This window comes from Equus caballus, chromosome 3 (assembly GCF_041296265.1).
Source record: "Equus caballus isolate H_3958 breed thoroughbred chromosome 3, TB-T2T, whole genome shotgun sequence".
NCBI lineage: Eukaryota > Metazoa > Chordata > Mammalia > Perissodactyla > Equidae > Equus > Equus caballus.
Window position 1 is genome coordinate 17032582 of NC_091686.1, and position 283569 is coordinate 17316150.

Sequence of the window (283569 nt, forward strand, 5' to 3'; positions counted from 1 at the left end):
GGAAAGGAAGAGAGTCCTAGGTGACAAGGACGACACAGGCAAAGGCTCGGAGGCAGGAAGCTGGAGCAGCTCAGCCTAAGACTGGATCCAGGCCATTCAGAAGGCTCAGCCCAGTCACGTGAGCCTTGTTCGAACAGGGCAGAGCCACGCCGGGCTGGGTACTTAATGCTGTGAAATGGGAAGAGCCATGCCCCGGTCGGGGTCACCGTATTAGAGATAAGGCGCAGAGCCTGGGACAGCGATGACACATGCAGTTAACTCCACCCCAGCCTCAGAGCTCATCGGGGGACGGTCTCTTTCACTTCCCTGGGTCCCCACCCCAGCCTGGCGCAGAGCTGGGCACCCAGCAGGGCTGAGCCATCCATTGATTCGGTGCCTCCGGAAGCCTTCGGGAAAAGGACCTACTGTGCGCTGGCACATACCACAGCACACAGTATACATGGCCCAAGGCCTTGTGTCTGCCTCAACACGCCCGTGGCCCATCCACCCGTTCACTCATTCACGCACTCATTCGTTCAACAGCCCCTGCTCTGCGCCCACCCTGAGCTCAGCTCGGCACCCACAGGTGAGCCCAGTCCCGACCCTACTCTGAGGAGCTCTCCCTGATCCTTGTGGGACCAGCACTGAGGGCGAGACCCCTGCCCTGCTCGTCCTCCCTCCGGGGCCCCCACAGCCTACCCCGCACTGACGCCCATTCCGTGTCCCCTGAAGATGGTGTCGCCCCCGTCACCACAGCCAAGGACCCCTCCCCAAACCCCCGCTGGGGAAAGGGTCTCCCTTTGTCCGTAACTCAGCAGGCGGGCTCACAGAGCCCACTGCCCTCGCAGCCCAGGCCATGTCTCTCCCGTGGAGGCAGGAGCGCAGCGGGCAGCCTGTGAGCCCACACAGTCAACTGTCCCCTTTGTGCCCCACCCAGGGAAAGTCCGACCGTCAGATAGCAGGCTCCTCAGCAGCCACAGGTGTCTGGAGCAATTATCCGGAGAAAAGAGGAAGGAAATGGAAAACTCTTCAGCAGCTAAATGGAGCTACTGACAGAAGCCGTGGCGCCCATTCCAGGCGCTTTCCCACAGGAGCATCCGAGTTTCATCCCTGGCTGGGTGTTCTGTGACAGGGGCCCGGCTCACAGCTCTCCACCAGGGCTGTGCAGACAGGGCCAGGGCCACTCCCTGCAGGGGCGGGGAGCCCCACACACCCACGCAGTCCCTGGGGGAGCCACAGATCTGGCCCACAGGGCCTGCCTGCTGTTCCAAGGAGCGATGGTTTCACGTCCGCGTTTCTGGAGCACTCATCCTGTGCCGGGCGCCCACCACACATGCAAAGGAGACACTGTCGGACTGAGAGAGGGCAATGAGCAGAGAAGCGAGGGGTAGGGCCGTGAAGGGGTTTTGTAAATGCTACGGGAGCACAGAGGAGAGAGTGGAGCCGCAGAGAGGGCCCAGGAGGGCAGATAGGGGTGGAGAAAGCTGGCGGGGGCTCTGCAGGCAGGCGAGGGGGCAGAGAGAAGGCAAGGACAGGTAAAGCCCCAGAGGCGTGAGCTGCGTGGTTTTACGGCCACCTCCCCTGCAGAGCCAGCGGCCCGGCTTCCCTGCGCCAGCCTTGGGCCTTCCACACTGTGGGGAAGAAGGAACGGGGTCTCTTGTGAGGAGCCCCTTCTGTGCACCAGACACAGGTTGAGAGGCAGGAAGGCTTGGTGGGCGAGGAGACGGCCTCTGAACAGACGCCTGGGTTGGAATTTCCGTTCCACCACTGACATGCTCTGTGATCTCGGAGAGCACTTAATTCTCAGTCTTGGTTTCCCCATCTGTATAATGGGGACAAGAATAGTGCCGTCCCCCAGGGTTGCCCTGAGGACTGAACAAGGAGTTCCTGGGGAGAGAGCTCCGCTCACCACCAGCACACCGGGGCAGTGGTCCTCAGACTCCCACGTGCAGACACGTCACCGGGGAGCTACAAACATGTGGGTCTCCATGACCAGCTTTCTGACTCCATCTGCCTGGAGAGGCCCAGGAATCCAGATTTTCAACACTCTCCCCAAGTGATTCTGAGGCAGGCGGCCTGAACCACACTTGGAGAAACGCCGGCTCAGGAAACGCTTGTTGTTACCGTCTTTTCTTTTCTTTGTCTCATTTGACCCACCAGACAGCCCTGCACAGTGTGAACTGGCAGCCCATTTCACAGGTGAGGAAAGAGGCTCAGAGAGGCAAGTCGACAGCCCCAGGTCACACAGCCCACCGTGGGGCAGGGTAGGATCTGAACCGGTCTGCCAACCCCGAAGCCTGAAGCTCTCCAAGCAGGGCATCACGGGCTCCCCCAACACCCTTGTTACAGTCCCCAGCCCACCCCCACCTCCCCCACTGTTGCTTCCTCCTCCGGCTGCCTGCTAATCAGGTCTCCCAGACCAGCCTGTTTCCTGCCGGCCCACCGGCTGCCTCTTTTGCTCCTGATGGCACTTCCCGGCCTTGTGCCCTCCCATTACCTCCTTTGCCTCCAGATGGGTTGGAACAGGGGCTGGGCAGTGGCAGAAATGGGGCATGAGATCCTCAGGGAGCCCCGAGGGGCGCTAGCCCCCCCTCCCGTGGCCTAGACTACCTCTGTGTGGCGAGCCCATCCCCGCTCCAGGGGCACGTATCTGGACACCATTCCCTTGTTTACAGACGACAGGAACAGCGGGCTTCAGGGCAGTCAACTTCCTCACGGATGGGGAGGACAAAGGGAGCTGGCAGATGGTGCCAGGACAGACCCTGCACCGTCTGCCACCTGCGCCCAGTCTGAGACCCAGCAGGAAGCAATGCCCAGCTGGGCCCGGCCCTGTGGGCACGTAGACCACCAGGGCAGGCTGTCGGCACAGGCAGGGAGGAGGGGGAATGGGGCTGGGGCATCAGCGACGGAGTGCGGGCCTGTCCCGGCTCCTCAGTGGCCACCCCCACCCTCTGGCAGGAGAAGGCAGAGTTAATCCTGTCGGAGAAGGGAAGTCTGAGCCTTTGTTTGCTCATTCCACAAAGGGTGATGGAATGTGCTGGGTCCCACTCAGGCTGCCCCAGGACTGCTCTCCTGCCAGAGGTTCCCTCTTCCTACTCCAGCATCATCTGGCTTCCGGTCTGCTGGACGCCCCCTCAGCACACAACATGCCACCATAGCTTTAAACAGACAAAAAGCCTCCCATTTCTCTGCCCCCGTCACTGCAAGTCTTGGAGGAGCTGTGACCGCGGAGCCCCCACTCCCTCATCCCCGGCTCCAGCCCCTCTAATCCGTCTCATCCACGCCTCGCCGCGTGATCTGCTCTGGTCGCAGCCATCTATCGCCTCCGTCTTCCAAATCTAGCAGTCGACACTCAGCCCTCACTTTTCCCAGGATGACCCGGCTGACACCCCACTGTCCTAACCTGGCTCCACAGCCCTGCCCTCTCCCAGCTTCCCTCCTTCCTCGCTGGGCCCTCTTCTAACAGATCTGCAAATCCTGGAGGCCCGGGGGCCTCCCTCCCTGTAAACTTATCCACTCCTATGGCCTCAGGTGCCAGCCCTAAGATCCCCCCAGCTTTCAAACCTCATCTCCAGGCCACCCATCTCCACCTGTACCCACCCCTGTCTCCACCAGTATCTACCCCATCTCCAACTGTACCCACCCCATCTCCACCTGTATCCACCCCTGTCTCCACCTGTACCCACCCCTGTCTCCACCTGTATCCACCCGTTTCCACCAGTATCCACTCCTGTCTCCACCTGTCTCCACCCCTGTCTCCACCTGTACCCACCCCTGTCTCCACCTGTCTCCACCCCTGTCTCCACCAGTACCCACCCCTGTCTCCACCTGTACCCACCCCTGTCTCCACCTGTATCCACTCCTGTCTCCACCTGTCTCCACCCCTGTCTCCACCTGTATCCACTCCTGTCTCCACCTGTCTCCACCCCTGTCTCCACCTGTCTCCACCCCTGTCTCCACCTGTATCCACTCCTGTCTCCACCTGTCTCCACCGCTGTCTCCACCTGTACCCACCCCTGTCTCCACCTGTCTCCACCCCTGTCTCCACCAGTACCCACCCCTGTCTCCACCTGTATCCACTCCTGTCTCCACCTGTCTCCACCCCTGTCTCCACCTGTATCCATGCCTGTCTCCACCAGTACCCACCCCTGTCTCCACCTGTACCCACCCCTGTCTCCACCAGTACCCACCCCTGTCTCCACCTGTATCCACCCCTGTCTCCACCTGTACCCACCGCTGTCTCCACCTGTATCCATGCCTGTCTCCACCAGTACCCACCCCTATCTCCACCTGTACCCACCCCTGTCTCCACCTGTCTCCACCCCTGTCTCCACCAGTACCCACCCCTGTCTCCACCTGTATCCACTCCTGTCTCCACCTGTATCCACTCCTGTCTCCACCTGTACCCACGCCTGTCTCCACCTGTACCCATGTCTGTCTCCACCTGTCTCCACCCCTGTCTCCAGCTGTATCCACACCTGTCTCCACCTGTACCCACGCCTGTCTCCAGCTGTATCCATGCCTGTCTCCAGCTGCCAATCTGACATCGCCATTTGGGTGTCTAAGAGCCATCTCAAACTCAATATGCCCAAAACAGGGAAATCTTTTTCTCTCCCCCCAAAAAAATATTCTTCCACGCACTCCCCATCTCCATTCCAGTGTCCGCTGACGTCCTGAGTGCCCTGGGCAAGCCCTCTCCCGCTCAGGTCTCTGCTCAGCTGCATGATGGAACAAGATCGGGACTTCCCGACCATTCATCCACCCCCGGAAAAACAGGGGCAACTAGTCAAAGGACGGATTCCCCCAGCCTGCCCTGGGAGATTCCAAATCAGCTGCCCTGGGTGGGGCTCTGGGGTCGGCAATTTGTAAAAGTTCCTCCTAACTCTCAAATTAACGGAAACTGAGCCCCTCCCCCCAGCTTCTTGGTTCTGACAGCTTCCGATCCGGCCTTCAGCTTCACCACCTTCCACGCCCCTCTTCGACTCTAGATGATCACAGCAGCCATATGGGGTTCGGGCTACAATTATTCCCATTTTACAGATGAGGAAACTGAGGCTCGGGGGGGGACATGATGGGCCCACAGTCACATCAGAAGCAGAGCCAGGGCACTTGACGCTGCCTGCCGTTCCTAAACCCAACGACCCCCACAAACCCAGTCTGGCGCCTTAGAGCTGGAACCCATGCCCACGCCCACCGGAAAGTGGATCCGGCTCACAGAGCCAAGAGTGGCGGTCTGCGACTCGTCTCCCACCCACTCCACCTCTGAGGCCCCTGAAGCATCCCCTGCAAAGTCTGCCCCCACCTCACGTGCCATGGGGTCACCCGGGAGAATCTGACTCTCAGCCTGGGCTGACCCAGGCTGGATTTCTGGCGCTGCTACGCCCCAGCCGGGTGGACACACAACCTAAACTTGCTGAGTCTGTGTCCCGAGCTATAAAATGGACGTGATGACACCTGCCCTCGGGGTTACAAGGAGGGTGAACTAAGGCCCTAGGCAGGTGCTGGGATCGGAGGCCCAGAGCTGAGGCCCGGGGTTGGGGTCCCAGTTGAGCATCCCAGGCTGGGGCAGGGCTAGGCCTCCATGGGGTCAGCCCGGCTGGGCCGAGGTGGCCGCCCACCACGGGGCCTGCCTGTCTGCGGCCAGCCCGGCCCTCACAAAGGAACAATAACAGGAAGCCATCCTGGGGGAAATGGGCCGGGGCCAGCTGGAAAACCTGAAGGGGCGGCGGCCAGGCCTCCCTTGCAGGCCGGGTGTGGCTCCCCTCGAGAGGCTGTTGGCTGCTGAGCTCCGCAGAGCTCCCCAGCGTGCTCGGCCCCGGAGAGACGGACAGACAGACGGACAAACGGAGACACCTCTCAGCCAACGGGCACGGTGAGTGAGGGCTCCCCGCACCGCGCGCTACCCCAGACCCATCGCCATGTGCCCAAGACCAGAGGGTCCTCAGCTTCTGCATCTTAGAATGGCGTCGTTGGGGGTCCCAGGAAGAGCCACTCCTTGGGGCAGACTGGGTCTCCTCCTGGCTCAGAGCAGGGCTGGGAAGGGCCACCCATGGTCACGAGCAGGTGTTCTCAGGGCTGAGGGAGGGCGTGAGGGCTCAGCTCTCCCACATGTAGACTCCGCAACTCGATGTGACTTGAGGGCCCACAGGCTTCCACTGGTGCCAGGCTCAGAGAAGGTAGGATTCTGCCCAAGTTGCCCAGCACACCACCCACAGGGGACTGACACCCAGACCTAGGCTCCCCCTTGGTGCCCCTTCCCCCACAGGAAAGGATTAACCAAGGCCTGGCATCAGGCCCTCCCCAGGGATTGGAAGAGAAGCCCAGGAAGAGGAGCTCTGAGCCTCGGGCCCTCACTACCAGCCAGCGCCCCCACTTCTGGAGTAGCAAGCTGAGGCGTAACTCCAGGCACTAGAGGTCCTGCCTATGGGAATCCCTTCCCCACCCTGCCCAGCCCCAGATGCTGTGGGGGCTGGTCCCCAGCTGTGGGAGCTGCGTGCAGGAAAGCGGCTCACCCATCCCCCCAACACCCAGATAACCAAAGGCTGGGCCCAAGGGACCCGGCAGCCCTCATATTTTAGGGAAATCGCCCCAAAGAATCTTGAAGGCAGGCAGCACAGGGTGAGAGCCCAGCCTGGAGACAGTGGTCTTGGGCGCAGATCCCAGCTGTACCACTCACTTCCTGTGTGACTTTGGGAAAACTGCCCAACGTCTCTGAACCTCAATTTGCTTGTCTGAACAGTGGAGACAGCAATTCTTTCTGCGGTTCCTCGTGGGAACTGGAGATGATGCGCACAGAAGCCTCTCAAGGAACGGGGCTCATTATGTTCTCCTACTAACAGCCCCATGAGTGAGCCCATCCTTTCCCCCCCTCCATGGAGGCCACCGAGCTCCAGAGATGTTAGAGCTGGAGTGGGAACTGGAACTAGAGCTCGCGCCCGCAGCCCCGGCTCCTTCCAGCACCACGCAGCTCTCCCCGTCTCAGCTTTCTTGTCTGTGAAATGGAGGAAACGGTCTTTTCAGGAGTCAGTTGAAAGAAGCAATATACACACCTGGCGCCAGGAACAGCTCATAGTAGGGGAACCTTCAAGAAATCACGGCTCAATTTATTTGCTGCCCCAGAGCTGACTGTGGCTGTGAATGTCAGAACGGTTTTGAGCCCTGAGGGAGGCCAGTCCCCAGCTAGTGAAAGGGATGGGGTGCAAGGGACGGGCTGTCGACTCAGCTCTTCCTCCAGTAAGCACCCTGGGCAGCTACTCTGCAACAAGCACTATGCTCATTCTCTACCCGCCTCCCCCGCCCCCACCATGGACCTTTCTGCCGTGGGTGGTGGGCAGCTAGGATCCTGACACGGGAGAAGGGCATTGCAGGGGAGGCAGGAGGCCTGGGCGGCTCGGAGGTTTTGGGGAGGCTGCAGCCGGAGGGGTTTTCAGAGCAAGGAGCACCCGGAGGGCGAGGGATGCTGCAGGCCCTGAGGGCCAGGCCCGGAGCTCTGGTTCATCTCCAGGCGATGGGGACCAGTGGGGCTGTCCGCTGTCCAGCCTGAGTCCAGCCATCTTTGGGCCGCACCTGGAGGGCAGCAGGTGGCCTCTAAGGGGCCCAGGAGCTGCTGAGCCCCAGGCGGCCGTGCCAGTTCCAGCTTACGGCACCCTGGGCGCAGGGGACGCGGCCACCGGCCTTGAAGAGGTTAAGCTGCCCGCCCTCAGCCTCGACCTGAGCGATTGTGCTGCTGAACAAGGGCCGGACGTGGGGGCAGGAAGCCGGGGGGCTGTGCTTATTTTCTCCCAAGGCTGGATGACTCACGGCTCTGCCGCTGCCTCGGGGACACAAGGTGGACACAGTGGCCACCAGCTGAGGAAAAATCTTGGGCCCCTTGCCCATGTGGACCCATCCCTGCTACATCTGTCCCCACTCTGCACCCCCACAGCAGCCTTGAAGCCACTCAAAGAATTCCCATTTGACAGATGGGACCACAGAGGCCCAGAGAGGCTGAGCAGCCAGTCCAAGGTCACACAGTTAGTAGGAGGTAGAAGCAGGATATGGGTGAGGCCAGCCCCTCTGACCCCACAGCCCCCACCACACTCCATAGCGAAGATCGGAGAGGGGATAAGTAGAGGAGGATTGAACCTGACAGTTCAAGCCACAGAAGAGGCACCAGGACAAGCCAGGAGCCCAGTGACCCTGGGAAAGGAATGTTCTAGGAGACAAGTCTTGCCCTCAGGAGCTTGGCATCTGGCTGGAGAGGTGCTGAAAAGCCCATCCTTGGACAACCAGATCCAAGCTGATGCTGGGTGGAAAAATCATGGAAGGCTTCCTGGAGGAAGAGCAGAAGCCCCAGAGGATGCTGGGAGGTCTTGAGTAGCCCCTCTGCTCTCTGAGCCTCAGTCTTCTCAGCTCTCCAGGGCAGGAAACGGGCCTCATTCAGGGACCTCCAGATTGACTGTCTTGGGCCACAGCGTAACAGTCAGATCCTGGCGGGTGCAGATACGAGGAGGAGGAGGAAGCAGGGCCCATGGGGCCAGGCCAGGCAGGCGGTGAATGAGATTTCCTTCTGGAAAGGAAGAGAGGAGAGCAGGAGGTGGGCCCAGGACAGAACCAGGAAATGAGGTCAGGTGTGAGTCGGCTAGTCGAGCCCACAGCCACCCGGCTGACAGGGGTGAGTAGATGTGGGTCAAGACACCCGCATACTTACTGAGCACCTAGTGTGTGTCAGGCTTCACCCCTATGATCTCACTTAATCCTTCTGACTAGGAAGGCAGCTACCATTGGTGAGGAAGCTGGGGCTCAGAGAGGGCAAGGGACAGGCCTAAGGCCACACAGCTCCTATGCAGCTGGGCAGATCCAAACAGGCAGGTGTGTGGGGTTCATTCTGTTGTCCCCCCGACTGCCTCATAGCCCCTGGCAGAGTCAGGAAACCCAGGGGAGGCTGGAAAAGTCCAGGGTGGTGTTCTCTCCTTGAACTCGGAGTTGCCCTAGTAAGAGACGGGAACAGACTGGATGATCCTGGAGCCCAGAGACCCCAACACAGCACACATTTGTTTCAAATCACAGCCATTCGCTCCATTTTGCGAGCCCTACCCTCCGAGGCCCCTGGCACAGGGTAGGTGTGTGTTCATCGGGGACCTGTAAGAAGGGTAATCTTGTCCTCAAAGGACAAAATCCTAATGGTGGTGTGTCTGACAATGGGACAGGCCATTAGAGATGCTATTGGGGACAAGGACAAGCTTCTCTGAGTTATTCCAACTATTGTACCTGCTCTGACCCCCCACAGGGTTGTCTGCAAATATGCAGATTTGTTTTCAATCCTGTGAGTGAGGAGGGAAGCAGCAACAAGACCGGAGCTGGAGACGGTGGCCAGCTGACAGGCAGCAGTGGGGACCCTGACACCTCAAGTCAGGGGCCTCGAGTTCATGAGCTGGATGCTGGGCAGACCCAGAACCTGCCTGGTCACATGTGCTCGGGCCAGGGACAGAGCTGGCCCAGGGCCAGGTGTCAATCAGAAGGCCTCGTGGGGGAGGCGGCCTGGGGCTTGAAAAGAAGTAGGGCGTTCACTCAGGGGACACAGCAAGGAAGGGTATTCTGGGCAGAGGGAACAGCCTGTGCAAAAAGCCTGCTGGAGAGAAGAAGAGCACTGTGTGTTCCAGAAACGCCTAGTTCTCCTCGTGGCTGGAAGGGGCATGGAGATGGGGCTGAGGAGAGTCGGAAGGGTGGGGCAGGGACACACCGTGCTGGGCTGTCCGTGCTGGCGCTGGAGCTAGACTTCGTCCTGCAGGGTGGGGAGCCAGGGAGGAAGGTCAGCAGGGGGACAGTGTGGTCAGCTCTAGGGGGAGTCGAGATAGGGAGGCTGTTGGCAGAACCCCGAGGGGAGAGCATGAGGTCTGGGACTCACAGGAGCAGGTCCCAGGAGTGAACTGAGCCGCGAACCAGGAGAAAGTCCCAAGGGGCCAGCTCGGAGCTGCCCAGCCCCACCCCCAACACACCCCAACCCCGAGGCTCCCAGGGCCTCACCCTTCGTCCTCCCGGTGCTCGTGGCTGCCAAGGCCCAGCTGTAAATGCCATGGATCACGCAGACAAGTGAGGGGTCCCTGAAGGAGTCTGGGGACCACTGGCTCCAACCTGTCCTAGACTGAGGCTGAGGGGGTGGAGGCAGTGGGCATGGCTGCCCGGGGCCTCACAGGCAGTGGGGGTCCCAGTGCCCCCACCCCCCGCAGGCACACCTCCTGCATGTTCTGGGCCTCTCCTCCCATCACCCGGCCCCTAATCCCTGACCCAGGGCCTCTGGGATGGAGTCCAGAGCCTGGGGGAAGCTGGGCTGGGACAGAGCGTCCAGTCTGCCCTCTGAGGCTCTGCCTGGGGTGGGCTCCGCTGCCAGAGCCCGTCCCGCTGACACGGGGTGCTGGGCAGGAGCAGAGGGGCCACACGCGGAGCAGAGACTCTTCAGGAACTGGCGTGGGCATTTGGGGGTGTTGTGTGTCCTAACCTGGAGTCCTCCTCTACCCACCCCCAAAGGCCCCCTGGGCCTGCTCAATAACCCCCCAAACCCAGATTTAGCCCCTGAAACCTCAGACTTGAGCAGGGATCTGCCCAGGGAGGGGTAGGGGGCAGGACCAGCCCAGGGGATTTGTCGGGCTGCCCCGCTGAGCCGCTCCCAGGGGGGTCCAGTCTTCCCAGGGGCAACTTAGCCACAAACGGAGCAGCTCGAGCCCCTCCCTTCCCTCGGCTCCCTCTGTGCCCCCAGCCCCTCCTTTTAAGGAGCACGGAGCTGAGCGCAGCCCCTTCAAGGTCAAACCCCAGTGACAGAGGGGACCACGAAGAGAAAGGGAGCAAAGAGAGTTCGCCTGATGCCCCACAGCAGGTCAGAGAGAGGCGGACTCAGCCCTGGCCCGAGACCCTCACACCCATCCGGGACCTCCTGTCTCGGCCCTCCCGTCTCGGCCCTGTTACCGCTTCCTCTACTCCTCCATCAAAGTGAGCATCATAATTTGAAACCGTGGGGTTTTTATCAAGTGGTTAGTGTCCCTCCCTCCCACGGGGGTGCAGCCCACATGTAGTTTGGTGCCTGGCACATAGTAGGTGCTGGATAAATGTTTGTTGAGTGACTATGTAACCCCAGGGCTCTAGAAAGGGCTTCAGAGAAGTGGTGACAAATGACCTAAATCCAGGCAGAAGAGAGAGAAGGGCAAGTGCAAGACCAGGAGGCTGTGACCCAGCGTGGCGGGGCTTAGTGTCCTTCAAGCGGGGGCTCCTCCTGGAGGCTCCCCAAGCACCTTGAGACCCAGACGGGCAACTGGAGAGCAGCAGTCAGAGGCATAGGCCCCACCATTGGCTGGGCCTTCGGAGCCACCCCTCAGTCCTCAGGCCTGGCCCAGGCATCTAGGTTCTGACCTCAGTGGTCCCAACCAGTGTGGACACAGCCCCGGACCCAGGAGCTCTGTGAGGCCCTGAGCTCCCATCCTGGCCTCGTGGAGCCCAGCCGCTCCCTGGGGTCTCTGAGCCTCCTCCCCCTTCTCCTGGGCTCCCTGCCCGTTCACCAGGGGCTTTGGGCCACATACTCTCTCCTTTCATTTTGGTCCCCCTGGACCTTCCCAGACTGACCCCAGAAGTCCCGCCCTCATCCAAGAGTCCATTTGGAGCTGCCCCCAAAAGCCTAATACAGCTACAAGGATGGGGCATCGTCAGAGATCCCGGATGACAGGGACCCGGGCTGGCGAGTTCCCTATCCTCCCATGGCTGTTGTGGGGCAAGTTCCCAGGGCTGCTCAGCTGGGATCTTCTGGGCACAAAACCCTTTCTAAAACCCTCAGCCCCTCTGCCGTCTGTCGTGCCCCAGATCCACCAAGCAGCGGCCTCATCTCTCCCAAAACTTGGTGAGAGAAACCAAGAGCTGTGACTCCTGTTTGTAGGAAGGCAAAGGGCTAAAATAGTCTGAACCCAGCCGTGGCTCTGACCACACACTTTGTGCGGAGGGCCGGGGGGAGGGGGCCCACCTCCAGAGGTGCAGCCAAGGGAAATTCTGTTTCCAGCTGTGGGTACAGCCCGCCAACGTCCTCTCCATCAGCTGCAGGAGAAGAAATAATTATTGGAAAAAACCCTTCCCCTTGGCCCCCATTTTGGTGGCCAGATTTCTAATGCAAAAGGCAAAAGACACAAATAAATGTGGCTTTTCAGTTGGAAAAGTCCCTCTGGCCCCTCTGAGATGGGTATAGAAGGAGCCCAGGATTTAGAACAAGGTAGACGTGGGTGAGAGTTCCAGATCTACCACTTACGAGTTGTTTGTCTCTGAGCCTCAGTTTCTTCCTCTGTGAAATGGGGATGGTAACCCCCACGTCCTGGGGATAGCGTGAAAACTGAAGGAGATGGTATCTATGAAAGCTAAGCATGGAGAACAGTTGGTTATTATTATTACACGTGAATGTCACCACAGAGGTAGAGAGAGGGTGGCGTGATGGGAAAAGCACTATTTGGGGTGAAAGGCAGCCTAAGTAGAAATCCTGGTTCGGCTCCTCCCCTTACCGCTGTGTGACCCAGGATGACTTACTCCACCTCTCTGAGCCTCAGCTGCAAAATGGGATTATTGACAACTACGTAGAAGGATGCAAGCTTTAAATGAGATAACGTGTGCCGCTGATGAGGGACTCAGGAATCTCAGCCCCCCTCCACCGTCCCAGGCAAGAAAGGGCTGTCCGGGGAGGGCACTCAAGGGTCCCACACAGGGGTGAAGACAGGATTATGTGATCCTTATCTCCCAAAGGCCCCCATCTCCAAGGTCCCACCTCTCCAGTAACTGCTCACTGAGAAGGAGCTGAGCACGCAGACCTCTCCCCTGACCCCAGCAAGTGACACACTGGTGATACGGGCCCAAGTGGGAGGCAGCGCCAATCCAGTCAGAAGGCGGGAGCTTGATGATGCCCCATGTATGCCAAGGGATCTCTCTCCAGGGCTCACAGCAGGGCTGCTGCTGGACAGGGAATAGAATCCAAGGGGCTTTTCTGCACATTCAGAGAACACTTCGCATGCGGGGCCATTCAAAGCCCACCGAGGGGTCAGTGTCCCCTGTGAGCCATGTGGCTGTGGCCTGTGATGTGGCCTCTGCTTTATTTCAGTCCAGTGTGGTTATTCGTTCCTTTGGCTGATGGCTGCTGTCAGCCCTGGGACCACTAGCCCATCCAAGCAGGCCCCAGCAGAGAGGAAGCCGTGCACCTGTTCGCTGTATCAGACGTGGTCCCACCAGCAAACAGAAGTTACCCCAGGGGTTCAAATGCAGAGACTTTATGAAGAGAATACTTACAGAGCTCTGTGCTTGGGTGAGGGTACAAAGGGGATGTCGAGGTATGCAGCAGACACCAGCAACAGTGGGAAGCTGTCACCACCCCAGGGACAAAGGGGAGGGCAGGGTGTTTCCAGAACCCAGAGAGGGACAGAACCACGGAGGGGCGGCCCAGTAGGAGCTATCATCACGGAGAGATGCAGCCACAGCAAGAAATACGAACCAGAGTAGAGAGCAGCAGGGAAGAAATACCCCACTTCTCACCTCCCATCCTCAGAGCTCCTGCTGGAGCCCCTGCTGGCCAAGCACCAGAAATCAGGGCCAGAGGCCAGGGGTCAGCCCCCTGACACAGAACAGAGGTCAGGGGTCAGCCCCCCGACACAGAGCGGAGGCCAGGGGAGGTGCGGGGGGAGTGGGACTGGCAGGGTGGGGACGAGCGCATCCCCCAACCAAATGAATGGATGTTTAGGAACAAGAATGGTAAAGTGACTCCCCAGTGGAGCAGAACCAGAGTGTCAGCGAGGCTTCGTACGCGTTTGGCATCATTGTTAGTTTTTTGGCCATGTTAACAAATACTTTTTAATTAGGGCTTGAGAACAACCCTGAAAGGAAGACACCAGTGTTCCCATTGTACAGATGATGTAACTGAGGCTCAGAGAGGTAAAGTGGCCCGGGCGCCGTCAAGCAGCGACAGAGCAGTGCATCTGAGGTTCTGGAAACCACGGAGCCTGCCAGCACAACCGTCCCCCTGCACTGTGTGAGCCCAAAGAGGGAAGATCCCCTGGGACTTGTGGCTGGGCCTTGGGGAGTAGGGAAGATGCAGACAGTGCAAGATGGAAAGACACTCTCTAGGAAGGAAAGGAAGCTGTGACTTGAGCCCAGCAGTGGGACATGGGTATCAACCCTGGGACCGGTCCCAAGCTGGGCCATAATGGAGGATGCCCAGGGATGCACAGGGCTGGGAGGCGGGGACCAGGGTCGGCTCCCCAGAGGAGGACCTTTGGGCTCAACTCTGAAGGACTAGTTCACCAGACAGAGAAAGAGGGAAGATTCTGGGGGACTGTCCTGGGCCACTTCTCCTCACCAGCTACCTGCTCTCCTTAGTGTCACAGTTTAAGCATCAAACACACAGCGACCGTGTGCAAGCTACTCCAGCCCTGCTTTCTCCTCCAGACTCTGGGCCGGGTCTCCAGAAGCTGCTGGCCATGGCTACAGAGACGTTTAATAGGCCACTGCCGCCTGATCCAGGTCACACAGATCTTCTGGTTTTCTCCCCATCAAACACGCCACTCACCCTAGTCTTCCTGCTGCCCCCAACTGCTCAGGCCAAAGACTGGGGAGCCATCCTTGATTCCTTTCCATCTCTCACCCCCACATCCCCTCACCAGCAAGTTCCGTTAACTGTTCCTCAAAAACATAGCCCACGGCCCTCCCCTCCAAAACCTGGTCTGGGCCACCATTAGAACGTATCCACAGGTTCCAGGACGAGGGCATCTTTGGGGGCCATCACCAGCCTGCCACACTGACCTGGTCACCTCTTCTTGTGCCCCACCCCCGGTTGCTCCTTTCTGTCTGACTCACCTTCTTTTGGTTCTTCAAACACACTAACCATTTTCCACCTCAGGGCCTTTGCACTGGCTGGTCCTTCTGCCTGGAATTCCCTTCCTTCCCTTGGCATTCTCGGGGCTGACACTCAGATGTTGGCTTAAGTGTCGTCTCTCTGAGAGGCCTTTCCTGGCCTTGAAGTCTCGGCCAGCTGCCCCCTCACTCTCTGTTGCATCCCCCATTGCAATTCCCTGATCACTAGCTTATGTTTTCCTCGTTTACTAATTTCCCTGGTGTTTCCACTCCAGCGTGCACTCCCTGAGGGCAGGCCGCATCCGGTTTCATGGTATACAGTAGGCGCTCAATACCCATCAGCTGAGTGCCTGGGCTCTCCCTCTGTCCTGTCTGGAGGCCTGAGAACTCTCTCTCTCAGGCCTCGGTTTCACTTCTGTTTGTTTTCCTTTTTCATTTTTGAGTCACTTCTCACTTGAGGGAGGAAGAAAGAACCAACACTTGCAGTTCCTTTCTAGGCAAAGAAGGAAACGACCCACCGGGCCCGGGCCCAGCAAGGCTGCGGAGGGGTCACACCTGCCTCCTCCCCAGAGTCAGGACCAGCTTCCTGGCCAGGGCTCCCGGCCTCCCCAGGCCTTTGTTCGCCGGCTTCCTCCCGCCCGCAATGGCCGTCCTTTCCACATCCTACCTCGAGGGGCGCCAGGTCTCTCCTAGTTCCCCCGCCTCATTTATGACTGAGAAACTGAGGCCCGGAGCCTCCCCCCGGCACACGGCACATGCATCCTGGGGCCTCCTCAACACCCTGCCCCACCCCAACCCTGGAAGCCAACTTCCTCCTGGCCAACTGCAGGGGCCACTGGGTAGGGGCCTTAGATGCTAAGATCAGCAGACGCAGAGGCCGGGCTGGCCCAGCACAGGCATTCTTGGCCCTTGTTGAGACAGCCCGGCGCCAGTGTCTCAGAAGAAATGTTACTAGAGTTTAGGAACCTCCTGTGACGGGCAGAGTCCAGCCTCTCCCTGGGCGGGGAGGCAGCCAGGAAGGAGGCCTCCCATCCAGCATCCAATAGGTCCTTGTCTCGCTCCAGGCAGAAGCCCTGGTTCCCACTTCCTCCCAACCACCTTCTTCCTCTGAACCATCCCAGGAGCCGCAGGTCAGTGACACAGGAACCCAGCAAGGGTAGATGATGGGGTCAAGGCAGAGAGGGCACTGTGATAGCCAAGATCACAGCCTCCACCCGCCATGGGGCAGTGGGGAGAATCCTTCTTCTGAGAATTCAGGATGAAGCCAGGGCCCATCTCTGGATGAACCTCAGATCCTGGTCCAGGCAGGTCCCACGTCCTGAGGGCTGCCTTCAAGGGCGTGCAACCTGTGCCATCACACAGGGCCCTGTGCTTAAAGGCCCGCATGCTTGGTTTCCTGTCTTCTCTCTCTGTCTCGAAATTCCTAAAAATCTTTGAGCTAAAGGACCCGCGTTTCCATTTTGCACTGGGCCCCAGAGATTAAGGCAGTCCTGTGGGCCCAGCCTCAGTCCCGCACCGGGCCCCAGCCCTGGTCTTGGGCCAGGTCCTAAGCTGATCGTCTGCTGTGAGTTCTGGGTCTGGGGAGAGCCTGACCCTCTGGGTTAAGACATTTGGGTTTCCTAAGAGCCTTCTGAAGACAGCATCAAAGCCAAGGCTGCCGCAGGGGCTCTGGGGCCGGCCAGAGGGGCAGTGTTGTGCAGGAGAGCCTTTAAAGCCGCCCCATTGCAGCTGCTGGGATGAGAGAGAGCAGTAGGGAAGAGCACAAACTTTGGGGCCAGGCAGACTCGGTTCAAATCCTCCCTCAGCTGCTTACAGTCTGAGTGATGTCAGAAATGTCACTAAACCTCTCTGTTCCTCAGCTCATCTGTAAAAGGAGGGTTACAACTACAACCACCTCGAGGGTTCCTGGGAGGATTCAATGAGATAACATATAATGTGCTTGGAATAGTGTCAGGCAAATAATGTGTGCTCAATGAATCTTAGCTCCGACACCCGGGCTCCATTCTCAGCCCCACCACTTGCTCCAATGTGAACTTTAACCTCCCTGTGCCTCAGTTTCCTCATGTGTACAATGAGGGCAACCTGGGTGTCCAGTGCACAGGGCTTTGGGAGCTACCATCAGCATCAGCAGCCCTCTCCTCCAGGAATCCTTCCCAACGGCCCTCCTCTGGGCTCCCCTATTGCCTGTGCTGGCTGCCACACTAGCCCATGTGACACTTAAGTAGGCGTTGTCTCTGTGTGTGTCTTCCCCTCCCAGACTGGGAGCTCTCTGGGGCAGGAACTGAGTTGGCTCTGCAGTATCAGCAGAGAGTGAAGGATGAAGGCGTGAACACACAAGGAGAGTCCAGTTGTCCCTGGGAGCTGCTCACACCCCAGGGCAGTGACCACCATGCCTTGATGGTGCCTCCTGTCTTTCCCCAGGTCAGTGCCTCCCAGGAAGATGCAGATGCTCATGATGCTGCTCGCCGCCGTGGGTACCTGCCCGGGCCTGCTGGTGGCAGCTGCAGCAGGTGTTAACTCTGCCCAACTGGACACTCCCGGCATGCTGCCCACCCACCGGCGCCAGAAGAGAGACTGGATCTGGAATCAGATGCACATCGATGAAGAGAAAAACAGCTCGCTGCCTCATTATGTGGGCAAGGTAAGGCTCAGACCCCAGGACAGGAGAGGCCTCTGCAGCAGGGGGCCCACAGTGACGGTGGTGGTGGTAACATGCTGATAGATACTGTGGTGGTTTTAGGGGTGGGGATGATGGCCGTGAGGGCGATGGTAATGGTGGTAGAGATGGTGGAGGTGGTATATGTGGTGGTGGTGGTGGTGATGGTGGTGATGATGGCAACGGTGAAAACAAAGGTGGTGGTGGTGGTGGTGACCACGTAGGTGATGGTGGTGGCAGTAATGTGGTGATGGTGAGGGCTATGGTTCATTTTCTCCCAGACCTTGGTCTGTGGACTAAACATTGCTGCTGGAATAGCTACCCCAGGCACAGGCTGAAGAGGCCAGCCTGGCCTGGGGTTTCAGGGCTTCGAGCAGAACCAGCCGAGGCTATCATTAAATTTTCCCATCTGAGAGGCCCAGAAGACCTGAGCAGCCTTCTACAAAATTGTGCTGGTGACAAAGTTAATCATCCAGGCCATGGTTTGCGAACCCCTGTCTAGGCCTTGGAGTCTCCTCAAAAACCCCTTGCTCTCAGACTATCCCTCCCTGGTCCCCTGTCACCCCACACAACACCCTAGATTTTAGGACCCCCATTACAAGGTGCCTGAGCCAAGCCTGCCCTCCAGGGCAGTGCCCAAGGCTCCAGCCCTCACTTCCTCCCCCTTTAAAACTCGTCCATCCCCAGGCAGCTTCCTAAAGCTTGGAACTGATCTGAGAGACTACTGATCGGTCTTACGGTGTCAAACTGTTGTTGATGTCAAAACCTTCCATTCTAATTCAAAGGAACAGCTCTAGTGGTGGGATTTCACACACAACGGCAGGTAGATGGACTAAGTATTTTGAGAGTTTTCAGTAAGAAGAAAAATTTCTCTCAAGTGTTTTAAAATCTCACCATGTCAGTTTCTTGGAACCTAAACATGGTGGGCTACGAGAAAGAATAGATCCATGTGCTGGTGAGAGGGAAGTATGGTGTCAAGCACATGGCTGGGTTCTGGGAAGAAAGCAGCAGGCAAAGACACGGCCCCACCCTCGTGGAACTTGTGGTCTGAAATAGAGACTGGCAGAACCCTCCCACCACCTGGTTTTGTAAATAAAGTTTAATTGAAACAGAGCCATAGCCATTCACTTACAAATCGTCATGGTTGCTTTCATGCTCTAATGGCAGACTTGAGTAGTTGTGACGCAGAACATATGACCCAAAAAGTCAAAAACGTTTACTATCTGGCCCTTTACAGAAAGAGCTTGCCCACCCTTGTCTAGAAGAGCAGCAGACACCAAAGAATCTTACAGATGGTGGTGATGCAGGAGCCCTGTGGTCACAGAGAAACAGGCTGCAGAGGAACCTTTGATAGGGGAGGGTTCAGTCTGGCCTCAGCACCAGAAATGTCACGTCAGCTGGGGTGGGGCCAGCTGGGAAAGTCCACTCATGGCCCCACCTACAGTCAGCTGACTGTGCCCACGGGCTCCTCTGGCTCCCAAAATGGCTGGGAAATTTAAATCCTTCCGTACGGCCACTCAGAGGGGAAGACGCTTGCCCAGGGTCATACAGGGAGCCCAGGGCAGAGCCCTAGGTGAAGCGAGTCCTGACCCCCAACGCAAATGTGAACTCTGTGTCATAGAGGAAAATGTCGTCAGCCCACTTACATCCTTCCCAACGGGATGACTGCGCCATGAATCAGCCTCTGAAGAGAACGGTCAGCCCTAAGGAAAACCTGCAGGGTGAGTCAGGGAGAGCCAGCAGAAAGTGGGGGCCACCTGCATCACGTGCCGCCCTCAAACTTGGGGGGGCTCGCCCACTGGCCTTCAAGCAGCAGGAAGAGCGTCAGCCATGCCATCATCTACCATCAGGGTCCACTTGGCACCTGGTGGAGGGCAGGGAACAGAACAGCCACATGTAGTCCCCACCCTGGGAAGAAACAAGGATGCTGTGAGAAGCAAGGACACGGCTCCGAGGATCAGCCCCTGGGTCCCAAAGACATACTCTGAGGGAAGGAAGTCCCTTGTTTATCGAGACCAGAGCCCGGAGCCTTTGTGTACAGATCTGGTCGGACAATGCGAGCCAGCCCTGAGCCACCTTCCGAATCCACAAATGTGGGTCAGTACGGCTTTTGGCATTAAGACATCATGTCTAAATATGGTGATAATTTTAAAAAAGAGGGCTCCCAGAAACCCATACCTTAGTCTAATCATGAGAAAAATGTCAGACACATTCCAGTAGAGGGGCACCCTACAAAACACCTGACCAGTACTCCTCGAAACTGTCAAAATCATCAGAAACAGTGAAAGTCTGAGAAACTGTCACAGCCAAGAGGAGCTTAAAGAAACACGACAACTAGATGTCATGTGGGATCCTGGATGGGATGGGAGAACAGAAAAAGGACATCAGATAAAAACTAAGGAAACCTGCATAATGCATTAGTTATAACATGATGCTAATAATAGGAGGACCTGGGAGCAGGATATGTGGGAATTCTCTGTACTATCTTCCCAATTTTTCTATAAATCCAAAACTGTTCTAAAATATAAAGTCTATTTAAGAAAAGTTGGAGGGAAGGAAAACAGAAACTTAAATGAAATGTTTTGGGTTTTTTTTTTGGAACACTATTTATTTGAAGATATTGAGAAAATATTATCAAAGTTGGTTAAGGGTGAGTCAAATGAAATCTTATACAGAATCGCAATAGACTAGATGGAAGCTGACTCACTCCCCTCCCTCCCCTGCCCACGTGGGGCTGAACACGCCCACCCAGGACCAGTCTGGAACCACCACCTCATCCTAACCCTGAGCAACAGGGCCCCAGACTGTCCCTCCTCCTTGAGCCCCCGCCGTCCCCCCAGGCCACAAGTTACAGAGCTGGTGCATCGCTTCTTGCCTCTTGTCCAGCTGTTCATCACTTGTCCCAGCCACTGGGCCTTGGGACCTCCTCTTGAGCCACACCGCAGCCCTGCTCCAGGATGCTTTACCACCTCCAGCTGCGGCCCCGCCTCTCCCCTCCCTGCCCACCCAAGGGGAGGGTCCTCACTCCCTGTCTCCACTCCCTTGCCTTTCGGACTCTTCTCTACACCCTGTCATCTGACTTCTCACCCCAACACCCCTTGATGCTGCTCCCACCAAGGGCTCTGATGACTGCTCTGCCGCTAAAGCTGGGGACACTTTCTGGACCTCGTGGGGTTTCACCATACCCTTCTTGACTCTCCCTCTTCTGTCTTGAGACCCCACTCTCTCTAGGTTCTCCTCCAGCCTTTCTGATGTATCCTTCTTGACACCTTCACTCAAGACTCTTGTTCCATCTGAACCTTAAATGCTGCCCTTTCTCAGAATCTCAGCCTCTGTGGCTTCAAGCTCAGGCCTTGAGAGCAAGAACGGGGTCTGGACTCTCTCTGTGCTCCCAGCGTGGGGCCTGCCACCTTGTAAGCATCCTAGTTATATGTTTTTAATTGAATTAAACTTTTTTGTTTTTCCTGAGGAAGATTTTCCCTGTAACATCTGTTGCCAATCTTCCTCTATTTTCTATGTGGGCCACCGCCACAGCATGGATGCTGACAGACGAGTGGTGTAGGTCTGCACCTGGGAACCGAACCCAGGCTGCCAAAGTGAAGCCCACCGAACTTAACCACTAGGCCACCAGGGCTGGCCCAAACTATATTTTTTGAACATTCTAACCGTCTATGAGAGTACCATTTTACATAAATACGATTCTCTTATGTTCCTGATAGTCTCTAAGATTCTATAAATGAAATGTTCAGCAATTCTAACCTGTTAATATCTCTTAACATATGGATCTAGCATGAGTAATAACTGGCATTTATGGAAAGCCTGTGCAAATTGCTTTACACACATTATTTTCCAAATCTTGCTCCTTGGGACATGAATAGCATACGTTACAAAGAAAAAAGTTCCAGTGGTCTAGTAAGTAGGGGAAATCCTGAGTTAAACAAAGCTCATCGGATGTCTTTTCTGCAGGACTGTACACTGTAAGTCTCCAAGAAGAGAATATTTTAGGTACCATTCCAAAACTAAAGTGGCCGGGACCAGTGGTGTGCTGATAAATGACAACTGGCTCTCCAGGGGAAAAGGTCTTGATCTGTAGAATTTGCTCATTCCCCTGGTGTAAATATTCTCACCATGTCTGTTTCAAGCTATCAACTTGATGTCACTGAAGGCTGAGTTGGGAAAAGATGTGTATTACAGCATTATTTAGCATTTTCATCATTCAATGCAATAGGCATAAATAACCTCAAGAACACAGTAAAATGTAGTCAAATAATTAGGAGGCAATGAATTTTGAGTATGTTACCTCTGTTTTGAACATGATTCATTTCATTGTAAGTTTATATCATTGAATTTTTAATAATGGCCGTGTTGAACAAGCAGCTCACAAACAGTCCTGAAAATGTAAGTTGGCTCTCAAAGCCCAAGCCCGTGCCAGCCAGCTCCAGCGCCCTGGGACTACATTTTTGTGTGGAACAGCAAAGGAGACCAGTGTTTCCTGGAACTCACTTTCAAAAGTGCTGTTCTGCTCGTCAGAGCAAGCCAACATCAGCAGTGTTATCTCCATTTCACAGACGAGGTCACCACAACTCAGACAAGTTCAGTGACTTCCAAGGGGTGAAATAGCCCTTGCCTCCCAATGGCATCACGCATGCTCTTTCACTCAGAAAATGTTTTCTAGGGGCCGGCCCAGTGGTGTACTGGATAAGCTTGCACGCTCTGCCTTGGCGGCTCAATGTTCGCAGATTCGGATCCTGGGCGCAGATATACACACCACTCATCAAGCCATGCTTTGGTGGCGTCCCACATATAAAATAGAGAAATATGGGCGTAGATGTTAGCTCAAGGCCAATCCTCCTCACATACACACACAAAAAAGTGTCTTCTAAGCACAGACTATGTTCCAGGCACTGTTCTAGACAAACCAGGGCAGTATGCTGGGCAAGTCACATTAATGTGATATTTGCAGTGACCTGGCTGAGAACAACTCACTAATGACCAGTCAGAGATTTTGATAAAAATCACAGCATCACATCTGGATCCCTGGCTGGCACCACACACATGCATGCACAAATATGGATGTGTGCACATATATGTACACAAGTGCGTACACATGTGCATACTTACAGATATACCTATACACATCCACTTGCACACACTCACATGTGCACACACACACACAGCCACCACTGCCCATTCCCAGCTCACAGCACCTCTTCTTTCCTAGATCAAATCAAGTGTGAACCGCAAGAACGCCAAGTACCTGCTCAAAGGAGAGTCCGCTGGCAAAGTCTTCCGGGTCAACGCAGAAACAGGGGATGTGTATGCCTTTGAGAGGCTGGACAGGGAAAAGATCTCTGAGTACCAACTTGTTGCCCTCGTGGTGGACAAGGACACCCACAAGGACCTGGAGGCTCCTTCCAGCTTCACCATCAAAGTTCATGACGTGAATGACAACTGGCCTGTGTTCACGCACCAGTTGTTCAACGCATCCGTGCCTGAGATGTCGGGTCTGGGTACGTGCCCAGTCTGTTGCTGCCCCTTCTCCCTGCCTCATCCCCAGTCTGGAGGCACTTGTCCCACCTGCAAGTTCACTGCCTGGGGTCAGAATTCAGTGAGTTGAGGGCAGTGATTGTAACGCCCACATTACCACTTTATATGACTTGAAAGAACCTCTGGTCTCTAAAGACTAAGTTCTGACCTGGCCCCAGCCTGAGCCCTGATCCTGATCATAGACTGAGCCCTGACCCTAGTCATAGATGGAGCTTTGATCCTCATCACAGACTGAGCCCTGACCCTAGTCATAGACTGAGCCCTGACCCTAGTCATAGATGGAGCTTTGATCCTCATCACAGACTGAGACCTGATCCTGATCACAGGCTGAACCCTAACCCTAATCATAGACTGAGTCCTGATCCTGATCATGGACTGAGCCCTAACCAATAGACACACATGTGTCTTGTTACTCTTTGGAGCAAACCCCACTCACTTCTCTGACTCTCAGGACTGGCATGACAAGAGTATAGCCTTTGCATAAGAAGAATGCCAACTCTGCCACCAAGGCAGGAAGACTCATCTCTAGGGTCCATGCAGGAGTGGAAGGGGAGGACGAGAGCCCAAAGTGTATCACCAGCCTGGACCCCAGGCCTCCAGAAGTTACTACTCTTTCCTTAGTTCTATCCCCAGCCTCTAGGAGGTGCCAGAAAAGGGTTCCCTTCCTCACCCACTCAGTCCAGGGTCTCTGGCCACAACCCTGGGATCAAACCTTCCTGTTAAGTATGGGGATCCTGGAGTTCAAGGGAAAAAGAGATACGACACGCACCCTTTAGGAGCACCTTCCCAGTCTCTTGTCCCCCTCCTTCCAGAAGAGGGAAGAGGCAGCCCCTTGCTCTCCTCTGTTTCTCCTCATGACCCCAACCATCCGCCCTCTCCCTCATTTCCCCATAAATGAAAACCACCTGTTCTCTTTGCCCCTTCAAGGCTGACCAAGCTGGGCCTCTGTCATTGCCAGCTCTCTGCCCCGTGCAAACTCCTCAGGACAAAAAGCAGCATTTTCTCCCTCAGGACCTAAGCCCCATTTGCCCTCCTCTGGGAATGGGGTGAGCGGCCGGCAGTTAGTTACAAGGCAGCAACCTCTGGATTCTCTCTCTGCAGGGACCTCAGTCCTCCGTGTGACAGCAGTGGATGCAGATGACCCCACTGTGGCAGACCATGCCTCTGTCGTGTACAGAGTCCTGGAGGGAAAAGAATATTTCTCCATCGATGGTTCTGGTCTGTGCGACTCGCCCTCCTGGGCAGGCCCTGGCTTGAGAGGGGGGTGGAGGCAGATATTCCAGGTGCAGGCACTGAGGGAAGTCCAGTCGGACAGGCGTCGCCTACTACTGAACCACACTGCCCTACAGAGGTGGTCAGGATCACACGTTAAAACAAGGCGGCTGGTGAGGGCAGAGGAAGCAGACGGGTGCCCAAGAATGGACTCAAGTCCAGGAACAAAATCGGGACCCAAGCAGTGACACTCGAGGCAGAAGAGAAGGCGGGTTAGCAGCTCTGGGTCTGGATTCAGACAGATCTGGTTTCTAAACCCAGCTCTGCCTCTCACCTTTCTAGAGACCTCAGGCAAGTGAGCTAACCTCTGTGAGCCTTAGCTCCCTCTTCCCAAAAATGGGAGCACTTATGTTCTTCTTGCATGGCAGCCGTGACTTCTGAATTAGATCATGTATGGAGGGCGCATAGCCCATAATAGTCATCTACTCGATGCAGCTTCAAAAACTGTAAAGACTGAGTCTTGGGAGGAAGACAGAAATTCAGTTGCTCAGGCCTAGGACACATTGTCTTTCAGAGGGATGGCAGATACACAGCACAGACACCATCACAACCCATGACGCTCCGGGGCAGGCATCACTAATCCATCACAGCACTCTGAGCCTAGCAGTGGCCTTGTGCTCTTTCCAAACACAATGCTTCAGGCAGCTAGGACCAATACTGAACCAAACAGCTTGGGCAGCTTTGGCCTAGCAGTGCAGGGCATGGAGGTAGGGGGGTGTTGACCAGGGGTTCTCAGCCCTGGCTGCTCAGTGGAATCACCTGGGGAGCTCTGAAGTCAGGTGCTCTCCAGGGAGGGCCCGGGCATCAGGATTTTCTAAAAGCCCCCCAGGTAACATGGTTCCTGCTGGGACACTTTTTGCAGGACTCATTGTTACGACGAACAAAAACTTGGACCGAGAGAGAACGCCCAGCATCAAGATCGTGGTGGAAGCACAAGATGTCCAGGGCCTCCGGGGGGACTCAGGCACGGCCACGGTGCAGGTCATTCTGCAGGACATCAATGACAACTTCCCCATCTTCACCCAGAGTGAGCACCTCCCCCAGGGCCCTGGGGAGGGCGAGGGTTGGGTTACTCTGGACTTGGTGGCCTGGGGGCTCGCAGGGGGCAGCCCAGAAGACGCTCTGCTTCTCCCCTCACCTTGGGGTAGGCCTAAGGCCCAGGGAAGTCTTTTTGGTGCAGGGAGAGCCCTGGTCCCCATCGCTGCACACATTCCCAAGACTGTCCAGCTACCCCTTGCCACAGTCCCCTCACAGCCTGCAGGGAAACCACGTCCCCGCTGTGTGCCCCCACTATGCCCAGACTCCCACTACCCAAACAGCAGCAGTTTCCCCCAGATCCCACGGGCTCAGGGAAATCCAGGCCCCATCTAGAAAACCCCCATGAGCTGGTGAGCAGGAGCATGGCAAAGCTCCATCTCCAGAGCCGGGGCTGGGTCCTGACCCCACCCACAGACGGATTCTCCCTCCTCTGCCACAAAAATATACCTGACGAGAGCTTTTACATTCCCCGGATGGGGCTGGGGAGGAACGTCAGATGGCTCACCACTTGCACCCTCCAATGCGGAAGGTGTAATTCAGAGGCTCAGCCACACCAAGGACAGGCCAGTTTTCCTGCAGTGGCCTTGTTGTGCATGACACGACCTCCCTGAAGTCAGGACTTATCTCTGCTGTCAATTGATGGGTCCCTGGCAAAGTGCCTGGCATGCAGTAGGGGCTCAATAACTACTTGTTGGACAGATGGAGGGATGGAGGGATGGAAGGATAGACAGAGCAGAACCTCTTTGCCTTGGGACCCAAAATCCCAGGGGTATTATTATTATTATTATTATTTTATTGTGCTCATTTCCTATATCAAAATGTGTTAGGATAGTATGAGGGACAATTGCCTTGTCAATCATTAACCGAGTGCCCTTTGGGGCGCCCCTTCTGCATCAGCCAAGTACGTATTTGCCGTGCCTGAAGACATCCGTGTGGGCAGCTCCTTGGGCTCTCTGTTTGTTGAGGACCCAGACGAGCCCCAGAACCGGATGACCAAGTACAGCATCGTGCAGGGCGAATACAAGGACACCTTCACCATCGAGACGGACCCCATACACAACGCGGGCATCATCAAGCCCATGAAGGTTTGTAGGCCTGAAGCAAAGACATCAGGATGGGTTGGGGGCTCCTAGCATCCCAGGACTGGCCCAGGGGCTGCTCCAGGGTCAGAGGTCATCAAAGTGCGCGTTCTGGGTCAGCTCAGAGCTGGCCATGTGCTCGTGGAGACTGTAATCCTGGAGCTGGAAAAGGGGATCCAAGAAGACGGGCCAGTGCCTTAGGCTGGGTTACCCCAGAAACAGACCTTGAGGCAAGGATTCGGGTGTAAAGAGCTTATTTAGGATGTGATACAAGGAAGCCCCCAGAGCAGCGACACATGAAGGGGAAGAAGCTGCTACGAGGCTCCTTAGTGGGCAGGTTATCACTGTGGGCAAGGGCCCCTGGTCCCATGGGGACATCTGGGGGACAGGTGCCCCCGAGATGTAGCAGCCAAGGGGGAGAATGATCTGGCACTGACTGCGGGCTGCTCTGGGGGCAGTCACTCCCTGGCCTGACGCGGTCATTCTGGGAGCTTGCGGCAGAAAGCCGTCAGCACATAAGAAAACGGTGAGTGCTGTGGGGATACAGGAGGGCACTGGCAGTGGCTGGAGCTGACACAGCAGTCAGACCCACTGAGTCTGGAAGAGGAGGGAAGGTCCTGCCAGGGGCACAGAATGCCTCCAGAATAGGCATGCAGAGGACAGGGGGTCCTGGGTCAGGGATGACCCTCCTCAAATGGGACACTCCAGAACGCCTCTGCCTGAGCCAGGCCATGCCTCCAGCAGTCCTCTCTAGAGTCCGTCTCTGGCCCAGCCCTGTGCTTGGGACTGGAGACAGCCAGGGGAGCCAGACAGCCTCCCTGGTACAGGAGCTGTCAATGGGAGAGGAAGACAGACCCCCAGACAGAAAGGGAAGCAGGTGTAAGTGCTATAGCAGCCCACGCAGGGAGCAATTACCTGTGTCAGGAGGGGCAGAGACTGGTTCTGAGAGGACATCTGATTACCTTCAGATTGGGTTCTTGAGGAGTGAGTAGGAGTGTGCTAAGCGGGGAAGGGCAGGAGAAGCATCTGGAGCAAAGGCATAAAGAAGAGGCTTGTCCTTAAGGAGCTGTGGACAGAACCACTAGTCTGTGATCCCCTGAGAGCAGGACCAGGGCTGATCTCTTGTGTGTCCCCAGTTCCTGAAACAGGGCGAGGCACAGGGCCAGGGTCAAGGGTGCAGCCATGAAGCTGCTGAGATGCAATGGAGGGCAGCTGAGGACAGCCAGGCCCAGTCACTCTCTTGATGACCTTGGAAATATCACTTCTCTGGGCCACAGGCCCCTCATCTGTAAAATGGTGGCAACCCAGTACTACCCTGCAGAGTCGCTGTGAAGATCATGTGCCACATGCTTGGCTTGGAGCAGGTGCTCACCGTCCTTTCTCCTTGTGCAGCCCCTGGACTATGAACGCATCCGGCAATACAGCTTCACCATCGAGGCCACGGACTCCACCATCAACCTCGACTACCTGCGAGGCGCCTCCACCAGAAACATCGCCCGCGTCATCATCAACGTCACAGACGTGGATGAGCCCCCCGTCTTCCAGCAGCCTTTCTACCACTTCCAGCTGCAGGAGAACCAGAAGAAACCTCTGATCGGCTCCGTGAAGGCCACTGACCCCGACGCCGCTCGGCGGAGCATTGGGTAAGGGGGTGGAGGGCGTGAGGATGGTGATGATCATGACAATCCTTGCTTGAGGTTTCTGCACCTGCTGGCCTGAGACCAGGACTCAGAGGGGGAAACTGGCTTCTCCCGGCTTGTACAAGGGGAGTGAGCACATGCAGGGCTAGAAGACCAAGCTCTTCCACCAACCCACGTGGCCAGGTGGGATCTTGTCCCTCCTAGGAACCCCCGCCCAGCACGGTCCTGGCCATCAGAGCTGCCCGCTCCTGTAAGAGGCTGTTCTTTGGACCACAACTCCCACAGGTCCCATCTGGGGAGATCTGGCAATCGAGAGGGCAACCCACTAGATGACATGCATGAAACCCCTTCACTAAACATGTTTTATTAAATTTGTCTTCCTAAAACCACCAAAGGAAAAAGCATTCATTTCACACAGTGAAGCAACACAAAGATCTACAAAGAACACATCAGCAACCCCACTCCCAGATAACTCTCGCTCACAGTTGGATGTGGTCCTGTCACACCTGTCTTCAGGACCGCACAAACATCTCATACACTTACCGTGGATCTGTCGTTTCGTTCAGGCTTTCTATTGTTCTTAACATTTTCTGGATCAGACCACGCCCGTTTCATCACTCCTTGTTCTCCATCTCAGCTAGACTCCTCTCCTCTACCCTCTGGGACAAAAGACATAGTTCTAACTCATACTTTCAAGAACCACATAACATTTGATAGTAAGTATGAATTTAATGCAATCCCGTTTTATTCCAGAGGGGTGGCTAACTGTGCCAGCACCATTTATTAACTGTCATCGTTTTCTCATCTTTGTTATGTACTGAGTTCCAGTATAGACCTGAATCTATTTCCAAATCCTCTATCTTCTCTATTGCTCTGGGGCAAAGCCATTCTGTTTTATTGAGGCAGCTTTATACTAAAACTTTGTATAAGGCAAGTCCCTCCCTCACTGTTTTTTTACTTTATATAATTTTTATGCATTCTCATTCATTCTTTCACATGAACTTTAAAGTTCTTTTATCCAATTTTTAAAAAAACAGAATTCTAACGAGAATTGAATTTAGATAATCAATTTTGGAAGAACTCATGTTTCTATGATATTCTTATCAAGAATTGTTATTAATATTAAGGATAAAATATATCCCTCCATTTTGGCCACATCTCATAAATTTTGGGACACTTTTTTCACGGCCATTCTATTCTAAATAATCTGTAACGATCATTTGTCTTTCTTCACTGATCCAAGGGTTTATTAACAGACTGATTTGATTGTTTTCTTTTCATTTACAAGTGGTAGGGTATTTTTCATTTTTGCTTTAACCTGTCCTGTGATGTCATACAATTGTGTTTGTGTCCATTTTTTTCCTAGAATATCTAAGCTTTCACTTTATGTAATTTTTCTATTCAGTTAACAAAAGTTCAAAACTATTTTACCTCCATTACAACTTGTAACTTTGTCCCTATGAAACTACCCAGTCTGTTCTGCTTAAACATTTTGCCCTCAGTTCCCCACGCCTGGTGAGAAGTTTGTCAGTCCTGTTTTCATGTTATTCGTGTTCACCTGATACAAGTTATCCAACCTTTACTTTTAACTTTTCCAGGTCATTTGACATTAAGTTGTCTCTCAAAAATAGAATGTAGTTGGCTTTGCCTTTAATCTAAAGTGGGATGATTTGTGTGTAACCTATTTACATTTTTAATCACAAATTATATGTTTGATCTCACTTCTTTTATTTTGTTTTACATTTCCCATTTCTCAAACTTAATGTCTTTTTTCTTTTCCCCCCATCTTTGCTACATCTTTTTGCGTTTTCTTCTTCTCCTAGATATTTGGAATGAGTACATCCATTTTTACTTCTACCAGTGAGATTTACTTATATCCGTAAAATTAAGAATGTTTTCCTGGACCTATATTTTCTAGTTAAAAACATTACACACACACACACACACACACACCCCATTGCTTTCCTATGTATGATAAAGAAGTCAACAGTTTCATTTTAGTTCCTCCCAAACCAGGTTTTTACTTTATATTGAGACATTTCTTAGTTAGATGAAGGAAGTTTCCAAAAAAATTTTTTCAGGAGCCATCTGTGCAGGTGATATATTTCCTGATTTCTTGCATACTTACGAATACCTTAGTTCTTTTGCCTTCTTATGTTAATAGCACCTAGATGTGCTCATATAATCCTCAGATTCTAGACATTTCCCTTCAAAAATACTATCAATGTGTTCTAGCATTTGATTTTGAGGGGACGTCTGGGGTGAGCTTGATTTCTCTTTCTTCGTAAGGAAATTATTTTGGTTTTGATTGGCACTTGAGTTAACATCTGTTGCCAATCTTTTTTTTTCCTTCTTCTTCTTCTCCCCAAAACCCCCGGGTACATAGCTGTATATTTTCAGTTGTGGGTCCTTCTAGTTGTGGCATGTGGGATGCCACCTCAGGGTGGCCTAATGAGTGGTGCCATGTCCGTGCCCAAGATCTGAACCAGCGAAACCCTGGGCCGCTGAAGCAGAGTGCATGCACTTAACCACTCGGCCATGGGGCCAGCCCCCATAAGGAACTTTTTTTTTCTGTCTAGACTCTGTTTTCAGTTTCTTCATACAGCCTTGAAATTCAAAAGTGTCACCAGGATATACCTAAATATTTATCTCTTTTTAAAATTATGCCTGATATCAATGACTTTGTTTAACCTGTAGACTTGGGCCTTTCTTCAGATCAGGAAAGTTTTCTTTTATTATATCTTTTCTTATTTTTTCTGTTCTATTTGTTCTGAAATTTTCCTCAGTAATAACAAATATATATATTTGGAATTCCAAATATATATATATATATAATACATATTATATTTATATATATTCCTCTCTCTTTTCATCTCTTCATAACTTTCTTCTTGATTTCTGGAAGAACTTGTCAAATTTTTACTTCATAAGTTTAATTTCCTTTCAACCAATTCTTATCTCTTGCAGCTCCTTTTTTATTTCTTCCTGGCTCTTACATTTTCATTAATCACAGACACCAACCCCACCATGGTGTAGGTGATTATAGCACCAACTGCCTCAGCTCCGAAAGTTCTGTCGATGGAGCCTCAGGCACCACTCTCAGTCCAGGGAGGGCAACAGGGCTAAAATCAACAGGATCTTCTCAGTGCTCTGAATCCCCTGGGTGGTCGAGTGCAATGAGCAGTGAGAGGAGGACAGAGGGGGAAGGAGGGACAGAGCCTGAAGGGCCTCACTGGTCACACTGAGGAGTTTGGACTCAGCAAAGAACAATGGAAAGCCATGACACTGTCTTCCCTGGGCAGATACTCCATCCGCAGGACCAGTGACAAGAACCATTTCTTCCAAGTAACCAAGGAAGGGAAGATTTACAATGAGAAAGAACTGGACAGAGAAATCTACCCCTGGTATAACCTGACAGTGGAGGCCAAAGAACTGGATTCTAGAGGTGAGTGGCCCCATCTCAGGGTACCTGGGCTTTTCTCCTTTCCTTCATTCTTTCAAAACTGGCATACTCTGTCATTTTGGGTCTCTAGAGGTATCATAAGCACCTGCTGAAGCACCACTTGGCTGGGATGCTACAGAGCATCCACCCCCAAGGAGTGGATGGACCAGCAGCATCCACATTCACCTGAGACACTGTTAGAAGTGCAGAACATTGGGCCCCACCCTCAGACTGAATCAGAATCTCACACACATCTCAGCTGAAGCAGCACTGTCCTAAAACAGGCTGCCAGATATCTCCGCAATGAGATTCACCTAAGGCGCCACTGCAACACAGAGCTGCTCAGACCCCTCCCTGGAGGTTCTGGCCCAGTGAGCCAGAAATGGGGCCAAGGCATGTGCACCGAACAAGTGCTACGTGATTCTTACTACCGTGGACATTTGGATAAGGCTGTTCTGGGTGTTGTTTATGTGCCAGTTGGCGGGTTGAATTCAAAATCTGAAGCAGCTTCCAACTCCAAGATTGTTAGGTTCTCCAGAAATTAGTATGACTTTTGCCAGAGGGAAAGGCAAGTATTGCAGTTTTGCAAGAAAATCACAACAGCCCTCCAGGAGCAGGATTCATATTCCTACCTTACCCAGGAGACCACCAGGCCCAGAGACAGGGAACAAGGTATCACTGGTGCCCCCCTGGAGGACCCTGCCACTTGCTGGTGGCTCCCAGACTCCCACGACCCCCACCATGGTGGCCAAGCCCAACCTCGATGGCCTCTTGCGTGTTTCCCAGAGCAGTCTCTGCCCCCTTTCTCGCCATCTAATCTCCTTCACACACTGTTAAACTTTAATGGTTGCTTGTTCATTTTAAAATATGGAAAATACAGAAAAAGAAAAGAAAATTATCCCCCCATAATCCCACCACACAGAGACAATTACTGGCAGTGCTTTAGTGTATTTTCTCTGGTCTTTTTTTTAATACATATTTTTATACAAGTGAGATCATAATATTTGCATAAAAAACATATCCTGCATTTTTACTTAATCTTATTCCAGAACCATTTTCTGAGGGTTCTAAAATGTCTTTTTTTCTTAATTACATTTTTAAAATGTGATTTACACGGGCACTGTAAATGGCCACATATCTCATTCTCTTAAAGTGGCATAATTTATTAACCCAATCTCACCTACGTTGTTTACCTTTTAAATTATTTTGTAATTAAGTAATTTAATTTATTTACGGGCATACCTTGGAGATACTGCAGGTTTGGCTCCAGACCGCCACTATTAAGTGAGTATCACAATAAAGCAAGTCACATCGATTTTTTGGTTTTCTGGTGCATATAAAAGTTATCTCTACCCTATATTATAGTCTATTAAGTATGCAATAGTATTATGTCTAAAAAGACAATGTACATACCTTAATTTAAAAATACTTTATTGCTAAAAAACACTAGCCATCATCTGAGCCTTCAGTGAGTCGTAATCTTTTTGCTGAAGGAGGGTCTTGTAAAAAACATATCTGCAAAGCGCAGTAACGCAAGACATGCCTGTAATTAAATAAATTATATTTACTTAAATTAATTCAATTATGTAATCAAATTATTAAATTGGCTTAATAACAATTAATTGAATTAATTTGATTAAGACCTTTTTAAAGTCAATTACATTATTTACCGTGTTGATTCTTACAAGCAATTCTTTAGTAAACATCCTTGCGCATGAACTTTGACCACTTTCCTCTTCCACTCCAATCATCCAGAAAATCATCCCTGGCCTCTCTTCCAGAGGTCCACAGCCCCGTCTTCAGGCAAAATGGGCAAGGGTACCCGTCCAGGACCCATCCACACACCTTCTACCCCCAGGGCCGGCATCAGCTGAGCCCACTGCAGTGACAAGTCCTTTCCCCCTGCAGGAAACCCCACAGGCAAAGAATCCATTACAAAGGTCTACATTGAAGTTTTGGATGAGAATGACAACGCCCCGGAGTTTGCCCAGCCCTATGAGCCCAAAGTGTGTGAGAATGCTGCCCGGGGCAAGGTGAGTTGGGCTCAGGTGGGGGGTAAGGCAGCGCCCCCCTGGGGCAGCTGAGGAGCAGCACCTCCCATCCACAGTCAGCTGGCGTTTCACTGAGCTTAATGTAACCCGCCCAACAGCCTTGAGAAAAGCTGACATTGTACTCCCTTTACAGATGGAGAAACTGAGGCTCAGAGGTTAGATGGGTGGGGAGGGAGGTGGTAGAAAGAGCGGCTTTGTGGAGACCATTTAGGTTAGTGTTGCAGGTGAGAGGCAGCCGTAGTCAGGTCTAAACCCAAAGTCTCCATCACTGAACCCCGGGCCACCCCAACACCACTGCTGACCATCCCTGATCTTTCACACTCCAGCTGGTCGTGCAGATCTCGGCAATAGACAAGGATGTAACACCACGAAACGTGAAGTTCAAATTCTCCTTGAGCACTGAAGACAGCAACTTCACCCTCACGGATAATCATGGTGCGCATCAATGTAGTCAGCCTGGCTCTCAGCAGGGGCGGAGGGGGGCTTGTTTGAGTCTTGGAAGTGCCAGGGTCAAGGACCAAGCCAATGAATTGGGGGCAGGCCCTCGTCGGGGTTTTCAAGATCGGGGATATTTTGTACAACTCCCACCACATACCTCACTGGTCTGTGCAATGGTCAGAGCCGCCAAGTCCACATTCCCCATAAGATGCTCAGGGCAGTGAGGAGTACAGAATAGATGTGGGGTGCAGACAGCTTGGTTCATGAACTAGCCAAGGGATTCCTTCCCACACCAGATGTCTGTGCTCAGCACAACTGCAAATTGCTCTATGACACGGAACTTTGAGGTTGCTTCTAAAGAGTCAAAAGTGGAAATGTGAAATCTGACATGCCAAGGATGCAGTGAACTTTGTTTTAATTCAGCTACAATGACTACTTACTGCCAAGGATCTGGTCCACCAATCAGAGCCCAGAGAGTCCTGTGATGTCAGTAGCAGCCAATCAGAGCTTCTGATGAGTATGTGCTTATGAGAGTGATGAAGCTGAGTTGATGAAATTCCAACCAAAAGTAGACAGGCTTCCATGGCTTCAGCAGCTTCCTCAGAAAAACAGAGGAAATCCCCCTTGGGTCTAAAGAGAGCAATCCTTCAGCCAGCTCAGGGTGGAATTTCTGCCGGTGCCTCACCGGCAAAACTGTGGTTGATGAGGATCTCTGTAAGAAACAGCCATGCTACCTTTGAGGAAGGTCAGGTAGTGGGGTCCCTGAGAGTGGAGGGCAGACCCAGGGGATCAGCCACAGACTGTCCTTAAGGAGCCTCCTGTGGGATTAGAAAGGTGGCCATGATATGTTGACAGTCAATGACAGACCATTCAACATTCGGCTGTCTTTAGGAGTAAATAATATGGCAAAAATACCTGCCACCCCATCCCCAATGCCCACCTCAATCCCACCTCAGAAGGGGTAGAAAGGTTAAGTGCCACCCCAAAGACACCCCATGTACAACCAGGAGGTAAGCCTGTTGGTCTCAGATTCACCTTCAGCATGAATGTCCTGCTATAGTGTTAAATGAGGATAGTGAGAAATGTCTAATTTCTCCCATAAAGTATCAATGGCCATAGCATCGTTATCATAGTGTCATTATAATAGACAAGGCTAGTTAATAATGAAATGTAATTGCCTTTCATTTGAAATCAAAAGATGGCCTCCTTTTCTTTTGGCCAGCTTCCTGAGTGGGCCAACCCTGCATGGCTAGGTAAATCCTAGAAAGGGGTCCCTGGACCCTCTGACCATCAGCATCACAACCTCCCAGAAGCCTACAAAAGGCAGATTATCTGGCCTCTGCCCAAAGCCACCGAATCAGAAATGGGGGGGCAATGCGGGGAGGGGTCTGAAAATCAGCACATTCAAAATGCTCCCTGGGAGATTCTCCTGTGGGAGGGAGAGCCGACATTTGGGTCAAAAAACAATCCCAATGCCAGAGGGCCTAGGAAATCCTCAATTACATGTGTGATCATTCCCTCAGTGGCCCAGAGAGCACGTGCATCGTTTTTACTTTCTAATGGATTTACAGGGATAGCAGAAATAGCCTTAGAAGTTAGCCCAACGCTAAAAAACTTTTTCAAACTTTATTTTTCCCCTGATTGCTTGTTGAAACTTGAAACAACGCAGTAATTAACTGAGCTGAAAGAGAGTCACCTGTTATTACAGTAGGGCGAGGGAGGAAGAAGGGCCAGGCATGCCAGTTGCCCACAGAAAAAGAAAGCAAGGAGTTTACATTCTGGCCAAGCTATTCTTAAGGGGTAAGTCAAAGAGCTGCCCCAAATAGCCCCTCTCAGGAGGAAGAGACCTGAGCTCAAATGGCTGAAACATGAGGCAGGGGATGCAAAGGGCAGAGAAGCAGCCCAGGCAATACATGGGCTGGCATAGTCAAGGAAGGCTCCCTGGAGGAGGCAGGCCACACCGTCAGTGTGGCGAGGGGACGGGCACTCCAGGCAGCAGAGCCTGACTCTGAGGCCTTGGTGTTTCCAGACAACACAGCCAACATCACAGTCAAGTACGGGCAGTTCGATCGGGAGCGTGCCAAGTTCCACCACCTGCCCGTGCTCATCTCAGACAACGGGAGGCCGAGCCTCACGGGCACCAGCACGCTGACTGTGGCCGTGTGCAAGTGCAACGAGCGTGGCGAGTTCACCTTCTGTGAAGAGGTGGCCGCCCAGGTGGGCATCAGCATTCAGGCGCTGGTAGCCATCTTCCTCTGCATCCTCACCATCGCAGGTCAGTGCCTGGGGCGGGGGGCACAGAGGTGACACTGAGGGGGCTGCACAGCAGGAGGAAGAGGCCAGGAATCCAGGCCCAACTCTGCCTCCAGCCTGCAGTGCAGTCCTGGGCCAGTATCCCACCCTGGGCCCCAGGGTTCCATAGTGGGATACAGGGATGCAACCTCCACCTGAGAGGCCCCCTGGGGGTGTCCCCCTTCTAGGGCTTCTCTAGAAAAGAATCCAAACCCAGAACCCCCTTTAACAATAATTAGCAATAATAATGATAATGGCATTGCTGCCACACGTAGAGTTGTGCTAACCTTATAACCACCTTACTAAATAGAAACAGAGCACAGAAATCATTGTTTCCATTTTACAGACAAGGAAACTGAGGCTCAGAGAGGGCGTCACACTTTACTTACGTTTGTAACAGTTTGTTAAGTAACCCAAGCCTAGAAGGACAGAGCCCGGGGAGGATCTGAGCCTACTCTCGGGAGCTCTCTGCCCACATCGTCCAGCACACCTCAGCGGTTTGCGCAGGGTCAACGTCTACACCATTGCCCGATCGTGGGACTCTAGGAAAGTCACTCAGCCTCTCTGAGCTCAGTTTGCTTAACGGTGAAATAGGATAACAACACCTCCCTTGAGTGAGATAACATGAAAATGTGCCCAATATCACATCAGCACATATACAGTAGGTGCTCAAGAGTGGCTGCTGCTACTGCAATGCTGTCTACCAGCACCACCATTATCCACTATCATCATCATAGCTGTCAATGAAGCCACAGCTCAGAATCTTTGCACTCCAAATTCCAACTCCACCCCTTTCCCCATTGCGGTCCCAGCCTCTGGCCTCCTGGCCTTTGGACATTACATGGAAGGGTCTGCCTCTGTGGTACAAGGAGGCAGGAAATGACGATGCAGGTAGATGGGGTGGAGACTGCCAGGCTTAAGGGAGGCCTACTCTGTTCTTCCCCAGGCGCCAGAAACACACACACACACACACACACACACACACAAACCCTACCAATGGCGATGACAGCCAGCCAGGATCATATCCTGGGGGGACAGGTGACTCTGGAGTAGGGGTGGGGAGTAGACCCAGCAGGTGTCTAGCCCAAACCGTGCCTTCTCTCTTGGCCCGGGTGTCACTGGGGCACTGGGCTGGCCCAGGAATTTCCAGGGAGGAGGGGAGGGCACAGGTGAGCCTGGGAGGGTGGGGGCCACCCGGCGGGCTGGGCCTGGTCTGACCAGCTCTGACTTGCTCTCAGTGATCACCCTCCTCATCTTCCTGCGGCGGCGGCTCCGGAAGCAGGCCCGCGCCCACGGCAAGAGCGTGCCAGAGATCCACGAGCAGCTGGTCACCTACGACGAGGAGGGCGGCGGCGAGATGGACACCACCAGCTACGACGTGTCGGTGCTCAACTCCGTGCGCCATGGCGGGGCCAAGCCCCCGCGACCCGCGCTGGACGCGCGCCCGTCGCCCTACGCCCAGGTGCAGAAGCCGCCGCGACACGCGCCCAGGGCGCACGGCGGGCCCGGGGAGATGGCCGCCATGATCGAGGAGAAGAAGGACGAGGCGGACCACGACGGCGGCGGCCCGCCCTACGACACGCTGCACATCTACGGCTACGAGGGCTCCGAGTCCATCGCCGAGTCCCTCAGCTCCCTGGGCACCGATTCGTCCGACTCGGACATCGACTACGACTTCCTCAATGACTGGGGGCCCAGGTTCAAGATGCTGGCCGAGCTGTACGGCTCCGACCCTCGGGAGGAGCTGGGGTATTAGGGGGCACCGCGGGCCTCTGGGCCTGGGGATCCAAACCACTGCAGGTCAGGCCAGTCGGACACCAAGCGCTGAGCCCTCGAATGGTAGCACTCACGCCCCAGCCTAGCACCCCTTCCTCGTGGGTCCCAGCAACCTCACTGCCTTGGGTAGCAGACCCCAGGTCCCTGAAACGTCCAGGAACATATTTCAGTGAGGGCTACCCCCAAAATGCTAGAACATTCAGGCTAGGACATCCACATAACCCTGCCTCCTGGGACCACGGTCCAACTGGAAGACTTTCTCTGGCTCCTCAAAGCAGCTCACCTCCCTGGGAGAGCTCTTTGCTTGAGGTCTCCAAACCCCTGGTGAGGCTGGTGGCGTCCGGGGCCTGTCTGCCTGGAGGCAAAGGGCTGGACAATGTGACCTGTGGGCGACATCCTCTGCAGCCCCGTGCTGCAGGAGTCCGGGATTGTCCCTCAGCCTGACCTGCTTCAATTTTGTCAAACCCTCCCAAGCCCCCCACCCCAGCCCCGCCCAGGCCTGTCAAGAGGGAGGAAGAGGCTCCTTGGCAGCTCCTGACCTTGGGTCCTGAGGTGACCTAGCTGGCCTGCCACACCCGTAACTGTGCGGTATTGAAAGTTGAAAATTCAACCCGAAGTCAGGGAAATGGCTTGTTGAACTTTGAAGCAACTGTGAATTCATCCCGGACGGACAGCGGAGACCAAGTGTGACAGATCATAGGGTGAGGGCCACCTCCACACCCACACCCTCCGGAGAGGGCCTGGAGTCGCTGTGACCCCAATTCAGGACTCACCGACACCCCTCCAGTTCTGCCTGGGAAGTGGGCCAGATGTTCCCTGAGCAGAATTCCTCTCCCATCTCTGCCCCGCCTGGTCGCTCATTCATGCTCTCTCTTTTCTGGCGCTCTCTCTCCATCTATTCCTTATCTCCTTAGAGGCACGCCAGATGTGACCCTCAGCAACTCTGGCCAAAGGCCAAGCCCAAACATGACTGCACAACAGAGCCGTGCCATTTGCCTTTACACCTCGTCACTGCCACATCTCAGGGAACCCCAGCAGGGCCCCATCCCTCGGGCACTGTGATCATCTGTGCATCTCCCACTTTCAGCCACATAGGGAACATTCCACTGCAAACACGCCTTGGGGAAGTGGCAACACTCCAAGGGAGGGGGCGGGAAGAAGGCAGACTCTGCGACTTACCCTTCGTCATGACTGAGGTTCCCACCCTGGGCCCTCACACTCCAGGGGATTGTAGATAACACTGACTTTTTTTTAACCAATAACTAGTTTTTTGTTTTTTACTAATAATACTTACGTGTTCCTAGCTCTCACAACATATAGAATAAGGGTTTTTGCATAATAAGCAGGTTATCTAGGTTAACAATTTTACTTCAGGTTTTTTAGTTGAATAAATAGATTCCTGTAACCTTCTATTTGCTATTATTGTTGTAATTGCTCTGGAGATGATGACTGTATATTGACACACTGGTGCATAAGATGTACTGTATTTTTTTTTATACCTAAATAAAAATTTTGAAATTCTTCCATTTCTAGAGCTGAGGGGGCTCATGTGAAACATGCACACCCACACACACGCCTAAACACCACCACCATCATCATCAGAGGAACCCAGGGAGCACTTGCTATCAGGATTTCAGACACTCACTACCAAAAAGTGATGGCAGCAGAGATTGACAAGGGACACCCAGTCCAGCCCCCTCCCCTCCCAGAGCACCATGCCTTCACCCAGCCTGTGTACATGACCCCCAATCCCATCCCACCCCACGCAGCAGTCAGGGCATCTGGAACGTGGAGCTGTAACACCATTTCCATTTGTCAAATGAACTGGGGGAGTGGGGTGAGCTCTAACAGCAGTCACAGAGGAAATCGATCTCTAATTAGCTGGTTGACAACAGTAATTGAGCAGCTGGCGCTTTATTGGTGTGTGTGGACCCCAACATTGGGGTCCTCCCTGGAAAATCTCACAGTCAAAACGAGAAGAGGAAGCCTCCTTGTCAGGTCTGGAACTGGGGCAGTGGGGGATGAAGCCCACTTCAGCAAGGCCCCTGCTCCTGGGCCCCTACCAGCAGGGTTTCCTGGGCAGTGTGTCCCCCGGGATTGGTATTTTGCAAACTGTGCTCTGGACAAACACTATTTCTTGGAGCTCTCAGGGGTCAATTTGTCTTAATTCCAATTTTGCCCTAATATCCTTTGTGATTTCTTTTTTGATTCATTGGTTATTTGGAATGTATTGTTTAATTTCCATATATTTGTAAAGTTTCCAACTTTCCTTCTAATTTCATTCTATTGTGGTCAGAGGATTTCATTTTTATGATTTCAATCCTTGTAAATTTATTGAAACTTGTTTTATGTCCTAACATATGTTTTATCCTGGAGAACATTCTATGTTCACTTACAGGAATGTATATATATATATATATTTTTAAAGATTGGCCCTGAGCTATCATCTGTTGCCAATCTTTTTTCCTCTTCTTCTTCTCCCTAAATGCTCCTAGTACATAGTTGTATATTCTAGTTGTAGGTCCTAGGATGCGGCCACAGCATGACTTGATGAGCGGTGCTAGGTCCACGCCCAGAGTCCAAACCAGCAAAACCCCAGGCCAGGCCATCGAAGCAGAGCACGCGAACTTAAGCACTCACCCACAGGGCCAGCCCCAGAATATATATTCTTCTATTGGTGGTAGAAGGTTCCATATGGTAGAAGGTTCCATAGATGTCTGTTAGGTCTAGTTGGCTGAACTGTCTATTTTTCCCTTCAATTCTGTCAGTTTTTACTTCATGTATTTTGGGTCTCTGTTGTTAGGGGCATATAGATTTACAATTGTTATATCTTCTTGACAGCTTGACCCTTTTAGCATTATAAAATGTACTTCTTTGTATCTAGTAACAATTTTTATCTTAAAGTCTATTTTGTCTGATATTAGAACGGTCACTCCAGCTCTCTTTTGGTTACTGTTTACTTGGTATATATTTTTCCATCCTTTTACTGTCAACCTATTTGTGCCTTTTAAGATAAACTGTGTCCTCTGCAGACAAAATATATTCAGGTCATGACAGTTTATCCATCCTACCAATCTCTGCTTTTTGATTGGAGTGTTTAATACTTTTACATTTAATGTAATTACTGATAAGGTAGGATTTATGTCTGCCATTTTCCTGTTTGCTTTCTATGTCTTATGTCTTTTTTGTTCCTCCATTACCCCATTACTGCCTTCTTTTAGGTTAAATGGATATTTCCTAGGGTACCATTTTAATTCTCTTGTCATTTCTTTTATTGTATTTTTTTGAATTATTTTCTTAGTGGTTCCCCTGAGAATTATATTTAAAATCTTAACTTATAACAATCTACTTAGAATTTGTACCAACTTAATTTAAATAGTGTACAAAGTTTTGCTCCTATATAGCTGTACTCCCTCTCCCCTCCTTTGTGTTATCATTGTTGCACATATTACATTTTTTTAGACATTGAGTGCCCATCAACATAGATTTATAATTACTGCTTTATGCAGTTGTCTTTTAAACCATATAGGAGGGGAAGAAGAGTTACAACAAAAAAATATATATTTAAACTGTCTTTTATGTCTACATACACGATTACTTTTACTGCTGCTCTTTATTTCTTCATGTGGATTCAAATTACTCTCTAATGTCTTTTCATTCCAGCCTAAAGGACTCCCTTTAGTATTTTTCGTAGAGAAGGTCTAATAGTGAGGGATTCTCTCCATTTTGTTCCTAGATCAAGACATCTAGGAATGTCTTGATTTCCCCTTTATTTTTGTAGGACAGTTTTGCTAGATATAGAATTCTTGGTTGGTATGCTTTTTCTTTCAGCACTTTGAATGTCATCCCACTGCCTTCTGGCCTCCCTGGCTTCTGATGAGAAATGGATGTTAATCTTATTGAGGAAACTTTGTGATAAGTTCTTTCTCTCTTGCTGCTTTCAACATTCCCTCTGTCTTTGATTTTCAATATTTCATTATGATATGGCTAGGATAAATTCTAAGAGTTTATTTTGTTTAGAGTTCACTGAACTTCTTGGGTGTGTAGATTACTATTTTTATCAAATTTGGAAATTTTGAGCCATTATTTCTTCAGATATTCTTCCTGCCTCATTCTCTCTCTCTTCTCCTCTGGTACTCCCATTATGCATATATTAGTATGCTTGCTGATGTCCACTAGCATCTGCTCTATCCGAGTATCTGAGGCTCTATTCATTGGCTTCATTCTTTTTTCTTTCCGTTCCTCAGACTGGATAATCTCAATTGACCTATCTTCAAGTTTGCTGACCCTTCCTTCAGTTAACTCATATCTGCTCTTGAACTCTTCTAGTGAATTTTTCACTTCACTTACTGTACTTTCAACTCCAGAATTTCTATTTGGTTCTTTTATATAATTTTTACATCTTTATTGATATTCTCTATGTGGTGAGACATCATCCTCACACTTTTCTTTAGTTCCTTACACATGGTTTCCTTTAGTTCTTTGAACATATTTTAAATAACTAGTTTAAAGCCTTTATCTAGTAAGTCCAACATCTGGGTTTCTTCAGGGATACTTTGTAATGACTGCTTTTTTTCCTGTGAATTGGCCCTACTTTCTTGTTTCTTTGCATGTCTCTTGATTTTTGTAGAAAATTGGATATTTTAAATAATATAATGTGGCAACGGCAAAAACTAGATCCTTGCCCCCAGAGTTTGTTGTTGCTGCTGGGTTTTGCTGTCGTAGTTTTTTAGTGGCTTTCCTCAACTAATGCTATAAAGTTGCACTCTTTGTTGTATGTGGCCACTGGTCTCTGCTTGGTAGTGGTCAGCTAATGACTGCATAGAGAGCCCCTTAAATGCCTGGAACCAGTAAGTCTCTCAGCATTTGCTGAGGGGTTTTGTGTGTATGTTGGGGAACCCCTTCAATGCTCAGGCAGGCAATTTACAACTCAGTCTTAGCCTTCACTTTCTGATTGCACAGAGCCTCAGGGTCAGCCAGAGGTGAGAGCTTATGGCCCTCCCAGGTCTTTCCTGGCCATGTGCACAGCCCTACACCTGCGACTGGCCTTTTATTTTTTATTTTATTTTATTTTAAAGATTTTATTTTTTTCCTTTTTCTCCCCAAAGCCCCCTGGTACATAGTGGTATATTCTTAGTTGTGGGTCCTTCTAGTTGTGGCATATGGGACGCCGCCTCAGCATGACTCGATGAGCAGTGCCATGTCCGCACCCAGGATTTGAACCAACAAAACACTGGGCCACCTGCAGCGGAGCATGCGAACTTAACCACTCAGCCACAGGGCTGGCCCCATCAGCTGGCCTTTTAGATTCCCAGGGATATGCCAAAGTTTTTCAAAGCCCTCTGTGGACAGCTCATTCTCTAACTTTTCCTTTTAAGATCTTTGGTCAGCTTCTTATCTGCCCCAACTGTTATCACGGCCTCAGGCAGCTGTGATGTTAAACAATTACCACTGGTCGTTTTCAACAAATGGCCTCAGAAAAAAACGCCATTTGCATTGAGTGAGTTTCTATTCAGCTCAAATAAGTGCAACCTTTTAAGTGAGGTCTTCTAGGGAACCACCAGACAGGTCAAATAATGACAGTCATCTGTTCTGCCCCTTCCAGTGGCTGCTAGGCTGCTGATTTTCACTATGATTATGAGGTTATTGGGTTTCAAGGTTGCCACAGAGCTGAAGAGAGGAGAATGGGATTAGGGTAAGTTAAAACACCACAAAGTTCACTGTTCTTACCAAGATTTAGCCATTTTTCTTGGATAAACACTCCCAGAATTGTTGCAAGCCTTTGGTTAATTTCTCAAGTTCTGAAAAAATTGATTTTGACAATTTTTTCCAGTGTTCTCATTGCTTTTACAGAAGAGAGGGTTTCATTAATCTGCCATTTCTGCTCATATCACCCCACAGGCTGGTTTTTGAGCTCTGTTTTCCTGCCTGTCTGAAGTGCCTACCCCCTGAACTCACAGTTGTCCAAACCCTGGAGCACATGAGATCTATCCACTACCTTCCACTCCAAGGAGGCTCCCAGACCTCAAGTCACCCCCAGATCGGGCAGTCCCTATCCCTCCAACCTCCTAGTGGCTCTGAGCTCTTGGCCACCCTGCCACCTCCTCTCTTTGACTCCTGTTTAACTCAAGGTGGGAGGAGAGATTCATGAAGGCAGAGGGCTCACTTCTGAATTTGGAGCTTTTAGTGGACACCATGATAGGGCACGAACCCAGTGCTCCCTAGAATCTGCTAGCCACACCGCACATGCCTGCTTCAGCCAGCCCCGGGCCCTACGCTCTGGCCAAAGTAGGCAGGAGCAGCAGAGGCTCAGAGCCCTTCCCTTCCCCCAGGTCAAACCTATGAGGCTGGTAATATCCTCCTCATTTCACAGATGGCTAAGGTGAGACCCAGAAAGGGGTGCAATGTGGCCAGAACCACACAGCAACTTAGAGACAGAGTCAGGGCTAGAACCCACCTCCTGGTTCCCAGGAAAACGTGGATCTGCAGGAGACTTGCCCAGACCTGGGGGCTGAAGACTGGAGGCTGGGCTAGGAAGCCCTATCTGTGCGCCCATCGTGCTGGTCATGGGAAAAATACCACTAGGGGGCGCACGGCATCAACAAATGTTCAGCTCTTGCTGGCAACCCTGGTGCAGTACACCCAGGTATCCTGATGTAGACCACAGGCTCCAAGGATCCTAGAACTTGACAGAGAACCTGGATGAGAGAGGCAGCTGCGGAGTTCCACCCCACAACACACCTTAGGCTCCAACTCTGTGTCTCCCCACAAGCCAGGCTCTGACGGGGAAGAGAGAGTCAGGGACCCAGTTCCCTGCCTCCTGAGGGGATGGAATACCTGCAGCCTCCAGCAGCCCTGCCGGCACCGAGAATCTGAATCCACAGGGAGCAGCTGGCCCTGGCTGCAGGATCCTTTGGTTTGTGAAGGGCACAGTGCACCCCATGATCCCTCCCGGTACCAGGGGCCCCCGCCTCAGTGTCCATGACCAGCCTTCCTGCTCCACCCCAGCCTGCTTTCACCAAGCCAATCTAAGGGCATTGACTCTGGGCCAGAAACAGCAGCCATCCCTGAGTGCCCTGGTTCCAGACACCTCCCAGCTCAAGAATCCTTACAATAGATCCTACCGTCCTCAAGGTGATGGGTTGAGTCTCTGATCCACACAACCAAAACCTCAGACCACCCAACAATCCCCCTTCTAAACACCAGCCTAAGAGGTTTATGCACAGGGTGTATTTGCCACAATGTTAATTTCAGGTTATATACAAAGCCAAAAGTTGGAAACAATAAAATGTCCAACAATAAGAGATTGGTTAGGTAAATTATGGGAGATCCATAAAACAATGTTGGGCAGCCATTACAAGTCATGTCGCCACACGGTGATCTTGAGCTGAATTCAAGGTCAAGCAAAAAGGCAGAACCCAATGCATTATTTACAGTCAGATCCCAATTTTTTTACTAGTAGATACTCATCTCCAAGTTTTGAAATTATGAATAATTTTTCTTTTCTTCTTAATTCTGTTTTCCAAATTTTCTATAATCAGCATGCATTGTGTTTATAATCAGAAAAGTTATTTTAATGTTAATTTGTAAACACTTTCTTCTAACTGAAAAACAGTAAATTTGACAAGCAAAGTTTGTCCCCAAATATCATTTTTTTAACATTGAAAGTTTTTTTAAATGTTTGAGTTTACTATCTACTAATGCAACTGACACCTTTTGTTTTTTAAAGATTGGCACCTGAGCTAACAACTGTTGCCAATCTTTTTTTTTTCCCCCGCTTTCTCTCCCCAAATCTCCCCAGTACGTACATAGTTGCATATTTTTAGTTGTGGGTCCTTCTGGTTGTGGCAATTGGGATGCCGCCTCAGCATGGCTTGACGAGTGGTGCCATGTCCAGGCCAGGATCCGAACTGATGAAACCCTGGGCCGCCGAAGCAGAGCGCGAGAACTTAACCACTCAGCCACAGAGCTAGCCCCACCTTTTTTAAACTAATTTGTTTTTGAAATTCATTACTTTTGAACCCAGCAAAACTGTTGTTGAAGGGTTGATTAGTTTCATTGTTATTTATTTATTTATTTATTAATTTTTGAAAGCATTTCTTTGAACTTGGTCATGTGGGGCCTGCACCTCAGTCTTTGGAATTCTTTAATTCCAAATTTCCCGCAACTTTCTGGATCAGAACAATTGCAGTCAATGGGATGAGGAAAACCTGGCCATGTGACCCCCGGGATTCTGCAATGCATAGAAATTCCCTACATTACTCTTCCTCAAAGATTATTTCCCACAGTCCATCCAAAGGCCATCTGGAGATGTCTGGGAAAGCTGCATGTGCACCAACACTCAGGGACTCCACAGGACTTTGCTATGTGCTTTTGTAGCTTAGGCTGTAGGAAGCCCAGTTAACTTATGATGCTCCTGAGTAACGGTCGCTGGAGTGATGTTTAATGATGCTACACAGGAAGCTGTGCAAGAGGGTTTTGTTTTCAGATGAGACTCTGAGCAGGAAGTGAGTCTTCACATCAAAGGAAGAAAACAAAACTCTACCTTTGAGCTCAGGAAGCCAGAGAAGCCTTTTCCTGGCTGAGCAGAGGGAGACGTGCAGACAGAGGGCGCTGGCAGGAGACAGAAAAGCCCCACTTGGGGCGCACGTGAGACAGCTGACATTTTTCAGAGCATAGGAGGAGTGACAAGTGATCTAGGGCTTTTTTTTTTTTTAAACCAACCATGGTTCAGACCTACCATGAATACTACTGAGAATAAAAAGGAGCAAACACTGATAGATGTGACAATTTGGGTGAGTCTCAAATGCATTATGCTAAGTGAAAGAAGGCAGACTGGAAGGACTACACATTGTATGATCCCATTTACACAACATTCTAGAAAAGGCACAACTACAGGACACACAGCAGATCAGGATTTCCAGGAGTTGGGAAGGAGGGAGGATTTGACTAAGAAAGAGAAGCTGCATGAGGGAGACTTTTGGGATGATGGAACTTTCAATATCTTATTTGTGGTAGTGCTTACCAAGTCTATGCATTTGTCAAAATCATAGAACTGTACTCAAAAAAAGTGAATGTCAGGGCCAGCCCAGTGGCATAGTGGTTAAGTTCACACTTAACCATTTCGGTGGCCCGAGGTTCGTGGGTTTGAATCCTGGGTGTGGACCTACACACCACTCATCAGCCATGCTGTAGCAGCATCCCACATACAAAATAGAGGAAGATTGGCACAGATCTGAGCTCAGGGCCAATCTTCCTCACCAAACAATAAAAATTTTTAAAAAGTGAATGTTACTGTTTGTAAATCACTACTAAATTTTAAAAATCATCAACAATTTTTTTTTATATGGAGAGAGAATTGATCAGGGTCTGTCTCACTTTATAAGTGATCATTTATTGGTCACTTCATTGGTGTACAAGGTCTAAGTGCCTGCACTTACTTACTTGAGCATCCTTTCTTTCTAAAATATCTGTTGAACAACGTGCCAAATTCCCTGCATTCTCTTCCTGATGCCTCTTGAAGCCCTCGCCTTCTTTCCTTCTCCAAACTGTCCCAGCCTTAGTTGAGGCCGTCTTTGTTCTCTCTGCTATAGTACTGCCCAAACTTCCCAAGTGCTCTTCCTGTCTCTAGACTCAGCCCCCACCAACCATTCTTCTGCTGCCACTGAAATGATTTTTCTAAAGTACAAATAAGATCTTGTATTCCCTTTCTTAAAACTCCTCAACAGGGGCCGGCCCCGTGGCCGAGTGGTTAAGTTCACACGCTCCCCCTCAGCAGCCCAGGGTTTCGCTGGTTCGGATCCTGGGCGCGGACATGGCACCACTCATCAGGCCATGCTGAGGCGGCGTCCCACATGCCACAACTAGAAGGACCCACAACTGAAAATATACAACTATGTCCCAGGGGGCTTTGGGGAGAAAAAGGAAAAATTTTAAAAATCTTTAAAAAAAAAAAAAACTCCTCAACAGAATTTTCAAACCTTCCATGGCTTTCTACTGTCAGACAGTAGAACTCAAACTCTTCAGTCTGGTACCCAAGGCCCTGCACAATCTGGCTTCTCCTTAACATTTTAATCTCCTTATTATCGTATCTTCTCTCATGCTAGACTCTGCATCACATTAAGCTATTGACTTTCCTCTGACATACGGTAGGTTGTCTTATTGGTCAAAATATGTACTGTCTTTCTCTGTGAGAGAATTACACATCCCTAACCTACTGATGTCAAGCTTGGCCAGGTGACTCGCTTTGTCAAATAAAATGTGAGTGGAAGAGACACTTGACACTTTGGAGCAGAAACTTTAAGAGCCAACTCATGGTTCCACCATCTCTCTTCTCTCTGCCACCAGCAATGAACATAAAACATGAGTGAAAAATAAACCTTCACTGGTGTAGCCATTGAGATTTGGGGGTTGTTTGTCACCACAGCATAACTTAGCCTAAGCTGACTGAAACACTCCATTAGACTGTCAGCTCCATAATTGTTCACTCTGTAACCTCTATGTATAGTACAGACACAGGACTGGCATTCACAGCATAGTTGTTGAATGAATGAATACAACGAGTGAATGAATGAACACATGACCTCTGGGCCTTTGTACATGATAGTATCTCTGTAAAGAGTGACAGTCTCTGCTTCCTCATTTGCCCAACTGCTCCTCAAGTCAAACCTCAAAGATACCTTCTCCCAAGAAGCCTGCCCTGCCCACTCCTCTCTCCTCCCTAAGGCATCTGTGTATATTTGTGCTCTCATAATAACTGTGTGTCTCCATGCCCTGACTGTGAGATGCTTAGGCAGGACCAGGTCTGCCTCACCTTGGTGGCCCTGTGCCCAGCACACAACCTAGCCCAGAGCAAATGGGTGGATGAATGAATAAAGGAGTAAAGGTGTGGGGGCTTTTCTCTTCTTTCAGGTAGCCACAGGCTTTCTCTACTCCAGGCCTTTGCACTTGCTGTTCCCCTACCTGGAGCATGAGTCTCTTCCCCGTTTGCTAGCTTAACTCTTCTAAAACCTTTAGTGTCACCTGCCCCATCCACTGCACATCCCTGTCACAATTAACTCACCCCTCTCTTGCTCCCACAAACAATGCACCCCTTCAACAGAGCCCTTGTCACATGGCACTGAAATCTTCTCTGGTCTGTCTCTCTCACTATGAGCACTGTGAGGGCAGGGCCTGAGTCTGATTCATCTCTATGTCCCCATACCTAGGGCTTAATAATAATGACAGCGACAACAAAAACAATAATAATAATAACCAACCAAGGTTTACTCTGGTCAAATAAATGGATGAATATTTGAGTAAATGAATTACTGCGAATGAGTTCTAGCATGTTCTTCCATTGTCCCTCAGAAAGCTCAGGCTGGGCACTGGAGGACAATTCTCTGAATGTGATGGGGGCTGAGCTGATTGACACTTTGATACCCCAGTTGACTCCTCTGCCAGGCCTCTACTCCCATCCCTAACCTCATGGGCCCTGTGACCCCACTGGTGACTGTGTGGGGACTATAAGGATGAGCACACAGGCCCACTTCCCAAATCCACCACCCACATTCCCCCAGCGACCTGGCTGGGTGTCCCAGAGTGCACGACCCCAGGGAAGTGTGGGCCAGCCTGCCAGGTCTGCCAGCCCTGGAGCCTCCTCTAATCTGTTACTGACAGGGGACAACTGGGAGATGGGAGGAATGGAGAAAGATATGCAGAAAAGGAGGAGGAGCAAGAAGGACTGTGCATCCATCCTGAGTTAATGTGCGTGGCTAATGGCATAAGTGACAGCAGATGTGACCAAGAACTCAGAATATGACAGGGAACACCCAAGGTCAAGAAACACTAACCACCTCCACATACTGCCTTCCTCCTCTAACTGAGTCTTGCTCCAGAGAATCCCAGGGAAGCAAGCAGAATGAGAGGGGAAAGAAAGAGAAGCTCTTATCCAGAACTCATCCTACAGTCAGGCCTCCAGGAACTTCATTCATCCAGAAACCAACCAGGAACCGGAAGCAAATAAAAAGCTTCTATGTAACTGATCAGTACTCATCAGATTGTCAAGGTCACGACAGCAAGGCAAGAATGAGAAACTGTTACAGATTGGAAGAATCTGAGGACACACAACAACTACCTGCCATGGGGAATCCTAAAGCAGATCCTAAACATAAAAAAAATATTAAGTAAAAACCAGTGAAATGCCCACAAGCTACAAAAGCAGTATTGTACCAACGATAATTTCCCAGAGTTTTATCACTGTACTGTGGTTATGTAAGTCGTTCTCATTAGGGGAAGCTGGATGAAGGATATACATGAGCTCTATGTTTGCAATGTTTCCGTACGTCTAAAATTATCTTAAAATAAAAAGTGTGTTTTGTTCTGTCTTCTAAAGGACTTCCACGTAGCCACAACGTCCTGGTAAGAATGCAGTCATTCTCACCAAAACTCGCTTTGCTGAATTGTCTGTGAATATGGCTTATTTATTTAGCAATCACGGATCTTGTTCTCTCAAGAAACTTAGAGTTCTTCTGTGAAGCTTAGAAGTATCAAATGGAAGGAGGAGAGCTGGAAGCAACACACTGAGAAGTAAACTGAGAAGGGAGAGAGAAAGAAGTACAATAATGCCATTTGGGGCCATTTAGCACCAGGGCAGACCCACCTGTGCACATGAAGCACCTCCCTGTTCCAGCACAACCACTGGTGTCTTTACGATCCAATTCCTTTTGCGAAGCAAGTGTTTCTGGAGCCCTGAGCCAGACCCCAAGCTGAGGACACAGGATCGAACAAGACTCAGCTCCTGCCCTCCAAATGCTCACAAACACAGAGGCATGTATGTACAAACACAAAAGAAAATCTTATGCAAGATCTATCATCTTGAAATGTGAAGTGCATTGTAGGGTCCCAGATGAAGGAGCCATTAATTCCACCTGAGGGAAGACAAGGTCAGAGAAGCCACTGGAGAAAGGGGTGTTGGATGTTAGAGATGGCTAGAGTCCAGGGGGTGAGATGGAGGTGGAATGGAACCCAGAGGGGTGGACAGGGACCAGATCAGAAAGGACTTTGACTGTCTTTTCCAGCGTGGACTTGACCGTGTAGCAACGGGCTCAGCTGCTCTGGGCAGGGGTGTAAATTGTCCACACACTGTGCTGCCTTCAGTTCCATGATTAATGTACTTCTCAGGATGAATCCTCCCAGCAGCATGTCAAGTCCATCCCGGTCAGCTCAAGAGGAACAGCAGCCAGCCTGCCTCCTAATGGAGGAAAAGAAGGGACCCCACCTCTCTCTGCCCATCCTGGTTTCCAGCCGTCTCACACAGCTCTCTTAGGTCCCCGCGCTGCTGTGCCTGTTTAAGAGGAGCAGACACAGGGGGCAGCGAAATCCCCCAAGAGCCATCGAGTTGGGTTCTGGGGTTCCATGTTCTGCGTCTTGTGGGGGCATGCGAGTGACATGGAGACATTTCTGAGTTTCCAAGAGTCACCAGGAACTCTGGCAGAGAGGACCAGGACAGAAAGCAGAGGCAGAGTTAAGAAGCCCCTTCACACTCGCTAGCCGCTCCAGGGGAGGGGGCCACGGGCTGAAGATGCTGGACAGGAGATCCAGGCCCCAGGTGGTGCCTGATTGAGACCCCTTCTGCTGGACCAAGGTTCTGAAAGGACAAGTGATTTGCCCCAGGATGCACACCAGGTAAATGGAAGAACGAGGAACTGAACCCAGGTTCTCTGACCCCAAACCCAGAGCTCCTGACCCAGGTCAGAGGGAACTTCTCTGTGCTTTCCAGAACTTAGAGAATGCTGAGACCTCCTGTGATCCCCGGTGTTCCATCCCTATGCTCCCTGGCCAATGGCTCACAAGGGCATTGGATGCCCACTATGTGCCAGGCCAGCCCCTCCTGAACCACTGCCCTTCCCCTGTAACTTCCTCCGAAATGAATGGTGGAAATGCCTGACACACAGGAAGGTTTTCTATAAATGTTTTCTGCACTGTTTGGTTCATTGGTACGCCATCTTCCTCCAAAAAGAATCAAAGCCACCTAAAAACACACACACATATTATGACAGAATGTGTTCTCTAACAAGTGAGCAACAAGGAGCAAAGGAAATAGACACACATCTCAATTTTTCTTAATAAGTGAGTGAATCAGGACAAAGGAAACACATGCATTACAATATTTTTTAAATAAGTGAGTGAACTGGGACAAAGGAAAAATAAGGATAGGATATAAAAGAAAAAACTCAAAATGACACTGAAGACCCAATTCCCACACTTGCCAGAGGTGGACCCCAAAAACTGACTTTAAGGAGCAGCCACTGCAGAGGGAGGCGCCCTCTGTCGCAAGATTCACAATACTCAAGAGAGATTTCAAAACAAACAAAAAGAAAAAAATTGTTGTTCAGAAGTGAAACGATTTTTGTTACTGAGCCTGGAAAGAAAGTTCTCCCACAGACTGAATAAATATTAGATCTTTTCACTTTGCCCCTTCTGCCTGGACTCCCAATCCCCACCCCCCACCCGGCTTCAAAAACTGGGAGCCTGTATCTCCTGCCTCCGTTGGGCAGGTGCATAAAGATGGAGCACTCCTCTTCTTTTTTAAAAACTTTTTATCAAAGGATAGTATACGTACATTAAAATACACATAAGTGTACTGTTGAGTGAATTTTCACAAAGATGGGTACCCAGCACCCAGCTCAAGAAATAGCATTACCAGCACCCCAGAAGCCCCCTCCCAGCCAGAACCTCGCCAAGGGCAAACACTGCCTGAATTTCCAACACTGTAGATGTGCTTTTCCTGTTTTGGAACTTTATATAAATAGAATCATTCAGTGTCTGGCTTCTTTCACTCAGCCCTGAGTTTGTGAGCCACCATACAGTGCTTGTAGTCGTAGTGTGTTCGTTCTCATTGCTGTATTCTGCCGTGTGGCTATGTCACAATTTGTTCTCCCGTAGATGGACCCGTCCATCCATCTTGGTCAGGAAAATAAAGACAATCACAGGTTGCACATAAGTATTTTTAACCGCGTTAACTCTCTTACTAATTAGTTTAAGAGCTTGAGTTCAGAAGACGCCAATGTTATTTTTCTAAACTTTTAAATTAGACTCAAATGCAGCATCTAAAAACTGTCAGTCTGGCAGCTGACATTATTTTGATCACTGAAATCTATTTTTGTAACCAAAGATGTCTCTCCTGTGGCCAGGGGACCAAAATACATATAGAAAAGCCATACGAATTTTTTTTTTGCTCTTTTGCAATTAGACATCCAACGCTGTAGGCAGCGTTTCCTGAGACATTACTGTGTGTCAGGAACTGTACTAAACAGTTTGCAGGATCTTTCGATCCTGACAAGAACCCTGTGAAATTGTTTTATTTTTATGACTCTCATTTTTCAAGCTTTGTCCTCAGCACCTAGTCTAGGATCTTATACAAACCAAACAAGCGCTTATCAAACAAGCCGATGAATGAGTAACAGCAGGTACTATTCATAGAGCTCATAGTATATACCAGAAAGGGTGCCAAATGCTTACATTCATTCCTCTATTTAACCTTCTCAGTGAAACTGAGGTGACACAGGAGACACCTTTGGGTGTTTTACCCAGCTCACAAGTACCCACTTTCTCTGAAAATCACCCTGCTTATGCACATGTCCACTAGCTGCCATGTTAGTGCCATATGACCTGGCACCATTGCTCACAGTTGATTGGACCAGACGTGAACACCTAGTGCAGCTCAGTCAATCAGATTCGTTCTTGGGAGTTTGGACTTGTGGTTGAAAGATGGTCTGCGGGTCTGCTGTGGCTAGAACTGAGGAGCTGTAAACTCACTCCCAAGCTGCAGTATGGACATTTTTTATGGAATAATGGAGAAAGAGGGTGTGCAGCATGAGAAAAACCAGGAGACTGAGCAGAGAGGTGCAAAGACAAGAGGCAGGGTCCTGCCTGGGTTCCCATCTGCTTCTCTGTTCCTCACTCCAGGACCTCAAAATGCCCAGACTTGGGTTCTAGTAAACTCTCCTTTTTTGCTCAAAATGGTTCATGTTGATTCACGTTAGTTGCTACCAAAACAAAATCTAAACTAACATAGGTAAATATTATTTTTTCCCTTCCACATACGAAGAAATTGAAGCTCAGAGGAAGTGAAGAGACTGCCCCAAGGTCACAGTCCAGTGAGTGGTGGAGCAAAGACTCGAACCCAGGTCTACCCAGCTCCGTAGCCTGAGGTGTTTCCCTTTCCACATTTCACCCCTGCTGCAAGCTTTTTGAGGGCTGAGGCCAGGTCTGACTCACTGTAGCAGCTCTACCTGGGCTGAACACTGTCAGGCATCACTGGCAAGCCACCAGGATGGAGACTTCATGGGGCCAGAGGAAACATCATGGAGTAACTGATGGGAAGTTAATGGATTTTGTGGATACAAATTGCAGAGGCAGAAAAGTGGGGCACAGAATCAAGGTACTTCCTAGTGACCTTGACAGACATGCCAGTTGATGCGGGGTCGGTGAGCCAAGGAGTCGAAAGAAAGATTTCTTGGACTCTCAAAGATCTGGCAGTAGTGCTCTTTTATTTAGAGAATAGTGTGGACTAGCATGGGGACAGGACCCATGAGCAGTCAGAGCTGCTGCGTGGGGACAGGGCCCACGGGCAGGAGGAGGTGCTGCTGCCGCCGCTTCTGCTGCCCACATGGGTGGAGAGTAAGGCTAAATTTAAGGCATAGGTATGTGAGTTATCTCTTTACAAGACAAAGGAAAGAACATGTAAAAAATTAAAATGGTATCAGTGCAGGTGGGGTCTGGCCATTGGGTGGTCCCACAAATTTTAGATAAGAATCAAATCGGATTAAGTAAAGGCCAGGAACCACCACCCTAAATCAGTTACATGAGGTTGCCAGACAGTAACCAACTTAAGTCCTTGCCTTCCCCATTAAGAGTTTCTAGAGATAAGGTCATCTCCCTTCTTCCTGGCACAGAGAGGGAGGCAACTTTACAGATGGAGGTTTCCCTTACAAATGTAAATGTTTCCCAACACAGGGCAAGCAAACTCTGCTCCTTGGAGCCTGCTTCTCATCTGCAGTTTTAAAAGTAACCAGCCTAAAATCCTCATCACCAGTGAGCAACTGACAAAAGTCCATGGCAGACTAAAGTTGGAGAGGGACTGCCACGAGATTGAAGACCTCGGTAGGGGTACCACGTGCTACCCTGGAAAACGGAGAACCCCTAAACCTTCCTCATGCCACAACCCTCAGCATGGCTGCCTTGACTTCAGCCTTGGCAGGGTAAGTGGAATGACAATTGGGTTTGGGTTCAGACCAAATGTGGGGCCTAGGCCAAGTGCAGGGGCTGGATCAAGAGCGCGTCATTGGCGAAGTCCTCATTCTACAGAGACTGGACCACCCAATCCCCGCTGCATATGCATACCGCACCCCATCTTCCACAAGGCAGCCAGAGAGAGCTTTCTAAAACACATACCTGACCATGACACTCCCTCCTTAAAGCCCTTACATGGCCCCCAAGGCCCTCAGCCTGTCATTCAGGGCCTTTATGACCTGCTGTGTTATGATGAGAAATATGTTTGGTCTTTGTCCTGGGTTCCTGGCACAGAGCAACTAAAACCCACATAATTTCTTGAGTGTGATGGGGGATAGGATTGTCTTTTGTTGTAATATTTGGTTTTTGTATAGAACTCCTAAGACTCTTGAAATTTCCTAAGTAATAGGAGTATCTTTTGTTATTCATACCAAGCCCTTTTGATCACACCTGAGTTTATGCTGATGAAGTGACTTAGGGTGGGGCCCCTATACAGCCTCAGGATGGCTAGGGTCACCAGAAAAACCAGTGATTACAGGGTTGAAATTTTCAACCTCACCCACTGACCTAGAGAAGAGGATATAGGGGCTGGAGGTCAAGCTGTACGAAAACTCTGGAATGAGATTTGATGAGCTTCCTGGTAGGTGAACATATCAAAGTACAGGGAGGCGGGCACACCCAGAGAGATCACCGAAGCCCCACACACTGCTCCCCACTCCTATATCATGCCCTATGTATCTCTCCCATTTGGCTGTTCCTGAGTTGTATCCTTTGTAATAAACTGGTAAACATAAATAAAATGTTTCCTTGAGTTCTGTGAGTTCTAGCAAATTATTAAAGCCACGGAGGGGATCATGGGGACCCTCCATTTATAACCAGAAGGGTAGCTTTGCGACTGGCATCTGAACTGTGGGGGAAACTTGTGGTACTGAGCCCTTAAGCTGCGGGGTCTGTGCTACCTCTGGATGGTTAACGTCAGAGTTGAACTGAGCTCTTGGACACCCACTTGGTGTCTGGAGAGTTGGAGAATTGGCTGTTGATGTGGAATACCCTCCAGACCTGCCATTCCAGTCTTCTTTCACAATACATCACTCATTCATTCTCAACTTTGCTCCCAATATTCCAAATTACCTGTGTGCCTGGAATCAGCTGGGTCTCTCGAGAGCGACACCTCCATTGTACACAGAGTTATTCTCTCTCCTGGACCATCAACCAATCTTGTCTATCTGGTGGGATCTTAATTGAACTTTAAGCTCAACTCAAGGAGCACGACCTCAAAGTAGCCTTTTCTAACCTCTTCAGATTAAGTTAAGAGTCCTTTCTTTGTGCATGTCTGGCACAGAAAATATATTGTTCTGTGACCTTTAGTGTATACCTTTGCCTCTCCTGATGGATTGTGGGCTCCTTAAGAACAGGGACCTGGTTTTCTACAACATTTTTTTCACTAGCACACGGCAGTGTGCTGGGCCTGTAGTGGGCATCAAGAAGCATGTACAGGACGCATGGGGGGCTGGATGCAGGTGGGGTAGATAAATGAGTAGATGAGTGGACAAATGGGAGTTTGTATGTAGATGGGTGAATGAAAAGGAGGTTAGGAGGAAGAATAAGTGGATGAGTGGGAGGACAGGGAGGTGGACAGATGAGAGGAAGTTTGGATAGATGGATGGACGGATGAATGGATGTCAAAGATTTTATTTAACTCATTAATTAATGAAGGAACCATAAGATCCTACACACAAGTCAAAGGAGAATCCAAAGTGCAGTTTTTGGCCCACTCTCCCACAAGACATCAATTGACCTTACCTGATAAAATTCCTTTGCATCTCAACGGACAAGAATATTTGAATTACAACCAGTTTTCCATAACTTGCAAAATAATAAAATAGCTCAGAGACCATGAGAGGCACAAACTCCTACAGAAACAGATAACCATGTGAGAGGTAACACCTAATTTTCAATTAGGACACCTGGTCATCTTTGCCGCCTGTTTTAAAGTGTTTCATCATCTTACCAGGTACGACTTAACCAGCTGTGCATCTCTGGAAAGTCACATTGAGAGGGCCTCAGTTTCCCCGTCTGTGAAGTGGAGTGAAAGCACAAAACCCTCCAAACTCTCAGCTGAGAGCAGCTCCAGAAGGAGCGGCTTCAAGTTTTACAGATATTTCCTGCCCCTGAACTTCCTCCCTCTACTTTAGTGCCACCTCTGAGCTTGGTGGCCTCAGGAGGGCCCTGCCCCTGTCCCCACCCTCAACCAAGCACGAGCCAAAGCCTCTTCTTCACTTCCCCTTAAAACCACAGAGATATGCTCAAGGGGATGGATGGATAGATGGGTGGACGGATGGACGGACTGGAAGATAGGAGGATGGATCAGCGGATAAGTGAGAGGATGGATGGAGGTGAATGAGTGGATAAATGGATAGATGATAGGAGGATGGGAGAAAGGATACCTGGATTCATGGGAAGATAGATGAGTGGATAGATGGATGGATGGAAGGATAGATGGATAAATGAATAGATGGATGGATCAATCAATTCTGATGTCTACATGCCTAAGCCTAGGGTTTGGTCCTTAGGTTGTCTTTGTGGGCTAGACTCCTCTCAGAGTTCTGCTGCCTCCCAACACCTCTTGAAATTCAACATGTATAAAATCAAACTGATATTCTTGTTCCCCAAACTGGATTCCCTTTCACTGTTCTGCTCCTCAGTGAATGACACCACCACCCATCCAGCTGCACCAACTGGAAATCTAGGCATCATCCTTGACTCCATCCACTGCCCCAACACCTATACCCAAGACATCATCAAGTCCTGTTGACTTTACCTCTGATATATTTCTCCACCTGGTCCGTCTCTCTCCATCTCCAGGGCCACCATCATTTCTTTCCTGGGCTGGTGTGATCACCACCTCTCCAGCCTCCCTGCCTCCATTCTGTCTTGCCCAACCATCTCCCTATTACCAATAAAGCTGTCTTTTCAAAATGCAAGTCTGATTATGCCACCACTCCTCCAATATTGTTTAAAACATTCTTATGCCTTCCATGGCTCTTAAGATCAAAAGCAATCCTGGCCCCTGCCCAATTCTCCTGCCTCATCCCACACTTTGACAGGTCAGACCTCCTTCACCATTCTCTCACAGGCTTCTCACACTTGTGGCATGTCTCATTGTGGTGACTTTACATTTATCTCCGTGACCCCTTGGTTAACGTCTGTCACCTCCTCCAGGCATGAGCCTCACAAAGGAGAGACCATGTCTATTTTGGGATTACTCATTTGGGGGTCAGGCAGGCTTGGGAGCAAACCTGGGTCCTGCCCCTAATTATCTATGTGACCTTAAACAAGTTACTTACCTCCATAAACCTTGCTGCACATGAACAAATGGAGAAAATACCGTCCCCCTCTACAGGATATTGGGAGGATGGAATGAAATAATCCATGTTGTGTGGCTAACAGAGGGTCTGGTCTCTAGCAGGACATGTCACAACTGGACTGGGAGCAGAGCAGAAAGGTCTGCACGCAGTCCCTGCTCACCCGTCAGCCAGCTGAATCTGAAATAAGCTCTACCCTGCATACAAATCTTCAGGCAGGTCCAGACATAGGTTCCCCCAGATGGGCCTCTGGGGATAAGAGAGGAGGGGCTGCCTTCTACACTTCAGCACCGGGAGACCTCTCTCAGGGCCTTGGAAGGGTAGCTTCCCTCCTAACAGGGGACAGAGAAGGGCAGCCTGCCCCAGCCCTCCATCCAGGAAAAAGGGTGATCAGGGCTTACTAAATCCCCAGAAGGGTTTAGGAACCCAGAGGCCAGCCTTCTGAACGTGTCCATGTCATTAAGTCTCTCCCTCCCTCAAGAGCCTACGGTGGCTCCCCACTGCCTACAGCATCACTTGCAGCCTCCTTTACCTGCAATCTCACCTCCATCCTCCATCTGGCACCTGGCGCCCCAGAGCCCACCCTTCTTTTCAGACAGGCCTCTTCATCACCCTCCACACCCGACCCCAAGCCCTCCCTCTGTACCGGAAAGCTTTCTGTCTTCAGGTGTCCCTCTCTAAATCCTTCCCCTGACGCCTCCCATTAAAGACAAAACTCGGGTGTAAGACCCAACTGGACACAACCGCAAGCTTACTACTGTTAATGATATGTTTTTTTAAATTACAAAGTCACAAATGTTATACAAATACAAAATGACCACGTCAAAGGTTTTAACTCATTAATTAATGAGGGAACCAAGAAGACCTTATACACAATTCAAAAAGAATCGAAGTGCAGCTTTTGGCCCACCCTCCCACAAGACGTCAACTGACCTCGTCTGATAAAATTCATTTGCCTCTCAATGGACACGGACAGTTTGCATTACGGTCATTTTCTACAACTTACAAAATAGTAAAACAGCTCAGAGACCATGAGAGGCACAAACTCCTAGAGAAAGCGAGATCCATGTGAGAGGTAACACCTAAGACTTAATTAGAAGGACACTGGTCATCTTTGCTGCCTGTTTTAAAGTGCTTCATCATCTTACCTGGAGCCGCTTCACCAGCTGTGCACCTCTGGAAAGTCACTTAACTTTGAAGGGCCTCCGTCTCTCCGTCTGTGAAGTGGGGTGAAAACACAAAACTCTTCAAGCTCTCAGCAGAGAGCAGCTCCAGAAGGAGCAGTTCTGGTTTTACAGATATTTCCCACCCTCAGAGCTTCCTCCCTCTGCCTCAGCACCACCTGAGCTTGGTGGCCTCAGGAGGGCCCTGGCCTTGTCCCCACCCCACACCGAGCAAGGTCCAAGACCTCTTTCTCCATCTCCCCCTTATCACCACCAAGACATGTTCAAGGGGACCTTTAGCAAAAATCAGAGAGAAAGAGGAAAAATCCTTGAAACACTGGTGGGATAGGCTTTCCTCCCTCCCCTTCTTCTCTTTTTAGAGGGAGCTGTGCTCCCCACCCCCAAAGCCAAGGCAATCTGGAGAACCAGGCTCTTTGTAATGTAATTCAAGACTGAGAAGATGCTTTTGGCGTAATTCTGTACAAGGGATATACAAGGGATATCCTGAAAGATCTGATGGGTTTTTTTAACAGATATGCCACCCAGAGGCCAGAGCATCCTGAAGCACTGTCCCTCTGCCCTCCTCCACCCTTGGTATCAGAAGATTCCCCTCAGCAGCAGAACTGACAAGCTGGGCATACCCTGTGAGTGATGGGTAAGACAGAACACATTCGAGGGCAAGTCCCCATGGCTCTCAGGGCACCTCCCCATCCTCAGATGGCACTGCATGACTTCTGGAGGCCCCTCCCTCCAGCCTCCCTACCCTGCCCTTGGCCAAGCCGACACTAAATAGCACTGTCCTTCCCTGGTGCCCAGGAGATGCCCCTCCTGCAAGTCTGACCTCATACAAGAGAAAGTCTCAAAAATATATGGACAGGCCTGCTGAAATAAAAAAGAATCATGGACATGTACAAACTTACCCATGAGGATGTTCATCGCAGTGTTGTCTAGAAGTGTGAAAAACTGGAAACAAACTAAATGCCCAGCAATAGGGGATGGGTTAAATAAAATATAGTACAAGCATCTGATGCAACAATAGGCAGCCATTAAAAGTGAGACATAGAAGAGGAGAGAGAGTCAGCAAGGTCACTCTATTTATACTACACTTATAGAGTTATGCAATTAAAAAGAAAAAAACCCTTACTATCAACAGTGACCAGTTTTTATGTTCTCCTTTTGCCTTTTGCTATCTGACACTAACATGTATTTGTGGATGGATAGATAGATGGGTGATAGTCATAACCCCACTCCCTGAAACTAGACACAACCCCGCAGGCCCAGTGGAAACCAGTGCTGGGTTCCAGCATGGAGAACAAGCCAGGTTCGCCAGACCAGGGATGCTCCAGTGGAAGGTAGAGGGGGATGAACTCCTCGGGGCTGGAACCTTCCACAGGGACTCATTCGAAGCGAGCTGCCCCGACAAAACACGCATACACATAATCCAGCCAAAGGGGACAGCGTATGGGTAAAACACTCAACAACCGGAATATCCATCTAGCAACATCAGCAGGTGTCTGCTCAGGGAGGTCAAGGTCACCCTTAGTAGGGTGTGCAGTGAGCACAGCCCTGGCCTGCGAGTCCTACAGCCTCCACTCCCAGCTCTCTGGTGCTGGCCTGTCTCCTCCTTTCTCTAGTCCTTTATTTGCTCATCCATAAAATCAATGTACGGGGTTGGACAAAGGCCTCTCAGGCCCCGTTTCTTGGACTCTGGGACACGTTTCCCTTTGTTCTGGCCCCAACCCCTGCACGCCACATATGCCCCCATGACAGCCCCAGATGGAACTGGAATCCTCCAGCCTTGGTCCCACCCCCTCCCACAATCTTGGGGGATGGGGTAGGCAGTGCAGGAGACAGAGGCCAGAAGAACAGTTACCAAAGGAGGCTGGGAAGTGTCCTCACCCACCAAGGCCCTAGACCACGCAGGTTCCTCTGCCCCGACCCAGGGAAGCCCAAGATAAGGGGACTGGCAGAGCTGGGGTGGAGTGAGGTTCATTTTCTCCACCAGAGCCCGCTCTGCCCCCACCCTCCCAGCAATGCCAATGGCTGCCTCGCTTCTCTTCCATGCCATCCCCACGGCTCCTCTGCTCCCCAAGTTTCATCAGCAACATGGGCAGCTCTTTGTCATCGGGTTTCACTTTTGAGAACCACTTTCCAGCTGGCATCAACAACATGGGGGTTAGGAGGGAGTTACCAAGAAAGTTTATCATTAATTAATTCATGAAATTTAGAGTGCATGCTCTGTGCAGGCCCCCAAGGGTCTCCGTTGCGAGGAAAATAGGGAATAGGGAAGATTATTAATAGGGAAAATCAAATAAATGATTCCACAGATAAGTGTAGAGCACCACAACATAGCGGGTGTGCAACACACAGGAGCTCTCTTGTAAGGAAGAAAGGGAGCCCTGGGCAATGGGCTGGGTTTGTGCGAGGCCCCAAAGTAGGGTGCGAACCGAGCAGGTCCTGGAAGCCAGGAGCTCTCCTCCGAGCCGGGCATCTCATTGGGGCAGGCATGCACCTGCCAGCGCCGGGATCTGTGCCTGAGTTTTGGGGGAAGGTGGGTACAGAGGGCACAAGGTGGAGTGACAGGTGAAGGAAAGAGGCACGCGGGCGGCTCAGGAGAGGAAGGCTCCTAGCGGACATCCCCATGCGCCCCAGAACTCACCTGCCGACAACTGGGAGCAGGAGGCCCCCGCTAGGCTGGTCTGCCCCTCCCAGTGGCCGTGACAGGGTTCCCCGGCCCGAGTGCCCAGCCGTGCCTCTGACCAACCTGCCTGGCTGTCCTTCCCTACACATATCTTTCGTTTGTCCTCCCTTCTCTGCACATGTCTGTCTGTCCTTCTCTGCTCCCGCCTGTCTGTCCTCACACGTCCGGCTGGCGCGCTGGCCTCCCCGCATCTCCCGGCCTCCTCGCGCGCCTGCCCCGCCTGCCGCCGTGTGGGTGTCGGGCTGGCTGAGCGCAGAGGGGCGCGGCTCGGCCCTCCCCCTGCCCGCGTCCCCCATCTCGGGAAGGACCCTGGCGGCCGCCCAGCGCCGCGGAGGCCCCGGAGGTGCGCCGCCGCCAGGGGGCCGGAGCGGGCGGCGGTGGCGTGGGCGGCGGCGCGGGGCCGGCGGGCGGCCGGGCGGGGCTGCGGCAGGGCAGGGCCGGCCCGGATCGCGGGCAGTGGGTCGGCGCGGCCAGCCCGGCCTCGCCCTCCCCGCCCCGCCCCTGCGCGCCGAGCGGACCGAGGCGGAGCGGCGCGCCCCCCGCGACGCCCGAGCCCGAGCGCAGCGGCATCCGAGCGGGAACCGGAGCGGGAGCAGGAGCCGGAGCCTGAGCGGGAACTCGAGCTGGAGCCGAAGCTGGAGCCGGCAGTGCGGCGCACGGAGTGGAGCGAGGCAGCCAAGCCGAGTAAGGGGCGTGGGGCCGGGCGGCGCGGGGGAGGGTCGGGGCGGGGGTCCCGGCCCCCGCCCCCGCGCGCTGCGGCGGCCCGGGCGCACGCACTTACCGGGGCACTCCGCGTGCCGGCAGGGTGGCCGCGCGGTCCGGAGTGGGACCGCAGCGCGCTCGGAACAGGGTCCCGCGCACTCCCGCTGCCCCCGGCCCCGCGCCCCCGGGCGGGCCGCGGGCACAGGCGCGGGCCGAGGCTGCCCCTGAGCACGCCCTCGGGCGCGGGGAAGCGGGGATCTCCCGGCTTCTTGCCTGCCTCGAGTTCCACACGAGCATCCACTCCGTGTAGGGGGCCTAAGACAGACTCCCCGGCCCCGCGCCCTCGGTTTCGCGGACCCTTGCACAACCTACCCAAGAAGGGGAAACTAGGACACACTTTGGGCAGGAGATAGAACAGGAAAGCGGCTCCGGGTTTTGTGGAGTTTGAAGCTAGAATCCACCCCCCACCCGTGAGCCAGGAAGTTTGACCCTCCGACGGGCGGGTCACCAGGGCCAGGCCCCCCGCACCAGTGCCTGCCGCGGTGGCCTGTCTCGACACCAAGGGTGGGAGGGGGCGCGTCTCCGCCGCACCTTGTCCCTCTTTGGGGCAGACTTTCCTTTGCGCGGTAAGTGGGACCCGAGGCTGAGTCCGAGGCCGCTGCTCTGGCTGGCTGCGCAGCGCCAAATGGCCCAGCCGCCCCTCCCCAAACGCCCTGGGAAGCTTGGTAGTGCCCACCCCACCCCCGGCTGACTCGCGCAGCCCTTCCTCTCTCTGCATCGGGCTCCGCGGTCTAGAGGCTGGCGCGCGAGGACCCAGATTGGCCCTCCTGATCCCACGTCGCTGCCAGCGAGGGTGGCCAGGCCCAGGCTGGGAAGGGGCGGGAACAAGTGACAGGTGTGAGAGGAAGGGGCTCCAGGAGCTTGGTCCTTGGGCTTGATCCACACAGTCCCACGGGCACACCTACCTTGAGGATCCTCCTCTGGTCTCACTCCTCAAACATCCTGACTGCTCTAGTGGCACAAGTGACTTCACCTCCCTGTGCCTCAGTGTTCCCCGCTGACAGGTAGGCAGGATGCTGTTGTGAGCAGAATGTTTAAGGGCTTAGGAACCAGAAGGTTGGCTTGGCTGACTTCCTAGCTGTGTGACCTTAGGCAAGACACTTAACCACTCTTGGGCCTCAGTTTCCCCATCTGATACATGGGGAAGGTGAGCTGGGAGGATTAAGTGAGATGATGCCTGTGGGGGTGCTAGCAATGTGCTTGAGCCAGTACTCAATTCAGGTTGGCTACAGGTGTCATTTTGTGAAGAGTCCAGCACCAGTAGATGCTGGGTCAGAGTGAGTTCCCCTGAGGTGGTGGGAACATGACCCCCTCCCTCAAGCCCCCTCCAAGGAGCCCTTTGAATCCCCCAGGGCCTTGTTGATATCTGATTGCAATTCAGGGCCTGCCCTTTCTCGGATGTTCCCTCCTCCCCCAGCTCTCCCCTTCCTACCCACCGTCTCCATCCGGGTTGGAAAAGACGATCTGACTGGCTGTTTTCCTTTGGTCCTTGGCTGATGTCTGCTGGCCCAGCGGAGGGCTCCCCAGGTATTGCTCACACACTCGCCACACTTCCCTCCACTCGGGGCTTTGGGGGTGTGGGGAGGATTGCTTTCCCTGAGGAGCCATCAGGCAGTCAGGTGGCTTGGACATTCCAGCGGTGACAGTTGAGACAGGCAGCGGAAAGCAGCAGGGGAGCAGCCACCAGAGAAAGGAGACAGCTAGGAGTCTGAGGGATCCCAGCCCTGATCCCATGCTGACTGTGGTGTGTTCGTCTAGGCAACTGAGCCACGAGGCACCAGACGTGATGAACCTCTGGGAGGAAATGGAGCCAGTGGCTGACTGAGAGGTTAGAGCTTCAGAGCTGGAAGGGCCCAGGAAGAGATGTGGCTGGTCTGTGCAGCTGGGGCCTCAGACCCAGAGCAGAGCAGGCGAGGCCCAGTGTCTAGGGGAGGATGCTGGGATCCTTGGGGTGGCGTGGAGGGTGTAGGTCGTCAGGAGTGTTGTTGGGAAGAAAGGAAAGGTCCAGCTTGTGGACACCTGTGTTGATCCTGGCCGCCTGTGGCCCAGCAGCCTAGAACGGGGAGCAAAGGAGGGGTGGGTCTGTCCACATGTTGCCCGGTGGGGACCTGGGGAGACAGAGAATGGGCTGGCTCCTCGCGGCTCCTTCAACACAGAAACTCGCTCTCCTTTTCTCCCTCTGTAGCCTACCGCCTGCCCCTAGTCACCTCTTCTTCCCAAAGGAGTTAATCAGGAACTAATTAGGAGGTCTGTGTCTCCTGGTTCACACAGTATTTGAAGCAGAGCTGATAGGGAACAGCTGATGGGGCATTGCTGTCGTCTTTGGGGATAATGGGTCAGACACTCAGAGGCCTGTTACCTGAAGCCTTTGCCCTGGAAGTGCTCAGAACACAGGGGAAGGGGCAGGAAGGTGTAAATCTACTCTCAGCTTCCAAAAGGGAGAAACTGAGGCCAGGAGGGCTTCTGGAGCCCCTTGACACAAAATTCTGGGCTGAGAGCATGGCTTCTTGGACTGGACTGGGTTATAGCAGTGATTCTGGGCAAGAGATTTACCTCTCAGAACTTCAATTTCCTCTTGAAGATAGGAACAATATTACACACCTCCCAGTACAGGTGTGAGGAGTGAAGAAATAATATATAGGATACATATGGCAATATCAAATGGCCCTCTCCCAGTGTCTGCATTCTGATGCATTGAACACACGCTGCTTCCCAAGCATATGCATTTTCTCTTTGAATTCCGACAGCAGCCCTCTGATTTAGGTACTATGATTGTCCCCATTTTACAGATGAGAACACTGAGGCTTAGAACGATTCAGGGCTATCTGACTTTACTAGGTATAGAATACTTAAAACATCACTATGACTCATCAGAATTTTAAGAGCTTGTAAAATTGATAATTAGCACATTGTATCTTAGATGATATGTAATTAGTTACAGGAATGATTCCTCCATGGATAGCTTCGGTCGTCTCATGTCGATATGTTCATTGTCCAAGGGCTATAGAATTTTAGGAAACACGTTCATATTTTTTTCTATTCAGAAGTAATCAAACTGATTTAAAAGAGCAGCCCCTCCATTTATTCCTTAGCCCTCTTCTCCCCACTTTTCTCCGTAGTATTTATCACCCCCAACATCTATATATGTTATTCATTTGTTTATTGTCTGCCCTCATTAATAGAACATAAATGCCCCCAAAGAAGGGGCTTTGAACCATTTTGCTCGCTCACGATATTCCCAGAGCCTAGAGTAGTACCCAGCACTGAGCATGCTTTGCGGATTATAAAGTGTTTTACAAACACAAGGTCTATTATTGTTATTATTTTTGCCAAGTGTATAGCTTGCCTGAAAATAAAACACTCAGGTTCGTGGCAAAAACCGTTCCCTCAAAAATTTGGCAAATAGGATTTGCTCAAGTGCCAGGGAGAATTTGATGAAGGTTAAAAACAATGGCGATTATTTCCCTAACATTTTAATAAAGCTCTTTAGCGGTAAGGTGAGTTCAAAGACAAGTTAATTTTTTTAAATCTTTGCAGTAACAAACGACATGTTCAAAACCAATCAAATTAGCTTTAAAAACTTGTGATGAGTTAACTACCACTGGATTCTTCACCTGATTACTCTTTACTTTGTTAGCACAAAAGATTTTTTCAAGTCTTCATCTTCATGATTTCTTAGATTATGAAAGTAACACATGTTCATTGTAGGAAATTTGGAAAATCGTAAAAAATATAAAGAACATAAAAATCCTCCTTTAGCCCACCACTGCCCAGAGAGCACACTATCTGTGAATCCTTTAGGCTTTTTCATTTCTAATCTTTTTCTGTGTATATATGTTTTCTCTAAGGGTCATTTTTGCTTTCACAAAATAAGGATCTTGTTGTATGCAGAGTTCTATAACCTGCTTTTTTTTATAACTGGTTTTTTTCCCTCTTAACATTATACTGAAAGTCTTCCCCTATGTTATTAAAATTTCTTTAAAAACAGGATTTCATGGCTATATAATATTCCATTATAAGAGTGTGCCATAATTTGCTCAGCCTGTCCTCTCTTATTGCTCAACACTGGGGTTGCCTCCCAGGTTTCACTGCTATAAATAATGCTTGTCAGTGTCCCCTGGGGGTTTTCTGAGCCCTAAATCAGGCTTCTCCACACACTTGGTCAGGACATTCTGGCCAGTTTGCAGATGGACTAGTTTATGTGGTTAGACAGTAAATTAAGCCTTAGAGGTTGATGGGGTCTCCTTAGGGCCATGGTGGCAGTGGGGAAGGAGGTGGCAGCTGATCCTGTAGAGGGCTACTCCAGGTAAATTAAGGCAACAGGAGACCCAGTAATCTCCAGGTGCATCCCAAGCAGCCTAGGGGCACACACACGTGGCCAGATGTTGCATGGAGACACAAGGCCTCTTTGCCTCAGAGGCTGCCCCACACCTGGATCCCTTTTCTAAGATTGGGACCAAGTTACCTGTTTGCAAACCTCTGTCCCCTGCCCATCTCTCTGCCACTCTTCTCTCTCTCTTCCCCACTCCTGAGTCCATTCATTCCATCATCCAAGCATATGACAAATATTTAATGACATTTATCCACACTTGCCAAGGAATGTTCTTCTCCCTTGGAAAAGTCACCAGCTGGGTCCCAGCCTCACCAGACCTTCCTTCAGAAGAGAAAGGTTTTCTTTCCCCCGGGGACCCCCAGCTGCAGCCCCTAGAGTTAGCCTCTGCCTAGCCCTCCAACGGAACCCTTTCAAGATTAATGTGTCTAAGAAAAGTCCCTGGAATTTCTCACTTTCTTCAGGTTCTGGGCAACCACATGCACAGGCTCCTGGAAGCCCTGTGAGATGGCATCATTCATTCATTCAGTAAATAGTCCCTGAGCATTCACTGTGGCCACCACAGGGAAGCAGTCGTTGTCTGGGCTGTCTAGACCTGGAGTACCACCTCCCCCTTCTCAGCAAGGGCCCCATTTCTCCACCATCCCCCGATCTCCCAAGCAGACACAGCGAGTCATCCTCGAGTCCTCCCTCTTCTCGCCTTCTACGTCTGCCCCATCTGTCCCGCTTCTTAAGGATCCCCGACATAGCCCGCTCTGCTCCTCAGACCCACTCAGCATGTTCCTGCGCGGCGTTTGCACGCTCTGCTCTCTCTACCTAGAGTCCCCTTCTCCGGGCTCTCCACTCAGACAGCGCCCTCCCTCGGTCTTTGCTTATAGGTCGCCTTCTCATCAAGGCCTCTGCAGCTGCCGCATCTACGTGTTCCATCTCCGCCCACACTCTGCCTCTGGTCCTTCCCTTGCTGTTACCTAACCAACTCGACCATTACGTTGTGTTGCCACCTCCAGCAAGGAAGCTCCCTGAGGACAGGCCTGTCAATGTTTGCCCCACCCCTCCATCCTCAACACCCAAAATCTGGTACACAAAGGACTTTCAAGAAATACTTGGTGAACCAATGAACGCAGCCTCTCGCCCTTTTCTTCCGTCGCTATCGCCTTCATTGAGCCCCATCATCTCTGGCCTCAGCCTCCCATGCTCCCCGCCCTTCTGCCTCCTGCCTCCCGCACCTGGTCCACCCTCTACTCTGAGACCAGGGAGACCTTCCTAAAAGGATGAAAGCTGATTATGTTGCTCCCTGGCTTAAAATCCTCCAAAGGGCAGTCTTGGGGCAGGGAGCTCACTACCTCACGGGGCTTCCTAAATGTCTCTGAGTTTCAACGTTGTCATCTGTAAAATGGGGGATTGTTTTGCGATCCCATGAGCCCGCGGTACGTGGCCGCGGTGAGCTGGCGCTCCGCAGGCGTCAGGACATCACGTGGCCTCTCCCACAGGCCAGCCCACCCCTGCAGCCCCTCGCTGTCCGCTGTCTGCAGCCGGCAGGCTGAACCCTCCCCTCTGTCTGCCGCGCATGCGCCGAGCCGCCCCTTGCATGCCGCCTCCGCGGAGCCCGGCTCGCCGTGCCAGGACCCCTGAGCGCGGGGCTGCCCCCCTTAACCACACCCTCAGCTGCCCAGGTGTGAGTGTCGCAGCGGACCCCAGCGTGGAGGTATTCCGGGAGTGGGACGTGATGCGGAGTGGGTGTGACGTGGACTTGTCGCACACCGTTCGGCCACCTCGGGGTACCGTCGCCCGCCCTCCAGTTCGTAGCCAGACAGTCCAGTCGGAGATGAGTCACAGGCAGGAACGCGCCTGGCCTCGGATGCTGGGCTCGGAGAGGGGCGGGCGGGGGCAGGCGTGACCTCTCCCCAACCCCCACCCCTACGTCCCTGCTCCGGATCTCCAGCCCGTCTGTGCCTGACCTGTCCACCCACTGCCCCCACCACTGTATCCTTACAGCAGCTCTGGGCACACGTGGGGAGACCGGGGTGGGCACTCGCTCACACGGAGACTCGACATCCAGCTTGTCTGGATGACCCCAACAGAAGCTCCACCCAAGCAGAGGGTCTGATGCCACCAGGAAATGGGTTTCCGGTCGGTCTTCGCGCTAAATCCTCAAGTGGGGGAGGGGAAGAGGAAACAGACAGGTTGAGAATTCTGTTTTAGGATCCAGAAAGTCGCTCCTCGTGTTTTCCAAGGGTTTTGTGGTGGTAAATTCCAAGGGTAGGTGGTTGGTAAATGTTTGAATAAACCGATGCAAGCTAGGGATGCTGGGAGAATGCAGCTGGAGGAAGGTGCGTGTGAAATGCTGATGGAGTTACACAATGCGGGCAATGGTACCCCTAGCTACCATCAGCGTCATTGTCGCCAACGATGTCGGGGAGCACCTCAGCTGTTTACACGGGCGTCCTTCTCTTCAGGATGTTGAGCATCGTTAAAAGGCAGCCTCAGCATGGAAATCGTGCGTTAGCGTCGGGCCAAGGTGGATTTGTTCTAGATTTTCCACGTACATTTCAATGTCCCCTCAGTACCCAATCCTGAGCGAGTTACCAGAGGCCACGGGCCCTCCCTACCATCAAGGAGCTAATAATCTAGAACAAGCTAGACCTGTAGTTGTCCTGGAAGCACAGCCAGAGTGACTGTTCTGTCTCCGGGAGTCAGTGGCCTTCACTGAAGAGGTTTCTTGAGCTGTGTGTTGACAGCTAAATAGGAATTTGCCAGGAGGAGAGGGAAGAAATAGCATGCCAGGGAGAGAGAACAGCCCCCAAGTGTTAGGAAGTCCAGGAAGCAGACCAGCCGGAGCACCAGGGTGTCAGATCTCTGTGGGGTGTTCCTGGTTGTAACTAGAGAGGTAGGCAGAGCCCAAGGGCTGTGGAGGTTGGGGTAGAAGCTAGGACATTTTCCTGAGGGCACTGGGGAGCTACAGAAGGGTTTTAAGCCAGGGAGTGATGTGATCCATTTTACCTTTAAGGAAGATCTTTCTGGAAGCAACGTGAGAAATGACCTGTCAGCCCACTTTATCCTCCTCCAGGTGCGCACGCAACGGCACTGGCTAATAACTGGCACGCAACCACGGTGCACACGGGCACACCCACACACGTGACCGCAGACACATGTACACACATGTATTTTTAGAAAGCATAGATCCCAGGTCCTGAGATTTTTTTGTGAATTTTCTGGTGTGAAATCACAGTTCCCCACACAGCCTGCCACACCCGGGAGACGTCTCCACCAGGCCTGGGGAGATCACAGCCTACCCTCACTTCCCCCGTCACAGCTCTCGAGTTGGTTTCTAGGAGGACTGAGAGTGGATGTCAGGCCAGCCCTGGGGGTTTCACAACAGGTGACGTGTTCTTACCTTGCTTCCCCGGTGGAGACACTGCAGCTCAGAGAGGTGAAGAGCTTTGCCCAAAGTCACACTGCTAGGAAGCGGCAGAGCTGATATCAGCACTCAGGGACTGGACTTCTGAGCCGGGCTCTCCAAAGATAGGTCTTTGACTCAGTTATTAAATAGAAAAGCCAGTTATTAGCCAGTGCCGTTTGGTGAATGGGCCCCATCAAAACATGAGACCCATTTGGAGGAAAAAATATATAATAAAAGGGACCCCTGGGGGAAACAAGGATGGGAACCTCTGGCCTGCCTCTTACAGGAAAGTTCTGTCCATGATGTCATCCCTGGCATCGGGGAAGCCGTCTGCCTCCTGAGGTCTGGAGGGGACGGGCTTTTCTCCTGTTGGCTGGTAGCTGCCAGCTTTCTCCTGCAAGAGCCCTCGGGGCTCCCCATCCGTGATCCTTGCCCAGCAACCCCAAAGGTGCAGTTTGGCTTCTGGAAGTCAAGTGACCACACTCCCTGGGAGATGAGAATTGTGTCTCCCTGCTGTTCCCACAGCCTCGGTCCCTTTCGGGCTAAGGAGGGGACTGAAGCAGCTCAGGTCCTGAGCAGCACGGGAGGATGGGTTGCTTTCTGAAAATGTTTCCTCCGTTGCAGATGGTGATTAGAGTGACCTGTACTCCCTTGCTCCACAGACATCACACCAAGTTCATCTGAGGGGTGGGGGGGAGTTGGGGAAGAGACATTTTCATCCTCTAGGCCTTCATTTCTGAGTTAGTAATTTAACATGTTAAGTATCTTCTAAGGGAGTGTGCTGGCTGACAGTGTGGGCTTTGGAGTCAAACAAACCTGGCTTCTAGTCCCAGCCTGTAATTAGAAGCTGTGTGACCTTGGAAAAGCTACATAACCTCTCTGAACCTCAACTTCCTTATTTATAAAATGAGAATGAATAGAGCATCCTTCTCTTAAAGTCGTTGGGACAATAGTAATAATAATATGGTTTGAACTAGGCATCTATGAACACCCTTCTAAAGCCAGCTGTGGGATATTGAACTGGCCCCTCACCCTCTTCAGGCCTCAGTTTCCCCTTCTGTGAAATGAGAATATTGGGCTGATCTTTAAGGGTCCTTCTAGTCCCGATAGTCATAAGATGCTTGGAATGTCATGGTCCCTTGTGGTTGTCCGAGGCAGTGGGATCTCATGGGTTCATGAGACAGAACTCTGTGGCATCTCTCATTCCCATTCAGGGGTCCACCCAGGAGAGAGATGCCCCCCTCCACCCACCACGGGGACCCCCGTACAAATGTGCCCTACCCCTGCGCCGGCCCCTCCATATTCCGCGGCCCAGAGCTCCCCCAGGCCCCCGCCCAGACTGGAAACATGCTCTCAAAGTCACCATCCTCTCCCCCGAGGTTGACAGCCCAGGGGACACGAGTGCCCAGCCTGCAGGGTCGGGGTGCCACCCGGGCGCCCCCATCACCTGCCTGTTTGTGTCTCTGCAGGTGAGCGGAGAGTCCTTTCCTTCGAGGAGTCAGAGCTGTACACGTGGGCAGGCTGGCTCCGCTGTTCTGCTCCAAGGATTACATGTCCTTCAAACGCCCCTGCCCCTGTAAGTCTCCCCCTCCCCCGCAAACTTCCGTGGCGCGGGGTCAGGCGAGGGCAGAGCCTGGAGTCGGGCTTGCAGAGAATGTCTCTAGGATGTTGGGCCAAAGAGCTCCACGGGTCTGATCAGGGGCTGATGTGATATGACGGGTGGAGGGCGACACAGAAGACCCCTGACGTCTGCAAGAGACGTTTTGCCAATCCTTCTGTATCAGCACTTCCCAAAGTGTGGATTGGGGTTCCTCCCAGGGATATTAATGGGGTTACTTTAAAAAAAAATTTCATGGCCAAATGAGTGTGGGAAATGCTAAGTGAGACAAGTTACATTCTGCTACTGCAGGACTTTTCAGAGCCTTTAATGTAGTAATGTGTGTTGTGAGGCTCCCACAGGAAAGAGATAGCCTAGTGGTCTTCACAGACTTAACTGACCACAAGGACGTCTCACGGGATCAGTGCCCCATAGAACACACTCCTTTGAGTTGTCTGTCCTGAGGAAACCCTTCCCGGAGCATGCCCACCATGAAGCCCCTCATTTACTAATTCATTTCCTCTAATGAAGCCATTACGTGATGTTGCACATAACATTCTTCTCATGGCTCCCTGACGCCCACAAGTCCAGGCGATGGACTCAGTCAGGAGCCCCCCTCGGGCTCAAGGCTGCAGCCCCCTTTGGCTGATTCCTCTAGTCTCCACCAGCCCTACCTTCACCAACTCATGCTACCACCCTAACCCCTGGGTACCCTTCACATCTCTCCATGGCAACCACCTTCCTCCTCCCGTGATGTCCCCTGAGCCCACCAAAACCAGCATCACTTGCTGAACTTTGGGAGGACATGCTTAACCTCCCTATCCCTTCTCCTTGATGAGTTGGGACTGTGAGTCTGTGTGAAATCAGGACCCAACCTTAGACCCCCTTTATCCCCTTGTCATCTCCCCTCTCCCACGCTCCTCTGGCGAATTCCTCACCCCGACTCACCAGTGTCTGTTCAGATTCGTACCATCGGTTGCATGTCATGCATCTTGGGCTTGGGGGGGCCTCTCGTCCAAATAGTCAAAACCCCAATTATTAAATCTTTGAACATCAAGGGGCTGCTGCAGTGAGGGGTAGGGGGAGCTGGCACATCCCGTCTGGGTGGGATGACGACCAGGCAGGCTGAGGACTAAGGTGGCAGGGTGGTTCATTGTGTGAAGAGTGGTGTTTGGGGGGGGTGGCTGCTGGCTGCTGTGGGTAGCCAAGGAGGGCACAGGTTAGAGCTAATAGGAGCATTTCTGATGGATAGTACAAGCTTGATACGCTATTGTTACTGTTGTCACTGTGGCTGCTGTTCTGGCTAATCAGGAAATCAAAGCCCAGGTCCCAGGTGGGTGAGAAGGCTGCCATCAGAGCACGTCGGAGCCCAGGGACACAGCCCCACAGAGGGCTGGGGTGGTCGTGTCCTCACCCCTATGAACAGCTGGGGTGGAAAAGGCTGGGGCTGATGAGTGTGGAGGGCTTTCCAGAACCTTCCGGGGTCAAGCCAGGCCCTTTGGAGCCCTGTCTGTCTGCAGTAATAGAGGCCATGGCCCCAGGACAGCCCTCTGCATATGTACCTCTTGAGGACTCCAGGGTGTGGGCATCAATATTCTGGGCTGTTCAGAAGCAATTCCTGCACATCTCTGAAGTGCCCCCTCCCACTACAGGCCTGGTGCCTGGCATGCAGTAGGCATTCAGTAAATGTTTGTTGAGTGAATAAATGTATGGTCGAACGCTCTGGATGAGGAGCTGGAGGCAGTGGATCGGGGGGAAGTTGAAGCTCCTGACTTTGCCACCAGATTCTCTCTGGGGCTTTGGCCAGCCAGCCCTCATCTCTAAAACAAAGGGTAGTCAGCCCGATGGTTCCAGGAGCTCAGAGCTGTTGTGAGGCTCCTAGGAGGGTGAGAGGAGCCCAGGCAGGCAGAGCCCCAGGCACCCCCCCGCCTTCCCCCACCTGTTGCTTCAGCCAGAGCAGCTCTGCTTGTATCCATATCCAGGCTGGGGTCTGCTGAGGTTTCATTGAGAGAAGGGGACCTAGGCAGTGGCAGGCGGGGGGCTGTGGGGCTGTCCCAGCTCACCCCTTCCTCCATCTTTCTCCTCCTCTGCTGGGGTTTCTCATGTTGTCCGGTCCAGCTCCTCCCCTTTTCTCCGAACTTGTCTGAGAAGTGCTCCCTGTCCCCTACTTCGGCACCCCCACCCCAACACCTCATTGACGTCTGTGTCATTAAATCCATCCCAGCCTTTCCAGTTCTCAGCTGCATATGACCCTGTGGTCACTTCACTCTCCTGATGACTTCTTGGGTTCCCTGACTCGGAGCCCTCCTCGCTCTCCTGCAGCCCTTCTGGCCGTCCGGCCATCTGTTCACCGTCTCCTCTGACGCTGAGGGAACACTGGGGCCCCAGGGCTCCAACCCCGCCCCTGGACTTCTCGCCCGAACACTCCGGGACTCCTCGTCCTCAGTCTGCTTTCAGCTGCAGCCTCTAGGCCGGCAGCTCCCAAGCCTCTCTCCCACCCGATTCCTTCCTCTGCCTTCTGCTGCCTCTCTCCTGGGCGGTCCTCACCCCCGCGCCTCAGAGCCAGCCCGGCCCAAACTGGACTCTTTGCCTTCCCCTCCAGGCTGGCTTTGCTTGACTTTGCTCTGTTGGTTTAGGGCACCACCATCCGCTCAGTCCCTAGGCCAGAAATCTGGGAGTGACCCTCAACTCCCGTCCCACACACCCGTTACTGCCAACCACCCAGGAGCCCCCCCGGGGGTTTCCGAATTAGATCTCCATCCTGACTTCACCCCAATCCAGGCCCCCTTGTCAGACCCAGCCTGGAAATCACTGCCTCATAAATGTTTACTGAACAACCGGGCAAGTGAGGGACTCGAGATGAAGAGATGCCCGTAGGCAGCCTCCTGGGCTCGCAGACCAGAGGCTCTCACGCAGGTTCTGGAAGGGACGCAGAACCATGAGCGCTCCAGCCGTCCAGAAGACACCTGACATGGGAACACCCTGAGGAACGGAACAAGAAGTCCCAGGAGGGCCCTGCCGAGGCCACACGCCCTCTCTTTTAACACATCCTTTCCTGCTCCGCGAATTTAGACACCTAACAGGGAACTGCTTCAACTCTCGTAGTTCACAAAGGCATCCTGTGCCGTCAGTACATATGATCCCAAAGCCTGTTAAAACCTGAAAAACTGAGGGTAGGAGCCAAAGCTTGTTCCTGTTTGGGTTCTACACCTCCAGCCCCCGCCACCAATTGAGAAGGGTAAAAAGAAAAGTCCCCAGAAGGAAAAACAAGCCCCAAATTTTCCGAGGAGCAAGACCCTGCCCCAGGAGTCAGATGTCAGGAGGTCGCGGAAGGAGCTGAGAAGGTGGACCGGGCAGTGGGGAGCAGAGCAGCAGGCACCGGTCTGCCTGGCTTGCACAGCTTCAGACACTGGGTGAAGTGGGACCGTCCCCTGGCCTCTCAGGAGTCAGGTGGGCGTTAATCAGACCAGGCTAGGCAGACTCCTCCCTGGCACCGCCCACACCCCCAGCATCCCCCACCCCATCTCACCTCCCAGGCATTTCAGCTCATCAGCCTCTCCTAGAGACAGCCCCAGCAGACCTCATCGTCCCCTCCCAACCAAGTGAGAAGACCAAGGCAGAGAGAGGAGGCAAGAACAGGGAGGGGGAAGGCAGGGGAACCCCTGGCCCAGGGAAGCCCAGAGGGGTTTTGGCCACGTGGCTGCGAGAGGGAAGTCGGGTCTTCTGCCTGCAAGTGCCAGGCCTGTGAGCCATTTTCCAGCCGTAAGCACTAGCAAGGAGGAGGAGGACCAGCCTGGCTGCTCGGGAAGGCTGGAGGCGTGGGAGCCTTCTCCATCTGGCCCCAGCTGGGCAGGGTGGCCCAGGATTCCCCAGGACGCAGGATCCAAGAACAGATGCTTCACAACCTCTTCTTCTCCACCAGCAGACGGCAGCTCCAGGGAGCTCCTTGTGCCATGGGGGTGGCCTGCCTCCCTCTGGCATTGGGGAACAGATCTGAGAGAGGAGGGGCTTTGGGTCCCCAGGGGATACTGAGCCTATAGCAAAGCAGGAAGGAGGACAGAAAGTGGTATCCGTTGATCCATAGAGAAGTCAGGTGGGGCTTGTCTTTGCTAAGAACCCAGGCTGCCTGGAATCGCAGCCTGGCAGAGCCTCCGGGTGGGCTCGGGTCTCCCTCAGAGTCGATGTGGTTTGGTAGACAGTGCCTGGGTTTGGATACAGCTCTTGCTGACACTTCCCAGCTGTGTGATCTGGAGCAAGCTACTTAATATCTGGAAACGTCACTTTGCTGGTCTGTGAGATGGAAATGGTTGAACTAGCCTTTTGGTTTGATGCTCAGATTTGACATGCTACAAGGAGAATCTAGCTGGGTGCCAGGCACTGAGAAGATGCTCAAGAAACTTGAAAGTCTTGTCCTTTTGACCACCCTCTCTCTACACAGCTTAATATTACTCAAGTCTTTGGTGATAGAGTGGGAAAAATGGAGAAAGATGGGGACTTCGGAGATGAATTTGGGGTTTGGACCACATACTACTGTTTTCTGCTCTGCTCATTGTAACCATTGCCTCTTCAGAGACTTAGCCATCAACAGAAGGAAGGACTTGAAGGCAAGGAGGGCAAATGAGGGGACGCAGTACACCATTTACCACTTCTGTACTCAAAGCAGACATTGCTAATCAATTGCAGCACTCTTTCCTACTGAGCCTGGATACAACCTCAGACTCTCTGTAAACACATGTAGGCACTCCCCTGGGAAATGAAACCCTTGTCCATTCCCTGCTGAGGTCTGACTTTGGAGTGGGCAAGGGAAAAGAAGGAGTGACTTCAGCTGGTCATTTCTCTGAGCCTCAGTTTCCTTTTTTGTAAAACAGGAGTTGATAAGAATATCCATGTCAGAGGGTTGCTGTGAGGATCAAATGAGATAATCACATTTAAAATATCACATTGTATATCACATTGTAAAGGGATTCCAAGGCCTTAAGAGCATTTCTTTACGTGGCCTCCTTGCTTCCTTGAAACAGCTCTTCAAGAGAGGGGTCAGTGTGCCCATTCCACGCACGAGGAAACTGAGGCTCAAGGACATGAAGAAACTAATCTAAGTGACACAGCTAGAAAATGGTGGGGCCAGGGATACATTCCAGGTGAGTCTTTCCAGGGCTCACTTTTGGTTACCTGCAGCTGGACAAAAGGACAAGGGTGGAGTCAGGTCCACCCTTCACCCCCAGCCCTTGAATGGAGAGTCCACTCTGGGGCAGGACGTCATGGCCTGTGAACATCCTGGCTGCCCCTCCTCAGGGTCATCCAGTCTAGCACAGAGTCTGACTGTAGCAGGCGCTCGGCGTCTGATAGCTAATCTTCCAGGCACAGTCATTTTATATCAGTGTCCCTGGCAAGAGGACATCAGCATCGGCTTGAGCACTTAGTATAGTAATAATAACAGTAGCGGTACTCCCGGCTTTTGCGGAGCGGTCCCAGCTGGCACAGTTTTTGCATTTCACCATCCCCTGGCAGTGAGCACCCTGGGTGATGTCACCCAGCCTCGTGTTACTGAGCAGCATCCATACACTGACAGTCCCCAAATTTACACCTCCAGACTCTACTCTCCCTGAACTCCATACTCATGTATCCAGCTGTCTGCCCTGTATCTCCACACAGTGTCTACAGGGCATCTCAGATGTCACCTGTCCAAACCTTAAATCTCGGCTGGGTCCCCCACCAAACCTGCCCCTCATCTTCTCCCTCTCAGTAAGTGGCAGCTCAGTCCTCCCACATGCTCAGGCCTCAAACTTTGTCACTTTTTCTCCTTCTCATTCACCCCAAATCCAATTAATCTGAAAATCCTAACAGTTTCATCTTCAAATCTGACCCCATCTTGCCACCTCCACCACTAACTCCTGGACCAAAGACACCATCATCGCCACCTGGGCCACCGTCCTGGCCTCCTGTCCCTTTATCTCCATCTTGTCCCCCTCCAGCCTCTTCTGCTGCAACCAGAGAGTGTGGGGAACGGGCGGATCTAGAGACTGAGCTTTGGGTTGGTGGAGGGCAAAATGGTTTCTGTATCTAGAAATCTTGCCAAGGGAAGCATGCTCCCCAGAGCTGTCACCCACGGCGTCCCAAAGCCAAGTGCACTGGGGAGGATTTACCTGCAAGCAGGAATGTGTGAGGACATGGCCATTTCTCGGCCAAGGGCTGCCCTAGAGTAGCTACCCCGAAACTCAGCTGCACTGATTGGGCAAGGCTGGTCGTCCTCCACGATGTCACCACAGAAGCGTGCAGGCCTGCATGCTTCCCAGACAGGAGAGAGAGGCCCCAAGAGAGAAGTCCCATGCCCTGTGGACCCAGGGACCACTGGAGGAGGAAACAGGATTCAAAAGCAGGGCTTCAGGGTCCAAGCCCAGGGCACTGGCCACACTGGCCCCTCTGGGAGCTTGAGGACATTTTCACCTCCCAGAGTTCCTTCTACTTGCTTCTCTCTGCTTTTAAAGCACCATGTCCCCCATTCGTCCCCAAAGCATCAGCTTCCAGGGGCTGCTCCCTCTGCCCACCTGAGCCCACCTGGACTCCATGTCTGTAGGTGACCTCCAGGCCTTGCTCGAGAGAGTCATTCCAGAGCTTTCCTCTGCCCGTATGCCAGGCTCTCCAGCCCCTGGATGATACTTGTCTCGCCTAGGAATGGGGCTAAGAGTAGGGATTGGGGGTAGATGTAGCCTAATGCAGTAAAAACAGCCAGAGCTGAAAGACCCAGATTCAAAAACCATCAGAGCTAATGCATTTAAATTGCCCAAGCGTCTGTTTATTCACCTATAAAATGGGATAATGAGACCCAGCTTCCAGTGTGACCGTGAGAGATTGGTGAGCACAGAGCTATTCAAAAAGATTGTTCTTCTCTTCCTCTGGCTCTTTAATGCCACCGTGAGAGCTGCAGAACTCACTCAATCCTCCCTGAGGCTCCTCCCTGCAGGCTCCTCCCTGAGGGTCCTCCCGCCACTGCTCTGAGGGGAGGTCGTGTCTCCTCTCCTCCCTCCCGGCTAGCTCCAGGCTGGCGTTGAGAGGGGGCCTGGCCCACGGCCCACCTTCATTAGACAGGCCTTCCTCAGGGGTGGCCAGGTGCCAGCTGTTCGCAGAACCCCATCACAGGCACCTGATGGGGTAACTCAAGAAAACGGATTCTCCCTACCCTGTAGACTGGATGTAAGAGGTCATCTGCTGACCCTACGGGACTTACCCTGGGTCTCTTCCCCAACTGCCTCACGCCGCAGTTGCAGAAACTGACATGCGGAGGGCGGCTGGACCAGGCCTCACAGCGTGTTTGGGGCTGAAACTGTGAGGCTCCCAGCCTGACTCCGCATAAAGTGCTCTTTCAAATGGAGCCGGCTGCCCTGTTCTCAGTGAAGATGCAGAGAGAGAGCAGCCCTCTTTTGAAAGGAAAACTGACCCAAGCTATGTCTTTAAAAGGACAATGGCTGTCACAGCCTGGTCCCCCCTCAGCCTTGGTTGGAGGCAGTGGACAGTCAGGGCAGCAAACCCTCCCCACCCCCCACCCCAGCCCACTGCAGGCTTTCCCCTTGGGTCCCGACACCAGCACACTGAACATCTGGAGTGAGAACTGAGGAATTCCTTTTCTGCAGATTTTCTAGAGTTGGGGTTTTGTTTGTTTAGTAGAAATACCAGCTGACAAGAGTCAACAGTTAGGGAGTTTTGTGAACCATTGTTAAACCATTGGTAACCAGCTTAAACTCTACCATGATGGGAGTATTTACACTGTGGAAATTGGCAAACACTACAAATCAGGGATTTTTCTTTTTTCTTTCTTTCTATTTTTCTTTGGAAAGCTAGTTTATCGGCACACCACTACATGTAACATGCACACAGAAAGATACACAGATCATCAGTGTACAGCTCAATGAATTTTCACAAATTGAACACACTCAGATCAAGAGACACATCATTGAGGCTGGCCCCGTGGCATACCAGTTAAGTTTGCATGCTCCACTTCAGCAGCCCAGGGTTCACTGGTTCAGATCCCGGGCATGGACTTACACACCGCTTATCAACCCACGCCGTGGCAAGTGTCCCACATATAAAGTAGAGGAAGATGGGCATGGATGTTAGCTCAGGGCCAATCTTCCTCAGCAAAAAGAGGAGGATTGGTGGCAGATGTTAGCTCAGGGCTCATCTTCCTCAAAAAAAGAAAAAGAAATACATCATTACCTAGAATTCCTCCCATGTGCTCTTCCGGTCACTACCCCATGCCAAAAGCAACCATTGTCTCGACTTCCATCCCCATAAATGAGTTTTGCCTCTTTTTGAACTTTATATTTATGGAATCATGCCATATGTTCTTCTTGTCTGGCTTCTTTTGCTTAACATTCTGTTGTGAGAGTCACCCATGGTATTGCGTATAATTGTAGATCATTTATTCTCATCACTATATAGTATTCCATTGTGTGAATATGCCACAAATAACTTATCCATTCTACTTTAATGGACATTTGAGTTGTCTTCACTTTGGGGCCATGAATGAATAGTGTTGCTGTGAACGATCTAGTACAGTGCTAGCCAATAGAACTTTCCGCGATAATGAAAATGTTCTGTATCTTCACTGTCCACTCTGACAGCCACATCTAGCTCTGGAGCACCTGAAATGTGGCTAGTGCAACTGAGGAACTGAATTTTTCATTTTGTTTTGTTTTAATTAATTAAGGTAGCTCCATGTAGCTAGTGGCTACCATATTGGACGGCATAGCTCTAGTGCCTGGCTTGTGGTGAACACATGGATGCATTTCCCTTGGAGAATGCATTCTGCCTAGGAGTGGAATTTCTGGGTTATAGGGTATCCTTATGTTGGACTTTAAGAGATAGAGGTAAACAGTTTTCCAGAGTGGCCGTACTAACACATCCTCCCACCAGCAACGTCTGAGAGTTCTAGTTGCTCTATATCCGCATCAACACTTGGTATTGTCTGGATTTTTTTCATGTTAGCCACTCTGGTGGGTAGTAGAGATCTCACCTTGTGGCTTTCATTTTCATTTCTCTGGTTATTAAATGTAGTTTAGCACCTTGGGTATCCTCTTTTGTGAAGTGATGGTTTGAGTCTTTTGCCCGTTTTTCTATTGGGTCTTTCAATTATTGATTTCTAGGAGTTCTTTATATATTCTGAATGCAAGTCCTCTGCTGGATGTATTATCGCAAAAACCTTCTCCTTTGTGGATTGCCTTTTCACTTTCGTAATGGTGTCTTTGGATTAACAGATAGTCTTGATTTTTTTCTATATAAAGTATTTTTTTGGTTTTTGTATATAATTATTTACTTTATTCATATTTAACTTCAAAATTGATAGAAAATAAAATGATACAGAACATGAGATTATGGAATACCCTCTTGTACTTTTCCAGAGCAGAGGATTTGATCATTGCGCTTCAAAGAATAAAATTTTATAAACGTGAAAGCCAAGGTAGACACCTTTTAAGTTGGGTGGCAGTCTTGTTAAAGAGTTTTTGTTTATTATTGAAATTTCAGGTTTTAGGTTAAACGAAATTTAAAAGACTGCTCATGAAATAATTTAAACATTTTCAAAAATCGCTTATTTTTTTTCAAGGTAAAAAGATACCTCCAACACTAAAATATCAACAGGGATCCCAATAGTTTAAGGATTATTAGAGTCATATGGCTATTATACATGCACAGTATGTCGCCAACACTCTGAACAGTGAAAATTGTAGCGCTGCGGCGTTCTCCCATGTTATCCTGATGAGGAAGTAGGATGATCAATTACACCTGCGCGATACTAGCGCCCTGGCATATCTACCAAGCATAAAATCCAATTATCTAAAACAACATGACTATCAAATTCTTAGACAGTATGTAATTTCTAACTAAATGTGTGTATTCAGAAAGCTGTGGCGTGTTCTTTGAGTTCTTTTAAAATATAAATTCTATTGATCATTAAATAAAAACCCCGAACTAAAGAGTTTAATCACAATAGTGGCTGAGGTTCAGTAGCTAGTTTAACAAATGTTTACCTGTCATTTCAATATCGATTTCTGCTCAATCTGAAGCGCATCCAGTGCCTCTCCTCCAGTAGGGTTTATTATTAGGTGCACAAGAATGAAAGGTCCAGCTACACACCGTTGTCTTATGACAAGAGCCATGGGGATGGGAAGCTGATGGGACACGTTCAGAAGGAGAAAGGTACGCACGATATTTTCCTTCTGTTCAACATTGGCTTTGAGTTAGAGTGCAAAAACGTATTACAAAACTGCATGAGGGTCTCAGTTTAACTCAGTAACCAAAACCTGTACTTCAACTGCAAAAATCTTTGCAGGGTCGGAAGTACTGAAGCGACACTAATACTGAAACCTAGGTAATCGGAGGTACCAAAGGCATGGTAATGTGAGTCAGCATCAAAAGACAGCCCGGGAAAATAGCGCACATTTCCTGTCAGCTGCTGCTAAGACTTGCATTTTTCCAACTGAAAAGGAATCCTGTGGGGCTTTTTACTTATCACTTATTTGAAGAAAGGTTGTTCTAGATCCCTTCACTGAACATGAGGCCTAGGTTTCAAAATTAGTTTTCCTGTATCATCCCAAGACATATTAATACTGTTTGACATTGAACCGCTGTAATAGATGGTGCAGCTGCTCTCTTGGGTATCTCGCAAAGAACAAGCCTATCAGAGTGAAACAGCTAATCATGAAAAAAATGGATGATTCCATAAAGATGGGGGAAAAGGACCCTTTTGTGTCTCAGGATCTATTAGCCAGTTCCAGGCACCTGGACAGATACCTCCATGAGAAGCATTCTCCACTGTCCCAAGGCAGGGTACAAATGATGAATATATTTAGAAGGTCTTTCGAAACCTTCCGCTTGCTCCAGCCATGGCCTTGACCCAGTTCACGTCTCAGTCCCGTCCCTGTGCAGAACCATGGCCCCCTGCCCACCTTGAAGCCTAAACTCCCACCATTATTTTGGTATCAATTTTTTTTTACGGTTGGTACCTTTATATCCTGTTTAAGTAGTCCAAGGTCAGGAAGATGTTCTCCAGTGTTTTCCACTTGAAGCTTTACTGTTTTGCCTTTCACGTTTAGATCTATGTGTAGGGGATATTTTTAAGATTTTAAGGTTTAATCGTCATCTGTTGAGCACCTACTGTGTGCCAAGCATCCTGCCAGGCAGTGTGCTCTGATTAGTTCATAGCAGAGACTGCCATTCCCATTTTACAGATGAAGTGACAGAGGCTCAGTGGGTACTGCCTGCAAGAGGCAGAGCCAGGATTTGAACCCATGACCGTCTGTGTCTTACTTAGCCAGAGCCTAGGACAAGATGCAGATCGGCTCTGTTGGAGGAGTTCTGGACTTCCCCCTGAGGAAGGTGGCTAAGGAGTGACCCTTATCCTAAAGGACCCTAGGGCCACCCACCTTCTCAGGATACCGAATGTTGGTGAATAAAAGGCCTGGGACTGGGGTCCATTTGGGTCCCAAGACATCTCAGGGCTGCAAGGCAGTCTTGGAGGTTATAGGGATAAAGGGCTTGTCCCAAATACCCCATAATGTTTTTAGGAATCCATGTTCCATGAACCACATGCTAAGAAATCTTCCAAAGCTCCATGGTTCAGTGTGATGTTGACAGTTGATTGAGATCATCAGGATTTATTATGGCCAAGAAGTATCTGTCTTTGTCTAGTCTACTAGTTTTTCTCGTCCTACCTACTGAAGTGATAGATTATGTTTATAGATTTCCTGATCTGAAACCATTCTTGCATTCCTGAAATAAGCCCTCTCTACTTATGGTATATTATTTTTAATATGCTGCTGCCCTGGTGCTGGTTTCCCATGTGCCCTTGTAAATTCTGGGAGCTGAGGGAACCTCTGTGGAGTGGAAGACAAAGTCCCATCGCCTTTAACATGTTCCAGAATCAGAACCCACAAAAGCAAAAGGCCAAAGCCAAACTTGAGGAAGACAGTACTTGGGAAGCGGGCTCAGCCACTGCGGCCCAGGAATACAGCTCTAGGCTGGTCCAGCTTGTGGAGGGGATAGCTGATGATAATTTGCAGCATTCATGAATTTAACATTTTGTGTATCAATTATTCATGTACTTCCTGGAAAGTCCACGTCGCAGTAAATGGTCATTTTTCCAAGCCGTGATTTTGAGTCTCATAATGCAAGCTAGGATATGGGAGCTAATCCTCTACCTGATGGGTGGGCCGAGACAGGCCCCCAGCATCTGCTTCTCAACACAGTTTGACTAATTCATACTCACTGAGCACGCACAGTGATTCTGTTCTTTGTAGAAAGTAGCCTAAGAGCCAACTCTAGGTGGTAACAGAAGAGGAGAGAAAATGAGGAGGCCGGGGCCAGTGATGATTCTAGCAAGAAACGGGAGGTTTTTGGTGTGGGTTCGTTGGAAGGTGTACTTCTGCTGTGGGGTTCGGTAATGGCAGCCAGTTTACTATTTCCTCTGCAGAAATAGGGAAAAGTAGTCTGTGACTCTGTTTCAGTGAGTTTTCCAGCCAATAAATAAATTATTCATGAAATCAGCGATAAAACCTTAGTGAATGATGACAAGACAGTAAACTTACGGAATTTGGGTATGTGGAGGTACATGGGAGTTAATTTTGGTGAGTTTATTTAAGTGGCAGAATGTATCTTAATAGTGGAATAAATCACTTTCATCTTATATTCATAGACTCATTGACAGCCTGTGGGTGGTCACTTATGTTTTTTCGGTTATGTTTTAATGCAGTGGTTGAAAATCTTCTATTTGGGAGTGGAGCACTCTCCTATTAACTCTGCTATGTAAAACGAATGGAAGCAGAGTTACTCTGCATGAAGTGAGAGCAGGGAGCTCCATGGTGTACTAAGACTTCCCCTCCCAACACTGGGGCACCTGTATGAGACCTCTTCTTTCCATAGCTTGAGAGTTTCATTTTAGTTTGATTCATATTCATGTTCCCATCGTCTAGCACATGTCCAGGCATGTACCAAGCACTTAGTGAGTATTGGTTAGTGGATGGATGGATGGATGGATGGATGGATGGACAGATGATCGATCAAGTAGATGCTGAGTAGATCCCTAGGTAGATAAATACGTGGGAGGATGGATGATTGGTTGGTTGAGTGGATTTAGGGAAGATTGATGACTAGGTGGATGACTTCCCATTCCAATCCTCCTTTCCACTATAATCTGCCCCACTCTTAATGCCACAAATGGCCAAGTAAAAAGTGTCAGGACCTTGACATGACATTAGCTGACTTCTTGTAGAGATGCACCCCCATTGTAAGAAGAATCCTGAACACCAAGTAGCCTTTTCCTTACCCCCATAATCCCAATGTTAAGGTGACATCCCACAGCCTAACCCCAGGAACACCTCCTCCTTTGCTGAGCTCTCTTGGGACCTCACCCCTCCATGCTCTGCCCATGCTCCTTCCTCCCTCCCCTGACCTTGTTCTGCTGGTTTGTCCTTCAAGACCCAGCACCCTCTGTTTGGATGTCTCTGACCCACCCCCAGCACTCTGACATCTCTCCGTCATTTCTCCTGGTGACCAGAGAATGGATATCAGCAAAAGGGTTGAGAAGTCACCCAAAAAAGCAGGAGAGGAGACTCAGAAGTGCCTAAGTGAGCGAGCCTGCCCTGCCATGTCCCCTGCCTCAGCCCCTCTCACATCCCTCCTAGGAGGCTGGGACCAGCCAGTGGTGAGCAGAGGAAGGTGGTGCTTGAATCCTGTTCCCCATATTCCCTCCAGTGACTTGCAGCCTCGTCCTGGTGGGCTCAGCAGTGGAGGAGGACGTGCACTGCTGAGCCAGACTTGCAAAGCAGGTGGACCCATAACAAATGCTGTCAGAATTTTTTGTGACAAGAGCCATCAGTCAGATGCGAGTCCTTGGCCCCCCTTCTCCCTCTAGCCGGCATGTCTGAGGGAGTGGGCAGGACTGGAGGTCTAAAGATGTTGGCTCAGCACCCCCAGTGTCTGATGCCCTCCCTATATCAGTGCTGCTTAGGTAGCTTCAGGCTGCAAAGAGCACTTCCTGCACCCAGACGGAGTGACTGGGGAGCTGCCTGCACACCACACTCAGCAAAGACTCGGTGGCGATGGGCTGCCTCAGTTTCCATGCCCTGCATGTTCCCTGGGATCCCCAGACTGGAGCCAGCCCCAACCTCAGCCCCTGACACGGGCCTGGATCTCATCACCTCCCCTTACACCCACCATGCTCACCTGGCCCTCACCCTGTCCCCACCCCTCTGAGACCCTTCACCTGCCCTGGAGGGAAAACTGTTCAAGAATAAGTGTCTCTTCAGGCAGTTAAGGAGCAGGTCCAGAGAGGGCAGGGGATGTGCCCAAGGCCACACAGTGCACAGTGAGTGAGTGGTGGAACCAGGAACAGAACCTTGTTCTCCCACCTCCACCCCTACCCCCACCCTGTCCTGCTCTCTTCCCCTGCTCTGTGCCACTATTTGATGAATTATCACACGGGCCTAGGTTCACATCCCAGATCTGCCACAAAACTAGGTGGGCAAACTTCAGCTCACCAAGACTCAGTGTCCTCATCTGTAAGTGGGGGTCACTGTGGCATCTGCCCAGAGACAAGCAAGCCCAAGACCCAGCCCACCTGCAGGCCTGGGTCACGTAGGGCCTTCTGACTCAACTGTGGGTCCCAGTCCCAGCCCTGGACCAGAAGTCTGGAGGCGTGAGAGCTGGCTTCTGCCTGGCACGGCAGTGGCGCAGGGACTCAGGCAACACCCCAGACCCAAAGGGAGCCTTGGGACCCCATCTGCAGAGCGGGGATGGCACTAGGCCTGCTCAGAGGACACCAAACTGGAGGGGCGGAGGACCTCTCTGAAGCGGCATCTTGCCCATCAAGTGCCTTCACCTGAGCGCTGCTCGGCGCGCGGCTCTGCGTGGTGCAGGGGCTCCGGGTCCCAGCCGCCTCCCCGCCAGCTCCAGGCTCATGTGGACCCTGAAAGCAGCCGCCTCACCAGGCATCTGCCTCCCACCCTGCGCCCCATTCTGCAGCCAGAGGGCTCTCCTACAACACTCTCACCATGCTCTTCCATGTCTCCTCTTTGCCCTTGGGATAAAGGACAGTCTCTTGATTTGACCTTCAAGACCCCTCATAGTCTGACCCCTGCCAGCCCTGCCAAACTCAGCAACATTCAGCTGTTTATATGCCTTCACCGTGAAGAAGCCGTAGGTCGTGGTGAACTTTGACTCCATATCAAGTGGCCCAGAAGAAGCAGAGCATTGCTTTAGGGGGAAGAAAAGTTTACTTTAGCAAGATCCAAAAAACACGAGCTCCCAGTGCACGGTGCCAGGTTGCCACAGAACAGCATCTCCGCTAAGAGCCTGGGGCTTCTGCTGCCCCCAACCCAGGTCTCTCCCTGTGTGACCTTGGGCAAGTTATGTAACCTCTTTGAGGCTCAGTTTCCCCACCTGTTAATTGGGGATCCCAATACAAGCCATCATGAGGATGAAATAAGACGGTATGTGAGAAGTACCAAGCACAGTGCTGGACACACAGTAGGTGGTCAGGAGATGCTAGCTATTCATGCTGCTATGTGGAGGCAGGCCCACATCTCCGGGAAGAGCTGGGATTTTGAGGTACAATTTCCTCTTGATCATCGACACCTCTGTCGAAGCTGCTTGGGAAGAAAATCCAGGATAGAGACGAAGCTTGCTTCATCCTCTGTCCTTGCCACAGCTGGTGCAGGGGACAGGGAGGTGAGAAGGGGGGCTGTCATCATGTTATTTCTCTGCAGTCATATTTATCTTATTGATAAAATGGGCCCTGCATTTCGAAACTGGAAGGGTTCCCCTCATAATTTAAAGCAGCGCCTACCTCTGCTGGTCGCAGTGACTGGAAGATTAATTTCCCAACCAGCCCTGTAGGCTGATGCCTGCACCAACTGGCTCCATCTGCCGGCCCGAGTGATGCCATCTCCACGCCTGGCTGGTCATGAGCCTGGCACTCTCAGGGGGCGCAGCTCTCAACTGCTGCTGAGGCAGGTGGAGGGAGGGGCATCTTCAAGGTGACCCTGCAGGGCTGGCACCTCGGCAGCAAGTTCTGTGCACTGAGCAGGGCAGGCATGCACACACACATTCAGCCCTACACTTTCATTCTGGGCCTCTGCAGCCACACCATGGGAGCTGTCTGGTAGCACATCTGTCTTGGATCATGGGCTGACCAGTGTGTCCCAAGCCACTGCAGTAGCTGGGACACGCTCAACAGGAAAGTCCAGAGCCCTGTCAGCAGTGTGGACCCCACACACTCTTATCCTCCCCCAGGAGAGCTGATGTCCCTGACACTGGTCCTGCCCTTGGCTTCAAAGGTGAGAGGCCACATGGTAGAGAGGAAGAGAGTGACATTGCTTGGACAGCCTGCAGGCCTGTACTTTATCAGAGAGAATACAGTAGCAGAGTGACCACTGGCTCAGCCCTAGTCCAAGCCGAAGCCCTGGCCATGGGCTCAGGAGTGGTAGCATGGTGGACTGTGGTGACACTGGATGAGTGGTGGCCAAAAGCTGCGTGACCAGGTGTAAGCACTGTGTGGAGTGCTGTGTTGAAAAGGATGCTGAGGCTGCCTCCTGGGTCAAATGGGAAAGAGAACCATTGTCAACTAGTAATGTCTGCCGTTGGCATAGACTTAGGAAATGGTGGCAGGCATGCTCTATATTCGTCAGCCAAGAACTAGGTATCTCCTAAGTTGAGGTCAGACCGGACAATTTCAACTGATCCCTTTTGCCTGGGAGAAGAAGATGGAGGAGAGCCTGACTTTGCCACCTTTCATCCCTGGGTCTTGAAGAAAAATGGAAGACTTTAGCTTAGGGTAGCTGACAGCCAAGGGAATAAAAATGAAAAGTTGGCACTTCATCAAAAACTCAAGCAGTTACAACCAGTTAAAGAGCAGAGAAGAAACTAAATTCTATACCTTATTGAAAATGAGATATTGAAGTCTCCAATTATTATTAGTTTTGTCTATTTCTCCCTCCAATTTGTCAGCCTTTACTTCACGTATTGTGGGACTCTGTTCCTAGGTGCATATATGTTTATAGTTGTTATAACTTCCTGATGGAATGACCCTTTTATCATTATAAAATGTCCCTCTTATCTCTAATGACTTTTTTGTTTTAAAGTCTATTTTTTCTAATATTAATATAGCCACTCCAGCTTTCTTATCGTTGCTGTTTGCATGGTATATTTTTTTCCATCCTTTTTCTTTTAACCTGTTGATGTCCTTAGTTGCCAAGTGAGGCTCCTATGGACAGTATGTAGTTGGTTCCTGTTTCTTATCCAGTCTGACCATCTCTTCCTTTTGATTGGATTGTCTCATCAATTTGCATTTAATGTTATTATTGATACATTTGGATTTACATCTGCCATTTTATTTTTTGTCTTCTGTACATCTCTTGTCATTTTTGTTCCTCTATTTCTCCTTTTGGCTTTAAGTGAATATTTTCTACTGTGATATTTTAATTCCTTTAATGATTTTTTCACTATATTTGTTTGAATTATTTCCTTAGTGCTTACCCCAGGATATATTATGTACATCTAAACGTGTCACAATCTACTTCATATTTATGCTAAGTTAGTTCCAGTGAGAATTAAGTTACTCCGCTTACTCCTATATAACTCTGCCCTCCTTCCCCTTTTTGTGCTATTATTCTTATACACTCAAGAGCTTCTTTTCCAGCTCCTCAAGATTTAGTGGAGGGGTCAAGGCCCAGAGAGGGCCTGTCTTAGTCATATACTGGCTGTTTGATTGTAGGTGAGTCATTTAATATCTCTGAGCCTCAGTGCGCTCACCTGTAAAATGGGGACAATTGTATAAACGTTGCTTGAAGGATGAAGTGAGCTCTTCGCACAGAACCTGTGCGTCGTCGGGGCTCTGAGAACAGTGGTCTGTGTTTGGCCCTCAAGGAATCCCAGAAATCCGTTCACCCGGCATTCTCACATCAGAGTCAGGAAGCAAGCATGCCCAGCCAAAGCCACGGGGAGCTCCCTTCTCCCAGTGCATGCCCCTGCAGGGCACCAGCCTGCAATGAACTCCAGCAAGCAAAGGCTTAGATCTCGGGCTAGGAAGACATACTGGCCCAGAGAGCAGAGCCTCCAGGCCAGCCCCTTCTGTTGAAGATCAGTAGGCTGCAAAAGCCACCAGCATGGGCCAGAACTGCTGGCAGGGCATGTTCATAGCTCAGGTGAAGGGCCCAAGTTCGTGCTTCACCTACTTGTCCCTGCCGTGGGCTGAGTGCGACACAGGCTTTTGGAGGCAGTGCTGGGAAGGGATGGAAGGGAGAAGTGGCCACAGCTGAGTGTCCAACCTCTGATTTGCATAAGTCCAGGCCCTCACCTGGGAAGAGAAGCTCTCCTCCAGCTACCCAGGCAGGTGGCCATCCAAATTCTGCTTGATTACCACCCAAGACAGTCCTCCTTCCCCTGAGGCAGCTCAGGGCTTTCCTGCCATTTTCTCATCTGGTCTCAAGTTTGGTGCCACTCACTCAATACGTGCCTTGGGCACCTTTGGTGAGCCCAGGCCCAGTGCTGAGCTCGAAGACGCGGAGAACGATCAAACACAAGCCCCGGAAACCACGCGTGATCCTGTGCAACAAATGCAAAACAAGGACATGGACTTGGGCTCTGGGAGGACAGACAGGGGCCCCTCTCAGAACTGGGCCCAGGAGTGCTCGCCCCCGACCCTGTGGCCCATTGAGGATGTGAGGCTGCCTCCCGATGGCTATCCAGAGATAGGGCTCGCAGCCTCAGGAAGGGCTCGTGCCTGGGGCCAGGGACACTGAGTGAGCTCTGGGCTTTGAAGCTTGGGCTCAGCCATGTGGGCCAGTCACCTGCCAGCACTGAGCCTCAGTCCACGCATCTGTAAAAGGGGAAACCACGTCCCTGCCTGGCAGAATTGGAGGGAATTAAGCGGCACACCAAGGCACTCACCGAGGAGGTGCTGGCCCTCCCTGAGGGAGGCAGCAGGTGCCTGTGGCTGTTCCTGGCTGACTCTAACTTTCCCCAAGTCTCCAGCTCCCAGGGCCGCTTCATCTTCTCCTGTGGGAATACAAAGCCACCAAGTTTCCCAGGAACTTCCCACTGTAGGGCTCTCGGGGACCCAGCTATTAGTCCTGGAGGAGGTTCTTGCGTGTCCCCATTCTCCTGCCACACCACACTCCCTCCTAGAAGTCTCTTCCCACCCCTCTATACATTTGTCCTTGCTCTTCACCTCCTCTGGGAAGCCTTCCCTGATCTGACCCACCGCCTGACACGTCTGGGTCAGTTGCTGCCCACACCCCTGGGCCTGCCTGATTTCCCTGGAGTCCCCTGGGTAGGTTTCAACCCCAAGGGAAGAGGCCAGTGTTGGAGGCCAGCAAAGTTGATCCTCATACTCTGACCCCCTGTGCATCCCCAGCCCTTCCCAAGACCTTGGTAAAGTCATGCTGACTTTCCAACCTCATATCTTGATGGGGTAGAGTCCTTGTCTAGCGCTGAGACTTGGGTTCAAGCCTCAGCTCTGCCACTAATTTGCTGTGTGATCTTGGGCAAGTCCATTGCCCTCTCGGAGCTACCCTTTTCCTATCTGTGAGTTAGTTGAGCTCCCAGGCCTTAGAGGAGAGGAGGAGAAGGCAGCCCCCACTAGCAGAGGCTCCTGCAGGCAGTGGAGCAAGGGGCCGATCTCCTCCTCCCTGGCAGGAGCAGCCAGGATAGAGTCCATGGGCCTGACCCCGGACTGTCCTCTATCTCTGTAGGGATAAATACCTCGCAGGGCAGCAGGGATGGAGGAGGAAGGTGTGTGGCAGGGTTTGTGCTCCCGCTCACTGTCCACTCTCTCTGTCCTCAGTAGCTCGATACAACCGCACCAGCTACTTCTACCCCACATTCTCAGAGAGCTCGGAGCACAGCCATCTGCTCGTGTCCCCTGTGCTGGTGGCCAGTGCGGTCATAGGTGTGGTCATCATCCTCTCCTGCATCACCATCATAGTGGGCAGCATCCGCAGGGACAGGCAGGCCCGGCTCCAGCGACACCACCACCGTCACCACCGCCGCCACCACCACCACCATCGCCGCCGCCGCCACCGCCATCGAGAGTACGAGCACAGCTACGGTGAGCTGCTGCCCTGGGCCCCAGGACTCCGTCCAACTGGGACTGTGACCCAGGAGGCACAGGGAGGGGGCAGCCTGCCGTGGGTGGAGCAGGGTGGTCAGGGAACGCATCCTGGAGGTCTTGGGTGCTCAGGAAGAGCTCCGAGGTGCTTACCATCCTGTTCTCAGTGGCTTGAGAAGCCCAGTTGTCTGCCAAAGGTAAGGCTGAAGGGCAGAGGGCTCAGCCCCGGCCACTGCTGGTCCAGTTGGTGCCTAGATGAAGGGATGGATAGAGAGAGGGATGAGTGAGTGAGATGGGAGGATAGACTGGTAGGGGAATGAGGAGAAGGATAGGTGGGGGGATTAAGTGGGGGGATTGGGTGGGATGAGTGAGTGGATAGATCACTGGATGGATGGAGAGATGGATGAGTGGCTGGGATGAGGGATGGATGGCTAAATGGGTAGATGGAAGGATGGAGAGGTGGAGGAATGGGTGGATGGGGGTGGCTAGATATGTGGATTGGATGGGATGTGGGTGAACAGATGGAAAGATGGGTAGATGGGAGGGTAGAGGGTGGATAGGTGGGCGTTGTATGGGATGAGTAGGCATATGGACAAGTGGATGGAACGAGTGATGAGTGAATGAGTCTGTCCCCAAAGAGCCTGCAAAGTGCAAACAGAACTGCTGTGAGCGTTTCCCAGTTACAGGAATCACCCTTACACAGAGCTGGTGGCTATTCTTGGGCTGACCAGTCCCAGAAGTGTCCATCTGGCCGGAACTTCCTACAGAATGCAGCCACCTAACCTCGTCTCATTCTTGACGGGGCCAGTTGTCTAAAAGCAGCAGGCAGGAACTCCACTCCATTCAACTCACAGACTGTTGTCAATGGCAGGAAAAAGCCTGCACTGAGGCCCGGCGGGGCCTCTGCCCAGAGTCAGGGAGAGGAAGGCAGGTCTGTGGAGTGGCCTGACCCCGGGGCCACCATTCACAATGCAGAGCGAATGAGATGGAGGCTGCACAGCCAGGCGGGCCTGAGGGTCTTTCCTCCTACAGGACAGGAGGGGCTTGGGAGAAAAAAAGAAAAGAAAAAGTTTAAAACAGGTTAAATTGGGTCTGATCAGCCCAGACCTTGGGAGGCCTCAAATACACAGCCCCCCACACACACCCAGCTCAACTACCAGGTTTGTGGTGTGTCCTCTCCCTTTCCTCACCGAGTTAACTGGTTAAGGAGGGTGCCACCTTTTAGCGATTAAGGGATATCAGAAGCTAGTGACAGAAGCTGTAGCAATTGCCGATGGGTAACTGCACGCCTGGCACTTTTCGTGCATAAAGTCTCATTTAATCCTCACAGTGGTCCTCGAGATGGCTTCCACTACCTTCCCAATTTACAGATCAAGAAATTGAGGCTGGGGTGTGTCTTAGTCCATTCAGGCTGCTATAACAAAAATATGATAAATGGGGTGTCTTGTAAACAAGAGAAATGTATTTCTCAGTTCTGGAGGCTGGGACTCCAAGATCAAGGCACCTGCAGATGCAGTGTCTGGTGAGGGCCCGCTTTCTGGCTCATAGACGAGCTTTCTCACCATGTCCTCACGTGGGGAAGGGACAAGCTACCTTTGTGGTCCCCCTTTTAATTATAAATTATGTCTCTTTTATAAAGGCACTAATTCCAGTCATGAGGGCTCCACCCTCATGATCGAATCACCTCTCAAAGGCCCCACTTTAATACCGTCACTGTCGGGGTTCAGATTTCAATATATGAATCTGGGGGATACAAACATTCAGGTCATAGCAGGGTGGTTAAGGAACCTGCCTGGGGTCACCCAGCTGGGCAGATCCTGGATTGAGTCCAAGCAGCCCGTCCTGGGTCCCACAGTCTGACCACTGTACAGCACTGCCTCGGAGGGACTTGGCGCTCACACCCTCAGTGCGGTTGAAGGTGTTGGGGAAAGCAGCAGGAGCCACCCGTGGGCTCAGGGCAGTGTCCAGCAGATACACTCAAGGCCTAGGGGCCATCAGACCCAGATGTTGCTCCTCTGGGAAAGCTGCTAGAAGAACTAAAAGAGCAGGAAGCTGGGCCTCTGAACAAGACACAGAGAGAGGTCACCACGGCAGGGGGACAAGTGGCCACAAGAGAAGAAAGATGCAGCAAGTTAGTGGTCTGCCCTCACTGCCCAACGACAAAGATTGAAGAGAAAGGTCAGCATTAATAAAACAGATGTTAGAAGCTCAGCCAGCACAGTCCCCTCAGGTCTACGCAGAAGCCAAGAGCTCCCTAAGAAGACAGACAAGCCAGGAGCACTGCCCAGACCAGGCGTGGCCTGTCCGGGGAACACAAGCTCCTGCCCAGAGCATGCGCACCCCAACAAGGAGCCAGGTACCACCCTCAGGATGGTTCCGGGCAGGCCCAGGATGGCCAGCCTACCCACCTCACTTGGCCTGACCCTTTTCCCTCCACTCTTGCTTCTTCCCTAGCACCTCCTTCATGCTTCTTCCCACCTCTGCACCTTTGCATATGCTCTTCCCTATGCCCAGAATGCCATTCCCCATACTTCCCCAACCAACAGAAGCCTGTTTTCTTTCCAGGCCCAGCTCAGATGCCACCTCCTTTGGGGAGCTTCTCCAGCCCCTTCTCAGCCCTCCCAGGCAGGGTTGAATCCCCCCTCTTGGTCTTCCTTGGCATTGTACCCCCACCTCTGTCAGTGCCCCTGTCACGGGATGGCTGTGTTGCAACAGTGAAAGCAGGGCCTGTGTGTAGCTCTCCCACCGCCGGCCCACAGCCCAGGACTTAGCCCAGAGAAGGTGCTCCATGGGCGACGGAAGGAACCAGTTCGTTCCATCCTCACAGCAAGAGCCATGTCAGCCCATTTTAAAGACTGGGAAACTGAGGTGACTTGCTGAATGGCCTGTAAGTCCCGAAGTTGGAGCCTGACACTTAGAGCATGGCAGGGGGGCCCACGGGAGTTCTCAAGCTGAGGTCTGGGAGGGTGACCTTGGCCTTGAGGAAAGAGATGGGCCTGGGGGCAGGCCAGTCCCTCCTTAGTCTGTGATGGGGTCACAGGGCCAGTGCCACATGAGCAAGGCCCTGGCCCTGACCTCCGGGGCTGGGTCTGTCCCTGCCAGCATGGCCAGGGGGGGTCCCACCCATGGTGCAGGGGGCTGTGGCTGTTCAAACCCCGGAAAGCAAGGCTGTTTCCCGGCCAGGGGCGGGTGGCCCTGGTGGGCGGGCCTGAGAGCTGACAGGGCCCGACCACACCGCTGTTCACCTCTCTCCTCGGGTGGACAGCAGGGTGACAGCAGGTCACAGCCAGGCCATGTCTGGGGTCAGGCGTTTGCTACCCCACGCTGACTCGCAGCAGCCCTGCCTCCCTGTTGCCATGGGGACCCCTCTGTGGGGTTCCCACCTCCCGCGCCACCTCTGTTCTCAGCTCCGACTTTGCCATGTCCCTGGGGTCTCGGTGATGATGGAGGCGCTAGTGCCCCCCACAGCTTCCTCCAGCCTTCGGGAGGGTGCACAGGGGCTGCCAGGAGCCTTGGAAAGATGCCAGGGAAGAGGGAAAATGCACTGTGTGCAGCTGTGGGGAGGACACACAGCGGCAGAGCCCCAGCAAGGAGTGACCTGTCGGCACAGGGTCCTTCTCACGTGACCTTCACACATGACCTTCCCCGGGCTCTCTCCCACTGCTCTGGCTGCTCCTCCTCAGACTTTTTTGTGGATTTGTGTTCTCTGAGGAGAGAAATATCAAGGTCCCTCAGAACCCAACCCTTGGCCCTGGTCCTCTCTCTGCACCTGCTCCATCTCGTCCACTGCCAGCCTCAGGCCCCACCCATCATCCTGGCCCAGACATCCCCACATCCCCCCTGAGGTCCCGCAGGCACCCCCGACCCACGGTGTCCAAACGGCCTTCATCTTCTCCTTCTTACTGTGCCACCTCGGGAGAGTTGCTTAACCTCCCTGGATCTCAGGTGAGTCATCTATAAAATGGGTACACAGGGACCCACCCCAAAAAGTTGTGAGGACTCGGTTAGCACAGTATCCGGCTTATGAGTAAGTGCTCAATAGATGTTAACTATTTTCATTATCTCTCCCCCTGGGAGAAAATCTGCTCCCCGGGCCACAGGCAACCAAAGTGACTGGACGGTGGCCACTTCCATCCTCTGCTCAGCACCCCTCCGTGGCTCCCTGCTGCCCTCAGCACAAAGTCGGGCCTCCTCTGCCTGCACATAGGGCCCTTCTGCAGTCTGGCTGGAGAGAGGAGCCCCTGGAGTGTTTGAGAATGAGGGAACGAGTGAGTGAAGGAATGAGTGAGTGAAGGAATGAGTGAGTGAAATTCTGCTTCTGTAAGATGGGAAGATCCTGAGCTTTAGGAGACAGATCTGGTCTCCTCTCTTCCACTTGCTGGGGCTTTAGAGCAAGTGACTTGCCTCTCCGTTTCTTGTGAGGGTGAAGGGGGTCGTGGGGATGGAGCAGGTGCTCATGGCTGCAGGTTCCTCCTCCCCCTCTCTGGGGCCTGTCAAGGGATGTTAGTCTTGGATTGGGGTTAAATAATGAACCGAGGTGTTTCTTCATTTTGGTAAAGAGGGGATAGGACGATTTCACCCTCCATGAGGTGGAAAGGGGGGCTTCTGGAGTCCTGGACCATTCGGGTCTGTGCTGACGTGGAAATCAGGGAAAGAGAGGGCCTGAGAAAGGAATTTGGGGAGTTCACATGGGGGAGGGTGGGGAGTTCTTTCCAGCTGTTGCTCAGGAGCTCTGCCCAGCTGGAGTCTGGGACTGACCTGGGTCATCTCAAGATTGGGGTCTGACCTAGGTGAGCATCTCAGGGCAGCCTCAGTTTCCCTAAGGTGCTCAGCCTCTGAGAGGCCCAAGAGAAGCAGCCCGAGGAGAGAGGTGAACAGCGGTGTGGTCGGGCCCTGTCAGCTCTCAGGCCCGCCCACCAGGGCCACCCACCCCTGGCCAGGAAACAGCCTTGCTTTCCGGGGTTTGAACAGCCACAGCCCCCTGCACCATGGGTGGGACACCCCCTGGCCATGCTGGCAGGGACAGACCCAGCCCCAAGCCCAGCACCCCCGCTCAACTGTGTCCTCACCCTGTCCTTCCCTGCCTTCCTCTTCCCTGAGTCTCTTCCCCAAGTTTGTCCCAAAATTCTCATCCTTCAGCAGGTGCCCTAAAGGGAAACCAATCTTCTTTCAGCTCGCTCCTTTTTACGGCATCTGTTATTGGGGTCCTTTTTTCTAGTAGAAAAGTGATATGTGTTCACTGTGAAAAATCTTTAAAATACCGAAAATATAAAGAAGAAAATAAGAGCCATCATCCAGCCAGAGCCGCTGTTAATGTGTTTGGAATATTTTCTTCTGAGAGCTTTCTCGATGTCCATAGATAACCCTGGGATTATAGCTGCAGATCGTTTTGTATCCAGATTCTTCCACTCACCGTTGTATCAAGAGAGGGGAAAAGATTAGGGGAGTGAAAAGAGCAGTCCTTGGCGTTATTCAGACTGTGCATGAATTCCAGCCCCACACTTTACCAGGCTTGTGACCCCGAGCCTCAGCGGCTTAGTGTAGAATGGGCATGGCCACAGTGCTGCTGACCTCAAAGAGAGGTCGTGAGCCCCGCCCCTGATGCTGAGCCCCACCCTCTGAGGGGTGGAGCCACCGGGGCCCCGTTGAGGTGGGGGAGACCTCGTGTCTCAGCCATCTTTGCAGCTCCCACTGTCCCCCAGCCACTTCTAGACCTGTCAGAAACTGGGAGGTGGAGAGCTTACAGGGTGAGGAGCCAGGACATCCGGCTACCCTCTGGCCCTACCAATAATTTGCTGTGTGGCCTCTGGCAAGTCACTGAGCCTCTCTGAACCTTAGCTGTAGAATGAGAAGATTGTGCTCTCAGCATTGCCTAAGCAGTGTTACTAGGTCTAAGAAAATAAGATTCTGTGGTCAAATGCTGCACAGTCCAATTAAATGTGTTTCTCAGCTGCAGGACTTTTCAGAGCCTTTGTTTTGCTAATATGTGGTAAAAAAGGAAGGCAGGAGGAAGAGAATGCAGTATGTGGAGTGACCAGAATTCATCACAGAAGCCCCTTTCCTCCCTGGAATACCTACAGGCAATAGTGTGTGGTTGGGGGCAGGGAGTAGGGTGGCCTGACCCCAGAGACCTCTGCAGCCCTCATTCCCTGACACTCTACTCCCCATTTCTCATGCCCCATCCCTCCCGCACAGCTCAAAGCTTCCCATTCACACCACACTCTTCTTTCTCATCTCCCTCCTTGGCTCAAGCTGTTCTGTTCCCTTTGCCCCACCTGCCCCTCTGCCCCTGGCTAATTCCTAGACAAGACTCAGCTCTGAGAGCCCCTCCTCCAAGAAGTCCTCCAGGTTGGATCAGGCCCATCTCTGTTCCCACAGCCCTAGTACTACCTCTGTCAAAGCTCGTGACACACTGCTACACACTGCTCATTACTAGGCTGTCCCCAGGACAGGATGCCCACCACCCTGGGAGCCCCAACAGGGCAGGGCCAGCTCTGCTTGTGTGACCCCATGCCCAGCACAGTGTTAACTCTCACATTCTAGGGCTGTCGCTGAGGGGATGAGGCAGCTGTGCTTGGTGTGGGGCGGGATGGTGAGTTGGAGAGAAGAGTCTCGGTGGCCTCAGGTAGACCTGAGCGGATCTTCCCTGGCGCCGGCTGGAGGCCCAGGCTGAGTGTGTGTTCCCTGCAGTGTCTGACGGGCACATCTACAGCCGCTCAAGCCGCAGGATGCACTACGCCTGCAGCCCGGCCGAGGACTGGCCCCCACCCTTGGACGTCAGCTCTGATGGGGACGTGGATGCCACTGTGCTCCGAGAGCTGTACCCAGATTCTCCACCGGGGTAAGGAGGCCGCGTAGGGGAGGAGGGCGTGAGAGGCGGGGTTCTGGGCACGAAGCCTCACGCCCCCTGCGAATCAGCAACACCTCCAGCAAATGGTGTCAGGCAGAAAACATCTGCTCAGTGGGCGTGGCCGTCTCCTCACCCTCCTGACCAGGCAGGTCCCCCTGAGACAGGGTATGACTCAGCAGATGTCACCATGAGACACAGAAAGGAAGAGGTAAGCTCAGCTCCTTCAGGCTTGGGTGAAATGATGGGGTGGAGGGTCCAGGCCCCAGCTCCTTAGGATGTGCTCCCAAAGCCCAAATCACATCCACTGGGACAGGGGTCATTGTGTCCAAACTGCCCTCACGACCCCCAGGCGGTCCTGTCCCATTGGGGAATTCTTCTCTGAGGGGCCTTTGAGTCCTCTCCTGACAGCCACCTCAGGTAGATCCCCCACCAGTTAGTACTCAAAACAAGAAGAGGGGTCAGGGCCTCCGTCACTTCCCTCCCTGGAGACCCCTCCAACCCCACAAACGGCCACACCCTCCCCATCTCCCTTTTCCCATTACCCCCACTCCCTGGGGCACTGGCAGGGGCCGTGCAGTCCGCCCTCTCCTGGGCCGGTGGATGCTTTTTTGTCCTGCAGCTGTGGGTTCAGAAGGGCCCCAGGGATTCCCTCCCACACCTGGAAGGGCCGCTTCAAGGTGACTTGAGACCAAGGGGTGTCTGGCAGCCTGAGGTTGCTCTCACCTGCACACCCAGCCTCGGTGCCCAGCCTGGGAGATGCTGCTTCGGCAGTGGCTGCTGTTGTGCTGAGCAATCTGGGACCTGCCGTTCAGTGACTTACTCACTCAAGTTCACACGGAACGTTGGGGCTGAGTCAGGACCAGAATCCAGGTCTCAGTGGTTCGGGGGTGCCGCTCCCTGGGGAGGAGGGGGTTTTCATGGAGCCAGCATGACAAAGGCCTGGCCTGGTCCACTACAGGGCAGCTTGTCACTGCGGAGAGGCCCTGGCCCTGGGGTAGAGACCCCACACCTGCCCCTGAGGCGAGGTTCCACAGAGCCCTGAGGGAGCCTCTTCTCTTCTAGGTACGAGGAGTGTGTGGGGCCAGGGGCCACCCAGCTCTACGTCCCCACGGATTCACCGCCGCCCTACTCGCTGACCGACTCCTGCCCTGCGCTGGACAGCGCCCTCGACGAAGGCAGCGGCCACAGCTCTGGCCGACACCAGCAGGCGCAAAGGGCCCGGGGTCAGAGTGGCCTCCGCACCATCTCCATGGACACCCTGCCCCCTTATGAGGCAGTGTGTGGTACCAGCCCCCCATCGGGCCTGCTGCCGTTGCCGGGACCAGAACCAGGGCCAAGGAGCCCCCAGGGGTCACTTGCCCCAACTCGGTCCCTGGCCTCGGGCCCAGAGAGGGTTATGTGAGTGTCCCAACCGGCCAGGTCCTGCCAGCCCCTAGGGGCTGAATCACATTCTTCAGGCACACAGGGGCACACACGACATGTGCACACACAGCACTCCCACACGCACACATATATACACAACTGGTACACACACAGACATATACACTGGCATACCCATGTGCACACACACACACCCAGACATGCCCCACACATGTGCAGCACACACACAGCCCCATACACCCACACAAACCCATCTGTGAAGGTTTCATTAAAAATGAAGCTCTCCCGACCTCCCGTCTCCTCCCCAGCCTGTCAGTTCTGCCTCTGCAGACAACACTGGGAGAAGAGAGGTGGAGAAGGGACCGGGGCTCGCTTTTCCCTCTCCCCGGGCCTGTTTGCCCCTGCCCTCACCTGGCAGGCTGTGCCCAAACTCTGATTCTGCCTCCAGAAACTGCTCGACCATCCCAGGTCAGCTGCCTGCCCCAACCCCTCCCCAGGACCAGCTTGTCCTCCTGCTTTTGGGACAGGGCTCAGTGAGGTTCAGCTGTGCGCTGCACCTATCTCTCAATTCCAGGGCAGACGAGCCACAACATCACCACCCTGCCACTTATGGGGTGAGGGACACGGGTCTGGGGGCTCAGGCATGACCTGGAGGCCCTCGCAGCCTACCTTGCCCCTTCCCCCCAACCCAGTGCCCTCAGTCTGGTGGTGCTAGTGGAGTTATCTCAGAAGCCCCCACCCCAAGCCACAGGTGATGAACAGGGCTCTTGGTGGGTATTTGGAGTGGGGGTGGCGGGTTATAGCTTTCCCCATGTCACTGCAACCACTGCCCAGGACTGAGGGTCTTCAAAGATGAGAGCTGTCTGGACACGCTCTGAGGGAGACAAGCGGCCCCTTGCTAAGTATGTGCCCAGCTGACCATTAAGGCCTGAGCGTGAATGGGCTGGAGCCAGACCCCAGAAGCCGGTGTGTCCTCCAGGTGGTGGCTCATAGTTTGGAATTGTGAGCCAGTGTGTTGTGGCCCTGCCTTCCTGGGTGTCTGTAGAGACAAAAGAAAGGGGATGTGAGTCCCATTATAGCACCCTGCCACCAGGAGAGGACCAGTGGTTATATCTGGGCTTCACCGCCAGGGGCACTACAGAAGGGGATGGGTGGGGTTGCCTGGTTGTAGAGAGGCTGAGATCCTGTCCTGGCCCAGGAATCCCAGCAGTTTCCGTCAGAGGCCATGCAGGTAACAGAGCTGATTCCTGAAGACCCAGCCTGCCGGAGGGTGGCGGCGAAGCATCTTTGAGGAATGTCCCCGCCAGCATCTCCAGCAGCAGAGAGCGGAGTCCTCAAGGCCAACTTGCCTCTTTCCCTGGCCCCTCCTTAAAGGACAGCACCACCATCCATCCTCTCCTCCACATTTCAATTCCTCCAGTGAAGGGCTAAGACAATTCAGTAATTCCTTTCCTAAGAAGAGGGGTGGCAAGGATGGCAATTGTGAATTTTATTTTCTGTAGAAATAGAATTTCTTCTGGTGCAGAACTGAAAGGAATCCACCCAGAGGTTCTGTAGTATCCTGGAGCCCCTGACTCTACCCAGGGGAGAGACCTTGTTTACAAGCAGTTCTGTCCACCTTTGTGGTGTACTGTTTTCTAGGCAAAAAATTATCTGTCTGTTGTACTGTATAGCCTTTAAAATGCACTCCAGGGATGAGAGTCTTTTAAGAAACGCATCCTGCTTCTGCAACCCTAGTGAGTGCTGGGAAAAAAGATAAAAATCCCTACCTGCTCATCAGTGTTTGAGGGATGGAGCTGAACAGCTTTTCTTGTTCCTAGATTAAGCGCTAAATAAGCAACTATGTATCTTTTCTGTGTTCAAAATAAATATATCAATAAAAAATGTTGCAAGAAGTAAGTTATCAAGGAGTGTGCTGGGGGGGGGGGGGGGGGCCCTGCCATAACAGTAAATAGCAAACTGAAAAGATGTTACTTCTCTCAGAATGAGCAGCCATTGGCACCTCCTCGTGTTCCTGTTGACTGGCTATTTGAGTAGTCAGTGATTTACCGAATTACTTTCTTTTCAGCCTCGCTGAAACATGGCATCATTTCTCTTAGACCTGGCCAGTGTCAATGTCGCCATAAACAAGACTTGACTCCAGGAGCAGCGGGGTCTGCACGTGTTACTTTGACAGCAGCTGGCTTTCAGCATCCTGAAGGCTTTGACTACCAGGAAAGAGGGAAATTTGTAAATTAGACTGAAATGAGTTGTTTTCTCCCCCTCTGCAGAAATTCTCCTCTTCCTTTCTCTGCTTTCCATAAGACCTTGGCTTTGGTTGTTGATCTCTTGGCTGACAGAGGCTGGTTCCCTTCCTTTGTCACTCTGTCTCCCACTAGAACTCAAGTGGGGTCCACTAGCATAGTCCTAGGCCCCCAGGTGCCCTGAAAGTGGGGTGCGATCCTGAAGGAAGGTGCCGCCCCAGTCTCAGGTCCCAGTGGTTCTGCGCCCACCAGCCCCACTCCAAGCCCACACTGCCACCTGCTGGCTGCCTGCTGCCACTGTTCAAAGCAAACGAGCTGGCCCCTGAAGCATGAGCAGATTCCCTTCTCACACTTTCAAACCGTCTGCCCACGGACACTCATATTTGTAAACAGAACTTGTTTGGGTCCTGAGTTTGTCTTCCATCCTTGGCATGTCCCATGAAGTTTAACCCATTCAAGCATCCTACTTTCAGGAATTGCTCCTGCCCCTAGCATCTCTCTCTGGGCACAGCCTAATACCTAAGCCACCCATCTCTATATGCAAAGTAATCACTCCTCTGTCCTTCTAAGCACCACTGTGCATGGCTCAGCTGCCACCTCCGTGCTGTGGGGCCCCACCAACTGGAAACGAATGTAGCAGCCTTCATGGTGATGGTGTCCAGCCACATGCTCACCCCAACCTGAACCACCCCACGCCAACACTCGATTCCAACAGCAAACAGGCTCAACATCCCACTGGCCCAGGGGACTGTCGGGCTGGGCGTTTCCTGCCTCCTCCATCCACAACACACCCTGTGTCCACTGTGACATGCTGTGGCGTATGCATATATGGTGCCACATTCAAGGTCCTTCTGCACACTCCTACAAGGAGACTGGCCTCTCTCTGCCAGGGGCCTGAGGGGTGGGGCTCAGCCCAGGGCTCATCAGGGCCCCAAGGAAATGGGAGGTGAAGCTGAATTCCCAGGATGGAGAACAGGAGCGGGGCAGGACCAGACCCTGGGACAGGATGGAGGCGCAGGGGGTTGATGGAGTGACCCCAGGAGCACCACTAGGGAGTGGGCAGTGAAACGAGGAAGGGAAGGAAGGCCATGCAGGGTACCGGCAAGCCGGTCGCCACCATGGGCAGCTGAGCTCTGTCCCCCTGGCAACTCCAAGAGACAGTGTGGAGCACACCTCAAAGTTAGCTACCTGACGGGGAGGGAGATGGATTACTCGAACTCAGTGACTCTCAAGGGTCATTGTTTGAGGTGCTCTTTGGGGAATGTTAATCCCTGCCCCTTGTGCAGCCAAGCGGGCGCCTCTGGCCAGAGAAAGTCTTTAGACAAGGGAGTTGCAGCTTCCGGCAGCTGAGGCCATCATGTAGGTCAGCATGATATGCCACTGGGCCACTATGCCTGGGCACAGCACGTTCCAAGGTCTCTGGACAGGGCACTGACAGCATCTGCCAGACATGAACCTCAGGAATCACCCAAGAGAGGGAGGAAGGAGGGTTGATACAAAGTATGGCCATCCACAGCCGCCCCTTGGGACATCCACCAGCTCACGCTGGCCAAGCCCACTCACACACACAGGGATCTCTCACACCCAGTTCCCAGAGACACCCTCAGACAGCTTCGGTGCACACACGCTAGTACTCCTCACAGAGCTCACACACTCAGGGGTCCCACATGCACACTCCAAGGCCACCCATTCTCCCAATCAGGTGTCACTATCAGTGTCTACCTGATGGCTGACCAGGTTGTGGGTATGAGCGGTGGAAGGACAGGCAGCTCCATCGTCTGAAAGGGTGAATCTTCCATCCTGGGCTCTGCACTGCTTGACCTCACATTGACCTTCCCCAAGCCCAGGTGAACTCTGTCAGTCTGGACCAATTACCTGAGTCAGGTGAGTATTTCTGGGCCAGGGGGTTGGACACGACTTTGCCGCTGGGGTTGCAGCCCAGCTGTGCCTGCTTGGCATCTTTCCAAGGAATCCCAGGCCTGCAGGCCTCAGGCCCTGTTGTCACAGCCTCAGCCAATCATAACTACCCATCCTCACCAGCCTGACTCCTGGGGCTGCCCATCCTTCTGCCCCACAGCTGGGGGCTGCCTGGCCCATGACCCACCACAAAGCTGGCAGGTGGAGAGGAGACAGCTCTTGAAAGGGGGACCTTCCACCCCCTGACAAGCTTTGAGTCCCATTGCCCACCCCCATTACTTGATTGCAAGAGACAGAAGCCCAACTTGAACCTTCTTAAGCAAGAAAGGATACTCGTTGGTTCATGTAACTAAATTGTCCAAGTGATAATTCTAACTTCAGGCTTGGCTGGATCCAGGGAGTCTGAGAATGTGGGCAGGTGTGTTGCCTCTCTTGGCTCTGTAGCCCACCATGTTGCCTTTGTTCTCCCACAGGAGCAATGGCTGTGGATGCCCCAAGTCTGTGTTGGCTGGGTCATGATCCAAAACAAAGAGACACCCTCTCTCTCCCAGAAAGAAAATATCAAATCTCAGGGAAAATTGATCGGTCCAGACATGTACTTATGCCTGACTCTCTGTGAATGGCTGTGGCTGGGGAGCAGAGTCTCTGATTAGCTGGACCTGGGTCATGTGCCCACTCCCACAGGGAAGGAGGAGCCAAATCAGCCTTTCCTGGAATGGGTTTTCCAAAGCAAAGAAGGAAGCGGGTGTGATGGACAGGGCGCACCCAAAAAAGCCGACTCTGCCCTGTTTGCTTGACAGTGCCAGGCCCCACCCGCCAGCTCTCAGTCTGAGCAATGACACCACACCAGGGTTAGACAGCGACCACACAGTAAGCGAGGGCAGGTGCGGGGCCAGGCAAGGCAGGGGCTGGTTGCTGACTAGGGTGCGGAGCAGAGGAAGGAGGAGTCAGAACCAGCCTCCTGCAGAGACTGAGGACGCAAGACTCATGGGGCACCATCTTGAATCCGTCCCGGCTCTTTCCCACGGTTGCCCCGTCAGGGCAGGGCTGGGGTCAGAGAGGCCCAGCTCTGGTGCCCACTGGGAGGGGCCTCTGGTCAGCTGCAGGGAGCTGGCCCAATTCCACGCTGAGGGCACTCTAGGGCTTGGGGCCGTATGAGACCCTCATAAGGGATACACCCATCCACAGTTTGGTTGTTACATAGTTTTATTCCCCAAATGGAACATAAATTTGGGCAAAAGGCCAAGGAATGGATCTGTGACATCAAGCCTGGGGTTCAAGGCCAGCACTGACTCCTCCCCCAGGGCCGTCTCGCTGCTGGCCTCCTGCATCCCCTCCTCCTCCCAGCCCTTCCCTTCCTGGACTGACCCTGTGTGTCTGAGCCATCCCTGCTGGACTAGGGGCCCAGGGTCAGGGCCCAAGCTGGTTCCTCTCCAGGTGGTGGGCCCAGAGGTGTTATGGAGTGACTAACTGGCAAGAACATTCACATTCAGTTCAACTCTGAGGGATGCAGTTTCCTCCCTGTGTGTCACAGCCTTGAGGACACTAAGCCCTGAGTTCCCGACCTGGGAGCCCCTGCCCAGGCAGCACCCCCACCCCTGCCCTCCTGTGGCCTCTGAGTTCCTGGGCTCAGCAGGGAACCTGGGGGTCTTTGAACAGCAGGGACCGCTGTGCACAGGGGCTTGTGCTAGGACCCAGATGCCTGGCTGTCCCTGCTCTGTCACCAGCTCACCATGTGACCTTGAGCCAGACCCCTTCCCTCCCTGGGCCTCAGGACCACTCCCCCGAGCAGATCTCCAGTGCCCCTTCTCCTCCCCCGGCCCCCTGCATTGTCCCCAAAGCTAGTCACCCTGGCAGGCAGAGAAAGCAGGTTCTCACTGAGCCAGTCATGCCCCTGAGGGCCCAGAAAGCATGAATAATGTGGTAACACCAAATGGGACAGTTCAAGAAGCTGCAGCAGTCCAGGGGGAGGAAGCTGGCCCTGGAGAAGCAGGGCTGACCCAGCAAGAGACGGCAGGGAGGAGAGTGGTTCCAGGCACCATGCCCAGCATCTTCCCCTCAGGACCTTGGGCCTCCCTGCAAAGACAGGGGCAAAGGGCAGCGCACAGTCACCACCAACCAAGTCTCCCCAGGCTGAGGACCAAGGTGTCCCGAATGAGCGGGTGGTGAAATCAGTAAGTAACTAGACAAGCGAAGAATCACACAAGCGGGAGAAGACTGAACTGTGTGCCAATTTGTGAAACTTTGGTTATTAATAGCAAAAAAGACAAAGGCCCCATCAGACCTCTCCTCAGGGAGCAATTCTGCCTGGGGCCAAGGAGAGAGGCGAGACAAAGACAGACAGAATTAAGACTGTTTTGTTTTAGATGATCCCCTTCCTTGGCCTGTGACCCCTTCAAGACAAATCAATGACCTGGAACCCTGTCTATCCACTCCCATTCGGGGCTCTTACAATCTTTGGTATCGTGGAAAAAGCACGGCCTTGGGTACCAGACTTGGTGTAGTAAGCTGCATAATGCCCCCACCCCCACCCCAAAGATGTGCAGGTCCTCATCTCCAGACCTTGTGAATATGTCACCTTCCATGGCAAAGGGACTTTGCAGCTGTGGTTAAGTTAAGGACCTTGAGATGAGGCCATGATCCTGGATTCTCCAGGTGGGCCCAACGTAATCACAAGGGTCCTCATGAGAGGGAGGCCACAGGGTCAAAGCAAGAGAAGATGTGACAAACAGAAGCACAATGAAGAGAGAAATGAGGGATCTAAAGATGTGTTACTGCTGGCTTTGAAGATGGAGGAAGGGGCCATAAGCCAAGGAATGCAGGTGGCCTCCAAATACTGGAAAAAACAAGAAAATAGATTGTCTCCTGGAACTTCCAAAAGGAACCAGCCCAGTGAGACTGATTTTGGACTTCTGACCTCCAGAATTATAAGATAATAAATTTTTGTTGCTTTAAGCCACTAAATTTGTGGCAATTTGTGACAGCACAATAAAAAACTAACATACTTGGGTTCCAGTGCCAGCTCTTGCCCTCTCTTCCCCAGTCTTCTCATTCATAAAATGGGAAGAAGGGGGATTCGGCTGCTTAATGGAGAAGGGTGGCCTCTGCAGCTCTCTTTGGCCCCAGGCTGTGACAACACCAAACGTCTACCAGCACTGTGCCACATTTGCCGAGCCTGGCCCTGGCCTCTATCTCCAACCCAGAAGGAGGCCGAGGGGGAGACCACAGAGTGCCCAGATGTGACCCTGGACTAGTTACCTAACCTTTCTGAGGTTCAGGGTCAGAAGAGCTAATGTGTCTGAAAGGGTAGCATCCCCAATATTAGACCTAAAAGGATTAATCCAGAATGGCCTGTGGAGGGAGAGTTGCTAGTCACCCAGGGATCCATTTTCAAGTAGGATTCCAATTGGGAAGTAACTTCCCAACCAGAGGAACAGGAACCGCGCTGACCATGGAGCTCTGAAAATGTTGCAGGCGGTGGGGGACCTGGGGGCAGGGAGCAAAGAGACCCAGATGTGGTGAGCCCAGGGCTGAGGCAGCTCCAAGGCCAGGCGCCAGGCAGAGGCCCCTCTCCCGATTGGAGGGGCAAGAGGCCAGCAGAGTCACATAGAAAGCAAATGATGATCAAGAGCCAGGTCTTCCTGGGCAATGTTACTACTAGGTCATAGCCAGCCCTGCACCACCACCACCCCCTCAGCTGGGCTCCCCAGGCTGTGAGGCACCCCAGGGCAGGGACTTTCCCTCATTTGCCTCTGAAGCCCCCGGGCTGGCAGGGAGAGACACAGCTGGCTGCTCAAAGACAGCACTTCCCCCCAAATACCAGACGAGGTCATTGAAAGGGACTCAGGGTCCAAGAAATTGGAAAATACTGCCCATGGCACCCCTCCTAGAAATTCACACCCCCAATTAGCATGCTTCATGAGAAGTCCTACAGCAGCCAAGAAGCCAAGGGACCGCACTTGACCCAGAAGTTCCCAAATTTATTTGGCCGCAGGAAATTTTGACTCACGTAAGACTGATTAAGAACCCCAACAAGTGTGCCTCCATGGAGCGCACTAAGAAATTCTGACCCACATGGTAGAAGTGAGTCACGGAGTGGCTGAATGAATGAGCGAATCATCACTTAATTAAGTACTAGGTGAATGAATGGAAGGAAAGAAGGAAGGAGGGAAGGAAGGAAGGAGGGGAGGAAGGAAGGAAGAAGGGAAGGAAGGAGGGGAGGGTAGATGGGAGAGTGCAAAGGTGATTGTTGCCATCTCAGTTCCCCCAAAAGCCGTCCCTGCCCAAGGATTTGGGTATAAATCGTTTATTTAGGAGGCAAGCCCAGGAAACACAGTGAAGGAGTCAGGAATTAAGACAAGGGAGGGAGAAGAGGCAATGAAGGGTGCATTAATGAGCAGGTTACTGCTGCGGGCAACAGGGGCGATCCCCCCCGGGACCCTCCGAAAGATGGTATACAACACACCTCTGACCATCCCACCAAGGGCAGGCAGCTGGGGTTGCTATCCACTGACCCTCCTTGTTGGTTGAGGGCGTTAACTCCCTGGCACTCGCAGCCTGCCCCGCCCACCAGCAGAGCAGCTCCTGCAGCCAGAGAAGACTCTCAGGAGGAGGCGTAGGGAGCCTCAGAGGGTGATATCAGGAGTGGGCTGAGGGTCATGGGCGGCACTGGCAACATCTGCTGCAGAGGTGGGTTGAAAGGATGCAGCACCAATACGCCCGGCTTTCCCTTCTGTTCTTGGGACAAGGTGAGGACCCAGCCTGACTTCAGCTCTGTTCCCCTGGGAGGAGATGGGACAGGGAGCTGAGCACAGCCCAGCCACCCTGAGATTTCAGCTCCCCCAGAGTGACAAGCAGTGGAGGCCACACTGAGCATAGCTTTCTCTTTTGCCAGCACAACTTCCTCCTCAGCTTCCTGACTGAGCGCTGGGGCGGGACAGAGGCAGGACAGCCTGGCCTGGCCTGGGGAGGACCACAGGACTCTCTTCCGCATCCAGTCCCTCGGAGCCACCATGAGCCGGCCCCCTTCCCCGGGCGCAGGCCAGGCTGCTCCAGAGACCCTCCTGGGTGACCTCCTCAGCTACTACCGGGAGGGGGCAGGGGCGGGCCGGCTCCGGGTCTGCAGGCAGGCAGCCCTCACCCACAGGGCGCAGCGGCTCTTGGACACGGTGGCCCCTCCTCAGCTCTATCTGCCTGAGGATGTGGGCCCTGATCTGGGGGCCACTCACTCCCAGGGGACGCCCAGCTCTGCCCAGCACGTCTGCCACAAACTGGTGCAGGCACTAGAGTTCCTGGAGCTCATCTCTGTCAACCTACTTCTGTTTCCCTGGAGGAAGGAAATCAGGTCCCTGAAGGTAGGCACCGCCATGCCCTGAGCAATGGGGTCTCGGGAGGGGCTGGCTCTGCCCCGGGGGGGCAGCATGTCCACCAGGCCCACTGACTTTGGTCCCATTTTACAGTTGGAGAAAGTAGGAGCAAATGAGGTTAGTGCAACTTATCTATGGTCACCCCCTAACAAGCAGCACAGCCAGGGTCACACTGAAGCAGTGCAGCTCCAGACCACCACGTAAACCGTCTCTCTAAAGAGAAGGAGCCGAGGGGCCCAGAAGAAACAGGGGCAGGACTTTGGCTGTGGAAAGCCACTGGAAGGCTTCCTCTCTTCTGGCTCCAGGCCTGGACTGCTGGGTTGGGAGCCAGGACACCAGGGCCTCACCCCAGCCTGGTCATTCTCTAGTTGTGTGACTAGGTGCTGTCCTGCCTCTGGGCTTCAGTGTGCCCTTCTGTAAAATGGGACAGAGGGTAACACAATTATGGGCCAGGATTCCATGCAGCCAAATGCCCTGGCCCACCTGCTTCTCAGGAGCCTCTGGTGCCCTGGGCATCTGCCCTTGGTCCTGCCTAGCCCCTTTCGGCCGCTCTGCTGAGACGTGGCCCACCTCTAACGAACACCCCTGTTTGTTCCAGACATACACTGGGAACTTCGCCTACTGGGTGAGGCCTGTGCTTTCCGAGCACACCCTGCGCACCATTCTGGGCAGGCTGGGCTATGTGGCCACCTCCGAGGCTGAGTTTTCACTGGTCCAGGCCACCAGCGAGGAGGACACCAAGCAGACGGTTTTTGAGATCTTCCTGGCAAGAGTTGCGTGTGAGGCTGTTCTGGGAACCTCGGGCGGGCAGGTCCTCGGGCTGGGCAGAGAGAAACTGGCCAGGCCCCACCACAGGCACAGCTTGGACAGAAGGCCGGGGAAGGCTCATACCTCTCTCGAGGGGGCGAAGCTAGGCCCAGACCCCTCAGAAGGGGTGGGGTCTGAGAGGGTCCTGCCCGAGGGCCCTGATGACCAGAGCTCTCTGCAGGTGACCCTGAGCCTGCCTGAGGTCTTAACAACCCCCTACAGCCCCCTCACTGGCCCCCAGGTCCCTCTGGGCCCCCAGTGCCACGCCAGCACACGCTCGGACAGTGAGGAGTTCCTGACCTGCTACAGTGACCTCGTCCTGCACCGGACACCATTGTTCCCCCAGGACCTTCCCCTGAGCAGCCCAAAGGGACACCAACTGCAGGGCCCCGCTCTGACCCCCGGCCCACCTTCAGGTGAGGCAGTCATCTGCTCAGGTATCAGCGGTGAGCAGCCCCTGGTCCTTGACGCAGCTCCTGAGAGCAGAAGGGTCACCATCCCCAGCCTGCTCTGCCCAACACCAGGTCCCCAACTGTCAGGGAAGTCCTTCGAGCCCGAGCCAGAAGCACAGCCAGAGCTGGCCACCCGTGGCACCGACACTGCGCCTCCAAACACCACCTCTGAGATGGACGAGCTCTGTGAGCGCCTCTCCTACCTCCTCAGACCCCCAACTCTAGCAGAACGTCCCAGGGGCTTCCCCAGCCCTGGGGGTGAGGAGAATGGACAATCAGAGCCTCTCGTGGAGCCAGAGCCAGCCAGTGAGGGTGGCAGCCCGGAGAATGGGGTCATTTGGCTCTGGAGGTCTACTCAGGCCCCCTCTCACATACGAGAGCCCCCCAGCGCTCATTATGTCCCCCCAGAGGGGCTAGAGATGCCTGTTCCCACGCGAGGACACCACTCAAGCAACAGCTGAGGCTGTCACACCCTGGGTAGTACAGGGCAGACACTCCGACCAGGCAGGTTGCTCTTCCACCAGGAAGAGGACTGTGGAGAGAGGTAGCAGATCTGACGCCACAGCATGGGGAGTAGCAGTCAAACACACGGCTTGTCAGGCACAGGGGCAATCTGCAAATCCCAGCTGGTCTCGAGTTCCAGCCCTGCCACCTACTGACTGTGTGACTTTTGGCCACTCACTCTACCTCTCTGAGCCTCGTTTACCTCATCTGTAAAGTGAATGTGGTCGGACCTACCTCCCAGGAGGCTGGGAAGAGTTAGTGAGGTGAGGTGTGCGTGGCACCCCTCAGTGCTAACCTCAGGAGGCTTCTTGTCCCTTTCACATCCCAGCTCAGCGTGTGACATTGAGCAAGTCATCTTGCATCTGAGCAGCAGTTTCCCTCAGCATCCTTAAGGCACCTGTCACAGGGCAGATTAAGAGAAGAGATGGGTAGACAACCAGATATGTTGTATGCCCTTAATCCATTAGGGTCCACTGTCAGCCTCCCTTTTCTCTCAGCTAACTTCTGGATGAACAAGAACAAAAACACACTTAGGAACTCAGGGTCAGCTCACACGGCTGCTCTCCTTCCAGGGGTCAGGGGCTCCACCTATCTGGGCTGCAGGGGCCAAGACTGAGCCTGGAGTGGGGGCACCCCCTCCACTAGCCACCTCCTGCCCCCATATATGCACATACGTGTGCAGACTTGCACACAAGTGGGTGCCTCTGGCACGGCACATGCACACACGTTAGGCATACCTCATTGGTACCCAGACAGAGAGAGCATCCTCCTCTTGCAGCCAAGAGCCTCTCTGTGGGGTGGCAGGTGGCACTGACCCACGGCTGGCCCTTCAGCTGCCCATCTGTAAGATGGGGAGGATGGCCCCTGCCTCCCAGAGAGGTGCTGAGCAGTAAAGTTTAGGTAGGCGAACTTTCTGGGCATACAGCAGGTGCTTAATAAATGTTGGTGCCTGCCTTGCTCTCCCCCAGAGCTGAGCATATGACCTCATCACTTTTAGTTCCTAAAATTAAGGGGAACCCCAGGTGGGAAGGATTTAAGGAGCATTGGTCCCACCTCACTCCCAGTCAGACAGCTGTCTACTGAGCCAGCCCCTACACAGAGTTTTTGAGACAAATCCATCCACCCACCCACCCATCCCAATCACTTAGCACAGCACCCAGCAGTCGACACTCATGCTGGCAAGTTGTCAGTGTCAGGAGGCCAGAGTTGGGTTGGGGACAGACCCCAGGCACAGCCTCTGTCCTGGGGAAGAAGAACATCAGGTACAGACTGAGCTGGAGGCAGAGGGGGTCAGGAGCCTCAGGAGAAGGGATAAGTCAGGAGGGGCCACTGACCAGCACCCAGGGCTTATCCCTTAGGGCACCTAGTCCTGGGTCTCACCCACAGCCCCTGCCCATTCTTTATTCATTCTTCTCTGATCATTAACATAATAAGCATGCTCATCCCCAAACCAAAACAGAGCTTTTGCTTCCCTTCCAAACTCCCCCCGTGTTCCCCATCCAGGTAAATGACTGCCACCATCTATTCGAAAGCTGAAACCCAATGGAGAAATCATCCTTGACTTCTCTCTCTCTCTCTCACATCCGTTATCCAACCCATCACTCTGTCAGAACAGAGCCCGAATCTGACCGTGTCCCTCCTCCTTCCACATGGCCCGAGCCACTTGTCTGAGCTGCCATGGTCTCTCACTCAGATCCCTGGAGGTTGGCAGCCCCCTCCCTGGTCTCCCAGCTTCCGCCCTCATCCCCTTGCAGTCAGCTCCACCCAACTGCCAGAGTCCTGTTAAAACCAAAGCTTCATTATGACTCTCACATGTTCCATTCCTTCCATGGGCTCCCAAGGCCACACCAAGCCCCATACTCTTGGCCCCTTGCTATCCTTCTGACCTCATCTCACACCCCTTTCCCCCCTAGCCCACTGCAGCCAAGCCACACTGGCTTCTTCTAGGTTGTCCCACAAGCTCAGCCCGCCCCTACCTTGCAGCCTCTGCGCAGACAGCTCCCTCTGCCCTCTCCCCACTCTGCACCCCCAGTTGCATCTTCTCCTTCTTGTTATTCACTTCTCACCTTAAATGTCACCTTCTTGGAGAGGCCTTCCCTGACTACCCATCTCTCCATCACATCAGCTTAGTTTAATTTCCTGCACAAAGATATTTTAAAGGTATTTACACATTTTCCATTTGCCCCACTAGAATATAAGCTCTGTGAGAGAGACTTGTCTCATTCACCACTGTTTCCAAGGATCGATCAGATGAAACCATCAGACGAATATGAAAACAAAAGCAAAAGTCACTATAATTTCCACCATTTGGAGATACCCAATGTTACAGTGTTGGTGGAATTCCTGCCAGTCTTTTTTTCTACATATATATATTAAAAAATTAGGATTGTAATATTTATAGTGTTGTTTTCTGCTTGTATTTCCCAAGAAGGGAGTTATTTTAACTAATTTTAGACTTAGAGAAAAGGTACAAAATAGTACAAAGTCCCTTCTACCCCCCCCCCACCCCCCTGCTCTGTTTCCCCTGAAATTAACATGGTACATAACCACAGTATGGTCAAGAGGAAATTAACATTGATACAATATTATTAACGAAGCTACAAACCATATTTAAATCCCACCAGCTTTTCCACTACTATCCCTTCTGTTTTCCAGGATTCTATCCAGAATCCCACATGGCATTTGTTATTTTTCCTTCTTCTCCTCCAGTCTGTAGTATTTCCTGAGTCTTTTCCTTGTTTTTCAAGATCTTGCTATTTTTTATCAGAACTGAATACTGATCAGTTATTCTGTTGAACCTCAACAAAAAAAAACACCTCAATTTGGGCTTGTCTGGTGTTTTCTTATGTTGGAGTGAGGTTATGCATTTTTGGCAAGAACACCAAAACAATGATGTTGTGGGGCCAGCCCAGTGGCGCAGCAGTTAAGTGCGCATGTTCCACTTCGGCGACCCAGGGTTCGCTGGTTTGGACCACGGGTGCGGACATGGCACCGCTTGACAAGCCATGCTGCAGTAGGCATCCCACATATAAAGTGGAGGAGGATGGGCATGGATGTTAGCTCAGGGCCAGTCTTCCTCAGCAAAAAGAGGAAGATTGGCAGCAGATGTTAGCTCAGGGCTAATCTTCCTCCAAAAAAAAAGTTATGTTGTGTCCTCAGGGCATCTTATCAAAGGGTTCATGATGTCAGTATGTCTAATTACCGTCTAAACATCACAAGGTGGTGATATTTACCTTGATCACTTATTACTGGTGTTGGCCAGGTTTCTCCATTGTAGAGTTACTTTCTTTCCCTTTGTATTTTGTATTAGGGGAGGTGCTTCGAGACTATGAGAATCCTGTTTCTCCTCAAATTTTTGTCCACTAATTTTAGTATTGTCCACTAATTTTAGTATTACTTAGTGATAGGTAGATAGTGTCTGCAATATTTTTACTGTGGTGTTTGTCTGACGGCAATTCTCTATTTCCCTCTCTCCTTTTACGTTTATTAATTAGAATTTTATTGTAAGGAAGCACTCCCCTTCTCCTCCATTTACTTATTTATTCGAATGTTTGTATTAATATGGATTCATGGATATCTTATTCTGTGGGCCACGATCTAATACTATCATGATTTATTTTGTTCCTCCAAGTGTTGCAGCTCTGGCCATCAGGAACTCCTTCAGGTCGGCTCCTGTGTCTTTTTGACATGCCCCCCACTTTGTGTTGAGCACTTCCTTACTTTCTAGTACCATAAGATGCTCCAGGCTCACCTTGTAATTTCCCTGCTGCATCCCTGGACTCAACCACTCCTCCTAGGAGCCCTGCATCCTTTTGTTGGAGAATGATGTTTAGAGACCAAGATGCAGGTGCCAGGTGTACTCACTGTTAGTTGATGTCACTGCTTCTGAGCCCACTCAGGGCACAGAGCCAGGAAACACATGTATGTGTACTAACCCTCGTGTATACACACATAGCTATACTTCTGCATCCATCTATAACTTCAAAACCACGAGTTCATACTGATATCTCTGATGCTAACCCAACCCCACAGGGTCTATTGTACCCTTCCCTTTTATTTATAACTTCTTTCTCTAACAGTGAGAAACCTGGCTCTCATAATCTACAGTCTACTTACTCGTTTATCAATTCTAGAATATTATTCAATTCTAGTACAGGGCAGTTGGAGAACTGTTAACTGTACCCCTGTAAGAAACACTTCTAAAACTATGTTGCAGCCTTTATGAGAGTAATTGTTGCCTTTGCTCTTCCTCTATCAGTCAAGGGACTGTTTTGCACGGTGACTTCGGTGAGTTATTTCCTTTCTCATCCCTTCCAGTATGGTTGTTATTCACTGAGATACTGCGGGGTTCATCTGTAAGTGCTGGCATTCTACTTTCTGTACCCCCTACATCCTGGTTGATCTTAATTGTTCATTCATTTGGGGGGGTAACGTGAAATATTACTCGGTTCTGAGAATCAGAGTTATACACAAAAAGATACACTCACAGAAATGTCACTCCCTTCTCACCCCTGCAACCCCAAGCCCTTTCCTCTTTTCTTTCCAGCCTTTTCCCAACAATGTATTTAGCGTCTGGGTTATCCTTCCTGTGCTTCCTTTGCATCTGCGTATTTTTTTTTTTTTTTTTGAGGAAGATTAGCCCTGAGCTAACATCTGCCATCAATCCTCCTGTTTTTGCTGAGGAAGACTGGCCCTGAGCTAACATCCGTGCCCATCTTCCTCTATTTTATATGTGGGACATCTGCCACAGCATGGCTTGCCAAGTGGTGCCATGTCCGCACCCGGGATCCGAACCAGCGAACCCCAGGCCACCGAAACAGAATGTGCAAACTTAACCACTGCACCACAGGGCTGGCCCCATGTGTATTTTCTTATGTCTCTCCTTTCTTATATAAAGGGTAGCATACTGTAGATACTCATTTGGACATTGCTTTTTTTCAGCTAACATGCAATATGATGTCCTGGAAATTGTATATCTGTTCAGAGCACTCTTCCTCAATCTTGTTTACAGCTGCATACTACTCCATCATGTGGATATACCATAGTTTATTTAACCACTTTCTTATGTATGGGTCTTTGTTTCCAATATTTTGCAAGTACAAATAATGCTGCAACAAATAATCCTGAGCATAGATATTTTCATATTCTAGAAAGTGTATATTAGCTCCTGGAAGTGGGATTGCTGGATTGCGATGTAGGTATAGATGCAGTTTGTTAGGTGTCATCAAATTTCTCTCCAGAAGGGTTGTACAAACTTGCACTGCCACCAGCAGTATATGAGAGTGCTTGTTTCCCCCCAGTCTTATCCAACAGAATGTGTTTTGTTTTGTTTTGTTGTCAGTCTGGTAGGTGAGAAATGGTATCTCAGTGTCCTTTTAATTTGCTTAGTCCATTAGGGCTGCTACTGTGTGGCTTATAAACAGAAATTTATTTCTCACGGTTCTGGAGGCTGGAACTCCAAGATCATGGTGCCAGCATGGCTGGGTTCCAGGGAAGGCCCTCTTGCAGGTTGCAGACTGCCGACTTCTTGCTGTGTCCTCATGTGGTGGAAGAGGTGAGGGAGCTCCATGGGGCCTCTTTAACAAGAGCATTAATCCCATTCACGAGGGCTCCACCCTTACGACCAATCACCTCCCAAAGGCCCACCTAATACCATCACCTTGGGCATTAGGTTTTCAACATATGAATTTGGGGGAAGAAACAAATATTCAGACCACAGCATTTGCATTCCTGCTAGTGAATCTGAGTATTTTTCATATGTTTTAGGGCCATTTTTATATCTTTTTTGTAAATTGTCTGCTCACATCTTTTTCTCATTTTTCTATTGGATTTTTGGTCCTTTGTTCTTCACTTTTTAAAAATTCTTCATGGTTATTCAGGGATATTAGCTCTTTGTGAATATATGTTGTGAATACTTTCTCCCAGTTTGTCAATTTTATAGTGTATTTTATCATATAAATTTTTAAATTTTTACTTAGTCACATTCACTAATCTGTTATTACTCCTGGATTTCGAATCATAGAAAGTTTCTCCTACATCAAGCTTTTAAAAAAGAATTCATCCATGTTTTCTTCTAGTACTTGTACAGTTTCACTTTTACTTCTGGATCCCTAACCATTCGGAGTTTATTCTGGGGTACGGTGTGAGACATTGATCTACTTCTACTTTTTTCCAAATGGCTATCCAGTCATCTAGCACCATTTATTAAAAGGTCTATCCTACCCCAATGATCTGAGATGCCACCTTTATCATACACTAAGTTCCCACAGGCACTTACGTCTATTTCTGGGCTCTCTACTTGATTCCACTGGTCTGTTGGTCTATGCATGCACCAGTGCCACACTGTTTTCATTACAGATGTTTTACAGTATGTTTTAATGTCTGGTAAGGCTGGTCCTCTACCGTACTTTTTCTTTTTCAGTGGTTTCCTGGTTATTTCTGCATGTTTGTTTTTCTATGTGAACTTTAGTAGAATGGGTCTATCTCCATAAAATAGACTGTGATGTTTCTATCGGGATTGTATTAAACTTGCAATTTAACTTAGGGTGAACAGACATCTTGATAATGTTGAATCATCCTATCCAAGAATGGGATGTCCTTACATTTGTTCAGGTCTTATTCAGTGTCTTTTAGGAGTGTTTTAACATTTTTCTTGTATGGTTTTGCACATTTCTTATTAAATTTATTCTAAAGTGTTTCATCTTGTTACCATTGTAAATGGGATTTTCGCTACCATTCTCACCTCTGTTTATTATTTGTGTATGTTAATTCTTCATTCTCCTACTTCACTGAAATGTTACTGTGTTACTTTTATCATTGAGTCTTTGGGATACATTATTGTATTAGAGTTACTTCTCTACCCCAGCAGAAGGGAGTGCCGAGGCTGCTGGTGTCCTCCTGCCTCAGTGTGGGTGTTCTCAGGGATATTTCAGGATGGGGGCAGCTATGGGAGCTGAACTGCATGCTCCACGAGGGGAGGGTCCCTGTCTGTTCTGTCCTAGCACCTAGTACAGAGCCTGGCACAGGGTTGACGCATGGCAAACGCTGTCAGAAGACAGGGAGAGAATAGAGGCCTGCTTACAAATTGCCTGGGACTCCAGGGTAAGCAAATGGCTGTCAAGGATGCTGAAATAATATTCCCCCCACAACCCTGATGAAGAAGCATATTATAAAAGGAAAATGTGGGATCTCCACTGCCCCAGCTTGGAGCAGCAGACCAACAGCTTCCCCCTCCAGGAAGGTGCGAGAGAGTCTGGTCACCTCTCTGGCCAATTACAGAGAGGTGGAAGGGGTTCAAAGGAGCAGGAAATAGCCAGGCTCTGCTCTAGAGCCTCTACATTCATCATTCATCTAACTCACCCCTTCCGAGTCTGTGCAGCCCCTCTCCCTGTGAGGGAGAAAACAGAACCCCAGTGTTCGGGGAGGAAGAAATAGGACCAGAGAAGTGAGGTGACTTGTCCAAGGTCTCGCAGCCAATAACCAGGGACATGGGGATCCCAGCCCATGTTCTGACCCCAAAGCCCAAGCCCCACCCACAAACCCAGTGGATCCCAAAACGTAAGGTTCTTTAAAACTTAGCAATTGATCACTGCTCACTTTTCTGGGCATTTCCTAAGATGAGCCTGGAGCTGCCAAGATCTATCCAACCCTGGCTACAGAGAAATCTGCTCTGCGCATTAGGGAAAGTGTGTGTGAGAGGTCACCTGGGCCCAGGGAGAGGGAGGTCTGCCAAGAAAAGAGACAACAGATTAGAAAACCATCAGTTCGTTGTGTAAGGAACTCCAGGGCCTCACTGGAACAAGAAGAGGAGTCAGTCCCCACAGCCTGAGAAGCAGCTGTGTCTCTCCTGGCCCTCCCTCTCATATCATAGATCTAGAGTCCCCGTGAGAATGGGAACATTTTTAAAAAGAAAAGGAAGTCCAACTGCTTGCCCCATGCTCTGTTATCCCAGAAAGGCCATGAGGTACATTTCAGAGGTGCAATCCCAAGTCAGCCTCCACCAGGCCTGGGACCAGTTCCTACTAAACGGGTCAGTCAAGAGGGTCCCCTGGTTACGTCTCTGATGGAAAGTGCCTGTTACTGTGGTTACCCGAGTACTAAGACCACTAACTGTATCACGGCCCAGTCTTCCCGGGTACCTCAGCTGAACTAACGTTTATGGGGCACTTGCTGCATACCAGGCCCTGACCCGGCCCCCTCCACATGCCAGGTCAGTTATCCTTGCAGACTTGAGAAGCGAGCAATGCTCCATTTGATAAGATAAGATAACCAATGCTCAGGAGAGGTTCAAGAATGTGCCAATGTTTCTTTGAACTCCTGGATGTCCAATTCTAGAAAGCGTGAATCTAGACAGGTGGTTCTCAAAGGGTAGTCCCTGGACCAGCAGCCTCATCATCACCTGGGAAGTTGCTAGAAAACAAATTCTCAGGCCCGCCCCAGACCTGCTGAATTAGAAACTCTGGGATCTGTGTTTTAATGCGTCCACCAGGGGATCCAGATGTTCTGCAGCTGGAGAACCATGAGCTCAAGAATCCCCTAGGGCACCAGAGCTGGGGGTCAGCAGCAGCTGCAGGCCCCTAAAACAGTGCTTCCCAATGTGAGTTCCAAGAAACACTAGCGCTTCTGGAGACTGTTACAGATATTCCCCAAAGGGGGATTCTACTGTCAATCGAGTTTGGGACGGCCCTGGCTTAAACACAGGTTTTACCACAGCACTTTAATTAGACTAACCTTGTGCATCTCAGAGAGTACCCAGGTGGTGGTTCCCAAATTCCCTGGGCTACTACACCCTCTTTTCTCAGAACACCTATTATCATCTCCCAGGACACCTGTGTTCCAGGGAGCCCAGTCTAAGAAAAGCTAAGAAGTGCAGAAACTCAAGACAGCAGTAAATGCTGAAACCTATTCTGGATTCTACAAGATTAGCTTTCTCCTAGCTTCTTTTTAATGACAGCTTTTGCTGAGTTTACCATCTTATATAAACTGGAGGAACACAGAGTCACTCCAGCCTTAGGGGAGCGGTGGGCTTGGGGCTATTAGGAAAAGAAAGCCGCGTGCCAGTGCCCCTGAGGGCTTCGGTGAGTAAGCCACTGTGGAGGCCCAGAGGCACGGGGCGAGATATTATTATTAGATTCTCAATAATGGAGGGCTGACATTGCCAAGAGCTCGTCAATTATCTTAATAACTAACTCTTCAGGGTGGAGAGGCCAAGTGGATAGACGTCACTCATTCCACAGATAGTGAGCATTTGAAGTGAGCGCCTCCATCTGGCCCCAGGGCTCTAGGAAGATGAGGTAGTCCAGAGTCAACACGACCCAGGTGTAGACAGGTTTTGGGAACATCTACCTGCTCTCACAGTTGTCAATACCTCAGTCCTTCCCCAGGTCTGACGGCGGGAGTTTGTGGGAGTCCCAGGAAGGGTCTCTGACTGATTCCCTGGGCAGGGGACACTCACTCCTCATCTCGGAGAAGGGCCCAAGTGGAAATGAAAGGGGGAAGGAAGAGAAAGGGAAAAGGAAAAGCAGACTGGTGACATCATTTCCCAGGGTCCACAGTTAGTGAGGGCCTCCGGAGAGCCAAGCCATGGGAGTGATCAGACCGGTGGTCTCTGCCCTCACAGGGCTCGGCCCAGGGCGAGTGAAGCCCACGGGAAGCAGGCTGAGCTGAGGACACAGCAGTACCAGGCGGCGAAGAGGATGTGACATGAGGGCAGAAGAGATGGAGAGGTGGGGCCCAGGGGGCACAGCAGCACTGAAGCCAGATTTTGTGGTCCAGCCTGTGGGCGTCAACTTCCCTCTTGCCTTTCCTCCACCTCCAAGGCCTCTAGCCAAGTCCTGTTAGAAGCTTCCAGCTTATCTTAGTTATGCCTTGCAAAGTTGTGACTTGAATTAAAGTGTGAATGAGGGAAAGTATGTCCTCATGCCAACATCAGCTAGAGGGGGAGCTCCAGTGCCATCTCGCACAGTGAGGCCCCTGGAGCAAGGAAGCCACGAACCAGGATGTCCAACTCGGAACAGAAAAGCAGAAAGAGCCCTGGATCCTGACGGCCTCAGGGCCGCCACACCAGCCCTGGACTGCACTTCTTTTATGTGAAAGAGATACCCTTCTATCTCATTTTTTTTTAATCACCAGGCACATGAAATATTTCTGAATGGTTCTAATCATGTATTATAAATGTAAAATTAAAAAGCTTAAATGTAAATTGGAATGATCTCACTAAAAATGATGACTGAAAGAAAATGTATAAGAAAAGATTTTTTTGAAAATTAGCAAAAGTTAAAGCAGCTGAGGCAGCTCTGGGGCGTACTCACTTTACGCCCTACGGAACCCCGCCTCAGGGTAAGAACGGGGCGATACCAGCAGATCTGGAATGTTATTGCCCTGGCTTGCCCTGCCTGGCAATCCAGGCATGCCAGCCCCCGCCCCTTGCTCCTCCCGGCCATTCCTGGGAGTCCCTGGGGAGTGCCTCCCTCTGCTCGAAGAACTAGGCCCCGTGCCCACTATGTGCCATCTCCCCTTCTCCTGCCCACTTGCAGCAGTGTTCTTAACTGCTCTGTGACCCCTGCTGCGACCAGCCCAGCCTGCTGTATGGGGAAAGCGACCCTCGTGCGAGCTGGACTCCAGCCATTTCATGTGACATCTTTGGGCTGGGAGATGTTTGCAACCAGGCCCGGCCACTGCAGATACACACAGCATCCTCTCCATGACACCAGCATGGAACGATGGTGAGCCCTTTTGGACCCACACCTCCCATGTTAGGAAACATGGTGTTTAAAAAATAAAAACACATTATCCTACTGGCAAAAGGCTGCTGCAAGGAGCTAAAACCACTGGCTGAGGAAGCACTCCAAAATTAAGCACTTCAAAATTTAGGTGAAGGATTTATTGGCTACAACAGAACAAGACGTTTTTTTAAAAAAATCACATTACCCCTGAAACAGATGTTCAAAATGAGCTGTGGGGAAAATCCTGGACTTTCACTTACAAATTCCCAAAGACAGCCCCGGCCTGTCACCATACCCGGTTGCAGAAGGTCTCGCCTCCCCCAGGTTTCTGGTCCATCACTGACAGTGAGCTGAGAGACACAGCCCCCACGCTGGGCTGCTGCCCCTCATCCTGCCGACATGTCCCAAGAATTGGTCCAGACAGGCAGGGCCGGGAGCCAGAGTGCTTGCCCTCTTAGCACTCGCTCTGGGACTGGACCACCAGGGGCACCTGTCACTATTGAGCAGCAGACTGTTGCAAGCACAGGTGCTAGAGTCACGCGGAGGCGGGGACCAGGCCTTCCAACCTTCAGCTACAGCAACCGCTGCTCGGGAGGGGCTGAGGCCTGTCCCCCCAGACTTCACAGTCGACCCTCTCCGGTGTGCGCAGCCAGTCTTCTTGAAGCTCTCCCCGCCTGCCTCCAAAACATCAGAAGCCTTTGCTGGCAAGCCCCGACTTTCCTGTCCAGACTGTCCCCAGAGAGAACGTGCTTCCTTTCTCTTGCTTCCTACTTGAGTCAAGAGACAGCTGTGCCTTCAATGCATTGTTGCAGCTGAGCAAAGCTACGATATTTTCCACGTCAATAAAGATGGTTTCATGTTCTATGGCCCAAGGTGTCCCCTTAGATGGAAAACATTTCAAAAAGAATGAAGGCTACTTGTGTCTCTCAGTAATTCCAAAGGTGAAGCTCCTCGCACAAAGCCACAAGTGAGGGAGCCCCAGAACCAGGCCCGGTGGCCCATGCCCCAGCTGGCACTGGGCAGGCCAGCCAGGTGCCCGCAGTCATTTCCCTGACGTGGAAGTGGCAGCAGCTCAAGCAGGACCTTTGTCACCGAGGAGACCGAGCACCACTCAGGAGCCAGAGCGTGATTCTCCCAAGGACGTGGAAGTCTAGATGATGGGGTGGTACAAGCTGCAGCAGCCTTATGCTGGGACACTACTAAACGCTGGCCTCGAGCCAAACACAGCACAATTTTGTAAACATCTAGAAATGCCAACTGTCCTCAAGAACTGCTCAAATAATGAGAAAATGATGCTAGTGGCTCCAAGCACCCCTGGCTCTCCCCACGCAGACGCAAGGGTCTCCAGCAGCGGAAGGCAGGGCTCTCAGGCTGAGGCAGCCTGGGGCAAGAGAACGCTCTGGGGTCACCAAAAGTCTGAATGGTGCTGACTACACTGTTACTGGCTGTGTGACCCTGAGGAGTCCCTCAGCCCCTCTGAGCTTCAACTTCCTCCCCTGGGATGTAAGACCACTAACCTCGCCCTCCTGGGTGGTCTGAAAGGTTAGAGACCATGAGCCCAGCATAATGTCAGACGGCTCTTCCCTTCATTAGAGGGACCCAGCAGTGGGAAACCACGAGGAGAGGCCCCAGGGAGAATACAAGGCTGTGAACACCAAAGGGCACAGCAAACCCATTGGTGCCATTTGTCATTTACCCACAAGTGCCAGAAACTCAGGATAAAGACACTGGCAAAGGAGAAAGGACCATTAGGAAAACAAATCTGGCCATATATAAAGCCCTCCCGAGAGTGGATTTTTCTAAATTGCTCCTAATAGCTAACTGGGCAACAGCGGGCATTTTTCTGGCAGGATCTTTCCTGTCCTACGGACCATGCTTCCAATTCTCTGGAGTTAATATTCGGTCCCGGTTGTGTTCAAAGAGTTCTAACATTTTCTGCATGTTGTGGTCAGCCTCGATCACCTGGAAATTAAACATACGGGTCACAGGGCTGCACCTGACCTCAACATCACCCTCTCTTCACAGACGAAGAGAGAGATGGAGGCAGGCAGATGAGGCAGGGAGAGGCAGAGAAGCCCAAGGTCACAGGCAGACGAAAAGGGAGGTCAGGGCCAAACAGTTCTAGGTCAATCTACATGCTCCACTCTATTCTCACTTAAGAATCCATTACAGTGGTCCCTGCAGTGAGCTCACAAATGACGTTTTTTCTCATCATTTTATATCGTCCACTTTTCTGTAATGAGGGGAAAAAAAGACTTTACTTCTTTAAAAACCCACTACAGTAATATCTCACTTTCCAGCAACCTCACTGCCTGGAAGAGCCAAGGTGTTTGAGCAGCCCAAACAGATGTCCCCAAGGCCACGCACAACAGTTTGTGCCTGGCCCTCCTGCAGATCCTGCACCGTATGCACGTTTCACTGTGTGCAGACGGGTCTTAGGGACCCATCTGCCTGCCTAAAGAAATTTGGCAGCAACAAATCGGAAAAGGAGGCGACCAGGAAGTGGGGAAGCATGAGTGGAGCAGACACATCAACACAGTGAGAAATGGTGAGCGTCAGCAAAAGGGAGGGTCACCAGAAAGCACACACAGGAACTCAAAGGCATTAGTAGTCTGGGGCAAACAGTCCTACACACCTCAGCACCTCCTAAGGGCATCACTGTGTGACAGCCCAGAACAGCACCGCCTGCTCCTTCAGATGCCCTGGGTCACCAAGAAAAGGTGCGTGAGGCTCTGTGCCTGCCATCCACTGAAGAAGGGACGGTCATGTCAGAAAGGCCACCATCCCAAATGGTTAAAGCCAAAACTCAGGTCTAGAGGCTTCAGTCATCTGGAACACTCCTTTACTGATGATGCTGGATAAGTGAGATGCTACTGTGGTCACTGTTGTAATGACACTGGGACAGCCTGCCTTCTCTCAGACCTGTCCGACTCACTCTGGGACTCAGTCCAGAATGGGGACCGTGAGAGACAAAGAGACCCTTCCCCCTCCCAGCTTCCTTTTTCTAAATTCTCCAAAGGACTCGGCCCTTCCCCAGACTGAGAGTGGATGACATTCCCCAGGTCACTCTTCCTTCTAGAAAAGTCTCCTGCCCTGTCAGGGGGACTTACCAGAACAGGGGCCGTGACGGGGAAAAGGCCTCCTTTGATGAGCCACTCTTCGTAGAGGTGGTGAATTGCATCCAGGTACTCCTGCCGGGAAACACACACACATGCACGTCGGGAGTGCGAAGGGGAGCAATCCTCTCCCAGCAAGGGGCTCAGGCAGGTGGGACAAATGTCAGTCCATGGGGCAGCAGCTTGCACAAAGGAGCCTGGGACAGCCGACCTGGCTCAGGCGGCCGGTGACAAACACGGCTGCGCACCCCACTGGCCAGCCCATGCACTGCAACGGTCAGAAGCATCACTCCGGCCACGCGTCTCATCCCTTGGGTGCACTCTGCTCCGCTGCTGCTTCAGACGCACCCTCCTGCCCGGCTCCTCTCATTTACTGCCACTTCCCCAGCAGCAGGGCCACTAGTTCCTTCACGGGGGGTGGAGTGTCCATGGCCATTCCCTGGCCAGGTGTCCCAGCCCTGGGCCGCCTCTGAACCCTCCCCTCTGTCCTTCCCAACAAGAGGACTGTGACCCCCATGGCCTAGAAGCCCCACTCGCGCTGCTTCCAGCCCACCAGACAACTTGCAACCTAGGAATCCTCAAGACCATAAAGACCACCGACTTCAGAAAGCTCAACAAGGTGGAACCCAGGAGAAAAGAGGCCCAGACACACCCCCCAGCCACTCGTGCCTCTGTGCCAGACAGGAGTGGATGGCATGCTCTCCCATGCACAGACCAAGGTGCTCTTGGCCACCCAGGGACACCCCCTCCAGGGGTCCTGTACTCGCCAGCCCAGCAGCTGTAAGCATAAACCGCACTGCCGCCTTCTCATCCACCATCGAGTTCTCCCTCAGCCACAACAGAGAGATGTGTCCTGTAGGCCTTGTCAGAACCGCTAAGACAGTGGCTTAGATAATGGCTTGGAGGGACTCCAGCCTGGCATTTCTTCAGAACATCTGGGTCTCCCACAGAGCTGCCGGGCCCCATCACAGCACGGTCTGGCCCCGCTCCACTGTGCCCTTCCTTCAACCACTCCTGTCTCCAGGATTTCAAAGGCGCTGCCAAGAGCAAGGCCCAGGCCTTCACAGCGGGAATCTCCCATGCTGGTGCCCAGGCAAACCAGGCTGGGCAGGCCTTCAGGAGCTGGACAGGCCTTCCAGGGCCCCCAATCCAGCCCATCTGGAGCTCAGTACCCCATGACATCCCAGTAAATGCTTGCCCGGCCTCTGCCTATGTCCTTCCAGGGGCAGCTTCTCACATGGGACATTCAGGTCAATATTAACTGAGAAACTCCTAGGTGCCAGGCCCTGGGACACATGCCAGGGACACTGAAGGAATGAGATCTCATCTTAAAAAGCTCAGTTTAGCGAGGGATGGGGAATGAATGGATAAACAAACAGTTTTAGTATGTTTGTCCTAAGGGCTGTGATCATAGTAAGCCCAGGGGCTAGGGAAGCAAAATGGAGGGAGGTCAGGGAAGGCTGCCTGGAGGAGGTGACATCTGAGCTGAACTCAGAAGGCAAAAGAACCCACTACGCAAAGGCACATTTGGGTAACTCCATGGTGCGTGAGTGTGTATATGTGTGTGTGTAGCCACAACTAATTCTTTTTGGCCCGAGTGTGAAAGCAAGCAGAAGGAGATAAAGCCAGTCATGCAGGATCTGGTACAGCATGCTACAACAGGGGGACTTTATCCTAGGCAGCAGTGAGGCACTGAAGGGTTTTTGGCTAGGAAATTGCCTGAGTGTTTTTCTGTATTAGAAACATCAGCCAAGCAGCAGAGTGCAGGCCAGACTTTGGAGGGGGCTGTGGGGAGTGAGACCAGGGCGAGGAGAGCAGTCCAGGCCGATTACAACAGTCTCGACGAGTGGACGTGGCCCTGAGCCAGAACCCAGTAGGGGGAAGCACTGGGCAAACGCTCGTGGGGGCCACCTCTGAGCCAGGCACTGTGCTAAGCACTGGGGATGCAGCAGGGAGCACAAGGGGACATTCTAGCAAGATCCAGAGAAGGGCAGAGAGGGGAGCAGCCTTCAGGAGGTGAACCGGACAAGCCCTGGTGACCCCTGGACTGGATGGGGAGGAGGGGAGGGTGCAGAGCACGAGGTCAGGAACACGGGAAGCGAAGCAGAGCTGGACATCGCCAGGGGTCTCCAGCCACAGAGGAAGTCAGAGCTTGCCCTCCGATATGCTCACTTCCTGTTTCTCTCTCTGTGACTGCACAAGGATCTCAAGGAGGGTGGGGCCGGGCTGGGGCAGAGGTGGTCTCCCACTTCATCTCTAACCGAGTTAAAGGGCGCTCTTACCAGCGGAATGACCTTCTCCTCTTCCCTGCATCGCATCTTTAACCTCTGGTAACAAGTCTCAGGAGTGGTCCGAAGGTAAACTGAGATTGAAAACAATTCGTAGCTCTAAGCACTCTGTTCCTGGCTTGGAAGCGAAAGCCACAGAGAGGGGAAGGAAGGTGTGGGCAAGGCGTGGGGAGAGACATCTGCCAGCAGCTCTGAGCAGGAGCCACAGACCAGGGTCAGCTCGCAGCTTGACCACTGACCAGCTACGTGGCCTGACAGGCACCTTGACCCTCATATCCTGACTTTGATTCCCTTTCCATGTCACCAGCCCCATGGGGTCGCTGTGAGTCTGAATGAGCCTCCACACACAGACAGAGCTTAGCACAGGGCCTGCACACAGCGGGTCTCAAGAAGTGTCCAGGTTCTGGCCCTCCTCTCTCCCTTACAAACTAGAAAACCCACCAAATCAAAATGGACCCAGGAGAGAGCAGCTTGAGGAAGGCCAGGGTGCTTCTCCAGGAGGGACAAGAAGCCCCAAATTCTGCCTGACTTTAGGGAGAAAGCTGAACTACTGTGGGGAGCCAATCACAGGTGGTTAAGGTGACTACCTGCTGGCTGGGGGCCTGGACAAGCACACCCTCGCTGGGCCCAGGGGCGGGAGGCAGGGAGGGAGGCTGGGAAGGGGAGGCTCACCTATCAAATCGACAGACACATCAATGTTCCTCACGATCCAGTCAAACCACTCCGACAGAACCACATAGTCCACTTCAGGCATCTTCCCGCTGCAGTGAGAGTTGTAAAGGTTTGTTCGCCTATAAGAAAGCTTCTGGGATATGCCATTCCCCAAAAGGACCTGGGGATGGCTTTCATTGAAAGGGCATGGCCAAGGGCACCGAGGCCTGGTGTGATCCACATGATATTGGACGAGCAGTGATGCCAGGACCCTAAACACCTCCGACCTTCCACTGCCTGGGGACGGGGTATGGTATAAACGCACCAAGCGGCACGGCACTGCCCGGTGGGAGAACTCATCTGGATCTCAACTCCAAGCAGAGAAAGGGGCTTTGAAGGCCGTTCCCTGAGAACAGGGACAGTGCTCAGGTTGGGAGGCGGAGCAGCAAACCAATTTCACCTCTGGAAACTTATTCTGTGAAATGACCATGGATACCACTGTAGCACTGTTTAAAATAATTAAAAACTAAGTCGTGGGCCTGGCCCCACGGCCGAGTGGTTAAAGCTCCACAGCTCTGCTTTGGTGGCCCAGGTTTGCGAGTTCAGATCCTGGGCGCAGACCTGCTCCACGCACAGCCATGCTGTGGTGCTGTCCCACATACAAAAGAGAGAGGAGGACTGGCACAGGTGTTAGCTCAGAAGGAATCCTTCCCAGCAAAAAAAACACAAAAAACACAAAAACTAAATCTTGGTACATCTATATAACAGAAAACCATGCAGTAACTGAAAGATGACATTGTAAAATAATTTTTAATGACATGGAAAATGCTTATAATCTAATGTTCAATGAAAACAGCAGGCTATAAATCTGCGTAGATAGTATGACCCAACCATATTTTCAAGAGTATTCACTCACACATTTTGAAAAAACACTGGAAGAAAAACCCCAAAATGTTAACAGTACTTTTCTTTGAGCTTTAGGACCATGGGAGACTTTTATTCTTTTTTTTTTTTACACCTTTCTGTACTTTCCACAATTGAACAACATATTAGTTCTCCAATCAAGTGAGGGGGGGACATTACTATGTATTGAAAGTGTTATCTGAAAAATAAAGGAAGGAAGAAATAAAGAAAGGGCCAAAGAGTGAAGAGAGACCTGGCGTCCATCCCTGACTCCTGCGGGCTTCCTCAATCCCAGGAGGAAACAAACAGGAAGGGGACAGAAGGAACGGCAGCAGATGGAGGAAACAAGTCCATCCACAGCTGAGTGAACTTCAAGGGCCCAGGAGAGGAATTACCCATCCTGGGTACCATCTTGGATCTTCTGAGAACTGGGTTTGGTGAGACTGGCTACGGGGCGATATGGACTGAGCTGTGTGCCGAGGCGGACTCCTGATTGTTGACTAAAGAAAGGGGGCAGGGGAAGAGCCCAGTGGAGGGGTGGCCCAGAGCCGGCCCCCTGCCAGGTGCTGTGAACTGACTCCTACCTGGTGGGAGGAGGTGGGCAGGGATGGGCACGGAGGGAGGCAAGAAGCTGGCACTGCCACAGCCATTTGTCACCATGAGGGAATCATACTGAAGCCACGAACAAGACAGAGTAAGAAAACACAGAGAAAAAGGGCCAGAACCACCAAATGAAAGCAACCCCAAAGCCCCTAGTTAAGAGAGCCAGTAACTACCTCATTGTTCAGGCTACACTGAGTTGGGCTTCAGCTAGTTGTAGCTGAGAGTATCTGACGTTCAAGAAACCAAATCACTCTCTCAACACGTTTTCCTTCTCTGGGAAACAAACTATCTTGTTCTCCAGAACAAAAGTGACTCCAAGGGAATAAGGATTTGCAAAAAGGAAGGTGCAGATCAGCCCTTCCTCTTCTCCACCAAACACACAGCCCAAGGACACAGGACACACAGGCAACTCAGGATGGTGAGCCAGTGAGCAGCGCAGAGGGAAAGCTGCCCCAAACAGTCTCCCGTGTTCCCAAGCCACAGCCAGATGTCAGACTTTGCTCTTGGAGGACTCCACGTGTATCTGCACAACTCAAGAGAGATTCTGTCAAATCCCAGAGCTGGGAGGATCCCCATAGCTATGACCACAGAACCGAGCCAGAGTTCAGGCCACACGTAGCACAGTGTTAACCAAAACCCTACCAACTACCACCACAGAAAAGCGTCACGTGTGCATGGAGGTACACGGAGATATGCAGAGGGGGCTCACACCTGCGGGGGTCTCTGGGGCCTGAGAGCCACTGCTCCCCTGGAAATTGTCTCCAGGTGGTCTCAGGACACCTCCTGGGTGGCTCAGGGGCCTCCCATCACCTCCTCCCAGCCCATGCTGGCTTCCCCCACCCGGGGCTGAGAGCAGACAGAGGAGGCAAGACCTCCCTTTCCGATGCTCCTCTGAAGAGGGCCTCCATGGGGACAGTGCTCTGGGGCAGCCTCCCCGAGGGCAGGGTCGGTAGGCAGACCCGCAGAAAACCCCTTCCAAGACTACGGCAGTGATGTGCTGGAAGGTGCAGGGGAATCCGGGACAACTGGCCACTGGCTGAGCTGAGTGAGGATACAGAAGCCAGGTGTCCACGATTCTCAGGGATGTCAGGCAGCAGGTGCTGCTTGCTCCGCATCTGTGGTTTTCCACCCAGGAACTCCTCCCAGTTCCTCCAGGGTCTGGCTTGCGAATGAGGCTCCCAGCACCACTGACAAGCCACTGCTTTTATTTCCACGGAACACACAGACGGTGGCACCTCTATACAGAAAACCCAGCCTCATGTCTCACCGACAGTGGACTGAGAGGGTCACAGTGCCTCCCCCTTATCCCAGGGTGGCAAAATTGAGGGCTTGGGTCCACATGAATCCTGCTGACTGTTTTGTTTGGCACAGTATGCTGCCACTTCCCCCTGAGGCCCAGAGAGCCCCCAGCTTGCACATAACAGGCCAGCACAGAAATCTCACACGCAAATGCCAGCCACCTCGTATACATTCTTTTCTTTTCTTTTCACAAGACCTTGTGAGGTCGATTTTGGTCCCAATTTATAGATGAGGAAAACTGACGCCCAGAGACACTAAGTTCGACTCGGTCTGAGCAGGGAGTCAAGCCTGGCTCTCCGTGGCCCCCGGACCCATATACTGTCTGTTGCATCACTCACCCTCCATGGCTTGTCAACTGAGGGGACTGTGCTGGATCACGTCCAGTGTCTCTTTGGTCTCAGCTCAAGCAAAGCCACAGCTCTCAGGCCCACGACCCAGGCCACGAATCCCCGGTCTGGACCAGAGCGAGGGAGGAGTCCAAGCCCCAGGGCCAGTCAGGGAGGTAGGAGGACCTGCCTATTGTCCCAAATGCAGGGTCTTAATCAGTGTCCCCGACCACCAGCCCCAGGTGAGTCAGCATGTCACCTCCCCAGCCGGGCCCCACCCAGTTTCCTCACTTCTGTTCTTAGAAAACGCCAACCACATGATCTTGCAAAACCTTCGTGGTTCAATTATTCAGCCCACGGGATTCAGGCCACACAATTGCCTGCGAGGCCACGTTAGCTGTGTGAGTTTTGCTCACCACCTTCAGCTTTCTACATCAGCCAAGTGCCCACACCTCAAATGTTCTTTTCTTTAAGGAGACTGTGTAACCAGAATCTTCCTCTTCAGCAATCTCAAACCCCCCACACTCACTGGGGCGGGGGCCGGAAGAGGCAGTCTCTCCCAGGGGGAACTCCTCACTTGTTCTAGGCCCCATAGGCAAGAACGCCTTTTGAGAAATTTTGCTTTGGGGATGCAGAGCTCCAGTCTGTGGGCTTTTCTGGGCCCCCGAGCCTGCAGCTGCAGAAGCAGCGCCATGTCTGTAGCAGTCCTTTCCACCTGGGACCCCAGATTCGAGACCCAGGTTGCAAGGGCTTCAGAGAAAGATGAAAGGACCAACCCCAACACTGAAGGGGCAGCAGCAACTCGCCCCCTGCCTGATGACAGAGCTGTCCACACACGAGCTCCCAGGCAGCAGCTAACACCTCACATGTGCCGTCTGTGGTTTCTACTACCCAGCTGAAGTCCCCACAGGTGGAAACCAAAACATCCTATTCTAGGTACAGGCAAAGGACCCAGCCAAACTCAGTTCTAGGTTTCTTTTGGTTTAGGCTCAAAATAATGGTAACCTGTATTTTTGGGGAGCACAAACCTCTCAAAACATCTACTTTCTCAATAACCCTTCACTGTGGATGACCCACTGCCTCGAGAGAAGCTGGAGCTGTCACGAGGGTGACACAAAGACAGGCCACATTCTATTCTTCCTCCCACCCGTCACTTCTTTAGCTCCAGCCAAAAACACTTTTTACACTGCCCCACTCCTGACCTAGGTAGGAATAAACCCAAGACCCTCAAAACAAAGACAACAACAAAACTCCAACAACCAGAACCTGAAGCAACAAACGTGAAACGAAGAAACCACAGGCGGTGCAGGAAAAAGGAAAGCCTGCCCGTGAAGATCACCAGGGTGGGCCGCCTGGCCCCAAAGACAACGCACAGGGCTGGGCTCTTGCTCTCATGACCCCAAAGGCCCAGGTGAGGCCGCAAGGAAGCCATGGGGACAAAACTCCAGGGGGAAAGGGCCAGGTGTTGGGACAGAGGGCTCCTTGCGGGCCATCTGGCTGTGGGCTTCTTCTGAGGCCTGCCCTTCCAAGAGTGATCCCCCGCCAGCAGGAAGGAGGGGGGGGCCTGTTGGAAATGCAGGCTCCCGGGCCCCATCCTGGACTCAGTGAAGCAGCATCTGCATGTTAACAAGATACGCAGTGACCTGTGGGAGAAGCCGACCGTAAGGCCTGGGGGAAGAGTCAGAGGCCTGACTCCCCTGAGCCAGCACCTGGGGGCTCCAACAGGCCTGAAGCCTCTGGCCTGAATGAGAGAAATCTAGATGTCTCTCGCCACCGCCTCGTTACCTCCGCCCCACACAGCAGAGCACAAGGCAGCTCACCCATCAGTTTCCCGCCCCATCAGGAAGGAGCAGGGGACTACTAACCCCTTCTCAGTTCCTCATCTGCCCAACAGGACCTACCTCAAAGCTGCCTTGACAGTTCAAAGCAGGGGAGTGTGAAGAACCGGGCCATAAATGCAGCTCCTGTCCACGGCCCCGACCTGCTCCTTAGCCACCTGTGCAAACGCCCTGACTTCCGGAACAGAGATGACCTGGGCCAGTTCACAGGACAGTCACCTGCACTGGGAAGGGACTTCTCAGTGCCCCTCCCTTGGTTCTCTGCCTCCTGATCCTGGGGACTCTGGGGCATGTGGCTGAGAGAGGGGGTACTCCAAGCTACACACTAAGCATGGTGCTCGCCACAGATACAGACAGAAGAACCCATTATGGAATAGAATGCAAAATCCAAATGAATGTCCAAGATAAAAGAAGAGACTTCAAAGAAATCTCCAGTTTATTAGTGGGCTGCTTCGGGCTCACAGGCTGGGAGGGCAGCTGGGGAAGCAGCCGCCTGAGTGTGCTTTCCTCTGCCTTTGGGGGACTTCAGTGAAAGGGTGTGAGGAGCACCGCCTTCTCCCATCTCCCTGAAACCCAAGTGGGGGACGGCCTGGCCCTGCAGGGTGCCACAGTGCTCCCAGCAGCCTCTGGAGTGCCCGGGCCATGTGCCAACCAACAGCCTTTGGGCTTCATCACCTGAAACCTGCCATCCTCTCGAGGCTCCAACAGGGTCTTTGGGGCTCTCCCCGCGCTCTGGAGGCTGTATGAACTTAAAACAACTAGATCCCAAGAACAGAAATGAGGAGACTGTAAATTTCTTTCATGGTTCACTGTACCATAGAAATCCTAACACAGATACCAGGCACTGTGGGAGGGCCAGGGGGAGGCACAAATGCGAAGTTACCACGGCAGGAAAAGACCTCAAAAAAATTAAAAGCTACAGCCTTTTCCTGCACCACACACAAAATAGCCCAGGGCAAGGCCCATGTTGTCTGGACCAACACCCTAGACCACAGCCACAGAGGTTAGGAAATACAGAACCGCCCCTCAGAAGCGCTGGAATGAAGGACTCGGGGTGTAGGTAGCCAAAGCCCTCGGACATCAGCTAAAGCTGCTGCCTGAGACAACAAGCAATGACGAATGTCTCCTAGGGAGGCGCTGGGCAGCCTGCAGCTGGCTGGGGTGGGGGGGGGGGGGTGGGCAGCAACTGGCAAAGTCCATGAAGACCAAGGTGAACGAGGATTTGCATAAGGGTCACAAATCCTAAACCAGGCAACTGTTCCCAAGGCTCTCCAGGAATGGATAACAGGAATTAGAGATGAAAAGGCTCAGAGAAGTTTAGGAACTCGGTCGTGCTCACAAAGACTGCAAACTGCAGAGCCAGGATGGGCCCCAGGTGACCTGACTCCCACCCTACTCTCTCCCCCTGACCTCTGGTCATTCCACCCCAGGTTACCCCCCTCAAAAAGAGCCGCTGGCTGCCACAGAAAACCGACCAAGCTGACTGCGATTAGAAAACAGAGAAGCAGCTAAGCGAAGGTCACAGGGACCCTCCCCTACTGCCCAGGGTCCACTCCACAGGCCACACTTTCATCAGAGCAGTAAATAAACACGAAAGGGGCTCCCTTGTTCTCTTCTCTTCTCTCTTGGGCCTGTCCTCCCTCTGGCAGAGGCACTAATGAGCAGGGAGCAAAGAAGAGCAAAGGATTAAATAAACCTAGCAGTGGACACCTCCGCCTCGCTGGAAACCCAGGCAACTGGGGGAGGATGGGGTTCGAGCACCAGGAACACTGCCTGCTGGGAGGGCAGAATCCACAAGAAAATTCTGAGGTCAGAGGACAAAGCTACAGTCGGGACTTGCCCTGGCTGCTGTGCCTGACCCCACATCACCAGCTTAACGCTCGAAGTGGACAGGGGCAGAGCCCATCCAGTCGTTTTAGAGCCACACAGGCCCGACGACATGAATCCATGACAGCTCAAGACCCAAAGGAGAAGCCTTTTTAGTGGCCCCCTCAAAGGACAGGCTGTAAAACAACTGGGGCCGCAGCCTGGGGCACAAATCGGGCTGGAGACCAAAGAAGACCCACAGGTCCCACCAGCCAACAACAGTCAACAATATCAACCAGGGGCTGGCTCTGTGCTGGGTCTGAGCCAGGCAAGTAAACCAGACGTGGTCCCTGTCCGCAAGGAGCTTATGGTCCACTTGGGGGGACACGCAAAAGACAGACAAATAAACATATACTAAGTTGAACCACACGAAACTGCCATTTTTATAAGTCAAACTGGTCAAATATCAACAGTATCACATGGTTCAACCTAATTGAAGTTGTCTTAAATCCAAGGAAGGAAACCAGCAAAAAGAAGTAATCAGGGGTAACAAAGGTCTTGACTGATCTAGACAGGGCGGCTGGGGAGGGTCAGGAGAGGGACATTCAGGACAACAGCTGCAGATGAGAAGGAACAGGGAGCCAACGCAGAGAGAGGAGAGGGCAGAGATCAGGACCAGCTCCACTAGGGAGTAAGAGCAGCGCCCCAAAGCTCAAAGCAGGAAGCGGCAATGTGGGGGGTTGGCAAGGAGAGGGGGACCAGGCACACAGCTTCCCAGGAGCGAGGGGCATGAAAGGAGCTGAAGCCTCAGACCCCAGCCTGCAGCCCATTTCCCCAAGACCCCTAAAAATCAGCAGTCAGCTGAGCACAGGAATGGAGGGCCCCTCGCCTCTGAGGCCTCAGCACTGTAGGCCACCAGAAGTGCCCCCCAGCTATGTCCATATGGCAGAGTTTGCTCCCTTGAGGGCAGGAGACAGTTTTGAGTGAAACCATAACAAACATGACGCACACTGTGCTGGACTGATGGCTCTAGCTGCTCCAAATCTTCATCCTTCCCTGCGCCCTGCATCCTCCCATTTTGCCAGGTCACCCACAAGGGCCCTCCCACCTCTCAGACTCGGGTCGGCTTGTGTGACCTGCTTTGGCCAATGGGACATTAGCACATGTGAAGCAGAGCCCTGAAAAAGTGTTTATGCATTTCCACTGGTGCTTTTGCCCTCTGCCATCACCACGAGCAGTGAATGCCCAGGCTAGCTTGCTGGTCCCAGGAGGAGGATGAGGGCACGAAGAGAGATGAGTCACCCCAGTCACCCTTGCCATCCTAGACCAGCCGACCCCCAGACATATCACTGTGCCCAGCCAAGGTCAGCAGAGCCCCCTGGCCGACCAGCCTAGATGACTGAGTGATCAGTGCAGAGAGCTGTCTGCCTCTGAGGTTTTGTGGTTGTTTGTTACATAGCATTACTGTGACAAGAGATAACAGATACAACACAGTAGGTACTCCACAGACATGGAATCCATACCTATGGAGATACATCAACTGAATAAACAAGTTCCAATTTCATTTCTGAAAATTAATGGTTTAATAAAAAATTATCAGTTGTGCAAACTATGATACCTTCTATACAGGTTTTCCACAAAAATGTATCTTGCACTGTGAATCGACCGCTCCATCAACCGTACCGGTGATGTCTAAAAGAAAACAAGAAGTGATTCACTAACACAGGCAAAGAGGAGGAGGTCAGGAAGCCTCGAAGAATGCCTGTTGCTCCCCCTGCCCATGGTCTGCGCTGAATACAAGAACAGAATGAGACAGTCACCAGAGGAGAACAGTATGTCCCACATTAGGCTCGGCACTGGCCCTGCCTGGGCCCTGGACCCTCCCCACACCCTGAAGCTCAGCGGCCAGTGCAGCAACACAGGGGCTGAGGGCTTGTCAGCAGCAGCCTCTTTCACAGGGGAGGTAAGTCTCAACTGGATTGTGGGTTTGGGGAAGTGCTAGAAAAACTGCTGAGTGCCGTCCCGCAAAGTGTTGTCAAGTGCAAAGTGTGGTTATTATGGACCTAAACAGGGTGCATGTGCTTAAGTGGAGGGATTGGAATGCCTGAGGTAGAGCTCCAAGAGGGCTGGGGTGCAGGTGACAATCTGGGGACTCTGCCATTGGTGCCTGAGGGTCTGGCTTTGTGGAACCCCAGAGAGATGCCAGACCTGTCAACTTCGCCACCTCCTCACAGGGCTGGTTGGGGATCACTGCAGCTCTTTGGAAACCAGGAAGGACTGTGCCCAGGAGGGAGGAGGGTGACCCTGGTGTTGTCCCTCTCTGCCAGGGAGCTCACGCTCTCCACAGATGACCTTTGCCTTTGTCAGTGTCCCTCTGGGAAGCAGGAGGGCCCTTACTCCTGACGCCAACTGGGCAAACACTGCTGTCACTCAGCCTGGCCCACAGAACCCACAGGGCCTGGATCAGAAAATCAGAGGCAGACTCAAAGCCATAACCCAGGAATTCCTGACTCTCTGTCTGTCTGTCCACCTGGCTTCCTTTCCATTTTTCCATCCTCTCCTTACATATGCCTCTCCGCTGCCCACCTTTGCTAGCTCCCCATTCACCCGTCCCTCCTTCAGCTCCTCTTTCCCAGTCTGTCTATGTCTCTCTGCCTCCTTCGTGACAGGTTTCCTTAAACAGAGGAACACACATATGCCCCATGTATTCAGATATATCACATACAATTTAGGTTTGCAGTTGAGTGCCCATGTGGGAAAGGGAGGGTGAATAAAGCAGAAAAAGGCCAGCCTCAGAGGTTCTGATCTGCATCTTTTAGACAGATATTTGGAGAGACAGAAATTCATATGGTCCTGCTCCTATCTTTCCATTAAGACGCAGATTTGTAGAACCATAGCTGTAGCTGCAGGGGCCCAACCCGGGGTCAGACAGGCCCACATCAACGTAACTGGCTATGGGGATCGCCCGTCTCCATGGAGATTCTCCGAAGCCAGTCTCTTAGGTAGTACCTGCCATTCTGAACCACGGGTGCCAAGCAGGATTCCCTCAGCCAGCCTTTCTCCTAAGAGGCTGCCCCTAACGACAATGTCCCTGATGGAAGAGGCCTAAGCAGCCATGTTTATGCCCCAGGATCTGCCCCAACACATGATTGGCCCAGGGATGGACACCTGACCCAACGTGAGCCAATCAGGTTCTTTCTCTCAAGAACTTGAACCAAGAGCCAGGCCTTGTGAAGGTTAGATCAGTGGTTCTCAAACATGTGAGCAAAGCATGTATTAAAATGACCTGGAGATCTTGAGGAAACACAGATTGCTGGGCCTCATCTCCAGAATTTCTGATTCGGCAGGTCTGGGATGGGACCACAAAATGTGCATTTCTAACAGGTTCCCAGGTGCTGCTGCTGCTCCTGCTCCAGGGACCACACTTTGAGAAGAACTGAGTTAAATGGCATTGATCCCAGAAGTGATCGGGTCATGAAAACTGGGGCTCATATGCCACTACAGCAACTCCTTGGCTGGCTGAGGTGGGTGGGCAGGGGCACTGCTGGCTGGTCTGCAGAGAGCTGCAGGAAGACACCGTGGCCCCAGAGACAGAGAAAGCTGAGCAGCACGCAAGGCTCAGCGAGGCCTCCTTGTGAGGTTTCCCCTCTTGGCAATCATATACCCCTTGTTTGAAGAAAATTTTAAGAAAGTTGAAACCAAGCATCTGAAAGGTACCTGAGGACGAGTGTGCTGGTTCAGCATGGTGAGCTGCACGTACGTCTGCAGTGTGAGGCCCCATCGACAGGCGTCACGGTACATGAGACCCTGCAGAAGGGAGAATACAGCAATTTACCTAAAAGTGCTCCATCTGTAGGACACTGGTCTCTTTGGTCACTGATAGCCATCCATAAAACCTATATGGGGCTGAGCTGGGGCCAGAGATGAACCCAACATGGTCACAGGGCCCTCAGAACAGAGTGGACAGAGACAGACACTGGAACAATTACAGGACAGCCCAGTAACAGCTGTAAGGAGCCTATATAAAGTCCCCAGGGAACACTCATTCAGTCACTCAGTAAACGTTCATTGAGGGCCCTGCAGTCTTTTCTCTATTCAGCAGCCAAAGTGAGCCTGTCCAGCCTAAATCAGTTCTTGTCACTCCCCTGCTCAGAAACTTCCAGTGGCTTCCCAGTGCATTCAGAATGAAAGCCAAAGCCCTTACCAAGGCCCACAGGGCCCTAGAGAATCACTGCCATCGTCTCTATCTCCTACCATTCTTCCTCCGGCTCAGGGAGCTTCTGGCCATGTGAGCCTCCTTAGTGTCCCGCCTCAACCCGAGCCCGACCCCATCTCAGGGCCTTCATTTTGCTGCGCCTTCTCTCTGAACGCTGTCCCTCCAGATACCTGCATTGCTCCCTCCCTCACTTCGGTTAGGTCTCTGCTCCAGTGTCACCTTCTCGGAGATGCCCCCCAGCCAGTCTGTCTAAAATAGAAGCCCCACCAGTCCCTCTCTATTGCCTGTAGGTACAAAATACTTCATGCTCCGGATTCCACTTGCTAATAATCTTATTCTGCTCTTTTCCATTTTGCTTTTTTCTCTTGGAAGTAACGAAACCCCAGCGCTCTGCGTTGAAAACTGCAGACTCCTAACTGCGGGTGAAAGATGTCAGAGAGGTCAGGAGAAACACTCCTTCTTGGCTGATGGCTGCAGAAACAACCACCTTTCGGCAAAAGAAACTCGATTCAGATAAAGTGATGAATCCAGACTTTTCACAAAAATATCAGTCCTTCTCTTCTGTCCAGAGTGGAAAGCCATGTAAAAGTATCTAATTCTATTCTTAAGCTGTCATTGTGCCAAGGAGACTCCGACTTCTGAGACTGGGACCGTGCGGGTGAAACGTCACCTCTAACCCTTGACGTCTGCAGCTCCAGTTGTCTCACTTGATAACCCGGCCCTCGTACCTCGCTGGCTCCTAGAGATTATGTTTCTGAGGGTTCTTTATCCCCAAAGACAACGACTGGCATTCCATCTTCTCCCACATGCAGAGACATGAACTCTTTTCATGTCTCTGGGATTCTTTATTCAAAGACTCTGAGAGTCTCTGCCTGATTTAAATGACATCCTTTTACCCGCTTTAGATTTCTTCACAGCTCCTATCACCACCGCCATATCTTACATTGAATTGTCTCCCGCCTCCCCACACTGGAACATTTAGGGCCAGGAGGGCAGGACCTTTGAGTTGCTCACTTCCCCAGCATCTAGAATAGTGTCTGGCACGTGGTAGGCAGGCACTAAACATTGCTTGAATGAATGAATGAACAAGCACCTACTAAGTGCTCGGCAGTGCACTATGTTCTAACAAACAATGGAAAGCCAAACTGGACACAGTCTCTGCCCCTAGTGGAACTCAGAATCTAAAGAACCACACGAGGAGCTGCCAACTGTGTTGCTAGAAATGAGGGGACAGCCCTAGTCCCAGGTTCAAACCTAGATCTGTCATTTACCAGCCGTGTAACCTTGGGAAACTGATTTCAGCTGCAGTTTCCTCCCTGAAAAATGAAACTAATCACGGGAGGGGGGCAGAACCAACATCCCTTTCTTAAGCTCCCTCTTACAGGACCCAGACCCCACCCAGCTGTTTTAAGCAGCCAGAGCAGAGCCTTCTGAACAGGGAAGGAAGTGGAAAGGGCACAGGCTATAGACCCTGCTTGCTAGGTCTACCCTTGGGAAAGGAGGCGGGCAGCTTCACGGGGAGCCAGAGGCAGCCCCTGAACACTGCCAAGTGCAAACTGAAATCAGAGGTTTACCAAGGCCCCTGGTTACTTAGAGACAGGTCCTGGGGAACTAGGCCTGAGGAGACCTGGATTCTGAAGGGTTTCTTCCAGGAGAAGTTGGGAGTAGAATGAGCAGCAGGCGATGGAGGGAGGCGAGGATGACCACTTGGGATAGTCTAGGATGGCTGACAGGAGGTCCCTGGGCCCTGCACACGCCCAGCCAGGCCTCAGAGATCTTTGACCTCAGAACACCAACATGCCACTATTTCCCATTTGTCCCCTCCTTCTCCCCATCCAACCCAGTTAAGAGCGAGGAAGATGCCTGGACCGGGGGCAGGCTCGGGCACCAGCACCACCGTTCCCAGGCCCCTAAGGGAAAGCTGCTGGTTCACGCAGGAAACAACACACTTGCCAGAGGATTATGGCCACGGACATTTCTCCACTTGGCCACAGGCTCCATGAACACCTGCAAGGAAAGGAAACATCAGAGAGCTGCTGTTGATCAGGTCTGAGTTGTGTGAAAGCGGGTAAGTGCTGGGGGCTGGGGGTGGAGTCAAGATTTGGGTGCCCAGAGTGAGCCAAAATAGTCGAGCAACCCTCCCTGCAAGGCCACATCTCCATCTAGACGTGGTTTCCTCACGTGACTTCCAGAAATTACCTGAGAACAACTCTGTCCATCCCCCTCTAAAAGTATAGCACATGCCACCTGTCTGGCTGCCTTGGGCACTTCCCGAGGGCAAGGCGGGTTCTCTCACTCCCTCCTCCATGTTCATCCTGGTCCTAATTGCCCACCACCTCGGAGTGAGCAGGGAGGGGAGAGCAGCCAAGAGGGAAGCTACCTCAGGTGCTCCAGGCTGCGGCTAGAAGCTCAGTGTCCCCACTCAGGAGCTCTCCTGAGACCTTGGCAGCTTGCTATGCCTCCATTCCCTTCCCCTGATCTCTGCATTGGGCACAATGACAGCTAAGAGTCACATTTCTTTAGTATGCTCCCTAAACTATGCAAGAGCCTTTATGAGTGCGCAGGCGAGTGCTGGAAAGGACTTAAATGGTATTCTTGGGGCCAAGATTTTGAGAGTACCTGGATCCACTTGGGGACTTTCAAGTGCATATGAGCAGGTGCCATAGGCCACAAGAGACCAAAGGAAAGCAATGCATGGGACTCTTGAAGAGTACCCTCCCCCAACCTCTTACACCTCTGTGCCTTTGCTCATGCTGTTCCTTCTGCCCAGTATGCCCACCTCACCTCATTTCACATCAATTTTCATTACATAGAAGACTCCTACACATCCTTCAAAATTCAGTTTAAATACCCCTTCTTCTGTGAGTCATTCCCTGCCCCTCCTAAGCCCCCTCTCCTTCTTCTGTGTTTTCAGCACTCTGTTCCTGTTCCCTGAATAGTGTATGCTGCACCACTCAGGCCCACCAGCAGCTGGGTCACAGGCAGCCTTGCCCTGTGGCTCCACAGGTGGCACTGTCACTCAACAAATATTTATTGAGCACCCACTGTGCCAGGTGCCATGCCAGGCACCAAGGATACAGCAAGAGCAAAACCACCCTAGCCCTGCCTTCATGGAACTTTAAACTTACTGGGGGAAGCAGACATCAATCAGATCATCACAGAAATCAACATGTATTTTCAAACCCTGAGTGGCAGTATAAAAGAGGGGTACATAGGGGCCAGAAGAACCTAAACCAGGAGGGTCACCTAGTTGGGGAGGTCAGAGAGCATGGAGCTGAGATCTGAAGGCTGAGTGGTCTTCCTAAAGCCGGCAAAGCTTTCATGCTGTAGAAGAACCCAACAAGGGCATGGTCCCTGGAGCCGGACAGCCTGAGCTGGGATTTGGCTCCACCACACACGAGCCATGCGACCCTGGCCAAGCCATTTAACCTCACTGAGACTCAGTTTCCTCATCTGCAGCTGAGGAAATAACAGTACCTACCTCACAGGGATGACTCTTGTAAGGATAAAATCGATTAGATAATGTATAATGAAGCCTCAACATGGTGCCTGTATTATCCTTATTAGATATTAACTGTCGCTGCTGTTACTATTGTTGTCGATCATTGGTCCAGGGTCTTCAGTGAGACCTAAGTGCTTCTAAAGTGCCAGTGAGAGTTACACCACTCAGGGCAGGTGTGTTGGGAGTCAAAAGACACCCCCCTCACCCCAGATTCGATAATTCACTAGCAGGATTCACAGGACACAGCATCGAATCGTACTCATAGCCAAGATTTATTACAGTGAGAAGATTCAAAGCAAAATCAGCAAAGGAAAAGGGCGCATGGAGCCAAGCCTCGGGGAACCAGGCACAAGCTTCCAAGGGGCCTCTCCCAGGGGAATCACACGGGACGCACCCAACTCCCCCAGCAGCTGGTTGTGACAACATGAGTGGAATGCTGACTGCCAGGGAAACTGGCCTGAGCCTGGGAGTTCCGGGTTTTTATCAGGGCTCAGTCATGTGGGCAGCCTCTGCCTGGCACATATGGAAATTCCAGACTGGCAGAAAGAAAGCCGGTGTCCAAAATAAACCATATTGTCTGCACAGTTCAGGCACAGAGAGCTGCTCCTATCGGTTAGGAAATGGTGGGAACTCTCTCCAAATCTAAGTTCCCACACGCCAGCCAAGGGCCAACCTTGCAAACCAGCCTCTCTAAGGACACAGTCTCAGGGCTGCTATGTTAACTCTTTCCTGTATGGCAGGATGTGAACACAAGCAAGACAGGGCTGTGCAATGTCTACTAGTTTTATCAAACCACATATATTTCTAATCGAAATAAAAACAGGAAAGAAAAGAAGGACAGAAAATGACTCTAACGGTATGGAAATTGTAGGATCTGTAGTAACAAAATAGAGCCATAAAAAGAAAAGATGACACCACTAAGATCTAGAACAAGGAAGAAGGGTCTTGGTGAAGAGATAATTCTTAAACATCTGTGAGGTTACTTTTAGTGATTGGATTGTAAATAAACTAGAAATTATGTTAACTGGCCACACATAGTAATACTCCCCTAATATCTCAGATGTAACACTCTAGCCATGCTCAATAGTCTAGACTTCTTTCACATGCAGACTCTTCATCTAACCAGACTGTGGCACTGTTCCACACCCACACTGTCTGACACAGCGACTATGAGCTAACGTGGCTATTACAACCTGACACATGACCAGTTCAAACTGAGATATGCTGTAAGTGTAAAACGCATCCCAGATTTCAAAGACTTAGTATGAAAAACCAAACACAAAATAGCTCATTGATGATTTTTATACTGATTACATGTTGACATGATAATATTTGGAATATATTATGTTAAATAAAATGTTCTTTTTGGGTTTTTAGGGAGTCTATTAGAAATTTTACATTACCTTACACACGTGGCTTACATTTATGGCACGTATTATATTTCTATTGGACAGAGCTGGTCTACACCCTCTGTAAATTAGTCTGCCAAGCTTTTGCAGGTTCCTTCGAACACATACCTCAATGTCTGCTGTGTTGGAGAAGAACTCCAGGCATGTTGTCTTCCCACTTGCAATATTGCCTTCGACACAGATCTGGCAAAACACAAAAGCGTGTCAGAACCAGAAATCAAGCACCTGGGGGAATATCAGGGAAGAATTTCCAGGCAAGGGCTCCAGTGAACGGCATAATTGGTTCAGTCCAAGACTTGGATGTGTACACAAAAACCCCTGCACAGGAAACCTCTAAGGTCCTGTGGTTAGTAATACAAACAGACTGACCCTCCCCATCAGTGGCAGGCTCCAGGCCCACCACCCGTGGCCACCAGATCACGGCCTCCAGAACAGATCCTCACAGTCAACTCCTAGAACATACCCAGCTTGCCCTCGTCCACCCGAGCTCTGCCCTTCCCTAGCTTGGCCCCTCAGACTATTAGATTTAGGTCTAAGTGTCCTGCCTCCTTAACCAGGGCCTAATGGCCTCGAGGTTGGGAAGTATGTGTACGTTATCTAGAACCTCACTGCTTTGTGCAGAAAAACGCGCTTGGCATGGACTAGAAGGTATTAGGACAAGAGAGAAGGACTTGGTTAAGCACCTTGTTGAAGGCCAGGCCTTAAGATGAGTAACATAGACCATGACCGCACTTAACCTCTCTAGAACCTGAGAAGCGGGTCCTAACATTTTCACAGAAGAGAAAAATGAGGCTTGTAGAGAGAACAAAGCAGGAAGCTCGAACCCACACTCTGCTCACAGCAACTGCACTGGGGAGAGGGGAGTCATGGCACTGGTAGGTGGGGCCACAGACAGCCATCAGAGACCAGGGAGCCTCCTACAAGTACCTCATTGTAGGGAAAGCAAGCATTCGAGGCAGTGGTTCTCGGGCCCGGATCAATCAGAATCACCTGAGAGCTTTAAAAAAATCTCTACAAGGCAGCCACAATCCAGACCATTACAATACAATCCCTGAGGGAGGGACTCCGCCTCAGTACCCTGTACAGCTCTCCAGGCGACTCCAGTGTGCAGGAAGGCTGAGCACCACTGTTCTCAGTGTGTGGTCCACAGGCACCCCGCTCCAGAGCACCAGAGAAGCACCCAGACCCTCTGAATCAGACTCTCGGCTGGGGCCCTCAAACTTGCTGGCCAGCGATTCTCACGAGACTCTGCTCAGCCAGGCACTGCTGGTGACACAGGCCAAGTGGCTTTGGCTCCAGCACAGGAGGAAATGGGCAGTTCCACATCCATAAGAAGACAAACTGATCCTTAAGAACACATCTTAGACGTTCCCTGGGGGCACACACAGTCAGAAAAGGACCCGTCCTGCTGCACAGTGACCTTTACACCCAGGCTGGACGCACCCAGAGAAACATGGGCCACTTAGGGGACTTGCCCAAGGCACCAGGCCGGACAGGGGAAAGAGCTGGAATTCACACCTCGGTCTGGGAGACACCTTTGTGTGACTCCAGTGGAGCCTCAGTCACACCCTACATAAAACACGGGGTCACGGTGGGCGGTCTTGCCTTGCCTCCCCGACTATAACTGTCAAGCGGCTGTGGAGGTTTCCTCTGGCCTTGACCCTAACCCGCATCCAGGTGAGCTGGACAATCATGCTTTCCACAGATGCCAGGCCACCCTCCCATGCCGGGTCCCTGCCAGCTCTCTCCTCTAGAACTTGAAACTGCAAAATGAACCAAGGGATCTTGGTTCAATGGGATCTATGCAAAAGGTAGATCCCATTAGGGCACTAATGGATTTGGGTTTTTCTTGCTGTTCTTCAAAGGAAACAACTTTTCCTCTTCCTAGAAAATCAAGAAGAGCTCAAGCTAGACATCATTCTGCAGAGACTTTCTTTCTTTCCTGTTCGCTGCAAGGAACATGTTGTTCAGATGAGACCTTCTTCCAAAAATGCTTGTTCCTGTTCCCACCGAGAAATCCTGAAGAGATGGTAAATCTAAGGCCCTGGATTAGCAAATGGTTTTCCCAAGAGAGCAGACAAAGTACGAAGAATCTTGCAAAATTCTCCTGCCATGGAGGTACAAAGAAGAGCCAAGCAAAGGAAGTCTTTAAATATTTTTAAAAAGTGACATCTGAAAATATTAGAAGAGTGTGTGCCCACTGAAGAAAAGAGAGAAAACCATAAAGTAGAAAATACCGCCCATAATCCACTAGTAAAAGATAAACATCATTACATTTCAGCATATCTCGGGCAAGCATTATTTTCTACAACGTTTCACATCTTTGAGAGTCTTTCAACTGCTCGTGGAAGGCCTCCGATGTGCCAGGCACTGTGTACTCAGGAGTCAGTCCCAGCACCCGCAGAGCTCACAGTGAGTGTGAAGATGCAGAGGAAAGTAACAGAAAATTATGAAAAAAGATGTTCACCATGCTGTGGGCACACATGGCCAGCCAGGCCCAATGCTCTGCCAAAGTTTACCTCCACTCTCCTCGGCTATTAGCCTTGGTTCCAACTTCCCATGATTAAAACTAACACTGCGATGCACCACGTAGCCTTATTTTTAAATAACATTTAATCTTTTCTGAAAATAGAAGTTAAGCATTCTCACAGTAGGAAATAGAAAAGAAAAGAAAAATCACTGATAATTCCAGAGATAACTACCATTTAGATGTTTAATCAGAACCGAGCTTTCCAGAGGAAAACAGGTTCAGGCTCCAAAGGCCCCACCAGAAGAACCGAAATATATATTGTCTTCTTAAAGACCCTAAGAAATCTGCAGTAAAGGGGCTGGCCCCATGGCCGAGTGGCTAAGTTCGTGTGCTCCACTGCAGGCGGCCCAGGGTTTCGTTGGTTCGAAACCTGGGCGCGGACATGGCACTGCTCATCAAACCACGCTGAGGCAGCGTCCCACATGCCACAACTAGAAGGACCCCCAACGAAGAATATACAACCATGTACGGGGGGGACTTTGGGGAGAAAAAGGAAAAAAATAAAATCTTTAAAAAAAAAAAAAAAAGGAACCCAGTTAAGTTCATTTAACATCCAAACAACTAAGGAAGGGAGGACCCCTCACACCCCAAATTCTCTCTCCCTCTCTCTCATACACACCCACTGTTAACACTCTCCAACTTCCCCTTAACCAGACTGACAATTTCTGTATCATTAACAGTTTGTAATGTTTCTTTCCTGTTTTTTTTTCCTGTGGATGGTTTATATATTATCTCATTTAGATCACAATTCATATATTTTTATCCTTTTTTCCCATCTTTCGTAGTGAGTACCTTCCCAGGTCATTAAATATTTTTCATAAACATGAATTTTAAATGGCTGAATAATATTCCTCATATAAGATATACCATGGCCTCTGGGGAGGGAGTCTGAGGCCGAGGGGTAGAGACAGACTTCCCTGTCCCCAGAGACTCTCTTGTATTTCTGTTTTTTACTATGTCACATGTTCCTTCACTCCCCTACTCGAAATATATATACATACATATATACAAACATCTCTCTCTCTCTCCATATAATATTATCCTACACTGGAGAGTGCACATAAAAGAGGGACTTACCACTGATTTTTTCTCTTTGTCATTTTCTCTATCTTTATCTACAAAAGAAAGGAAATCAATTTTTTAAACTCAGTTTTAAACGATTCACTCTTCTTTGTCCTAATTGGCTAAACCAACACAAAAACTAATTTCTATGCTTGCTCCCTGGCCTGAAAATGTTTTCCAAGGACACCTGGTACCCTCCATGGGTGGATGGAGTCAGCCCGACCACTGCTGGCTACCTGTGTGTGACAGCCTGCAACTGTCGCCTGGGTCCTGTTGGCCCGTCTGGGCCCCAACTGTGGTCAGCTTTTTTCACTTAGCGTATTACTCTTTCCATTTCCTACACACTTTATATCCATGATATTCACAGATGGGCGTCCAGCAAGTTAAAATGCAGAGCGGCCTCCCCTCGAAGAGCATGGGTGCGAGTGAGCAGTGGGCAAGGGTTTCAGCCCAGGACTCAGGTTTCTTCGCTAGGCCCGAGGCTGACATCCAGGCCCACCCACGCCATGGAGGTGCCACCGAACAGCCGGAGGCCTAAGAACGCCAGACCTTGGCTATAACGGTGCTCCCATTTCTGCATGGGGGTCTCCACTCCCAATGGGAGAGGGAGGGCACCGAGCTTAACCCACCCACCACTCGCAGGCACCAGCGTGCACTGGGGGCTGGTTAACCGCAGCTCTCAACCCCCGTCTTCCCCAAAGCCGAAAGAATCGGACGGAGATGGGGGGAGGTCCTCTCTACTCTTTAAGAGGACTCCCCAGCTCCCACCAGGAGGGGGAGCCGGACCCCACGGCCCCACCCGCTCGCTGCTGGCTCGCGTCTAGGGTAACGGCCAGTGAACGCCACCCCTCCCCCCACCCCCACACCCCCCGGCCCCGGCGCCTCCGAGAAAGGGTTTCGGGTTCAGGCCGGTCCGGCGAGCCAGCGGGTGGACCCGAGAGAGGCGTTACCCCGAGGCCAGGCCCAGCGCTGCGCCCCCCTCGGCCCCGGCCCCGAGGCGAGGCTGGCGGGCCCCTCCCGGCGCAGCGCCCGGGCGGCGCAGCTCAGCAGCGGTCGCAGCAGCATGGCCGGCCCGGCGGCTGGGCTGCCGGGCCGCAGTCTCCGCGATCAGCGCGGGGGCCAGCCTCCGCTCGCCGCCTCCATCCTGCCGCGGGCCGCCGGAACAAGGCTCTTAAAGGGCCCCCGTCGTATTTCACCCTCTCTCCCGGAATGAAAATAATGCAAGGGGAGTGGTCCGCCGGGTGCAGCCAGCAAATCTCCCCGCTAACCGGATGCTGGCAGAACGAAGCCGTAACTTGGCAAGACTCCAAGGATGGATGGTTAATAACGCTAGCGACTGATTGGTTAATTATTGGAGCTTACTTAACTGGGCACGCGTTCTATCCAGGCACCTGGCCCACACTCACAGCGTCATTTATTTTTCCCAACAACCCTGCAAGTGGATGTTGTCACTCCCATTTTCAGAGCTGAGCTGATCCTCGGAAACTTAGGAAACTGGTTAAAAATGATCAGAAGCATTCATTAAGGAGTGGAGCTGGAACTCATGCCCATCCAGCTTAGTTCACAGACTAGCTCTTTCCTCTGAACTTTGATATTTCTAGGGTCTGGACTGTAAACGTACTAGATCCCTCAGGAAGGTGTTAAAAAACAAGACAACAGACCCAAAATGGAGTCACTTATGCTAAGCCCCACATCACCAAACCAATACTTAACTTATAGTTTGACTCTCCCAGAAACGGAATTTTTAAAAAGTCTATCAGAATCGCCTGATCAGCACTAGTTAGGTAATCTACGGATAGACCCCAGCTATCCCCTAAAGAAAGTAACCTTGCAATAACCAACCAGCTTTTTTTGCCTAGTATAACTTCCTTGTTCCTGCTCCCTTCTGCCTACACATCTTTGATTTTGTACAGCTCCTCGGAGCTCTTTCTATCTGCTAGATTGGATGCTGCCAAATTCAAATTGATTTTTGCTCAAATAAACTCTTAAAATTTTTTTTTAGAGGAAGATTAGCCCTGAGCTAACTACTACCCATCCTCCTCTTTTTGCTAAGGAAGACTGGCCCTGAGCTAACATCCGTGCCCATCTTCCTCTACTTTATATGTGGGATGCCGGCCAAAGCATGGCGTGCCAAGCGGTACCATGTCTGCACCCGGGATCAGAACTGGCAAACCCCGGGCTGCCGAAGCCGAACGTGTGCACTTAACTGCTGCGCCACCAGGCCGGCCCCTCTTAAAATTTTTAATATGCCTCAATTTATCTTTTAACAAAGGTACAACCAGTATTCCAACTGAACAGACACCAAGAGGGTGGGTAGGAAGCCTGTAAATCCCATCCATAGCCAGGTAGCAAAAATCCAGCCCAGGTGTTAGGTCGATGGGGCATAATTCAACAGGCCCAGGCCCTGGAAGCTAAGCTGTTGCAGTAAGGAGCGGTGACTGTGTGTGTGTGCATGCCCACTCCGGGTGCCTGGGTGGAGGGGTACCCCACCTCTCTCAGGAGATGCTAGCAGTCACCTCTTGGGCCGGGAGAAGAAGGAAGTCATTTGTGAGAGGGTTCACTCAGCTTCTAGATCTCGTACCGGAAAGCCCAAACCCCATCTTGTGCTTCCTCTAACATCTGCCACAGACCTAGCACAGAGCAATGTGCCCTCCGTAAACAAACTTCAGGATTAAGTTTAAGGTTTTTGGGAGTGACTTAGGATGAGGCTGTTGGAGGTACCTGCTGATCAGATTTGACTGAATGAAATGGACTGAAGCTGAGCTGGGCAGGATCCAAAGAGGTCTGAGAGGACGGGGGAGATGGCCAAATTATCCAAGAAGGACTTGAAGTCACGTAAAAGGAGCCACACCTGCTCGGCATCCTTAAAAAGAAAGGCTCCAAGGTGGTGGAGCTATGGCTCCATAGGAGCATTTGTGAAAAACTCAGATTGAATTAAGGATCTGAATCGCTGCAGGCTGTTCTACGAAGGACCAGTGAGAGGCAAAAATAAAAATATGCAGAACAGGCTCACAAACCCAGACTGTGATCCCCTGGAAGCAAGGGTAGGGGATGAGGGCCTGGCCATTTGTTCAGATCATACATTTTCTACATCTTCTATGTGCCAGACCCTGCAGGGAGAGAAGCAGATAGGCTTGTGCTATTTAAATTCCTAAGATATATACATATATATGAGCTAGTGATAAATGCTACGAGGAGAGAGTGATGGTGGCTACTCTAGACGCAGCGACCAACGGAAATCCTCTCGAAGGAGGTGGCATTTGAGATGCCCAGAGTCTGGGGCGGCAGGGCAGCCGTTCCAGGACCCTCCGGGAGGCTTCCCGACAGGAATGCGCCTGAGGAGAGCTGGAGAGCAGTTGCCATTGGTGCCTGGCAGGGCAGGCGGTGCTAACAGGGGGCTGGCCTGCGAGACTCCCCTCTAGGTCAGTGGAAACTCAGTGCGCGAACCGTAGCAGCCTAGCCTACCGAACAGGACTCGCTCGCGGGCGGCTCCGGCGGGGCGCATGCGCACGCGCACGTGTGCGGGCCGTGGTGACGTGCGTATGCGCGCGCGAGGGCGGGAAGCCGAGACAGCAGGCGCGCGGCTGCGGCGGCGGCGGTTGTAGTCGCCGCACGAGGCCGGGCGGAGGCGGGTGCTGAGGAGGGGGGCTGAAGGAGGAGTGGGTGCTGCTGGGTGTCCAGCGCGATGCAGCCCGTGAAGCTGAAATCGAAGCATCGCTCTTTCTGCTTCAGCGTGAAAGGCCACGTGAAGATGCTGAGGCTGGTGAGGGCCGGGCCGGGTGGGGCCGGGGCCCCAGCGCGCTCGGGGCGGTGAGAGAGGGCTGTGAGGGATGAACGGGACGCCCTGCCTGCTCTTCCCGCCTCGTTGTCATTAGCGGCAAGGCATTCTGCTGTGCACCCTGGGGGTGAAAGGAGAGAAATAAGGCCCCGTGCGCCCCTGCAGGGGGTTCACGGACACACTCAGAAAACAAAATCCTCTCTATCCGTCATATGTATATGAATCGTACCTATATGAATGGCCACGCCGGGACCCACAACCAGGTGCCCAGGTCACCAGGTGAGGTAGCCGCAGGTGTACCACTCAGAAGCCAACAAGATGAAGACTAAGGGGTGGATGCTGTGTTCCCTTACTCTAAGCAGTCTGATGTGACCGAGCTCCAGGCGGGTACAGTCCAGAGCAGGGACGACGGAACTGCCCGTTTCTGGACGTCCGGCGCCCCAGGAGCACTGCAGTCAGTTCTGAACAGAGGTTTGGAGAGAATGAATCCTCATCTGGAGGAAGGTGCCCTGGCTGGTTAGAGAAGTGGAAACTATCAGGAGAATGTGTTGAAAGAATTCGAGAAGAGAAAAGAGGAAGGAAAACACAATTTTTTAAGTTTTAAAGTGATGACACGTAGGAGAGGGGGTGGAAATAGTTCAAAGTTACAGGGAAACAGTTCTGCTTAATACGGGGAAGAATTTTATATTGGGAAAGTTCATAAAATTCAGTGGCCACTTGGAAAGGCAGTACATTCCCAGACAGCAAAGGTAACAGGCAAAGATGAGCCTGTTAGTGAGGATGTTGTAGAGGAGATTCAGACTTCAAGCTGCATACAAGGTCCTTCCCACACCAAAAGTCTGTGATTCTGAGAAATAACTACAGCAGAATACAAGTCAGAATGCATAAGAGAGGTCTAGAAAACTACTCTGGAGTTCAAAGGTTGGAAAGATTACGCTGAGTTGGGAGTAAATAATCAGGGAAGAAGGGTGCTGAGGTTTTATGCCAGGTACTGAAAGCTCTGGAACACTGGAGGAAGAATAGCATTTTGTGAGAAAGGTTTAGTTTTTGACATATTAATTCCCTCAACACACATTTTGAGTATTTCGTGTATTTCAAGATCTGAGTTAGGACCTGGAACAACAAAGACAACCAAGACAAAATTCCTTGACTCATGGGAGTTCTTCGGTTTAGTCAGGAGACAGACACATGAGCAGATAGCTCTAATATGTGATAAGAGGGAGATAGGGCACAGAGTGAGACATCCGACTGAGGACGAGATAAAGGTGTCGGGAAACTTCCTAGAGGAACCTGCATTGGAGTCTATGGGACAGCCACCTGAGCCAAAGCATGGAGGCAAAAAAACCAGCATGATTTATGCAGCAAACTATAAGAGGTTAAGTGTTACCTTATTTTTTTCATTCAACAATATTTATTGAAGGGCTGCCATGTGCCAGGTACTGTTCCGGGCACTTGGTGAACAAAACAAAGAGCCCTGCCTCATGAAGTTTCCATATGGGGGTGAGAGGGAAGGGGAGACAAACAATAAACACGATAAATAAATAAATGATGTAGTATTCTAGAAGGTGGTAAGTGCTATGGAACAGAGAAAAGTAAAGCCAGGTAAGGGAGTATAGGGGAGGAAGGGTTGGAAAAGAGGGTTGCAGGTTTCGGTAACAGAGTGGTCACGTTAGGCTCTGTTGAGATGACATCTGAGCAGAGTTGAGAGAGGTGAGGCAGTTAGCTATGAAAATATGTGAAGGAAGAGTGTTTAAGGCAAAGAAAAATCCAGCACAATGGCCCTATGGCAGGAATGTACCTGAAGGGTTCAAGAAAGAGCAAGGAAACCAGTGTAGCTGGAGAGTAGTGACTGGAGGACACAGTGGGAGGTGAGGAAGATTTTGAGTAAAGTTATATATGATCTGACTAACATTAAAAAAAGTACACCAGCCGCTATGTTGACAATAGATGGAGGTGTGAGAGCGGGCTGGGACAGGAAGAGATCCCTGCAGGGGCAACGGTAGAACCAAGGAGGCCAATTAGAGCTATTGCCGTAATCTGGGCAAGAGATGATAGTGACTCAGACCAGGGTGTTAGCAGAGTAGGTTACAAGACATTTGAGATATATTTTGAAAGTAACTCCAATGAGATTTGCTGATGAACCAGATGTGGTATGAGAAAAAAAAGGAGTTCAAAATAACTCCAAAGTTTTTGGCCTAAGCAACTGGAAGGATGCAGTTACCATCTACTGAAAGCCTGTGGGTGAAGCAAATGTAGGCCAAGGATCATTAAGTTCAATTTTGGATTTCATTGTTAGATTAGAGATGTCTATTAGACATCCAAGTAGCAATATTGAATAGGCACTTGGAATATAGAAGACTAGATTTTGGGAGGGAGATTGGCGCTTCAGAAATTAAGATATTTAAAGTCATAAGACTGATGAGATCATCAAGAGATGAGTGTAGACAGAGCAGAGTACAATAGATTGAGCCCTCAAACACTTCAACATTAAAAGGTTGGCGAGGGGAGGAAAAACCTGCAAAGAAGAATGAGAGGGAGCAATTAGGAAAGTAGGAGAAACCAAGCATATGGTGTCCTAGAAGCCAGGTGAAGAAACTCTTGAGAGAATGATCAGCTGTGTCAAATACTGATGACAGTTCAAGTAAGATGAGGACTGAGAATCAAGTATCGGAATTATCCTGTGGATAAATTGTCAAGCAACTCTTTGCTAGAGAAGTGGACAGGAGCTGAGTCATGGGAGACTGTGACTACCATGGTGAGAGGTAGGCTCTATTCTAAAGACCGTGGGGAGCCATCGAAGGGTTTTAAGTAGGTGGAGAAATGCATAAACAAATTTGCATTTTAGAAATTTTACTGTAGTATCTTTGTCATGGTAGTTTAGGGAAAAGACACTGAAGGGCAGTAGTTGTAGGGATGAAGAAGAGGGAGTGGATTCCCAAAATGTTTAGGCATTAAGTCAGCAAGACCTGATGATTGATCATTTGTGGGGAGTGAGGAGCAGCTGTCATCTCGGTTTCTAGGGTGGGTGATAAGGTAGATGGTGGTATCACCAATTAAGATAGTGAATACAGGAAGAAGGGGCAAGATGAGTTCAGTTTGGGGCGTGATGAATTTGAAATTCTTGTAGGTTATTCAGATAAAGATTCTAAATGATTATGTGTGAGATGTTGAGGAAGGGACCTGGGATAGAGACCCAGATTCATTGAGTGGATTGTGAACAGAATCCAGAGGAATGCCAGCATTTTAAAGGGATGGACAAAAGGAGAGAAGCCCACCAAGAGAGAACAGTTGCAGAGGTATAAGAACAAGGAAAGGTGACATGGGAGCCAAAGGAGTAGAAAGGTAGGAAAAGGATAGCCAATGGCAAATGAGTCATGGGTTCCAGTAAGATAAGGGTTGAAAAGTGTTCATTAAATTTAGTCATTCTGAAATCGTTGATGATCTTAGCAAAAGCAGTTTCTATAGAGTCGTGAAGAAATGCTTGAGATATCAGTGGGATATTTGAAAGAGAACTGGAAACAAAGGCCAGAAGTTAGGAAAGATACAAGAGCTGTACATATGGGTTGGAGTAGAACCTAGTGTGACAAAATCATGGGAACTTTTAAGAAAATGGATTAATCACTAATGCCAAATTCCATGGTGTGGAAAGGTTGTGGAGGATGAGGACTGAAAAAGTGACCCTTGATTTCATAATCCATGAACTCAAGACCTTGGGTCAGTAGAGTAAATGAAGTGGTTTGAGATGACATGTTGCAAATAGTAATTATAAAGAAGGAGTTATTTAGTAATAGTTATATTTACTATGTAATCGAGCTGACCAATTTAGAAGTTTGAAGGTAGGCTATTTTTACACTAATAAAGTAATTACAAGAATTACTAATAAGTAGCCTGTATAGATTCAAGCTTAAAAAGAGTACGTAGATGCTACCAGCTGACAGACTGATCGTAAAAGTTTAGCCAGGGAAAGCTCTTGACAAAACTGCTTTCCAAGAACACAGACTTTGGATAGAGCTGTGTCTCCTGAGAACATCATGACATTGAAAAACTCTCTAGGACCTGCCAGCTTATTTCTTCGTTTAAGTCACGTAACATTTTGATGTTCTATGGCTTCATTTGGAAATGAGGAAATTGATTAATTATCTTCAGGGGTTTTTTTCCACTTAAAATATTCGTCAATTCTGATTGCATTGTATTTAAGTAAGAGGAAGTGTGTAAAAAGTGAAGCATCAGAATTGTTGGGGGGTTTTTCCCCCTTTTTTCCCCATAGAGTTCTTCAGAGAATTGTTTTTCTCTGACAATTTATTAAAAACTTTCCTCCCCAGTATTTTTCATGGGAACATTTTAAGTTTAAATTTGACAGTAGATTCCAGATTGTTAAGAGTTAAGGAGTGATGAGTAGATGATAAGTATAACAGCCAGTATATAGACTTTTTTGAGAAACATTACAGGGGGAAGTAGAAAATGGGAGTTTCTGTGGGGAACAAGACAAAAGGAAGGTGTGTGTGTTTGTATTTTAAGAGAAGACAACTTAGATATGTTTGTAGGATGATGAGGAAAGGAGCTAGTGGAGGAGGAGAGATTGAAGGTACAAGAGGGAAAAGGAGATATTTAGTGGAAAAAGATGAAGGGAACAAATGTGGGAAGTGATGGTATTAGATGTACAATTGGAATAATTAGATTGAAAACAGAGAGGGACACCTAGTTCTCTAAAACACAGAGAGAAGTCAACATCCATACATTTTAGGCCTGCCTCTTTTAGATGTGCGTGTATATGGCAGAAACCCATTTAGTTATTTTACAAATGATCATTTTTACAGCTTAAACTTGTATTCAATAATCATTGAATAAATCATGTTTCTTTTTCTTATAGGCACTAACTGTGACATCTATGACCTTTTTTATCCTTGCACAAGCCCCTGAGCCATACATTGTTATCACTGGATTTGAAGTCACCGTTATTTTCTTTTTCATAATTTTATATATGCTCAGACTTGATCGAGTAATTGACTGTTTATTTTGGCCTTTGCTTGTAAGTGTTCAGTTTCATTGTTAAAATTAACTACTTTTTCCTGCCATAGTGAGACATTTTAATAAACTCTATTCTTTAAGTTTTCTTAAGCCTTTAAGGAATCTCTCATAGGCTTAGGAGAGAGGGACTCTACCCACTGCTAATGTGCTCTGTATTGTCCCTGGGGGAGATTCGCAGGGAACCAGGGCAGCCACAGAGCATAAATTCTCCTCCAAGCTTCATCTATCAGTAGATGTGGCTGACCCTTCTGTTAGGAGAATTCACTTAAGTGTAGATCGTCTAAAGAAATTTAAATTTAAGATCATGGTTAATAAAATTATAGAACATTCTTAATATTTACTTCCCTTTTGAATGCATGTTGATATGGCCTCAAACTTGGGGGATGTATACAGGTACACAAGTATCTACATCTTGCAAATCCCAGATCACTAAATGGAAAATCAAATTAATTTGAGAGGCTGAATAAAGCAGAATGTTATCTTACTTAAACATGTCTGTAATCGTTAATGCCAAATAATTTTTATCTCATCTTGTAGAACCTTATTTAGTAGCATATGGAGTTCAGCTGCCATACTCATAGCTTTAGGAGTAACTGCCCAGTGGAGTGCCCAAATGGTTCTAGAAACTGTCAAATTAGGCAAGTTAGGGGCCAGCCCTGTGGCAAAGTGGTTAAGTTCACATGCTCTGCTTTGGCAGCCAGGGTTCGCTGGTTCAGATCCTGGGCACAGACCTATGCACTGCTCGTCAAGCTGTGCTGTGGTGGCATCCCACGTAGAGGAACTAGAATGACTTACAACTAGGATACACAACTGTGTACTGGGGCTTTGGGGAGGAAAGAAAAAAAAAAGGAAGATTGGCAACAGATGTTAGCTCAGGGCCAATCTTCCTTAAAAAATAAATAAATAAAATAGCAAAACAAAAGAAGTTGAGTTGAAGATATTAGTTAAGGTGTACATAGCCCTTCAGCCTAGACTGTAAGCTGGCTGTAGGAAAAACTGAGTGGCTTCATCTCTCTGTCCTCTTTCAAGTCTTATCCTCAGCATCCTATCTCCTTGGTCTCCCTCCTAAGATTCCCTGCTGACCTTCCCCGCTCTGGCTGGACTGGTAGCTGCATTTGCTTCTGCTGCTGCACTTGTCTCATCCTCTTGGATTCCATGGTGCCAACATCCAAACTGATATCCCCTATTAAGGAGAGAAGACTTTCAAGCTATTCTCAAACCATAAGCATGCCTTAAAGTGGTAGCTTCTAGAACCACCTTTGAAGGCCAGTGATGAGCATTTTAGGCTAATCACAAGCTGAGAAAGTCCCAAGAGGGAAAAGGTGGAAAATGATAGGATTTTCATAGCACCTCTCTAAACTTCTACTTGAGCTACAGTTTAGAGCTGGACCTGACTGGAGGGAGGTCTAGGAAAAAAGATGACAAAGCCTTCCTCAGTCGGTCCTCAAGAGTACATAGCATCATTTATTAGCCAAGAGGGCTAAGTGAAATTATTCCAAGGATTTCTTCAAGGAGATGATGAATATGGTCCACATCCTCTTAATCTTGTACTCAAAAGGTTATATAGTTGCTCTTCACACTCTGCTTTTCAGGGTTAATAAAACCAACACATTTTAGCATTTATTTTTCTCCAAACTGTAATAATTCTCTGTGGCTTCTTACACGTCCCAGTAATAAACTTGGAGCCCTAAGTTTAACAAAATACACTCAGAGGAAAAGTGGCCTATGTGTAGCCTACTGAAAGTAGTCTCCAAATTTCTGAAGATCAAACTTTGCTGATATTGTAAGCTTTCAGAAATGGTGCTATATGGTCAACTAAGCTGTTACTCCATTATGAAACCCAGATTCCTCTCTGCTCTTGATCTAATGAAATCATTTATTCAACAAATGCTGAGTATCTGCTAATCCCAGATTCTGTAATGGGTTCTTTGATAAGACAAAAAAATAAAAAATAAAAGCACCTGAGAGACTTTCACTGTAGCCAGGAAGCAAGAAAGATGAGCAATTCAGTGTAATAGGTGCTATGAAAGATGTCTACCCAGGATAGCGTGGAGGCAACCAGCCAGGGAAAGGGACCAAATCGTAATAGGCTTTCCTGAAGAAAACTATGCCTGAGCCTAGGGCTGAAGGATGAAAAGTATCTAGCAGACTGATATGGGGATGAGAGGGCTTCCTGGTAGAGGGAGCAGTGTATGTGAGGATCTAGGAGGAGAAAGAGCATGACCCTCAAGCCCTGCAGCTAGTTCTGAATGGCTGGGATATTGAGTTGTGAAGAAGAGAGGGGGCAAGAGTGGAGGCTTGAGAGGCAATAGGAAGTCAGAGCGTGCAAGGCTTTTTTTGTATGCCTTGGTTTTAGTATAAAGGCCACTGAAAGCTTTTGGAGGTTTTTAAGTAAGAAGATGACATGATCAGCTTACATTTTAGGAGATCCCTGGTGGCAGTGTCAATAATGGCTTGAAGAGGAACAAAACTAGAGGTAGGTCTCAAGAGACCACTTAAAAGTCTGTTAGCATAATCCAGGCATGAAAATGATAAAGGCCTGATCTAAGGTTATAACAGTAGCTGGAGAGGGGGTGTTAATGAGGCAGAATTGATAGGACTGGGTAACTAAGGATAATCAAGGATACTGCTATTTCAATAACTATCTTATTGAAAGGATAATGAGATAGGAAGTATGGGAGGAAGAATAGGTTTCAGGAAGGGCCAGGGAGAGTGGTATGTAATGAGCTCAGTTTGGGAAATACTAGGTTTAAGTTGTACCTCTTAAAGCCATAGTTCAGAATGAAACGCTTCATTTCAAGAAATTATTAAATGAATGAGCTACATCATCAAGAAATAGCATAATTGGCTAGCCTTTGCATACAGATGTATGGGAGTTTTTTTCCTGAAAATTACTACTTCCTCCTAAGTGTGAGCTGCTTTAAGTCTTATTAATTCATTTTAGTAACATTATAAAGTTGTTATATTTACAGTGTAGACTACTCCACACTTTCTTGTATTATTAAAATTGAGCGTTCTGACTTCCCAGTGTACCATTCTGCCTTAAATGTTCTGCATAATACATCATCTACTCCTAACCAGATGAGTTCTCCCTCCAACTACATTTAAGGAAGAAAGAAGCCTGTTAAGTAGTTAAATGATTCATGTATCATAGGTTAAGAGAACTACTAGGCATCACTGTGGACCAAATACAATATAGGTGTCATTTTACTGTAGCAGTTTGATTTCCTAAAAGATAAGCACTAAATAAATTTGTTTAAGGAACTTTCAAAATCTTTAGGGAGCTGATTCATTTTTTTGGTGATCTTCCTGTAAAACTGACCTTTCTATTCTGTGTTTTCAGGATATTATCAACTCACTGGTAACAGCGGTATTCATGATAGTCATATCTGTGTTGGCACTGATGCCAGAAACTACAACATTTACAGTCCTTGGAGGGGTAAGTGGAGGTCTTTCTGGTTCCTTCCTTTAGGTTTGAGTTCAAATTTACTTGAAAAATAGATACAAGAACAGAAAACTCTATTCATCCTTGGGGCTCCTAGACCAGTATACAGTACCTAGTAGCTTAAGACTTTTTTGTGTGAATACATGCCCTGATTAATGTGAAGGAATATGATTTCAGACTAAAATTGAAGTTAAATAAATAAAAAGATTCCTACATATTTCTCATAGGTATGTAGGGCTAGACCAGACTGAGAAAAGCTGCTGGAATCAGTTACAACACTTAGCTCTGAGAAACCTGATGTCAAGCTAAAAACCCACTGATGAGTCTAATAGCTCTCCCTTTAAAAGAAAAGGACACATGCCTTTGTTAAGATGAGACAGACTGTCCTGAGCTCAATTATTTCTTGTCCAGATCCTTCTTTACTTGGAATATAATAGATGTCTGATGATAAGGGAATGGTGGTAGGAAGCCTTGTAACTAAAGGATTATTTTGAACACTGTTTGAATAGAAGCAAATCAGTTTAATCAGACTTTATCCTGGAAGGCAAGCCAAAATAAAAAAGAGTCAAGTAATTTAGTTATAGTTCCATCTGATATTTTTCTGAGATTTCTTATAGGAGGTTCAGCATTTGGCTTTTCTAGGTTCTGATCTAGAGAAGTGAACTAGAAAGTTCTTAAATCAATCTCTCTCCTACTTTCTTGTCTTTTCATAGTATGGGCCACTTAGGAGAAATGACCACTATCAGACAACCACTTATGTCAGAATCCATGGTTTTTCGTCTCCCTTATGAGGCCTTAAGCAACTTCATGAGGCATGGGAATTTTTCTAGAAATGAGATAGCACTGTAACAGCAATTTCCCCCAGTTGTCTTTAAAGAGAATCTTATCCCTCTACTATGGAGAAAGAGGGACCAGGCATAGGATTTACTTTCACTCACTTATTTACTCATTCATTCATTGATTCATTCTTTTAATGCACATTAGTAGGTGCTGACAAAGTATAGAGCTGTGCTGTCCAGTGCAGTAGCCACCAGCCACATGTGGCTACTGAGTACTGGAAATGTGGCTAGTCTGAATTGAGATGAGCTGTATGTGTAAAATACACACTGGATCTCAAAGACTTACTACCAAAAAAAGAAAAATGTAGAATATCTAATTAGTAACTTTATTATACTGATGACATGTTAAAATGATAATATTTTGGATATATCAGGCTAAATAAAAAAAATTATTAAAATTTCACTTGTTTTTTCTTTACTTTTTAATGTGGCTATTAGAAAATTTTAAATCAATTATGTGGCTTACATTGATAACAGATTATATTTCTTTTGGACGGCACTGGACTAGAACATGAGACCTATCTTCAAGTTGCTTAGGGCCTAATACAGGAGACAGAAGTGCAAACGGCTGTATTTAAGCTGTTGAGAGAGTACTGCAAGCACAGAAAAGAGGAAGCAACTACCTCTCTCTAGCAGTGAATTGCAGTTTGCTGGAATAAAGGAGAGAAAGTAGGGATGGTTCCAGGTGGAGGAACCAGAAATATGCAGAGTACCAGAGTCATGAAAGGATAGATGGGAGGTCTTCAGTGTGGTCACCTGCACTTGAGATTGAGGGTGGAAAAGGAGCAGGGTCTGGAGCCAGAAAGACAAACATCCTGGTCGTTGAATGGAGCTAACCAAATAGCATGCAAGGAATGACATCCCCCTTCTCCAGCCCAGGTACCAGCTCTCAGATAGTCATCAGACTACCTAGAGATCATGTTCTACTTTATTCCCTTTACCTCAGTTTTATTCTCCTAAGGCCTACTTAGAATCCCACCCCTTAAATGGATGTAGCCCAGCCTTTGAGAGTTCACTTTGGATAATTTTATCACTTCAATTCTCCAAAGCTTTTATCACAGCCACTATCTCCATGGTTTAATCTTTAGCTGGTGTCAACTTTGACCCTTTCTTCAATAGAGTTTGTAATAGGAAAGTCAAACAGTTGAGTATTGGGGATAGAAATGTTGATTGATAACTAAATGTCGTTAGTAGGGCTTTAAACAGTACATCCAGGAGCAGGTGAAGAAATCCAGACAATCATTTATTTCCGAGCCCACACCACTGCAGTATTATTTCTGCTCACTTATCTTTTCCGTTTCTCTAGGCAGGTATTGGGGAAACCTGGGAATGAGAATAAAATGATCTCTGAAGTCTCTTCCCATTTTAGTGTTAGGTGGCAGGGTAGAGAGCAACCCCAGTACCCTAGCAGGGGAGGAAGCTGGTGGGCAGACCACTTAAAACCCGTGTGAATGACCGCAGTCCAGACGATGGCCACAGCAGTGACACTGTGTCTTTGCTTCCAGATGTTTGGACTCCTGGCGGCAGTGTGCTGTATTGCCGACGGGGCCCTTATTTACCGGAAGCTTCTATTCAATCCAAGTGGTCCTTATCAGAAAACTGCTGTTCATGACAAACTATAAGTTTTGTAATTTTATATTCCTTTTTAGTTGATGCTAAATATTAAACATGTGTTTATTCTTCCATGTGTTTTCTACGGTTGTTCTCATTTTATCTCAGTATGGGAGCTGGAGGAAGAGACGTAGGCACCCTGCACCCAGAGCTTACCCTAACCCTAACTTCTAAGAGAGGGCTGGGAGCGCTTGGATTGGATCGGATGGGTTTTCCCCACTCCTGGCGGGGTGGCAGAGAAGAATGCGCCGGGACCGCCCTAAAGGGTTTCCGGAGCCCCTGTCCTGGCTGGCTGGCAGCACGGAGCTGGTAGGGTTGCGGGGACACTGAGTTCCCAGACTAGGCAGTGGCGTCGCGTCCCAGGTGGCGACGAGGGTGGCCGGAGGGCTTGGTTTGTCCTCCGGCGAGAGAGAGCCAGATGTGCGCGAGGGACAGGCGACCGGCAGCCGTTGGAGCGCGACGCTGGTTCCCAGCGGAGAGCCAGCCGCCGTGCGCGCTCAGAGCTGCAGGGCCATCCTGACACAGGCAGGCCCGGGCCGACCATGGACCCTGAAGGCAGCGAGACATCCTCAGGCTCCTTGGAACAGCCGGAGCAACCCCCGGGGCGTCCCGTACGCTCAGGGAGTCTCGCACCTCGGGCGCGTCCCGTGCACTCGGCGCGGTCCTCACGGCGTCCAGGAGCCGGTGCGGACGCCCAGCCCTCAACGACGCCCACGGCACCCGAACATAAGACGTCTGCCAGAGACGAAGACGAAGCGCCCCAGTCGGCAGAGAAGGAGGAGGCCATCCAACAGCGCGCCGAAGGCCGGGCCAAAGTCCCGCCCAAATTCAGGGACAGCCTCAAGAAATTTTTCTTCTCGCCCACAGGAGGGTTGAAGGTCGCGAGGCTGGTGAGCAGAGAGAGCGAGTGCCCGGGCTGTGCGGATGCAGGCTGCGTCCCAAGGGGATGATTCCGCGCGGGAGGGCGCCCCTGGGAGGCTCCCGTAATTCCCTGTTTCAGGCACCTCTGTTTTGCCTCGCCTTTCCTCCCGCGCTCCCTTTACTCCTCCCCCACATTCTTACCACTGAATTTGGCTTTTTTTCCCCCTCGTCTTTCATAGTTCTCAGGTTTCCCCTCATGAAGGGAATTAGGGAAGCAATGAAGGTAATAGCAGAAATGTGTAAATTCTATTACAAAAATAATGGAATTGACCAATAAAATTGATAAACCACCAGCCAATATAACAGGAAAAAAGGGGAAAAGAGAGGATATATATTTAAAGTTAAAAACCAGAAGGGGAAAATAATGACAAACACCGATGAAACTGAAAGGATCCACAAGAGTACTTTGCAAAACAAATTTGAATTAGATGAAATAGTCAGTTTTCTAGGAAAATATAAATTACCCAAACTGATCCCAGAATAGAGAAAAACCTAAACAGACCAATATAAACACGGAAGAAAATGAGATCTTATCAAGTGAATATCTTTCAGAAATGTATGAGTCAGACTTTTTCACAGGTTAACGCAAAGCTTCATGGGATGTAATTCTAACACTATTTAAAGTTTTTCAAAGAATAGAGAAAGAAGAAACACTTCTGACCTATTTTTACAAAGTCTGATATCAAAACCTAACCAAGTTCAGAAAAAGAGAACTAAATAGAAATCATATCATTATCACTCATATCAAAGCAACAAGTATTAATATATTGGCAGAAAATATTCAATACTTTTTTAAAAACACCATGAAGAAGAAACATAAGGATGACTCAATATTAGGACTTTACTAAAGTAATCCACCATATTATAAGTAAAAGGAGAAAGAATCAGAGTATATAAAATAGGGTAGAGAACACATTTGACAAAATTCAACGTTCATTTCTGACTGAAAAAAAAAGAGACCAGTAAAATAGGAATACATAGATATTTCACAGACATTATAAAAATAAACCCAAAATTCAGCATCGTATATAATTAAACATCAGAGATGTTCCCATTAAAATGAGGAACAGGGGCCAGCCTTATGGCATAGTGGTTAACATCACACATTCCACTTTGGCAGCACCGAGTTCTGGCGCTGGGGTCCTCGGCGCAGACCTACACAGCATTCATCAAGCCATGCTGTGGCGACATACCACATACAAAATGGAGAAAGACCGGCACAGATGTTAGCTCAGGGCCAATCTTCCTCACCAAAAAAAGAGAGGAACAAAGAGGATGCCCACTATCAATGCTGTTATTCAATATTTTTCTGGAACCACTAGTCATCACAATTAGGCAGGAAAAAAGAAATAAGAACATTTGAAAAGAAGAGGCAAAATATACTTTTCTTTCAACTGATATGAGCATATATCTAAAAAAACTCAAAATCAACTAGAAAACAATTTAGTACAAGATAATTTCTACAAACTCCTTTACGTTTTCATCCACTAACTTGTAGAAATGAGAAAACAAGCACTTAAAATAAAATATTTCTCTTTACAACAGCAATCAAAATGATAAATATCTAAGACTGAGTAAAATAAATTTGAAAGACCTATATGAAGAAAGCTTTTTAAAATTCTGAGAGATATTTTAAAACCATTAAAATAACTGGAAAGACATACTTTGCTCTTGAATGGTAAGACTAAATTTTGTAATCTTTCCAAATTATAAGTTAAATGAAATGCCAATTAAAATACTGACAGGCTTAGTTTGGGGGACTTGACCAAGACAAACATAGGAGACATACTCAGAGAATCAGGACCGAAAGGGGGGCTAGGCCAGACAACCACACAATGCAAAACAAATTGCCTGTAATTTCAAAAGTACTAGAGAAGAAATCGGCAACTCCATGGAAGAGACGAGTCTCAAAACAGACCCAAATACATCTGAGAATTTAGTGTATGATAACGGTTGGATTTCAGATCAGTGGGGAAAATCCGGGTGTTTCCCAGTAAATGATATTGGGATAATCAGCAGCTGTTTGGAAAGAAAGCAAGCTGGGCTCTACCTTACTCTTTCCATCAAAGTCAGTATGTCTTTACTCTACTTTACCTGTATATACATATTTCTTTCTGGTATGAAACATACACTGTTAACAGTGGTTACTTTTAAGGAGATAGACAAGGGTTGGTTGAGGGATGAGAAAGAAATTGACATTATTTTTTTACCCTTCTATACTTGTGCATTTTTATTATTTGCATGTATTATTTCATTTCTTAAAAATATAAGAAATTTTAAAAATAAAATGTATGTGCAAAACAATACAGGCAATTATAATATAATCAGATTTACCTTCTGACAATTTATAGTTTGTCTTTTTTTAAAGCCCATGTGCATTAAAACAAATCCTGTTTCTTTTATTGCAGGGTCTTCTCATAGGAGCATTAGCTTGTTTCATCACTGCCAAAGCCCATGAGTGGTATATAGCAGTCACAATTCTGGAAATACTCATCGTTCTTTATTTTATTCTATCATATATGCTAACCCTTCACCACTTGCTGACTTATTTAGATTGGCCCTTACTTGTAAGTGTTCATGTTCATAATCTGAATATAAGCTTTGCCCTCAGCCCCAGAGAAAGGCTCTCCTCAAGTAAAAACAACAGAGCTGTCTCTCTAGACAAGGACATGGCTGAGCTGTAACAGTTAGGGTGTTGCCCTAGTCCCAGGGGAGAAACTAGCCTAATACCCAGAAAGATTCCTTGGCCCCCTCTGTCTACAAGACAAGCACCACACACACCTACTTCCATCTCATTATGGCACTGATCACACGGTACTTTTCAGCTTGTCCTAAAGAAAATTTTAATTAGTATATTTAGTAGGTAAACACACTTCTCACCTATTGCTTGTAAAACAGCACATGCTTCTGCTTTTCAAACAGCACCCTTTCAACAGATTATAAACATCTCCCCCAAAGCAAGAGTCAACATTGCAGAAAATTGTCACGCATACCCTGAAAGATTGCAGGAGTCAACATTTTCATGTGTGTTAAGGGTCCATACCCCGAATGGGTGCCATATGGTGGAGTATTCAGGAAAAGATATTGCATAGCCTTCTTCAGTAACATTTTCCAGAATTCCATATTTACCAATTGAAAGATTCCCAAAGCTCATCCCGCAGGTCTCAAATCCTATTTGTTGTGGAGCCTGAGGCTCTGCATCCTTACAGACTAGAACTACAGTTTTGCACATATACAGACATAGGCCCAGTTCCTGGCCCTTACTAGCTGTGTGAACTTTAGCTCAGTTTCCCCATCTAGGAAATTCAGCGAAGGAAAAATGTAATGATAATAACTGCCTCATAGGGTTCTTATAACATTTAAATGTGTTTAAAACAAATAGCACAAAGCTTGGCACAAAGTTAACATTCACTACAAATGTCCATCAGACCCCATAAGGTAGCTGGGGGGCTTTTATCATTTTATCTTGCACTATGAACAATCCTAACTCCAAGCTCAGGCCTCTTCCACATCCCATTTCCTTATAGTCCTTTTTTTTTTTTTTTTTTTTTTTGAGGAAAGTTAGCCCTGAGCTAATCCTCCTCTTTTTGCTGAGGAAGATTGGCCCTGAGCTAACATCTGTGCCCATCTTCCTCTATTTTTGTATATGGGACGCCTGCCACAGCATGGCTTGCTAAGTGGTGTGTGGGTCCGCACCAGATCAAAACCACAGAACACCGGGCCACTGAAGTATAGTGCACGAACTTAACCACTACACAACAGGGCCGGCCCCTGTAGTACTTTTTTCTAACCTTAGGGTAGTATTGGTTGCTATTAAAGTAAAACTCAAAACATTTTCAAGTATGTGAGGGATTTTCTGAAAAGGCTGCTGAGCTCACTCTGTCCCACAGAGTGCCAAGCAACAGGAAGCAGAAAAGGCAAAATAAGAGCAACTTTAATTGGACGTATGGAAGACCCTCTCAGTTATGGAGAGCTGCAACCATGGAGAGGTTCTGAGGGGAAACTAAATCTCTGGCCATGGGACTTTACAAGAAGGGAAGGTAAAGTAACTGTTTTTGAGCACATACCATGTGCCGGATACTTTGTCACATATATTACCTTATTTAATCCTCACAACAACCTGATGAGGTTGTAATCATCCCCCACCCCCCATTTAATAGATGAGAAAATTGGATTAAAGAGATTAAGTTGCCATGGTCATATGTAGGCACAAGGAAACTCAGATTTGAGACTAGATCTACCTGACTCTAAAGCCCAGACTCTTTCCAGCCTTTATGCCCTTTTACCTTGTGATGGTTTCTCTGTCTCCACCCTCCCTACATCTTTGTCCTCCTTAGATTCTCTAAATTTTATGTTCTCTGTAACTTCTGTTTCCTCGTGGCTTCCTTAAAATATGGAGCCAAAGGTGAATTGATTATCCTGGGGCTGTGTACAGGCCCTTGGGGATGGGTGACCGAGGGTTCCACCACACCAAGGTCAGTAGCTGTGGTCAGGAGGACCAGAGCCCTCTCAAAAAAGATCCACTGCCACAAAGCTGAGAGGGCCTCAAGGCGGTAGGACCCTGGAGGAGTGTCCAGGAGATGTCTCAGAGGCAAGAGGTGGGTCTCCTAAGCATGAACCATGACGGTCCTGTGAAAGGAGCTGCTCCCACAGCAGCTGCCTGGTTACAGGCAGCTCAGGCCAGCTTTTGTAGAGCTGCAAGCCTTTGGTCAACTGATAAAGCCAGGCCCCCTTTTGCTACCTCCATCCTTGGGTGAGAACATTCTCTTTTCTTTGGATAGCTATGGAAGCCCAGAGCACGGTTCAGAGCCCCTGCCTTTTTCTTGCTCCTATCCTCCAGGGGATGGGCCAGGGTCTGGAACAGCACATGGATATGCCTGGTGAGCTCCCAGGAGCTTCACAGTTGAGAAACTGTCTTACCAAGAAGGTTGCCCAGTTATTCTGATGCTCAACTAACTAGCAGTACTAGGAAACCGCATGCTATCCTACACAGTTGGCCAGATGGTGAGTGATCTAGTTGACTTGGAAGGTTTTTAAAAGGACCCATCAAAACAAGATTCAAAACTGTTTTCTTCTCCTCGCCTGTCCCTTCCTGTCTTATCTGCCCTTTCAGATCGGTAAGATGAAGGACATGTACATATAAGATTGCTCAGAGGGGTAAAGAGCTACCACTGGGTGGTAATAGGGAGGCCTTGGTAGGGCAGGAATGTGCTGATTTAGTGACAGTATTGGTGCCTAGGAGGTGACTACTTGATACTTCAGAGAGTAGGTTCACTTGGAGATGTGTTGGCATCAAGCTACAGAAATCACTTGAGATCTTATCGAATGGTCAGCACGGGAAGCCAGAGAACACATGGCCCATTTCACACTGCAACTGTTTCAGGGTTCTGCATAGGCTCACTGGCCTACCCACACACTAGAGGTGTCCAGCATGCACAGCTGTCACTTTCTTTCAGCCCTTCTTTCCAAGCAAGATGGTTTGGTGCCCAGGAGGTATAGGATTAGGGTAAGGAGTTCTGACATTAAGTGGCAGTCTCCTTAAAGGCTCACATGAGGATAGAATTCTTTCTTACCCTATACACATTCTTGTTTGGCAAAGGGCTAAGGGTGAAAGTCCCCAGCAGGGAGATAGCAAGTCTGATAAATAAGGGCTTCAGACCCTCAGCAGGGCAGCCTCAAAGAGTACTGGCCTCCAATACAGATGACCTGCTGAAATCTGTGGGCTCTGGGACTGTATTTTGGCAAGGCCTCCTCTGGAGAGGTCATGGAGCCTGGGTTTGGGGACCTACCTAGTCTCAGTTGCAGCTTCTCACTTCTCACAGCTTTCCTCACCTCACCCATGGTGGGATCTCTGTCTTCATTTACAGACATTGTTCTCCATTTTACCCACTCTAGTCTAGTGTCATCTGTCAATATACCCAAGAAAAGTATGAACTGTAATTATTGTCTTGTAAATAGCTCATATTTTTAATACTTCTACATTGTAAAAAATATTATCAAAGAAACTGAGTTCTGGTCAAGCAGATGTTTTTGCCAATAGAAAGCACTTTCTTTAAAAAAGAACATAATAAATATATTTTAAACTTAAACTCTATAGAAGTGATGATTGCCAAACTACCAGCAATATCTTTACATTTATAAGTAACAAGTATCAGCTTTAGATGTCCCCTTCAAACAAGATTAATGAAAAACAGCAATTCTGGCGATTTCTGATCAGGCTCTGCCATGTGTTTGGAGAACTCCAGGCACAAATGGAACCAATGAAAGTTGCAGTTAGTTGAATAACAAATAATATTTATTGTATATGAATTCTTGTTACAAATACCACATTTGGTAAAACAAATTGTAAATGTTTAACTTTTTTTCTAATATTCAGTGGTTTTCAAAAATAAGCATTCACCATTAAAGCATCTTTTTCTTTCCCAGTTATAATTCTACACAATTTTGTTTATCTCAGAGAACAGTTTGGGAGCTTTATGGAAAAATAATAGTCAAGTAACAAACCCATCTCTCAGTTTAGTCAGAGGGGGCTACTTAATAGGATATTTGGTCAAAGGGGAAAGAAAAAGATGATGAGTAGGGACAGCATTTATGGGGAAATCAAAAGTCCTACTGCACATGGCACAGCTCAGCTATGATTTTGCCCCATCAGGGAGAATATCTCTCTCTCTCTGTCAAAGACAAGGCCAACAAGAGGGTGTGTGTCTAAGGCAAAAGGGAGGGTGTTTAGTCAGAAGAAGGGCCCTAAGGCACTAAAATCAGACTGCCAAGGGTCATAGTCACTTACTGGCTGAGCAACCTCATGCAAGTGGCTTACCCATCTGTAAACTGGGGATAATGCGAGTTTGTTGTGAGAATCAAATGAGATCACATATTAACACCTTGGCACAGTACATGACACATAGTAAGTGCTCAAGAAATGTGAGCTACAATAGAAATGTTAGGTTCAAGGCAAACGTTAGCTTCAAGGGAGAGTTCAGGAGAGCACTTCCTTGCGAGTAAGGACTGGAGTAAACTATAACATCCAGTAGTCCAACAAGGAGATGGAATTATGACAAGGAGTCAATGATGGGCTAGCGAGGCCTAGTCTGTCTTTGGTTTATTATCATCATCATTACTAATGTGCTTTCATCCAAATTCTCAATGGTCTATGACTACAGCTAGTTAATTTTTATTTTAAAAAGTTTACATTCCACTTCTTAGTTGTAAGAGTCCTGGTCACATCTTTGAATGTCTTGGTTTACACAATCCTCAGATGCTAAGCTTCCTGAAACGCTGCAAATCGCTGTACCTGCCCCACTCTGGGCCCACCTCTCCTCACCCTACAGAACCCAGCTGGAACTTACTTTCAACCCTCACTAGCCCTGCTCCATGTCCCCCTTCCACTGTTACCCACCAAGCACCCAGATAACAGACATCAGTGCCCTTCAAGAGGCAAGTCACATTCCTCGATAGGGCTCCCTGCTCACCAACCTCAACACCTGAAGTTTGCAGAAAGTTTACTATATGTGCATATTTTGAAAGTAGATATCACAAATGTACATTTGGATGCACTGGATGCCAGGCAGCTTAATTGATGCTTTCAGATTCAGTATGTCATTTAATCCTCTGATCAACCCAATGAATCTCAATCATTACCCCCATATTAAAAATTAGCATGTTGGCAAAGAGGGGTGATAAAACATGCCCCAGGTCACACATCTAGGAATTGGCAGGCCAAAAGAGTTCATCAACAACAAACATTCTCACCTTATTTGTCCCATACCATTTTGACCCTCTAATGACCCATTCCACAGAAAATGCCAAAGATGGATTCTGCACTTCCAACCTAGGGGGATAGCTCATTTCCTTCTTATTTGGGTGTCCCTGATGGGAGGCAATAATGTGTTGAGTTCTGACCCTACTCCATGACAGATATTCCATCTTAGGCAATTTAATCAACCTCTCTAAGCCTCTGTTACATCCTCTTAAAATGGGGATCATAACATCACTGACTTTGGAGGGTGTTCGTGAGGGTTAAATGAGATAATGCCTGGGAAATGTTGGCACATTGCAGAGGTCCATTAGAGCCATTATGATTCCATGCACTGGATGGCAGGGCTCCTTGCTGTGTTTGGGCAAGTGCATCAAGGCTGAGAGAGACACTAACACTACCAAGTCAAGCCACCAAGACTTAAAGACTTAAATGTTCAAATTAGATATCTGGGCCATATTGTGGTTTTATCACCCTAGGCTTTTCCCCTCCCCACACACTGGTGTCACTGACACATTGAGTACCCTCTCTTCCGTTATTGCTCAGCTACCAAAGCCCAGTCTCTGCTTATACTCAGGAGTGCACCTCCATCCATTCATCCTCACCCTTTGTCTAGCACACAAAGAAGCAGACTAGCCTAGCCGCTAAAGAACCCAGTACTGAAATCCAGAAGGAAGGATACAAATAGCCTACAGATGTCAGGACAGACTCAATTCTGGCCAGGTCTTAGAAAAGAGCAAGGGCCGGCCCTGTGGCCGAGTGGTTAAGTCCGCACTCTCCACTTTGGTGGCCCAGGGTTCACCAATTCAGATCCTAGGAACAGACATGGCACTGCTCATCAAGCCATGCTGTGGTGGCATCCCACATAGAAGAACTGGAATGACTTGCAATTAGGGGCTTTGTGGGGAGGAAAAAAAAAAAATGAAAGAGGAAGATTGGCAACAGATGTTAGCTCGGGGCCAATCTTAAAAAAAAAAAAAGCAAAAGTCAACAGCACAGGCATTCACTCCAGAATACCAGGTCTGCTCCTCAAAGGGGTTCCCACCTTCTTGGCACGTGTCAACCTATAGAATAAATATGACCTAACTTCCAGAGTATTGGTTCTACCTACAGATTTGGGAGTGGAATTAAATCAGTAAAGTGCTCATCTAAAATTTTATTTTATTTTATTTTATTTTATTTATTTTTTGATGAAGAAGATTGGCCCTGAGCTAACATCTGTCGCAATCTTCCTCTATTTTGTAAGTGGGCCGCCTCCACAACATGGCTTTGATGAGTGGTGTAGGTCCACACCCAGGATCCAAACCTGCAAATCTGGGCCACCAAAGCAGAACACGTGAACTTAACCACTACACCACTGGGCTGGCCTCCTAAAATTTTATTTTTATATTAAAACAAATGTAGTATGGAATATAATGCAGAATTTACATTAATTTAAAATAGAAGACTTCAAGAAATCATATTTATGGAAGGCCAATTTGGGCTGGGCCCCCAGACCTCTAGGTTTTTTCATGCCCACTTTCCTATGCCCTTTAAGAAAAGTCTGATGGAAAAGTTCTCAGCTTTTTTTTATGGTATTCTTTAATGAAATTAAACCTACTGCTGCTGACAAAGTCCTATCCAAGAATCTTAAAATCACATAAACTCACATCTCTGGAAGATGTAAGAAGTATACTGCTGAGGGTTCCTCTTCATAGTAATCAAAAGGAAAGTTTAAAAAGGGCATCCATCCTTAGATGGGTAGTTGACCAATTTAAATATTTTAGGAAATTACATTTTCATGTAAAATTGACAATTTTTAATTCTGTATTACAGGATCTTATCAATACTTGCATTTCAGCTGTGTTCCTTTCAATAGTTGCTGTCTTGGCCATGCAAGAAAAGGAAAGAAGGCATTTATTCTATCTTGGAGGGGTAAGTAGAGGCCTTCATGACTCCATTTAAGATCAGTATTTCAAGACTCTTTGAAACAGGAAACTGTCAGACCATCATTGTTTCATTTATAGAACAACGTCCCCCCACCGCCCCTTCTCTTTCTTGCACTGACTTCTTCAGAAGATGTGAAGTTGCACAAACTCTAAGCTCATGAAAATCTTCATTGTGATACTCATTCTCCAAATAGGTACAAAAACAAGTCTGTTGAACCCTTTTTGAGAATCGTACACACTATTTTTTGAAATGTTCCAGCAAGATGTTCTTGTCTATAAATAGGACTTTGACTTTTCCAGAGTAGAGAATTATATTTTAAAAGCACATGAAAAGAATGATTGTGGGGGGAAAAAAGTGCATTGTCAAAAGTGAGTGACCCAGCCTATTTAGGAAAGAAGGATGGAAGTTCCCAGCATGTGCCCCCCACCAGGCTAGGCACAATCTAAGTTAATCTTTACAACTCTCATGTTTACAGATACGGGAACTGAGATTAAATACCTTGCCCTGGGTCACAAGGCTGGGACAAACTGGGACTCAAATCCTTATTATATGAAGAGCACAAGAAATGGCTGATGGAGGGGTCACGGGTGGGGAGGCGAGACTTTGGTTTAAGAAGTTAAGCAATGGGAACAGAAATTAATCCAGAAAAAAAGTTTAAATTCTTTCAGTTCATTCCATCATTAGTAAATATTTGTCAATCCTATTGGATTGTGCCAGGCCTGAGCTCAGTGTTGGAGATAGAGTCCCTTCCCCCGGGGTAGCTCACAGATTAGCTAGGGCAACACCTCCCTAGGAAAAGTTCATTAAAGTAGCCAGGGATTAAGTGACCATAAAGAGAAATATCCAAGACAGGCAGGAGCTGAGGAGCACCAGGGACCTCAGACACTGTGGTCTGCTGGTCCCCATCTGCTACCTCAGCCAGCAAACCACCTTCTACCTGCCACCCCCGGTCTCTGTCAGTTCTCTCCTGGATGGCAGAGTGCCCCCACTCCCCAGTGGTCTCCCTGCCTCCAGCCTGGTTGTTCATTTTCCCTGAGCCTCATGGCTACTCCAAGTGGGCTTTCTGAGTCTGGCACCCGACCTCGCCTCTTGATCAAGTCCCAGATCCTGCACCTCCCCAGCCTCAACTCTGCCTCCTCCCTTACCAGCTTCAGAGGTCTCAGCCACCCCAGATTCCTTGGAAACTCCTTCCTGCCCTTTCAAACACAGCGCAAGAGTCCTTTCCACTGAGAGGCCTTCTCAGGCTCCCACCCGGACCTGAGGCCTCCTAGAGCTAGTGCCCCTCTCTGGTCCTTTCCTGGTGCCTCAGGCTTCAGGTGACGTCATTACTGGCAGCAAAACCCACCATTTCCAAAATCCCTTTCTCTGGGAATGGCAGAATGGGCTGCGGCAGCCAGTTGGGCAGACACCAGAAGGTAGTGGAAGGTCAGAGGGAGACAGAAGGCCGCGGGAAGCCCCGGCCTGGTATGGGGGATAGGGAAGACGAATTGCTGCTGAGCTGCAGAATAACCCCGCTTTTCCCTCCCCGCATATGGCCTTGTGTCTGACAGATCCTGTGTCTCACAGCAGTACTCATGACTGTCATCGATGGGATTCTGGTTACCAAGATGATAAGGAATATTTTGAAAAAATTCCTGGGGTTCAGTACCGAAACTAAGCCTGTGCCTGCCCTGGCAGACTCAAAGGCACCCCCGAAGACAACCAAGCTGGCACCCTCAAAGCCACCCAAGAAGGCATCTTCAAAGGCACCCAAGCGGGCAGCTTCAAAGGCACCCAAGCGGGCATCCTCCAAGGCACCCAAGCGGGCAGCTTCAAAGGCACCCAAGCGGGCATCCTCAAAGGCACCCAAGCGAGTGTCCTCAAAGGCACCCTCGCAGGCATCCTCAAAGGCACCCAAGCGAGTGTCCTCAAAGGCACCCACGCAGGCACCCTCGCAGACATAAGCGTCTGTGTCTCACCCCTCCCACCACTGAGCTCGCATGCTGTCACCCGTTTCGGCCTACATATGATCATAAAATCAGGGCTGCTAAGTTGGGAACACTTCTGCTTCACGTGTTACCTTGTGTAAAAGTCGAGTTACATTTTCATGCACCTGCCCATGCCCCGAGGGGCGCTGGGCGCCGCTGCCCCAGGAGCCCTTGGCGAGGGCCTTGACCCGGCCCTGGTCCCAGCCAACTGGATCCAAGGCGGGAGCAGCGGCTACAGCCCCGGGGCCACCTTGCGAGGCCTCGCTAGACTGTGAGGGGAGCCACGCGCGAAGGTGGGAGCCCCGTGGTGGGCCCGGAGGTGGGGCGGGGACTCCTGCGTGGAGGGTGGGCGGGCCCGGCGGCCGTGGGTCCCTGGAACCCGCGCTGGGCCGCACAGGGGAGACTCGCGCGGTGAGACGGCGCGCGCGCGGAAAGGGCGCCAGGCGTTGGCGTTCGCAGGACCGGCCGTTGGCTGAGCGCGGCCCCTGAGCAGGTCGGTGGGCACCAGCCTCGCTCAAAGGCCAGGCCTGTCCGGGGACAGCAAGAGAGATTGGGCAGGCCGTGAGAAGCTGAGAACTCCCCCGCAAAGATGGCTGACAAAGGCAAAAAGGGCAAAGATGCAGCCCCAGCGGCCCCTCCTCCGGGCGCCAAACCCCCGGACAAGAAAGATGAGAAGGTGGAGGAGAAGCCACCAGAAAAGAAGGTGGAGCCCAAGGATGAAGTGGGCACGAGGAAGGGATGTCGCCGCTACAAGTGGGAACTCAAGGACAGCAATAAAGAGTTCTGGTCTATGGGGCACGCCATGGTCAAGATTCTGAGCTTGGTAAGTTGGGCTGGTATCCCGGGAAGCAGGGGGTGCAACAAGGGGGAGAGAGCGAGGGAGCGGGTTCCAGGGGGCTCCAGAGGGGCTCCAAGAGTCCGTGACAGCCCTTTGCCGTGGCTCAGGAGCATGTCTCCCGGCAGGGCTGCCTAATAGGTTCGCTGATAATGTTCACTGGGAGCATCGTTCACCCCCTCCTGACACTCATCATCACCATGGAGATATCCATCTTCAGCTTCTTATTCGTTATCTACACCTTCGCCATCCACAGATACTTGCCCTTCGTCCTGTGGCCCATTGCTGTAAGTGAGGGGCGGTGGGGAGCGCCTGAGGTTGGTGTGCATTCACGCGTGTGTCTTGACACCCTGAAAGTGACTGTTCTGTCACCGCCCATATGTGTGCCCCGGGCATGGGCTGAGCACCTTTGGGGCTGGGGTAGGGCAACTGAAGTTAGGTAGAAAAGGCTCTGTAAACGCCTGACTTGGAAGCGGGGGCCACTTACTTACCTGGTGGTCAACGAAGGGGTCTTTGCTCTCCCGAAGCTTTGCCCTCCTTGGGAGGAGGAGATGTATAACAACCAGCTGTTCCTCCCAAGCCCTGTTCCAGCTCACACCTGACTGGAGAGATCACCCCAGAAGGTACCCCATCCCCAGAATTCAAAAAAGAAAATCAATCTTCCCATAAATCAGTAAAATAAAATGAGGATTTTTTAAAAATCACTTCCAAAGCAGCTTTAGACCTCCAGTGACTATCCTTGTATAGAATGTTAATTAAGCCCAGAAGGATGTTCAGCCCCAAGCAGTCATCCATTGGAACGGAATTGAGCTGGGCAAGTTACCCAACCACTCCCGGCCTCTGTTTCCGCATCCGTAACGTGAGGACAGTAATAATCTCTGATGGGATTGTACCTGAGGAGTAAACGTACAGCGCTTGATGCGGTGCTTGAGTCCTCATGGACTTGAATCACTGCCTGTCACCTGTGTGATCACAGAGCACACCCCCGTTACCCAAAGCCCCTTGTTCTTCGCACATTCACAGCATGCCTCCAGAGCCCTATGCTCACTGTTTCACTCACTTTACACATGAAATGGGCTCAGAATGGCCAAGTAACTTGCCCCCAGGAAACTCAGCTAGTAAGTGGCAGAAAAAGGATGCAAATCCAGTTTTGTCAGTAGAGTCTGAGTCCCTAACTACCTGCTAACCTGCCTCCTTGTTAAAAGTTATTAGAGACCAGGAGTTCATAGGTCTCAGTGGCATAGGTGAGGACCCCTAGTATAGGGAGAAAGAAGAAGAGGGCCAAATAAGACTCTTGGGAAAGGAATAAACAGAGGACAAAGTAATGGGACAGGCAGAGGACAAGTTTTCAGCCACGGAGCTTGAGAAGATACTTAGTCCCAGCAAGATGAAAAATCAATGAACCCTGGAAGTCCTCCTGCTGCTCTTAGCTGAAACCCCTAGGGGAGATGCAAGCGCTATTGCTTTAGCTGAAAGGCTGAGCTGGCAAAAGAGAGGGAAACACACATGCCAGAAATGAAAAACAGGAGCAGGGATCAAATCAGCTGCTGAAGTGTGGTTGGGAATGGCCCACAGATACTATCCCAGGAACCTAGAGTATGGATTTTCATACACTCTCAAGTTAGTAGATGAGACCTTGGTCCCAAGCAAAGTGGGGATTTAGAACTGAGGACCCTGCATAAAGCTAGCACCTTGCAAAGACTGCACCCTTTGGGAAAAGACCAACAGAGAAGACACCTTTCCCACACACAGAGGAACAATAAAGCGTGTTCGTCTCTGCCTGAGCTTTGAGTGGAAAAACAAAAAAGACCACCTTGAGAAATAGCAACCTTGAGCCTGCACTTTGTGCAGAGTTGGTTTGAATTTTTACTGCCTTCAGCCTAGAAATCTTCATGCAGCCCAGAAAACTTCATGCCTGGGAATAACATTAAAAATTGACCCCAGTTTGAGGATATTCCAATGATATCCTTGGGACTCCTGACAGAAACAAATGCAAAATCACAATCAAAGTGTAAAGAGATTCTCACAGGTCAGGAAGTGAGGGGGAGGGAGCCTTGTCAAAAATGAACTCACAGTTGAAAACTGCAAAACACCTGATTTTAAAATCCCCATGAGTAAGAATCAAGAATCAGCAACCATAACAAATGGGAGGATTAGAACCCTGGGAATATGAGATAATAGAAGAGCTGTCTGAAAATAATAAGAAATATACTTAAAATTATTAAAAAACATAAATAAGAGCCCTAAGGAAAAAACAAGACGTTATGAGGACAGAATAGACAGATTTTTTTAAGTATAAAATGTAATGTCTAGAATTGAACATATGGTTATTGAAATAAAAATGTCAATAGATGGGTTAAAAAGCATATCAGACAAAGCTGGAGAATTAGTGAATGAAAGATGTGGGGAAATTACCCAGGATATAGCACTGAGAGATGGAGAGAGAAAACATGAAAGAGAGAAGTTGAGGCACACAAGGGAATAAGAAAGTCCACCATAAGCCTAATAGGAATTCCAGAAGAAGAAACTTAATGGAAGAGAGGAAATATTCAAAGTGTTAATGACTGAGAACTCTCCAGAGCTAATGAAAGTGACATCACTAAAAATGGCAGAGTAGGGAACTCCAAAACTCAGTTCCTCCACTAAACCCATGATTAGGCTATCAAAAACTGTCAGAATCAGCAAACACAGGCTCAGAGTGAAGGGGTGGAAGACAATACTCCAAGCTAATGGCAAACAAAAGAAAACAGGTGTCACAATACTTATATCAGACAAAGTAGACTTCAAGATAAGACAGGTAAAGAGAGACAAAGAGGGGCAGTATATAATGATCAAAGGGACACTCCATCAAGAAGAAATAACGCTTATAAATATCTATGCACCCAACACTGGAGTATCAAATTTCATAAAGCAACTACTAAAAAACCTAAAAAAAGATATTAATAATAACACAATAATAGTAGGGAACCTAAACACCCCACTCACATCAATGGATAGATCATCCAGACAGAAAATCAACAAGGAAACAGTGGAATTAAATGAAAAGCTAAATCAGTTTGACTTAATAGACATATATAGAACACTCCATCCAAAAAGAGCTGAATACACATTCTTCTCAAGTGCTCACAGAACTTTCTCAAGGATACACCATATGTCAGGAAACAAGGCAAGCCTCAATAAATTTAAGAAAATTGAAATAATAACAAGCATCTTTTCCAATCATAATGCTATAAAGCTAAAAATTAATTACAAGAAAAAAGCTGAGAAAGGGACAAAGATGTAGAGACTAAACAACATGCTATTGAACAAGCAATGGATCATTGGAGAAATCAAAAAATATCTGGAGACAAATGAAAATGAAAACATACCAACTCGTATGGGATGCAACAAAAGCCATATTAAGAGGGAAATTCATTGCAATACAGGCACACCTTAACAAACAAGAAAAATCCCAAATAAACAATTTCAAATGACATGTAACTGAGTTAGAAAAAGAAAAACAAACACAGCCCAAAGTCAGCAGAAGGAGAGAAATAATAAAAATCAGAGCAGAAATAAATGCTATTGAAACAAAAAAGGCAGTAGGAAGGATCAATGGAACAAACAGCTGGTTCTTTGAGAAGATAAATAAAATTGACAAACCCCTAGCCAGACTTACAAAAAAAAAAAAGGAGAGAGAGAGAGAGAAAGCTAAGATAAACAAAATCAGAAAGAAAAGAGGAGAAATAACAACCGACTCCACAGAAATACAGCAGATTATAAGAGAATACTATGAAAAACTGTATGCCAACAAAATGGATAACCTAGAGGAAATGGATAAATTCTTAGACTCTTACAACCTCCCAAAGCTGAGTGAAAAAGAAACAGACAATCTGAATAGACCAATCACAAGAAAAGAGATTGAAACAATAATCAAAAGCATCGTAAGAATAAAACCCCAGGACCAGACAGCTTTCCTGGGGAATTTTACCAAACTTTCAGAGAGGATTTAATACCTATCCTTCTCAGGCTATTCCAAAAAATTAGGGAAGATGGAATGCTTTCTAACACATTCTATAAGGCCAATGTCACTCTGATACCAAAGCCTGACAAGGACAGCACAGAAAAGGAAAACCACAGGCCAATATCACTGATGAACATAGATACAAAAATCCTCAACAAAATTTTGGCAACCTGAATTCAGCAGTAAATGAAAAGGGTCATACATCACGATCAAGTGAGATTCATACCAGGGGCATAAGGATGGTTCAACATCCACAAATCAATCAATGTGATACACCACATCAACAAATTGAGGAATAAAAACCACATGATCATCTCAATAGCTGCAGAGAAAGCATTTGACAAGATCCAATAGCCATTTAGATAAAAACTCTTAACAAAATGGGCATAGAAGGAAGTTACCTCAACATAATAAAGGCCATATATGACAAACCCACAGCCAACATCATACTCAATGGGCAAAAGCCGAACACTATCCCCCTGAGAATAGGAACAAGACAAGGACGCCCACTATCACCCCTCTTATTCAACATAGTACTAGAGGTTTGGGCCAGAGCAATTAGGCAGGAGAAAGGAATACAAGGAATCCAAATAGGAAGTGAAGAAGTGAAACTCTCACTGTTTGCAGACAACTGTTTGCCGATCTTATATATAGAAAAACCCCAGAAAATCCTTCAGAAAACTAATAGAAATAATTAACAACTACAGTAAAGTTGCAGGGTGTAGAATCAACTTACAAAAATCAGTTGCTTTTCTGTGCTCCAATAACGAACTTATAAAAAGAGACTCAAGAATACAATTCCATTTGCAATTGCAACTAAAAGAATAAAGTACTTAGGAATAAATTCAACCAAGGAGGTGAAGGATTTATACAATGAAAACTATAAGACATTATTGAAAGAAATTGATAGTGACATAAAAAGATGGAAGGAGATTCTTTGCTCATGGATTGCAAGAATGAACATAGTTAAAATGTCCATACTACCCAAAGCAATCTACAGATTCAGTGCAATCCCTATCAGAATCCCAAAGACATTCTTCATGGAAATAAAGCAAAGAATCCTAAAATTCATATGGGGCAACCAAAGACCCCAAATTGTTAAGGCAGTCCTGAGAAAAAAGAACAAAGCTGGAGGTATCACAATCCCTGACTTCAAAATGCAATACAAAGCCATAGTGATCAAAACAGCATGGTACTGGGACAAAAACAGACACACAGATCAATGGAACAGAACTGAAAGCCCAGAAATCAAACCACACATCTACAGACAGCTAATCTTCAACAAAGTGCCAAGAACATACACTGGAGAAAAGAAGTCTCTTCAATAAATGGTGTTGGGAAAACTGAACACCCACATGCAAAAGAATGAAGGTAGACCACTATCTCATGCCATACAGAAAAATAAAAATAAACTCAAAATGGATCAAAGACTTGAAGATACGTCCTGAAACTATAAAACTTCCGTGGGATAATATCGGTAGTACACTCTTTGACATTGAACTAAAAAGGATCTTTTCAAATGTGATGTCTTCTCAGACAAGGGAAACAAAAAATAAACAAGTGGGAGTTTATCAGACTAAAGAGCTTCTGCAAGGCAAAAGAAACTAGGATGAAAACCAAAAGACAACCCACCAATTGGGAGAAAATATTTGCAAATCATATATCTAACAAGGGGTTAATCTCCAGAATATATAAGGAATTCACACAACTGAACAATAAAAGAAAAACAGGAGCCGGCCCCGTGGCTGAGTGGTTAAGTTCGCGCACTCCGCTTCTGCAGCCCAGAGTTTCACCGGTTCAGATCCTGGGCGTGGACATGGCACCACTTGTCAGGCCATGCTGAGGCGGCATCCCACATGCCACAACTAGAAGGACCCACAACTAAAAATACACAACTATGTACCGGGGGGCTTTGGGGAGAAAAAGGAAAAATAAAATCTTGAAAAGAAAACCCACAACAACAACAAAACAAACAACCCGATCAATAAATGGGCAGAGGAGATGAACAGACATTTTTCCAAAGAAGATATACAGATGGCCAATAAACACATGAAAAGACGTTCAACATCACCAATCATCAGGGAAATGCAAATCAAAACTACATTAAGATGCCACCTTGTGCCTGTTAAAATGGCTATAATCACTAAGACTGAAAATAACAAATGTTAGAGAGGGTATGGAGAGACGGGAACCCTCATACACTGCTGGTGGGAATGCAAACTGTTGTAGCCACTATGGAAAAAGTATGGAGATGCCTCAAAAAACTAAAAATAGAACTACCACATGACCCAGCTATCCCACTACTGGGTGTCTACCCAAACAATTTGAAATCAACAATCCAAAGTAGTGTATGCATCCCTTTGTTCATTGCAGCACTATTCACAATAACTAAGACATGGAAACAATCCAAGTGCCCATTGACTGATGCTTGGATAAAGAAGATGTGGTATATATATACAATGGAATACTACTCAGCCATGAAAAAAGACAAATTCATCCTATTTACAATAACATGGAAGGACCTGGAGGGAATTATGCTAAGCAAAATAAGCCAGTCTGAGAAAGACAAACACCAGATGATTTTACTCATATGTGGAGTATAAACAAATACATGAACAAAGAAAACAGTTCAGTGGTTACCAGGGGGAGGGAGGTGGGGAGTGGGCGTAGAGGGTGAAGGGGAGCACTTATGTGGTGACAGTCAAGAAATAATGTACAACTGAACTCTCACATTGATGTAAACTGTTATGAACTCAATAAAAAAAGCCTGTCTGAGTCATGTGGTTGCCAGAGGTTAAGGGGGGTTGGAGGGTGGAGAGTTGGGAAAAATAGGTGAAGGGGATTAATAGGTATGAACTTTCAGTTATCAAATAAGTAAGTCATGGGGATGCAATATATAGCACAAAGAATATAGTCAATAATATTGTAATAACTTTGTATGGTGACAGATGGTTCCTAGACTTATCATGGTCATCATTTCAGAATGTATATAAACAGTGAATCGCTATGTTATACATCTGAAATAATGTTGTATGTCAGCTATACTTCAATGAGAAAAAACTGTCAGAATCAACTTTTTCATAACTCTGGAATCTATTTTTAAAAACTTACAACAACCAGAGGAATGCTTAATGAAGAAAGAAAGAAGTTGTTGAATTTTGGTAAGAGAGGATCGTGGCATTTTAACTTATCCACCTGCTGCCCCTCACTCCCTAGCTTGTCAGTGGCCAAGAAGAAAACTGCCCACATTCCTGGCCACATTCTTCGCTGGTGGCAGAGGGGGCAAAACAGTATATAAAGAGGATCACTACATATAGCAATTCTGACCTTGTATGTACCTTACAATATAGCCCCAAAATATAAAAGACAAAAATAGATTTAATTATAAGGAAGAATTGACAAGTAGCAACCACAGTGGGATATTTAACATGCCTCCCTCAGTAACTGATAGCTTGATCCACTGATATATCTAGAACCCTACACTCAACAGTAACAGGCTATGTATTCTTTTCAAGCACACTTGGAACAATCATAAAAATTATCCTCAATAAGACCACAAAGCAACTGTAAACAAATAACAAGAAATTGGTATCATACAGACCACATTCTCTAATTTCAATGCAACATAATTAGAAATCAATCAGTAAAGTTTAACTAAAAGCCCATATGTTTGGGGGGAAATATAATGTTTTCCACAAACATATAGGGATTTAGTTATATGTAGTATTTGCCAGTACTACCTGTAGAATGCAGCTAAACAATTCAAATTCAAATCTATATAATTAGAAAATGAGACCAAAAATTAACAATTCAAGTGTCGTATCTCAAGAAGGTACCAAAACAAAACAAAATAATGAAATTAAGAAGAAGGCAATGCCAAAGATAAGAACATAGGAAACAAAGATCCATAGTGAGGACCAATAAGACCAAATATCCAGTTCTTTGAAAAGACTAATAAAGTACATAGATAGACCTCAAGAAAAAAAGAAAGAAGGAACAAAGAACAGTATTAATATAAAGGTCAAGAACGGATTTTAAAGGTCACAGGGAAAATATGAACTTTTATGCCAATAATTTGGAAAGTTTAGATAATAGTTAATTTTGCAGAAGAAATATTACTTACAAAAATTGACTCAAAAAGAAATAGAGAAACAGGTTATAAAATAATTCATCCATGTTTTCATCTGGCACTTTAGTTTTTTACATTTAAATCTTTTGATTCATGTGGAGTCATTTTAGTATATAGCTCTATATCCTGATGGCTATCCAGCTGTTCTACTCTATCACTTGATTTATTAATTTATTGAATAGTACATCTTTTCCCCACTGATTCGAAATGGCATTTTTGTTAAATGCTAAAATGCCATATGCCTGGTTCATTTCTAAACTTTGTATTTGGTTACACTGTTTTCTTTCTTTTTTTTTTAAAAAAAAAAGTCTTTATAATATGTTATACTATCTGGTAGAGCTTGATCTTAAAACAGACATTAAAAGGAAAGTAAACTATAGGCCAATCTTATTTGAATATAGCTGTAAAAATCCTCGGTAAAATATTAGCAAACTCAACCAAGCAATATATAAGCAAGCAATACGTCACGATCAAGCAGGGTCTGTGTCAGGAATGTAAGGATGGTTTAGTCTTCAAAGTTCTGTTAGTGTAATTCACCATCTTTTATTTATGGGAGAAAGCCATTTCATCATCTCATAAGCTGCAGAAAAACTATTTAATAATATTCAATATTCATTTTTAGATAACTCTTAGCGAACTAGGAAAAAAGGGAACCTGCTTGTCTTAATAATGGTATCTACCTGAACCTACAATAAACCTTGCATTTCACGGTAAAACTTTAGCGATGTTTCTTTAGCGATGCCTCCTGTCCTCACTTCTACTCAACATTGTGCTGGAGATCTTAGTCAGCACACTGTGACAAGAAAAACAAAAGCTATATGGAGTGTGACGGAGAAAACCAGCATTACTCACAGATGACATGCTTCTCTACACAGAACATCTGAGAGAATCTTTTATTTTTTTTAAAGATTGGCACCTGGGCTAATAACTGTTGCCAATCTTTTTTTTTTTTTTTCTGCTTTATCTCCCCAAAACCCCCTGTACACAGTTGTATATCCTAGCTGCACGTCCTCCTAGCTGTGGGATGTGGGACGCCGCCTCAACGTGGCCTGACGAGCGGTGCCATGTCCGCGCCCAGGATCCGAACCCTGGGCCGCCGCAGCGGAGCACGCGAACTTAACCACTCGGCCACGGAGCCGGCCTCCATCTGAGAGAATCTACAAACTACTAGAACTATGTGAGTTCTTCAAGGTTACCAGAGACAAAAACAATAGTGTTCCTGAATGCTAGCAACGAACAATGAGAAAATGTGGCTTTTCAAAGAAACCATTTAAAACAGCAACAGAAACTACAAGGTGTCTGAGAATAAATCTGTTCCAAGATGTATAAGACTTTACATAGAGATTATAACATTTTATTAATGTCTGTGTCCCCCCAGAATTCATATACTGAAATCCTCACCCCCAGTGTGGCTGTCCTTGCATATAGGGCCTCAAGAGTAGTAATTAAGATTAAACGAGGTCATAAGGGTGGGGCTCTGATCTAATAGGATTAGTGTCCCTATGAGAAAGACAACAGAGAGCTCTCCCTCTCTCTCCCTCTTCCTCTCCCCGCTCTCTCTCCCTCAAGCCTTCCCACCCCCACCTTATGCACCATGGAAAGGCCATGTGAGGACATAGCAGGAAGACAGCTGCCTGCAAACCAGAAACAAGTTTGCTGGCACCTTGCTCGTGGACTTCTAGCCCCCAGGACTGTGGGAAAATAAACGTCTGTCGTTAAGCCACGCAGTGTGTGGTGTTTTGATGGCAGCCTGAGCAGACTAATACAGGAATCAAAAGACGACTTGGAAATAGACCTCCATACATATGGCAAAGTTGGTGTTTGACAGACGTTGCATTATAAAACAGTCGAATGGAATATTTAATAAATGTATTTGGGACTGAGAAAAAGGAAGAGGAAGAGAGAGAAAGAGAAACTATGTATCCCCTTAAAATTAAAACTTACAACAGAAGACATCATAAACAAAATTTTTAAAACAAGCCAATAGAAAAATGGGATAAAGGATATGAACAGACAGGAAAACCAAATGCCTAAACCATGTTTTAAAAAATGCTTCAATGGGGCTGGCCCTGTGGCCGAGTGGTTAAGTTGGAGCGCTCCACTGCAGGTAGCCCAGTGTTTCATCAGTTCGAATCCTGGGTGTGGACATGGCACCGCTCATCAAGCCACGCTGAGGCGGTGTCCCACATGCCACAACTAGAAGGACCCACAACTAAAGTATACAACTATGTACTGGGGGGCTGTGGGGAGAAAAAGGAAAAAATAAAATCTTTAAAAAAAAAAATGCTTCATTAGTGACCAGAGACCTGAAAATTGAGACAACAGTGAGGTACCGTTTTGACTCATCAGATGGACAAAAATAAATAAGTCAGGTAATCCTGAGCATTGGCAAGGACTTGGGAAATGGGAGCCCCTATACATTGCTGAGTGAGTGGAAATTGGCACGAGCACTTTAGGGAGAAACTTGGCAATACTTAGCCGAGGAGAAGATGTGCAGGGGAGGCACAGACAAGAGTGTTCATTGCAGCAGAGTTTGTAATAATAATTTCCTGAAAGGTAGAAACAACCTAATGCCTCTAGTTTGGTTTATTCATACAGTAGAATACATCAGTTAAAATTAATGAATTCAATCTATATTTCTTAAAAGGAATAAATCTCAAAAACTTTAAAAAGTGTGCAAGAAGCTATCTTTTATTTAAATTTTTGAAACACACAAAATGGTATATATTGTTCATGAATATATGATATGGAGGAAAATATTAGTGCACACTTGGGGAAACTGCCCATCAACCTCCCACCCATGGGTGCCTCTGGGAGACGGGCAGGAAAAGGGAGCGAATGCTGAGACTGCAGCTCATGCCACAAAGTTTTACTTCTGTTTTTGCAAGACATTAACATCTGTTTAATTTCAGTGGTTCATGGCTGCTGGAGGTGCGAGTGGGGATGGGATGTTCTATTATTGTCTGTATGTTTGAAATGTATTAAAATTCAAAAAAAGATTGAAAAGGAAAAGAAAGGCCAGAGACAAAATGGCCAGGGAAGGACAGTCCACAGAAAATGGCACCATAGAAACCAAAGACAAGAGTGGGCATTGTCCATCGCTGCAGTCATTTGCTCCCCATAGGATTAAGAGGGTGCACAAGCTCTTGGGCTGGCATCACCCCTAGAACGATGGGGAGGAAGCCGGAATGCTGTAACCATGGTTTGACCAACTCTGAGAAGTTTGGCTGTGCCAGGGAGCGACACTGGGTGGTACTTGAGGGGAAGGTAGCGTAGAAGGCAGCCCTTGTGCCCAGTCTGGGAACCTCTGGACCTTGTCAGTAGGGTGAGGAAGACAAGTATGGTACAAGGGTAAGACTGAGGCCACAAGGGATGGGAAGGAAGGTTGATGATGGAGGAAGTAGTGTGGCCTTGCAAAGAGGGGAGGGGGTCTAGGAAGTAAGGTGGGGGGTCAGGGAAGGCAAGGGGCTGAAGCGGCAGCTGCCAGGCCAGAGTCCAATCGTGGGGCCAGAGTCCAACAGAGCCTCCTGCCAGCAACACAGCTGGCCCCCAGATCCAGAGAGAGGAGCTGGCCCAGAGAGCAGAGAAATGATGTGGGGTGGCACTCAAGACAGACATCATTAAGTAGGATAGTTATGCATTTATTTAAATGAGTACTGGAGAAAAAGAAAAAAACACAACTAGCCACTAAATGTGTGATTTCATAGACAAGATGGTAGTGGAGGGAGCCCGTGAAAGCAGTTAAGCTCCTGGACTTTGAGTCTTGACTCAGAGAGCCCAGCTGGGGGGCCACAGGTATGTCCACCTAGCCTGGTGTACATTTATCTTCATATATATATATATATATGTTTTAAATCAGGCAGAAGTTTGAAAATCATTCCCTTTGGAGGAAGCTATGCAAGGGGAGGGCGGCGGCGGGGGGGGGGGGGGGCGTGGTACGGGGAGGGTTGGGGAGGGGATGGCGGGGAGGCCTGGCTCTGTTTGGGGCTGACTCCTCTCTCCCTGGCTTTCAGGACCTTCTCAATGACCTGTTCGCCTGTATCTTCCTTGGGGGGGCCGTGGCCTTTGCTGTGCAAACTCGGCAGAGCATACCGATGAACTACTTGGTTGCCCTGGTGAGTCTTCCATGCTCGGCTGTTTATTTGCTCAGAAGTCACCTCTTTTGGAGAATGGTTCTTTTCCCCTGTTTTGCGGAAAGGGCCTCTTATCTTTTCACAAAATGTTGGGATCCAAGCAAAGTTTAAAAGTAAAATTGGTGAATGTTTCCAGTGGAGAAGCCATGTAAATAAAAATGACGTCCAGGGAGCCAGCCAAGCTAATGGCTTCCTCCTGGTAGCTGCTGACCCCAGAGACAAAGGGCCCCACCCAGGCTGGTTTAAAGAGAGAGAGAGAAAGCCGTGAGACCACAGGACGGTGGGGACAGGGCAGCCGAGGATGGAGGAGGGGTGAACTCCCGGTCTCTTGGTCTGATAGTTTGAGGGGATGAGGGGATGTGTTAACCAGCACCTGCTGGCGATAGAAACAAGGAAGGAACTATGCCAGCTTCGGAATGAAAGCAAAAGTAACGAGGATCATTCTGTTTTCCAGATCCTTATTGCTCTGGCTGGGTTTTTTGCCTTAATCGATGTATGTCTTCAAAGAAAACACTTCAAAGGCAAGAAGGTCAAAAGGCATGTGCTGGTTCCTCCAACAAAGGAGGGAGCAAAGGAACCGGGACAGGGACCGGGGGCGGCAAAGCCAAAGGAAGAGCCAAAACCAGCAGACAAGAAAGCGGAAAAGCCGAAGGAAGCAGACAAGGGAAAGGACAAGGGGAAGGGAGGCAAGAAATGACGCGGAGGCGACGCCCGCCATCAGGAGTGGCGGCGTATTTTACCACAGAACATATTTCCACTGTCTTCCTTGTCTTCTCTCTAGAATGCTTTTCTTTTCCATTTTAATAATCACCTTTGCTTGGAAAAGAAATTTCTCTTCAAATGGATTTTAATACTTAAAGTTAATGGAAACACCATTTTGCTCATTCCACAAAAGTTACTGAAAGTTTTGGTGCAGAGAGCGAAGCTGGAGCACCGCCTCTAGAGGAGCTCACAGGCTGCAGGGCAAGGGGGTTTAGGGGACCAGAAGTGTGGGCGACACCAGCTGTCAGCACTGACCAGCCAAAGGGGCCAGAGGAAAACAAGAGACTGGACAATGAAAGGATGCATTTTCTTCACAGCGGTATTTTTACTTTACATTTTTTTAAAGCATCGAGGTAGTTGCTGTAGGAAGAATCAGGTTGCTGGCCTTCCTTAGTCTTACTTTGTGGTTTAGCGTTGGTCCTCATTTGAAGTGTCCTCTGGAGGAGGTCCACGGGGGTGGGATCGTCTCCTCAGGGCTTGGGGCCTCCGAGAGCTGGAGTCAGGTTGGTAAATGGGCCAAGCAGGATGGGCACAGGAGGAACGAGGGGGACAGTTCCCTCAGAGATGGCCAGCCAGCCCCCTGGGACCTGCAGTGTCTCCCTCCAGGAAGGACCTGAGCATAAGCCCTGAGCCAGGCCCAGCTGGGCCCTAGAGCCACGGTACCCACGCACAGGCCTCAGTCAGGGCCGCATTCTCACTGGACAGTCCAGCCATCCTGGCAGGAGAAGGGTCATCCTCACAGGGGGGAGACAAGGTCCCAAACTGATGCATGAGGAGCTGGGAGGAGGTGTGGGGAGGAGGGCAGGAAACAGGGAGCCCTGAGCCCAGCCATAGATTACGTGAGAGACAGGCTGGGAGGGTCAGCTGGGCCTTGGGAGCAACGGTAATGACTCGGGCCTTTGTTCTAAGTGCTCTGGGGATCCCTGAAAGGGGGAGGTGGCAGGGTCTGCTTCCACCAGGAGAAGATCACACACCTGACTGCTGCTGAGAAGCGAGTGCAGCTGGAAGGAGGCTGCTGCCTGTCGCTCAGTGGGGAAGACGGGCGGCTGGGGCAGCAGCCAGGAGTGAAGCAGGCAGAGCCGGAAGTTGGGATGGCTGTGCCCTGCCACTGGCCCCAGCCACAGCGCCTCTACCCCTCAAGTTCCCTACTCCCTCTGTAGCCCCCACACCACTCCCTGCTGGCCAGGAAGGGTGAGGCAACCCTACTGAAAGTGGGAGTCACATTAGAGAGAAAAACTCAAAAATGCACACTGTCCTGCCATATGACCCAGAATTCCTCTCCTAGGTATTTAGCCAAGAGGAACAGTGCACTAGAATGTTCATAATAGCCAAAAAGCTAGAAAGAACCCAAATATCCAAAGGGAGAAAAACTGTGCTACATTCACATGGAATTCAAATGGAATGCTACTCAGCAATAAAAAAGAATAAACTACTGATAGAACATGATGATGAATAATGATAAAAGATAATGAAAAAATATTCATAATGATGAATCTCACAACACAGTGAGTGAAAGAAGCCAGACACAAAAAAAGGATGTACCATATGATTCCATTTCTGTGAAGTTCAAGACCAGGGAAAATACGGTGGAAGGAATGTCAGCAGTGGTGACCTCAGGAGACGGAGGACGGGCATTCATCACAAAGGGGAATGAGGGCACTTGTGGGGCCTGAGGAAGTTTTATATCTTCACTGGGGGAACTGGTTACACAGGTGTATACATCTGTTAAAACATTCAACTGTATGCTCTAGATCTGAGCATTTCATCATATGTAAATTTTATCTAAAAATGTAAGCTAACTATGACTGTGCTCAGAATCCAAGGGGAAAGGGCAGACCTCGCTAAACTCCTTTGTGTGGCCGCTCCTCTCAACCTGTAGGGACAGCTCTCTGAAGCAGGCAGAGTGTCTCCCCACCCAGACAGAAAGCGTGAATTGGGACTGGGCTGGGGCTGAGCATGACTGGAGGCAGCCACCCAACATGCTGAGAAGGGGACCCCAGGACAGGGAGTGGTTACCCACAGACTGCAGGAAGAAGCCCCTTGAGAGTAAAACTACATTAGGTGAGTGTCTCCCAGGAGCAGGGAGTGGCCTGGGAGCGGGGCATATCACCCGTAGATCTGGTCCAAATGCAGAGTCTGAAAAGTCCCAACGAAGTCATTCAGAATAAAGATGAGTCCTGGCTCCTTAACACAAAAGAGACTGTAAACAGGGCGAGAAGCTCACAACAGTTCTTGGGAGGGTAATGAGCGGGAGAGGGCAGGAAAAACTATGACAAAGATTTTAACGTCTAACGAAGGGTCAATTAATAGAGTGGACAATCAGTGATCTGGAGAATAAAGTCCAGGGAATCTCCCGGAAAGTAAAGCAAGAAGTCAAGGAGACGTCTACAGAAGTTAAGAGAGACAGGATGAATCCAGGAGGTCCAACAACCATCTCAAAGGGATCCCAGGAGGCAAGAACAGAAAAAAGGGAGGGAAGGAAGCGACCAAAGTAGCCACAGGCCAACGCTTCCCTCGGCTAAAGAAAAGCGAATGTCCTCTGATAGAAAGGGGCCTCCAAAGGCTGAGGAGGTTTCCTGGAAAAGGATCCTCGCATCCACGTTTCTTGGTGAAACACGGGAACTCTATAACGATAAAGAGAAAATCCTCAAAGCTTTCAGAGTGAGAGAAGCAGCACAAAGATGTTATTGACAAGAGAACAACACCAAACACCAAAGGCCTCCCTGGATATTAGAAAACAAGGGAGCAGTAGCTTCAGAGTTCTGAGGGGGCTAGCAGTCAAGTGGAAAGGCAAAGAAAAAGCAACTCTTTGGGGGGCCAGCTCCCTAGCCTAGTGGTTAAGTTCAGGTGGCCCAGGTTTGGTTCCCAGGCGTAGACCTACACCACTCATCAGCAGCCATGCTGTGGCAGCAACACACAAACAAGCAAAAAATAGAGGAGAAAAAGATTGGCACCGATGTTAGCTCAGGGCGAATCTTCCTCAGCAAAAAAAACCAAAAAACTTTTTTTTACAGGTAATGACTCCAAGATCACTACTGACAAATGCTTCTAAAAAAAATCAAAACCATAATGCAGCAACAAATTATTTTTAATCCTAAGGAGAATTCCTTTTGTCAAATTGTTTATTTGGCTACAAAAAAGGAAGGAAGAGAAAATGAAAAAAGAATTACCGTTCAGCCTTAGGCACATCAACTTAAATTATCTTTTTTATGGTAAAATACATATAAAATTTACCATGGTGACATCTAGAACATTCACAATGTTGTGCAACCATCACTACAATCTAGTTCCAGAACATTTTCACCACTCCAAAAGGAAGCTTTGTACCCATTTAAGGAATCACTCCCCATTCCTTCCTCTCCCAGCCCCTGGCAACCATCAACCTCCTTTCTGCCTGTTCCTGGTATTTCATATAAATGGAGTCATACAACATGTGGCCCTTTGTATCTGGCTTCTTTCGCTTAGCATGTTTTCAACTTTTCTCCATGTACAGCATGTATGGGGACTTGGTTGCTTTTTTTAAAAGGATACTTAAAATTTTTATTTTAAAATTTGAATAACATAAAATTAACAGTTTTAAAGTGAACAGTGCAGTGGCATTTAGAGCCTTCACAATATGTACAACAACCGCTTCTATCTACTTCCAAAACATTTTCATCACTTCATTCCATGTTTGGCTGAATAACATTCCATTGTATGTCTATACCATGTTTTGTTTATCCATTCATCCATTATTGGATATTTGGGCAGTTTCTAACTTTTAGCTGTTGTGAATAATGCTGCTATGAAGTTTCATGTACAAGTTTTTGTTTGAATACCTGATTTCAATTCTTTTGTGTATATACTCAGGAGAGGAATTGCTGAGTCAGATGGTAATTCTAGGTTTAGTTTTTTGAGGAACCACCAAACTGTTTTCCACGGCGGCTGCACCATTACATTCACACCAGCAATGTACTAAGGTTCCAATTTCTCCACATCCTCTCCAACACTTGTTATTTTCCTTTTTTTTTTCAATGAGAGCCATCCTACCGGTGTGAAGTGGTATCTCATTGTGGTTCTGATTTGCATTTGCCTAATGGCTAATGATGTTGAGCATCTTTCGTATGCTTGTTGTCCAGTTGCATATTTTCTCTGGAGAAATGTCTATTCAAGTCTTTGCTCATTTTTTAATTGAGTTGTTTGTCTTTTTCTTGTTGAGTTGTAAGAGTTATTTATATATTCTGGATACTAGATCCTGATCTGACATATGATTTGCAAATATTTTTCCCATTCTGTGAGTGTTCTATTCACTTTCTTGACAGTGTCTTTTAATGTACAAGTTTTTAGTTTCAGTGAAGTCCAATTTACCTTTTTTTTCTTTTGCTGATAAGGACAAGGGAATGTTAGAATTCAAGAAACAGTGGTAAGCAAATAACTCAATAAAACTTAAGTCTAGATAATTCTTAATGCAAAATGAAAAAAAAAAAAGCATTAGAGACCCAAAAACTCAGATAAAGGAGAAAGAGGAAGCGTAGTCAGGGAGAAGGGAAGTGACAATGCATTAAGGTCTTTATCTAGTTGGGTAGAAGATATACGTATTAACTAATTCCATATATGTAAATTTAATCATGGAAAGCACAGAAAAAAGGAAACAACTTTTAAAGCATTAGAGGAAATTAAACAGATAAAATGAAATAATCTAGTTAATCTAATGGAAAAGAGATCTGGCAGGAAAAAAATCATGTAAAATCAAAGTCTAAACATCAAAGTAATCACAATAAATGTGAATAACTCAATGTTTCCATTAAAAGACAGAGGCTATCAGATTAAGGTTTTTAACGAACTATAGAAATCATCCCTGAAAGTATAGTCTTCAGATTAAGGTTTTTTTTTAAAGCTTGGCACCTGAGCTAACAACTGTTGCCAGTCTTCTTTTTTGTTATTTTTTTTAATTGGTTTTTCTCCCCAAATCCCCCCCAGTGCATAGTTGGGTATTTTTAGTTGTGGGTCCTTCTAGTTGTGGCATGTGAGACGCTGCCTCAGCATGGCCTGATGAGCGGTGCCATGTCCGCGCCCAGGATCCAAACCTGTGAAACCCTGGGCCACTGAAGCAGAGCACGCGAACTTAACCACTCACTCAGCCACGGGGCTGGCCCCAGATTAAGGTTTTTAAAATCCAACTTTATAACAGATAAACCTAGAAGAAAATGACACAAAAAGATTGAAAGTAGAATTATTTTATAAAGCTAGTTCTGGGGAAGATGGAATAGGGGTACTCCACCTTCTCTCTCCCATAGAATGCAATGGAACACCTTGGACAGGAGGCGTGGAGCAACTCTGCAGGGCTGCTGAAAAGTAAACAGCGGCAAGTCATTTAGACAAAGAGATCAGTACTTCTCAAGTCCCACTGAACCAACAGTGAATTTTCCATTTCTGGCATCTCCAGGCCTGGACTCATATGCACTACAAAATCCAGAACTATGCATTCATCGGGTGTGGACAGAAGGAGTTCCAAGGGAAGCCCTCTGTCCCTGGTTGTTACGGATGGAATGTTTGTCTCCCTCTCCCAAATGCTGAAACCATAACCCCAGTGTGGCTGTATTTGGAGACAGAGCCTCTAAGGACGAAACTAAGGTTAAATGAGATTATAAGGGTGGAGCCCTCATCTGATAGGATTAGTGTCCCCATGAGAAAAGGCAACAGAGAGCTTGTTGACACTCTCTCCACAAGTGCACAGAGGAAAGGTCATGTGAGGACACAGTGAGAAAGGAGCCATCTACAAGCTAGCAAGAGAGCCCCCACCACAAAGCACATTTGCTGGCACGTTTATCTTGGACTTCCAGCCTCCAGAACTGTGAGAAAATAAATTTCTGTTGTTCAAGCCCCCCAAACTGCGGTATTTCATTATGGCGGCCACACTGACTGACACACTCGTCCAAGGAGCGAGAAACAGGGTCCTGTGAATCAGGAAGACTGGGATGATCCCCTGGGGTTTTTGTTTGTTTTTACATTCTCTCTCACCCCAGCCCCCAGACAACACCACAGCATCAATGGCCGTGATGGCGGCAGCTGAACAAGAAGGAACTCAAAACTCCAAGACAGGGAAAGCTTTCTCTCTGACCAGAAGAACTGGGGCCCAAGAGTGTGGGGGAAATCCCTTGTTTTTTCCTCTCTGTATCAGAAGAAGTGGCAGGAAGCATGAAAAAGAACAGAGAAACTTAAGCCCCAGCTTTCTAGACAGAGGACCCCTAGGAACTTGAAAGTGTCAGGGAGACCATGGAGAGGAGAGAGCTCAAGAACAAAAGATCCCATCAAGCTGTATATGAATTCCTGGGATCACTCCCAAGCAGTGGATCACGGATTTGACCCTAGACAGCATACCAAAGGCCTGGAGAAGTAAAATACAAGGGTATGCCATGACCCAGGTCCCAGAATGGCCACTAAGGCACACACAGGACAGATCAGAACAGCACTGCAACAATAATAGACAGGCCATCTAAACAAGGTCAATAAGAATACAGAGGACTTGCAAAACACTATAAACCCTCTAGTCCTAACAGACGTATATAGAACACCACCCCCAACAATGGCAGAAGACATGTTCTTCTCAAGTGCAAATGCAACAGTCTTTAGGAGAGACCATATGTTTAGCGTGCAAAACAAGTCTCAATAAATTTAAAAACACTGAAATCATACAAAGTGTCTTCTCCAATCACAATGGAATAAAGCTAGAAATGAATAGCAGAAGGAAAACTGGAAAATTGACAGATACGTGGAAAATAACCAATGGGTCACAGAATAAATAAAGGGAGAAATGGGAAAATACAGATGAATGAAACTAAAACACAACATACTAAACTGAATGGGATGCAGTGAAGGCAGGAAAACTATAGCAGTAATTCCTGATCAGAGGGAAATTTATAGCTGTAAATGCCTACAATAACAAGGAAGGACAATCAGAAATCACTAACCTAACTCCATACCTTGAGGAACTACAAAAAGAAGAGCAAACTAAACCCAAAGCCAGGAGAGAAAAGAAGCAATAAAGGTTGAAGCAGAGGTAAGTAAAACAGAGGACAGAAAAACAATGGGGAGAATCAACAAAACCAAAAGGTGTTCTTTGAAAATATCAACAAAACTTTAGCTAATGAGAAGACACAAATAACTAAAAAGGAAATGAAAGTGAGGACATTACTACTGACCATACAGAAATAAAAGGCATTATGAGATAATTCTATGAATAATTGTATGCCAGCAAATGAGATGAAATGGACAAATTCCTAGAAACACAAAAATTACCTAAACTGGGGGCCGGCCCTGTGGCCGAGTGGTTAAGTTCGTGCACTCCGCTTCAGCGGCCCAGGGTTCGGATCCTGGGTGCGGACAAGGCACCGCTCATTAGGCCATGTTGAAGTGGCGTCCCACATGCCACAACTAGAAGGACCTACAACTACAATATACAACTATGTACTGGGGGGATTTGGGGAGAAAAAAAAGCAGGAAAAAAATAAAAGGATGATTGGCAACAGTTGTTAGCTCAGGTGCCAGTCTTTAAAAAAATAAATTACCTAAACTGACTAAAGAAGAAATAGAACATCTCAACAGACCCACAATAAGAAAAGAAAGTAAATTAAAAAGTTCCCAACAGGGGCTGGCCCCGTAGCCAAGTGGTTAAGTTCGCGCACTCTGCTGCAGGCGGCCCAGTGTTTCTTTGGTTCGAATCCTGGGCGCAGACATGGCACTGCTCATCACACCACACTGAGGCGGCGTCCCACATGCCACAACTAGAAGGACCCACAACGAAGAATATACAACTACGTACTGGGGGGCTTTGGGGAGAAAAAGGAAAAAAATTTTTAAATCTTAAAAAAAAAAAAAACCCATAATTTAAAAAAAAAAGTTCCCAACAAATAAAATTCTAAGACCAGATGGCCTCACTGGTGAACACCAAACATTTAAAGAAGAATTAATATCAATCCTTCTCAAATTCCTGCAAAAAATAAAAGACAATGAGTTAGGAAGGGAGCACTTCTCAACTCATTCTATGAGGGCAACATTACCCTGATACAAAGACATCACAACAAAACTATACATCGGTATCTGTTATGACTATAGATGCAAAAATCCTCAACAAAATACTAGCAAACCAAATGTAACAGCTTATTAAAAGGATTATACACCATGACCAAGCGGACTGTATATCACAACAGCACATCAAAGCTTTTCAAAACTGAACTGACATGGGAACCACAGTCCAATGGTAAGTAAGAAATTGTGGCCTGAATCTAACCAGGTTGATTGCCTGCTTAAAAAAAAAAATTCTCTATAGGACAAACCCAGAATTCATAACATAATGTTTGAAATGTCCAGGATACAATCAATAATTACTTGACATATGAAGAACTAGAAAAATCTCAACATCTTAATGGAAAAGACAATCAACAGAAAACAAACTCAAGGATGACACAAATGTTAGGATGACTACGCAAGAACCTGAAAGAGAATATCATAACCATGCTCTAAAAATAATCAAACAAATGGAAAGATAGAAAGTCGTAGTGGAGAAACAGAAGATATAAAAAAACAGAACTAAATGGAAATTTTAGAACTGCATACAATAACCAAAATAAAAAACTCACTGGATAGGCTTAATAGCAGAACGAAGACAAAGAGGAAAGAGTTGGAGAACTTGAAGACAGATCAATAGAAATTATCCAAGTTCAACAAAAGAGAGTAAAAGGATTGAAAGAAATGAACAGAGCCTCAGGGATTTTAGAGACAATGCCAAAAGGTCTAATATTTGTATTATTAGATTCCTAGAAGGAGAGGAGAAAGAGCGTGGTACAAAAAAAAATTTGAAGAAATGATGGCTGACAACTTGTCCAAATTGGCAAAAGACATAAATTTAGAGATTCAAGAAGTCCAGTAAATTCCAAACAGAATAAACTCAAAAACTCCATGCCCAGGTACATCATAATCACATTTCTGAAAACTAAAGATAAAAAAAAACTCTTAAAAGAAGCTAGAGAAAAATGATGCATTACTTACAGGGAAACAACAATTTGAATGATTAGAAATTTCTCACCAGAGACTATGGAGCCCAGAAGCAAGTGGCACAGTTTTCATGAGCAGAAAAAATAACTGTCAAACCCAGAATTCAATATCCAGTGAAAATACCCTTCATTGATGAAGGCTAAATAAAGACATTCTCAAAAAGAGGAAAACTAAGAGAATGCATTGCTAGCAGATCTGCTCTGAGAGAACTGCTACAGCAAGTGTTTTAGACAGGAGGGAAATGACACCAGAGGGAAATATGGAACTTCAAGGATGAAGGATGAGCCACAGAAATAGTAAATACCTGAAAAAATTAAACACAGAACTGCCATATGACCCAGGAATCCCACTTCTGGGTATATACCCAAAGGAAATAAAAACGCTATGTTGAAGAGATATCTGCATGCCCACGTTCACTGCAGCGTTATTTACAGTAGCCAAGACATGGAAACAACCTAAGTGCCCATCAATGGATGATTGGATAAAGAAAACGTGGTAGATATACACAATGGAATATTATTCATCCATAAAAAAGAAGGAAACTCTGCCATTTGTGGCATCGTGGATGGACCTTGAGGGTTTTGTGCTAAGTCAAGTAAGTCAGACAGAGAGGGAGAAATACTATATGATCTCACTTAATGTGGAATCTAAAAAAAAAAGACAGTCATAGAAAAAGAGATTAGATTTGTGGTTAGCAAAGGCAGGGGGTGGAGGTGGGGGACTGGAGGAAGGTGGTCAAAGGTACAAACTTCCAGTTATAAGGTAAACAGGTACGGGGGATGGAAGGCACACATGAGGACTATAGTTACTGCTGTATGGTATATTTGCAAGCTGCTAAGAGAGTAAATCCTAAAAGTTCTCATGACAAGTTAAAAAATATTTTTCCCTTTTTTTGTATCTATATGAGATGATGAATGTTAACTAAACAGTGGTAATCATTTCACAATATAAGTCAACTCATTATGCTGCATACATGAAACTTATACAGCGCTGTACGTCAATTATATCTTAATACAACCAAAAACATAGGAAATATCTGGGCAAATAGAATATTCTTCTCTTCACTTTCTTTAAAATATGTTTGATGTTCAAAAGCAAAAATCGTAACATTACTTGATGGGATTTCTAATGGACATCGATGTAACACATTATGACAACTACAGCATAAAGAGGGTAGGATAAAAGAACCTATACAGTGGTCAGGTTTCTACACTGCGTTTGAAGTGGGAAAATATGAATTCTAAGAAGATTGTAACAAGTTAAGCATGTACAGTTATGCGCCACATAAGGACGTTTCGGTCAGCGATGGACACGAATACGACAGCGGTCCCGTAAGATTAGTACCATATAGCTAGGGGTGTAGTAGGCGGTACCATCTAGGTCTGTAAGTGCACCCTGTGATGCTCACACAGTGATGAAATTGCCCAACAACACATTTCTCAGAACATGTCCGCGCCGTGAATCAGCACATGACTGTACCCTTTCGTGGCCCTTGCTGAGTCCAGGATCCGCCCTTCACGCCCATCCCCATGAAGCTGGTCATCCATCTGCTGGGCCGGGGAGAGAGAAGAATGGCTTCACCCTGTTCTTCAGGGCTTAACTGCCAGTCAGAGCCCTGGAGGACGTTGGGGTTTTCGGGGGGTTTTAGTGGCAGGAAAATTAGTTGGCTCTCTATGAGGCAGGGAGGGTCCTGACAGCTGGATCTCTGTCAATTCTTGGGGCAAGCTCTGGCCTAAATTTCAGTCCTCAGGCCCCTGCCTATATTTATCGTGAGCCCAGGCAGGCAGACCCCTCGCCCACCTCTGTCGTGGCAAGCTCCCCTGGGTGGGTGGCAGGGGGGGCCTCTGTTGGGAGATCTGAGGGCAGCTGAACCCCAAGCTCTTGTGAGAGCCGGCCTAAGAATGGGTGGGGGCCTGTTCTTCAGAGTCGAGGCGCTCAGAGTGAGCGCAAGTCCGGCAGTATTGAGCGCTGGGCCTCGGGAAAGGTGAGACTCCTCAAAGCAGGGCCTCTGTTATTTAGACCCCCTTCTGGGGGTCACATCTGCTTCTCTGCTCCCTCCCCCTCCCCTAACCTGGACAATGTGGTCTGTGTGCTGGGAGTCGGTCACCCCCCTCCTCCGCTGAGCAGACAAGGCCAGGGTGGGGAGCGGGAGGAGAGACCCAACCTGCTTTTGGTTCCTTGGAAGGATTCTATTTCCTGCTGCCACAGAACCTTGGCACACGGTCTCCCCTCTGTTTGGCACGATTTTCCCTCCTTTCTTGTCTAGTTAACTCCCATTCCTTCTTCAGGCCTCTAAGTGTCACCTCTGCGGGGAAGTCTTCCCCAGCTAGTTAACTCTTATTTGGGTGATTATTCACATTAAGCAAATAATCCTGAGGGCCTGGTTTACTCACCGACGTGTCTCTACCACAGAGCAGGGACTGAATAACCATTCAGTGATGGACAAGGAGCTGAGCCCAGTGAAACGTGGGGAGAGAGGCTGGCCTGGGGAGGCAGACAGACAGACAAAGCCATAGCTCTCAGGCAAGGGTTTCCGTTTGGGACCCTCCCTGTCCTCCTCTGTAAAGAGCAGCATGGCAGTCCCAGGGCACAGGGCTGTGAGAGCCCCTGAGCTGCTGCTAGCAGAGTACTTACACACACTAGTGCTGGCCCACAGAAGTGTTCCCGCAAGTCACCTCCCCACTTCCCACAGCTGCTCGCTGAAGGCCGCCTGGAAGGCCTGTTGCTGAACATCTGAGAGCTCATGGAATATTCTTGAAAGCAGCTCGAGGCCACCCAGAGAGCACAGGTTTAGAGGTGTCGGGCCTTGAGTGACATTCCCAACTCCTTTGCATCCAGCTCTGTGACTTTGGACCTGGTGCTCTCAGCTTCGGCTTCCTCAGATGTGAAAGGGGGGCTCTCCACACCCACCTCCTGGGGAAGGCACGGGCATTCCACACGTGCTCCCTTCCCTCAGATCAGAGCCCAGCACCACAGCGGCCACGTATGGCTCCGCCCGCCCTTCCTCGGGCTCACTCACTAGCTGTGTGACTGGAGGCAAAGCGCCACCTCTCTGAGCTTTGGTGGTAATACATGCCTCACCAAGTTGTAAGGAATAAGTGAGAAGGGCGGGTGAGAATCCTTCATAAACCCGGTGCTCCAACTGAGTGAGGGATTGTGATGGCTGCTCCTGCCTCCCGGCGACCCCCTCTCCTGTTCTGTGACCCCCTCTGCCAGGCCACCTCTGCTCAGAGACCCCACAGATGGTTCAGGCTCCTTTACCAGAGTAAAAGCTCCAGGCACCAGGGCCAAACTTCATGCCATGCCCTGCCTGGGCCTCTGTTAGCCCCTGGGGGCCAAGTCCGAAGGGGAGCGTGGACAGACCCCAGGGGCCCTGGAGGCAGAGAGAGATCGCAGCCAGCCAGAGGTCCTGTGGCTGTGGCCCCTGGCTGGGGCTGTGGGGGCTGTGATCAGAGTCTGAGCCCGGATGGGGTGGTCTGGGGACCCTGATAAGCAGCTTCGGGGCTATCAGGTGGGGGCCCTTCCACTTAGAAGGAGCCTGTGGGGCCACGGTAGGACCTGCAGCCCCCTCCCGCCCAGGGCTGTCTCCTGGATGGCTGCTTTCCCATCTCTGCCTCCTTAGAGCCCTTAGGGGAGTTAGGACGGGAGTCCATCTCCCTTTCTGCAAGTCACATGGAGACTCTGCCCCTCGCCTGGCCAGCATGGGGGTGAGGGACACGGTCCAGGTCCTTGGGCCCAGGCTTGCATCCTAAGAGCTTTTGCTTCAGACCAGGAGCTTCGGGGCTCTCCCGAGGCCAGGGTGGGCGGTCTGGGCCCTTATCCTCTAAGGTCTTACTCCACTGCTGCCGCTGTCAGCCCTCACCTCTCATTGAGAATTTCTTCGGATGAAGTCCTTAAACCACATGCTCAATGACGAGGTGAAGGACGGTCAGATCTGCAAGAGTCCTGCAGACTTGTGGAGCTCAGGTCCCTCATTTATGTAGAGAGAAACCGAGGCCCAGAGAGGCAGGGAGAATTATCCAAAGCCTGAGGGCTCCCTCTGCCTCCCAGCATCAGGGAACCCACGACCCTAAGAGGAACAGGAAGGCAGCAGCAGAGACGCACACATGCACACACACAGCACACATGTATGAAGCCCACACAGACACACAACACATGGAGATACGTATTGAAAAACAGAGATTCAGCTGGTAAAATTTCTCCTAATTTTCCCTTGGCTGCTTTACTAAGTTTCATGAAGTTGGCAGTTTTGTACAAAGATAAAAGAAGGCCAGAAAATATGGTCATTTGATGTCTCACTCACAGCACAGTCACTGGCAAAACTCATCCTGGAATCAAGGACTTTGAGAGGTTGTGGGAGGTTCTTGCTCTCCTGTTTTGGTTTAGAAACAAGGGACCCAAAGCAAGAGCCTGATGTGGTTCCAGGAGCTGAACAGGCATGAAAGAGAAAAGGTGGAAAACCGTTCCAATCCTTCCTCTCCATGGGGTAGACTGGGGCCTGAGACCTAGGGGGTGCGTTCAGCCCACCACTGGAGACAGCCTGTCATCCCACCTGGGTTCATCCCGACCGGCCTGCGAAGCTGCTCCTAGCCCACCCTGATGCGTGCCCACTACATCCGGCGTTGGACCTGCTCTGTCTTCCTCAGCAGACTCTGAGAATTCATCTGATCCTTTATTTGTCCCCAAATACTCCGTGAGCAGGCACCTTGTCTGGTTCTTCTCTGTGCCCCAGCACCCACCATGGGCCTCCTCCTGGGAGGTGCTCCAAGAAAGCCTTACACCGAACAGACCCGACCCCACAGACAGTGCCCACGCGCGCTCAAGATCTCCGCATGCTCCCTCACACCCTCTATGCCTTGCAGCCCCACAAGCAAGGGGACGTGTGGAGCAATGAACCCAGATGCAGTGGGGTCCCAGCAATGGCTTCCCTGGGGGCTTTGCCCACGGCCATCAGCTTCCAAGAGATGACTGTCTGCCAATTTTATAATAGGGAAACTGAGGATCCAGGAGGAAACACATGGCCCTGAGGCACGGAGGAAATCAGGAAAAAAGGCAGGACTACAACTCAGCTCTCCAGACTCCAGAACCCAAGCTCTGTGCGCAAACCTGCTATGAACCAGACTGATCTTGTGTGTGTCTCTGCGGGCCTTTTTCAGTGTCAAAAGCAATGGATTCAGACCTGAGTTTTGCCACTTACCAGTAATGTGATTCTGAGTATACTGCTTCATCTCTCTGAGCCTCGATGTCCTCATCTCTAATGGGGATGACAGTATAGTCATGCACCCCATAACAACGTTTCAGTCAATGACGGACCACACATATGATGGGGGTCCCATAAGATCAGTACCATACGGCCTAGGTGTGCAGTAGGCTATACCATGTAGGTTTGTGTAAGTGCACTCTGTGATGTTCACACAATGACAAAACCACCTAACAACGCATTTCTCAGAACGTATCCCCATCTGTAAGGATGCATGACTGTATATAGGATTCTCTATAGAAAACACTAAAAAACCGTACAAAGAGATAGGGTAAAAAACTCAACAGATAAATTATAACGGAATACTAAAAAAAATTCAAATAATCCAAAAGAAGGCAGGAAAGGAGAAATGAGAACAAAAACAGAAGAAACAACCAAAACAAAACATGGTAGATCAAAATCAAATATACAAATAATTACTTTAAACGTAAATGAGCTAAACACACCAACTAAGATACATAGATTGTCAGATGGATTTAAAAAAAAAAAAGACCCAACTGTATGCCATCTGCAAGAAACTCACCTTAGCTATAATGATCTAGATAGATTAAAAATAAAAGGATGGAAAAAGATATTCCAGTCAAACACTAATTAAAAGAAAACTGGAACGGTTATATTAATATTGTACAAATTAATATTGTACAAATATAAAGCAAAGAAAATCCCCAGGGATAAAAGGGACACTACATAAGGATAAAGGATCAGTTTACCCGTGAAGATATAACAATCTTAACTGTTCCTAACAACATAGCCTCAAAATGCATAAAGCAAAAACTGATGGAACTGAAAAGAAAAACGGACAAATCCACAGTCGTTGTTGAAGATGTCAACTGTTTCCTCTCAGTAATTAATAGAACAGGCACACAGAGAAATCAGCAAGGATGAAATCTAAACACCACGCCAACCACCTGGATCTCACGAGACACTTCACTCAACAGACCTTCCTCTCAAGTGCACACAGAGCATTCACGAAGACAGACCACATCCTGAACCAAGAAACAAACCTCAATGAATTTAAAAGAACTGAAATCAGACAGAGGATGTCCTCTGACCGAAATGAATTAAATTGGAAATTAATAACAGAAAGATAATTGGAAAATCTCTAAATGTTTAGAAATTAAACAGCACCCTGCCAAATAATCTGTGGGTCAGAGATAAAATCTCAAAAGAAATGAGAAAATACTTTGAAGTGAACAAAAATGAAAATGCAACACACCAAGATTTCTGAGGTGAAACTAAAGTGCTTAGATGTTTACGGCATTCACCGCTTCTAGGAGGAATGTACCAGTGAGATACGCCAGAGAAACGCTGACAGAAAGAAGTAGAAGGGGCGAAATCATATCAAATGAAACAGAATTCAAAGCTAAAAGCATTCACTAGGAAAAAAGAGAAGTTTTCTTAAGATAATAGTTAATAAAAACTTACTATATGCCAGGCACTGCTCTAAGATATTTATATATATTAACTCTTATGTTCTTAACTGCTACCCCAAACAAAACATATGTTAACTTTTGTTCATCTAACACCATAGCTTCAAAAAAAAAAACACTATTAGAAATCCGAGGACAGAGTAATAAATCTAAAACCTTAGTGAGAAGCTTCAGTGTACCTGTTTTAATAAGTCAATATATCAAGTAAAAAAAGAATAAGGACACAGAGTTTAAATTATATAATTAACAAGATATATAATAAATACACAGATAAATTTGGTACCCAACTAAGACAGAACATTCAGTCTTTTTAAACACACATGGACTATTTACAAAAACTGACCATCTGTTAGGACACAAAGAAAAATCGCAACAAATTCCAAAAGAGCAGAACATACAGATCTATTCTCCGAATAAAACAGGTAAGAAAATTTGAAGTTAACCACAAAAGCACAGCCTAAAACATATCTTTTTAAAATACCCTTTTAAATTATTCTTGGCTTAAAGAGGAAATCAAAACTGAAACTAGGAGCTAACTAGAAATGGATAAAAACTAGAGCAATATTGTGGGGATGTGTTGAAAGTGATCCTCAGAGGAAAATATATAGCTTTAAATGCTTCCTTAGGAAACAAGAAAGACTTAAATAAAAGATAACACAAAAAACAAAATGAAACAAAAACTAGAGCCCAATTCTGTGAAAATAAAGGCTAAAGTCCTAGCAAAAGGAATCTGGAGGGTTATCACAGGAGCGAAACACCGTGACCAAGAAAGGCACGTCCCGAGCCAGCCAAGCGCTTCAGGCCTGGTGCTTCCAGCTCAGCGCACTCTGCTTCCGGAGCCAGGGCCCGGTTCTTGAGTGTGGAACCACGCCACTCATCTGTCAGTAGCCATGCTGTGGTGGTGGCTCACACAGAAGAACTAGAAGCACTTACAAGTAGGATATACAACCATGTACTGCAGTTTGGGTGCAGGGTGGGGAGGCCAGCCCAGTTGTGTAGTGGTTAAGTTTGCACACTCCACTTCAGTGGCCCAGGGTTCATGGGTTCGGATCCCAGGCACAGACCTAGTACTGCTCATCAAGCCATGCTGTAGTGGCATTCCACATAAAACAGAGGAAGATTGGCACAGATGTTAGCTCAGTGACAATCCTCCTCAAGCAAAAAGAGGAAAATTGGCAACAGATGTTAGCTCAGGGCCAATCTTCCTCACCAAAAAAAAAAAAAAGAGAGAGAGAGAGAGCAAGAGAAAGATTGGCAACACATGTTAGCTCAGAGAAAATCTGGCCCAGAAAAAAAAAAAAAAGGCACATCTCACAAATACAAGGATAGTGAGCACAAGGAGAATTGCTACCGTCATTCACCGCATTTATAGATTAAAGGAGAAACCCCACAGATTCTAAAAGAAAAAAATCTGTATAGCAAAAATGCAAAGGAAATGACAAACCAAGAAAAAATATTCATAACTCACATTTCAGAAAACGGACTAATTTCCTGAATATATGCATTCTTTTGTATCAATTTTTCAAAGCCAACAATTAATAGAAAAATATACCAAAGTCAGTTCTCAGGAAAAGAAATGCAAATAACTCTTACGCATGTGAAAAAAAAAAAACCTTGATCCACTCATAACTAGAGAAATGCAAACTAAAACTGTCCAGAGAGATCTCGGTTTCTAAATAACATTCTCCAATAAAAAGAACCAAAGCTTCTTGGAAGAACAGCTGATTCTAGGGCTGGGGTGGGAGGAATGGGAAACGAACCTGAAGCATCTTAGAGTGCCGGAAAATAAGGAAATGAAAAGAAAAAAAAAGATGGTGCATGTTGGGTCCACAGGAGCCCACCTGAAGGGGCTCCTAATGGCCAAAGATGGAATGACCCAACCAACAAAATGAAGCCCGATAGTATTGAATTATAACCCAAAGAATAAAATCATTAAGTGGAGGAGAACGGAAAATATTCCTTACACAGGGAATGTAAAGAACCGCCTCCTTCACACCGCAGCAGCCACCTCCGGGTGCCACCCACGTGACAGGCTCTGGGCTGGGGCAGGACGGTAACGACCGCCCCCAGGGAGCTCACAGCCTGCGGTGGGGTGGACAGAGGTCAGGGGTCTCCAGTCACCTCCCACAAGGGCACCCACCCAGGTCCCCTGGCCTCTCGACCGCTCTCCTGTCACCATATTTTTTTTGGTTTCTCAGTCCTCTTTCAGTCAACTGAGATATAAATTACATGAAATAAAATGCACCCATTTTAAGTGTACAGTCCAGTGTGTTTTGACAAATGTATGTCCCTGTGTAACCACCACCTCAGTCAAAATAAAGAACATTCCAGCACCCCGGAAAGTTTCTTCCCGCCCCAACCCTGGTGTAACCACTGTTCTGTCACTTGAGCTTAGTTTCGCCTGTTCGAGAATTTCATAAAAATGGAGTCACACCATATGTGGGCTGTTGAGTCGGGCTTCTTTCATTCAACATCATAGCTGCAAAATGCATCCACGTGGCTGCCTTCACCGACGACGTCTTCCTTGGCGTTGCTGACAAGCGCCCCCTCGGCTGGCCGGCCCGCAGGTGCTTCGTCCCTTCACCTGCGGAGGAACCACCCGGGGGAAGCGGGGGTGGGGGCTTCCAGTTTAAGCCCCTAAAAGCAGAGCCGCTGTGAACGTTTCTGCACAAGCCTTTGTACGGGCGCATGCTTTCATTTCTCTCGGGTAAACACGCACCAGTAAAATAGCTGGATGACACGGGAGGCCTCTCACTTTTTAAGAAAACGTCAAACTGTCTTCAAAAGTGGTGGGAACGATTCCCAGCCGCATCCGCAGCGAATGAGTTCCAGTTGCTCCGCATCCTCACGAGCACTTAACATGGAGCATCCCCTTTCATGAGGCCACGTTAACAGGGGTAGGGGAGCACCTCATCGTGGCTTTCATTTACATTCCTGCATGTCGATGCCGAACATCTTTTCATGTGCTCATTGGACGTCCATATATCTTTGCTGAACTGCCGGTTCCAATATTTGGCCCATTTTCAAAATGGAGTTTTTACTTCTTCTTCTTGAGTTACAGTTTTGAGTCATGTTTTCATTAAAACAGATCAGAGCCCTCACAAGGCCTCATCCCAGGGAATCTGGAGTGAAATCCAAAAACCAGGGCCTGGTCCTCCACAATCTGGCCATGCTCCCTGGCCCTCGGCTCAGTCCTTTCTTCCACACAGGCTGCCTGGCCGCCCTCTGAGCCAGCCGGACATCTCTTACCAGGAATCATCTTATTTAGGATTCTCTGGGAACATTTAGTGTTCACCCACTCCCCCAAAATAAGCTGGGACTTTCCTGCCTCTTGGGCTTCTGGCACTGCTGTTGAATGAAGAAATAAATGAGTGAATGTATGCCTCTTACCCAGATGGAGAGGTCAGCAAAGTTCTCTGAGGAAGTGACACTGCGTGATGATCACAGAAGAGTAAAGAGGAGTTAATCAGATAACAAGGTGGAGAAAAGGGAATCCAGGTAGCGGGGTCAGCATGTTCAAAGGCCCTGTGGCAGGGGGGAGCATGGTTGGTTCCAGAAACTGCAAGAAAGGTAGAGGAGTGGGAGAGATAGGGAGGAGAGGGCAGCAAGGGGTTATGTTTTTAGTCTCTATATCAAGACCCTGAGCAAATGGGAAGTTCCCAAGGTTTCTGGGGTAAGGGGAATGGAGGTAATGGTGATTGATGATTTAAGCGTTTCTCTGGCTGCCAAGAGAGGAAGCAGAGAGGCCTCTTAAAGACACCCCCACAACAGTCCAGAGAGGAGTCAGGAGTGGTCTGGAACCCAGTGGAGACTGTGCTGGTGGTAAGCGGACAAAGATCAAAGAAAGCTTTAGGAGGTGAAGATGTGCGGGCCTTGGTGACGGACTGGTAGTGAAGGAGAGGGAGAACGAGGACAAGCCCAGAGTCTCTGGCTCTTGGGGTGGAAGGATGGATGGCAGTCCCTTTCGCAGAGGCCTAGGCACAGCGAGAATGTCATGGGCTGGGTCTAGGTCACACCAAACTCCCGGGAGGCTGGGCTGGCCAAGCATGGGAGGGGTGTGGCTGGGGAGAAAGAGAGAGAGGTGGGGTGGGCAGCTGACCGGCGGTCAAAGCTGCAGGAGGAGGAGCAGAGAGAGAGACAGAGAGAGAGAGAGGTCTTGCTGTTTGGACGCCTACACTTAGGTTCCTGGGTCTGGGACACACGCATGGGCAGGAAGCTAGACCAGAGACAGCGAGTGTAGACAACCCTTCTTGGCAAGGAGAGATTGGGGGAGCTCCGACGGGGTTTTCCGGGGCAGCAATAAGAAGGTTTCCAGCCTCCAGCACAAGGGTGAGGGGAGAAGGCAGGGGTCTGAGAAGGTCCCAGGCCAGCAGCCCAGGCAGCTGGGGTCCGAGGACAGGAGAGGAGGAGAGGGAAGGAGGGTGGAAGAGGGGCAGGAGGGGAGGATCGGAGGGAGTGAGGAGGTGGGGTAGAGGAGGAGGAGAGGAGGGTGGAAGAGGGGCAGGAGGGGAGGAGACAAGAGGGGAGGAAGGGAGGAGGGGAGGTGGGTAGGAGGATGGAAGAGGGACAGGAGGGGAGGAGGGGGGAGAAAGGGATGAGGGGAAGAGAGGAGAAGGGGACGAGGGGAGGAGGGTGTAAGAAGGGCAGGAGGGGAGGAGGGGGGAAGAGGGGAGGAGAGGAGACAAGAGGGGGGAAGAGGGGAGGAGAGAAGGAGGGGAGGTGGGGAGGAGGGTGTAAGAGGGGCAGGAGGGCAGGAGGGGGCAGAGGGGCGGAGGGCAGGAGGGGAAGGAGGCGGGCCGGGGCGGGGCGGGGGATGCGCCCCGCGCCAGCCGCTCTCGCCTATCTCTCCTTCCGCACAGTCCGGGTTTCCGCTTCCCTCCGGGCGCGGGGAGCGGGAGCGAGTCCGAGCCTAGCCCCGGCGCCGCCGCCATGTGGCCCCCAGACCCGAGCCCCGAGGCGGCCCCCGAGCCTGCCGGCGGCCCGCGGGCCGACGCGGCGGTGCCCGGACTCCGCGCGCTGCTGCCGGCGCCCGCCTTCCTCTGCTCGCGCAAAGGCCGCCTCCTGCTGGCCGAGGCGGTGAGTGCGCGCCCGGCCCGGGCCCCGGCGGCCTTCGCGGGGGAGGGGAGCGGGGGGACCGCGGGGAGGATCGGGGGACCCGGGCGCGGATGCCGCCGTCGCAGCGCCCCGTCGCCGAGCCCTGCGCGTCGGGGCAGCGTCCCCTCGCTCCGGACGGGCTCGCTGCCGCTCCGCGCGAGTCCGAGGCGCGGCGGGGCCCGAACCCAGGCCGTCCCGTCCTTTAACTCAAAGTTGGGGGCCGGAGGGAAGCCCGGGGAGAGGTCCCGGCGACGCGGGGGCCGGGCCCCCGGAAGCCAGCCGACGGCTGTGAGACCTCGGGCGCCTCCGCCCTCTCTCGGCCCCGGGGGCGGGCCGCCTCCCCGCATCTTCTGGCCTCCGTCGCGGGCGCTGGGCTCCGAAACCCCCCGCCACCGGGAGGAGTCGGCCAACTCAGCCCTTAACGTCCCCCGGGTCGGGGGCCTGGACCCCTGCTTTCCCGGGCGCTGGGGGCCGGGCGGGCTCGAGCTGCGGGCGGAGGCTGGAGTGGAGTCGGGCCAGCCGGGAGGGGGGACAGCGGAGAGCGGGAAGGGCCCCCGGGATTGGGCGAGGCCGGGCCGCACGGTGGGGCGCGCGGGCAGCCCCCTCGGCCCCGGCTGCAGGGGGCGGGGGCCCCGCGGGGTGACTTCATCCCCCTCCTCCCCGCCCTCGCTGGGATCAGGCCGCCCCGCCCCCGCCGCACTCCTTCCTCCTTCCCTCACCCCCCACCCTGCCGTCAGGCCTTTGTCCTCGCGTCTCCGAAAACCCCCGAACTGTCCGCGCGTGCAGCCGGGTTGCTGCTGGGCCTGCACGAAGGGAAGGGGAGAGGCTGGGCAGCGGGGAGGCCGGATGAGGGAGAGCACTTGTTCCTTAGGTCCCGGCGATTTGACGGTCCCCGTCGTTAGTCCCACTTTGCAGACCAGAAAGCTGAGGCCTGAGGGTCTACGGGATTTGACAGGCGTGTCAGCTGAGGGCCAGGTGACGACAAGGCCCCCGGGTGGGGATCAGAGGAAGGAGGATTCTGGCCCAGACCTCTGCTTTGTACCACCCCCGGCAGATGGCAGGAGGCGGTCCTACCACCTCTTCTGCCCCTGGGGACAGCCAGAGGTTACCAGCTCAGCACCTGCCGAGCTCCCAGGTGAGGCTCCAGGGGCCTGGAGTTGAGCTCACACTCCAGGGAGCGCCTCCTGGTTGGCCACCCACTCCCGCCCTGGAGATTGATGGGAGTCGCTTTGTGGCGAAGCCTTGAGTCCACGCCCCTCAGGCCCGCCTCCTGGGTGGAGGGGGCCGGGCCAGGGCGTTAGAGAAGGCCCTTGGCTAGCTGGGTGTCAGGAATCTAGGTCTAGGAGGATGAAGGGGGGAGTAAGACACAGGGGGAGCCCCTCTAGGTCACTCCTGCTTCCTTCTGGTCACCTCTGGCTGCCCCCAAGCCCAGTGGGGAGGCTGACAAGGCCAGGAAGAGGAGGAAGTGGCCACCAGGAATCAGGGAATGAGGAAATGGGAATCAAGAGGGGGATCCCCGGAATCCGGCCTTGGAGGATGGGGGACAGGAAGGGAGGGACATGAGAACAGCCCTCGGCAGCAGAAATGTATCAGGAGCTGTGGACAGGGCTAGGCCAGGGTCCCATGGCCGTGCCTCCCTGGGGGGCCCTGGCTGCCTCTCAGCCCCTCTCTACGCCTTAGTTCCCCAGCCGTTCATTTGGGCTCAGCTGCCTCCATGGCCGTGTTCAAGGCTGATGTGGTGCCCTGGGGACTCCCTGAGATCTCTACAGCTCATTTGTCTGAAGCAGCCGCAGTGCTTCCTTTGGGGCATCTGAGTGTCCCCGGGGCCCCGCTGGGAGCTACTCAACCACGGAGGTGCTCAGACCCACCCACGGTGACAGAAACCAGACAGATAAGGATCAACACCCACAGGGCAGGGTTGCTTAAGAACTCTAGTTGCAGGGGGCAGCCAGCCCTGGGTTCAAATTCTGGTGCCCTTTTATTAGCTGCGTGACACTGAGGAAATCACTTCACCTCTCTGAACCTCAGTCTTCTCCTCTGTAAAGTGGGCTGTGAGCAGTACCTGGTGCATGGGTGGCTGAGGGGATCCGAGGAGATCCCACAAGCTTCAGCGGGCACTGGCCCAGGGAACAGCCCCAAGATCTTGGTCTGCCCTGCTACACACACGGTCTGCGGAACTAACTGGGGTTCTCAGCATCCTCCAGCATCAGTTCCCAGCCCCAGTGTGTGCATAGGGCCATGGAGAACATTCTGTAGTTCCTCAGTGCAGCTCGCCCCACCTTTCACAAGGGGTGGATGAATGATGCAGCAGGACCTGAGGTGTCAATGCCACCACTCCCTCCTGGGATGTTTTTTTTCCCTCACTGTTGTGGAAATTTGCAAATATATGAAAAAACTGAAAGAGTATCAGGTGTTCTACTGTTAACACATAACATAACATACCCACCCACCTAGATTGTGCAGTTAACACATTGCTATATTTGCTTTATCACATATCTTATCCATCTATCTGTCCATCGATCCATTTTACGTTTTGATGCATTCAAAGTAAATTGCAGACATTAGTACATTTCAACTCTGAACACTTCGGCGTGCATATCATTAACTAAAGTTTAAGATTTGTGTATTGTTTTCCAGGAAAAATTTACATTCAGTGAAAAGCACAAATCTTGGGTGTTGGGTGTGATTTTCTGAACATGGTTCCTGCCTAGTGGACTACCTTTGAAACTGCTTAAGTTTGATTTACCTTGGTTGGATACCATCTGAGCTGGGTGGATTTTGCCAGAGACCCTGCTGGGGTGGGGGGCCCTCTGGGGGGCTGGACACACATGGGAGGCTGGGGCTTCCTGATCACCTCCTGCAGGGAGCTGGCATGGGGTCAGGATGCAGGGCATGCCCAGAAGCACTGAGGGCAGCCCCACTGTGGGCCTGGGCCCCGTGACGGGGTTCTAATCCTGGCAGCTGTGGGACTGTGGGCAGGTGGCTTCCCCTGCTGGGGCCTCCTCTGTTCCTGACTGTGGGGCCTGGCTCAGGAGCATGGGGCTAGGGGCCATGCAAAGGCTCTGACTTCTCCCTCTCCCCACTTCCCAGGGTCTCTCGTTCATCACCTTTGTCTGCTATGTGGCGTCCTCAGCATCGGCCTTCCTCACGGCTCCCCTGCTGGAGTTCCTGCTGGCCCTCTACTTCCTCTTTGCTGGTGCCATGCAGCTGAACGACAAGTGGCAGGGCTTGTGCTGGCCCATGATGGTGAGGTCTGGGGCCCCAGCAGGAAGGGGTTGGCTGGCTATCAATCAGAGTTGTCGTGCATTTTCGCCGTCACCCTTTCTTCAGTGCCGTGGGGGTGCTGTTTGCAGTTGGTTGGAGCTAGGGCAGTAGACCTGGCTTCAGGTGATCCAGGCCCCACCACTCAACAGCCGTGTGACCCAGGGCCTCCAGTGTCCCTCGGAGAGGCAGGGAACCCCAGATGGCGTGCTCACCTCTGGCCACCAGGTGGCGCTGGTGCTCCCACCTGGGCCTGCCGGAGTCAGCCTGGGCCACAGGAATTCAAGCCATTTCCACATGGGCAGGGCAGGGCAGGTTAACTGAGGACTTGCAGACCTCAGCCAGCCTGCAACTCATTTTATCACCTGGGAGGGCCCAGAGCCCCACCTCGGACTTTACTGTGTGAAATGGGTCAGAGAGAAGGACAGCAAAGGCCACATTTGAACCCTGGTCTCTTGACTTCGTTGCCAACATTCTGCATGATAGGTTGCATCCTGTGGCCCCATTTGAGGGATGGGTAGGCAGAAACCACGACAAATAAATGGATCTGCCACACATTTGTAGCAACGCGAGGTCCAGGGCCAGATCTCCCCACTGAAGAGCCACAAGGGAGCAGGTGACAAGGTTTCTACCTTCTCTCTCCCAGCCAAAGGGGAGATCTGCAGCCGGGCCAAGCCACAGGGTGAGCCGCAGCTTAGTCCATACCCTGCTGACCACTGGGCAGAGCACGGCAGCCTAGCTGGACCAGGGACCGGGCAGTCTCAGCTGCTGGCAGCCTGCAAGAGGCATCTGGGCAGGGGCAGGTGGGAGAAGGACCCCAGAGAGTGCAGGTGGGGCCAGGACAGGGGGAAGCCCCATAGATCCTGGACCTCTGGGCCAGGTATGTGTCCAGGCTGCCAGACCCATCTTCCTCTGGAAACAGTGGGATTCCAGCCCTGCATGCCACTTGGTGCCTTTCTGAGCCCTTCTCCCCTTCCTCAGCCCCCAGCTGGCCCCCCCATACTCTGCCCCTCTCTCCCCAGGACTTCCTACGCTGTGTCACAGCGGCCCTCATCTACTTTGCTATCTCAATCACAGCTGTCGCCAAATACTCGGATGGGGCTTCCAAAGCAGCCGGGGTGAGTAGCCGCCCTACCCCTGGGAGAGGGGCGCCCAGCAAAGCCCCGCTTAAGTTCACCCCCCCGCCGAAGCCCCAGATGCCCCTCGGGACACTCACTTAGTGTCTGGGGCACATTCTCTCCCTGCTTAGGCCCCTTAGGCTTTCACGTGGATCTCAGCGACTCCAGAGTCGTCTTGTTGGAGATTTACTCTGCCCTGAGTTTTGAAAGGCTGTTTGCCAAAAAAAGTTAACAGCTCCTTTTCCTATTTGTCATTACTGGGAGGGGTCTTTGCCTGGCAATCCCAGCTGCTTATCCAAGCAGAGAAGAAACTGTGGGGCTGGCCCTCGCCATTCCCAGGCCCCTGGACCAGGGACCGCCAGCTCCTGACGATGCGTCCCATCCACTCTGTCCCACCAGGTGTTTGGCTTCTTTGCCACCATCGTGTTTGCAATCGACTTCTACCTGATCTTTAACGACGTGGCCAAATTCCTCAAACAAGGGGACTCTGCAGCTGAGACCACAGCCGGGAAGGCAGAAGGTGGGTGGCACCATGTGGTTTCCACCAGGAACCCAGCTGATCACCCCAGGCCTCTTGCTGCAGGGGCCCTCTTCTCCCTTGGGGACACTTGGCTGGTTTGAGGCTGAAGTAGGAGCGTTTCCTCTCTCCCCACGGGCAGGAAGCGTTTTCACAGCCTGGTTCTCATATCCCTTCATGTGGCACTGATCATAAAGCCAGTGCCCTCGGGGAAGCACAGGGCTCCCCAGGGCGTCAGCCTTTCCAGGAAGGGCAAGCTGAGGGCATGCCCCGCACCTCCTCCTTGGCGAAACCATCCCTGATGACCCCCAGGGCAGCCATTCAGCTCCCTGGGCACAGCTTGCCTGCCCACGGCTCAAGGGCCAGGGAGCCAAGCTCCCATCCTTCTCCGCAGCACCCAGCAAAGCCAGGCAAGCTCAGGCTTGTTTTGCTTTTTATATGCAAGGGAAGTGCAACAGCCGTTCTGGCCCCTCAAGTCATCCTTCAGCTCAGAATAGCCGTTGTGCCTTTACCTGATTTAAACAAAAAAAGCTGCAAGTTGGATGGCTGGTTTTTCCATCTGTGACATATGACATGACAACAGCCATATGAACGTGTCACATCCTTGGGGTGCTTGTGCCTGGCACCGGGCAGGGTGTGTGACGGGGGCTCTGCAGGGGTGCAGCAGGAGGGGTTGGAGCTGGCCACCTCCCTCAGGCTTTCCTCAGCCACAGCCCGGGGGGCTTCTGCCCAGGGAAGCCACCAGAGTAGGTGCCTGCCCAGGGGGCAGGAGTTGCAGAGCGGGTGGAGGCCCAGGAGCTGAGCTGGGACAGAGGGCCCGGCTCCATGACTCTGTGGCCTATAGGCCATGTCCCTGCCCCACCGGCTCCACAGGCCCAGGTGGGCTTTCCATGGAGAGGCAGATATCAGCTCCTGCAACTGGGCACAACAGAGTGTAAAGAGCAGGTGCTCCCATCCAGGTGAGATGCTCCTCTGGAACAGGTGGTCGTGTCCCCGTGAGGATCAGCAGTAACATGTGGCTGGACAGGTAGACAAGGGGAGCTTTCAGAGGGCCTGCAGGCCCCGCCTTGGAGTTGGGATCTCCCCGTTGAGCACCTGCTGTCCCCACGCAGGACCCAGCCGGTTAGGTTTAATAACCCACAGAAACCGTCCCTCTGCTAAAAATAGATGGCGCTCGTCTTGTCTCACCCCATATTGCAGCTCCTCACCTCCATGTGGCCGCACCGTGGAGGTGACAGCAGCTGCCTGTGGAGGGTCCCAGGTACAGGGCTCGCCCTCGCTCGCCCCAGAGACCACCAACAGCATAGTCAGCCACAGGAGGGGCCTGAGCCCAGGGCTCCAGCTGGCAGCCCGGCTGTGCCTCCCCAGAGACGGCTCCCAGGCACCGCGGGCTGGGAACTCCTGCCAAGCATCCTCTGTTTCCTTTCAGAAGAGAATTCCTCTGACTCCGACTCCAACTCCGACTGAAGGCCTGCCCTGCCCTGGCAACCCAAGCACGCGGGCCTCCACCAGAATGTGGCCAGGGGACCAGGTGTGTTGGGAGGGAGGTGTGACTTATCAAGCAGCAGTGGGAATTGCTGACGGAGCGGGGCTCCTCACAGCCCCAAGGTGACATTGGTGAGCCCAGCATACAAGATGGCACCCCATGGCCTAGCACTGTCTAACCACTCTGCCCAGGAGGGCATCTTGAATGTTCCACCCCTTCTGCCCCACAGACCTTAAGCCCTTTAACCTCTCTGCCAAAAATAAGCACAAGGGGACAAAGCAGATAGCCTTGTTACCCCCGTCACAGGAAGCACTTAATGCTGTGGGGGGAGTTGGGGGGAAGGGGGGAACAAGTAAAAGAGACCCCCCGCGCAGGGCCGAGCCGCCAGGCCCAGCGGTTTTTGTCGGCATTAGTGCCCCTGCTCATGCTGGATGCTTTGTCAAGAATGATCCTTCCAAGATTCTCTTGTTCAAGGAGCACCAGTTCCTGCTTCATTCTTGAAGCAGGGAGAAAACTGACCTTTGCCCTATCATCTAGGCGAGAGTGGGTCTCGGTGCCCAACTGACACCTCACACCCTTGGAGACCATGTCATCTTAGGGTGACATGACTCTTCTGGGTCTAAGACTGTTTGAAAGTAATGCTCGTAGACTGACTAAGTAGGTTCAAGAGATCGAGGGTACCAAAGGATGCAACAGCAGGGACAGCATCCCGGGTAGCTGGCAGGCCCAGCCAAACCCCCTCTCTCCCTGGGGCCCACGGCAGGTGAGAAGTCACTGGGCACTCAGGACAGTGTGCTTCTAGATGCCAGAGCAGGTCTCCTGACTGCCTCAAGGGGCAAGACGTGCCTTCTGTGTGCACCTAAGGACCTAGGCTGTGTATATATCTTCAGTGGGATTTTATACAACTTTATATCATTTTTTATACAAAAGCAGCTTCTTAAATTGCATTTCCTGTGACCCAAGGGGACTCATGAATGAGCCAGAGTTTGGACCCACGTTTTGGGCATTTGTAACCTTTATTTTTCCCTTGCATGTGAACCTACCCTGGAAAAAGCCATAATGGATTAAACCAGACTTGCTCCCTGCTTGGAGTGTGTGTGTTTGCACCAACCTTACACCCACCGAGTAAAGCTGTCTGGCTCCACGCTTTAGCCCAGCACAGTGGGGGGAATCCTGACACCTCAGGGTTCAGCAACAATGCATGCGTGCTTGCTCCGTGCCAGGCACCCTAAGCGTCTGACTCGTCTTCTCTTCCTTACTCCTCACACGATGCTAGTTTATAGTTGAGAAAACTGCCAGAAGTTTCAGTGACTAGCCTAGGTCACTGCAGCCCCTTCAAGGCAGCCCAGGGCTCTCTCACTTATGTGTTAGGATGACGTCCCATGGCAGCCTCTCAGGCAGCCAGAACCTGGGGCTCTCGTGGTTTGGAAACTGGTTGCACAAGGGACCTCAGAGTGGCAGGCCGGGAGGACCCTGGGTCAGCATTTGGCCCAGGCCAATAGGAAGAGGCCAGGTGTTCTGCCCCAGCTTCCACACACAGCACATTCTGAAAATAAGTGTGAAAGTTAAAATGCGCAGAAGTTGAGAGGGGCGTATGGTGGCAGGGTCTGCTCCACCTTGCCAGCCCCCGCCAAGCCAGCCCAGGGGCCTAGTGACACTGACAGCACAGAGGCCTCATCCTGTGGACTGGGCTGCGTTCAGCTTCCACCTCACAGGCCTGCCTCAAGAATTGGGTCCACAGCCTTTGAAGGAGCAGGAGGAAAGTCAGAGCAAAGAGACAACACCATTTTTACATGTCCATTTATTAAACAAGAACTCCTTCATGACAATTTAATACAATATTTATTAGCGATTAGTGTTGAGAAAATTATTTCCCTCTACATACAAAAATACAGATTTGAACACTATGAAAACAATCAGGACAAGTACCATGAAAAGTTGGTCCTTCAAAAGAAAGGGGGAAACTGAGGGCAACGTGAGGCTTTCTCTGCTGTCAGGGACAAGCCGAGAGGAGCAAAGGCTTTGGGGCCCCAAATCACTCCAAATGGATAGAGTCCAACCCAAGAGCCAGTTGGAGTGCGTGGTGCCCAGCCCATGGCATCCATGTTGGTTTGAGAAGCCAGGTGGGAGCTCTGAACAGCATCAGCCAAAGTTTGCCAAATAGGCATCACCTCAGAAAGCCCCGCAGCTGCGTCTAAACTGTAGAGGAAACAGACCTTCAGAAGGAAAGTGTAATCGTTATTAAATTAACATTGCACCCGAAAAGTGCCACTGGGCCAAGTACCAATGAGTAATCGTATTGGAGTTATTAGCCATCTGACTTGACTTCCTTTGTTAGAAAATAATTACATATTCTGATCCTTCAGAAGGACCAAAAAAAACACCTACAATTTTACGTTTCAATAAATCCATTCCTTCATTTTGCACCGGCTCAGCTAGTGTACTCGAGACTTTTCCTGACCAGACATAACTCAGTCCTGCAGGGGTGGGACAACCGAAGGAGCAGCTCAAGTGTGACCTGTGTCTTGACTTCATCAAGCTCCTCACAGCAGGGCATCCATTTTGTTCAGGCCAAAACCAGAAAGGGCCACCGAGCCTACCCAGCGCATCCCCGCAGCAATCTGAAATCCGAGTGGAAGGTGAGCCCATGGCCCAGGGAGGCGCTCCGGGAAGCGCCCCACACAGACAGAGGGAGGCGGGTGGCAAAGCTAGCGGGACAGCCTGAGCTGATCCGGAGACACCGGGCCAGAGAACGCCCTCCGGGCCACTAGCCCACAACGGGGCTTTTCACCATTTTGGACCCAAAGACGGGGCAGTCAGAGCACCGAGGATGTTCTGTTCTTTTTTTAAATATGGAGCCACTTTCCTCGTCCTGTTTGAGGTGAGGAGTGGCTCTCCAAACTGAACAAGTGGTTAAAAAATGCCAAATGCAATTTTACTGATTAATAATTATTTCACAGAAATATACTCTTCCTCTCAGACTATTTAAATAAGCAGAAACAAGATGCTGGGGAGATAGCAGCAGAGAAGAGACAGGAATAGTCAGGGTTTTTTTCTTTTTTAAAATACATATGAAGTTTAAAGGGAAAATGGCCAAACCTCAGAACCAGCATTGCTGAAAGCAATGTTAAAAGGACACAATCTAAAATCATGCTACAAAAATAGTGTTATCTGGTTTAACTAAATGTACATCTTTTTTTCAATTCCATGATTGACAAGAGTGCTTATGTGACACACGGAAGGCACCAAAGGTGAAGTGATTATTATTTGTCTTAAAATATACAAAAAGAGAATTACCTACTTCAGGAAAAAAAAAAAAAGTCATACCTGTAATAAATAGTTAAATGTTTCTGTCACGGGTTCCTGAACCCCTACAAATTTCAACATATACAAATAGTTTCGATCCCTAGCATTCTCTTAGAGGGAAGCACACTGAACAAAATCAAGTTATGAAAAGCACTGGTTTTGTCCACATAAGTCAATTTCATCATGAGGTGGGATTTGAAAACTCGTTTTTAAATGGGTTCCAGAGTGAAGAGTTGGAAGCGGGTGGCCCCTCAGTGGACCTGGGCCAGCTTGGGGGGCCATCCAAGCAACCCACCCTCACCCGCCCCCGAGAATGGGCCTTCCCCCAGCCCCTGGACCTGCCACTCCTCCCTTCAAGCCCCAGATATTTGCCTTCCTCACGTCTGCAGAGAGGGGGACAGAGTCTTGAAACTTGCAAAATCGATTCTGGAAAGGCAGGAAAGCAAAACAGCCTGTGAAGAGAAGCAGCCGCGAGTCAGACCTGGCCCTGCCTGAAGCGGGCACCAGGTCCCCACGCTGTCCTCGTGTCCTGACCACCCCCCGCAGATGGCTTTCCTGATAAAAGGGGTGCCTCCTCCTGGGCTTCAGCAGTGTCCTGCAAAGACAGACTCCGATTTGATGTTCCTGACTGCTGCTAACGCAGGGTTTCACACCTTCTCTCCTTTGAGCACAATCACGAAGAGAGATTTGGGGCCTCACCCTGAACCGCATCAAGAAAGCTGATTACGGGCATCGGAGACAAGTTGCTCCTCGCAAATCAAAACCATGAAGTTCTGACAGCTCACTGGCGATTAAGCCCTCAGCGCTCTCGCTGCTGCGTATTATGCATCCCAGTGCAAACCTGTCACTCCCTCCAGGGAGTCTGGATAGCAACGCACCTGCATTAAAGTCTTGGCATACAAATTGTAGACAATGCACTAACCCTATGCAAAGGATACACTGTGCAAGGTCCCATAACCTAGATTTTATTCTAGGCAAGTTGCCATTGATTCAAACTCAGGGGGCTTGTGGGTAACTTTTTTCTTTACTGTTATATTTATGGAATAAGAAAAAGTACAATGGAAAAAAAAAATCCCAAAGATTGAGAAATTGTATCCAAATGGAATAAGCACATAAACTAGACCAAAGAAGGGAAAATACATCAGGACCCATCCTCTGTTTCAAGCCTGCGACTGTATAAATGCCATTTACTGTGTGAAGAAAGTCAAACAGGACATTCACTCAGAAGAAAATTCTTCTAGATCTAACAGATAGTGAGGGTATTTTCTTCCAGACAGTTTCTAAATAAAAGAAATGTAAAAGGTCAAATATTTCAAATTACCTTCTTGACCTGACAGTTCTTAAGATTTCAACCATATTTGCCGAGAAAAAAACTGCTGAGAAGAGAATACACACCAGATTTCTTAAACAGGAACGTTTATAAAGCTCAAGGCAGGCAGTGTTAGGTCTGTGTCCTCCCTAAGTGGCCCCCAAACCAGAATCCGAGTCGCCCATCCAGACCCATGAGTTCCCAAACTCAGCACCAAGAGCCCACCCAGGGCGCCAAGGAATACTGGTCCCAGCGTTCAGCACTCGCTTTCAAGCTGGTCCCAGGACATAAGAGCTCACGGTCCCAAAGACAAGAGGATAGGAAGGTGGTTAACCAAGTACATTTTTTCAAGTCAGCCTGGGCTGGTAACCACGTCTGGCGTTATCAACGGTGCCATGGCTGACAGTACGGGCGTGCTGGGCCTCCTCCGCCCTCCTCTCCCTCCTAGACCTGCCCCCGCTCCCATCTCACCAGCCTGTCGCCTAGCTGGTCCTCAGGGTGGGTGCTGATAAAATAAGAAAGACCTGGGGAAGAGAGAACGCTGGGGTTCTGCAGGTTTCAGCAGGAACTAAAAAAGTGTCACACGCCAATGGCAGTCCCTGGAGGAGGAAGCCACTTTTTCTGCTCGAGAGAATCAATCAGCAGCCCTCGGCCTAGAAAGTGTTTTCACCTTCAGCCACCTGTTCGATGTCATTATTTCCCTGTGAACAAGACATGGAGAAAATGACAGTCAGGCAGGGACACAGTGACTTCAGGGTTGCTTTGTTTTGAACACGGATGGCACAATGGCAACCACTTCGACTGCCTTCCAGAATCACTAAATCGGCCACATGTTGTCTCCACATTCTATTCATGTGTTAGGACAGGTTCTAAAACCAGCCCACAGAAAATCTCGCACAGCCAGAGATCAGACCTTGGTCCATCTCTTAAACACACGGAGAGGTGAGGGTTCTTCCCAAACACACGTGCGAGTCTGCAAGAAAAGGTAAGACTGGGCCTCACGTGGGACCTGACACGTGGAGGGGTCATTCAGGGCTCATTCGTTGCAAGCACGAATTCACATACACGTGCAGACAAAAGACTTAGTGCTTCACCTCCTCAGAGACCGCCTGTGGCTGAGCCGAAGTCTGAATCACTAAGGGAGCTTCAAAGAAAGGCAGATGGAACTGCAAACTTCAACAGAGTAGGAATGTTTTCAGCTGAGTCACAAAGCTCTCACCAGAAGCATCTGACACGGTGGAGCTCAGACACACTCTATGCTTACCCGGGGGCGTGAGCCTTCCTACCAGGGGACAGTATTGGTCCCAAAGGGCTGGGGGTGTCATCCACCTCCCAGTGCCAAGCCTCAGAGCCCAGCCAGGTCCTCGCTGGCTTCCCTGTGGCCAGGCTGGGCTCTGCCGGTGCTGGCACTTCAGTCCAATGCCAAGGAAGACGTGCTGCTGGGAGTGGGCAGGTTCCCACGTTCCTGCCTTTTTGTAGGTGAAGGGGATCTCGTGGACGACTGCTGTTGCACAGAGTAAAACTCTTATTTTCTTTATTTTACATGAACTTCTCTTAGGAGGTTTTAACCTGTAACCGCCTTTGTCCTTCCCTGGCTTTACGTAGGGCCAACAAGTGTCTTCAGGCTTTCGTGATTGTAATCTCTGTATGAAAGGGGAAAGGTATCTCCCGCCAGGACTTCAGCAGCATGGAGGGAGGATAAAGGAGGATGAGAGGAAAAAAATAGCACATCAAGCAAATCAGTGCCAAGATAAACTTTCTCGGAAGATGTCAGCATTTGCATCCATCTAAAACCACCAGACGTTCCACCCAATGCCAGAGGGTTCCCACCATCCGGTCTCCAGGAACAAACTCAAACGTGCGCAGCAACTGCAGCTCTCTGGGAGTCTGGCAAACACCGTGAGAGCCGCTGTCCTCCCACGAGAAAACTGAGAAACACTGAGCGCCTGAGCCTTAACATGCCCCGGGCCAAAGTGCCACTGGTCCATATTGGGACTATTAAATGCGAAAATAGGCTTCCTTGAATTTGCAAAGAATAGTCCCCTAAAGCCCCCAAATCTAGATTGTCTTCTTTGTACACAGAGCCAACATAAGAAAGATGCAGATGTCACTGCAGTCACCACAGACAACCACACTCCCTCCTTGACTCCCCCCCACCTCACGGCCATCGGTGCCGAGATGCAGGATTCTGCGTGGCACCAATTAGACAGCGTGCCTTGCCACCTGCAGCTGCAGCAGGAGCTAATTAAATATAAACAAATATATTTACAAAAATCATGGGAGAGCCTCATGGCACAAAGGACATTAAATAGTTACGGGGACATAAATAATTCCAGAGATTCTAACACTAAAATGCAAATTAACTCCTAGGTCGCTCTGTGGCACAAGGTGTCATCACTTTTTATCACCTCTCGGCATTTACAGTTTCCATGGGCTTCAGAACAATTTCTTGCAGCTGACAACACATCCTCGAGGCCAGTCGGCTCCTTTCTCCCAGATGATAAACTGGTTTTATTGAAGTGACTTGGGGAAACTTGGGCAACAATCCTGCCTGAATGGTATTCTTTTTTTCAATCTCACCTCAAAGGCGGCTTTTTTTTATTGAGGCCAAGTAACATGATTCCCATTCCCAGCAGGAGATCTCGATAAAGTTCAGGGTGGTCCTTCCAAGTGGGTCCCACTTAATGCAAGGCTGAGTCTTTGTGACCTTGTTTTCAATAGAACTCTCAGAGAGAGAGATAAGCCCAATTCTGCCTAAGCATATACACTCAACAAATGCAAAATAAATATATAAAATGAACAGATAAAATCCAGATGTCATAATCTCCTCGAAAATCACTACATAGACTAGGTTCGAAGCTTGTGCAGCATGGCTGGTCACGGGCAGAGGGCTCTCTCAGACCTGCTGGGCAGCACACCCAGCTGTGACCGGGCCTGGCTGCCCTCTGTGGGTGCGGACGGCAAGGTGAGTTACCAGCAGACTGTGTGGGTCGCACCAGCGGCCCACACCCCTGAACTGACCGGGAGCTGGAACATGTGACCTGGGCCACTGCCCCGGAAGGAACCACAGCAGAACTCGGAATGTACTGGCTGTTATTTGGGGAGCTGACCCCTAACCCCGACCTTTCAGAGACAGCACGGTCCCATTTCCTGCAGATTCCCCAGCCTAGCAGTGTCACCTGGTCGGTCCCCCACGCTGGGAGAGCAGGCGTTGCTCTTGGATGAAGACTGCAACAGCGCCCGTGCAGAGGTGGCGTTTTTCTCCCACGCGCTCTCCTCCCCACCCCCCAAACACGCAGTCTCTCCCTCGTTACACAGTACACTGCTAAAGCTGTAAATGCTCCCTAGGACAAGACCCTGGGAATTCTCCACGTTACTGCAAAATCTCCCCGCCAGCAGTAAGTGTTTTTTCCTTGGAGAGGGCTAAACGTAAAATATTAGAGCTAGCGTGAGGTTTGTAAACATTAAAAACAGCTCAGAGAGTGAAAACCTGACGAGTTAAAAGTTTTTCCATAAAAGATACAATTAGTCTCCAACAGAAAAAAACCAAGAAACAACAAACTACAGCATCGTAGGGCCTCACTGAACTCATTCACCACAAGAATCTTCACTTCATCAAGAATCAGTTCAAAACCTCACAGAACTAGCATTTTTCCCAACAGCTTCCGAGATTGATGTTCATAGTCATGACCCTGAGGCACAAAGCGACAGTTTGTGCCTTCGGAAACGTCAGTGAGAGGACGCGTCGTGGTACAAATTCAAGTATTTTCAAATCCTAGGCAAATCTGCTCAGAATCACTTTGGAACTCCTCTCAGGCATTTGAAAATCAGCACACATCCTTCAAAGAGAGGTCTGTCCCCACCTGTGGTCCGTGAAGCCAGCAAATGAGCAAGTGTTCTGGCTGGTGGAATGGACTGGTTTTCCTTCGTGGCTTTTACCTGAGAAGGTAAAGCAGTTCAGCCTCAAAGTATGAAGGGTAGGTAGGATCCTGGAAAACAAGACAGGCCCCATATTCCCGGAGGAGAATCTGGGATTCAGGGAGGTGATTCATTTGAGGAAGAATCAAGTGACTTCGCAGCAGGGTAGGAAACGAAAGGCACCCCTCCCACCTGTCAGCGGTCTTGTGCAGCTGTCCCCAGAGGACACCGGCTTGTCCCATCACCATAAAATCCAGACTGCAAAGAGCCCCGCCTGCACACCCTCAGTGTCACACGTGCTTTCTGGGCTTGGCCTGTGCTGGCTGTCTCGATGCCCCAGGCATGGAAGACGAGGAGCAGGGGAGGATCCTGGCGGCGAGACTGAACGCTGACCTGGAGCACGCTACGGGGGCGGCCCAGGGACCGCTGCTCACTGACCGTTTCAACCCTGTACCTTCATTCCTCGACTCTGTTTCCCCCCAGCAGTCCCCATTTAATCCAAAGTCTTGATGTGTCACAAATACATCGGACAGAGTGGCTCAGAGTCACATGTGAAGGCTGTGCTCAGGGACAGTGACGACACAAAGTGGACATGGCAGCCAGTGAGGCCAGCTGCCCCCAAGGCCACCACAAGCTGGAGAATCCGCAGGCCTCTCCCACCCGCCTCTGTCTGGACAGCTGGGTAAGGGGGCTCCCTGCCTCACGTACCCGCCAACAGGGTCACTCTGAAAACCCTTTCCCAGAATGAACTTTTACCAAAGAGGACAAAATTCAACTTAATCACATGAAAATCTGACGTGACGAGGGAAAGAAAACTTGATTGAAAGGATGGGCACAAGGACAAAAGGGAGGAGGACGCTGGCAGGTCCTCACGTGTCCAGGCGCTGGATCTCGGGGCGACCGTCCACGTCTCTGGACTCTGTGCGGGCGCGGATGTAGTCGTTGGCACTCTGCTGGCGGATGCTGACTCTCCATTTCTGCACTGCCAGGAATGTGTTCACCGCATAGACCGCAGTTGCCAAGAAGCCAAATATCTATAGGAAACAGGCACAGTTAGTCCTCAGGCACAGCAGCCATCTACGGGGTTTCTGGGCAGGACCCGCCCCAGAGCTCATGTCACTGTGTGCGGCCTCTTCCAGTATACCCCTAGTGCCCAGCCTTCCTGAATGTTTAGCCATCAGACCATGGCCAAGTCCATAGTCACATGACCCACATAAAGTCCTGCCTGACCTGAAGACAGTCTAAGGTTTCTCTTGAAGTATTTTGGATCTATTAAAAAAAAAAAAAATCACAAAAGTGCCTCTTTTATAGCACTTTCATGGCCACTGGTCCCAGATGAGAAAATACAATGTAGACGAAATACCACATAGACAGAACATCAGCTTCTCACATGTGAGCCCCAAATCCAGCTGTAAGGCCCGGCATTCGACATCACAGCCCCCAAACCCAGACCTGCTGTCCAGCTGCCTCTCCCCGGGCGGCTCCAGGTGGGCAGCTCCAGGGCGGGAAGCAGTGGCGTCTCAATTATTGGATAATGACCGATGAAGCTACTGAGTGACACCTGGGTGAGCAGCTAGTTTAATATTTTATATAAACCTCTTAGTCCCCACCCCCATTACAAAAGTGCCGTATGTTCTTTGTAAATACAGAACCACACAGAATGCAGAGCACAGAGAGTGAAAGTCTTACATTACCTGGTTCCCACCCCACCCCCCACGGCATTCTACTCTGAAGCGAAAAAATGTCATCTGACTGCTAAATGGAGTCAAGGCTGCCTGCTTCCTCATTAAAACTCCCACACTGGCAGATAAAGCTCTCGAAAGCACATCACTGACACATCCAGGGCTCTGCTGGAAACAGACCAAAGCAGTGGTTCTCACACTTGAGGGTGCATCTGAATCACCTGGAGGGCTTGTTAAAACACATTTCTGATTCGGTAGCTCTGGGGGAGCTGAGCATGGCGTTTCTAACAAGTTCCTGGGTGATGCTGAGGCTGCTGTTCCAGGGACCGCACTTTGAGAACCACAGCACTAAAGGGACTGGGATCTCCGGTGGCCCAGTAACAACATCACTAGCAAAGAAAAAGCTAGAGGAGAAGAAGTAGACACATGCTAGGGGAGAGAGGAGAGCAGGCCACCAAGTGTACAGATCAGCCCATGTGTTAACCATTTGAGTGCACTTACCACGGCAGCAATTTCTGCTCCGGTTTTGTGGTTTAAAGCAGCCAGTACGATCGAAGCAATAAAGAAAAAGAAAGTGCTGAGTCCAGTGTTGACCAAATCCTAAAAAAAAAGATAAAACCACCTGAAAAGAATCATTTCATGCTTTGCCCTAAAAGCAACTGAAGAACTTTCAAAACAGGAAGCACAGTACCCAGGCTCTCTGAGGGCTCCATGTTTCAATCGTGATGGCCCAGGGTATTGGTCACACAAAGGAAGGCAAAGATGGTAACAGTTTATGATGCTACTTGATAAATCACCAGAGCAAAATCCAACTTTTAACCAAGCATGTTACCATTTCTTAATGACTTATTATAGAAACCCAAACTGCTAACCCATCAAGGACATGCACGCTAATTACCATTTAGAGTTCTATTGTCATCTTTTAAAAACACATTCAGATCATCTTGGCATGGACAAAACTCCCCGGGAGTCCAGAAGGTACAGAAACTGGTGAAACCCCCTCCTTCGTATGTGACATCTCAAGCGCACTGTTCTCAGACCCAGAGGACACACACAGCCAGACCTCATACTCTTTCTTACGCATGGTCCTTGAGGCCTTGTGCTGCTAAAGCCTAGGGGATTTTCTCCTAAGCTTCTTGCACAAAGCAAACTGGGTTACATATCCAGTGCTTCGAAGACTTAACTCCCGCCTTACTTCTTGAGAGGAACATAGCACAGTGATTAAGAGCCACAGCCAGACGAGGGTCCGAACCAACCACGACTTTGGACAAGCCACTTTGCTTCTCTAAAGTGTGTTTTACGTGAGCATAGTACCCCCTCCTCCCGGAGTTGTTTTAAGGATTAAGTAGAACAATGCACGTGAAGGACAAGGCACAATGCTCGGGTTAGAGTTAGGGTTCCCTGCATGTTTACTGTCACTTCTGTCATTAATACTTCAGCATCAGGTCCCTGACAGCCTGGGTCATACCAGAGTGCCTCTGCGATCTCCACTGGGAAAGAAAATCCACATGAAATCCTACACTGCTTAAGCGCCAGGCTGACTGTAGCATCACCAGGTGGGTCCTCCTGGCTGGCCTGGCTTCATCATACGGTGCTGCACCTGTATGACCAGGACCCTCCTGGTCAGCGCTTCTGGGCGGGCTCACGGAGAGCAGCAAGGACTGACTAAGAAACTGTTCAGAAAGGTCTGCCAGCAGGACAGTTCTCACCATGACAGGCATTAAGACATGGCAAATTTTTCACAAAGTCAAACCAGGAAGTGTTTAGTTACGCTCAGCTCTGGGTAAGGTGCTACAGGGATAAAAAAGAATATAAAATGTATTTTCTAATCCAAAGACTATCTAGAACTCGGGAAGGTGTTTTATGATACAATGCTGAGGCCAAACAAAATAGTAGGTACTTTAATGGTGACTATATAAAAATATAAATGTGGAACAGGGCCAAAAGGTATCAGATTTTGAAGAGGTTCATATTATGTGTCTATGAATTCCACATTTGGAAATCCACTTTCAACATCATACTAGTGCAAAAAGGTCTAAGTAAAAGGATGTTCATCATGATATTATTTAAAACAGCAAAAGACTAGAAGGAAACAAAAGGCTCAAGAATGGGGGGTTTGTTAAATAAAATGGCTTTCCATCATCGAACACTATGCAGTTCATTAAAAATACTGACATAGTTGCATATTCAACATGGAAGATACTTGAGATAGTTTAAATGAAAAGGCATGATTTTAATGGTTCCATTTTTCTCCACTCACATATTAAAACATACATGCATATGTGAAAGATAGCCTAGAGAAAAGAGCCTAGAAGGTGATACCCAAGTATTACAAGGGGTTAGCCCTGGATGGGTTATCATAGAGGATTTTTTCACAGCTTTATTGAGATATAATTCATATACCACAAAATGCACCCAATTAAAATGTACGAGTCAATCACCACAATCTAATTTTAGAGCATTTTCAGCACTCCAGAAGGAAACTTCGCACTTCTTAGCAGTTAATTCTTCACCTCTCCCCTAATCCTAGGCAACCACCAACTTGCTTCCTGTCTCCATGGATTTGCCTCTCTGGACTTTTCATGGACACTGATTTATGTAACGTGGTCTTTTGTGACTGGCCCCTTCCACTTAGTGTAATAGTTCAAAGGCTCCTTCATGTTATAGCATATACCAATACTCCATTCCTTTTTATTACTGAATAATATTCCATTGTACAAATGCACCACATTTTATATATCTTTTCATCAGTTTTTGGACATTTCAGTTGTTTCTACTTTTTGATTATTATGAATAATGCTACTGTGAACTTACAAGCTTTTGTGTAGACATATGTTTTCATTTCTCTGGGGTCATCACATCATTTTATTTTTTTCTGTTTTATTATCTACATTTTCCAGTTATTCTATAACAAACACTTATTACTTACATAGTTTAAAAGGCGAACTAAAATACTAGAAAACTTAGTCAGCATCAACTGTGTGGGTTTCTTAGCCAGGAAACAAAATCAAGGCTTGTAGATTCATCCTTCATATTAGGGGGCACACCTGGGCATGCCCTCAGATGTGGGTTTTTGGAGTTTTTCACTCAACATTGGTGCTTAATTTTTTTTAAAGTTTTTAATGGGACGTGTACTCTATCAGCCACATGCTTTCCAGTTTGCCACAGTCTTCCCCACCCACTTCAGTCTCACACCCAGCCCCTTCATGTTTCCTGTCTGGCCCCTAAAACACCCGAGGTGGCGGCACCTTATGCTGGGACATGAAGGGGAAGGTCGCCCTCACACGCACGTGCTTCTGGTCTCTCCTTCAGTGACACACCACAAAGTACAGCTGTGAGCCCAAGAAACTGCAGACACAGTTCCACAGGATCTGGCCTAGAGGGTGCTAGCTCAAGGCCTCTTGGCCATAACTGGCCTATTCATAGGTTTGACTTGTACAGTGTTCAAAAGAAATCTGAACAAGCCAACATTTAAACTCCAGAAGACTGCACATAAAAAACTAACTTCTAAAAAAGCAAAATAAAACCCAACTTCTAACTGTTCTTGAAAAACCGTTCCAGGAGTCTCATGAAGCCAGGACACAGCGGGCTGGGGCTGAGTAGGAGAGCCACCTCTCCATCTCCCCGGGCCCGGGCCCATGTTCCCACTTGCCCATTTATGTCACATGCCCAGCGCCAGCAGACCCCGAGTCTATAACCCTGCTCCAGTCCCAGGGAATGGGCCACCCTACAACATGCCTCACCCTTCCATACTCTGTGCCTGGCACGCACCTATTCATCCTTCAAGGCCCACCTGGAATCTGGCATTCTCTGAACTTTCCCCAGCTGATCCCACTCCAGGCTGCCTGTCCTGAGGAATCTACTCCCTCCGTGCCTGTGTTCTTCCAAGCCTCACACAAAACTGGACCATAGGGAGCACACAGACCACAGGAGAGCAGCTTGCATCTGCCTACCCTATGCTTTCAGTTCCCAAAACCTGGCACAGAGCAGCTGTTTGACAGTTTGCTGAACTAGTCACAGATGAGGCACCTGTAAAAACAGGGTCAGCCCTGGGCTGTCCCTGCGCTCGCTCCCAAACCACTGGGCTCTGTGGCTGGCTCCAGTCTCAGCACTACACATGGATGCGAGAGGAAGTTTCCAACCACTTGGTTCACACTGTGCACTGACTTGTGCTCAAACAGCCCCGGTATCAGGGACAATCCTAAGATGGCCGACAGTGGCAGCGACTATCTATGCAGAGTCTATTGTGCCAACCACATAACTGCCAGTGTCTCACTCAGTCCAAACTTCATTTTGATCCAAAATAGCTACGAGGCAGGACATGTTATTCTGTTCTACTTGTTTAGATGAGGAAACTGAGTCCCAGAAAGGATGAGTGTGGTATAATGAAAAATATATATTTCGTCTTTGTCCCCAGTTCCTTAGAATTTCCTGAGTGATAGGAGTGTCTTGTGTCATTCATACTGTTTTCAGCTGTCCCTGAGTTTATGCTAATGAGGTGACTCTCTGGAGCCCGTAGATAGTTTCAGGATGGGGGCTGGTTACCAGAAAACCAACCAGGTGATTAGATGGTTGGAACTTTCAGCCCTACGCCCCAGCCTGCAGGGAGGCAGAGGGGCTGGGGACGGAGTTCAGTCTCCAAATGGCCGCTGATTTTAATCAGTCGTGCCACATAATAAAACCGCCATAAAAATCCTGAATGATGGGGTTCGGGAGCTCCCGAGTTGGTGACTATATCCACGTGTCGGGAGGGTGGTGCACCCAACTCCAGGGGGCCGACTCCAGCCCTTGGGACTCTTCTGGACGCTGCACTATGCGTCTCCTCCATTTGGCTGTTCCTGAGTTGCATCCTTTATAACAAGCCAGTAATCATAAGTAAAGCACTGTCCCAAGTTCTGTGGGTCATTCTAGGGAATTATCAAACTTGGGGAGGGCGTGTGGGAACTCCCCCATCCACAGTTGGCAGGCAGAAGGGCAGGTGAAACTGGTAAACAGTTAGCCATTGATGATTAGGGAGCTAGTAACTAAAGGTTTTTTTTTCTTTTTTGCAATTACTGATTATAGCTTTTGGTTGCTCACCTGCCCATTGCTAACTGTGCTGCTGAGGCAATGTGCTCTCTGCCTCCAAGTTGGTTCCTATAGGTAACATCTCCCTGGTGCCTGGGTCACCATGGTAATGGGGGTGTGCGCTGTTTTTCATGAATTAGAACTCCTCATCCACTTCAGGCCAGTTGAGACCACCAACCCATCAACTGGGCCCAGGCAGATGCCCATTAAGTGACCTTTTGACGTCCAGAAGCTAAAAACTCTACCCTCAGATCATGCTAATGCCGCCATTTTGTGAACATGCGTCCTGTGAAGAGGCATGGAGTCTGACTACCCTTGGGCAGACCATGAATTACCTCACCCCTCCTCACCTCCAATCATCTTTCTCTACATTTCAGACTACTTTGCCCCCTACCCCATAGATATCCCTGAGTCCCCATTTTCGGGCAGGCAGATTTGAGACTCATTCTCCTGCTTCCTCACTTGCCTGCCTTGTGATTAAACCCTCTGTCTGCTGCCATCTCTTTGTCTTGTTGTTTGGCTTTCTGGGTGACGGGCAAAAAAAACGAAAAGGGTTGGGTAACACAGGTCACCAGGAACCCCATTTTGTGGCTGGTGTCTGATGTGGGGGCAGTCTCCTGGGACTGAGCCCTTAACCTGTGGGGTCTGTGCTAACTCTGGGAGTTAGTGTTAGAACTGAATTGAACTGTTGGACACTCAGTTCATGTCAGAGAATCAGAGAATTGCTTGGTGTGGAAAAACTACACAGATTTGGTGTCAGAAAAAAAAAATCACACATCTATCAAAAGTGGTGTCAGAAAGGGGCTGGCCCCGTGGCCGAGTGGTTAAGTTCACGCGCTCCGCTGCAGGCGGCCCAGTGTTTCGTTGGTTCGAATCCTGGGCGCGGACATGGCACTGCTCATCAAACCACGCTGAGGCAGCGTCCCACATGCCACAACTAGAAGGACCCACAACGAAGACTACACAACTATGTACTGGGGGGCTTTGGGGAGAAAAAGGAAAAAAATAAAAAATCTTTAAAAAAAAAAAAAAAGTGGTGTCAGAAAATACCACACAATGAGTCATAGCCAAGGTCTCAGGGCTCTGCAAGTGGCCCCTCTGGGTGACTCTAGACTGTTCTCAACTCACCACAGCACCCAGCCTGGGTTCTCAGATCGGGAGAGGTCTGTAGGAGGAGCAGAGGCTGCTGAGAAGGAACACCAAGGAGGAAGAAGAAAAACCAGGAGAGTGTGGTGTCTCACAAGAGGCAAGAGTAGAGAGTACGGCCGGCAGGAAGGACTATGCGTTCCATAGCAGCTACCGCTGAAAGGTGTAGTCGGAGAAGACTGAAGAATAACCAGAGGATCCAGGCACACAGGGCCCAATGAGCCTGACCAGAGGACTTTCAAGCACGTGAAGTCAGGCTAGGGGACTCGGGGGAGGGGCAGTAGTTGTGCCTGGGAAGGACACATGGGAGGCTTTGGGGTGTTGACACAGCCTATCTCTTGACCCAGGTGGTAGCTACACAATCTTTATGAGTCTTCATTAAGCTGTATGTTCACTTTTACAAGTTTTCTGAACATGCTGTGTTTGGCAATAAAAGGTGAGAAAAGAGATTTGGAGGCAGGGAGGTAGAGAAGGCATGCACAGACGACCCTCCTGTTTATGAAGTCTGGCTGAGCGGGCCATGACGGGTGCTGAGTGCCAGCTCAGGAGAGTGGGGGCCCCCCCAGGCTTTCAGTGGTCGGAAGGAGATGGAAGGAGAGAGGGACAGGGTGGGGAGGAGCCTGTGGCACTAATCAAGGTAAACACAGGTGGGGCCCATGGGTGTGTGAGCTCCTAAGATACAGAGAAAAACACATCCAGCAGGAGAAGTCCCACAGATTCATAAAAACAAAACAAAACAAAACAGTGGTCTCAGCACCCTCCTCTCCTCCTGAGCCCTCCCAGCAGTTGTGGCGCCCGCAGAGTTCTCCCCTCAGAGGCAGAGGGTGAGGCGGCCCATTGTGCTTTCCTGTGTCTCTCTGACCGATTCCCTTTGAGCTCACGCACATGCTTATTTGCAAAGAAATATCAAGAAAACCCAGTGCTATTAAGTTTCTTTTCTCATTTAGCACAGTAAGGACAAGTAACACAAGTCCAGGACAAGGAGCCTGGGAGTGACCAGCCCTGAGCTTCCCACGCCCATAGGGAGGGTAAGGCTACCAACCAGGGTGAAGGACCCAAACTATGGAGAGAAGAGGACACATGTCCACTCAAGACTCTCTGGTCAAACCACCAACCCTCAGGGTCCTCCCAGTTTCTTTGAATTTAAAAACATTCCTAGGCTTTGCAAGTTATTGGCATTTTCTTCATATTTACAATTCTTCCTGAATCAATACTTTTGTAATCGGCTTTTGGGTCCAGTACGAAAATATGAAAATATATTAATTCCATTTTTTCTTTCCCATATTCTGAAAATACCAACATTATCAATCTTCTCAGAAGACCACAAAACTGAAATGACATCTCTAAAGGGGTCAGAATAATTGCTATGATGTTTCTACCGCTGGTGAAGATTCGATGTATTTTATAGTTTTATTTAACCCAGTAAAGAAATTTAACATTTCACAGTTGAGTTACAATGGAATATTTAAGTATCAAAATGAACGGGAACCAAACATGACATGGAGAGATTCCAACTTCCCCTTGGAGCCCAGGAGCACCCGATCCTTTCATGGTCAGAGAGGGGTGACTCGTACTCACTGTCAGGTTCCAGTTGATCTGGGGGATCCTCATGTGAAGGTTGAGACTGAACAGAATCAGCAAGACTCCAGTCACCACAAATGCACTACAGCTCACAAACTCAAAAAAGTAGAGGCCTTCACACGGGGAGCACTCCATGATGGTCTCTATGCAGATGAACGCAATCAGGGCCAAAATCTAGGAAGAAAATTGGAAACATACATGTATGTGTATATTTAGTACACATCCATGCACATATGTGCCTGGCACATTTAAATATAACTCAACCACCACCACCACATACACCCGCAGAGCCTTCCTCTGGGGACGGCAGTATCGCTGTCAGGAATGTGATCTGATTCAATTCTTACGTAAGAACCGGTAGAGGGGCCTTAAGGAAAGGATCAAATTCCTAACATGAACTGAGCCCCCCACAGCACACTGCGATGTTCTGAGTCCTTCCTCTGCCACTAGTAAGGGGACACTGCCCGTGCACGTTTCTGATTTATAGTCTCTACCACGGTTATGCCAAACATTTCGAGGGCAGTATCCTGATGGTACCCATTTTATGCCATCTGCAACTACCTTGCTGGTTTACACTGAGCTCACACAGAATGACTGGGACCCCTGATGGCCTCAAGAGAAGGGTTGGTATAATCCTCCTTCCCCCCAATTATAAACTGCCTAAAACTGAGGCCCACTTAATTAATTCATGAGCTTTTTTAAAGTTTATCGTTGGACTTGATCACAAAAAGATGGGCTGGCAGTTTATAACAACATTTAAAAATCTCCCAATAAGAGAATGAATTTCTTTCTGAAAGACCAAAGTAACATTCCAGCAATATGTCCCAGGAGGCGGCAGATCATAAAGTCAAACAGGTATCAGTGGGAATTACCAGGTGAACATTTAAAGGAAGATTTCAGGGGAAGGGTGAGGCTCAAAGGCTGAGGTAAGGGCCCCGTGATCAAGGGAAGATCAGGTGGTCTTGCACCTGACACCAGGTCAGTCTTGGGCTCCTGGCCCCTACTCCACTTCTTTAAGTGGACACCTCGCGGCTCATCACTTGTCAAGCCTGTGCCAGAGCTGCCAGGCCAGGCCCCACCTCAAGGGTCAAGGAAGTATAGGCAGAAAGCTCTGTGGTCCCAGGTTTGTCCTTAGAACCAGTAACATCAGCATCACCAGGGAGCTTGTTAAAAATTCAGAATCTCCACCTCCCCTCCTTGACCTAGAGTCAGAATCTGTTTTTTTGACGAGATCCCCAGCTGATTAAAGTGTGGAAGCATATGAGGCACGGGCTGTTCTGGGGCCCTTCTCCAACTACTGGAGTCCCACTAGTGCTTTTCAATGCTCTGCTCAACGCCGCCTTCTCCCTGTGTCTTCCCTGATTGAGTCTCTCCCTGCCAGACATGATTTGATTTCACCCTCTCCCAGGAAAGCTTGCTCGTGTGTGATTGTATTCTACCCATCTTCGTACTTCCCATTACGCATCTCTCTGCCTCCCGAGCTTTTTGAGAGCTTGTGCTAGTCCGTCTCTCTCTACTCCCAAGGCACCAAGGACGGTAACTGGCACACCGCTCGCAAATGGGGGCTCAGGGAGCCACTAAACACCTACATCAACAATTCCTGCCCTACCTGTCAGTGTCTCCACATGATAGGAAGGCTGGCTCTGCTTTTTCCATTGTCGATACTTCCACACACTGATTGTAAAAGACACCTTTCCTAACAATATGTAGTCTTTTCACATTTCTGAGTCAACACATTAAAGATATGGGTCTTTACACACACACCTTGTGCTTCTCCTAATGGCTCTCCTTATAATTCTCTACAGAACCAGAGACTTTAAAGCTCCATCTGAATTACATGCCTGACTTGCAATCAATTCACAAAGAAATAGTTCATATAAGGAAAACTCCTAAACCTTTTTTTTTTTTTACCCCTGTAATTGGATCTAGTAATCTTGGGCAAGAAATAACACACTGTTCTGATGAGTTACAAATGTTTCTGGTATGCTAACTTCAACCATATTTGTGTGGGAAGATAACACCTACATTCTTAAATATTAAAATAAAAATGGTTTTAAGAATATGCAAATCTCATAGGCCATTCAGTTTAGCAATGAACAGACACAAATCCCTGCTCTCTAGCTCATATTCTAATGAAGGAGACGTTTTTAAAGATTAAACTGAAAATACAGTATGTTAGGCAGTGATAAGTACAAAGGAGAAAAATCAAAGCAGGGAAGGAGAATGAAACGTAACCAGAGCAAGGGTGTTTGAAATTTTAGGCAGAGTGACCATGGAAGTTCTCACTAAGAAGGTTCTAGATTATTACAAAGCTTATTATGGTTTATTACAAAGGACATTAAAGGATAGGAATGAACAGCCAGATGAAGAGACACACAGGACAAGGTCCAGAAGAGTCAGAATACAGCAGCTTCTGTCCTCGTGGAGTGTGGAGAGCACCACCCTCCAGGACACAGATGCATTCTAGTTCATCAACTGGAAGCTCATCAACTCTCCGGTTCAAGGGCTTTTGTAGAGCTTAATCTGTAGCCCCCCTCCCGGTCCCAGAGGCCGGTATGTGGGGTGTGGTTCCCCTGGCAACCGGCCCCCATCCCTAGGTACTTTCTGAAAGCCATTTCAGTAACACAAACTCAGGTGTCGTTGAAAGGGGGTTGTATATCAAAAGACATCTCTTACAACTTAGGAAAATTCCAAGGGTTTCAGGAGCTCTGTGGTAGGAATGGAATGAAGACCAAAGATATCTATCTTATTATAAATCACAATATCACAAGTATTCATAGGTAGGGAGAGACAGATAGACGATATACACATACACACGGCTATACACACACAATAGTCAATCACGGAATGATAGGTACTTAGGTGGTTTCTAATACTCTGTTTCTAATAAGCAGCATACTTTTTTGGCCTGCCTTTTGGTACAGCAAATGTCAAATTTTCCTCCAGCACAGTATATTATAACAATTATTTAAGTAAAACTTACATACTAACAGACAAGAAGAAAATAAAGACTCAAAGTTAAACTAGAAGCCAACAACTTCCAGGCAACCAAAGAGTCAAAAGGAACATAACAATTCTGCAGTGGACAAACGTCGCACACAAAATTGTAGAGACGTTCAACAGGACGCAGATAAGCAATAGCTATCGTAGCTGCTAATCGGGAGATCACGGGCATCCTTGGAGACAGTTCTTTCCATGTAGCACCGACCAATTGACCAGGAGTAAATATTTTCACAGTTGATAAGCAGATTGACATTCAGAGGTCGTCAGATTTCCACAACTGTGACTAATTATGATTGGCAACATCAAAAAGCAGGAAGGGAAGGAGAAAAGAATTGGCTGATTAAGTTACTATGAAACGTTTTAAAATTTCATAAAACCCCGTTACCACTGGTGGGAGTGTCAACGGTCAGGACGTTTGTGGAGGGCGGTGGCAATCACGAGTCCCGTTCACCAGGACACCCAGTTCCCCTCCTCCCGAGCGCAGGGCAGGGTTGGAGATCTGTGCTGTGAGATGTTCCCAAGGCGGCTTTGTTCTCAAGATGATGATGCTTATGCTACAGAACTCCACACTCGCCCCTCCAACTTCTTTTCTATCACAACTCCTTTTGCCAGGTGGTGACAGAATAGCAATGGGCATTTGGGGATTTGGCTAATTGGAAGTTGAGTGAGAGAGATGTTAAATTTGGGTTTAGCTGTCACTTCCACATGTAGTTATCGTAGCCTTCCCACTGTAGGAATGGTTTCCAGATATGCTCTGATCTGACATCATGACGAAGAACCAGGCCCTAAAATTCACAAGATAAATGTGTCCTGCAATGCCAAGCTATTAGTATGCATGTGGTGGGGAGAAACGGGGTTTGAAACATAGAGCCAGACGCTAGTCTCTGAAGAATTCTTTAGATCATCAAATGCATAACACTGTATGTGAGCAATTCTGCTTCATCGGTGCCTAAATGGTAGTTGTGCCCTGTCAGGAATATACTCAATAATGCAGACTATGCAGTTATGACCACATTATACATTTTCTTCCTTTTTGGTGGGAAACACATGAAATGGAATTTATCAGAATTTCAGGGTTTGTAGGGCAGAAACCTGTAGCGGTACTACAAAGAGTGGGTACATATGTGTGGGAGACTACGATTCATGCATCCCAGTGTATCAGATCGCATGGTGGTCTATCTGACAAATCTCGAGTGGACAAAGTCCGACAGTCTCAAATAAAATGGCACACAAAACTGCCTCCAATGCACTGAAACAGCCTGAAGAAACAAATGTCCCAGTGACAATCTCCTACACATATTCATCAGTAAGTTGACGTAGGTAATATAGTGTCAACCTACAAAAACAGAAGCCAGGTTTTAAGAGGCAAAGCGTTTATTTGCGATGAAACAATTGCAATTCGGGAAGCACAGATTCAGGCAGAAATCCAAATAGTGTCCCCAATACAGGAGAGGGGCTCAGAGTTTTTATGGGAAAAAGGGAGGATGAGGCGAATTGCATTAAAGAAGAGTTCACTGGTGCTAGATGAGGTAAGGGTGGGTTTGTAATTCACAGATTGGCTTGACGTTCAGTCAGCAGGCAAAAGGCTAGACTTGGGCTTCATTGATTGGTTAGCCATTCGGTCATCAGCAAAGTCCAATGCCATCAGTCCTTACAAACAGGACATTCTTGTCCTTACTGACTTCTTGGAGTGTTGGTGGTTTGGTCCAGTTTGAAAGATAAAGAAAACAAGAGGTGCAAGGCAGTTCCTCTTTCTGAAATGGCTGCTCCAGCTCTGTTTGAATATGGCTCCACTCACGTCATCTTTCACAAGACCGTATTGATTGTATAATGATGTCGCTCGATACAATGTAGTGGCGGTCTAAAATCTCAATGGTTCTGGTGTACATCTACATTTCAGATTGATTTTGTATACTTTTTCAGAATTAACTGATCGTACTAAAATTCGAATACGATCTATTTTAGTGAAGGTCAAAAACAAAAACAGAAAGAAAACACTTTTTAAATTCATAATTTAGTGCTTCTCATTCTAAATACTCACTATTGTACCTAGTTTTATAGTTTTAATTTTATCTATTTTTCCTTAAAGTCGGCCTCCAAAATTGTACGGGTCTCAAGCCCCTCAAAACCTGGATCTGCTTCCGAGTTTGCACAGTGAACGGTGAGGGGATGAGGTATCCACTGCTTCTGGCGGCAGCCTTTAGGAACCATGAACAGTTTTGCCATGCGCCCTCCCCCTTCCACAGCAGCCAGCAGTGTTCCAGGTCAGGGGACACTCTGAGGAAGGCGGATGGGCAGCTAGCTTCCCAGCGACCTGAGATGAGTGTGTAACATGAGTGAGAAGGAAACCTTCCTGGTGTTAAGCCACTGAGATTTTAGATTTGTTAGTACAGCATAATCCAGCTCACATTGACTAGAAAAGACTCTTTGGCCTTATGTTAAATTTGCACAGGTCCTGGGTATCTATCACGAAACGGAGAAGTTTACAGGATGAATATGTTACCACCCCACTCACTCTTGAAGACAGCAAATCCAAATGGTTTTTACAGACAAATCCTTATCAGATTGTCAAGCTAAAGACATTGACGATGTTATTTAAACTCCTTTAAGACAAAGAAAAGCATAAAATATTCAGAATTTCAGGAATCCATCTATGTGGTAGGATTGTAGAAAGAGTTTTTTTTTTTTTTTAATTTAGGCTTCTTTTATTTTCCAAAATTTCTACAATGAGTTTGTGTGTTTTTACTTTAAAAGTTAAATATTCTACGTATAAACACTTTTCTGAAACATCCAGGTTTATTTTCAGTTAAATGTTAGTGACCTCCAAGAATCAATCAAAACAAATAAGTTTTGAAACCATTCATGAATATTTTTAAATGACATTAAAAACTTTAATGGAAAATGAAAGTCACTCTGCAAGTCCACGTTGGTCCCATTTCTTTATCAGAAGAGTTCACCATCTCTAAAGCTTCCCGGACAGCACACAGTCCTACTTCCTGGCCACCACTGCACTTGAGCACAGGGAGTGGGCACAGAAGAGCCTCCAGGCCGGCACATAATGCGGAGGCCAGCCTTGCCCTCACTAATGTGATGACAAGGACCCCCAGGAAGGAACGGTGTCCCTAATATTTATGAAGACGTCTTTGAAGATTACACAAAATCCTAATCTTCCTTGATCACCAGTTTATCAAAGGATCTAAGGAAACTTCTTTTAAAATATACGTAGAAGCAAAAGTCACAGTATTTAAAAAACAATTTTAAGGAGTCTAAAAAACCACCAGATGCAAAAATGACTATCCACTTGAAGACGTCTATGACAACGTGAATCTGTGGTGGCTCCTATGGGGCCCGACAACTTCCTCAGTGACCCTCATCGCTGTGTGGCACCTGGAGGCTCGCTGTGCTTAGGGGCTCAGCTCCAACCCAGCCAACAAACCCCATCATACACACAAAGACAGATAACCAGCCAGGTAGCAGGGGCTCAGCGCCCGGGGAGGCATTGAGAGTTAGAAGACGGAAGGCCTGGCCACAGCAGGCGGCCTCCGGGAGAGCACCGGACTCAGGTGTTCTCAGAGGAAAAGCAGCAGAGGAAAGTGTGTGGGAGGGAGTTCCTCTCCTTCAAACAGTTCCTTGGTTGGGGGTGAGGTAGAGGGCAGGGAGAGACCATGGTTCCCCTCACCAAAGTGCCCCTGTTTTTACGTTTATATTCCCACTAGCAGTGGTTCCTAAACTTTTCTGACCAAAGGACAGAACACCTGTGAATAGCCTGCTGCGCTAACGATCCAAGGGAGCGTATCTGCAAATCATCTGTGTGGTTTAGACATTGGGAAAATATTTCTGCTGTGCTTAGAGAAAAAAAATTTTTTTAAGTTTGTAAACTACTAATGCAGCCTGATGCTTTGGGTTACGGAGGAGCCACCCTGAATTCACACACTGTGGGGGCTGTGGCCCCCGCCGCCACCAGCTTTGGGTTTCCTCGTGCTAAGCCCCATGATATTTCCATCCTAACTGTGTCCCTGGTCTTGGGGTACTCTGAGCACACCAGCACACTGACAGTTCTGAAAAGCCTCACAGTAAAAGACCTGTTTACCTTTACTAGACACATGGATTGTGTTAACTGAACACTAATCTTTTTTTCCCTACACACCTATTAACACTTTACACAGCAGTGTTTGGAGGGAAACCAGTTTGGGAAACAAAAAGCACGTGCTGGTCAGTAACTTTGTCAGGTCACGCACAATTTACAGGGTAAAATACAGAAGCTCATTTACCCAGGGTAGCAACTACTAGGGACCCTGTTAACTGAGTGACACACACACAACAGAGTCCAAAGTGCCTGCAGAATCGGACCAAGTCCTAGTCAACTCTAGCACGTTCAAAATTAAAATGTCTCTCTTCCCGCCAATACTGAAAAATATCTGAGATGAGACATGGCTTGTATTTAGCCACAAAGAGCCAAAAGGCAAGCTGTTAAAATGCTGCTTCTGCTGGGAGACCTCATGACATGCAGAACAGAGAATCCAGAGAGGGCCCAGGTGGTGACTGCACTTCAGCTCCATTCTTACCACCTCACAGGGGATGCTAAGATGGGATCCCGGAGCCAGAACTACAGGAGAGGCACGAGGCCTTTCCCAGGGGTTTTGAGCTGCTCTGTATATGCATATGTTTGCTAACTGACAGATCACCTTAAAACTAAGCTCCCAGGCCAGAAGCCATGTTGTATGGTCTGCAAAGGAGCTCAAATAGCATTGCCAGATACCTCAGAATAACAATGGCTTGCGTTTAGAGAGCATCAATAATGGAAGGGTGCTCTCAGGCCCTGTGCTGGGCATAGTCCATTTGTTATCTCTGATTCTTACGTCCACTCAGGAAGCAGTGGCATCTCCATCACGTGGCCCAGAAGGTTTGTCCAAGGCCCCAAGGCTAGTTCTTCCACATACCTCATTCTCCTATACCCTATGCCTGACACATACCTTACGCAGGGCCTAGTCCCTCCCTGCACCCTTGACCATGGACAAGAGCATGACAGCATAATTTCCCTTCAAGGAACACAGTGTGAGGCCTGGGAGCCAGTGCCGTGAGGGTCTCTGACAAAGCACACAACTTGCTTTACTCATTCTCAAAGGGATCTAACTACAGTAACATCTTAATTTCTCCAAGAAAACTAATTCTCAAGGGAGGCCATCCCACGTGGAAGGCAGATGTAAAATATTACCTTTCTCTCCCCCGAGGCAATAGAGCAATGAGCAAATATTTTTTGCTTGCGAAACAAAGGCACTAATTGCAGGTGTAAATGATTTAACCTGCAGCCAATGTCTGTGCATGTGATCTTTGTTGCCATTGTTTTTCTCCAGCTAACTAAACAGTGTGCAAGCTATGGATTTGAGAGATGCACAGAATTAAAAGAACACTACCTGCTCTGGAAGGGCAGGGACCCCCTCAGGAGCCAAAGTCACCCAGGATAACAGGGAGCACAATATAGGCAGTAGGATTAGTTAAACAAAGGAGGCAAGGGGCGGAGGTAAATAAGTTCCCTATTGTTGAGAAGGAAGGGAGAGATGAAGATAAAAGCAGGGTGCTGCCAAGGGCTCAGGGCAGTGGGAAGGGAAGAGAGGCCCAGGGCGGCAGCAGCGGCTCTGCCAGGTATGCCCAGGGGGCAGCTCGGCCAGCCCGGCCAGCCACACTGCAAGCTGTGCTCACGTCAAACCCCTGAAGGCTTTGTTTTCCACTGAACACAGAAGGGCTCAGGCCATTAGCGCTCCAGGAAGCTGTCGGCTTAGTTTGGTCTGAGCTCAGGCGGTGTTGCAAGGCCTACCCAACCAGTGCTCCTGACACATTTTTCAAGCAGGGTTCTACTGTGTAAATAATTTTGTTATTTTGGAATCCTAAAACCATACATAACTTAAGAGCTGAACTCATCAGGAGAGTGCATTTCAATTTCTTTTTTTGGCAAGACTCTCACTTTTAACATAAATTATTATACTTAACAGTGTAAGTGAGCTCTAACACACATGTATTAAACCCACAGGTTACTCATTGACAGTGTCTGGCCACAGCACAGAACACTCTTGGACAAAACATAACAGGCTTATTTTTGGACATTCAACTACCTAGAACACACAAACAGTATTACTCAACGAGGCGCAAAACATTTTCTTGTTTTTGAAAAATGTCTAAAAAACATTATGTGGTTTGATGATATAATCGCACATGATTTCAGAAAACCACAGGACGGTCAGCATCTTTCTTGCCAAAAGAATGCCCACAACATTTTACTGCAAATGCCACCGTGTCCAAGAAGCTACATTTTCAGACCGTTTGAATTAGTAATGGAGCAAAAACAATGCACATGCAGAGGACATAGGAAACAAGCTGCCTTCAAACACAGACGTCTGAAGATGTTTAACCATGCTGCTGGCTCTTGGGTTTTCTTGTCCTTCCTTTCTCATGTCCTAGCTTCACGGATGAAGCTGAAATCCCAGGAGGCAGCGTCACATCCCCACATGATGCAAAAGTCAAACCATCCCCCTGTCCTTCCTCTCCCAGTGAATTCTCAGGCACCTCCCCATCCTAACATCCCTGACAAACCACTTTAACCAAACGGGAAGAAGGGCGCTGCGTATCTCATTGGATGAGAAACCAGCAGGCCAAGAATAGCTTTTTGCTAAAGATTAATTAGGCCAAGATAGTGAAGTGCACATCCTAAGAGGCCAGGAGGAGGTCCAGCTCAGCCATGAGACCCACAGCGCTAACAGCCCCCAGCACCTCCCCGGGGAAGCTCCTGTGGGGGATGCAGTGAGCTAAGGGTTAGCGGTACAGGGAGGAGAGGGGCCTCCTCAAGTGGCCAAACTCTTAATGTGACTCCCAGGGCCTTGGGCACAGATCCAAGGACTTTCGGACCCGGACCTTACCACACAAATTCAAGGACTACCTATCAGCAGTCTCTGTAAAAGATGTCCCCAGCTCCAGAGACAACAGTGACCCTCCTAAGAAATTTGACATTCGCTGAGCCCTTCCACTGTGGGTCAATGCTGTGCTGGGCACTGCCACAAGCATTCTCTCATTTTATTTAATCTTCATTCCACTCTGTAACGGAACATGGTTGGCTGGTTGTTTTTTAATTGAGATACAATTTACATACCATGAAATTCGCCCATTTACAGTACACAATTGTGTTTTAATATATTCAAAGTTTTATACCATCATCATTATGTAATTCCAGAACATCTTCATCACCCCAAGAGGAAGAGCGTTTTTAATCCCCATCCTATCGATGAGGAAAATGAAGACAAAAGATGTTAAGCAACCCATCCAAGATGGCAAAGTCTCCAGCAGAGCTGGGCTTGAAACCCCAGTCCCTGAACCCTTAACAGCACTGGGTGATCACCCCTCCACCCACCCTTGACCTCCACTGCTCCCTTCTCATCCCGCCTTCCCATAGATGGTGGGTGCTCCCCAGGGCTTTGCCTCTGCTGCTTTCTCATCAGACACATGTCCCCAAAAGGTTTCCCTGATCTGGATTCCCACTCCTAAATCTACTTCTCTAGGCTGAACTTCTATCTAAGCTCAGATCCAGGCTGCAACACTCCCCCTCACTGGGCATCTCCACCTAAATGTCCCCAGACACCCACAAATGTGCGCACTCGGCAAAAAGCCCCTTGCCTGCCTCAGTTGATAGCATCAACAGCCACTAGCATAGCGACTTAGCATAGTGCAAAGGGTTGGGACTCTGGAGTCTCACAGTCCTGAGTTCTGATTTCAGCTCTGCCGCTTAGCTCTGTGACTCTGGGCACATTACTTCTCTTCTCCAGGCCTCTCTTTATTCATCTGTAAAATGGATGGGGACAATTCTTACTCTTATAGGGTTGCTATGAGCATTAAATCTAAAATACTTAGCAGCATGCCTGGCACATCAGAGTGTCATATAAATGGGAGCCGTTGTCATCACTATGTGAAGGGTCCAAGAGAACTCAGACGCAGCCCATCTTCACCAAGCTGAGTCTGGTGGGGGGATGTGCATGTATATGTTGTGCAGAACTTCCTTCCCTCCGAAGGCTCGATAATATTCCATTATATCTATATACCACATTTTGTTTATCCATTCACTTGGGTTGCTTCCACCTTTTAGCTACTACGAATAATGCTATGAATATGGGTGTAGATGTATCTGTTTCAGTCCCTGCTTTCAATTTCTTTGAGTATATACCAAGAAGTGGAATTGCTGGATCATATGGTAATGCTACCTTTAATTTGTAGGAATCAAAAATTTAAGCCTAAAAGAAGTAAAAGCATAAAAATCAAAGTAATTAAGTAAAAACTCAAGCCCTAAATTTAAATAGAAAATGTTAACATAAACTTTTCTTTTTTTAAAAAAATAGCTTCATCTACTGAAAAGGCCTAGAAATAATAACAATGAGCACCCCTAGTGCCCAGACGAGGCCTCTAAATATTCCCCACTAACAGGAACAAGAGCTTCTAGGAGAAACGACCGACTCAAGGTCAGGGGCAGGACATGCACAAGAGAAGCACATCAGAAAGCAAGGACACTGTCAACGACTCCTGAGGTTGTATCAGAAGGACCCAGGAGTCAACTTGAAGGGGCTCCCAACGGCCAACAATGAGACAAGATAAGCATCAAAATATATAAACAACATCTAAATTTTGGTTTCTAAATTATACTTTTTTTCACTGAAAGTGGCCACGGCTCCTCGGAGAATTCCAGGGCTGAGGTAGAGGAGTCTAAGATGAGCCTGGAAATCCTATGCTCAGAGAATGATGAGAACATGTCTAAAGGACAGTGGAGCCAGTTCAAAGGGGCTCCCACTGGCCAAATCCGGGACAATCTGAGCACCAAAATAAATCATCGTTGGGGCCGGCCCAGTGGTGTAGTGGTTGGGTTCAGCACATTCCGCTTCAATGGCCCGGGTTTGTGGGTTTGGATCCCAGGCACAGACCTACACTATTCATCAAGCCATGCTATGGCAGTGACCCACATACAAAATAGAGGACAGACTGGCACAGATGTTAGCTTAGGGCTGGTCTTCCTCAAGCAAAAAGAGGATGATTGCTAACAGATGTTTCCTCAGGGCCAATCTCCTTCACAAGAAAATAAATAAATGAATGAATGAATGATAGTTAAGTATCAAAATCTGTAAATAAAACATGAACCCATGAGTCCATTTATTTATATAATTTATTATACATTATAATATATGTCCATTTATTTACATAATTCTGTTTATTAATATAAACAAACAGAAGAGAAAGGAAAACTCTTCCTTACAGTTGAAAATCCAGCTAATAAATACAGAAGAAATGACGGATTTATAAAATTGCCATTTGGCAACGATCAACACAATATTTGATTCAAGCACAAATCATCAATGAATATTAAAATGGCTAAGTGAAAGTCTGAGAAGTTACAGGATTTTTACATAGTCTAGAAGTATCTCCCCACCAAAATACTTATTAATTACACGGGAAAAAAATTGTAACTTAGTGGAGAAGCCTAGCAGACATCACTTTACCAGTTAAAAATCACCAGTAATGGAACAAAGCTACATCATTTGCCTCTGATACGATGCACTGAAAAAAAGGGCATCATCATTTCTGCAGTATTCTTGACAATAACACAAAATAACCAGACTCTAAACAGGAGAAAACATCAGACAAACCCAAATTGTGGGACATTCTACAAAATAACTGGCCTGTATTCTTCCAAAATGTCAATGTCATGAAACACAAAGGCTGAGGATCTATTCCAGACTCAAGGAGATTAAAGAGACGCGACAACTGAATGCAACACATGATCCAGGATTTTCTCATACTGTAAAGAACAGTTTTTAGACAACCGGGGAAATGTGAATACGGTCTACAGTTGAGCTGTAGTATTGTATCAGTTTTCTTTTCCTGACTTTGATCATCGTACTGTGGTTACGCAAGAAAGTGGTCTTGTCTTTAAAGACACTGAAGTATTTAGGGATAAAGAGGCATGAAGTCTGCAATATACTCTCAAAAGACTTGAAATATTATATAAATATGCATATACACATGTATACAAACACACATACACAGAGAAAAAGAGAAAGTATAAAGCAAATGTGGCAAAAAGTTAACATTTGGAGAATCTAGGTGAAAGTATATATTATTTGTACTATTCTTGCAACCTTTATGTAAAATAAAAATTCTTTTGAAATGACCAGAAAATATTGAAATATATTAAATACATACGAATGCACGAGTTTGCATAGGCATTACAAGGGGGCAGAACCCCACTGTTCACCTGTGGAGGTTGCTAAAGTATCAGCTTGTAAATAGGCAAATTGATAAAAAGGAAAAGAATCAAGCACATACCTTGCCTTTCCTGTACAAACTGTATTTCAGGGTAATCAAACAGATGATAAAGAAAAGTTCCTTACAGCATTCCAGCTAATAAATGCAGAAAGAATGAATCAGACAAATCACCATTTTGTAATGGACCTACGCCAGAGTTTCTCAATCCACCAGAAAACTAGATGACGTTAACTTTGCTGGACTCAACCAAAAGATATTCTTTTTTCTGTCCACTTACTAAAGTCATTCTTCTAACTCCCACTCAAGTCACTGAAGCTTTGTCTGGCTCTTTCTTTAGCCCAAACCAGTCTTACTTCTCTCTATACTCCCTGCAGCTCTTGGTGTGCACTAGCCGTTCACACACTTCGTTCCTAAGGGGATCTTTTCAAAATTCTGATACCCACGCTGTACTCCAGAAGAAGGTTTCTCAAACTCGGCACTATTGACATCGTGGACCAGAAAATTTGTTGTGATGACTGTCCTGTGCATTGTATGATGTTTAGCAGCATCCCTGGCCTCCACCCACTAGATGCTGGTACTCATGCCAACCCCAACGGTGACAACCAAAAATTGTCTCCAGATGTTGTCAATATGTCCCCTTGAGGGGGAAAATCTCCTCCCACCTCCAGTGGGAACCACTGATTTTGATCATCAATGCCTGTTAAGCTACTAGGTAAAAGGATGACAAGGAATTTTAAATAGATGGGTCAGACTCACAACACTTGCACCCACCCATCAATCTTAGCCTCACTGAAAGGGAGAGAATCGGCATGACCGCCTTCCGGTGTGGATGCAGAAGGACGTCCACAGCAGCACCTATAAAGCTTTCTTGCAGACCCTCCCCCAAAATCAAGCCTCCAGAGTTAACCAGCTTATAGGAAACAGAAGAGGTAGAGGAACATGTTAAAATTACACTAGGATGAGGCCAGCAACCAAATCCAAAATGTGGGAAATTCTACACAACAAACTACCCCATTTCATCAACAAACAAATGGCATAAAAGGAGAGGGGGCTGTTACAGATTAAGAGAGACTTATGAAACAAACCAAGCAAAAGCAGTGTGTGGATCTTGTTTAGGTCCTAATTTAAACAAACCAAAAAGGCATTTTTGAGATCCCTGGAGAAAAATGAAGACATACTGGATATTAGATGACATTAAGAAATTCGTAATTGTTTAGATGTGATAATATTCTGGATGTGTCATTTGGGAAAAAAGTAACTGTTAGAGATGTGTACTAAGTATTTACAGTTGAAATGCTATGGTATCTCAGACTTGTATTAAAATACCACAACCAAAAAAAAGAGAAGACAGTTGATGAAACAAAAATGCAAAATGTTAGTAACTGTTGAAGCTGGGTGAAGGGAAAATGGGGATACATTACACCATTCTCTTTACTAATGTGATGGTTAATTTTATGTGTCAGCTCGATGGGTCACAGGGTGCCCAGATTAAACATCGTTTCTGGGTGTGTCTGTGAGAGTGTCTCCAGGTAAACAGTGGACTCAGCAGACTGCCCCCCCCTTTGCAGGTGGGCATCATCCAATCCACTGAAGGCCTGAGGAGAACACGAAAGGCAGAGGAAGGAGGAACTCACTCCTTTCTTCTGGCCTCACTGCTGGAGCTGGGACATCCCGTCCCATCTTCTCTCGCCCTGGGATTGGGATTTACAGCACCAGCCCCCCCGGATCGCAGGCCTTCTGACTCAGATGGAATTACACCACTGGCTCTCCTTTCTCAGCTTGCAGACAGTACATCATGGGACTCCTCAGCCTCCATAATCACATGAGCCATTTCCTCATAATAAATCTCCTTTTATATCCTATTGATTCTGTTTCTCTGGAGAACCCTAATTAATCCAACTGGTAAATGTTTGCCATTTTCCATAATAAAAAGCTAAATTTAAAAAGAATGGTGAAGAACTTATATCCAGAATATACAAAAAAACTCTCAAATCTTTACTATAAGGAAACAACCCAATGAAGTGGGTAGAGGATGGGAACAGACACTTCATGAAAGAAGATACACAGATGACAAAGACATGCATGAAAAGATCCTCAACAACATTACCCATTAGGGAAATGCAAATTAAAATTACAGTGATAAACCACTTCACACTCACTAGAATGGCTATAATTTTAAAGACAATACCCAGCGATGGCAAGGATGCAAAGCAACTAGAACTCTCATACACCACTGGTGAGCATGCAAAACGGTACAGCCACTCTGAAAATGGTTTGGTAGTTTCTTATGAAGTTAAACATACACTTACTAAATGGCCCAGTAATCCTACTCCTAGGTATTTGCCCCAGAGAAATTAAAATTATGATCACACAAATACCTATACGTAAATGTTTACAGCAGCTCTATAATCCTCCCCAAAATAGAAATAATCCAAATGTCCTTCAATGGATGAATGGATAAGCAAACGGAGGTATGTCCATAAAATGGAATACTACTGAGCAATAAAAGAGATCAAACCTGGGGCTGGCCTGGTGGTGTAGTGGTCAAGTTCATGCACTTTACTTCAGCAGCACGGGATCTGCAGGTTTGGATCTCAGGCGTGGACCTAGCACCACTCATCAGGCCACGCTGTGGTGGCATCCCACATAAAATAGAGGAAGACTGGCACAGATGTTAGCTCAGTGACAATCTTCCTCAAGCAAAAAGAGGAAAGATTGGCAACGGATGTTAGCTCAGGGCCAATCTTCCTCACAAAAAAAAAGAAGATGATCAAACTATTGATATACATAGCAACATGGAAGAATATCTCAAATGCATCATGCTCAGTGAAAAAAGCCAGACTAAAAAGCTACACACTGTATGATTCTATTTATGTGACATTCTAGAAAAGGCAAAACTATGGGGATGGAAACAAGATCACTCGTTGCCAAGGGGTGGATGGAAGTAGAGGGAAGGACTGACAACAAAGTGGCAGCAGGAGACAATTTTGATGGGTGATGAAATTACTCTGACCTTTGTGGTGGTGGACACACGACTTTATATATCTTCAAAACTCAGAATTGTATACTATAAAAAGTGAAATTTACTGCATGCAAATTAAAATAAAAACAGAAAAAAAGAAAATGTTGTGAAGCCTATTCATAAAAAGGAGCATGCATAAAAGTCACGTTATAAACCAATTTGTATTTAGTGTGTGTGTACATATGCCCTCAAATATACACGTTAATAAACATGTACAGAAATAAAAGTGTAATGTACAATGTGAAGAGTGCCCATCTCTGACTAGTGAGATTCCAGAAAATTCTTTTTCTTTTTTTAACTTACTGGTATTTTCTGATTGTTTTTCCTAAAATAAATTAGCATCACTTGCGTGATTTCTTTAAAAAGTAATTTTAGAACAAGCAGATAAAAAGACAGACACAGGCTCCTCCAGGAAGCCTTTCCTGATGGCTCCACCCCATCCTCTCCCTCTCCAGCTTCCCCTCAGTCTCCTCTTGGCACCTACCACAGGCTGCCCTGCGGCTCGTTCTGTGCAGCCGTGGCCTCTCCTGCTAACCGAACTGAACGAGGAAGTACCTCCACGAGTGCCTCGTCCCTGTGTCCACTCCAGCTGACTGCACGGTGGCACTTGTCTCAGGAATCACGTCTATCTGGTCCCCTGCTCTACCCTCCCGAAACAGGCACTCAGTAAAGAGCTGGTCAGTGCCTGAATGACCACCTGGGAACAAACAGGCATCTAATAAATGACCATCAAACCACATCCACATGTAACTGGACACCAACCAAAATGTGATAATTAATATTTCATGTCGGCCTACAACACAGGTTTAGGTTTGGGACGGCCCCTGCCCACTTAAGTTTCTAGAAATTATTTGGGAAAAAGCATACAAGGTTGGCTCATCACTGCCCTATCTGTGGATAAGAGACTGAGATTGTCATATGTAAGATGATAAGCTTCAAAATTATCCCAACAGGACAGAAGGCCAGGCCAATGCCACAAGGTGGACTCTGAATGGCACGCATTCACGGTTCAAAGATTCAGCTACAGGAATACAGAACAGAGGAGAGCAGGCTTGACAAAAGCAGTCAAGTGAGCACAGACCTGGTGATTTCAGACGACATCAGTCACGCTGAAGCTAAATGTCTGTCAGTTGAGGATGAAGCCAAAGACTTAAATGTTGGTGCTAGGGGTTGAGCTGAGTGGTCACAAATCTCTTCTCATCTAGGATGCTCCATTCTCACATCTACAGGCAGAAGGCTGTTCGTTAGTTGGAAAAGATATGAAGTCCAGACCCTATTAAAATGGATATTTTTATGAGTCCCTGCACATGCCAGGAATATCCAGAGTGATATTTAAAACATTTCCTTACTTCAAAAGCAAAAACAAAGCACCACAGCACTATGATTTGTCTCTAGCCTAAGCAGACCAGGGCCCCAGCAGCGTATAAGCCAATAGTCTATTTGCTACAGACAATAAAAACGAAATTAGAAAACTTCCACATATCACAATTTTGGAATTCCAGTTCCAGTCAATGGAGTAAGTACGCCCCACTCTGTCTCTCCCACTGAATGCTGCTATAAAATCTGGAAACAATGCATGAAGCAGCTATTTCAGGACTCTGAAAAACAAACAGTAGCAGGCAGATGGGGGAAGAAGACCAGAATTCAAAGTGCCACTGACCCAGCAGTGAGTTTCCTATTTTTCCTCCAGTATTCCCCAGCTTAGACTCAAGGCAGCCTCAAACCCAGAAAAGGGAGCCAGGTGTGGACAGAGAGCGCTCCAGGACAACCCCTCCAGTCCTGGCAGGAGAAGTGGGCAAGGGGATTCTTAACACTGTAAATATTGAGGGAAGTCTTGTTTTTCTGCTTTTAATTTTTTTCCTTCATTCTCTCATATCCAGACCCCAGGTAATCCTTAAGTGGTAGAGGCAACTGCAGCAGGAGCCTGTTGACACCCAAAACTCTGAGGAAAGGGGCTCTTCCTCTGTGATCAGAGGAACTACAGCTCCAAGAGGGTGGACCTGGACCTGCTTTTCTCTTTCCCTGTATTCCCAACGTTTGGCCTCGGACATGGGCACAGTTGTGGGAAGTAGACAGTAATAACTAAAGTGCCAACTTTCTGGACAGAGACCTGACGAGGGAGTTCCAGGAAACTGGAAAGTAACAAGGAGACAGCAGAAAGGGAAAATGAATCCATATGGTTGTTTATTAACTCAGGGCTCCCCCCAAGCTGTGCATGCGTGCCTCTGACCATAAGACCATGACAAGTGAACTGTGGGACAGGTCACCACGCAGGTCCCAGCGCAGGCTGGCCGCTGGGTGGCATACACGGACAAAAGATCCAAACAGCACTGCAAAGGTTTTGAAACAAGTGACATTGAATCCTCAACCCACAGAAGGCTGGTCACTTGCTGCCTGCATCCAATCATGTTGCCCGCCTTCTAAAACAAAACAAAACAAAAATCAACATTCTTCACAGGATTTAAACAAGACCAGAGTCTCAAAACACAATAAGCAAATGTCCAGGATATAATCCAAAATTACTTGGCATACAGAGAAGTAGGAAAATCTCAATTCACATGGAAATGGACAATCAGTAGATGCCAATGTGGAGAGGACACAGTTGTTGCAGTTATCAGATTGCAAAGCAGCTATGATAAAAATAGTCCAAGAAAAAAGGATGAACACTTTTGAAATGAATGGAAAGACAGAAAGTCTCACCAAAGAAACTGAAGATATAAAGAACCAAATGGAAAATTTAGAACTATAAAACACAACATCCAAAATGAAAAACGCATTGGATGGGCTCAATAGCAGAATGGAGCTGACAGAGGAAAAGAATCAGTGAACCCGGAGATAAATCAACAGAAATGACCACATCTGAACAACAAGAGGGGAAAAAAGGAACAGAACCTCGGGGACCTATAGGATAATACCAAAAGGTCTACTATTTGTGTGATTACAGAGTCCCAACAGCAGAGGAGAAAGAATGTGGAACAGAAAAAAGTATCTGAAGAAATAATGGCAGTCAACTTCCCATATTTGGCAAAAGACATAAATTTAAATATTTAAGAAGCTCAGCAAATCCCAAACAGAAAAAAATCAAACAAATCTATACCCAGATGCGTCATAATCAAACTGCTGAAAACTAAGCAAGAAAAAGTCCTAAAAGAAGCCAGAGAAAAATGATGCATTATATATAGCAACACAATGATTCGAATGATGCAGATTTATCATCAGAAACCATGGAGGCCAGAAAGAAGTGGAATAACATTTTTAAAGTGCTGAAAAACAAACTGACAACCCAGAATTCTATAGCCACCAAAACTACCCTTCAGGAATAAAGGTGAAATAAAGACATTCTCAGATAAAAGAAAATTAAGAGAATTCATAGACAGCAGACCTGCTCTAAGTGAAAGGCGAAAATTTCAAAACTTCAGACGAAATGGAAATGATACCAAAAGGAAACATGGAACATCAGGAACAAAAGAAGAGCAACAGAAATGGTAAAAATCTGGGTAAATACAATAGACAATTCTTCTTTTCTTAAGTTCTTTAAAATGTGCATGACGGTTGAGAGCAAAATTTATAACATTGTCTGATGGAGTCTCAATGTATATGACAAATAAAACAAGAGAGGAGGGTAAAGAGGTAAATAGACCTATGTGGTATTAATGTTTCTATATTTTACCTAAAATAGTAAAATACTAATTATAATTAGACTGCAAAACATTAATGTTAATTATGTGTAAAGTAATTCCTAGACCAAACATTTAAAAACTCTACATAAAGAGATATAGTCAAAACTTAGTAAATCAATTACAATGGGAATACTAACAAATATTGAAATAACCCAAAGAATAGAGGAAAGGGAAAACAGAGGAACAAAACACAGAGTGAACAACAGGAAATAAATCATAAAATGGTAGGCCTAAATCCAACATTTAATGATAACATTTAATGACAACATTAAATGTAAATGGTCTAAACACACACCAATTAAAAGAAGGAAATTGTCAGAATGGATTTTAAAAAATCAGACTCAACTATATGCTGTCTGTAAGAAACTCACTCCAAATGTAATGATATAGGTAGGTTAGAACAAAAATGATGGGGAAAGATACACTATACAAATATCAGTCAGAGAAAGCTGGAGTAGCTAAACTAATATCAGACAAAGGAGACTTCAGAGCATAGAAAATTACCAGGGATAAAAAGGTACATTACAAAAAAAAAAAAAGATGCAATTCACTAAGAAGATATAATAATACTAAATGAGTATACAACAAATAATAGAGCCTTAAAATATATGAAGCAAAAACTGACCAAACTGAAAGAAGAAATGGACAAATGTAGTTGGAGACTTCAACACTCCTTTCTCCATAACCGATAGAACTAGTAGACATAAAATCAGCAAGAATATAGAAGTACTGATGGATCAAAGACCTGAACTTAAGACTTAAAACAATAAAACTCTTAGAAGAAAACATAGGGGAAAAGCTTCATGGCACTGGATTTGTCAACGATTTCTTGATATGATACCAAAAGCACAGGAAACAAAAGTAAAAATAGATAAATTGAAATATACAAAATTTAAAACTTCTGTACATCAAAAGACACAATCAACAGAGTGAAAAGACAACCTGTGCAATAACAGAAAATATTTGCAAATCATACATCTGATCAGGAGTTAATATCCAGAATATATAAAGAACTCCTACACTAACAAAAAACAATCAGATAAATAACAGGCAAAGCACTTGAACTGACATATTTCTCCAAAGATATACAAATGGTCAACAAGCACATGAAAAGATGCTCAACATCACTAATCATTCAGGAAATGCAAATCAAAACCACAAGGAGATATCACCTTACACCCATTAGGATGGCTACTATCAAAAAAAAAAAAAAAATGGGATTGTCTACATAGACAATCATGTCATCTGCAAATAGGGACAGTTGTTCTTTCTTTCCAATCTGTATGCCTTCTATTTATTTTTCTTGCACTGGCAAGACAGCAGGATGCTGTCTACATCATTGCCTTGTTGCCCAACTTAGGGAGAAAGCATTCATTCTTTCACCACTAAGTATGTCAGCTGAAGATTTTTGGTAGATGCCCTTTTTGGGAGGTTGAGGAAGTTCCCTTCTCTTCCTAATTTGCTGGCAGCAAGATTTTTTTATAGATAAAGACAAGCTGACTCTAAAATTTATATGGAAAATCAAAGAAACTAAAATGGTCCAAACAATTTTGAAAAAGAACTAAGTTGGAGGATTCACACTACTTGATTTAAGAATTACTATAAAGCTACAGTAACCAAGACAGTGTAATATTAATGAAAGGATGGACACATAGATCAACGGAACAGAATAGAGAGCCCCAAAACAGATACACACAAATAAGGTCTGTTGACTTTTGACAAAGGTGGAAAAGCAATTCAATGGAGAAAGGATAGTCTCTTTCAACAAATAGTGTTGGAACAACTAGACACCATTAGGCAAATATGTGAACCTTGACCTAATGTTTTCACCTTGTGGGGCCGGCCCTGTGGCCGAGTGGTTAAGTTCGCGCGTTCTGCTTCGGTGGCCCAGGGTTTCACCAGTTCAGATCCTGGGCACAGCCATGGCACTGCTCGTCAGGCCACACTGAGGCGGTATCCCACATGCCACAACTAGAAGGACCCACAACTAAAATATACAACTATGTACCAGGGGGCTTTGGGGGTGAGAAAAAAGGAAAAATAAAATCTTAAAAAAAAAGTTTTCACCTTGTATATAAACTAACTCAAAAGGGATCATAGACCTAAATGTAAAACACAAAACTTTAATTCTTAGAAGAAAACATGAGAAAAAATCTTCATGACCTGAGATTAGTTCTTAGATATGACACCAAAGGCACAATCCATGAGGAAAAATTTGATAAACTGAACTTCATCAAAACTAAAAACTTGTTCTGCAAAAGACATTAAGAGAATAAAAAGAGACAACACATATTGAGTTAAAATATTTGCGAGTCATAAATCTGACAAAGGTCTTATATCCAAAGTATATAAAGAATTCTCAAAATTCACTAAGAAAACAAACGTCCAACCAAAAATGGCCAAAAGACTCAAACAGATTCCTCACCAAAGAGAATATATAGATGGCAAATAAGCCGTTTAGAGAACTGCAAATTAAAACCACTATTAGATGCCACTACACACCTATTACATTGGCTTTTAAAAAAAAAAAACAGTACCAAGTGCTGGCCAGGATGCAGAGCAACTGGAACTCTCATAAACTGCTGGTGAGAATGCAAAATGGTACAGCCACTCCAGAAAATTGTTCAGCAGTCTCTTATATAGTTAAACTTACACTTACCATATGATTCAGCAATTCTACTCCTAGGTATTGACCCCAGTGAAATAAAAAACTATGTTCAAACAAAAACTGTACATCAATGTTCATAGTAGCTCCATTCATAATAACCATAAATTGTAAACAATTCAAATGTCCTTCAACAGGTAAATGAATAAAGAAATTGTGGTACATACCTACAATGGAAAACTACTCAGCATTAAGAAGGAATGAACTATTGATAAACACAACATAAATGAATCTCAGATGCATTACACTGAATGAAAGGTAGTCTCAAAAAGTTACCTACTCTGATTCCATTTATATGACATTCTGGAAAAGACAAAACTCTAGTGATGGGGAACAGATGAGTGGTTGTCAGGGGTTGGGTGTGACTACAGAGGAGAATGAGAAGGTTTTGTGGGTTGATGAAACTGTTCTGTATCCTAATTGTGGTAGTGGTTACATGAACGTATATATGTGTTAAAACTTACAGAACTGTAGACCAGAAAAAGTCAGTATTACAGTATTTTAATTTGAAAAATAGAGCATGTGGAGACAACCAACATCCTTGGCATGTGCCCAAACCTCATGGCTTCTGTCAGTTTTTTATGCTCTCAGAATGAAAATGGTGTGTACTCCCTTATTAGATTTTTTTGTTGGTCGTTTAGTTCAAAACCGTGATATGACAAACTCTAAATCAGCTTTTAAATGCTGTTTCTTCCAGATTCAAAATGTCGGAAAAAAAGCCTTCAATTTTGCCACTCAATCATGAAACAAAACAAAAACAACTGAAGAAAAGAAACAGATCAACTTCCAAAATGGCAACCAAAACAAAAGCAAGACAGTCTACTGGACGAGGCCAACCAGAGAGCGCCTAAAGCATAATGGGGCATAACGTCCAGACATTAGCTGTGTACTTAAGATTTGTGCACTTTCCTGTATGGATCCTGAACTTCCATAAAAGCTTCTTAAAATCCAATGTAATTAGATTTTAATGTAATGTAAGTCTATATTTGCAACTCCAAAAAAACACTCCATGCCATAATCAAAAATAAGTTATAGAAGAGTATATATAATGTTCCATTTTTACAAGTATGCACACACAGGAACAAAGTCTAAAACAATATACAACTAAATCGTTAATGCAAGTCCTCTCTAGCTTATGAGAATACGAATGATTTTTACTTTTTTCTTCATTTTTCTATAGTAGTCTAATTTTTCTGAAACAACAAACACGAATACTTCTGTAATCAGAAAATAAGTGTTTCCCATTTTGAAAAATAGCATTCCAGTTAAAAATGTGATGTTTCTATTACAGATCAATTTACGTGTGACTTACACTCTGTACTCCTGACATAAGGGAGCTTCGTAAGGCTCATAGAGTACCAGATTCCCAAAAGACACTTTACCAGATGTGTGGCTTAAGAATGAAGAACAGAAGCACGGAATGAGCTTCTCAAGAGATGTGGTAACTTCTCTGGCGTCTCTGAAAAGAGCGGGGAAGGAACAGGCAAGTGGCAAAGGTATTTGGATAGAAGGAAGTGAGTGGTGGTGAAGAGGAAGAATGGCTCCTGACATGAAACAGAGGCAGAGGAGTGGACCGAGGGGGAGACCAGGAAATCTGGAAGAGGTGTGAAGGAAAGGGTGGAGCTGAAGCAAAGGCTTGTGATGGAGACAGTAACAGTTGCTTCATGAAAGATCAGTACGCTCACGGATGCTCCTAGAGCTAACTGTTCCGTCCCTTTCTTCTCCCTTGTCTTCCCCACCCCTAAAGGAAGTGACCCCAGGCTGTTCCTTGCACAGGGGTGTCATGCTCAGGGCCCTGGGTACATAAGGGGACTGGGCACCTGACCCAGGGGCAGCCAACCCCTGGCTGGCCAGGCACCTCTAATTTGGCCTGGCTGGTAAAGCTCCACTCAAATAGAGAGAGTGGTAATCAGGCCAATCAGAGGTTCTCTGAATTCAAAGGCAGTCAGCAAGTTAGTGTCAGAGAGAGCAGACAGACCTGGGATGAACATTTTAAATCATCTCTCGGAATATATTTACAATATGTATAAATATATCCCTATCATAAGATGCAATGCCTGCAACTTTGCCTGCGCGTTCTTTCATCATTCCTCTGACCTTTAAGAGTTGCTTTTCGGGTTATGCTATCATTTACAGAAAATACCTAAGTGTACACACTGCAGAGTCTGAAAGCTGTCCTGCACTTTTGTGCAGCTACTTAACAGTGAAATGTGGTTTCTTCCATAGGGCCTCTTAACACGGCATCCCTTACAGCAAGAGATTGTGTTTCCCACTGCAAACAAGTTAGGCAGCGATGTTTTTTACATGCTCCTCTCTGCAGTCTACTTACTCTAAAACAGTATTTTCCTCAGCCAGTTTTCTCTTCTTGGAAGCAACCAAGCAGAGGGTTCACATTTTATTGAGAAAACTACTTTCCTTTGCCATGGTTTTCAACCCTGACTCAGGCCCTTGACCAGACTTGCTCCCGGGATTCTTGCAGGTCGACAGCAGCCAGTCCTTGGCTACCTGAGACAGACACAGTGCCATATGCTACCCCCACAGTGGGCCCATGGCCCCTGGGCCCCACCAGCCAGAGTGCTCAGACCAAGGCAGTCAGTGCTCAGGAGCCCCTGGCAGATAAGCCCCATGGACAGATCCCCAGCCATAAGCAGGCCCAGCTGGCAGGGGACGAAGCACTTGGCTGGCCTCCGGCTAGAACGCGGCCAGCACGGAGCTGGGCAGAGCACAGTCCTCTTGCAGATGTGATGAGGTCACAGTCCAGTCTATGAGGGGAGGACATGGGCCCTTTGTGACCCAGGAGCCACAAGCTGCCCTTGACCAGGCAGCTACAAAGAAACAAGCCAAGTCCCGGTGACTGAAGAACTGACTCAAGTAAAACCCCCAAGATTCACGAGGCCCAGCGGCTTGGCCCACCCAGGGTTCCCTCCAAGGCCTGGTTTACCTGGTCCTGCAGTGAACCCAAAGGAACCCATGCGTCTATTCCTGGCAACTCAGAGCGGACCAACGCTGCAGGGATGGGCTCGGCCCCGGGAGCTGCCCACTCGGTCAGCGAGGCCCCTCTGCACACACCCCCACACCCACGGGAACCCCCAGAGCAGAAGTTGTACCAGGATATCCGCACCAACCTCTACTACCCATCACACGTCACCAACTGTTTGACAGATGTTCTAATGATAATTTAGGTTCTGAGAGGGACTGAAAGTTTTTAATTTCATCAACATGGGAGCTTTCGTCAAAAGCCAGCAAGCTACCTTTTTATCTGTATTCATTCAGTCATGTAGTACTGAATACATCATCATCTACATACCTCACAGACGACCACAAAAAACGCTGGAAAGCCCTGCACATGCTTATTAATTCAAAATAAATCTGTTCAAAATACTACATCTGGGAAACTGAATTTCAAGTTTACATTTTTGCTTCAGTTGGTCTCATTTAAAAATACACTCTGCTATCTAGCTTAATATAACAGCTAAGCCACGTCTCTAAAATAAGTTTTCCGATTGAATAATCAAGACATAAGCAGCTCCATAAAGCACCTTTGTAACAGTTAGAAACAGATCCCAAGCTGGGTGGAAGCTTGGTTTGGCAAGAGGTTAGCAAATTACAAATGGCACCCCCAGGGCTGGCCCTGTGGCCTAGTGGTTAAGTTTGGTGCGCTCTGCTTTGGCGGCCCAGGTTCAGTTCCAAGGCGCACACCTACACCACCTGTTGGCAGCCATGCTGTGGCGGCGACCCACAAATAAAATACAGGAAGACTGGCACAGATGTTAGTTCAGGGTGAATCTTTCCCAGAAAAAAAAAATGGCACTCACTCTGGGCTGATGAACTGGGAATAGGCAACCCTTCCTTGCAGTGGACGCTGCCCAGTGCCAGGGCACGTGCCTTGGCAAGCAGAGCATGCAGGCTGGACCTCAGCCTCCCCCACCATCTCAGCTAAATCCACTGCGCAATGTGCAACCTGCCCAACTGTACAAAGCGGCCTTGGACAACAGAGATTTAGAGCAGGATGTCAAGGACTTTCTTTGTTCCTCTATGACAATAATATTGCTGAACCAATCTGGCTAAATCCTGCATTTGGCAGGTCTTGATGATCTGTGCGTTAAGTAGTAAGAAGGTTACTGTTATAAACAGGCAGATTTTTAAAAAAAAATTTTAACTTTGTTTTCATTTATATTGATCTGGTCAGAGACACAATGGTAGATTTCATAGTCCATTTAAAGAAATTTTAAAAAAAAGAACTGCTGGTTTCCTACAGACTCTGTGGAGCTAGACACAGAGAACCCATTACGGGCCCTGCTGGGCTCTCCCAGGCTTCCCTCAACCTGGCAATTCGTCATTCTTTGTGGGCTGCTCTCACCTACCTAGTGTGGCAGCCCCCGGGCCCCTCAAGTCCCAGACCAATAGCTGAAGCTTTTCCAAAGCATCCAGTGACGGTGAGGCGTGTGCAGTGTCTCCCCAGCTACCTCACCAAAACCACCCTCGAGCACCACAACACCAGTAACACTCTCATCACACCTCCACCACCATCACGCGTTTCAGGACCAGGCAAAGAGCCACGTGGATGTTTTCACCTGTGACAAGCGCTGGTCTATTCTCCCAGTTTCAGCTCCAAAACCCTACTGTAAAAAATACACACCAATTTGCTGGCAAATTATCCTGATCTCAATTTATTATCAGAGAAATTAAGGAAGTAAAAGGCAATTTTATATCTACCAACATCGGAGTTTTGTTACAATCCAAACTTTGGGGCTCCCAAGTCAGCTGCCCAGCCCAGTACCTTCACTGTGGAATTTGCCTGGGCTGGTTAAATACCTGCATTTTAAACAGAACATCACAGGCAAAGACTTGATTTCTCATGTACAGTCTTTCCTACGTCTACTATCCTAAAAAAAACGCCTGAGGGTACTTACTATGCATGTGCCTCTCCCCATCATCACATAAAGAATAAGATGATCATCAGAGGGGCCGGCCCTGTGGCCACTGAGTGATTGAGTTTATGCACTCCACTTCGGCAGCTCACGGTTTTGCTGGGTCAGATCCTGGACACGGACATGGCACGGCTCATCAAGCCATGCTGAGGCGGCATCCCACATGCCACAACTAGAAGGACCTACAACTAGAATATACAATATGTACTTGGGGGCTTTGGGGAGAAGAAGAAGAAGAATAAAAGACTGGCAACAGATGTTGGCTCAGGTGCCAACCTTTAAAAAAACAAAAAGAAGATTATCAGAATTCACAGAGCAGCCCCACATCTGGCTTCACAGTACGGAATCAAACTATCGCCCCGTTGCAGCAGCTGAGTCACGCCAGCCTGAGGCTCAGGTTCCGGGGCCGCCAACCAACTGGGCAGCCACAGGGAAGTCACAACTTCTCTAGGGGTCAGATTCCTCACCCATAAAACAAAGCAGGGGCACAAAGGGATGGCTCCATCCAGTCTAAAATTCTGAGTGAGTTTCATGATGTTTTGAGCCATCTCGAACCACCATTATTGATTTATACCATGCTCTCACCTCGCTATGGACTGAATTGTATCCCCCTCGAATTCATATGATGAAGCCCTAACTTCTAATGTGATGGTACTTGGAGATGGGGCCTTTGGTAGGTAATTCGGGTTGGATAAAGTCACGAGGATGGAGCCCTCATGGGATTAGTGCCCTTATAAGAACAGAGAGATCCTTCTCTCTCTCGATGCATGCACAAAGAAGAGGTCACTGAGCACCCAGCAAGATGATGGTCGCCTACAAGCCAAGAGAAGAGGCCTCAGAAAGACACCTACCTTGCAGGCATCTTGCTCTTGGACCAGCCTCCAGAACTATGAGAAAGAACTATGTGTTGTTTAAGCCACCCACTCCACAGTGTTTTGTTACGGCAGACTAAGACACGCCTTCAACAGGAATTAGCTGTTCTTCTTTTCTTCCTGGATTTGGAACTTGTCCCAAACCAATACATCAAACTGAACCTGGATGAGTGGGTGAGCGCGTACCAGGCAGCCGAGTGTTCATACTGGGAACACTAAACAGGAGAAAACTGTGTCTCTGCCTTGCAGGTGCTTATAACCTTACTACAATAGACTGCAGGTATATCCAAATCCGTTCAGAGCCAGAGAGCGAGGGGTGTATATATGTAATGCAAGCTGGTGCTCTATCATAGGACATCACAGGACACAGAACATCAATCAGAACAAAGAACAACCCACAAGGACGGGCACGGCAGGGCCAGGAGGAAGAGGGTGGGGAAAAGGGATAGGGGACCCTGCCTCATGCCAGCCCACTGACTCCTGGGGTATCTTCTGGCTGGGCAAAGGGCTGGGACAGCCTTGTAGCAGCCACATGTTATTGTGGTGAACAAGGCGCTTCCAGCCAGGCTGAGGTGACAGGTTTATGTGGAGAGAACACGAATGGGAGTGAGTGGACCAGAACCTGGCTGGATGAGGTGGGACCCATCGGCATTAAGGAGAACAGCTGGCGTTCACCAAGTGCTTTCACGGCCAGGCTCCACGCGAGGCACTTTTCATTCAACCCCACACCAACCCTATGGTGGCAGGTAACCCTCGTACCTGTGCTCCTTACCACCCTGGCCTGACTCAGGTCCCTAAAGGCCAGGCTGAGGCCTAGAGCATGGACCTAAGTGGAGGTGATCAAGATCTATTTTTGTGAAGAAAAGTGACGAGGGAAAAACAAGAAAAACAACAACAGGGAAATCTAGAGTAGGGTGCAGGAGGCCATAAAGGAGGCTCCTCCAGCAACCCAGCAGCGCAAGGATCACCCATCAGGCTGGAGAAGCAGAGGAAACGGAGAGAAAGGGACGAAAGAAACTGGGATGTTCTAACATGCAAGGGGTGGATTAAAAATCCAGCCCATTCAGGCCCCTCCCCATAAATCTCCCATCTCAGGATAAATTGTGAAAGATTTTGAAATGGACCAAAAAGATCACTGAAGATCTTCAATGGAACAATAGGATTTATTAGAACATAACTTTCCAAGTTACCTGACCCTGTGAGATTTGCGCCTTTCATTGTCTGAGATATTTTGTAACTCTGTTAAGTTGTATATAACTAACAGCAACGCAAATGATTCCTTCTGCAGACAGGCAAATGAACTGTCCGGCAGAGGGACAACAGATTCTGCTCAAAGCCAGAGTTGCATCTACTTGAACTTCATTTATTGGTGGGTGTGGGTGTGTGTGTGTGTATGTATCTACTCTTTGAATTTTCCTTTGAACAAGATGTAGTATCTTACTAGTTCCCTCATTAACTCATAAAATCTTTTATATTTGTATAAGAGTCATGATTTTATCTTTTAAAAATTATCCTTTAGTACTGACAAACAAGTTAAAGTCCAGAAGGGTGCCAAGACTCTGTATCAGCTTCTCTAAGAAGGGAAAAACGGTTCCAGGGGCCAGTAATTCTTCCTCCCCCAAATACTCTGAAGTCAGCTGGCTCGAGCAAACAGGACGATAATCAAGTCTCAATTTTTACCTCTCAACCCCTCCTCCACCAGCTAACATGGTCTCCAACTTCCTCAGGACTTTCATTGGCTCTGATCTCTGCCATTCTTAAATTTCATTGATAATCCAAAGAGCTAGAAGAGAAGGGCTGAGGGGCCTCCCTCTGTAAGGAAACTATCACCTCTCTCAACTCTGACAGATGTGACCCATGTAATGTGCAAGACCTGGAAACCAGAAGGGCTCTCAAGGCTGGTGGACCCACCAGGAATGGTGCCAGCAGGAGAAGGGAAATAGAAATGGACTAAGTCCCTGTAGATGGGAAAGACAAGTGATGTTGGAAAAACGCTCATAATCTGCCTGATGGCTGCAGAAACAGACACACACAGGGATTCCAGATGTGGTCTCTGAAGGTAGGCTGCATAGCTCCCCGGGGGCCAACGGTGGGGACCTTGAGTGAGTTACAGATCTCAATAAGCCTCTGTTTCCTCATCTGTAAAGAGCCTGCCTCACAGGATTGCTGTGAGCATCAATGAGACAACACATGTAAAACACTTAGCCGTCTAGCACATGCGCAATGTTAGCTTCAGGGTTTGTTTGTTTTTTTTGATTGAGAAATGAATTTAATGTAATGTAAAATAAAAACAAGGAATATAATAAATACAGCAAATCATGATTTTATCTTTTAAAAATTATCCTTTAGCACCGACTAAATTTCCACCTCTTAACTCCCATTTGTCATGTCCTTTCTACCCCCGTTGCCGAAAGACCAGCTGAGTCCTCATTTCTCACCTGAACTACTCAGTCTCTTACGAGGCCTTGCTACTATCATCTCAGCCTCTTCAGAGCCATTCCTCACACTCTCTAACCCAGTGACACCCCACAGCAATATGTGAGCCACACAGGTAATTTTAAATTTTCTAATAGCCATGGTTTTTAAAGTAAAAACAGGTGGAGTCAATTTTAATAGTATATTTTATTTATTTATCATTTGAACATGTAATCAATATTAAAAAAATTGAGATATTTTACTTTTTTTTCCCCAATTACACTTTTAAAATCCAGCATGTATTTTATACTTATGCACATCTCAACTCCTCCTAGCCACATTTCAACTGCTCAACAGCCACAGCTCTGTTCCCCATCTCTTTCAGAAAATCCACATTCATTAGCCTAACAAATCAGGCCCTTTCTAATCTGGGTCCTCAAGGCTCCCCATGCCCTCCCCCTCCCATACTTTTGCCTGGTAAACCACACCTGGTTCACCTGCTTACCACTCCTTTCCTGGGCTTGCCCTCAACTCCCAGCATCTGGTATATTCCTGCTCCACAAGACACGCCACACCTTATGCCAGGCACCAGCCGTTCAGCTCTCACATGTGAAGGTGCCCATTTCCCACGAGGGCTTCCTTGCCAAGCCCACTGTCCCCAGCCTCTACTGGAGAACGGTTTGTGTACTTTCTCTGCCCCATACCAAACCCTCACCCCCCAAATGGACTGTGAACCTCTTGGAGGCAAGCATTTTTGTCCTATTTATGTATGTCTAATAGTACTGGCCAGCCTCGGCATTCAAACATATATAAAGTATCAATTTTTTTAAAGCGGAAGAATGTGTTAGAACTTTCACCAACATCTAGCTACTGATCTTGATCTGACTCTGAAGTTATTTAGCCAACTCAATCTCAAATTATACACATGTAAAGGGTTTGGACCAAAAATGGTTGAGAGAGAGTAGACAAGCTAAAGAAGCAACCACCGCTGGAAGAGCCATTGTTCCTGGGGTGGTTTTTTGTTTTTTTTTTTTTTCCATTGGCACAAAAATCTTTTAGCCTTAAACTGTTTTTCATAGCTGTGCTGGAATAAACGGGAAACCACAAAAATGAAGGCTTCCACTGCGTCAGTCCTCAAATCATAGTGGCAGGAAAGAAACCATCCAAAACTATCCACATTTGATTAAATTCTGAACATTTTAAGTGTTTATTAACCCATTTAATTCCCAAATTTAACCAAGCATTTGAAATGTTCAGAGACAAAATTCTGGATTACAGTACTTCCTACAGCCCTCTCAGCCTCCGGAAGATCGAGGTCTCCCTTCTCAGGCCTCGTTGAACGGCTCTTTTTTTATTTTAAGCAGAGAGCTTTATAAAAACCACCACCAGGACCCTCAACCTCAATCCCAGTTGGGCCTTATTCTCTACACGTTAACTGTCTACTCTAGTGGTTCTCAAAATAGTGGCTGGGCAGATCCTGTGCGACCCTCTCTCCCAACAGGTTAATCAGAAAGCAGACAACTTCAGTAATAATTACAGAATCCCCGGTTTTCATTTTACACTTTTCTAAGCAAAAAGCTTGGCAAAGCCTCTTATGGTTCTCCCCCCGCTTTACAAAAATCTGTCTCCTAAGCAAAAGCTTCTGTTTCCTAGTAGCAATACACACACTTTTAAAAACTCAGTAAAATAAAAAATAATCACAATGGCATTTTATGTCCATACTTTCTCCCCAATATTTTCCACTTAGAACAGAGTCTAGAAGTTTATAAGTTTATTTATTTATAAATATATAAATATATATTATCTTTCCCTTGTGGATCTCATGTTTTTAAATAATCTGACCTTACAAACTATGTTAAGTAATAATCCATTATTTTTTTTCTTTTATTAAACAGATTGGTATATTCAGCTGTTTATGTGCGCCTTGCTGTGTGCCGATACAGCAGGGAACGCACACCCAACACCTCAGCTCTCACCAAGCTGATACTGCAGCTGGGGGGGGTAAACGCTATGAGGAAAAGTAAAGTGGGGTTAGGGGGACAAAGAGTGGAGACGGTGGGGGGCGTCACACTTCACAAAGGGTGGTTAGGGAAGGTCTCTGAGCAGAACACAACAGCTGTTCTGACGACACAGCCAAGTGGGCATTTCTGGGAAGGGCGGGCGGGGCAGAGGATAGAAGAATAAACCTCAAATGCAAAGACCCTGAGGCAGGAACATGTTATTCAAAATGTTAATCAAAGCTTCTGATCAACACAAAATAATCATTGCCATAAAATTCTAGTCAAAGAAGAAACTGGCCTTATTCTGTTTAATGCAGTTATATTAGACTTTTTGAAATATAATTAGTACCCAGCCCCTCAGTCTGACTCTCAATCACCCGTTTCTACGTTAATAAACTCTAGGGCTCCCAGGGGACCCCCCTCTGAAAACTAGCGGCAGACCCCATCATTTTATTATGGGAAAAGACAAGGCCACACATGAGAGGTGCTCAGAGGAGGGGTGGCTCCCCTTTAAGAGAGAAGTTTTCACACAAAAATCCTCCCCATCAAGAAGTTAAACTGCTTAAAAATAAAATGGTTTCCAAATACTGAAAAAGCAAGATCTTCTCCCGAAGGAGGTGTCGCTTTCTGAACTCTGTGCCTTTCCACTCATCTATCCCCTCTTTAGCCAGCGGCAAGCCTGCTCCCACACCTGGACCACTCTGAACCGACCCACTGAAAGGTTAACTTGCCTTGGGGCCGGCCCGGTGGCACAGCAGTTAAGTGCACACATTCTGATTCTCGGTGGCCGGGGTTCCGCCGGTTCGGATCCCGGGTGCGGACATGGCACCGCTTGGCAAGCCACGCTGTGGTAGGCGTCCCACATATAAAGTAGAGGAAGATGGGCAAGGATGTTAGCTCAGGGCCAGCCTTCCTCAGCAAAAAGAGGATTGGCAGCAGATGTTAGCTCAGGGCTAATCTTCCTCAAAAAAAAAAGAAAAAGAAAAGAAAGTTTAACTTGGCTCTTCACCACCACATGAGATGCTGAAGCTGTCCCCTTGGCCAGGACTGCCTTGCTCTCTGGATCTCTGGTTCTCTACCTCTTCCAGACCACCATTCCTCCCTCTGGGCCCTCTGATGTCCCACCTTGCTAATGCATCCAAATCCCAGCTCATCTCACCCTGCTTTTTACATCTCTTGCACACACAGCCTGTCCCCAGGAATAATCTTATTTTCCAAACAAAGATACCAGGACACACCGTCAGTACACGAGTACCTGTTATACGAATTGCCAGAATTTCAATGCTTGGAATATTTCATAATTTGAAGTAAAATAATGTTTTTATTAAAGATTTTATTATTTCCTTTTTCTCCCCAAAGCCCCCCGGTACATAGTTGTATATTCTTCGTTGTGGGTTCTTCTAGTTGTGGTATGTGGGACGCTGCCTCAGCATGGTCTGACGAGCAGTGCCATGTCCGCACCCAGGATTCGAACCAACGAAACACTGGGCCGCCTGCAGCGGAGCGCGCGAACTTAACCACTCGGCCACAGGGCCAGCCCCAATAATGTTTTTTTTAAACTTAGAATGTACTTATACATAGTCTGATGAGACAGCACAGGAAACTGGGACTGTCCGGGAAAATTTAGCATCTCTGATCACAGTCACAGGCCTTTGACCATTGCCCTATTCTCTAACAAACAACTTGATTTTCCAAAGAAATCTGACATCATCCTACAAAAGGATCTGAGGCTACTTCCAGGAATAACGATAAAGAGGCAGTGATAGCAGCTGTGGGTTGAAGGCCAGAATGCTGGTATATCCAGGTTATTTCAACTGCTCAGGGAGCGAACAGGACCATCAAGGAAAATAATCAGCCTTGGCTGCTCTAAGACCTCAGCCCTTAATGGAGTGGATCAGGTACATGCAGAACTCCCTACCTCTAGAAAGAAAACAAGCGTCTCTGGAGCACCCAGGTGGCATCCATTCTACCAGGAGCGAGAAGTGTCGTGGACCTGGCAGGGCACATACACTCTTGTCTCACCTCCTCTAAGTGTCCTCTGAGGTGCCATGACCTGAGAAAGGCTCTTACCGCATTCTTTCTTTTTTTTTTTTTTGAGGAAGATTAGCCCTGAGCTAACATCTGCTGCCTAGCCTCCTCTTTTTGCTGAGGAAGACTGGCCCTGAGCTCACATCCGTGCCCATCTTCCTCTACTTTATATGTGGGACGCCTGCCACAGCGTGGTGTGCCAAGTGGTGCCATGTCCACACCCAGGATCTGAACCTGGTGAACCCCGAGCCTCAGGAGCAGAATGTGCGCACTTAACCGCTGCGCCATGGGGCCGGCCCCTTACCACTTTCTAATTAAGAACAAAGGTTCTCTAGGGCTGTCAGGAAGGAATTAATTTGGCCCTGTGATCCAGGAGGAGCCAGAGGGTCTTACTAAGCTCACCGTTCGCCACTGGTAAATACTTGTGGGTAAGCACACTGGAGACTTGGGGTAAACTGAGACCTTCAGGCAACGCCAGAGGCAGAAATGCCCACCAAGTCCACAAGTTTTTAAATGTTCAGAAATCTAATCATATTGCCCTTTGATCTAGTAAAAGCACTCCTTGAAATTCAACAAAAAAAATAATAAAAATTCAAAGGAAGAATGCAGGACATTTACTGAAGCATTCTTCCCAATAGCAAAAAATTGGAAACCATGATCTTGTGCAGCCTTTGGAGGGGAAAATTCCAAAGATCTTTTCATTTGTGTCCATCACACTAAGATTTTTTTCCCTAATTTCCTTTAATGTCGCAATGTTTTTTTATTGAGGTATAACTGTCATATGACATTATATTAGTTTCAGGTGTACAATATGATTCAATAATTGTATATACTGCAAAATGATCATCACAATAAGTCTAGTTAATATCCGTCACCATATGTAATTACAAAATTTTTTTCTTGTGATAAGAGTTTTTAAGATGTACTCTCTTAGCAACTTTCAAATATGCAATACAGGATTATTAACTATAGTCACCATGCTATGGTACATTACATCCCCATACAACGTTTTAACTAATGAAATGAGGGTAATTCCTTCCAAATGGAAGAAATTTTGCCATTAGTATCAACAAATAAATTAAGCATCTGCTATCGCGTGGAATGCTTGTTTTCGTACAGGGAAATGTATTGAAAAAAAATTAAGCTTCAAGTTTCCTCAAGAGGTCTGTATTATCGAAATCATTCTCCCCGCGGGCCTCCAAATTACAAAGTAAGGAGAGCAATAAAAGGTTAAAGATTATGGTCAGTATATTAGCTTTAAGTCTAATCTATACTAAGCTAGAGCTAATAACAGCTAATGTTTTAGTAATTTTTGAAGAGAAGATATTTGCATGTGGCATACGATTCAAAAAGTATGAAACTCATACAGTGAAAAATAAGTCTCCCTTCCAGCCTGGCCCCCGGGCACCCAGTTCCCAGTCTGCACCACTGCGGTGATATTCTATAGTGCCAACACGCTGGTACGACGTTGTACGTGAGACAGACTTTGCTAAGGACTTTGTATGGAAAGCTCATCAATGCAGGCAGTGCTGTCATCAGCCCCAATTTATAAGTGAGGAGACCAGCATGTGGCCTAAAGTGAACAAGCAACTGGCCAAAAGTCTCATGGTGACAAGAGACATAAAGTCCACACTCTTGGAACTTGTCCCCGTCCCACTCGCAACATGCACACACGCGCACACACACCCCTCAACAAAAGTGAATTCACGTTATGTTGTTCCCTGTGCCCTGAACACTTTTTCACCATCCTTCACCATCGCTTTGCCTGGATAACCTGACTTTCCATATAAATTTTAGAATCAGCTTGTCTCTAACTAAAGAATCTTGCTGGGATTTTGAGATTATCTCAAACCTATAGGTCAGTTTGTGGAGAACTGATATCTTAATAACTATATTGAGACTTCCAATCCACGAACACAATACGTCTGTTCACTTACTTAGGTTGTCTTTGATTTCCTTCTTTGGTGTTTTGTAGTTTTCAGCGTGCAGATCCTGTATATGTTTTGTTAGATTTAGAACTAAGTATTTCATTCTTTTCAGAGCTATTGTAACTGATATAGGTTGCTTTTTTAAAAAAATTCAGTTTCTGATGATTTATTGCTAGGATATAGAAATTTGATTCATTTTTCTGAGTTGACCTTGTATCCTGCAACCTAACTCACTTATTAGTCCTAGGAGCTTTTTTACAGATCCCCATGGGATCGTCTACAGAGATGATCATGCCATCTGCAAACAGGGACAGTTGTTCTTTCTTTCCGATCTGTATGCCTTCTATTCATTTTCCTTGTGCTGGTCAGCACTTTCAGCAGGATGCTGAATGTGAGTGGTCAGAGTAGACATCATTGCCTTGTTCCCCATCTTAGGGGGAAAGCATTCATTCTTTCACCACTAAGTATGTCAGCTGAAGACTTTCGGTAGATGCCCTTTTTTGGGTGAGGAAGTTCCCTTCTCTTCCTAGTTTGCTGGCAGCATTTATCATGAATGAATGTTAAATTTCATCAAATGTTTTTCCTGCATCCATTGACAGAATCACGTGTTTTTTCCTTCTTTAAGCTGTTAATATGGTGGATTACACCTATTGATTTTGGAAAACGGAACGAGTCTTTCGTTCCCGGGATAAATCTTAACTGGTTGTGGTGTACTATTCTTTTTACCTAATACTGCTGGATTTGATTCCCTAGTATCTAGTTGAGGATTTCTGTGTCTGTGTTCATGAAGATGATTGCTAATAGTCTTTTCTCGAACTGTCTTTGTCTGTTTTTGTAAAACAGACGTGTACTAGACACTTTTCTGAGGTTGTGGATAATTTTACAATTTTTAATCATCATAACAACTTATGAGGGGTTTCATCTTTGCTTTTCTGCTAGAATTTATTTAATTCCAAGTTCTTGACCAGGAAGACAACTTCCAAAGATAACAATAATCTTCCTAAGGGAAAATGAGACTGTTTTATAAGGAGGCACTTTCAGGTAGACCTGAGAATTCAACGCAGTGAAACCTACTATCTCACCTGCCATCAGCTCCATGCCCGGCCCCGCCCCGCCCCAGCACACGCCGGAGAACAGAGACATGACGCTGTGCCGACTGGCTTGAAATGAAAAACTGACAAGGTTTCCAGCAAATCAAAGATATATTACCCAACCCTGAATGCAAATATTCACATCTATCATTGAGTTACCTCAGATAGCACCTATCACACATTAACCCTTTAATTCTTACAATTCCTAAAATGCTCAGTCATTATCACCCACATTCTACTATTGAGGAAGCCAAGACATGATGGGGTTAAGAGATTTCAAGGAAATCAGAGGAACTACAATTTGAATTTAAATATCTACTACCCAACTTTCTTATAAAAATTTCTAAATAAATAAATGCAAGGCAATGTCCAAAGGTCAATCAGGCATGGGAGGCGCTCAAGAAAGGGATCTGAAGCAAAAGACCTCCCTAGGGTTCTTTTGGGAACTGAAATGCTGCTTCTGTTCTTGGCACTTAAAAAAAATTTTTTTTTAATTTATTTATCTATTTTTGAGGAAGATTAGACCTGAGCTAACATTTGCCGCCAATCCTCCTCTTTTTGCTGAGGAAGACTGGCCCTGAGCTAACATCTGTGCCCATCTTCCTCTGCTTTATACATGGGACGCCTGCCACAGCGTGGCTTGACAAGCAGTGTGTAGGTCCGCACTCGGGATCTGAACTGGCGAACCCCAGGCTGCCAAAGCAGAACGTGCAAACTTAAGTGCAGTGCCACTGGGCCGGCCCCCTGTTCCTGGCACTTTTGAGAAGGCCCACCTCCTCCCTGGGAAGGGAAGTGGGCAGGTCCCTTGGGAGAGGAGCAGGCCACCACACACTAGCTGCACACCTAGGAACCGCACAAGGCCACTGAGAAATCAAAGCTCTTGTCAGTCTATCACTTCAGCAGTAAAAGTCACCCAAAAGATCGCCAGGCTGCCCAAAGACCACAAAAATGTCCTTGGACTCAAGGTCTCCAGCTCCACTATGTGGAACAACTCCAAATGATGTGTTCAGGAGGTAGTAAAGAGCACACCCTGACACTAGACTGCCTAGGTTCAAACCCAAGCTCCACCACACGCCAGCCAGGTGACCGTGAACAAGTCACATCTCTGTGCCTCAATTTTCTCATTCATAAAATGGGGGTGACGACAGTAGAGTAAGCACTCACTAAACGATGCCTGTTGCTGTCATTGTTCAGAAAGTCTTGTCCAATCCAGGGCCTGTCCTCTTCTGACACTGCCCTTAAATCATGACATCCCCTCCCCCATCCCAAGAGCGAAACTCTGCTTTCAGCCAGGTTGATGCAACAAAACAATAAGGAACAGCAAAAGGTCTCCATTAACTACTTCATTAAATGATGTCTGGGAGCTAAAAAACAATAACCTCTCACAGGATCCGCACCCTAAGGAAGAAGGTAACTCAAATCAGTAGTTTAAACCAACTCTCCTTCCACCAAGAGTACATTTTTATTGTTTGATAGAACCACAGGAGACATTCTCCCCAACTAAGAGAGATGTATGAGTTTTATTTTCAAAAGATATAACGTATGAAAATGCACTGATTAATTTTCATAATATTTCAGGTTAGTTTTACTATCAAATAATATGCCATTTAAAATATCAATTTAACTTTTAAATCACTAGGAAGTAAACTGTCATTAATTCAAATGTATAATTATAGTTTAGGGGTGGAATTTTCGCCAAGTTTCTTTAGAAACAGGAAATATTAATTAGCAACAGTGATAGCTAATCTTTATTACACACTAAGTACCTAATAAGCTAGGTGCTAATTTCTACATATTACCTCATTCTCTTAATCCTCTGACGGAGGTACCAGCTCATTTTACAGAAAAACCTTAGCCTTGAGGTGGACTCTTAACGGTTCTGATAGAGAAGTGATTGCTAGCACCTATATGAGGTTTTAATATTAAACTGATAGAAATGCAAGTCTAGAACTTTAATGTGCAAATAAATCACCTGGAATCTTGTTAAAAATGCAGATTATGATTCAAAAGGCCTGAGGTGAGGCCTCCATGGTTCTACCAAGCTCTCGGGTGCTGGCGAGGCCGCTGTTCAACGGACAGCACTTGAAGCAGCAAGGACCTACAGGTTATCACAGGCCAGCCACAGGCCACCAAAAATGTCTACCAAAACTGAAATGAAAAAAGTCAAAATTTTCTCAAAAACCATAAGTCAACCATAATATAAGTTCTACTATAAGAATTATATTATCTAATAACATAAGAATTAGAACTTATATTTTCCATATTTCTTGATGGGATCCTGAGCTTTGTAACATGTCAAAAATATCTTAACGACTTCTTGTATAGAGTCCAATTTCTTGGAGTTTTGTGGGGTTTTTTCCCCCATAAACACCCCGATTTTTATCATGGCTGAGAAGCCAAGTACATGGAAGGCTGTTTCGAGTTGCCATCCATACCCTTCAAGTAGGTCCCTTTCCTTCACTCACCCAAGCATTATCTCTTCCTGTTTAAATTCTGGAAATTAGACAAATGGCAGAGTTAGACAAGATTTTAGGGGCTGGGCCCCAAAGTTCTTCCAGATGAAAAGTAAAACTCTATAACAAAACAGCACCTTACCAGAAGGCAATGATAAATACCACTGGCTTCCATTTCTGGCCTTAGGTGACAAAGTGCCAGCAATGATGTAATAATTAACATTTTATACAAACTACTGGCTTTCAATTCTTTTACCAGATCCTCTGAGTGAGCAAGTTCTATTTACTTTCAAAAGTCCACAGAGTAAACAAAACAAGGTACTTCACCAGGGCCTCTATTCCCCCTGGGTCCAAGTTCATGCCCTGCTCTTTCTTATTCATTTCTGATTATCTGTGCCGTCTGCAAACATTGGCTAGGCTGCCTCTTTTAAAAAGCAGTCATCCACCTCCCCCACCTCTTCCATTCTCTGCTAATAGCAATACCTAACTACAGAACCAATGTACCTCTGAGAACATTCCAGTTTACCAGATAAGGTCAGTTTAAAATTCCAGAGAGGGAGAACCTGCACCATTTGTCTTTCTTTAGAGCCCTTCAAAAATACCCTCTGGCAATCAGCAGAACAAGCCTTTCACCCAAGAGAAAGATAAAAGAGTCTATGATTCTGCAATTTACAAACACTGAGACCTTTATTTAAAGCGTCCACATATTATATTATTCCCAAGGAATGTTTACCTATGTACTCAAGTAAGCACAAGCAGCCCAATGCTTGGAAGAGACAGAATGCACATACACTGCAGCTCGGTGCAAATGGCTTCTCTGGCCGAGAAGTCTATAAAGTTTTGCTGCCAGGCCTCAGAGGAAGGCCTACCTGTGACAGCGAATATCCAGACACAGTTTTTTCTGAACTGGAGCATGCCCCGTCCACAACAGAGCTAAGCAACTGCCCAGAGTGGCCTGTTACGAAACCACAAAAGAGGGGCAGAGCTGACAGGCCCCTGTCCTGAACACCCTGGAAACTAAAAATAAGAATTCTGAGAAATGAGCTCTACTATAGACAAGCCCAACAGAAAGTTCTCTGTTTCTGTTACCTCCAAAACTGGCTGCCCTCCCAGAGTGATTTAACTCTGGGTACCAATTGGGCAATGCCAGCACCGTGCTGAGGAGGATTCAGGGATGCTGGTTCTGTCTTCTAGGTTAAGAGGAATCAAGCCTCTGCAGTATAACTTGGAGGCTTTTTGGCCAGATCTGAGCTTCCCCACTGCACCTAGGCTACATGCCTCCGTTCAACCAACATTTATTGAACGTCTACCATATGCCAGCACTCTGCCAGGCGCCAGGGAGGAAACCAAACCACAGTGACCAGTGCTGAAAGCAGAGACAGACAAGGACCGACGGGAGGGTGGAGCCTGTGCGGGCCCGAAAATCTGCCACAAGTTGCCATGACCAGAGGTACCCTGGGGACAGCATGACCCCCGCGCCGGGCTCCGCGGACCACCAAGCCCAATAATGAAACAGGCTCGCGATGGCGAAGGCGGGAGTGGACAGGTAGGCCCCAGGGCAGGTGTCCAGGTGGGAGGTGCACACCTGAGGCGGTAGGGCTGCAGAGAGCAAGGTCCCCAGGGGGAGGCGGGAGGGCGGCCTGGGGACCCGCGAGGGAGAGGGGGCGCGAGGCGCGGGGGTCTGGCGCGGGAAGCGGGTGCGCGGCGGAGGCCGGCCAGGCCTGCGCCCCCGAAGCGGGAGCGGGGAGGGAAGGCGCGCGGCTAGGCCGCCCGCCGGCACCTGGGGCCCCGCCCAGCACCTACCACTTGGGCGACCTTGAGGCAGCCGAGCGCGCCACGCAGGTAGTCGGGGTCGCAGCGCAGGCCAGCCAGCCCGCGGCGCTGGCTCACCGGCTCGGTGGTGGGCTGGTACGGGCTGCTGGCGCCCGAGATCATGGAGGTGCTCGAGGCCTCGCCCTCGAAGCCGTCCAGCTCCTCGCCGCCCCGCATGCTGCCGCCCGGCCCGGGCCGCCTCGCGCGGCCGGCCCCCGGCGCCCGGAGCTGGCGGGCTCAGCGGGGCCGCCGCATCGCCGCCGCCGCCACCCGACTGCCCGCCGCGGCCCGCCCCGCCGCCGCCGCCGCCCCCGCTGCGCCCGCCGCCCGGCTGCGGCCGCGGCTCGGTCCGCTCGGGCTCGGCTCCCGCCGCCTCGGCAGCGGAAAGGGAGGGAGGCGGGAGCGGGCGGAGGGGGAAGGAGGCGGGAGCCGGCGCGGCGGGCCGGGAGGGGGCGGAGCGAGAGCCCGCCCGCCGGCCGCTCGGCGGCGCTCCGCGGCCCGGGCGAGGCGGGGGCGGCGGCCGGCGGCGCGGGGCCTCGGGAGGGCGGGGCGGGGCGCCGTCCCCTCCGGCCCCGCCCTCACCTGCCCGCGCGCAGGGCCGGGCCGCGGCTCCGCGCGTGGCGATACCGGCGAGCGAGAGCGGGGGTCCGCGAAAGGGGGTCGTGGGGACCGGGAGGAATGGGAGCTGTGGGGAGGGTGGGAGCTAAGGGGCCCGGAGTTGCTTTCCCAGGGCGCAGCCTCAGTTTCTCCTGTTGGGGGCCTCTGCAGGTAGCCTGGGGGACATGCTCCTGAAGACCAAGATGGGCTGTGTGACCCTCGTCCTAGGAACATTGCATGGCCCAGAGTGGGCCTGACTCGGACTGTTTGACAAGAGGGGGCTAAGTGTCTGGATTCCCACCCTGGGCGCCTTGCAACAAACCAGATCTGAGGCCAGGGGCGGAGCCAGGCAGGGGTGAGGAGTCCGGGTGAGTGGGGTCGCTCAGTACCGGGTCACACAGTAAATATTTGTGAATAACTCCCAGTGTAAGTCCTGGATCCACGGCCTGACCGAGGAGGGGCGCGAGCACACAGTAGACCCCTGGTGACTGACGTTAGTTTCCTCTCGGCTGAAAAGGTTTCGCTCTAAGCATCAAGTCAGGTTAAACAGATTGTGCCCTGAAGGGCAATAATTAGGGACCAATTTGCAATTCAAGTGTGAAGGCTAATTTTAAGCTTAAGTAAAACACTAACTTTCTAAGAATTGGCACTTTGATGTTGAACCCTTCCACAAATACCACAAATATCGAGAGCGTCCCTGCTCTAGGCTTTGAAGAAAGGTATTATTGTTCCCATTTTACAGAAGAGGAAAGTAAGGCTCCAGGGTGGAGGTAGCTTGTCCAAGGCCACACAATTATCTGGTGAGCAGAGCCCAGGTTCCAACTTTTTCACTACACAATGTTGTCTAATACATAATTCAGATGGGCTTGTGAACTCCAAGCTGAGAAGCAGTAAACTCCATAACTAAGGAGATTTCAACTTAAAGGGCCCTCACCTTTTGGTTACCAAAGATGGGAAAGGTAATGACTCTAATTAATACTTTATTCAACCAACAAATATTTATTGTGCACTTATGTGCTAAGCAATATGCTAGGAACTGGCTATGAGACGTGCTATGCTCCTATGCTAGGAGATAGAGTGCCAGTTAAAGAGGACAAGTTGAATGGTGGATGTAGGCTCTGGCCTCTGCTCTCTCCCCAAATCCCAGTGAAATGACAATTACAGGGATTTATTCTTTCAAGGGCATAAAACCACTGGGACAAAGAATGGGAAAGGAGACCACAGCAACAACATGTTGGAAGCAGGAAACCAAATGGGCAAGTGGCTACTGACAGGAGATTCAAGACAGCTGAACTCTAAGCTGGCCTAGGGAAAGGCTGAAATGCAAGCTAGCATATATCATAGAAAGGCTCCAGAACGGGCAGGAGCAAGCACACTAGAAGTGGGGTTGGAGACAAGAATTAAAAAAAAGAAAATCAACTGAAAGTCTTTTCAAGAAGCAATTGGAGCCCTGGATTCCCTCTCATGCCCATCCCCTGAGACTGGAATTTCAGTCTCTGGAGAAGGTAAAACAGAAGGTCTCTTAGCTAGGGATGACTAGGCACAGTTGAGAGCAGGGGAAATACTGAAAATTATATTTATTTATTTATGTGTGTGTGTATCACTTTGGACATTAAATAATATGACAGCAAAAAATTAAAAATTCAATAGAAGAGTTAAAGAAAAGAAAATCTCACAGGAAATACAGCCAAAAGACAAAGAGATGGAAAATGACAGAAAAAGAATAGTCCAAGAGAATAAGAAGACCTCCATAAAGTTAGAGCAGAGAAAATGGACAATAATAATTCAATAACATTTTCCAGAACCAAAGGAGAGGAGTTTTGGATTTAAAGGACCCACCAGTGCCCAGTACAGTGAATGAACATGGACCAGCCCCCAGGCACATCAGACCGCTGGGACCAAGAGTAGATCCTCAAGGTTAACAGAGCAAGTTTCATTATAAAGGATCAGGAATCTGAAAGGCATCAGACTTTCCCACAGCAACTGTGGGAGCTGCAAGGGAACAGAGTAAACCCTTCCACATCCTGAGGGAAAATCACCCCCACCTAGAAGTCTGGTTCCCGCTGAAGTATCAGTCAGGTATAAGGGTTGATGAAAGACTCTTTCAGACATGCAGACTCCCACCATCTCTTTCTCAGGAGGCTGCTGGAGGAGGACACCACGAGAAGAAGGGTTTAAATCAAACGCAGAGGACACAGGTTCCAGGAAAGGGTGGATGCAGCCTGGAGAGAGGTGATAAGGGTCCCTAGGGTGAAGGGGACAGAGGTCCCTGTGCCACAGGGCTGGGCGTCAACCAGCCCAGATTGGAGCAGCCAGAGGCTTCAAGAGAATTCTTTAAGATGAAATTAAGAATGTGTTTAAACATACAGAAAAGAAAGATTCATAGTTTCAGGAATGTTTTGAGATAAATTAGTGATAAATACATAGAAAAAGTAAGTAAATAGTCACAGATATTTATTGACCGCTGGGAAAACAAAATGATGTATAGCAAAGAAGTTAGTATGGAAAATCATATGGCTCAGCTGTGAATAATATTGGCATAATTATAATGTAGACAATGAATGCTGATCTAACTGAAAGTACAAAACCATAGGAGGAAATGAAAGGAGGACGGGATGTGTGCATGTGTAACAGGGAGAAGGGGAGGGTGTGCAAGAGACCTAAATACTCATCATCCATCGTGGGAGATCAGTAGATGCTTAAAACCGAAGAATCAAGACATAGCAGTATGTGCATGTTAATTAAAAATATAAAGGTAAATACAAAAATAATCAGATGGGGCCGGCCCCATGGCCTAGTGGTTAAGTTCAGCACGCTCTACTTCAGCGGCCCGGGCTTGGTTCCCCAGCATGGACCTACACCACTTTTTGGTGGCCATGCTGTAGCGGTGACCCATATAAAAATAGAGGAAGACTGGCATGGACATTAGCTCAGGCCGAATCTTTCTCAAGCTAAAAAAGAGGAAGACTGGCAACAGATGTTAGGGAGAAGCTTCCTCAACAACAACAACAACAAAAATCAGTTAAAAGTTAAAAAGTGGGGGCCGACCCTGTGGCCAAGTGGTTAAGTTCACACATTCCACTTCAGCAGCCCGGGGTTCATGGGTTCAGAGAAGACCTACACTTGGCTCATCAAGCCATGCTGTGGCAGCATCCCACATGGAGGAAACAGAACGACTTGCAACTAGAATACACAACTATGTACTGGGGCTTTGAGGAGAAGAAAAAAAGAGGAAGAATGGCAACAGATGTGAGCTCAGGGCCAATCTTCCTCATAAAAAAAAAAGAGAGAGAGAGAGAGAAAGCCAAGGAGAGCAGATTTAAAAAAAAAAGTTACAAAGTGTTGCCTCTGGGGAGCAGGAAATGTAATGGGGGTTATAGGCCTTGTAGAACTGTGATTCTCTCAACTATGTGCTCATATAACTTTAATAAAAGCTAAATTAAAAACGATTTTTTAAAAAAGGAACTTGAGAGTCAGTGGTGAACACAGTAGATATAGTCCCTGCCAGCATGGACGTGGAGAGCAAGCACTGAAACCAATAAATAACAGAGCATGTGCTGAGTATTGTTCATGGAAGTAGGAGAATTTCCAGGGAGGATTTAATTGAGTCTGTGGGTGAGGATTTCAGCTGAGATCTGAAATATGAACAGCAGTTAGCTGGGCAAAGAGATGGTAAGGGTTGATGGAAGAGTGGTCCAGGCAGGGGGACCATGTGCAAAGGCCCAGAGACAAGCAAAAGCAAAGCAGAGGGAAGAGGCTCACATGCCGAATTCAAGAGGAGGAGGAGTGGCAGACAGGCCTGAAGCGGAAAGGTAGCCTTGAGCCAGTCCTGCAGGACGTCATGGGCCGTGTGAGAGGGTGGACTCTGATCAGAAGAGTGTTAAGCAGGAGAGTGGCCCAGTGAGGCCTGCCTTTTAGAATGCTGCCTCTGGCTTCATCGAGGGAGACAGACTGAACGGAAGCAAGACTGGAGGCTCCCCTCCAGTTCTTAACTGTTCCCTGTTCCTGGACACTAGCCTACGTTTATTTTTAGTTCCAGGGACAGACTCAAAATTTTTACTTCTGGTTTTTAACAGAAGTTCCCAGACTTCCAAATGGGGGTGTTGGGAATCCCACATAGTACGAGTAGACAAAACTTGGTATTATCCTGCCTTCCTCAGTGTTAAATTGTAATACATCATGAGGCTACAGCTGTGCCTCCAGGTGTCTGAGTGCTGAAGTAAAAATGAGGGTGATAAATTGATAGGGAGAGAAGTGGGCAGCCTTCAGACAGATCCCTGGGTTTCATGGTCTGGTCCACGCATCCCGGGCTGACTCAAGGCAACCAGACTCAGAAGAAACTGATGAATAAACCAGATCCTACTTTATTAATTGCTGCCAGAGGACAGACTCTGCCAGCAGCCAGAATGCTGATTCTTGTCTCAGTCCCTGAACTCATCCTGAAAGAGCTGCTCAGAGTAGAGCATCCTTAGATGTGGGCTATTCCCCAGGATACTCCAGTTTACCTGGATCAGCCCTGGCCTCTTCCCAAGTCCCTCAGCCTCTCATTTAGCCCTGGGCTTGGGTCCCTCCAAGGGCAACCACTCCCAAGTCTGGGGACTCCTCACTGTAGCCACCCCCCAAAAGCACACTAATTCCATGGACTCACAGAGGGTCCTAACCTCAAAAGCACTGGTCCTATAAGGACTTTAGATTCTAGATTCCCTGCAGAGCTGGGAGGAAAACACCTTCCCAATTGGTGGTTCCTGTGAGTTCTGTCCCTGGAGGCCTGATCATGGTGAGAGAGGGGGTTCGCACTTCACCTCGTTTCTTACTGAGCCCTCTCCCCAGAGATCCCTGTGAGTGTTGGCAGTGGGGGAAGCTTTTCCTGTCACTTCAATTAAGCAATAGATCTAATCTACTACTTTTAATAAGCTCAGTAATTAGCAAGAGCCCTAGAGACTTCTATCTCAAACAGAAAAATATAGACAGTGGTGGTGAAGTAGAACATTTCAAGCATAAAGTCTATAGTGGGAAGGTTAAATTTATCATTAACAATTATCAATATTAAGCATGAACCAAATGCCCAAGAAAATTTTATGTTTAATGTTACAAGACTAACAACTTGGTTTGAAATGACTCTACTTTTAAAAGGCCTTTCAAAGAAAAGTACCAGTATAAATTCCTTATGTCTGAAGGATTAGATTCGAAGATGCAAAAATGAACAAACCACCCATTTGTGTGTTTGAAAGGAGATGTCCCTGTGCTCTGTGGGGGAGCTCACTGGACTCCTCCAGCAGTGCTCCCACATGCCTGGAGGGAGGGGCCGGACCTGGGCCGGTTCCAGGCGGGAGCGGCTCAGGGGTTAGAGTTAACTGCTGCTTCTGAAAGAACTTGTCCCTTCAGCCGGAAAAATGTTCTCCAAGTCTTCTCTAAAAATAGTGCTCGCTGGGATTTTCCAGTTTGACATTCCTTTGGTTCCTGTGACCGAGGACAACGCGAGCCAATCCATCTGCACCCCTCACCCGAGCCTCCGGTGGAATCACACTCTTCGTCGGACTCCACTGGGAGGTCCCCGCTGCCTCCAGACCCCGCTGGCACTTGATGATTCAGGGCAAGATTCGCCTGCTCAGCAGCTGCCTCGCTTCTCCCTGGCAGGTCCTCCACCTTCTCTTCCCATGGCAGAGGAAGGGGAATGGTTTTCTGGGGTGAAAGAATGTCTACAAGGAAATGTGGGCACTGCCTTCGCTCACCTTCAGTACTCATGGCCATGCGGGCCAGGTGCTGGCTAAAGTAGCCTGTGACCTCAGGGAGAGCTGAGGTGGCCAGGAGGCAACATCCATAAACCAAACATATGCTGACGGCCCACCCCCACATGCCAGGTACTGGGCCACATGCTGGGGCCTCCAGGCTCTCACGAAAGAACTAT

At 48.9% G+C, this 283569-nt stretch overlaps 9 protein-coding genes, 1 long non-coding RNA gene, 1 other non-coding gene and 1 pseudogene across 31 annotated transcripts; 7 read left to right on the forward strand and 5 right to left on the reverse strand.

The window, feature by feature from the left end:
• Window positions 1-5228: 5228 nt before the first annotated feature.
• Window positions 5229-39577, forward strand: CDH5 (cadherin 5). Its single transcript, XM_001495895.6, has 12 exons — window positions 5229-5851; window positions 17242-17461; window positions 22698-22986; window positions 24125-24241; window positions 25158-25322; window positions 26231-26418; window positions 27805-28055; window positions 31355-31497; window positions 33403-33527; window positions 33872-33980; window positions 36013-36258; window positions 37514-39577. The coding sequence occupies exons 1-12, from the start codon at window positions 5670-5672 to the stop codon at window positions 38029-38031; spliced, it is 2553 nt and encodes an 850-aa protein (XP_001495945.3). The 5' UTR covers window positions 5229-5669; the 3' UTR covers window positions 38032-39577.
• A 23509-nt stretch (window positions 39578-63086) lies between these two features.
• BEAN1 (brain expressed associated with NEDD4 1) lies at window positions 63087-102863 on the forward strand. Of its 9 annotated transcripts, none has more exons than XM_023637120.2 (6): window positions 63110-63238; window positions 72516-72622; window positions 77662-77781; window positions 92475-92738; window positions 99429-99579; window positions 100651-102863. In XM_023637120.2, the coding sequence occupies exons 2-6, from the start codon at window positions 72598-72600 to the stop codon at window positions 100988-100990; spliced, it is 900 nt and encodes a 299-aa protein (XP_023492888.1). In that variant the 5' UTR covers window positions 63110-63238; window positions 72516-72597; the 3' UTR covers window positions 100991-102863. The 9 variants fall into 9 exon arrangements, with proteins under 9 accessions (XP_023492890.1, XP_023492888.1, XP_070118005.1 ...); XM_005608306.4 differs by lacking the exon at window positions 63110-63238 and adding an exon at window positions 69168-69351; XM_023637121.2 differs by lacking the exon at window positions 63110-63238 and adding an exon at window positions 69168-69351 and having other exon boundaries at window positions 92478-92738.
• On the reverse strand, window positions 83031-83606 carry LOC138923544 (nuclear envelope phosphatase-regulatory subunit 1 pseudogene; annotated as a pseudogene).
• Window positions 90125-93575, reverse strand: LOC138923376 (uncharacterized). Its single transcript, XR_011436892.1, has 4 exons — window positions 93438-93575; window positions 92393-92989; window positions 91580-91687; window positions 90125-91234 (listed from the first exon to the last, which is right to left on the reverse strand). It is a non-coding gene; the product is annotated as an uncharacterized lncRNA (long non-coding RNA).
• Window positions 102864-106316: 3453 nt separating the features above from the next.
• TK2 (thymidine kinase 2) lies at window positions 106317-149827 on the reverse strand. 9 transcript variants are annotated; one of them, XM_070261905.1, is made up of 10 exons: window positions 149481-149722; window positions 148546-148583; window positions 145047-145121; window positions 141981-142034; window positions 139529-139618; window positions 137430-137503; window positions 129058-129146; window positions 128380-128459; window positions 126092-126172; window positions 106317-107204 (listed from the first exon to the last, which is right to left on the reverse strand). In XM_070261905.1, exons 1-10 carry the CDS (start codon window positions 149593-149595, stop codon window positions 107187-107189), a joined length of 714 nt encoding a protein of 237 aa, XP_070118006.1. In that variant the 5' UTR covers window positions 149596-149722; the 3' UTR covers window positions 106317-107186. The 9 variants fall into 9 exon arrangements, with proteins under 9 accessions (XP_070118006.1, XP_070118009.1, XP_023492893.1 ...); XM_023637125.2 differs by lacking the exon at window positions 106317-107204 and adding an exon at window positions 112528-112654 and having other exon boundaries at window positions 149481-149721; XM_023637124.2 differs by lacking the exon at window positions 106317-107204 and adding an exon at window positions 123125-124943 and having other exon boundaries at window positions 149481-149827.
• Window positions 110141-114649, forward strand: LOC102147996 (spermatogenesis-associated protein 2-like protein). Its single transcript, XM_005608303.4, has 2 exons — window positions 110141-110482; window positions 111093-114649. The coding sequence occupies exons 1-2, from the start codon at window positions 110141-110143 to the stop codon at window positions 112212-112214; spliced, it is 1464 nt and encodes a 487-aa protein (XP_005608360.2). The 3' UTR covers window positions 112215-114649.
• MIR9075 (microRNA mir-9075) lies at window positions 142288-142432 on the reverse strand. Its single transcript, NR_128098.1, has one exon. It is a non-coding gene; the product is annotated as a microRNA mir-9075 (primary transcript).
• A 2259-nt stretch (window positions 149828-152086) lies between the features above and the next one.
• Window positions 152087-163305, forward strand: CKLF (chemokine like factor). Of its 2 annotated transcripts, XM_005608308.4 has the most exons (4): window positions 152087-152293; window positions 157179-157337; window positions 160680-160775; window positions 163126-163305. In XM_005608308.4, exons 1-4 carry the CDS (start codon window positions 152216-152218, stop codon window positions 163240-163242), a joined length of 450 nt encoding a protein of 149 aa, XP_005608365.1. In that variant the 5' UTR covers window positions 152087-152215; the 3' UTR covers window positions 163243-163305. The 2 variants fall into 2 exon arrangements, with proteins under 2 accessions (XP_005608365.1, XP_003364639.1); XM_003364591.5 differs by lacking the exon at window positions 157179-157337.
• On the forward strand, window positions 163269-175874 carry LOC111772773 (uncharacterized). Of its 2 annotated transcripts, XM_023637128.2 has the most exons (4): window positions 163269-164121; window positions 166561-166719; window positions 173721-173819; window positions 175385-175874. In XM_023637128.2, the coding sequence occupies exons 1-4, from the start codon at window positions 163774-163776 to the stop codon at window positions 175775-175777; spliced, it is 999 nt and encodes a 332-aa protein (XP_023492896.1). In that variant the 5' UTR covers window positions 163269-163773; the 3' UTR covers window positions 175778-175874. The 2 variants fall into 2 exon arrangements, with proteins under 2 accessions (XP_023492896.1, XP_023492897.1); XM_023637129.2 differs by lacking the exon at window positions 166561-166719.
• On the forward strand, window positions 175803-189730 carry CMTM2 (CKLF like MARVEL transmembrane domain containing 2). Of its 2 annotated transcripts, XM_001495994.5 has the most exons (4): window positions 175803-176624; window positions 176765-176923; window positions 188782-188883; window positions 189356-189730. In XM_001495994.5, the coding sequence occupies exons 1-4, from the start codon at window positions 176391-176393 to the stop codon at window positions 189596-189598; spliced, it is 738 nt and encodes a 245-aa protein (XP_001496044.1). In that variant the 5' UTR covers window positions 175803-176390; the 3' UTR covers window positions 189599-189730. The 2 variants fall into 2 exon arrangements, with proteins under 2 accessions (XP_001496044.1, XP_005608368.1); XM_005608311.4 differs by lacking the exon at window positions 176765-176923.
• Window positions 189731-209486: 19756 nt separating this feature from the next.
• CMTM3 (CKLF like MARVEL transmembrane domain containing 3) lies at window positions 209487-217947 on the forward strand. Of its 2 annotated transcripts, XM_023637132.2 has the most exons (6): window positions 209487-209715; window positions 210246-210462; window positions 213571-213726; window positions 214764-214859; window positions 215259-215379; window positions 216806-217947. In XM_023637132.2, the coding sequence occupies exons 2-6, from the start codon at window positions 210316-210318 to the stop codon at window positions 216841-216843; spliced, it is 558 nt and encodes a 185-aa protein (XP_023492900.1). In that variant the 5' UTR covers window positions 209487-209715; window positions 210246-210315; the 3' UTR covers window positions 216844-217947. The 2 variants fall into 2 exon arrangements, with proteins under 2 accessions (XP_023492900.1, XP_070118012.1); XM_070261911.1 differs by lacking the exon at window positions 209487-209715 and having other exon boundaries at window positions 210170-210462.
• A 698-nt stretch (window positions 217948-218645) lies between these two features.
• CMTM4 (CKLF like MARVEL transmembrane domain containing 4) lies at window positions 218646-277378 on the reverse strand. Its single transcript, XM_023637131.2, has 4 exons — window positions 277056-277378; window positions 234869-235045; window positions 227579-227677; window positions 218646-226429 (listed from the first exon to the last, which is right to left on the reverse strand). Exons 1-4 carry the CDS (start codon window positions 277239-277241, stop codon window positions 226265-226267), a joined length of 627 nt encoding a protein of 208 aa, XP_023492899.1. The 5' UTR covers window positions 277242-277378; the 3' UTR covers window positions 218646-226264.
• Window positions 277379-283569: the final 6191 nt, after the last annotated feature.

What these genes read in the sequence shown, in the direction of transcription:
- CMTM3 (XM_023637132.2), top strand. Translation starts at nt 210,316, where the DNA reads ATGTGGCCCCCAGACCCGAGCCCCGAGGCGGCCCCCGAGCCTGCCGGC. An exon ending in GGGCTTCCAAAGCAGCCGGG is followed by an intron (nt 214,860 to 215,258) that starts GTGAGTAGCCGC and finishes CTGTCCCACCAG; the next exon opens with GTGTTTGGCTTCTTTGCCAC. An exon ending in CACAGCCGGGAAGGCAGAAG is followed by an intron (nt 215,380 to 216,805) that starts GTGGGTGGCACC and finishes GTTTCCTTTCAG; the next exon opens with AAGAGAATTCCTCTGACTCC.
- BEAN1 (XM_023637120.2), top strand. Translation starts at nt 72,598, where the DNA reads ATGTCCTTCAAACGCCCCTGCCCCT. An exon ending in CTTCAAACGCCCCTGCCCCT is followed by an intron (nt 72,623 to 77,661) that starts GTAAGTCTCCCC and finishes TCCTTGAAACAG; the next exon opens with CTCTTCAAGAGAGGGGTCAG. An exon ending in TACCCAGATTCTCCACCGGG is followed by an intron (nt 99,580 to 100,650) that starts GTAAGGAGGCCG and finishes CTTCTCTTCTAG; the next exon opens with GTACGAGGAGTGTGTGGGGC.
- CMTM4 (XM_023637131.2), bottom strand. Translation starts at nt 277,241, where the DNA reads ATGCGGGGCGGCGAGGAGCTGGACGGCTTCGAGGGCGAGGCCTCGAGC. An exon ending in AGATCAACTGGAACCTGACA is followed by an intron (nt 227,678 to 234,868) that starts GTGAGTACGAGT and finishes CTTTTTTTTTAG; the next exon opens with GATTTGGTCAACACTGGACT. An exon ending in GAGCAGAAATTGCTGCCGTG is followed by an intron (nt 226,430 to 227,578) that starts GTAAGTGCACTC and finishes TGTTTCCTATAG; the next exon opens with ATATTTGGCTTCTTGGCAAC.
- CDH5 (XM_001495895.6), top strand. Translation starts at nt 5,670, where the DNA reads ATGGGCCGGGGCCAGCTGGAAAACCTGAAGGGGCGGCGGCCAGGCCTC. An exon ending in GCATCATCAAGCCCATGAAG is followed by an intron (nt 26,419 to 27,804) that starts GTTTGTAGGCCT and finishes CTCCTTGTGCAG; the next exon opens with CCCCTGGACTATGAACGCAT. An exon ending in CTGCATCCTCACCATCGCAG is followed by an intron (nt 36,259 to 37,513) that starts GTCAGTGCCTGG and finishes ACTTGCTCTCAG; the next exon opens with TGATCACCCTCCTCATCTTC.
- TK2 (XM_023637124.2), bottom strand. Translation starts at nt 149,595, where the DNA reads ATGCTGCTGCGACCGCTGCTGAGCTGCGCCGCCCGGGCGCTGCGCCGG. An exon ending in GCGCTGGGCCTGGCCTCGGG is followed by an intron (nt 148,584 to 149,480) that starts GTAACGCCTCTC and finishes TTTCTTTTGTAG; the next exon opens with ATAAAGATAGAGAAAATGAC. An exon ending in ACCAGCACACTCGTCCTCAG is followed by an intron (nt 137,504 to 139,528) that starts GTACCTTTCAGA and finishes GTTTTCTTTTAG; the next exon opens with ACATCACCGGTACGGTTGAT.
- CMTM2 (XM_001495994.5), top strand. Translation starts at nt 176,391, where the DNA reads ATGGCTGACAAAGGCAAAAAGGGCAAAGATGCAGCCCCAGCGGCCCCT. An exon ending in TGGTCAAGATTCTGAGCTTG is followed by an intron (nt 176,625 to 176,764) that starts GTAAGTTGGGCT and finishes GTCTCCCGGCAG; the next exon opens with GGCTGCCTAATAGGTTCGCT. An exon ending in TGAACTACTTGGTTGCCCTG is followed by an intron (nt 188,884 to 189,355) that starts GTGAGTCTTCCA and finishes TCTGTTTTCCAG; the next exon opens with ATCCTTATTGCTCTGGCTGG.
- CKLF (XM_005608308.4), top strand. Translation starts at nt 152,216, where the DNA reads ATGCAGCCCGTGAAGCTGAAATCGAAGCATCGCTCTTTCTGCTTCAGC. An exon ending in ACGTGAAGATGCTGAGGCTG is followed by an intron (nt 152,294 to 157,178) that starts GTGAGGGCCGGG and finishes TTTTTCTTATAG; the next exon opens with GCACTAACTGTGACATCTAT. An exon ending in CATTTACAGTCCTTGGAGGG is followed by an intron (nt 160,776 to 163,125) that starts GTAAGTGGAGGT and finishes CTTTGCTTCCAG; the next exon opens with ATGTTTGGACTCCTGGCGGC.
- LOC111772773 (XM_023637128.2), top strand. Translation starts at nt 163,774, where the DNA reads ATGGACCCTGAAGGCAGCGAGACATCCTCAGGCTCCTTGGAACAGCCG. An exon ending in GGTTGAAGGTCGCGAGGCTG is followed by an intron (nt 164,122 to 166,560) that starts GTGAGCAGAGAG and finishes CTTTTATTGCAG; the next exon opens with GGTCTTCTCATAGGAGCATT. An exon ending in ATTTAGATTGGCCCTTACTT is followed by an intron (nt 166,720 to 173,720) that starts GTAAGTGTTCAT and finishes TCTGTATTACAG; the next exon opens with GATCTTATCAATACTTGCAT.
- LOC102147996 (XM_005608303.4), top strand. Translation starts at nt 110,141, where the DNA reads ATGAGCCGGCCCCCTTCCCCGGGCGCAGGCCAGGCTGCTCCAGAGACC. An exon ending in AGGAAATCAGGTCCCTGAAG is followed by an intron (nt 110,483 to 111,092) that starts GTAGGCACCGCC and finishes TGTTTGTTCCAG; the next exon opens with ACATACACTGGGAACTTCGC.